This window comes from Plecotus auritus (assembly GCF_963455305.1).
Source record: "Plecotus auritus genome assembly, chromosome: 1".
NCBI lineage: Eukaryota > Metazoa > Chordata > Mammalia > Chiroptera > Vespertilionidae > Plecotus > Plecotus auritus.
The window spans coordinates 20,413,107-20,647,842 of NC_137770.1; the positions used below are offsets into that span (position 1 = coordinate 20,413,107).

General features: G+C 43.2%; 2 protein-coding genes across 2 annotated transcripts; both read left to right on the plus strand.

Annotated features, from left to right (window-relative positions):
- Positions 1-1,763: 1,763 nt before the first annotated feature.
- SEL1L (SEL1L adaptor subunit of SYVN1 ubiquitin ligase) lies at positions 1,764-51,933 on the plus strand. The gene is made up of 21 exons (XM_080641775.1): positions 1,764-1,954; positions 7,789-7,826; positions 8,959-9,190; positions 18,357-18,524; positions 20,907-21,012; positions 21,815-21,977; positions 24,292-24,345; positions 24,438-24,497; positions 26,868-26,949; positions 27,543-27,697; positions 28,363-28,419; positions 30,949-31,017; positions 32,957-33,034; positions 34,150-34,212; positions 35,766-35,853; positions 36,169-36,317; positions 37,517-37,682; positions 38,241-38,315; positions 39,555-39,727; positions 44,754-44,882; positions 47,642-51,933. Exons 1-21 carry the CDS (start codon positions 1,885-1,887, stop codon positions 47,849-47,851), a joined length of 2,385 nt encoding a protein of 794 aa, XP_080497901.1. The 5' UTR covers positions 1,764-1,884; the 3' UTR covers positions 47,852-51,933.
- A 16,800-nt stretch (positions 51,934-68,733) lies between these two features.
- STON2 (stonin 2) lies at positions 68,734-213,337 on the plus strand. Its single transcript, XM_080665585.1, has 8 exons — positions 68,734-68,838; positions 102,414-102,671; positions 106,869-107,147; positions 135,101-135,298; positions 162,734-162,904; positions 203,168-205,003; positions 211,163-211,365; positions 213,126-213,337. The coding sequence occupies exons 2-8, from the start codon at positions 102,584-102,586 to the stop codon at positions 213,207-213,209; spliced, it is 2,859 nt and encodes a 952-aa protein (XP_080521711.1). The 5' UTR covers positions 68,734-68,838; positions 102,414-102,583; the 3' UTR covers positions 213,210-213,337.
- Positions 213,338-234,736: the final 21,399 nt, after the last annotated feature.

Sequence of the window (234,736 nt, forward strand, 5' to 3'; positions counted from 1 at the left end):
TTAGAGGTAAGACATATCTATTAATCAATAAATAATTATCTAGTCCTAGTAGCTGGCAATGCTATATACCTATATATGCTATTTACCTACTCAGTACTATATACCTATACACAGCATTATATAATTGTCCTTGGGCTCAGTAAGCTTACAACCTATTTACAATGCAAGTTTGTGAATGTCCTGTGGACACTTAGAAAAGTGAAAACTAATAAGAATTGGCCTGGTTAGAGAAGACTCAGTCAAGACTAAATGCAAATGAAACTGAAAAGATGCCAAAACTGTGACTAAGAAGAAGAAGAAGCAAGGACAGTGGGGAGAAGGTAGGGGATCCCATGAGAAGGTGAGAGTGTGTTAATGAGTGTGGAAATCTGGGGAGGGGAAGCAGAGTTTGCCTCCCCAAAATATGCCTTCTTGGGATATTTATTACTTTAAGTTGGTTCTTTTTAAGAAACAAAAGGACTCAGAAAGGACCTTTGAACCTCCTCCTTTACTTACCTAAACGACTCAGAAAAACCTGCTGAAAGGAAGGGAGTGATCACCTTAGCATCATAGTATGACCTACGTGTGACAGACAGGGAGAAGCAACGCAAAGTGTGTTTGTTAGACTTCCCTCTGTGTCCCATCAGTTCTGGGTGGCCAGCAAGAATTACTTTATCTTATTTTTGCTCTTTCTCGTCTACTAGTGAATTGCATACTTTCCCTTAGAAATTCCAGATGCTTGTCTTCCTCTTGGTAGTCCTGAATGGCATATAAGCCTCAACTGCCCAATGTTTCCTGGGGTTCCATTATTCTTAGGGAACCCCTGTATATACATATGTAATGAGTTTAGTTATTTTCTCCTTTTCATCTATTTCATGCTAGATTATTAGACCAGCCAAAAAAATATAGAAAAAAAATTTATTTTTTCTCTGCTACACTAGAAAACAGTGAAAACAGAAAGGAGTGGTTAATTTGTCCAGGCAGCATCTAGCATGGGGCCTTAAATACAGGGGGAGGGTATTGGGGGGGACACAAGTAGATTTACTTGTGAGTACATTAAACACAGTTTATTATTGTGTTATTATTTATTAATTATTGTATGTTTTTTTATACAAACAACTGTTAACCTACTTTTGCCTCACGCTGTATATGGTACTTATTTATCTAAGTTTAAAAAATACCTCTAATTCACAGAGAAAAATATGTGTATATATATATATATATATAATTCAGTCTACCTGTTGTGTTTTTTCCTCAGGACTGATATCACTATTCCAATTCAAATTTTTCAGATGAAACAAAGAGGAAGAGTTTAACACATTATATTGCATGTTTCTTAATATTTATTTTGGCTAAAAAAAGGGAAAAAAAGCCAGGGGGTTCAAGGCTTTGAGTTAGTGTCCAGCCCAGGTGTTAGCTAAATTCTTTTAATTTCAACAGCCACCTGCACACCCCACGGCGGACTACGCTCCCCAAGAGCACACAGCGAGAGAAGCCCATGAAGTGCATTGTGGCACTTGTAGTCTTCGGTGACTTCCCAGCCCTGGGATCCCGCTCTGATTCCGGGCTGGTTGAATCCAGGAGCTACCAATTAACTGGGGCCATGTCGGTGACGCCGTGGTCCAACCGGGAAAGCCGGTGTGGGAGCATCGCATAATGATTGGCCAATGCATGACCTCGTGGGCGGGGCAGGGAGGAGGGCGGGAAGACCGCGGCGATTGGGCGAGGAGCCCGTGGCGGCAGGCGGCGATTGGCTGCGCTCTAGGGCAGAGGGGCCTGGGAAGGGGTGGAGGCAGAGACGCGAGCAGGAAGAGCAGCGGCGAGGCGGCGGCGGCGGCGGCAGAGTCGGTGGTGCCAGAGGCGAAAGCGACAGCTCCCGGCGGTGGCGGCAGCCCCGAGAGCAGGATGCGGGTCCGGGTCGGGCTGACGCTGCTGCTCTGTGCGGTGCTGCTGGGCACGGCCTCGGCGTCCTCGGGTCAGTATCTGCCCCCTTGGGTCGGAGGCCAGGAGCCACCGCCCCCCCGGCCTCCATCCCGGGCAGGGCCTTGGGGGCTCGAGCTGGAGACCTCTCTCTCGTCTCACCTCGCAGCCACTTGTCAGCCGATTTCGTTCCTTGGGCTTCCGTGGGCCTGAGCTAGAGAGGGTGGTTAGGGGACTAGAGAATGGAGGGAAAGAAGGGGCGGTCCCCGTGCCCACACCTCTTCTCACTTAGCAAACTTTGCAGGACTCCTCACGAATGAGGAATTGACTCCTTGGGAGTGAGTGTCACAGCTGGTTAGACCCACAGTGACACGGGGCCCCCCACCCCGGAGGTTGCTCGGCTCTCATGTAGACTGTGTGCGGCATCGGGTCTGACACTCTGGTTTGGGGATCTGAAAATTTGGTGTTTGACACCCTAGGCAGAGCCAGGTCCACCAAAACCAGGATGTTGACAGTGGTGTGCTAGCACCTGAGACGGTCCTCAGTCTCTTTGATTAATCAGGAAAACCTTTGATGTAATTGTGTTCATTCCCTCCCCCTTTTTAAGAAGTATTCCTAAGAAAGTGGTGGGTTTTTTTAACCTCAGTGTCAGAGTGTTTCTGAGTTGTCCCATGTTTGTTGACAGGAATTTTATGATTTGTGGGGGGAAAAAAATCATGGTCCCTACACATTTACAAAGGATAGCAACTAATTTTAACTTTTTAAAAAAAATCCTCACCCGAGGATATGTTTTGATTGATCTTACAGAGGAGAAGGGAGAGGGAGAGAAACATCAATCGGTTGCCCCCTTACACACTCTGGGAATAAAACCCACAACCTTTGGGTGTTCTGGACGAGGCTCCCACCAACTGAGCCATCCAGCCAGGGCTTAGTTTTAACTAGTATGTAGATATAGAAATTCCTGTGATTTTACAATTTAGCTGATTTATACTCTGGTTCTAAAATAATTATTTTTTTCTTTTAGTACTTTAGTCTCTCTACATCTGAAACTGTTTTTGAAAGTGTGTTTGGTAAAGAAACACTGTTTCTAAGTGTTGGGAAATAAATAATTAGTACAGTAAAGCTTTTGAATTTTAATCAGTTTTCGTTACCAAGACAGCTGTTCTGTGGCTTTAAAATTTTTTTAGAACAAGGCAGGGTATAAATGTCAATTCTTTTTTTCAACAGAAAATTTCCCAGATGGTTATTTGAATGCCCAAATTGTCTGCCCTAGTTGTAAGTCAATGCCATAACATCATTCTGCTTCTAAAATAAGAGGTCTAAACCTAAAATTCTATCTATAATGTGGTTTGAGATACCATTTCAAAAGCAACAAGCATATGCTACTTTACTGCCAACATCATGCTTTGAGGTCTGACTCCCCCTCCTTCCCTTTCATCCATAGTTTAATGACCAAATCTTTAAAACTTGACAAAATTCTTGAAGCACTGCTAGCAGTTAACTTGATCAAAGGAAGTATGAAAACAAACTACTTGATGTACCATAGTAGAGTACTTGATGGACCATGGACCACCTGTATCAGAATTGCTTGTAGAGGTTTGTTAAAAATGCAGTTTTATGTCTGGAACAGGTCAGGGTGTCTGTAGTTTCACAAGCTTCACAAATGATTCTTTACACTAAACTGTGAGAACTACTAAAGAACATGGTATATATCCTTGTGAATTCAATTGGCAGAATTTGAAGAAAATTAAAGCATACAGACACTTTCCTGCATCTTCCTTTGATTAGATTTTACATATTTAGAGCTTCATGTCTGTGGAGATGATCCTTGAAGTCAATTAACCAACATTTGGGACTCTCAGTACGTTATAATAGAAAACTGTTAATACTGAAGTGCTAAATCTTTGGGTTGTGTTGATGTAAGTTCAAGAAATGTCTGCTGTGATTTCACTCATAGTTAAATTGTGTCAAAACATTTCTCTGTAGAGGCAGAGACCTAAATAATATAGATGTGCATATTGACAGATAATAAAGGCAGTACTGGGCTGATAGGAAGTGCAAATATCATGAAATACGTGAGATAGAGTTTTATAAATTGAGTACATGGATTTTCAGTTGACTTTTTTATTCATTAAATTGCTTATATGCACTGTCAGACTCATTTTTAGTTTAGATTTAAATAGTTGTTTCTATTTAAAAATCTGGGTTTGGGTTATAATTTTGTGTTGATTTAAAAAGTTTGAATGTTAATAGTTACCCAGAATAAGTTGCATTTATTAGCAGGTAGAATATGATGATCAGCCAACAAAAAGAATTTTGATCTTATCACTGTCAGTAGCTATTCTCTAATATCTTGTTTTAGAGGCATGTATAAAAATACTTTTATGGGAAATGTTTTATTTTCTCTGTGAATAAATTTTAAAGGAGGATATTGAAAAGATATTTCTCCTTTATTTTCTCAAGATAATAGTGAAAAGTACTGTAACTTTTCTCACTTAGAGAAAAGTACTTACATGTTTTCTTATTTTTGGCAGGAAGAGGCCAATGGTTTACTTTTCTCTCTTTGGGCCAAACACCGTTACAGAGCCTTTTACATTAGGTCCATTGCTGGGTATTTCAAGTAATAATTGTATTAATACCATATATTCAGAGAATAGATTAGAGATTGCCGAGGATGCTTCATTGTTCTTTTGTTCCTCAAAAATACTGTGAGTCAACAGGGCAGTTGGTATTATTCTTTGGTACATTGAGGAAAAGGAGTCTGAGCAAGTTTGCCATATTGAACCACATGGATAAAATCAATATATAATGAAGCCACGTTTTGAACCCAGGTTTCCAGGCTTCAGAATAGGAGTAATTAAGAATCAGGAGTATCCTAGAATCCGCATAGATTCAGTGGCGAAGCAGAAAACAGGATGTCTTTTTGCACCAAACTCTTAAGCTTTTATGTTTGAAGGTGTATCAGTGTAATTTACATGAGTTGGAAAATGAATTTGTAATCATTACTTTTCCCGAAAGACTATCCCTGGTACTTTGCAGTTTTGTTAGCTAATAAAATAAAAATGAAAATTGATCTTTTTCAAAGGAAGGTGTACGATTACTAAAGTAATGCAAACCATTATATTTTGGATGTGATACTGTCGAGTGAGAAATCCGTAATTCCTCATTGAATCCTTTTGCAGTTTTCTTGTTGCTTGATGTCTGTGTTCTGATAAAAAGCATTACTATGTTCATTTTATTGATGCATAACTTCAATGTCTTTAATCCTTACCTGATTTCTACATATCAGAAGTTTCATGTTATAAGCAACTTCTTTAAATGTGTTATGTGAGTAGATATATCAGGTTGAAAGAGAAAATAGCTTATGCTTTAAAACTACCATCTGGGGTAGCTTCTCCCACTTTAGTAAAGGAGAAAGAATTCTCTTATTTGCCAGTTACCTTAGTATCTATTCCTGTTTGTGAAGAGAAAAGAGAAAGAGAAGCATGATGCAATTCACATGAAATAACCCTGATGTCTCAAGTTTCCATGTCTCTTGGAGTTCAGAAACACATTAATGCCTAACAGCTTATAGTATCTCAAATGTATATGTCTTAAAATTTATTTATAGGCATCTGTATTATTTAGTGATTAGGTACATATGTGACCTGTTGTGACACGATACTAAATTTAATGATTTAAGAATTCCAGATAATCTAAAGTTTCAATATTTAGGGATATACCAAATATATTTGCATATTCAATGTCTGCTCTTGATTTATTAACTAGTTAATGTTTGTGATTAATTAAATACATTCGCACATACAACTTCGATATATATTAGAGATTAATTTTTTCCCCTTTATCCAAAGATTTGTTGAGAATGGAATTTGAACCATATGTTAGAACTTGGGCTTTGGGTGATAATTGTGAAGAAGTTAGCATGCAGGATGATTATTAATTAACTAGAGGTTCAGTGCACGGATTCATGCACCCATGCACTGGTGGAGTCCCTCGGCCTGGCCAGCGGGGATCCGGCAGAAACCAACTCTCTGACATTACCTGAGGGGTCCTGGATTGCTAGAGGGTGCAGGCCAGGCTGAGGGACCCCACTGGTGTGGTGCACGATTGGGCGGGAAGGGACCATGGGAGAACTCCAGGGCGTGTCCGGCCTGTCTTGCCCAGTCCCTATCAGCTGGACCCCGGCAGTGAGCTAACCTACTGGTCAGAGCGTCTGCCCCCTGGTGGGCAATGCACATCATAGCGACTGGTCAACCGGTCAAGACACTTAGCGTATTAGGCTTTTATTATATAGGATTGACATCACTACCTAAATGTATGGGCACTGTGGATTAAGACATGCTATACCCCCCCCCCCCACTCACCAGAATGAAAACATATGTGAAAGGCAATCTAAAATATGAAAGAAGCTGTAATTTAAGCTTCTTTGAATTGACAGCACTTTTGTATATGACAAAACCTCACTAATAGACTTTTTTCAAATATTCAAAAGAAACCAATACTGTGAAATAGAGTTGTGTGTTTTGTACATAATTTTGAGTTGGTTATACTTCTTAAAGGTGAGCTCAGTGATAATACAAATTCCAAAACATGTTTTTGTTATATCTTAGAATTACATGTTATGAATAATATGACCATATGAAGTAAAGATAAATGGCAACCATAACACAAAATTTTCTAGTAAAAATCACATGGTCTTAGGACATTTTGTCTACTGGTTGATTTCTCATATAACTTATGGAACAGGCAAAACTGAAGCTCATTCCTAGCTAAAATTACGTAATTTTAAGAGTGAAAAGTAAGCTTAGAGATCCTCTATTTGTTAACTGGCAGAAACACAAAGACCAAACATATGCATATGGACATGGAGTTGTCAAATGTGTTTACATAAGAACAGGCCCTAGCGAGTTTTCTCAGTGGTTAGAGCATTGGTTCTTGGACTGAAGGGTTGAGGGTTCGATTCTGGTCAAGGGCACAGCACCGTGGTTGCAGGCTCAATCCCCAGACCCCATGTCTCTCTGTCTCTCCCCCTCCCTTCCACTCTCTCTAAAAATAAAAATGAATGGGGGAAAAATGATCCGTTGAGGATTAACAAAAACAACAACAACAACAAAAGAACAGGACAAAGAATAACAAGTGACCAGAATAGAAGTAATACCAGGAAAACACAGAATAATAGAAGGAGAATTAATGTAATTGGGCAAAGCCAAAGCAGCAGATGTGAATTTGGAAAAAAGGTGTAATTAGTGGCTGGATTCATTGTCTATTTAATATAAGCTATTAATTTCTTAATAAATATGTATATCTTTTGTGAATTAATACATGATAGTATGATGCTACTTTTTACCTGTGTCTGGTTATCTCTTCAGTAAAATAGAACACAACTATACTAACTCTGCTGTCAAATAATAATAGTTCTTAGGGTACATCTTTAGTGGTCTTAGTGAACAATAAAGTGCTAATCAGCACTAACATAAGCTGGTGTAACTCCAGATTCTGAGCAGAGGAAAAGAATAGAATCCTGAACCACAAAATCAGAGACTAATTTTTATAAATTTAGTAACTCTGAGCAGTAGTCTGAATATATACAGAATAATTGGATGGTGTCCTGAAGTATCTGGTTTTGGTGTGGTAGTTGTTGGTCTTCCTACCTGTATAACAGATCAAGCGAATTTCTTTCCTGGAAAAAGACCACCTCACCCCCCTTTTTCTCCTTTCATGTAATTTTTTCTGAACTGTTGTTGAATACAACCAGCTTTAGAGAATTCTAGTTTTATTTATCCAGTGCCTGATTATTATTTGTTGTACTTATCAAATGCTTTCTTTTAATAATACCTGTGACGTCCCAACAAGAAAGATGACTAAGTTGTCTTAAAATTTTTTTTACAGATGATGAAAGCAGCCAGGATGAATCCTTAGATTCCAAGGTATGTACTAACATTTGCATTGACTCATATTTGATGCCCGATTTAAAACTAAGGATATGAAATTACATGTTTTGAGCAACAGAATTGGATTTTAAAAAATAAAAATAAAAGATAGCAGGTATCAATATAGTTCTAGTTCTTTGGTAAGAAAAAAACCACTGACCTATGGGAGAGAAAATAATAAATATTTCCATTAAGAGTGTTGGTTATTAGGTTTAATTTCAACTTGAATGTTCCCACATGGGTGTGTGTGTTTGTGTATGTGTAAGAGCCTAAAGGCTCTTATTGCCTAATGAGAGATTGATTTTATTCTTTTTAATTTTTAGTTTTTTAAATTTTGAAGGCTCTACCATTTATTTCTACTTATATCAATTTTTTTAAAAAATCTATTGAGTTATGCACTTAAATTGCTTGATTGAATGGATAAAGCTGATTATTATGTATCCAGGGAGACCAACCAGTTATGATCCCTGGTCTCTAGATTAGAGGGAATATAGATAAGAAACAGGAAGTTATAGTACAGGGCTATCATAAGGGGAAAAATATAAGATACATTAGGAGCATGTATGGGAAGATCCTAACCCGGACTTTAGGAATTAAGAAAGACTTCCCATCCCTGGCCAGTATGGCTCATTTGGTTGGGTGTCATCCTGTGGTCCTGTGCACAGAAAGGTTTCTGGTTCAATTCCCGGTTGTGCACATGCCCAAGTTGTGGCTCGATCCCTGTGAAGGACTCTCTCCCTCCCTTAAAGAGGCTACTGGTATGTGTGTCTTTTTATGTTAGGTTTCCACTTCGCATGGTCTACCCCTTTCCCACTCAGCTCTTTGACTTATCTGTGTTATTGTCTCTTTAGCAGAAATACAGCAGCTGTTTGCATCAGAAAAAAAAAAAAATCAATTAGAAAAAAAGGGCTTCCTGGAAAAAGTAACATCTGAGTTGAAATTTGAAGAGTCAGAGTTAGGCAGGTGATGCAGACAATATGATGAACACCTACAAAAACCTATAGAGATGAGCAAGTATGGCACATTCAGGGAGCTGTAGGAGAGATATCTGTATTATAAAAGTAATGGTCAAATTAGATTGAAGCCAATTTTGGTACTGTTGATAACTAAAAATATTTTCTGTTCTCAGACTTCTTTGCCATCAGATGAGTCGGTAAAGGACCACAGCACAGCAGGCAGAGTAGTCGCTGGTCAGATATTTCTTGATTCGGAAGAGCCAGAATTGGAATCACCTATTCAGGAGGAGGAAGACAGCCCCAGGAGCCAAGAAGGGGAAAGTAGCTCAGAAGAAATCAGCTTTCTAGAATCTTCAAATCCAGAAAACAAAGATTATGAAGAACCAACGAAAGTACGGAAACCAGGTAGTCTGGACATTTTCTTTACTTTTGCCTGATTTAGGAAGGAGACGACTGAAATTTTAAAGCTAGTGTAAAAAGATGCAGAAATCTGTGTTTACTGATTATTAACCACGTATAATGTATAAAACTTAGTTTTACAAGATTTTCACATATCAAAGTTATTCACTTAACAGATTTGACCCACTTTACATTGGCCAAATTCAATAGCCAAAATTGCATTTGTATTATATTAACTAGAGGCCTGATGCATGAAAATTCATGCAAGAGTAAGCTTTCCTTCCCCGGCTGCCGGCACCGGCTTCCTTCCTGCACTGGCTTCCCTCCGGCACCCAGGACCCGGGCTGCTTCCCTCCTCCACCCGCCTGCAGACTCCCGGGACCCCGGCTGGCTTCCCTCAGGCCGCCCATAGGCAGGGACCCCGGCTGGCTTCCCTCTGGCCCTGGCTTTGTCAGGAATGAGGTCTGGTCTAATTAGCATATTACCCTTTTATTATTATAGATATTCTAACATTTATTTTTGGACCCCAGTATGTAATAATCTGTGAGAATGGTACACACATTAGAAACTCAGGAAGGATTGTCTAACATGCTACTTTGGTTATTTTCAGAATTGTGTTAGGATTTTTACTGCTTAACCTTTTCAGTCATCCTAGGTAGTTTGATTTAGGTATTTATCCCTCTGTAATTGAAGCTTACATAAACTTTAATCCTCTTCTAACTTTCACCTTGACACCCTCTGTTTTTAAATTTAAAACATGATCTTTATCACAGCAGCATATGTCCACTATACCCTATCCCTCCACCCTTCTATCATTTTGTTTAAAGATCACTTCTATACCCATTTATTATTTTATTGTTAGCCACTTTCAGGACTTGATTGAGATTTTTACCTTTTAAAAATATAATTTTCAATTATAAATATTCCATACTCATTAATAGAAAAACCAATCTAAAAATTAAAAATATATTAATCCCATCAACTAGAAATAACAGCTATTAACATCATGGAGAATTAATTACTCTTTCCAGTGTAAGATGGACAGTTTTAAGACTAAATTGGATCAAAATGTATATACTATTTTACTGCCTGCACTTTGCATTTAACAGTTTATCTTGACCATTTTCCCATATCATGTATGACTTTGAAATAAGGTTGTATATATATATATATTTTGCTGGGAGATCATTTTAGATGTTTCTTGTGCACATCTATGAAAATTTCCTGAGAATTGGTTCTTAAAAGTGAATTTGATGGACCAAATGTAAAATTTTAAAAGACATTTGATACATATTACTAAATTGTTCTTAAGAAAAATAAGTTGGTTTACTTCCTTTGAAACTACCTTTTATTCCTGTATCTAGGCCAGCTGTCTATTACCATTTTTAAATTTGGGCCAAGTATTATAGTTTAATTCATTCCTTTTATTATTTATCTTTTCTTTAAATAATTTTTATTTTTCAATTACAGTTGACATGCAACGTTAGTTTCAGGTATACAACCCAGTGACTAGACATTATATAATTACTAAGTGAGCAATCTTAAACCAATATGCTGCGAGGATTTTTAAAATGTGCAATACCTGACCTCTTTTCCCTTACATAGGCAAATAAAAAAATGACCACAGCCAACACAGCAATATCCATCCAGTATAAGTGAATCAAAATTATACCTTTTTTTTTGGTCAGATTGGCAAAAAAATTCATTTTTTGGTGTGCCCCAAAATTTTAGTAATTATTGCCATGAGATGAAAAGGGTTGAAAATCTCTGTACTAAGTGATCATCCCGATAAATCTTGTATCCATCTGACACTATACATAGTCATTACAATATTATTGTCTATATTCCCTATGTTGTACTTTACATCCCCATGACTATCCTGTAACTACCAATTTGTTCTTCTTAATCCCTTCAGCTTTTTCACCAATCTTCCCAACCCCACTCCCATCTTGCAGCCATCAAAATGTTCTTTGTATCTGTGAGTCTGTTTCTGTTCTGCTTCGTTTACTTTGTTTTTTAGATTCAATTATTGATAAATATGTATTTATTGCCATTTTATTGTTTGCACTTTTAATCTTTTTTTCCCTTCTCCCTCTTAAAGAAGACCTTTTAACATTTCATGTAATACTGGTTTGGTGGTGATGAACTTTAGCTTTTTCTTTTCTGGGAAGTTCTTTATATATCCTTAGATTCTATGATAGTTTTGCTGAGTACAGTAATCTTGGATGTAGGGTCCTTGCTTTTCATCACTTTGAATATTTCTTGCCAATCCCTTCTGGCCTGCAAAGTTGAGAAATCAGCTGACAGTCATATAGGAACTCCCTTATAGCTGACTAACTGCTTTTCTCTTGCTGGCTTTAAGATTCTCTCTTTGGCTTTAACTTTTGTTATTTTAATTTTGATGTGTCTTGGTGTGGGCCTCTTTGGCTTTGTCTTGTTTGGGACTCTCTATGCTTCCTGGAGACTTGTTTGTCTATTTCCTTCAGGTTATAGAAGTTTTCTGTCATTTTTTTTTTTTTAACATAGGTTTTCAATTTCTTGCTCTCTTCTTCTGGCACCCCCAGGATGTGAATATCGGCTTGGGGACTGAAGGGTCCTAAGTTCGATTCCAATCAAGGGCACATGCCCAGGTTGTGGGCTCAATCCCCGGTTGGGGGCGTGCAAGAGGCAGCCGATCAATGATTCTCTCTCATCATTGATGTTTCTAACTCTCTCCCTCTCCCTTCCTCTTTGAAATCAATAAAAATATATTTTAAAAAACAACAAAAAACTTAAAAAAAAGAACTTTCCCTCATCAACTATTTGGTTACTCTGAAATATAGTCCATACAGGAAAAGCAGGATAAATGCTTGATTCTTTTCCTTGAAATATTTTTAAATAATAATTTGGTGTCCTAGCAGCCTCCAAAGGAAACCGGTGAGCATGTTTTTGTTTGTTTTGCTTTGCTTTTGAGCATCATTACAAATTCATGGGTTTTATATACGTATGCTTCATTCATTGACAAATTGGACTCATGGGAACCAGATCAAACTTGACTAAGATTTTAAAAGATACAGTGATCACAACACATAGGCAACGTGTGCAGTTCATGGCAGCCAGAGTTGCTCCCAGGTCCTGTCTTGCCTCAATTAGGATGCACTGTGGCCCAGATTTCAACATGTGAGGTCTCCAAGTGATGTGTGTGGAGTGTGACTTCAGCCAAAGAGAGCTATTTCAGTTTTGAAATATCTCCCGTTTATTCTCTAGTAACTGCATAGCTTGTGTGAAATTTTCTAGGAAATCATGCCTTATACTAGTAATTATATACATCTCAGGTTCATCTCAGTGAGCAGTCTCGACAGACCACGTCCACCCTGCAAAAGCATTCCATAAGTAAGGACTCCTGGTAGTAAAAACCTCTGGTGTGCTTGCCAGAAGGTCTCTTGTTAGCAAGTTTCTAAGATGATTTAATTGTGCCACCTTTTTGTTCCTCTGTTTCTTGGGCAGTAAAAGGAGAGAATGGGTTGCAGGTCTGCTGCTAGCCCTCTCTACCCATCAGGGTTTTTGCTTCTTCTTTTGTTTATGTCTCCTTTCCCTGATGCTGAAAATCTTGGTACCTAACGACATTAATGTTATATTGCTTTATCCTAACATATATGAATCCATAATTATCTATAATAATAAAAGCATAATATGCTAATTAGATCAGACAACTGAACAACCTTCCAATGAAGCTGCAGCTGTGAGGGCCGAGCCCCTTGCATGAATTTCATGCATCAGGCCTCTAGTGTATATATAGTTAATAACAATGGCCACCTTAGCACTAACAACAGGGACACTGATGTAGTTTAAGATTCCTTTATAGTTCTTGTTGTTTTTAGTATATATTTTACTAGGTATTTGTAATAGGGTATTTTTAAATCACTTGAATAATTTTGTGTAGTTATACCAACAATTTTATAAAAATTTAGATTCACTTGTTTTGGTTTTTAAATAATTACTTTATTGTTTTCTTTTATTTAGACTTGTTATTAATGTATTATTAATACATGAAAAGGCTTATGTAACATAAATTGCATATGCATGGCTTTGTGTGGTTGCAGTCAAACTACATTGGAACTGTGTTATATGGCAATTGCTTCTAAAGACTTGCTTCCTTTGTCAGCCTCCCAACCATGTCGTTGCCATATTGCTTCTCCTAAAGAAGTTCAGCTTCCTATCTGGTGTCCCTGCTTTCAACCTCCCCACCCCCACCCCTCATTGTCTGATCTTTCTTCCTGTTGGGAAGCCTCCAGTGGCTTCCTGCCACATGCAGAATAAATCCAGCTCCTTATCTGTACTAATGAGGCCTTCCATGATCAAGCCCCTCCTATCTCTCCAACTGCATTTTCTGCCACTCCTCTTCACTCACAGGATTCCAGCCACACTGCCTTCTTGCTGTGTCCTGAACATTTTAAGCTTATTCCCAATTATGTGAGGGATCTCCAAGACCGAGAACCCAGGCTGCTGCTGATTCTTTAGAAAGACTCACAGGATTCAGTATATAGTGATATTTACAGCTATGATTTATTACAGCAAAAGAATACAAAGCAAAATCAGCAAAGGGAAAGGTGCATGGGGTGAAGTCTGGGGAAACCAGACACAGGCTTACAAGGGGCCTCTCCTAGGGGAGTCACAGTACATGCTTAATTTCCCCAGCAACAAGTGACAACCCATGTGAAATGTTGTTTGCCAGGGAAGCTTGTTAGAGACCAAGTACCTGGAGTTCTTATTAGGGGCAGGTCACATAGGCACTCTGTGTCTAGTATATACCAACTAGAGTCCCGGTACACGAAATTCGTGCACTCAGCGGGGGAGGGTGTCCCTCAGCCTGGCCTGCGCCCTCTCACAGTCCGAGAGCCCTCGGGAGATGTCCGACTGACAACTTAGGCCCGCTCACATCAGTGGACGTCGTTAGTGCTGCCACGGAGTCGGGAGAGGCTTTGGCCACTGTCACTGTGCTTGCCAGCCGTGAGCCCAGCTTCTGGCTGAGCGGTGCTCCCCTTGTGGGAGTGCACTGACCCCAGGGGGCAGCTCCTGCATTAAGCGTCTGCCCCCTGGTGGTCAGTGCGCAACATAGCAACCGGTAGTTCCACTGTTCGGTCGATTTGCATATTAGCCTTTTATTATATAGGATTGTCAGACTCCCAGAAGGAAAGCAGGTATTCAGTGTAAATCGTATTGTTTGTATCATTGGGTGAGCCACTCTTAACAGTTAGGGTAGCGGGAATCCTTCAGAATCTAAGCTCCCAGACACCAGCCAAGGGCTAGCCTTGTGAGCAGGCCTCTTCACTAGTGGAAGTCTAGGCCTGCAGTGTCAGATATTCTCTGCACAGTCAGCCTCATGGTGTGGTCATTGGCCAAGTTGTCTTCACAGCAAAGTTATTATCAATAAGACCCAGAAAGCAGAGCGAGGCCAATCTGCAGTAATAATTTCAGTTAAGCCCTTCACAAGTCCTGGACTTAGCCAGTTAACAAATCCCACTGATCATAAAGATGGCTTCCTCAAGTTTCTGTGTTAACCTTTTTACCTGGCCCTAAGCATCAGTTCAGGCCTAGCACAGCTCTGGCTGTAAGGTGAAGCTGACCAGAAAGCCTTCCAGGGCTTAGGCGGTGTCGTGGTGGTCATGGTGCACGTACAGAAGCACTGTCCCAGAGGGCCATGTGGAAACACTGGAAACGAATTTGTAAGCAAATTCGTTGGGACACACAAGCAGGACACACTTCAGGCAGTGCAATGTGGCCTCCCATCCTTGGTGTCTTTTCCTAGGGTTTCCAGTACAAATAATTTAGTCCTTGGTTTCAGAGAGACTGCCAGTCAGTTCCAAAAGGTTTTGTTGTCCAGGACACCAGTTCATACACCTCATGAGTGTGGACAACACCGGGAGGTTTTCGTTTGGAGAATGCAGGGGCTGGGCCATCTCCTGCTGCCTGCCTTGTAGTCAGCCCTGTGGCGTGTGTGTGATCATGGGCTCAGCAGTCGGAACTCAGAGCACTCTGCATAGCTGGGAATGGTGCACAGGAGCTTTCCTTTAGGAAAAGGGAGGAGTTCCCAGAAAAAGTTTTGAAAAACAAAGATCATAATACCGTCTCTTCTCTCTTGTGCTTCTCCAGGTGCAGGGGTTTAGGTTTATTTTCCTTGGTTGTTGCCAAATCAGTGTTTCCATTCAGTAATCATAATTTTATGGTTTTTTTCACAATCATCCCCTACTCTCATCCAGACCTTTCATCTGGAGGGGTAGTGTGCAAGAGGGGCCGAACACCTTCACAGGAAAACATTTTTGTACAACTGAACTAGAAAGACATCTTGTTCAGGAATTATTCAAGACAGAATCCTGAATTTTCAAAAAATTTCAATATCAGTTTACATAACCTCCTTCCCCTTATTCAGTAAGCAGCCTAGAAAAGGTCAAACCCTCTTTGAAATATGTTTTTATTGATTTCATAGAGAGGAAGGAAGAGGGAGAGAGGGATAGAAACATCAGTGATGAGAGAGAATCATTGATCAGCTGCCTCCTGCATGCCCCATACTGGGGATCGATCCTGCGACCCAGGCATGGGCCCTGACTGGTAATCAAACTGGAACCTCCTGGTGGTTGGGTCAGTGCTCATCCACTGAGCAACACTGGCCAGGTAAGTCAAGCCCTTTCTGAGGCGAACAGCATTGAATAATCCAATTGCACTAAGGTAAGTCCACTAGGAGAAAGGTGAGGGAAGCAGAGTCAGGTAATCAGTTGATTGTTGCAAACAGCAGCTCATCAGGAAAGCCAGACACAAGGACCCCGCCGCAGTGAGACATGTTCCCGAGGTGGTCAGGTGCCTTTTCAGCCTGTCAGCAGTGAGTGGAGGGTCACAGCCCCTGAGGTATCCTCTCCCAACTTGCAGCTTAGGGCAAGTCACAGGTTAAGTCAGTCTCTGTCGGAACATACAGCTGGTCAGCAGCTTGATTTCAAATGGTCCCAGCAAAGAGCAAGCCCTTTCCTGTGGACATTTGTGTGTGGCCCAGACAGTTTAGCCCAGCATTCTTTATTTCCTCTCGGTGTAGGCCCCACGGGGAGGGGACCTAATGTGCAGAGGTCACTCACTGTCTGAGTTCTGTTTATCGAGCCCAGACCTGCTTTCAGTTCAACTCACGCCGAGGCTGGAAGCCTATGCCAGACAGTATCAGCTTGTAGCTTAGAATCAAGCCCAGGCAATTGGGATCTGTAAGTTCAGGATTTTTTTAAAAACCAGAGGCTTTTCTACGGCAGCACCAAAGGCAAGATGCTACAGGGCCAGAAAGTCCCCGTGGCAGCCAAGGCTTTCCTCCACCCTTTGGTCGTGTCTTTCTTTGAGTCCAAATTGACCCGCTCACAGACCTGCATGTCTGTCTCTAAGAGTCAGACTTCTGCTTTCACAAGCACTCACTAGCAAACTAAATCTGCTTTTGAGAACTTCAAAAGTGTATTTCCATCTGTGGATCACCTCTCTTTCTTAATGTGTCCCTCTTGCCAGAGGCCCCAATAAGCAAAAGTCTGTATCATCCATTGTGTGGGAGAATAGGAATGTCCCCTCTTTTTCCTCGTTCTTCTGGCTGGTCTAATAATCAAATTGAGATGAGACAGATTAATAGGAGAAAATAATCACATTTATTATTTAAGTACATACGGGGTTTTGTAAGAATCTGGGAAGGATGGACAAATGGGGCAGTTGAGACTTACATATTATTTTGAGCTAAGGAGAAGGGGGGCTAGGATAGTGGTTTGGATTTCAAAAGGAATATAGGCAATTCACAGGTAGGTGGAAAGGAGCAAATATTTGGTGAACAAATTCTTGCAGGGCCACCCAGAAATACTGGGACAGGGAGGGGAGTCTAGCAGACTTTGCTGGGTTTCTCCCTGTCTGCCTCACTTGGTTCTTATTACGCTAAGGTGATCTTCCTTCCTGAAGCAGGAGATTTTTAAATCTGAATTCCTTTAGGCAGGTAAGGGGTAGGGGGAGGATAAAAGGCTCTTCTTGAGTCTTTCGTTTCTTAAAAATAACCAGCTTGCCCTGACTGGTTTGGCTCAGTGGATAGAACATTGGCCTGCAGACTGGAGGGTCCCAGGTTCGATTCCAGTCAAGGGCATGTACCTTAGTTGCGGGCACATCCCCAGTGGAGGGTGTGCAGGAGGCAGCTGATCGATGTTTCTCTCTCATGGATGTTTCTAATTCTCTATCCCTCTCCCTTCCTCTCTGTAAAAAATCAATAAAATATATTTTTAAAAAATAATCTGCTTAAACGATATCTCAAAAAGGCATATTTTGGGCTAGCAAACTCTGCTCCTCAATAGCAAAACCCATCAGTTACAGAAACGTATCCTGTTCCCTGTCTCTACTACTTCTCCCCATCCCACCCTGCAGCCTTTCAACCACTCCCTCTGGTCGGCAACCGCTGGTCCGAGGACGACTGGTGGTCCGTGAGGTCCGAAAGGTTGGCGACTGCTGCTCTGGGAGGTTCATTGTAAACTTTAGTTCCGGAGAGGGGAGGCTTTCCTTTCCATAACATCGATCACACTTCTGTTTAATGTCTCCCTTCCTTGCGAGACAGTAAGTTCTGTAGAGCAGAGACCTCATTCCCGGCACCTAGGAGATCCTCAGAACTTAAGGAACAAATTAAAGATAGGGTCTCCACCCTTAAGCTCAAAGTCTAGTGGGAGCTAGAGTATGGTAAAGAAAGAAACTCACTATGTATTATAAGTGCTCTAATAAAATGCTGGGGGATCATTTTCCTTATATTACTTTAATTGTTGAAGAAACTGACTTACAGCAGTCAGATCGAAAAGAGGAGAATTGTGCCAAGCAGTGGAATTGATTCAGTTGCATTTGCCTCATTTTTTGCTCACTAGTTGGGCAGAAGTTGTACAGTAGACTGCATCTAAGGTTATTGTATCTCAAGACTTTCAGCAATCCTAAGCTATTTACAGAGCTGGGTAGTCAGCTATTCATGCTCACTAAGTTGACTCACCTTCAAGTCACCCCTGAATAGGATTAGTGCTGACTTTTTGTATATTCCCCATTCCAAATCATGTATCTTCATCTTTAAATTCTAGTAGCTGAAACTGACTGTGTTAAATCCATGAATACCACAGGTGCTATTCATGTTTCAATTTTTCTTCTTTTCTTATCTTTCCAGCTTTGACCGCCATTGAAGGCACAGCACATGGAGAGCCCTGCCACTTCCCTTTTCTTTTCCTGGATAAGGAATATGATGAGTGTACGTCAGATGGGAGGGAAGATGGCAGACTGTGGTGTGCTACAACCTATGACTACAAGGCAGATGAGAAGTGGGGCTTTTGTGAAAGTAAGTATTGATTTGTAGGAGGAATGTCCACGTTGCTCCATGTCTTGGACAGCATCTTTAAGGCCTCTGCTAGCCATCTTTTTCCACCCTTGACAGACATGGTCAGTGTTGATAATATGGTTATATCCTTAAAGAACAGAGTTTAGTACAAGAAGCGTGCGGTGTACTTACTTATTTCCAGCCTGTCACTCGGCAACTTATCACACTGTCTTACTTAGAGAGGGTTTTCTGTTGGTGTGCACAAGTTGTTCTGCAAACCCTCAGGCAGGCTGCTAATTTAATAAATGTAAAACATTTACATTTATTAACATTAAGGAAGAGCCTAGCTTGTGTGGCTCAATGGTTGAGCATCGACCTATGAACCAGGAGGTCATGATTTGATTCCCGGTCAGGGCACATGCCTGGATTGCTGGCTCTATCCCCAGTGGGGTACGTGGAGGCGGCAAAATAACTTAAAAAACACTTTGAGCCCTGGCCTTTGTGGCTTACTTGATTGGGCGTCCTCTGCACTGAAAGATTGCCAGGTAGATTACAGGTCAGGGCACATGCATGGATTGCAGGCTCAATCCCCGGTAGGGGACATGCAGGAGGCAGTCCATCTATTTTCCTTTCTTGTATCGATGTTTCTCTGTCTCTCTCCCACCTCTACCTTCTTCTCTTTCTCTCAAATCAATTTTTAAAAAAATCTTTTAGCCCTGGCCGGTTTGGCTCAGTAGATGGAGTGTCGGCCTGCGGACTGGGGGTGTCGTGGGTTCGATTCTGGTTAGGGGCACATGCCTAGGTTGTGGGCTCGACTCCCAGTGGTGGGGGTGTGGGAGGCAGCCAATCGGTGATTCTCTCTCATTGATGTATCTATCCCTCTCCCTTCCTCTCTGAAATCAATAAAAATATGTTTTAAAAAAATCTTTTAAAAACACTTGGAGTAAGATGTGCTGTGCTTAGTAGCATTTGAGAAATCATGTTTGTTTCACCTTCCTGCATGTTAATGTCAGTATAAGGGGGCTGACCTCTAAAGGTATTTTTTCAGGAAAAACTTTGTAACTAATAAAGAACAACAGAAAATCTTAAACATACCTCTTTGATTCCAAATAACACTTTCAAAATAATGGCTCTGGTAGATAATTAGGCACTCCTAGAAGATAACATCAAATATAGCCCATCTTGGGTATAGGCCAGTGTGATTAGGAACTTTGGTATAATAAAGTCAGATTTTTTATATATATAAGAACTCCTATTTCTATAAATATTGGTCCTAATGGAATATTCAGATATCTCTTAGTGAGTTCTAGATTTCTGGTACAATACTATATTACAGTAGCAAAATAATTTTTGAGAAATCTATAACAATTCTGTGATTTTCAGTATTGGTGAATAAGGAAAAAATAGAGAACTTGAACTTCAATCAGAAACTACATTTAATAAAAATCAATTTTTTTTACAAAGTTTTTATTATATAATTAATCAAATACTTTATCCTTATAAAGATACACAGTATTTCAGGTGAGGCTTTTAAAGTGTCTTTTGAGTGCCCTAGCTAGTTTGGCTCAGTGGATAGAGCATCGGCCTGTGGACTGAAGGGTCCCAGGTTCGATTCCTGTCAAAGGCATGTGCTCGGTTGTTTTGGCTTCATCCACAGTAGGGGGCGTGTGGGGAGGCAGCTGATCAATGACTCTCTCTCATCATTGATGTTTCCATCTCTCTCTCCCTCTCCCTTCTTCTCTGAAATCAATAAGAATATATTAATTTTTAAAAAAAGTGTCCTTTGACTAAAATGTTATTTTTCTGATTTTTTAAAAAAATATATCATTATCGATTTCAGAGAGGAAGGGAGAGGGAAAGAGAGTTAGAAGCATCAATGATGAGAGAGAATAATTGATTAGCTGCCTCCTGCATATTCCCTACTGGGGATTGAGCCCATAACCTAGCCATGTGCCATTGACCAGAATTGAACATGGGACCCTTCAGTCTGCAGGCTGACGCTCTATCCGCTGAGCCAAACCAGCGAGGGCTGACTATTGTTTTTTAATAATCCTTCTGTCCTTCTCATTTTAGCTGACTTGGCATATAATCATAATTTGCTACTGAAATTTCAGTTAAATTATATTAAAAGTTTTAGAATTACTAGCAGAAAAGTACCCTCCAAAAGCAGGTTGATAGTGCTTTCTCTAAAAGAACCTGATGTAAACGAGTTGTGTGTTTTTTAAGTCTTATCTTCTGTCAGGTAAAGTCCACAGTTAAAATATGTGTCTTTGGAGTCAGCTTTGTAAAGAATGAAAGATCATTGTGTTTGTATTCTCAAAAGGCAGAATACATGCTGATGCTTGATAAATAATTGGTGTAGAATTAAAATCCATTTAAGTGCATTTAACATTTTGTTTTTAGCTGAAGAAGAGGCTACTAAAAGACGGCAAATGCAGGAAGCAGAAGTGATGTACCAGACTGGGATGAAAATCCTCAATGGAAGCAATAAGAAAAGCCAAAAAAGAGAGTAGGTAGCACTGGGAGTACATGCCTCCCCTAAGACAGGCCATTACAGAGATAAATAGCGAAGTATTTTTTTTTAAGTGTTTCGACAAAACAGAGGCTTTGTTAAGTTGCATTATAAGAAGTTTAATACCATATATGGACTTCGGTGGCATTTTTTTTATCAGATATTAGCTTGTCAGGATAAAAAGGTGGTAAATACTGATCCCACCAATGTACAATGAGCAGAATGGAAATAATGGACTAAAGTTGTAGTTTCCAAGAACCAAGAATACATATGCTATTTAGAATTTAAAATTACATAAAACAAACATAAGGAGTTATTGTCAGGTGTGTTTTTTGGTTTGTTTGTTTTTGCTTTATAATATTCTTGCAGACAAAGACTAGAATTTAGGAATTTATGCTTGGAAAGAACGTAAAACAAGTGACTGTCTTCTAATGTTTCATGTCCCTTTAATTTCAGCTGGCTTATATTCTGTGCAAAGATTTTTTTTTAAATTGCAATGGTTATCACTGTATTATTTATGGGACACCGTATTATTACAGTTCTTTCACTGCACATGTAATTAATGTTTCTGGAAGTTTTGGGAATTACTATTAGTGTAATTAGACTATTCCAAGGTATTAGGATGACAGAGAAAACTGGTACCTTACATCAAAACAAAGTAGCCAGTATGTTTTCTATACATAAGTAACATGACTATAGAATAAGGAAATAATTTATGTTGCATTTCAGTAGATCTTTAAAAAATGTAATAAAAGTTCCAAATTATTGCTAATGTGTTTTTAATTATTTATATTTAAAGAGCATATCGGTATCTTCAAAAGGCAGCAAGCATGAACCATACCAAGGCCCTGGAGAGAGTGTCATATGCTCTTTTGTTTGGTGATTACCTGTCACAGAACCTCCAGACAGCTAAAGAGATGTTTGAGAAGCTGACTGAGGAAGGCTCTCCCAAGGGACAGACTGTAAGTGTACTTGCATTGGAGAGTCTCCTCCCACACAGCACTTGTTTGTTTTAACAGCAGTTTACTCTTTGTGCCCTAACTTCTTTTGAAAAATAAAAATAAAATAAAATATCTTGCCCAGCTGGTGTGGCTCAGTGGTTGAGTGTCTACCTATGAACCAGGAGATCAGGGTTCGATTCCTGGTCAGGGCACTTGTCTGGGTTGCAGGCTCGATCCCCAGTGTGGGGTGTGCAGGAGGGAGCTGAACAATGATTCTCTCCTATCATTGATGTTTTTCTCTCCCTCTCCCTTCATCTCTGAAATTAATTTTAAATAAAAATAAAATACCTTTGAATATTAATTTTGTGGCAGATCATTTTACCAAACTTCTTATTCTTTTTCCTTTGTTTGAGAACATTTATGGTCACTTAAGGCATCTTGCCACAATATGTCTGTAGTTTTCCAGATTTGATCTGTAGTGAATGAAACGTGAAGGTAATTGGCTTTTACCTAAATTACTCACCAGTGAGTTTCTTTCCAAAGTTCCAATGTTCCAACTCTTATTAATCTTGATGTTTTTAAACATATATATTACAGAACCAGTACAGGTCCATTATAAGAAACTAGAAATACAAACTAAAAATGCTAAGAAAGTCAACAATGCATATGTACAACTAGACATGAGCATTGGTAGTATGTTAGTGCATGCACACCCTCCTAGACCTTTTTTTTTGTGTGTATAGATACATACAAATTCTTGATTAAAATAAGATGTCATTGTCTACTGTTCCATAATGTGCTCTTTTCAATTGTTAATCTTCACCTTTCCTTTCCAGTAAATTTCTACATCATATAATACCCTTAGCATATTCAGATGGTATTGAACAGAACATTTCCTTTATACTAGTTTTGTCCAAACCTAACCCCGGACTATACCTTATATTTGGTTGTTATTTCTAGCGTTACCATCCCCTTTCTTTTTTTTTTCTGTGTTAGAGAGGGCTCATTTTTCTGCAGAATGTCCTCACTCAATTTATCCATTTACTTCTGCATGGTGTCCTTTAGTTTGTTTTTTTCATCATCTATATTTCCTATAAACTGGCTGTCACAGCTAAAGACTGATGAACTCAAGTAAAATATTTTTGGCTGGACTGCATTATGGGGATGTTCTGCATTCCATATTGCATAACACCATTTGATACAAAATATCTGTTTGATTCCCTATTAGTAATGGTAAGGTTGACAACTAGGATTTAGGGTGCCACCACATTTATTTAAAACTGGAGGCCTGGTGCACAAAATTTATGCACGGGGGGGGGGGGGGGCGGTCCAGTCCAGCCCAGCCTGCACCCTCCAATCTGGGACCCCTCGGGGAATGTTCGATTGCCAGTTTAGGCCCAATCCCTGGCAGTTGGACATCCCTCTCACAATCCTGGACCACTGGCTCCTAATCGCTCACCTGCCTGGTCGCCCCTAACTGCCCCCCCCTGCTGGCCTGGTTGCCCCCAACTGCCCCCCCCTGCCAGCCTGGTCGCCCCCAACTGCCCCCCCTGCCAACCTGATTGCCCCACGCAGCCTGCTGTTCAGTCGTTTGGTCGTCCCTCACTAACCCCCCTGCCAGCCTGGTTGTAGGCAGCCATCTTGTGAGGGTGTGATAGTCAATTTGCATATTATCTCTTTATTATATAGGATGCCTTTAATAATTCAGGTTTACTGAAGGTTTTAGATTTGCTTAGTCACAGGTAGAAGTCTGTTTTCAGACTATTTCAACATTAGCTTATACTTCGATGTTGTCAAGGCAAAGGATAGGACTTTACTAGTGCATTCTTTGATTGGTTGAATTTTTTTAGAAATGGTGTGCTCTAGCATTATAAAGTGACCTTTCTTCCTTGACTGCTTCACCTTGACCTCTGGCTACCTCTTTGTGTTCCTGGGATAGTGGATCTTGGCAATCTCTTATCCATTTCCATTGTGTATGCCCCTTTGTGTTGATGTAATGGTGTAGGAGTTGTTCTGTCCTTATAATAGTTGTTCATCAAGATCAAGTAAAAGCCATGTTTATGTTCAGCCTTGTTTTTCTAGTTAATAAGTTATTAAGTTATCTTTAATCTTCAAGATAAACATTTTGACTTGTTTAAAGTTGTATTTCATTGTGTAATTTGTAAAACCTTGACTGCATTTCTGAGGCTTTTTAATTCCAAGTGGTACATACTTGCAACAATTTAAATAGTTTCCCATTTAAAGATTCTTTCATCTTTTCGTAGTTCATAAAACTATGTCTGTCTTGGATAAACTTCCACCAAAGGCAGAATTCTTTTTTATCATTTTATTTTAGGCTCTTGGCTTTCTCTACGCCTCTGGACTTGGTGTTAATTCAAGTCAGGCAAAGGTAATATTATTAAAACTTTAATTTATATGACATTTTGAATTGAGTAAATATATGTGCCTATGTTCAGTTAAGCATTTTTTGTTCATTTACAGGCCCTTGTATATTATACTTTTGGAGCTCTTGGGGGCAACCTAATAGCCCACATGATTTTGGTAAGTAAGACTTAAATGGAAGAATACTAAAATTGAGTAGCAGAAGAAATTTTGGTTAACAAGTGACCATTGTTTCTGACTTTCATGATTCAGATTTACTTTTATTCACTAAGACCAAATACTCAATTGAATATTCTTATTAATGAATACAGTAACTGAATCTACATGTGGATGAAAACTGTTAGAGTTCACAATTTTTTATGAAAATGACTAATTTGGCTGATTGCCCTTAAAATAAATATCTGATAAATGGCTCTTTTTTTTTTTTTTTTTTTTTTTCGTAAGTTGGAATTGTTTGTCAAAGTCATTTTTTTAGATTGGTTGTCACAGATGTTATATTGAAATTGATGGACTTACTATGTAAAGAACCTATAAAGTTCTTTAAACCTATAAAGTGGTCCTTTAAAGTTCATAACAAAGTATCTTTTATGTGCCATTTGATACCATTGATCCCTTAAATGGCTTAGTGGTGAAATAGAGAATTTTTCCACTAAATTCTTTACTGTGGTGTATTTAATCTGCCTTGTACTTCATAAACTGACTTTGGCTAAATCACATGACCTCTATCTCATATTACTATGTTTCAAATGAATATATAAATTCATTCTTACAAGAACATAAAGGACAGAGTAAGCAGAAATGAGACTGAAAGCAGGAAAAAATATGGAAAAGAATTTACAGCTTAGTCATTGATGAGCTATAATACTTAAAAAAGAAGGAAAATCTGTTTCTCTGGCCAGCTGGGTGGTTCCTAACTAATTTTACTCATACGTTCCAAAAATATTCATTGAGTACGTGTCATTGGGATACCAAAGATGAGTAAGATACAGTTCAACAAGCTTTTAATCAAGAAAGGGAGGCACAAGTAAGGAGACCATTATAGCACAGCATGAGAATGTCAAGGAATCACCTATCCCAGTGGTCAGCAAACTCATTAGTCAACGGAGCCAAATATCAACAGTACAACGATTGAAATTTCTTTTGAGAGCCACATTTTTTAAACTTAAACTATATAGGTAGGTACATTGTTATTAATTAGGGTACTCGTAAGCTGGCCTTTGCTAAAAACGTGGTATTTTGTGGAAGAGCCACACTCAAGGGGCCAAAGAGCCGCATGTGGCTCACGAGCCGCGGTTTGCCGACCACTGACCTAGAAAGTGGCATTGGAAGGAGAGGGATTTAAGGAGGTACTTCTGAGGAAAGAAGCAGCTAACCCTGTTCTTGAAAGGTAAATTGTGGTGAGTGAATGTAAAAAGCAGAGGTATCCAGGCAGTGGGAGCAAGATAGTATGTAGAGGGACAGCAACAAGAGGGAATGTGGTGTTTGCAAGAAAACACAAGCACTTCAGTGTGGCCAGAGAGTAGAATACCGACCAGTAGTTCACAACAGGGCAGGTGAACAGGAATCACATACGCAGCTGTACGTCGTGCCAAGGAGCATGGACTTTGTCCTGTTTACATGGACTCTGTCTTGTTTACAAGGATAAACTGCTGAGGGAGTTTAAGTGAAAAATAAGGGTTTGTTCTAATTACTTACCAGTCTTCTTCAACAGTGGCTACAGAATAAGAACATTAAATATTATACATGTTTTTATACAGTAATGCCCTAAGGATTGTTGAAGCTTGTAAAATTATTTTGAGTCTGTACTAAATGACTCCAGAGACCTCTACTTTCTGTTCCTTGCTCTTTATTATTAGCACTCTTCCCCTTATTCTGAAGTCATTTATTGCTGGGCTGCTTCTAAATAGTCCCTTGACTTCCCTATTTTGCTCATTTGTTGCTGCTTCTTTGCTAATTTGAAAGAGTAACCCTTTTTTAAAATTGTGTATAAAATAAGAATAAAATCTGTTCCAAGCAAGACCTTAAGTAATTTTCTCCTATAGGTAAAATGTGTACACTGCATAAAGGTCATTGCATCAATTTTGATTGCTCTAGGAAATTTATTTTTTTAATATATTTTATTGATTTTTTACAGAGGAAGGGAGAGGGATAGAGAGTTAGAAACATCAATGAGAGAGAAACATCAATCAGCTGCCTCCTGCACACCCCCTACTAGGGATGTGCCCGCAACCAAGGTACATGCCCTTGACCGGAATCAAACCTGGGACCTTTCAGTCCACAGGCTGACGCTCTATCCACTGAGCCAAACCGGTTAGGGCTTATTTTCTAGTTCTTAGTTATTTATAGTCTGCTTGTTGAAGTGGCTAAATAAATTGCCTCATGACCTAAAGCTCAGGAAAAATGGGGTGATAGTGTCCTTGGACCAGAAGACAGCAGAATTGCATGCCGAGTATGGTTAGCTCTATTTGTTCCAACGGGATGCACTGAAGCACATGAAACCGCCATCTTCTCACTGAGGCTGTGTTGCAGGGCTACCGCTACTGGGCTGGCATCGGGGTCCTCCAGAGTTGTGAATCCGCGCTGACTCATTACCGTCTTGTGGCCAACCATGGTATCTATGTTTTTGCCTTTCACCTTACAAAAAAACACACAAAAAACCACCAATAAAAAAACTAATTTTAAATTCATCTGTTTTTATTGTACTGCTTGAAATGTCATGAATGGTTCTTTTCAAGTGGAATCGTCTTTACCCTAGTTCAGGGGTGGGGAACCTTTTTTCTGCCAATGGCCATTTGGATATTTATAATATCATTCACAGGCCATACAAAATTATGAACTTAAAAATTAGCCTGCTATCTTTGGTCAAACTTTAGTTAACTCACCCCCTAATGTCCTGGTAGGGTCAGATCATATGATTTTGCAGGCCTTCCATGGCCTGCAGGCTGGACATTCCCCACCCCTACCCTAGTTGATTAAGAATTACTTACCTTTTTTTAAATTTTGCTATGGACTCCACTTCTTCAGTATTTTGTGGAAAAAAAACTAAATTTACTTTAGATTGCTGTTTTATATCTACAGAATACTATAGGAACAGTTTCCTGTAACGTAATATCTGTCAACATTTGGCAACTCGAATTGTACTTCTCTCTGTGGGACACTCCTGCTGACTTTCATCCATGACATTACTTTGTCCCCCTGTTTCAGTTGCTAGTGATATCTCGCTGACAGGAGGCTCAGTAGTGCAGAGAATACGGTTGCCAGATGAGGTGGAAAATCCAGGAATGAACAGTGGAATGCTAGAAGAAGATTTGATTCAGTATTACCAGTTCCTAGCTGAAAAGGGTGATGTACAAGCACAGGTATGTGTTTCAACATCTCATGTACTGTCTTAATGCATTGTGTATTGCAGTCTCTGGGGCAAGCACTTATATCTGTAAGTAACATTTTTATTGCTTTTAGCAGTTATTAGCTACATTATTTTAGCTATACACTCTCAAGACATGTCATTTGGATTCATCTGGGATGTGGACTAGTCATTCATGGTTCCTAAAAGCTGGCAGGGTGACTCTACTGTGCACCACAGTTGAAAACTGCTTGAGTGGAGCAGCATTACAGTGATGATGAAGGCTCTTCATGGAGTCACCAAGACAAAAACTGCCACTTTCTCTATAAACCAAAAGGCTCTGGGACATGTGGGATTTCAGATGCTCTTCAAAACTGTTCATGTTTCCTTTGCTCATCTTAGATCATAGTTTTCTCAGATTAATATTCTTGAGTATTTCCTTTAGAGTAGATTCATTGGTGGCAAATTCAGTATTGGATTAAAAGCAGATATTTTTAGTTTTTAAAAATGTAAAGTAGCGTAAAATCTTCAGGCGGTAAGGCTAAATCTTTCAATTTTTGTAATAAATAGAAACCTTTTTAAACCTTTTTTGTAATAAATAGAAACCTTTCTTGTCGATTTAATGGTAATCACACTCCAGATGCTACCCTTGACTTTTTCCTCATTTTTGATCATTTTCAGGTCGGTCTGGGACAACTGCACCTGCACGGAGGGCGTGGAGTAGAACAGAATCATCAGGTAACTCTTCTGTTCCTGGGGGCTTTGCACTTCCTGTTGTAGCAAGAAATAATTCTCCAGATGTATTTCTGGCTAAGTCAATGACAATACCAAGTTTGTGTTATTAAGACAGCCATCACAAATGAACCTTTGAGGTTTAACCTCTGAGGAAGCTGAAGAATGAAAATGTGATTATACCTCATACGGGTGGGAAATGTTTCATCAATTCTAAAATCTAGTTCTTAATACTGCCAAAAATACATAAGCAATGTATTTTTTTCTATAGGTATGTGATTGAAGTATGTCTTAAAACTCCCATTAGAAAATATTTTCTAGAACTAAGGAATATTCATTGTTGAGTTTATGAGAAATTAGGAGTACACAATGGTAATAGTCAGATCTATATCTGGTCATCAACTTTTGTCTGCTTTATGTCCTAAATGTCACCATCTCTTCCCTTTTCTTCCGTCAGTACACCTGTCACTTGTGTGAATTATCTACTGCTTGAATTTCCTGAGCAGTAGCCTGTCTTTGTGAACCAGACATCTGATCATATGGCTCCCTTGCTTAAAACTCTTGAGTGGTCCACAGTTTCTAGTAGCTTAAAGACCAGAACCTTTAACATGGCCCCTTAGGCACGTTCCCATCTCGGTTTACCTCACCAGCCCCTTGCTTTCTCAGTCACAGGCACGAGGATCTTTTCTCTGGTCTTTGAAAATATCAAGAACCTTTCTGTCTCAGGACTTCTGGAATGCTAGCCTATCCGTCTAGTCTAGAGTAAATATTACCCCACCCCTTTCTTCATGTATCTAATTCCTTGTCATCCTCCAGAGTCAACTGCAATATCTTTTCTCCTAATGTCTCCTCTGGCCTCAGCCCCACTCCAGGAATAAGTCATGTGCCACAGTTAGGATTTCTGAAAATCTGTATTCCTTATGGCCCGTGTCCATTGTAAATTAGTTAATGATATAAGTTAGTTAATTAAATTGTTTCATCCACTAGAACATAAGGTCCAAAAGCATGGGCTGCGTCTGCCTTATTTGCCACTCTTTTCCCAGCACCTCACAGTGCCTAGCACATAGTAACTCTATGAATGCTTGTCAGATTCAAAAAGCTTTGTTTTCCTCCCATGCCGGTTAAGTATTCTAATGAAGGTTACTTCATGTACCATGACCCGTCAACTTTAAGAATTAGATGTATCAACACAACTATGCCAAATATCTGCTTTTAAAAATTCAGGTGGCATTTTGACAGCTCTTCTTTTCTTTTCTTTTCTTTTTTTTAAAATATATATTTTATTGCTATTTTACAGAGAGGAAGGGAGAGGGATAGAGAGTTAGAAACATCGATCAGCTGCCTCCTGCACACTCCCCACTGGGTATGTGCCCGCAACCAAGGTACATGCCCTTGACCGGAATCGAACCCGGGACCCTTGAGTCTACAGGATGATGCTCTGTCCACTGAGCCAAACCGGTTAGGGCAGCTCTTATTTTCTTTAGATCTTTAAAATGTTTGTCATTAGGCCAGTGCAGCATCAGATAAAATCTTAATGAAAACGTCAGGTGAGAGGACAGAATTCTGGATAAGTTTGCTGCATACCTTTTGCACAACAAATTTTGAAATATTTTGGGTGGTGTATGCCACTTACCTGTGAAGCAACTGCACAAATAAATTATTTTACAGGCTATAAAGAGAGAAGAAAAGGTTTTCCCAGTACATGTTAATTCAACAAATACTTGCGTGCTTACTATGTGCCATTCACTGCTAGGCATTTCAGATACAATACTGGACAGAATAACTTCAGTCCTTAAGTCCTTACACAGTTTCAACTTTAATAGAAGAATTCCATACTTTTTATTTATTTTTTTTTGCATTTGCTACTTTTTAAATGATCATAGCAAAAATACGTAATAAATCGTGATTGTTGTTACTAAGGAAAATTAAAGTGTCTAATAACAGATTACTGAGTGGGAGGTGGCAGTTCTCTCTGAAGAGAGATGGGTGACATTTAAGTTGAGCCTGGAGGTAAAATTATTCCAGGCCAGAAAGAACAGTATGTGCATAGGCCCCAAGGCAGGAAGGACAAGGCTGGCATGCCCAGAGTGCAGAGAGCAAGAGGGAGCAGTACTGAGATAAGTAGGGCCTGATCATGACAGTATATTTTCTACATAACTGCAGGGGGCTGTAAGGACCAGCATACAGAGATTTAAAAACAGTCACTTTGGATAACCCAAGAATAAAAAGCAGGGAGGTCAGGGAGTATTTTAGAAGTCAGGTGAGAGATAATGTAGCTTTGACTAGAATTGTGGTAACGGAAGGTAGAAGATGGATGGATTCAGGATGGATTTGGTGATAACAGGACTTAGTGATAAATTGGATATGAGGGGGGTGGGTACCTTGGAGCAACCAATAGGTGTCATGTTGCCATTTACTTAAACTGAGATTCTGCCATGCAACAAGATTTTTTAACTGTTCCTGAAATAACTATTTTGGTTAAAAGCCAAGGGCAGATTCTATTAAAAACTATTTTAATAAATTCTTTCCTCACAGAGAGCATTTGACTACTTCAATTTAGCAGCGAATGCTGGCAATTCACATGCGATGGCCTTCTTGGGAAAGGTACTGTACATCCCATGAATGTATTGTGTAATAGCAAGAGGTGTTTGCAGAGTAAGTACATACTGTGTGCAAGATCTACAATTTACCCAAAACAAACTGGGAATAAAAGTTACTGTGTCTTGTCCTAAGGTATTGCCAATCTGAGGCCGTTTCCTAGGTGAATTAAACGTAACAGCATTTGCTCTTCAATATGTTAATTCTCCACTGAAATTCACCACCACTATCTGAGCTCCTACTTCTCATATATCACCTATAATAATAAAAACGTGATATGCAAATTGACCGAATGGCCGAACAGCGGAACGACCATCCGGACGTCCTTCTGGACGACCTTCCAGATGAAGCTGGGGCTGCAAGGGCCGAGGCAGCCGCTGGGGCTGCGAGGGCTGAGGCTGCAAGGACCTACTCCTGCACGAATTTCGTGATAGGGCCTCTAGTACGTAATAATGAGGAATCGATGCTGTGCGGGATTTTGCTAGTCTGTCATAATTACCTGTTAACTTCTATGCTAAATAGAGGCACTTAGATTTGGTTGGAATTTGTCTGCAGACCTTTTCATCGTCTTAAATGAGACAACCATTACCCACCTGTCAGTGGGGTCCTTTTCTCAAGAGGACATTTAAGTCTAGAGACTTAATGAGTAGATTCCATATGTCATGGCACAATCTCTTAACTTCCTTTTTCATTATTTTGAAAGCTAATCTAGTGTAAACTGATCAGTATTTTCATCTATAACCAAATCCTAATGTTAGGAGGCTCAGATAGAATATATCGCAAGGTTTTTCCAAATAGAAAAATCTAATCAGTATTTGCCACAGGATCACAGTTAGTTAATTGGGGCCTAAGAACTTTACATTTAGATTTTAGGCAATAGTGGTGTTCCTCATGATTCTTGTTAAGCATCTAAGAACTTTTCATTTGAGCCCTTTCAATCTTTGCTCTAATTACTAATTAATCCTATCTCAAAAATGATGTCTTTGTCGTTAATGTGTATGTGGATAAAAACAGTATTGGTTATTCTGTTCTTTCTCTTTGTCCTTTATCATGATCCCTGAGACTTTAATCATTTGGTGCTTGAAACCTTTTAGAATAACCATTTAGTTTTTTCTTTTCCTAAACTTTGACTACCTTTGATCTTAGCCTGGGAGAAGTAGTGGTAGAGGAGAAAGGAAAGGACATTGCTGATAGCCTTCCTTTCCTCGTTTAATCACTGATCCCAAGCAATGTGTCAGAGGAGAAAGGAAAGGACATTGCTGATAGCCTTCCTTTCCTTGTTTAATCACTTGATCCCAAGCAATGTGTCAACCCAGTTAACTACCCTGGGATAGAATGAGAAAATAGATTCCTCTGGGGGTTAAAGATTTCTTCTCCTGAGATTGACCTATAAGTTGATTTATGTATTTATGTATTTATATATTTGCTAGAGGCCAGGTACACAAAATTTGTGCATGGGTAGGGTCCCTAGATCAGGGCTGATCTGCGGGGCAACCAGCAGGGTGATCAGGGGGCCCCTGTGGCACCCGCCTTGGCTGCCTGTGGCACCCACCTTGGCTGGCTTAGGGCCTGCAGGCCGGGGGCAGCTCCTGCATTGAGCGTCTGCCCCCTGATGGTCAGTGCGTGTCATAGCAACTGGTTGTTCTGCTGGTCATTCTGCCCATTCAGTCAATTTGCATATTAGGCTTTTATTATATAGGATATTAAGTTCATGGAACAGATGGTCATAAGGTAAATCATAAATTTGATATGACAGAAAGTATAATGGTATAACAATGTCTACTTTTCAGGTTTTGCTTTTAATTCTAAAATATCCTTTGGGGAATTCTAATTTTGTTAAAAGATTTCATGAGATCTAACAAAAACCAGAATGAGATGAGATAGGAGAACAGTGTAACTGGAGAGAGGATTATACCTCATAATAAAATTGGGATCTGTTTTCCAGATGTACTCAGAGGGAAGTGATATTGTGCCTCAGAGTAATGAGACAGCCCTTCACTACTTTAAGAAAGCTGCTGACATGGTAAGACCTTGTGACTCAGTGCATTCAAGTGTGTATCACGTTACTATTATTTTAATAAATAAGTTTATTATATTAAAAGATGAATCATGACCGTCATGCCATAAATTAGTGAAAGCATTTATGTAAATATGGTTCATGTGAATGAATTGAATGGGGAAAAAATTCTCAATTTTTTAGGGGACAGATTATTGTATATTAAGCCTCTCTCATATTTTACTGAGAAATGTCCTGATCAGGGAAATGTGATTTTAGTAATGGAATTGAAAGTTACATAATTTTCCTTATCTGTGTTGCAACTTGAGGTTTAAAACTTACACAATTGGGTAATTTTGATAATAACAGTACATAATTTAGGCATTCTCTGGTGCAAAGAAAGCAACCTATGAATACTTAAGACCCTATATGCCTCCAGTTTGTACCATACATATATCTCTTTGCCAGCTATCTGTTACTGTAGATCTAAGTGTCAGTTGAGCATTTCCCAAAGGAGTGCTGTGCCACTTTTTGAAGATGCCTTTTATCTGAGTTTAGGTGAATTCTAGGTTTTTCTTTTTAAAGTTTCAAAACAATGATTATCTTTGGTTTTCAATACTCCAATAATCTTAAGCATTTCTTTGCCGCCTAATCTCCCATATTGCTGTTATTACATGGTTCTTGACTCTACCCCATGGAGTCTTCCTTCTTGTGTGAGGAGGAAGGTTACTAATTAAAAACCTACCCACGAATGAGCAGGCTGGGGTAGGAGGGGGGCAGGGGCCAAAATTAAAAAAAAAAAAAGCTACCCAAAAAAGTGACCTGTTTTTAGTCTTTAAAAGATGAAATATGTTAGTTATGTTTTATATCATAAATTCATGGAACAGATGGTTATAAGGTAAGTCATGAAAATTTAATCCTAAATGAATATAATATTTTCTCTTTTTCAGAAAATTTTTAAAAAACCCCAAATACCTAAAAGTCAATATTATGTTTAGCTTGATGGGAAGGAGAAAATTTTGTTTTGAATTGAAAAGTGCTAAAACGGGTTTGGAACATGCTTGTAAATTGTTTATTTTGCAGGCATTTAGTCTTGCCTACTTTGTAATTAATTCTTTCACTCTTTTGTCTCTGGTTTGCAGGGCAACCCAGTTGGACAGAGTGGGCTTGGAATGGCTTACCTCTACGGGAGAGGAGTTCAAGTTGTAAGTTTCCCATCTAACATACTGATTTTAACAGGAGTCAGTTGGTGAGGTAGGGAAGTATTCCTTAGCTAGCTCCCAGCCAGCCCCGGCAGGCCATTTCATTATAACCAAACCTAAACTGTTTCCTGTTGTCCTTACATCCTTCACCCTGTACTCGCTGTACCAACTGCCTTGTTAGAACGGCTCTGACTCTGGCACCTGCTCCTGAAGATGTGAAGCTGTTTCTCATCCTCCCACCAATGCTCTCTGCCCTGTCTACTCTTCCATCTCGCCTAGACTTGTACTTCTTCACTCAAACCTAAGAAAATGCTCAGGTCTCTCCCATTTAGAGGAGAAAAGCTTTCTGTTCTACCCTTTGCCCTTCTAGCTTCTTTTCTTTTTTTTTTTTTTAAATATGTTTTATAGATTTTTTACAGAGAGGAAGGGAGAGGGATGGAGAGTTAGAAATATCGATGAGAGAGAAACATCAATCAGCTGCCTCCTGCAAACCCCCTACTGGGGATGTGCCCGCAACCAAGGTACATGCCCTTGACCGGAATCGAACCTGGGACCCTTCAGTCCGCAGGCCGACGCTCTATCCGCTGAGCCAAACCGGTTAGGGCACCACTACCTCTTTTCTCTGCAACCCTTCGCTGCACAGCCAAGTTTTTCCATAAAATGAACTATATGAGCTGCTACCACTCACTCATTAGCTCAGAGCAGTTGGGTTCTGACTCATGAAACTGCTCAATACAAGTCACCCAGAAACCTGAATGTCAACTCCAGCTGACATTTTTTGGTTGCATATCATAAGCTCTTTCTTCCCTGGAGTTCTGTGACTGCAAGGGCTCTTGGTTTTTCTGAGCCATTGTTCTCATTCTTCTGTGCTACTTCCTGAGGTGGGATGCCCTGGAGTCTCCTGGCTATTCCCTTTTTCCGTAGGATATCTCTAAGCAATATGTTCTTTTTGTTTGGGCCTGAAACTAAAGAGCTAGGTTTGGGATGCTAATCTGTAGGCATTCCCTAGCATAAGAAACAGTAATGTGGTCTCGTTTTTATTCCTTCTAGTCATTTTAGGAAACTAAAGTTCCGTAGTGGTCTTTGTTTCAATTTATCTCTATGGATACATGATATTTGAAGTTTAATGATCGCACAGTGTTCACTATGAACACAGGGAAAGAACGAATAAGAAGAGGATAATTACCCTTATTTAATATTGGAAGAATTGAGGTTTTAAAAAGGATTGGTTGGTTAACAGAAAAGATACAACTGTTTCTTAAACCTTTCTCCTCGTGTCCCACTGGCAGTGTTTATGATTTCCAAGAGCCAACATGCAAATTGCCTCACAAAAACTTGATTTGCTTTTCTTCAACATCGTAAATATAATCCCCCTGTGACTTCAAGTCTGTTATTATCTGTTATAAAAAATTGGAAGGTATTTCTTGTAATGGCTCTTCGAGACTATTTTGTGTGCTTTATTAATTGTTTTTAATAAATTAATCTGAATTTGAGTATGTTAGCCTTTTGAGCTTTCTCATCATGTGATTGTGTGATGAGATGATCTTTTTTTACAGAATTATGATCTGGCACTGAAGTATTTCCAGAAAGCCGCTGAGCAAGGCTGGGTGGATGGGCAGCTACAGCTTGGCTCCATGTACTACAGTAAGTAACGGTGGGATTAGTGATGAACACACCAAGATGTAAATTACCTTTTCCACTGGATGTCACTATGTTATGGAAATGAGAGTGCTGAATACTGGCTGATTCATGTTCTCCCAATTCAATGATTTGTGCATCTTGCTTTTTATTGTGAATTCTGTTAATATATATTAATGTACAGATCTGCATTAATAGGATTAACATTTTTCCGGAGTAACCATTCTGAATTTTATTTTGTTTTACTCCTTTACTTCTCTGATGCTTCAGCTGAATCTTACTTGAGACTGTTCTTAACCTTTCATGTGATTTTCCTTACAGATGGCATTGGAGTCAAGAGGGATTATAAACAGGCCTTGAAGTATTTTAACTTAGCTTCTCAGGGAGGCCATATCTTGGCCTTCTATAACCTAGCACAGATGCACGCCAGCGGCACAGGTGTGATGCGATCCTGCCACAATGCAGTGGAGGTGAGGGCTCTTCTACCAACTTCTGTACAGGAAATTAATTTTCTCAGTCGGAAAGTCTACTGTTGTTTTTTTTGTTTGTTTAATATATTTTTATCGATCTCAGAGAGGAAGGAAGTGGGAGAGAGAGATAGAAACATCAATGATGAGAGAGAATCATTGATTGGCTGCCTCCTGCATGCCCCACACGGGGGATCGAGCCCACAACCTGGGCATGTGCCCTGACCAGGAATTGAACAGTGTCCTCCTGGTTCATAGGTTGACGCTCAACCACTGAGCCACACCAGCTGGACGGAAAGTCGACTGTTTTAATTGTTGTTTTCTTGTGTGATTTCTTCTAGAATTGAAACAGACTCAGCCTACTGGTATACTGAGGGAAGACTGAGGGTCTGTGTGGGGCCATGACACTTATTTCATTTACCCTCCCTATTAGAATCAGTGTTAATAAGGGCAGATATTATGTCTGCTGTCTCTAGCACCTAAGACAGTATCTGAGACATAGTGTCAAAAAAGCGTACACTAGGATGCTAAATGAATGTTACAAAAGGGGGTGCTAATATCTCCTAACTGGCACTTCAGAGTGACATTGATATATGTTTACAAAGTTTCTAAAGCTTTCTCTGATCCAGTTTCCTTGCTTGTAAAATGTAGCTGTTAATAGGACTCACCTTATAGAGCAGCCGTGGGCAAACTACGGCCCGTGGGCCGGATCCAGCCCGTTCGGCTGTTCAATCTGGCCCGCGGAGCCGAAAGAGCGGAGGGTTCTCTTGCTCTCCCCTCCGCTCCTTTACTTTGAATTTATATTAGTTCACACAAACACTCCATCCATGCTTTTGTTCCGGCCCCCTGGTCCAGTTTAAGAACCCATTGTGGCCCTCGAGTCAAAAAGTTTGCCCACCCCTGTTATAGAGTGTACTCCATGGGAGAGTTAAGTGAGTTAATGTACGTATTATACGTAAATCACTAGAAGAGTGTCTGAACAGTGTCAGTGGTATATAATTGTTTGCTATTATTTGTATAACCTATTCTAAAGATTAAGTGAAAGCTTCAAATATATATCCCAGACTTATACGTATATTCAGTAAAATTACCCGACATTGAAAGAGCGTGCTTAACACTCACGTGGCTAATGTGAAAAATGATTTTCTAGTTTATCTTTCTTATTCTTTTGTTCATTTTTTTTTTCTTTCCTGTTCTCACAGTTGTTTAAGAATGTGTGTGAACGGGGCCGCTGGTCCGAGAGGCTTATGACTGCCTATAATAGCTATAAAGATGGCGACTACAACGCTGCCGTGATCCAGTACCTCCTGCTGGCCGAACAGGGCTACGAAGTGGCACAGAGCAACGCTGCCTTCATCCTCGACCAGAGTAAGGATCATCTGAGTGCTGCCTCGGGTTCAGAATGCAAGGACTCACATCAGGTTACCTGTCTAAAAGGAAAAGCCATAAAGAACGTTCTTTGTTTCTGTAAATAGAACTTGTCCCTCTTGTTTAAGTTATTTTACTTCAGATCTCGCAGCCACCCAACTTAGTTTTATAGAGTTGACACTAGAAATAGATTTGACATTCATCATAAAATTGGCTGCTGCTTTCAGCAAATACATTTTCACAATATAGCAGATACAAAATATTATTTTTTCAGCTTATGTAGGTCCCCAGAGTGGCCTAGTACTCAGTCTCATTGGTTCTGTGGTTAAAACGTGTTTCAGGACGTAACGTTGTCCTAAATGCAGTGATTCCTTGGAACTCAGTATTTTATTCTAGTACTTGTTTAATTTTAATACAATGTATTTCCCATTTATTATTTGTTATATTCCAATACTTATTTCAGTTATGCTCCACATACTCGTTCTAGCTTGAAAATGAAGCCTAAAAGTCTAGTGCCTTTCCCTAAATGCGTGGTTTGTGTTACCTCTTTCCCTGTAGGAGAAGCCACCATTGTAGGGGAGAATGAAACCTACCCCAGAGCTTTGCTCCACTGGAACAGGGCTGCCTCACAAGGTGAGTGGTTGGTTCATCTTAAAGGGTAAGAGTTTCACCCAGAAACCTCTCTTTATTTTGTTTTTTGGGGGGTGTTTTTTTAAATCTCCCATAAAAATTAAGTCCTGTCCATTCATCGCCTTAAAATTAAGTAGAGATACTATTGCTTAACTTGTTAGCTTCGTGGTTGGTATTTATTCTTAAAATGGAAATTCTAGTCCCAGGGCTTCTAAACTGAATTGTAAGGTGTGTGTACTAGACATTTAAGTCATGCTATGGTTTTCTCTCTGGTTTTTAGTTTGAACCCCGTATATTGTGTAAATGAAAATTGAATAGAATATAGAATAAAATATTAGTACAAACCCCAAAAGGTTTTAACCTTTCTCCAATTTTTCATTTGACTGTTTCTTTCTCTCACAAACTACTCTCCACATTGTGTGCCTATCATCCCTTCTTCAAGCATAAACAAGGGTCCAGTTAAACGATTTTAAAATGTAAATGACATCATAGAATAGAGCATGATCTTTTAAAGAATATTATTGGAGCCTAGCTGGTTTGGCCCAGTGGATAGAGCGTTGGCCTGTGAACTGAAGGGTCCCAGGTTCGATTCAGGTCAAGGGCACATGCCTGGGTTGTGGGCTCTATCCCCAGTGGGAAGCGTGCAGGAGGCAGCCAATCAATGATTCTCTCTCATCATTGATGTTTCTCTCTCTCTCTCCCTCTCTGAAATCAATAAAAATATATTTTTTTAAAAACCACTTAAAAAAACAAAAAAGAATAGCCCTAGCTGGTTTGGCTCACTGGATAGAGCATCAGCCTGTGGACTGAAGGGTTCCAAGTTTGATTCCGTTCAAGGGCACATGCCCAGGTTGTGGGCTCAGTCCCCACTAGGGGGCGTGCAGGAGGCAAGCCCATCAATGATTCTCATTGATGTTTCCATCTCTCCCTCTCCCTTACTCTCTGAAACCAATAAAAAAAATATTTTTTAAAAAAGAATATTATTGGATACATGGGGCGGGGGGTGTTGCCACCTACCTTGTTCTACCTCTCCTTGACTATTATAAAGCCCTCTTCAGAAGAGTAGTTCTAATTTAAATTTTTACTGAATTTATAGCTTAGCTAAAGGGTTGGTTGTAAAATTTGTGTACTACAAATTAAAATTCTGTTTTATGTAATCATGTTAACAGGAAGAGAAATAACAGTGTGATCTGTTTTAAACACTTTATTTATTGGCAATTTTGCATTTAACTTTTGTTTAAGGCTATACTGTGGCTAGAATTAAGCTTGGAGACTACCATTTCTATGGATTTGGCACCGATGTGGATTACGAGACTGCGTTTATTCATTATCGTCTAGCATCTGAGCAACAACACAGCGCACAGGCTATGTTTAATCTGGGATATATGCATGAGAAAGGACTAGGCATTAAACAGGTGAGCAGCACATCAAATTAATGTTTGAATAATATAAACTGTGATTTGGGGGAAAGGTCTGCATTTTTATAGAAAGTAGGCTTTCTTTGGAATGTGCTCAGATTTTAGATACTAAGTTGTGAGGCAGTTTTGTAATATTTCACAAAATTGCCCCCGTATCTCTCTCATCGTCCAGCATGCACACATGTTGATATCCATACTCTTATATTTAGAATATTAAGCCAAAAACAGATTCATGAAAACAGAAAGGCAATGCAGCTTCTACTGATAACTCCTTGTTTGAGAAACTGTCCAACCATAATCAGACAAATTCTATTGCTTCTAAATTATTTTGAAATGAATTAAGATGATTGCTATTGATAAACTTATTCCTGATTCTTTTTTCAATTAAAAAAATGTTTTATCAATTACAGTTACATTCAATATTATTTTATACTACAGGCCTGGTGCATGAACATGCACCAGTGGGGTCCCTCGGCCTGGCCTGCGGGATTGGGCTCTCTGACATCCCCTAAAGGGTCCCGTATTGCAAGAGGGTGCAGGCCAGGCTGAGGGACCCCACCGGAGCATGATCAGGGCCGGGAGGGACTGTGGGAGGGCTCCAGGGTGTGTCTGGCCCATCTTGCTCAGTCCCAATCGGCCAAACCCCAGCAGCAGAGCGGCTGCCCCCTGGTGGTCAATGCATGTCATAGTGAGTGGTTGAGCAGCCTTAGCATATCATTAGCATATTATGCTTTGATTGGTTGAATGGACCAGACGACCGGACACTTAGCATATTAGGCTTTTATTATATAGGACTAGTGGCCCAATGCACGAAATTTGTGCACAGGGGGGCAGTTCCCTCAGCCCAGCCTGCACCCTCTCCAATCAGGGAACCCTTTGGGGATGTCCGACTGCCGGTTTAGGCACGATCCCACAGGGATCGTGCCTAAACCGGCAGTCGGACATCCTTCTCCCAATCTGGGACTGCTGGCTCCTAATCGTTCGCCTGCCTGCCTGCCTGCCTGCCTGCCTGCCTGATCGCCCCTAATCTCTCTGCCTGCCTGCCTGCCTGATTGCCCCTAACTGCCTCTGCCTGCCTGATTGCCCCTAACTTCCCTCCCCTGCTGACCTGATCTCGCCCCCAACTGCCCTCTGTGCCTCGGACCCCACCACCATGGCTTTGTCCGGAAGGAAGTCAGATGTCGGAAGATGGCTGGTTGGCCCGATCTAATTAGCATATTACCCTTTTAGTAGTATAGATTATATAGGATAGAATTGCTTAAATGAGGGGGAAAAGCCTTTTTCAGCAGGAGGAGATGCTCTTGGCAGACAAAAATACATAATCCCTATATCTGGACTGATAGCCAGCCATATGCACTATACTGCCAAACTGGTCATTAAAAAATTGAACTGCTTTCTTACACCTTACACCAAACAGCTGTTGCTCTTAAAACCCCTCTTCACCCCCCACCTTAGATTCTGCCTTCGCAGTTCATCCAGATTAGGTTCTGATTGGTCAGTTTCTATGCCAGTCAGAGTCAAAAGCTCCACCTTCTAGGCAGCCATTGTCTCCTTGCACTTCAACCAGATTTGGTTCTGATTGGTTGGTTTCTATGCCAGTCAGCGTCTCCGGGCCTATCTCCGGGCCTGATCAGAGAGGTGGGGCTGATCAGCAGCCCCCACGGAGGCCCAGAGAGAAAGAGAGAGGCAAGCGCTGATCAACAGCCACCACGGAGGCTATGGATCAGACCCTGCTTCTCCAGGCCTCTCTCTGGGCCTGATCCGCAGCCCCCTGGGCAGTCAGTGCTGGGTTGCCATGCTCACAGCAGGACTGCAGGACTGACTTCTGGTCGGTCGAGCCTTCGGTCGTTACGGACCCTGGGTTTTTATATATTAGGATTAGTTTCCATTGTACCACTCCCCTCCCCTTATTTCTGATTCTTAAGCCTTCCTAGTGAAGTCTAACAATCTTTAGACCCATGGTCTTAAGTTTTGCCCATGTACCCTTAAAATTTTTGAAAAATTAATATCATCTTGTGCATTTTTAAGTTGACATTTAAAATTTTTCATCATAGTCCAGCCAGCATGGCTCAGTGGTTGAGCACAGACCTGTGAACCAGGAAGTCAGGGTTCAGTTCCCGGTCAGGGCACATGCCAGGTTGCTGGCTCAATCCCCAGTGGGGGGTATGCAGGAGGCATCTATTCAATGATTCTTTCTCATCATTGATGTTTCTGTCTCTCTCCCTTTCCCTTTCTCTCTGAAATAAATAAATAAATAAACAAACAAATAATAAAATTTTTCAGCATAAGTTTCAAAGGGTCTAAGTTCTAGCTATTTTAAATAAGATAATTTTTAATAAAATGTTTAAATTACTCTAAATAATTTGACATGCTCATTATTAATTTTTTAAAAATATGTAGTAAATTCTTTAATTGCATCTTTTTCTTTTCTCCCTGAATTCATATTTTTAGTCCAGTATTCCCATTGAAATGTGTACTAATTGTATGTTTGATGACTAATATAAAAATCACATGTAAGTTGTGACCTTTATAAAATACACCTAGGAATCAAGACTAAAGTCATATAACTCTGATACTACTTTTATAATAGGTTATAAAACAAGAACCTAATCAATGTGCTTTTCTCATCTCATTATTAATTTGTAATGTAATAGGATGTATAGCTTATGTAAATTCTTACGAAAAAAAGGCAAGTGATAAAAGGCATCAGAGTGATGAGAGGGAACTCTAGGATTCAACTTTTAAGAATAATTATGTGTAAAAATAACAGTAAATCCATTCATTTTTATAAGACATCATAATGACCTTTTCCCATTTTGTTCTTATTTTTTAAATGAAAGAGACATTCCTGCTACTAAAATCTAATCAGCATCTACTGTAACTAGAAAAATATTAAATATTAATAAGACAGGGATTGGTTATAATTGAAATAAGTAATTCAGGATATATTTGATAACTTCAATTTAATTACCCTATTTACTCAAACACATATAGCCTGTGTTATCACAAAGTTTGATCTATGAACTTGAAAAATAAGGCAGTTCAAAAAAATGTTATATATTTTTTTAAAAATCAGACACTAACCATACTATTACAGTTGTTTAAGGTGCCCTTCTTTTCAACTAGTGACACACCCCAGGTACATATAGGGAATAGCTGAAAGCAATTGTTTATCCTATCTAATAAAAGAATAATATGCAAATTAACCATCACTCTGCTACACCCACAAGCCACACCCACCAGCCAATCAGGAGCAAATATGCAAATAAACCCAACAAAGATGGCTACGGCCACAGAGAGCAGGAGGGAGGCTTGGGTTTCCCCGGCAATGGAGGAAGCCAAGCTTTCCGCCTGCCCTTGCCAGCCTAGGCCTCCACTCAAGGCTACAAAGTTTCAATGATAGAAGATACATAAAACCAAACAGAAATGGCGGCAGCCACGGAGCTGGAAAGAGCAGGAGGCTAGGATTGCCCACGGCAATGGAGGAAGCCAAGCTTTCCGCACACCCTGGCCGGCCCAGGCCTCCGCTTAAGGCTACAAAGTTTCAATTATAGAAGATACATAAATCCCAATAGAAATGGCTGCCGCCACGGAGCAAGCAGAAGGCTTGGCTCGGCTCCAGGCTACAAAGTTTCAATTGTAGAAGATAAATATACCCCAGATACCAGGGCCTCCGCTTGGGTTGCCAGGGGGCATGGCCGGCCTGCAAACCACCACAGGCCCCTCGCCCAGGCCGCCCCACGCTCCAAGGGAACCCCCACCCTGATCTGGGACACTCTTCAGGGCAAACCAACTGGCCCCCACCTGTGCACCAGGCCTCTATCCTATCTAATAAAAGAGTAATATGCAGATTGACCATCACTCCAACACACAAGATGGCTGCCCCCAGGTGGTCAAAGATCCTGCCCCCATGTGGACACAAGATGGCCGCCACAAGATGGCCAGCAGGGGAGGGCAGTTGGGAGGGACCAGGCCTGCAAGGGAGGGCAGTTGTGGGCGATCAAGCCTGCAGGGGAGGGCAGTTAGGGGTGACCATGCCTGCAGGGGAGGGCAGTTAGGGGAAAACAGGCTGGCAGGGGAGCAGTTAGGCATCAATCAGGCTGGCAGGGGAGTGGTTAGGGGGTGATCAGGCTGGCAGGCAGAAGTGGTTAGGGGCAGTCAGGAAGGCAGGCAGGCGAGCAGTTGGGGGCCAGCAGTCCTGGATTGTGAGAGGGATGTCCGACTGCCCTCGAGGGGTCCCAGATTGGAGAGGGTGCAGGCTGGGCTGAGGGACACACACACCCATGCACGAATTTTGTGCACTGGGCCTCTAGTATTTAGTTATGTGGGTGAAAGTCATCTTTAATGCTTAGCCTTTCTTTCCCATGTCTCATGGAATTTTTTCCTAGGAGGTTGATATCCTTTGACAGTAGTCAGGGTATAGAAGTAAGGTTGGTAAATGAAAATTTCACAACTCCCGCCATTCCATTCTACCTATGTCTGAATACTCCAACCTGTGCCCAAATTACCTGTGACTTGCTTTGCCCTTCACAGAAATCTAAGACAGGAGGACACAGGATGTGCCTTAACAGTGCCCCTGCCAATGTCCCTTGGGAAATCTTGACTGTCTACTCCAGTTTGAAGTACACTGCTCCAAACTGAAACCTGGAGCTGGCTGAAGTTTTAAGTAGGAAAAAATTAACTTGAAACTCACAGGTCAGCCCTGGAAGTGTCCAGATTAACAGTGTTATGTGTAGCTGTAAGACGGTGCAACATTTACCTCTGAAAGTCTACACAGCAAGTGGATGTCAGATTGGAGGGGAGCATGAATGAAGTCTTAAAATTTTTCAATTAAATTTTTCCAAATTAAGCTGTTAGGTAATTAAAGAACTATTATCCAATTACAACGTGGGTTTTTCTTTAGGTAAGGGAAATTATAAAATGAAACTTGAAAGATAAAATAAATTTTCCTAATGTATAAAATAAAAGACAATTATTCTTAATTTAACAAGAAATGAATTGGGGTTTATTACCTATCTTATAGGATATTCACCTTGCAAAGCGTTTTTATGACATGGCAGCCGAAGCCAGCCCAGATGCACAGGTACCAGTCTTCCTAGCGCTCTGCAAATTGGGTGTCGTCTATTTCTTGCAGTACATACGGGAAACAAATGTAAGTGGTCCACGCCTTTCAGTTACATACAAATGATGTAACTTCAGTCCAGAGACTTGTATTTTAAATGTTGGGAAGAGGGGAGGAGTAGCCTGTGAGAGTCTGGTCTCTTCCCTTCTTCCCCCAGGTGAAGTACCCACAGCCCTCCTCAGGTGAGGGATGAATGTGGCCACAAAGCTGTTAATAGTTTTCAGGTAGCATCACCGGTGGTTCCCAGTGCTAAAGCATTTTGCATTGATGCAGATGTTTTCTGGTTTGGGGAAAACTGAGACTGACCCATGGCAATTTGAAACAGTAGTTAACTAAATTCAGTAAACATTAAATCAGATGACTGCCTGCCTAGAAGTGGCTCAGACCTCCCTAAGAAAAAAGAGAATTTAGAAAAGGAGGAAGAAGAAGTAGAACCTGAGAACCTGCCCAGGCTGTTGCACTTCAGATTCTTGTGATAGTGAAACATGTTAAAACCACCACCAGAATTTGTTCTCTAAAAATACCTTGAACTATTTAAATAAGCTAAAGGTAGAACCTAGATAGGAGATGGGTTAGCCATTCTCTTCCAAGCTGCCGACTTTAGTTAACAACACTTACGTGATCCTCTTAGGTTCTCCAGTTTTGCATTTTGTTTCCAATACCTAGAGTTCCTCATAATGGATTAACTAGTACAGCATTGGACTCTGAAAGTCTTCAAATATATGCAGAAATAAGGCCTATTTAACTTAATTCATTCTGGGAAAGGATGGTGTTGCAACCTTAGATAACATCTTTCAGAACAGGTGGATACCTCATCTCAGCGATGGGTGCCAGAATGGGTTCCCTCCTGTGTTACACAGATATAAATGTAGTCCATGGTGCTCCAGCATCTATAAAGAGAAGTTTGACTTCCCCCTCATGCAGCCCTAGCCCGTGCTACTGAGGGCCCGTGTATAGGGCTCCAGAGGACTGAGATGATGAGCTCTGTCCTACCAATATCTTACGCATTTGTAATGGCAAATTTATAATTGCTTGGCAGCCTGGGCCAGGGCTGTACCCCCTGCTAATTGACAGAATCTTCGTTCCTTCAGTTAAAAAGCTAACAGTGTGGTAGTGTGCTGTTTCTCTGCCAGGACTATTCCAGACCCTGTCTCTCACAATTTTTAAGACTAATAAACTATTGATTACAGTCTAGGAATTGATTATGAAATAAAATATATTCTTTCTTTTTAAGACAGAAATATAAAGACAATAAAATGCCCCGTAATCCTACCATGTAGATATTCTACCTTAAAAAAAAAAAGTAATACCCTGCCGATGTGGCTCAGAGGTTGAGCATCAACCTATGAACCAGGAGGTCATGGTTCGAATTCTGGTCAGAGTACATGTCCGGGTTGCAGGCATGTACCCAGTAGGGGGCATGCAGGAGTCAGCCAATCAGTGATTCTCTCTCATCATTGATGTTTCTTTCTCTCTCTCCCTCTCCCTTCTTCTCTGAAATCAGTAAAAATACATTTTTTTAAGTAGTAAGTATTCATGGCAAGAAAGTCGAATAGTAAGATTAAACACAAAACCTCCCATCTCCATTCCCTCCCCAGGAAACACAGTTAATAGTTTCTTGTAATCGTTCCAAAAAAATATAGTGCCTGTACTGGCAAATATATATTACTAGAGGCCCGGTGCACGAAATTCGTGCACGGATAGGGTCCCTAGGCCTGGCCAGTGATCAGGGCCTATTGGGGCCTTCTGGCTGCCAGCCAGGGCCTCCCTTCGTTCCACGCCACCCCCTGGGGGTCAGCACACATCATAGCAAGCGGTCAAACTCCCGAGGGGACACTTTGCATATTAACCTTTTATATATATATATATAGATGGAGAGCTTTTAAATGTGATGTTATTTAAACACAAGGATTATGCCCATGTCTACTTTCTTTGTGAATAAATGGCAGTCAGAAAATAAGAGGAATCACTTAAGTGACACTAGGACAATTAAAATATCATAGACTAGGGCAGCCAGTGTGGTTCAGCAGTCGAGCAAGGAGGCCATGGTTCGATTCCAGTCAGGACACATGCCTGGGTTGCAGGCTTGATCCTCAGTAGGGGGCATGCAGGAGGCAGCTGATTGATGCTGTTTCTCTCATCAATGTTTCTATCTCTCTATCCCTCTCCCTTCTTCACTCGCTCTCTAAATACATACACATATATATGTGTGTGTGTGTGTGTGTGTGTATCCTATATATACCATCTAAAACCATGACTTTTAAGTTCAAATTCAGGTGTTAAATATTTACTTAAATCCTGACCAGAAAGCATTATTCATTCCTCTATGAAACATTTGGACTCTGCCATCTTCAGTTACCTGAGAGAAGTGATAACATAGCCCCGTGTCACTAGAGCAGAGCTTCTTAGCCACTGTGCCCTGACTGCAAATGGGCTCCAGGTGCACCGAGACTGACAGTTTCCCCTGACCCTCCCTCGCCCCCCGTGCTCATCTCAGATATTTTCTGGGGGAAATGGTTGGGAATGAGTGCATTAGGTTGCTGATGGAAGGAAACCCTGCCAGACACTTCACATAGTCAACTGTTATGAAATAATAGCTGTTCCTGAGACACATTTTTTGAGTTTCAGTTTAAGGCTTTTAAACCCTTTTTTAAATAAAAACATTGAAAGATGTCCCTAAAACCAGTTATTTTAGTAAGTTCTATATTTATCTCTAATTGGTGATATAATTTTCCTGATTTCTTCTCTGACATGTTAGTGAACGTGATGATTTTTCTATTCCCATTAAGATTCGAGATGTATTTACCCAACTTGATATGGACCAGATTTTGGGACCTGAGTGGGACCTTTACCTCATGACTATCATCGCATTGCTGCTGGGAACAGTCATAGCTTACAGGCAGAGGCAGCACCAAGACATGCCCGGCCCCAGGCCCCCCGGGCCACGGCCAGCACCACCACAGCAGGAGGCGCCACCGGAGCAGCAGCCGCCCCAGTAACAGCTGCGCACAGCCTTGATCAGTGACAACCGAGGGAATCGTTTGCAGAGAACACCTGCGTTTGATTTGGGACTCTGGCTTCGTGGCCACCTCCTGGAAGAGGCACAAGGAAGCATTGAATTCCTAAAGCTGCTTAGAATCTGATGCCTTTATTTTCAGGGATAAGTAACTCTTACCTAAACTGAGTTGAATTTCAGTGCCGTTTGGAATAACAACTCTCAGTGGCTTTCCTTTTTCTGTTTGTTCTGGAAACATACGTGAGGCACTCAAAGTAATGTCTACTGTATCCAGCTCTCTTGGGTCCTTTTGGTCATTCTCTCAATGTGCATAAGTTCTCCGATCAACTATCTTCAAGGTCTTGTGCATCGACACTAAAAACTGATGTGTGAAAAGGAAAACCCAGTTACTCGCAAGTTTAACCATAACATGTTTGAAAGTCTGGAAGTAGAACTTGCCTTTAACGTAAAAAAAAAAAAAAAGGCTTCAAAGTGTTTCAGAATGGGTAGCAGAAACTTTTACCAATCCACATGCAAGTACCCGTATTCTGCACATTTGTTACTTTAAAAGGGAAGGAAGGGAGATTTCTGACTGCTGGTGATTGTCATATTTTATACCACACTTCTCTCCTTCAGAGACTGAAAGGCCTTGTTAGTGTTGTGTGTGAACTTCATTTCTTTGGAATGGAATATCTATAAAACATTGTGAACTGATTCCTTGAGCTAACACATGTGTTTGCCCCACCGACTTAATGTAATTTGCTTGTTTTAACTACACAGAGCCTTGATCTGGAAGCCAGAGGATGGACTAAGTGGGAGAAATTAGAAAGCAATATTACAGAACCCTGCATGGGGTGCTAAGACTATAGACATCCTTCCCCAAAAGCTGACCCAAGAGTTCCCAGGACTGACTTAGTTTGCATTTCTTATTGCAAAGGAGCAGCTCACCCTCCTGAGTTCTCTTAAGTATGAAGTATCATTGCAAAGGTACAGCATATAGTGACTACCATTATAATATTAAGGCTAAGACAGGATCTAGGATGCATGAAAGTCAGTGGTTGAGGACAGCCAAAGCCTGTTCACACTGTTGAGGTGGATTTTACTTTTGCAGTTTTATGTGACAGTAGAAAGTCAGCCACTCGCTCAGCTGTCATATTCACCACCCTCCCACTGTGAACACTAGAAAAATAAGGCTATTCCACTTGAGAATTATCTGGTTAAATTGTATGGAAAACAACCGTGAAGAAAACTTGCGAACTTCACATATCTTGCAAATGAAAAAATTAAACAGAGTTTGTATTTCTTTCCATTGTCTGAGACTACGTTTGCACCTGAGCAGGCTTTCTAGGCCTACTGACCTCAGTCTGTTCTCTTAACCTGTATACTCTCTTTCCACAACCCCTCACCTGCCGGAAAACTTGAAGAGTTTGTTATTGTAGAGTTGTAAGACTGGTTCCTGAAGTTGGGGTTGCATTTAGAACCAGATTTAATTAGCCAGTAATGAACATGAGGGCTTTAAATGTGAAGTTGTATGCTTTTTTGCTTAAAGTAGATTTTATGAGACACCTGGTAAGCAAACTCTCCTCCGAGATAATCGCCTTCAAGTCTGAAGAGGTGATCACAGTGAGAACCCTGTGTCTAAACGTATATCTGAAAGGCAGGACTGTTACTCAAAAAGTTCAGCGCCACTTTGGGTAGCTCTTGTGAATATTACGACTTGTTTGATCTCTTACACTTGGTGATTTGAGAGCAGTGAATAGGATATGGGGGTGTCTTTACTGCCTCTGTCCCCACCCTTCAGAATCACTATTAGCCACGCTTCATTTCAAAGGAACTGTTTTAATTGATTTAAAGTTTAACTTCCTCTTTTTCCCCTCTACTACCCACCTACTTTCTCCTTTAGCAGCATTTTATCTCTCTCTCTCTACTTCCCTCCAGTACTTGGAAAAAACATGTCCTATAACTGTGCACTACCAAAGCTAGATGGGGAGGGCAGTCTGTGCTCATGCAGTAACAGGCTTCCTACCAGTTTGCCCCTCCCCGTGTCCTTTTTATTATTAACTAGAGGCCCAATGCGCGAAGTTCGTGCAAGAGTAGGCCTTCCTTTCCCCAGCTGCCGGTACCGCTTCCCTCTGGCACCCGGGACCCAGGCCCCAGGCTTCCCTCCAGCCGCCAGCAGGCACCCGGGACCCGGGCTTCCCTCGCAGCCCCGGCGACATCCTTGTCTGGTCTAATTAGCATATTACGTTTTTATTATTATAGATACTCCAGATACCCCTTTCTTGGCTTTTTCCACTTCCTGTTTTACCCTGGGTCTTTTGCTACTGGAAATTCGAACGATACTTTAAAATAACTTAGTTCCTATGACTTCAGTCCTTCTGACTGTCTCAAAATACTCTGCTCCCTTCTCAAGGAACTGGTGTTTCTCCTAAAATAATGCTCAATACTTTACCTAATCAAATGGCATCCATTTGAGTAAAGTGACAGTAACTAAAGCTAGTTAATGTCAGTGACATTAAACTAACTCCGGGACTCAGGAGTTTTAATGGTAGCATTTAGAGTTAGCAGGTAGAGTGCGGCTTCATTTCTCCGCGGTAGCCCATCACCCTGTCCCGTTTTCTCGTCTGTCTCTACTTGGGGCACACTCGCTTGTGCATTTGGTGGTTGCTCACTCAACTGTTTCAGAGTCTCCACATTATCCGTTTGCTTCCATTTTATGTTGCAAAGGTAGCATTGATGTTTGGGTTTCTTTTTTCTTCTTTTGGTGTTTGGAGTTTTTGTTTCTGTTTTCTGAGTGAAGCTTATCTTATTTTTTTGGTTACTATTCAAAGGCACAGAAAAATAATTCAAAACTCCTTTTTCAAAGTTCATTGTTTAACACTTAAATTACATTAACTTGTATTACTCTTAATACTCATGACGGTGTGTTACCCTTGTGCACATAAGGTTAATTTGCAAGAGTTTTACTGCTGAGCTGTCTTATCTTCGTGCCGTTGGGAAGTTGTAGAAGCTTTTACTTGTGATCTGGTGATGATCTGATGCTTTATTTAATTAAAGGGCTACTGTTGCCTCCAGAAAACTTAAGTATTCCGTATAGATTTTTTTTTTAATTTTTTTGCTTTTTTTTCCCTTTGCTCCTCATGTTTGTTCTCCAAACCAGTGTGTTGGGGGTATGCATGCAAACCTATAAATGAAGACCACAACTCCTGGTGTGTGTGGCATGTGCATTCTTGTCTGGCTACATCTACAGAACACTTCCTGTCCAGAGATTTGGACTGGCATTTCACATGCACATTTCAAAATAAAATGCTTCAGGTAAAACAGACCCTTTATCTGCCAGGAAGGCCAACATGGGCTACGTTTGCCCCAATGACATCTCGTATTTGTTTTCAAAGTGAATGTAATACATGTTGCACAATATTAGGACTAGAGGTGTGCAAGAAATAAAGCAAAAGAAACTTCTATTTTCATGAAGATATTTTTATCAGTCATTGCTCACAAATATAAATTAAAATATAAAATTTCTGAATACCACGTTGTCTGAGGCACTCCCTGATTTTTAATGGGGAGCAGTCATTGCAAAGTAGCTAAATTTCTCCTCCCACTTAAAATACTAGGGGTATGTCAAGAAAATATAAAATAGCCCACGTGAAAAAAGATTTGTGTTTTAAAGTGACTACCTGCACAAGTAAAGATCTGATTTTGTGTGCATGCAAGGGACGTCTTGGTTATGTGCAACGAGTCATCTCGCGTGTGCTGTCTTTTCTATTTGGAATGACACACAAGCTGACACTTCTCTGATTTATAAAAAGAAATCAATGTTGAAACGATCAAGGTGCAACCACTATCAATATTGAGGAGAAGCTTTGAAAGACGGTAAGCTGGCATCAGAAGGAACACCATGGCAGACTTTTTGTAAATTTATTTTGTATTTAATTAAATACAGTATAAAGGCTGGTGAAGTGTAATATAATTGTGTAAACAAATCCTGTTAATAGAGAGATGTACAGATTCGTTTTGTACTGTACCTTGACCCTTGTGAAATAAAGATCCCACCTGGTTATCCTGTGTGCTGGAATGTGCCACAACCAAGCACCTTCCCGGTCGGCCTGTGCTTTAAACACCAATGGTTCCATTTCTAATGAACCTTTCTGAAATTTCAGAAGCCTCTGGAATCATTTATTTGGGGAAGTTTGAATCCATCTTTCCTTTCAACTCCTGAAATTCAGGTTTCTATAAGTTAAATCTTACCCAGAGGAGACCATGAATTTGCTAGGAAATGTTACCATTTTTTTTTTTTTTTCAGCCTATGATACATAGTAAGCATGATCCACTTTAATCCTGATGACAGGAAAAAGTATCTCAAGTTTCTTTATGCATGACCTTGTCCCAGAAAGTTTTAAGAGGGCTTACAGAGCTGCATATCATACAAAGATAAAATTTATGTAGAATAAGCCATGTGATCTAAGGGGAAACGAAAAATAAAGTATTAAGGCAGGAGTGAACTTGGTGCACAGAATGCACAGCAGAAGTAGGCTGACAAATCTGACCCTCACTTCCTAGACGCCAACTCAAAAAGGAAATTGAGCTAAAATGTTCCCACTTGGAAGCATCCGATGGTTGGCCAAAAAGTCTGATGAAGCAGACTGCAGCAAATGAGAAATTCGATCTCAGATTCTACTTCTGGGAGTACAACCAGCCACCCCAGATGTCCTTGATTGACCTTGGCGAAAATAAAAGCTTTGGGGGAGTCAGAGCCTTGACATGAGCAGTTGGCTCATTCAACCACAGTTGGGTGTGATGCCTGTTTACCACTGAGCCCCTTTCTGACAAGTCATGAAAATGAGTCCTCTATTGTCATTGGATGTGACTTGATGAGAAACAGCCTCTAACTTTTTATAACACTAACTTTGATTGGTTATACTAGCCTTAAAATTTGCTTATACTATGTTACAGCAAATACATAGATATATTCAAGTAAAACATTAGAAGTAATTTCTGCAGGAGAAACTAGGGGGAAAAAAGAGAAGGCAGATTTTTCTTGCTTTCTGTATATTTATCAAATACTTGAGTAGTCAAGTAAAAATAAAACAAGCTTTAAAATCTCCCAGTTCAAAAGGAAGTGCAGCGGTGATGGGTCTTGTACATTTCTTCCGGTGTCATTTCTGCCACTACTGTGGAAGCCATCAGCTTAAACAAGCTTGTTCTTGGATCCCAAAAATTCTACTAACCTTGTAATTTTTTGTTAGTATCACATTTTGAGCAGAACTCTGACATTCCTAGTAGCCAAATATTTTTTGTCTGGATTAACTTCTTTTAAACATGACCTAGTGTTAATGCCAAATTGTGTATTAAATCCCACATAATTTTCTCTCATGTAAGTTGAGTAGAATGTGGCCAGTTAATTGACTTAGAAATTCATATAAATATGTTCAGTTGTTACTCAATCCAGTTTCCGTTTACCTTCTCTCTACCTCGAATAGAACTCGATTAATTAGCCTGTCAGAATTAAAAGGAATTTCTCCTAAGTCTTGTATTACATAAAAGATTCAAGTATCCTAAACAGAGATTCTAACTTTGAAAATAAAGACTGAGTCATTGAGTTTTGCATGATTCAAGATTTAAAGGCGAACAACAGAAACTGCCATTCTTGGAAACGGTTATATCAAGATGTGAAAGCACAGCTGTGAGTTTCAGAATTGGCACTTCTGGGTTTCCCCGCTCTTCCCCACGCCCTTGCCTGTGATTTGTTTTTTCTTAGGGAAATTTGAGAGATTGGTTTGTTTGCTCTGAATGAAATCTTTTGAAATCGGTAGAAACTAATCCTGGTTGTACAAGGGAGGAGGAAAAGAAGGAATCATCTAGCCGGTCTTGTCCCCTTTGTCACTAGTTAAGAATTTTTCCAGTCTGCAGTTCTCTGTTATCTTTTTTGGCATACTATTTGCAGCATCTGCAACCTTGGGAGTGAATAAATAGTCCGTTTCTTATGGAAATCCTCAGTCTTTGGTTTGCTTCTAGATAACTTCTCTCTGAATATAACTCCTGCTATTAATTGTGGGTACACGGGAGGGTGACGTGGACCAGCATCAGGAGGATTGCTTTTAGCAAGGGCCTCCAGGACCGTTTCCTGACTTCACTCTTCAAGAACTCCAAATGCTAGCAACCCAAATTGTCTACAAATTTGACCCTAGACCTCCCACATCTGTTTTCCTGAAATAGCTGAAGTAACGGAAAAGGAGAATAGATCTCATGGAGACATCTGGGCATCGATTTTCCGTCCCCTTTGGCCAGGCCCACTGTCCCCCTCCAGTCCCCGCTCCGACTTGCTTAGCCCCTCATTTGATCAGGTCCACCTGCTGTGCTTCCCGCTGTATTTTTCCTTGACAGCACTTCTTATCCTTGATTACTCACAGTATTTGCTTCATCTTGGTAAATCCTTTGAGGACAGACATCATGTCTGTGTTATTCACCAGTGTGTGCCCAGAGCTTGGCGGGATGCCTGACATACAAATCAATTCCTTTAAAGTTTGCATTCGTGGGTGGACTTAGAAATATATAAAAGACAATTAAGACCCAGAGTCAGCTCTTGAGAAAACCTACTTAAACACAGATGTACTGGAACAGTTTATTATTGTGTAATTTCCCACATAAGGTAGGATTTCCTCCTCTTAGCCCTTCCCCACCCTCTTCCCACACAGTCAGGAGAAATCCCTGTGGGAAAACAGCTGGGAGGTGGGGGAGGGGGGAGAGGCAAGTGAGTGCTCCTGGCAGTTGCTTTTAAGGCCTATGGAGGGCCCAGGAATGACAATTCCCACCCCTGTGGGGGGGCAGCTGTAACCCAGAAAGAGAGGCCCCTGCAAGTGACAAAGCCCTCTGCAATTTGAAAAGCAGGAAACATTAGCACACGAGTCACCACTGCAAAGAAACCAAGACAACCTCTGAGTGGCTGTTCCACTCAGCACTGCCCGGAGGCTTATTATGTGGTAGCCCCTGTGCCAGGAAAGAGGGGGACTCTGACAGGGGTCAGCATTCACTGGACGGCAAATGGACCGGGAGGGACTGCTGGCTCAGTATCTTGGAAATGGGCCTTTCCACACACATCTTTCTTCATCCAGTAGACTGATGCTGTCATGGGAGCATAATGATGAAAATAGTTATAGAATTCACTTTGTTTTTTTTCAAAAGTCTTACTTAGTAAATATTACTATTAAAAACTGACAACTGCCGAAACCGGTTTGGCTCAGTGCGTCGGCCTGCAGACTGAAAGGTCCCAGGTTCGATTCCGGGCAAGGGCATGTACCTTGGTTGCGGGCACACCCCCAGTGGGAGGTGTGCAGGAGGCAGCTGATCGATGTTTCTCTCTCATGGATGTTTCTAAATCTCTATCCCTCTCCCTTCCTCTCTGTAAAAAATCAATAAAATATATTAAAAAAAAAAAAAAAAAAAAGACAACTGCCCAGCTAGCGTGGCTCATTGGTTGAGTGTCGACCAATGAACCAGAAGGGCACAGTTCAATTTCAGGTCTGGGCACATGCCTGAGTTGTGGGCTGGATCCCCAGTGGGGGGGCATGCAGGAGGCAGCCGATCAGTGATTCTCTCTCATCATTGATGTTTCTCTCTCTCTCCCTCTCTGAAATCAATAAAAATGTTTAAAAAAAACACACACCACAAAACTGACAATTAAGGAGTTTTAAATATCTCTTGCTTCCTTGGGATTTTGTGGCAGGGAGATCCATGACTGCCTTTATTCTACTTTCCTCCCCCAGGTGGCCTTGCTGGACTGGGTTTGTTCCTATAGAGCGGCAGGCAGCAGAGAGGAGAATTGGAATCCACAGGCAGGCGGTCGGGCCCCTTTTACTCTGACCAGTATCGTTTCTCTCGAGGGTGGACAGTAAGTTGTACTGGGTTATGATAGAGACGCTCCAAGTTCCTTTTTTTTTTTTTAAATATATTTTATTGATATTTTACAGAGAGGAAGGGAGAGGGATAGAGAGCTAGAAACATCGATGAGAGAGAAACATCGATCAGCTGCCTCCTGCACACCCCCCACTGGGGATGTGCCCGCAACCAAGGTACATGCCCTTGACCGGAATCGAACCCGGGACCCGTCAGTCCGCAGGCCGACGCTCTATCCACTGAGCCAAACCGGTTTCGGCTCCAAGTTCCTTTTGATGTTGTTTAATAGCCAATCATTTTAAACCTGGGGAATCGTTTCTTCTGAAAATTAGGACTGTGTGTTACCACAAGTTCCACTAGAGGGCGCCAAAGGCTATCTGGGGAAAGGCCACAGTCAAGCTGAAACTGTTAGAAGCATCCATCGCCTTGGAGCTGTGTGAAACACACACAAGGCTTTCTTGCTTGTGTCACTGACACAAGTGATATGTCCTCTGCCACCCACAGATGTTAGTCATTGTAGTGAGTTTAGTGGTGGCTCCCAACAAGACATGTTCATGTTTTAATTCATGTATCTCCGTCACAAAATCCCAAGAAAGCAAGATATGTTGAAAACTTCTTAGTTGCAGTTTTTAATAGTAATATTTACTAGGTACGACTTTTGGAAAAAACCCAAGGGGATTCTTTAAATGTGGCCTTACTGGGGAAAAGCTAAGCATCTGGAGATGAGCTCTTCTGAAGCATTGGAGTAGGCCCAATATCCAGTGACAGGTGTCCTTAAAGGCAGAGGGAGATTTGACACAGACCGAAGAGGGGAAGAGTCCCAGGGAAGACAGAGGCAGAGACTGGAGTGACGCAGCCACAGCCAACCAAGGCCCTGAGCCACCAGCAGCTGGAGGAAGCAGGAAAGAATCTCTCCCCAGCTCCCCCCTCCCCCACGGTGACTGTGGACTTCTGGCCCCAGGACTGAGAGAGAATCAATTCCTGTTGTTTGAAGTCACCAAAGTTGTGGTACGTTGTTGCAATACTCCTAGAAAATGAACACAGTCACCACCATGCATTCTCAATGGGGGTAACATGGTCCACTGAATCAGAAAACTGATCCTTGGTTGTGGGGGGGAAGTATGTGAAAAAAGTCTTAGATAGTACAGTGGTTTGTCATCCTCCAAAGGACCACAGTACAAACAGATACTCATGTACATGTGGTATTAAATTTTTATTATGACAGGGGTTGGGAACCTTTCTCCTGCCAAGGGCCATTTGGATAGTTATAACATCATTCTTGGGCCATACAAAATTATCAGTTTAAAAAATAGGCTGCTCTATTTGGTCAAACATTTAATTCACTCACCCCTAATGCCTTGGCAGGGCCAGACCAAATGATTTCTCAGGCCCTCAGGCTGGGCGTTCCCTGATTTATGGGGAGCAGAGAGGAAAAGCAGAATAAGAAGGGGAAAAAAGAAAGGCTCCTTAAGGGGATGATATTTTTTAAAAGTTAAGAATCAACACCTATACTGCATATACATCAGTGCTACGCGCATGGACTCAGCATTAGCTTCACTCTTTTTTAAAAAATATTTTTTTATTGATTTCAAAGAGGAAGGAAGAGGTAGAGATAGAAACATCAATGATGAAAGAAAATCATTGATTGGCTGCCTCCTGCATGCCCCCTACTGGGGATCGAGCCTGTAACCCAGGCATGTGCCCTGACCAGGAATCAAACCGTCCCCTCCTGGTTCAACCATTGAACCACACCGGCCCGGCTGGTTTCACTCTTGACAGAACCTGTAGCTTCTGTCCAAAACCCACTGCCAGGGCATTTGGTGACGATTAACAGTCTATCAAATGACTTGAATAGAAACATGAACCAAAACCCTCCAAAAAACCATGGAGGATCATTGCATTCTTTTCACAGGCTGCAGAAGCACTGAGAATATGGGGAGGCCCCATCTCCAATGTCCACACTGTCAGCAGTCAACAGTGGTGGCATCATTGTGTTGGTATTGGTGGTACCTCACCTTGAACTCACCATCATTTAATTTTTTAAAGCTTCAAATACGATTTTTAAAAACAACTCAGTGCTGCCACCTTAGCTTCGGCGGGAGGGCCCAGAGCTCCCCCTGGTTGATGTAGCCTGGCCAAGAATGGGGGTGCAACCTGAGGATCTGTGGGGGAAGGATGGGACGTGGCCCTTCCTTCTGAGGAGCTTGGGTTAGCGGGGGTTGTGGTGGGTAAGCAGCATGGGGCTGTTAAGGAGGGAAGGATCATAGGGCACCCTCTATGGGGCCCTCCTGGGTGATGGAGGGCCCAGTCCAGCAAGTCAGCCTGCTGCAGTCGTGGTGAATGAGTAAAGGGGGTGTGACATGGGGCTCCAGTCCCCGGAGGCTGAACCTCTAGTCCTCCAGCCTGAACGGGCACCAATTGAAAGCCATTTCACTTTCTTTACAATGGGTCCCTCTGTGTCCTCACCTAACAGCTCTTGCTGGTGCCCAAAACCCTTAGAGATGACCACGTTGCAGTATAACATTTTAAAAATATATATATCTTTATTGATTTCAGAGAGGAAGGGAGAGGGAAAGAAAGATAGAAACATCAATGATGAGAGAGAATCATTGATCAGCTGCCTCCTGCATGTCCCCTAATGGGGATCAAGCCAGCAACCCAGGCATGTACCCTTGACCAGAATAGAACCTGGGACCCTTCAGTCCGCAGGCCGACGCTCTATCCACTGAGCCAAACCAGCTAGGGCTGCAGTGTAACATTTTTAAAAGACAGTTTTTATCAAATTAGTTGTTGGTTGTCAGTGTGTCTAAAAGTCAATAAAAAATCTTACGAAAATCAGCTCTTTCTCCTTAGAACTCAATTCTTTTTAATTCCAAGGACCTCTGTGTAATAATTGTCATAATTTTTATATACTCAGTTAATGAACTAGGAAGGCCCCAAATGCATTTACCAGAGGATTGCAATAACTTCAATGTCCACCAGGGGGCACTAGCGGACATGTTTTAAACCAGGAGTCTATAGGCCAGTACACAATTCGCTTGAGGATGTTTCTTCTAGTAATTAACTTAGTTTGCTGACAGATCTCCCTGAACCACTAACATAAATAATTTGAATACCTGTCCTGGAGAGATCTGCGGGATAAAAGGAAAGCATAGACCTTAGAATCTGAAGACGCGATCCCAGTCCTGCCTCTGCGTGTGTTGGCTGGGCCTTCTTGGCAAATGATCGACCTCAAGTTGCATAACAGGCATCACAATAACCCACACTCTGCCTTACTCATAGATTGAGCCACCCCATCAGGGTGATGTTTGTTTGTTCATCATGTAAAGGGAAGAGGAGGAGGAGAAGAACTTGTAATTCCATCAGTTCCCAAGTGTTGAGAGGCGGGGTCTTTCCCAGGAGCCCCGTCAGCGCTGCCCTGGCCCTGCTGTGCCCGGCTCTCTCTCCCTCCGCTGCCCTGACGCACGAGGGCGCCCGAAGCCCACTTGACCAGATGCCCTGGGACTAGGGCCTTCCCGATCGCAGCCTGGCCCCTGCGGAGCCCCAGTGAGCCAAGGTGAGGTCACCCAGCACAGCTGAGAACTATTTCAAGGAAACAGGTGGCGGCTCTGGCCTCTGCCAGGGCGACCTCAGAGCCCAGCATAGATGCCTCTGTGGTGGGGAGACGGGAGTGCAGGGTGGCTCCTGTCCTCAGGAGCCTGCAGATATCACCGCCTTTCAGAAGGGCGGCCTCAGCCCTGGCGGCACTGGGTCTCCGGGAGCGTTAGAAGTCTTGTGCAGAGGGATAGGGTGGGGGCTGCACACCAGACCTGCACAATCGGACTCCCTCGATGGGGCTCAGGAGTCAGCATTTGAAAGCTTCCCGGGGATCGCCATGTGCAGGCAAGGACAAGACCACCCGTCTCACCCTCGCAACTAGTCCCTGGAGGGCAGCGCCCCCTGGAAGTTGGATACAAATGCAGACTCTCAGGCCCCCTGGGCCCAGGGAATAGAATTGCGTTCACAGGATCCCAGGGTTCGGAAGCACTGCTGTGCCAGGGCTGGGAGATAAGCCCACGGGCTGGGGGTGGGGGGATGGGGGGGATTGCAGAGGGGTGCGGGCTGCTGTGCGCGCCCGAGACCCCGAAACCTCTCTGAGCCTCATTGTCGTCGCTGGTGTATGAGAAAGATCATAAACACTCCTCTTGGATTGTCCTGAAGTCACTGTGAGGTGCCCGGTCCTCGGCACTCAGCCACTGTGAGCTCCTGGTTTGCTAGAATCGAACTGTTTTTAACCCTGAAACACCACCTGCTCGGCTGGCCAGCCTGGTGAGCATGCCGGCCATGCTTCTTGTCCAGGGCATCCCCCGGCCCGCCAGCTTCCCTCCAGGGGCTCAGGCATGGGGACCAGAGAACCCTCGCTCAATCCAGACGCTCTCCGATTCCAGTCGTTGTTTTTCCTGGGGAAATCATGCGATTGCTCCATCGTTAGGAAAAGAAAAACAATAAAAGGGAGTCGGTTCTCGTGATGGCCCTGGAAGCTGCAAATGTGCAGTGTTTCTGTGCCAGCTGGCCAGGAGAAGGCCTGGGGGAGGGCGGGGCCAGGTCCCCGCGCGTCTGGGCGTCAGCATTGCTGATGAACCTCAGATTGAGGGCCTGGGAAGCTTTGTGAAGGCCTCCGTCGGTTCCGGGAATGAGAGGAGGATAACGACAAGCGGTGGACATTAAGTTGAAGCAGTGTGTGCTTTTAAGTGTCCACAGCTCCCTCCAACAATAGGACTGTTTTGTTTGATTTTTTAAAAAGCCCTTTTCATTCACTTAAACATTAATTGAGCATTTTCTAAATGCCAAGCATTGTACTCTTATCTCATGTAATCCTTAAAGTTTCCCCTGGAGGCTGGTACTAGCCTCACTTTGTGGGTGATAAAATAGGCTCAGAATGATTTGGTTCGAAGGCCAAACAGCTGTTGAATGACGGAATTGGGATCCGGACAGAGCCTGTCCCAGGTCCAAACCTACTCTCATAGCTTCTCCCACCCCAGGGGACCGCAGCTCTCCCCAGTTAAAGATGGCCTTGTTGTTCTTGGTGTTTTTTTCCTCCTGATATTGAGAGGCCCCATCTCCCTAAATCCTCCACTAATATTTTTCATCTTCTGAGAGGGAGGCCATCAGTCCCACTGTGAACTCCAGTTCTATATTTGTCTGCGAACCATGAGAGTTTAAGCTCATCCCCTGCACGCCCTGTCTCCACCAAAGACCCATTTGCCGAGGACGCCAGGAAATGCACCAAAGAGGAAAAGGCGAGTTGTCCTGTTTGAGAGAAGGAACCCTGGCCCATGGCAGCGTAGAACACGTGGTGGTTTTATCATGAATGGTGCCTAATTCCTAACACTGTGTGCCAGGCGCTGTCCTACACGCCTAATGCACAGGAACTCATTCACTCCTCACAAGAACCCGTTTTAGAAAGGAGGAAACTGAGGCACAGAGAGCCTAAGAGACTTGCCAAGGGTCTTACAACATTTAAGTGACTGGACCAGGATTCAAACCCAGGCCTCCTGGCTCCTGAACCTGTGCTTTTAACCACCTGCGATGTCATCTCTCAAATGCCAGAAGCTCTAACTTATCACTGCAGCCTCTGGCAACTTCACTTTGAAAATGTTTTCTTCTCACTTGTTTCTAGTGCAGAGAGACCTGCAGCTCTGCTGCAAATATCTGTGTAGTAAACTAATCTATACTAATAAAAGGGTAATATGCTAATTAGACCGGGAGACCTTCCAGACATCCTTCTGGACAAAGCCATGGTGGCGGGGCCAAGGCAGAGGCCGTTAGGGGCAATCAGGCCAGGAGGGGAGGGCAGTTGGGGGTGATCAGGCAGGCAGGGGGCGCCAGTTGGGGGCTAGCAGGCCAGCAAGGGGGGCAGTTGGGGGCAAGCAGGCTGGCGGGGGGGGGGCAGTTGAGGGCGATCAGGCTGGCAAGGGGGGGCAGTTGGGGGCCAGAAGGCCTGCGGGACAGGGGCAGTTGGGGAGAGCAGGCCGGCAGGCAGAGTGGTTAGAGGTGATCAGGCAGGCAGGCAGGTGAGGAGTTAGGAGCCAGCGGTCTCAGATTGCAAGAGGGATGTCCCAGATTGGAGAGGGTGTAGGCCGGGCTGAGGGACACCCTCCCTCCCCCACCCCTAAGCCCCCCCCCCCCCCCCCCCCCCCCGTGCACTGGGCCACTAGTAATAATAATAATAGGGAATATTAGTTATCAAATACCTGATATGTGCCAGGCACAGTGCTAAGATCTTCATACACATCTCCTCCTTCATTGCTCACCAAAACCTCTGATGCAGTGTATTATTATCCCCACGTTATAAATGTGGGCCTGTGGCTCAGACACGGACCCAGGATCACGGGGCTAGGGGTCAGCCCCAGGCCTTCCGACAACATTCCAATGGGGCCTTTTTATCTTGGGATATTGTTTCCCTTCCGTCTTCTTTTGTTTTCTTATCTGTCAAATGGACTAATAGAAATAGCTCATTTATGTGTATAATTGTGTAGATTAAAAGGATTCTCCGGCCCATGATCTCATTTGAATCTCACAGCAACTTGATTAAGGTAAAATAACACATCTTCCAACCAGATCCTCTCTAGGTTCTCATCACTGCGTTCCTGGTATGTGACCTCTTTTCGTGCTGGTCACACCCCTGCCTGCCCTATTCCGCCACCAGTGGTCTCTATCACACAGGCATGCCCATCCCTCATCTTCACAGATGACAACTGATCCAGGAGAGCCTGATGTCACTGCATCGGTCAGTGGAAGGAGAGGAAGGTCATCAACCAGAAGAGCTTGCTGGCATGTGGAGCGAAGGGCTGGAAAGCTCGTGGGTGGGGGGAGGGGGGGTGCTGGGGTAACTGCATAGAGTAGAGGACTTCTGCCCAGGTGTGCTCAGCTGCTCCTTGCTCTGTGCTTCCCGTGAACCTTCTGCACATCTAAGCCACACTCGGTAGAACAATTCCTGAGCCTCCTCACAAGGCTCTGAGCTGCTCAGTGACCCTGTCTTTCTTTTTACCCACAAAATGTACTGGCACACAATATGCATTTGACAACAAATGAGTCTTGCTCTGGGGGGCACCACATTACAGGAGAACATTTAGAATGCCATTACCTTCTACCAATTTCAAGTTCAGTGAAAGGTCATGGGAGGGAAAGATCAACATAAATGGGGGTGGGGGGTGGACTGAAGGAATTAATAACATTAAGAGGATTGAGTTGGAAACAGGAAATCTCAATAAAGATTCTTCATCATCAAGTCAGCATCTGATCAGCAAGATCTCCCACTTGGAAGTGTATGTGATGTGTGAGAAGGGGATGTTGGAGAGGAGAAGGGAAGGAGCCAGGTCCTTGCAGGGAATTTCTCTTGTTCCTTCTTCTTTTCAGCCTCGACAGTGTTTGGGAGTTTAAAAATGGCGGCAGAGTAGGAGATGCTGCACGGACATGCTTGCAGGAGCAAGCTGGAATTGCAACTGAAATATGGGAGGGCTTCCTGAATAATCAATGGAAAACTCATAGGAGAGAACCCTGATACCCAAGGACCGAAGATGGAGACCGCATAGAGACTGGTAGGGGCAGAGGTGTGAACGGGCTGGCCGGGCACCCACAGACAGCAACTGAAGTCCTAAAGAGATATCTCAGCTGTGGGGCGGGGGTGGGGGCGGGGGTGGGGGGGGGAAGGGAGGAGGTGCGCCACTGAGAACTCTGGGATCTAATCCCCAAGCTGGACTCCCCAGCAGAGAACACCAAACTGAGGAAGGTACCCACATAACACCTAGCTGTGAAAAGCAGTGGGGTGCTGTCTGCCAGGGAGTGGCAGCTGAAAGTTCGGGCACCCTCTTAAAGGGCCAATGCATAAAAATTCCCTGTGCAGCCACCCACCTTGTGCTCTGGCAGACAGAGGGTGAAGTGGACTAGAGCTGTGAGAGCAGAACCTAGGACTGGGACTTGGGGGACAGAGCTCTGAGGGCAGACACCCCAAGTTTCCTGGGCTGAGTCATTCGCTCACACAGTGGAGGACATCTTTCCCTGCCTGGGAAGACAGTGGACACACCCTATTGGAAAACACCTTGCCTTGAGGCCACTTAAGAGATTAAAAGTAACAATCAGCTTCCAGGCAGAAGCAGCTGCCCCACCCTGCTGAAAAAACTCTCCCCAATCACCTGAGGATGATTGCCTGGGGGCAATTTGAGTTGGAATCCTATTAGTCTGTAGGCAGAGGTGGTCTCTGGAGGCTTTGAGTCTTAGCCTGAAACAATTAATCAGAAACAGCCTTTAACACTGTCCTGCACTAGTGATTGAGAGGTATAGAGGATTTACCTAATACATAGTCACAAACCCAAACAGACAACCAGAATGAGGAAACAAAGAAACAATCCCCAAATGAAAGAACTATCGAATTCTCCAGAAGAAAAGATAAATGAAGCAGAGATAAGAAATTTATCTGAAACACAGTTCAGAGTAATTGTGTTAAAAATGCTCAACAGTATGAAAAAAGATATAGTAACTATGAAAAAAGAACAGCCTGAGATAAAGAATGACATAACACAAATAAAGAACACATTGGAAGGAATACACAGCAGATTAGGGGAAGCTGAGGCGAATCAGTGAATTAGAAGACAGAGTTGAAAATATTACTCAATTAGAGAACCAAAAAGAAAAAAAAACAATTAAAAAACAGGAGGACAGCTTAAGGGAGCTGTGGGACAATGTGAAACATAACAATATTACAATAGTAGGTGTGCCAGAAGGGGCAGAAAGGGAGAAAAGAATGGAGAAGGTGTTTGAAGAAATAATGGCAGAAAATTTCCCTAACTTGGTAAAGGAAAAAGTCACACAAGTTCAGGAAGCAAGGAGAACCCCAAACAAGAAGAACCCAAACAGACCCACACCCAGACACATCATAATTAAAATGCCAAAAATTAAAGACAAAGAGAAAATCTTAAAGGCAGCAAGAGAAAAGAAAACTGTTACCTACAAAGGAGTCCCCATAAGGCTGACACCTGATTTCTCATCAGAAACTCTACAGGCCAGAAGGGAATGGCATGAAGTACTCAAGGTAATGGAAAGCAAGGATCTGAGACCAAGATTACTATATCCAGCAAGGCTTTCATTCGAAATAGACGGTCAAATAAAGAGCTTCCCAGAAAAATAAATAAATAAATAAATAAAGGCTAAAGGAGTTCATCACCACTAAGCCAGCATTACAAGAAATGCTAAAGGGATTGCTGTAAGAGATTGCTAAGTAGAATAAACAGAGAGAGAAACCTAGCCATACAGAATTAAAATGGCTATAAATAAGTACCTCTCAACAATAACCCTAAATGTAAATGGATTAAATGCTCCAATCAAAAGGTGTAGGGTAGCTGAATGGATACAAAAACATGACCCAACTATATGCTATCTACGAAAGACCCACCTCAAAACAAAAGACACACACAGGATGAAAGTGAAGGGATGGAAAAAAATTTTCCATGCAAATGGAAAAGACCAAAAAAGTTGGAGTAGCAATACTCACATCCAATAAAATAGACTTGAAAAGCATCATGCTAAGTGAAATAACCCAGTTGGAGAAATATAAAAATCATATGATCTCACTCATTTGTGGACTATAATGAACAACATAAACTGATGAACAAAAATAGAGCCGGGGGGGGGGGGGGAATATACTAGAATATAATAGAAGTAATCCTGTTATTTGCAGATTTTTAATATTTCCTACAACTTTTGTGATATCATACTATATTAGTACAGTTTTGGTAATCTATCCTATATCATAAAAGCCTAATATGCAAATTGTCCGCTCGACTGGGTGTTCAACCAGGGTTGGGGCTGGCCGGCCAACTGCCTGCAACCCCTCCCCCCAGCTGGCGGTGGCAGGTGGGCAGGGGAAGGGAGGCCCAGGGAGGCCCCCAGAGGCTGGCAGCTGCTGCTAGGAACCCTACCCATGTACAAATTTCATGCACTGGGCCTCTAGTATATATATAAAACCCTAATATGCAAATAGACCGAACAGCAGAGCAACCGAAAAACCCAACAACCAAATAAGCAGTCACTATGATGTGTGCTGACCACCGGGGAGGCTTGCATAGAACATGGCAGGCATCAGCATCAGGCAGCAGAGCACAGAACAAGGTGGGCATTGGCCGTAGTGGGGTGGTGGAGCCAGAGTGGGCGTGCCAGACCAAGGCAGGGCACCAGTCGCTGTCATTGGGGCGAGCCTCTGGTCGTTACTGAAAATTCTTTGCTCCCATGCTCCATGCTCACAACTGCTGCTGGCGCCGGCTCCTCTAGCACCTGCTGCTGGTGCCCAGTACCAGTTCCGATCGCTCAGTGTCGTCAGCAGGTGTGAGTAGCGGCTGCCGGCCCCGATTGCCCCTGAGGGCTTCACCTCCTACTGCTCCTGAGGGGTGATTGGGGCAGCAGCCACCGCTCACACCCGCTGCTGGCTCCAGCCCCATTCGCTCCATGCTGTCAGCAAGTGCAAGCAAGGCTGGTGCTGTCAGCATGTGGGAGCAGCGGCAGCGGGAGCGGGGCTGCCAGCAGGCAGGGGACCAGGGGGTCGCTGAGGGAGGGGCCAGGTGGGGGCTCAGAGGATGGGCCGAGACTTGCCCCTGTGCCTACCGCAGCCTCGAAGCCTGCAGTTCCTTTCAAGGTGCACGAATTCATGCACTGGGCCCCTAGTATTATTATACTTAAAATCCTTTTATTCTTGAAATATTAATGTTTATTGCATGTAATATTATTATATGTAAGATCATTTTTCTTGAATAATTGGTGTTTATTGCATTTAACATTATCATATTTAAAATAGTTTTCCTTGAGTTATTAATGTTTATTGCCTGTAAAAAATATTTTGAAATAATAGGATACTGAAACATTAAAAAAAAAAAAAAAAAGGACCAACCCTTTGGATTTTGGCCAACATTGTCTGCAATCCTTTCTCTTTCCAGAATTCCACGAAGTGCTGAGTCCATAAATATTTGTGGAATGGGAGCACCTTGCCATAAAGACAAAAGTAAATACTGCGTTATTGACAGAAGTTCATAAGAGTTCATAGAAAGGGAGCAGTGAGATCTTACTGAAGAATTTCTAGTGGATTTAGACTGGAGCTGGGCTGTGGGGCATAAAGACATAGACTGTCCCATTCCCATGCCCTGCAGTATTTTTTTCAAGCTGCCAGTGAAGACAGCTGTAGTCCTCTAAGCCAGCAAAAGCTACGCTGTAGGTAGAGTAGCCACTAGCCACACTTGACTATTTAAATGTAAATACAATTTAAAATTCAGTTCTTCACTAACCGCATTGGAGTGGCTAATAGCCACATGGGCTTGGGGGCTTCCATATTGAATAGCTCAGTTAAAGAATATTTCCATCACCACAGACTCTTTAATGGGACAATGCAAATCTAAGGAGTAAATCCCCCTCTGGGTTGCTGAAGATGAGAGCGTGAGGGGGGTGGGGGGGGCAAGGCAACTTTTAAGTGTTTTTTATAGGTTCTTCTGTTCCTCTACACTTTCATACTTTTAGCTACTACTCTTTAGGATTTAACTAATGTGTCCTTCAATGACCGTTTTCACACTCTCAGAATGCAGGATGTGTGTATTTTTACATATTTGTTGATTGATTTTAGAGAGAGAGGAAGAGAGGGAGAGAGAGGGAGAGAGAGAGATTTGTTGTTCCACTTATTTATGCATTCATTGGTTGATTCTTGTATGTGCCTGACCGGAGGTGGAACTTGAAACCTTGGCGTATGGGGATAATGCTCTGAGCTACCTGGCCAGGGCACCACAATAATTTAAGAGGTAGGAGGGAAGACCTATAGGAAAGTGGTTACATACTTGTTTTCAAGACATTAGTGCAACCAAAGTCAAATATGAACTGTGCTATTTATTTCTACTCATTGTCTACCTAAGTGTTTAGTGGGGGCCCTTTTGTGAGGGGTGTAACAGAGTTCTGGTGGCACCCTGATTGATAATGGTTGTTTTTATTCTTTAGAAAGGTTCAGGGCAGGTGGGAGAAAATGCCAGGAGGAATAAAGACTATGGGAGAAGAAATGGAAGGTGTGAACAATTTTAATTCCCGATAATCCCTCTCCACTCTCATTTGCATCTCTTCATTGCACTATGGAGTGACCGAGTGTGTCTTCCAGATGAAAAATCTCTCCATCCTCAGAACTGCTATCGCTTGTCCACACGTTTTCCTGGACATGTAGACATCCTTAGGACAGCTGTTTCCTGTATTTCTGAATTAATATACGTAAAACACTCTGAAAAGTGCCCACAAATAACAGGCGCCACAGAAACAGTAGGGTTGTTATTATTATTATCATCATTATGCAGCCTCATTTCCCCAGCAAGGTATAATTCCTTGTAAATGAAGATATCATCTTCCTTTCTCACTGTTAAAAATTTGGAAACGTGGTTAGGACCTTGAGAAGCCGCTTTGCGAGCCCAGGTTGGACCACATAAAAATTGTGTGTAATAGTCCGACCTGAGTCCCAAAACCCAGTTTGGTACCCACTGTTTACAAGACTCTGCCGAGTCCTACGCCCTGTTTATAGTCACAGTATTAAAATGAGCAGGTAGTCAAAACCCCAGGTAGGAGTGAAGCCGGAGGAGCAATGATACCCACGGTCCAGCATTGGCGCGGGGTATGGGAGAGACTCCATGGCGATCCCCACCCCTGACATCCCCAGGCTACTCGCACAGACGCTTCTCGCCCCTCCCGCGCCTGAGAGGCAGGCCCCACGCGGCACGGAGGGGCAGGATCGCGGGCTCAGCGTCTGGATGGAGCTGCGAGTGCAGCCGGGATGCCAGGCTCCGGCGCCAGGGCGCGGGGAGTAGGTCTGGGCGGCGCGGGGCGCCACCCACGGCTCTCGGCCGCCCAATCAGAGCGCGGCTCGGGAGCGCGCGGCGGCCAATGAGGAGCGGCGGGAGCGGCGCCAGGACCGCGAGCCAGCGGCGGCGCTGCGATCCGAGCGAGCTCGGTGGGAGCCGAGCGCCGGGAGGGGATCCCGGGCCAGCGCGGCCGGTTCGCTGCGGCCACCTTCCGCCGACTCTCGGGATCCTGCGGGCGGCGTCACCGGTAACCGCGCCGCGCCCCGCGGAGGGAGGGCGAGCGTGCGGGCGAGGGGGCCCCCGCAGGTGGAGCGGGCAGGGGGCGGGCCGGCCGCGAGGTCCTAGCGCCGCAGTGCTTCCCGGGCCCCTCGCACCCCGTGTCTGCCTCGGCAGGTGTCCCAGGGTCCCAGGGAGGCGCGACATTTCCACGCGCCGCGGGAATCCAGGAGTGGGAGGCGCGGAGGGGAGTCGGTCAGAGGCGGGCGGGGGTGTGGGAGGAAGACCCCTGCGACCCCCGCATTCACACTCAGACACTGTTCGCCGGCGAGTGTCTTCCCCGACATCTGGGTCCCGGGACGGTTTCGTTGTCCCGCCTGGGGAGGCGACAACAGGTGTCTCCGGAGACGGTGCCCCCACCCTCTCCTGGAATCCGGCTTTGGCGGTCCTCCCCAGCTTCGGGGTGTCCCGAGGCAGGACCCCAGCCAGGACTCTCAGGCGCGCTGCCCGCTGGACAGCGCCCAGCGGCCTCCTGGACCCGCGGACCCCGCGTTTGGATGGAGTTTCCTCCGAGCGTTGCCAAGCAATTACCCGGACACCCGCCTCTGGCTGACGAGTTGACGATGAGAGTGTGTTTATGAGTGAGTGAGTGAGTGTACAGCGTGTGCGTGAGTGTGTGTGGTGTGTGTGTGTGTGTGTATGCGCGCGCGTGTACAGTGTGTGTGTGTACTGTGTGTGTGTGTGTGTGTGTGTGTGTGTGTGTCTGGCTGGGATGAAGAGTTAAAGATGGGAGTGTGTTTATGAGTGAGTGTACAGTGTGTGTGAGTGTACTGTGTGTGTGTGTGTGTGTGTGTGTGTGTGTGTGTGTCTGGCTGGGATGAAGAGTTGAAGATAGGAGTGTGTTTATGAGTGAGTGTACAGTGTGTGTGTGTGTGTGTGTGTGTGTGTGTGTGTGTGAGCCCTTACTGAAAAGGGCCTGCGGGCTGTAAGTGAATCATTAACTGTGGTTTTGGGCAGCTACTGGCCCCTGCCTGTCTTTTCATGTCCGTCATGCCCTCTGTGCCTCACTCTCCTAAACTGTAAGGTGGCAATAATGACTGCACCCACATGATAGCGTTTGTTCTGAGGGTTACATGAGGCAGTACCTGAAATACATGGGGCACTGCGCTTAAGTACTCAGCTATTGCTGGCTGTTATTTACTATATGGAGTGGATGGTCTTTTAAAGCGTAAATCAGAGGTGTCTAAACTGGCCCGGTGACCATTTGGAGCTCCAAATAGCTTTCTGCACTTGAAGGGGAAACATGCTATTAATGTTACTGATGGCATCATTGAAGGGCAATGTATCCCTTGAGGGGACTCCATTGGAATGGTGCGAGTTAAATGGAGTCCAACTAGTGTCTTAGAAAACCCTTATAACACTTGAAAAAAATGGTATGAATGTTGTGTGAAGAGAATATCATGGTGCTTTGTTGAATGCTTGTCTTTTATTAGTGTGGCTGATTTTGGGGGAGAAATGGGAAGGTTCTTATACTTTGTCCTCCTCCCTTAAACAAATAAGAGAGAGAGAGAGAGAGAGAGAGAGAGAGAGAGAGAGAGAGAGAGAGAGAGAGAGAGAACAAAGACTAACCACAAAACAAAACTCCAGCACCTCCTGGAAGTCTAAATTGCAGTTGCCACTTTAGGCGGTTTTCACATGCCTGACTGGGTGGTCTGGTTCAGTTCTTTGCCACTGTGTCACTTTCCTTTTCTTCTTTAATCTGAAGAGTCAGAGAAACATTTGATGCCATTCATTTTTCTTTTTAAAACCTGAAATATCAAGATGTAACAAACTCTCTTGGGATTCTGAGCCCTCTGCAGCTTAACTTCCTACCCTGTGACAAACCCAAAGGACCTTCCTTCACAAAGCTTCCTAGGGCCATATAAGTGGGAATCGTCTTGTCACACCACAGTACCCCCATAACTTGAGACCCGGAAAGGCACAGACAAAATGCCCCAGTTCTCCTAGGGTTTCCTGGGCCTTTCCCAGGAGCTTTAAGAATAACCATCTTCTTAAAGAAAGTGATTATCTTCTCAGGGGGTAGGAAGCCCCCTTCCAGATGCAGATTTTGCAAGTGTCAAATGAATTCATCAGCTCTTTCAGTTGTTGATATGGAGACTTTTACTCTCTCTACTAGAGTGGGAGGATCTGAAAGCTTGCTGCGGGAGGATCTGAAAGCTTGCTGCGGGGGGGTGGAACGGGCAGGGGAAGATTGCTCAGGTGGAGCTAGATCTGCATCTGGTGAGAGCTCTGTCTCTGTGCCTGATGGGGGTGGGGGTGGGGGGGACCTGGGCAAGTTTGCTTTTCTGAGCCAAAGTCTCCCATCCTGTGAAATGAGGATGCAATTTCTTTTGTCTTTTTCTTTCTCTCCTTTCTTTTATTTTCTTTTTTCTCTCTCTTTCTTTCCTTTTCTTTCTTTCTTTTTTTTTTTTGAAGAAGTGTTGTTCTAATGAATGGAAAGGCCCTAATGTAGATCCAGGGACACAGTTACAGGTCTGTAGCGTCCAGAGGAGGTCCTAAAGGTAGGAGTGATCTTTTGTACCTGGGAAATAAAAAGATATTTGCTTGCGGGGCTAAAAGCTGAACTGAGTATAGAATGCTGAGCCAATCTCTTGTGCAGGCAGGAGGAGGTGGGGTTGGAAAGAAGGGTAGAGCCAAGGAGAGAAGACGTTCCAGACCAAGAGGATATAGGAGATCAAAAGTGTTCTAATAGTTTAGGCTGAATAGTGGCCCCCAAATCTCAGCGGCTTACAACATCCAAGGTTCACTTCTCACTTACGCTGGATGTTCAATGTACATCACTTGTGGTTCTGCTTCTGATCCGTCTTCATTCTGGACCCACTGAGGCTTACAAAATAGCTTCTTTCTGGGACAGTCTGGATTTCACTTACGGGAAAGGGAAGAAAGAAAACATGACCGAACAAATAGGGCACTTCAAGTCTGTCCAGACCTCACTTTAGCTCTCATGCTATTGGCCAAATAAGTCACATGGCCAAGCCTATAGTCAGTGGCCTGGGAAAGTATAATCCCCCTGCAGGCAGTGAGGTGTGGCCAAGGAGGAAGGGAAGTGCAGAAGGAAACATAGCTGGGGGAGTGGCCCAGAGGCAGATGACCAAAGGCCTGGGTCAGTGTCAGGGGTTCGGACTGTATCCTATGGGCAAGGAACAGACACTGGGGATTTTAAGGTAGTGTTTGACATCAGATTTTAAGGCCAAGTGTAAGCAGAAGATGCTGAAGGCCTGACCTAATACAGCAGCCTCAGATCTCACTCACGGTCTGGTCTGCCATGTGACTTGACTTGACGTTCCACTACTAGAAAGTGATTTGGTTGGCACTTGAGTGGTTTGTCTTGTTTACAAGTTCTCTCCTAAAATGCACACATTCTCTCATCTTAGAGTCATCCTATATAATAAAAGCGTAGTATGCAAATTATCCCCTCCACCAGGAGTTGTCCGGGAGTTCGACCAGGAGTCCGGGCTGGCCAGGGTGGCAGGCAGCCACTAGGGACCCTACCAGTGTACGAATTTCGTGCACTGGGCCTCTAGTTATTTGATAAAATTATCTAAAGCAGCAGTTCTCAAACTTCAGCTGCATCAGAATCACCTGGAGAGCTTGTGAAAATGCAGATGCCTGGGCCTCACCCCCAGAGTTCCAGAATCAGTAGGTCTGGAGAGGGGCCTGGAATGATCATTTCTGGGCGTGCTCAGGTGATGCTGATACTGCCTGTCCAAAGGCCACACTTTGAAGACCACAGAATAAAAGGGTAAATTGAGACATGGTGGAGGGAGAGACCTGAACAGAGGGCCTTGTGGAAAGGAAAAATCTGGAAGGTGTCAGCAATCTCCACGGGCACATTTGCTGGAGGCTGACTCCGGCCAGAGCGGTGGGATCTGTAAGAGTGACAGTCTCTAGGTGCACATTAAATTGCAAATGCAATTCTCAGCTAGAGGAGATGAAACAGCTCGACTTTATAGACTTTGAGTACAAGGAGAGGAGAGTGCTGCTTTTATCCCCTCCCTTTGTCATTCTGCCCAACTCCCCATTCTGTCATAGACACACACCCTCTCGCCTGGCTCCGACCTCTCACTCAAGCCTGACAGTGTAGTCCAATCCTGACCCATCCCATTTCTTGTTGTACCCATATTAATTTCTGGAGCTGGGTTAGCCCACCACTGGGTGTATTATTTGGCTGCATTTTAAGAAAGTCAGACCAAGAAACTTCTCACTTCACTTGAGGTCACCTTCGTAATGAAACCTGTGTATCATGTGATCATGCAAATTGTAATCAACTCTCCCCTCACATCCCCTCTTCCCTTCCCCCCCTCCCCCATGAGAAACCAAAATCGGCCTTGGTTTGGCTTACACCAGTGGGTGGAGCAAGTCGCAACAATTCTCTTAACTGTGACTCACCACTTCTGTAATGAGAGAGCATTCCAAGAATGGACATTAAGGACAAAATATGTTGGTGTGTATAATATGACACAAGAAACAAAACATAGTGAGTGTTTGTTTTCTCCTTACCGTATTTTTCTCAATCCTGGATGTGGCCAAAGTTTGAACTCTATCAGGGTCCAGATAATCAGCGATATGCCTGCCCAGCAGACACCGTTTGAATGCATGAAATATTTTCAGGGTCAACATTATTTTGAGTGCTGGCTAGCAGGTTACAATGTTTGTTTCAAGTTGGGATGAGTGTAAATTGGTCCATTGGGGTGTGGATAGAATACACTATGAATTCTACACATTAGATTTGCATAAAATAAGACATATCTTAGGGGGCTCAAGCTATAAAGTGAAATCAGTGAGATTTGAAAAGACCCTTGTCTTGATTGAGATTTGACAGGAAGATGGCACCTTAAAGGTGTGCTCTTGGAGACAGGAAAATCCCCTAGGATTCTGTGTGCCACCAGAGGTGGGTGAGGAGGCTTGGAACCAACACCACCATCCTGGAGGCCTGAGGCCAAGCCCGTGGATCAGATCTGTCCATTTTTCTCTGGGTCATTTTGCATGGTTTTTCCTCTCCTCCTGCAGGCTGGGCCTTAGTGGTACCTTCTCTGGGTCAATTTTGCAGTGAACTGCCAGGGTTCCCTCCATCTCAGATCTCCAGGAAACTTGATCTGAAGTTTGAAAAGATGCAGCAGATAAAACCCTAGACAGGAGTGAGAGCCCGTGAGGGAAAGGACTGACACGAGCCCGGAGGGATTTAAAATGCTGAACATATTCATTAGAAAGTATTACAGCCCGGCTGGTGTGGCTCACTGGTTGAGTGTCAACCTAAGAACCAGGAGGTCACCGTTTGATTCCCAGTCAGGGTACATGCCTGGGTTGTGGGCTAGATCCCTGGCAGGGGGCAGCCGATCAATGATTCTCTCTCATCATTGATGTTTCTATCTCTCTCTCCCTCTCTTTTCCTGTCTCTGAAATCATGAAAAACATTTAAAATAAAGGTGTTACAATTTCTGTTGGGTAGCATTTATCTGGCGATTTGATATGTAAGAAATATACATATCAAATCGCCAGATAAATAGTATCCTCTCTGTATGTTTATATTGAATAAACTAGAGGCCTGGTGCACGAAATTTGTGCACGGGGTGGAGGGGAGGGTCCCCTCAGCCCAGCCTGTACCCTCTCCAATCTGGGACCCCTCGGGGAATTTCCGACTGCTGATTAAGGATCGGGCCTAAACCGGCAGTCAGACATCCCTTTAACAATCCTGGACTGCTGGCTCCTAATTGCTCACCTGCCTGCCTGCCTGGTTGCCCCTAACTGCCCCCACCCCTGACGGCCTGATTGCCCCTCACTGCCACTGCGTGCCGGCCCGATCGCTCCTAACTGCCACCCCTGCTGGCCTGGTCACCCCCAACTATACCCCCTGTTGGCCTGGTCACCCCTAACTGCCCCCCCTGCCAGCCTGGTCGCCCCTCACGGCCCCCTCGCTGGCCTGGTTGTTCCACGCAACCTGCTTGTTCAGTTGTTTGGTCGTCCCTCACTAACCCCCTGCCAGCCTGGTTGCCACACGCAGCCTGCTTGTTCAGTCGTTTGGTCATCCCTCACTAACCCCCCTGCCAGCCTGGTTGTAGGCAGCCATCTTGTGAGGGTGTGAGGGTTAATTTGCTTATTTCCTCTTTATTATATAGGATGTTATGTGTGTATTTTTCCATTTCTAGCCACTTCAGGAGGAAGGTTTCCAGTGCTATTGCTGACTTGCTGAAGTGCAGGGACTTAGAAACAGTTGGCCAGAATTGTATAGACAGGTAATAGAAGGGGCAGGATTGAAAACTCAAAGTCCCTTGAGTTGTTGATTGTATATACCTCCGTCACTCCAGCTGACCCCACATTAACCTGGACTTATGCTCCCAGGTGGCCTCACTAACAGGTGAGAAATGGTCATTGTCCTTTGTGATACATAGTCACAATGAGGAGTGTGAAGCTACTTTGCAGGTTGTTAATGGCCCAGGAAAATCTTTGGAAGGTGGCTTCATGCAAAGGGCTATCTTTGGGTGCAAGGCTCTGAGGACAAGGCTGTGAGGAATTCAGAGAAATATAATGCTTAGTCTTCTGATAGAGCCTCTAATCTGAGAGAAAAAGGTCATAATATTTATGCAGATAAGTAGCAGTTAAATAGCAATGTGGCCAACAGTAGGCAAATAATCAAAGGGCACGCCACTCTGTTACAGATTCAGAGACGGGGACTCTTTCTTAGATTGTGCTGGGCTGGCAAGGTTCATGGAGGTGCAGTCACACTGGATTGGAGGGAAGAGTAAGATTTCGGTGGAACATAGGGTTGTAGGGAATGGACCAAAATTTACTGTGGCTCTGATGGTCAGCACAGGCTTGTTCCGGGTCTGTGAGGAGACATCTGGAAGGAAGGGGTCAAGGAGGAGAGAAGAAGGGAAGTCTGAGCTTCCCCCACCCCCCTCTACTCCCTCCCGCCCCCCTCCACCCCCCCGCCCAGTTGTTTTTTTATTAGAGAGGAATGGGGGGTGGGAGGGAATGAGATAGAGAAAGAGATACGTGAGAGAGATACATCAGTTGGTTGCCTCTCCCCCGTGCCCTGACCGGGCATCAAACCTGAGACCCTTCGGTGCACAGGTTATGCTCTAACTACCGAGCACACCGGCCAGGGCATGTCTGAGCTTCTTAAAGGCCTTCCTTCTTAACCCCGTCTGACCATCTGATGGGCATATTCTGCCTGCTTGCCTCACCTTCTGACCAATGAAGCCACTGAGTGACTCATTAGCAGATGAGTAACCCTGGACTCTAATTCAACCTTCTTCACATGTTCCTTTTATTAACAGGAGTGCACTTTGGAACTAATGGCATCAGACCTCTTTGTAAATAAAATCCAATCCCACCATAAACTCTGTCAGACTGGCAGGCGGTAGGTCTCTTTCCACTTGCAAAATGACCTGGTTTAAAGTCATGCAGGAAGCCCCTGGCACTTCTGCATCCCACCTCTCCTGACATTTGGTGATGCCCAGCTTAAGTGGCTTCACGGGTCTCCATAGGGAGGGTGACGCTGAGAACTTGGGGCCCCTGGATTCTAGTTAGGATTTTCTCCCTTTACATTAGACCCCACGGAGGCCCTCCACTCTTAAGTCCAAAAGGTCCTCGTTACTTTTAATTTGCAGGGGAGATAATTACACCTGTCCCTTCAGGCTAAGCCCTGGCGCCCCTTGAAAGAAGGTCCCATTTTAGTGCTGTGGGTCTGTGAAGCACACCATCTGAGTGAAATGGCATTGGCAGCCCTTTTATGCCAAATGTCAGTTAACAGAGAAGGGCTATCAGTAGCTTTCAGTCGACCTGAACTTGGAAGTGAGACACTAGACCAGGGGTGGGCAAACTTTTTGACTCGAGGGCCACAATGGGTTCTTAAACTGGACCGGAGGGCCGGAACAAAAGCATGGATGGAGTGTTTGTGTGAACTAATATAAATTCAAAGTAAAGGAGCGGAGGGGAGAGCAAGAGAACCGGATAGAACAGCCGGATCTGGCCCGTGGGCCGTAGTTTGCCCACGGCTGCACTAGACCCTACCAGCTTGATAGAATCACTCCATTGGTTGCCTTCCTTTTGAAGTTAGCTAATTACCTACAAAAAAAAAAGTGAGATTAAAACATTTTATTTCACCCTGCCAGAGTGGCTCAGTGGTTGAGCATGGACCTATGAACCAGGAGGTCACGGTTTGATCCTAGCCCGGGCACAGGCCTGGGTTGAGAGCTCGATCCCCAGTGGGGAGCATGCAGGAGGCAGCCAGTCAATGATTTTCTCTCATCATTGATGTTTCTATCTCTCTCTCTCCCTCTCCCTTCTTCTCTGAAATAATATATATAATATCTTATATAATAAAGAGGTAATATGCTAAGTGTCCGGTCGTCTGTTCAACCAATCAAAGTGTAATATGCTAATGATATGCTAAGGCCACTCAACCGCTCGCTATGATGTGCACTGGCCACCAGGGGGCAGACGCTCTGACTGGTAAGTTAGCTTGCTGCTGGGGTCTGGCAGATGGATTGGGACTGAGCGAGAAGGGCTGGACATGCCCTGGAGTCCTCCCACGGTCCCTCCCCAGCTGGCCAACCTCCTGCGTCCCTCCCCAGCCCTGATCATGCACCAGTGGGGTTCCTCAGCCTGGCTTGCACCCTTTTGCAATCCGGGACCCCCCAGGGGATGTTGGAGAGCCGGTTTCGGCCCAATCCCGCAGGCCAGACTGAGGGACCCCACCAATTTGTGCACTGGGCCTCTAGTATATATATATTTAAAAAAGGAAAACATTTTATTTCTCTGCTTTAGAAATGGATTGTATTTATCTATCTTTCCTGAGGTGAGCTTTAAAAAGGGAAAAGTTACAATGTCATGGTTAAGCAAAAATGATGGAGAGCTTATTGAATTACACATTGTTTAAATGTTGTCCATTGTGTCAACCCATGGCCATCAACAATCCAGTTTTACTTGTGTATTTTCCTGCTATTGTCAAACATAAAATATTAATTTTTTTCTACATCATTCTTTGTCCCTACATTTCCCTCGACTTTAAACACTGAAAAGTTGAGGGTGTGAACAATTTTATTATTGAAATTATCAGTCACTATGAACAGCGACCATTCATCCAGGTTTACTATATCCCAGGTCCTCTATACTACATTATCTCACTTAATGTCCACCTCAGCTCTGTGAGGTCGGGGAGAATAGCATCTCACTTAACAAAGGAGACAGACAGAGGCTGGACGTAAGTAATTTGTCAAAGTTTGTAGTAGACCTGGGCTTTGAAACCCTCTTCTAAGCTCTTAGCTCTGTGTCCCTAGTCACTCCTGTACCTGCTAACAGAAAGAAAAGTGCTCTAAAGCGTTCGCGGGCTCTCTGTCCACGTGGGCCACACTCGCGAGGTCCTGGTGGAGGGAAAACTGTCCTGTCTGGGCTGTCAGTTCACACCATCAGCAGGGCTGTTGGAGCACACTTCCTTCTCTTCCTTGCCCTATCTCTTCCGCCTTGCCTTTTTTTTTTTTTTAATAAAGTATCATCTAAAAAGGCGGTGAGGTGGGGAGTGGGAATCCGTTTGCATAAACCCCACATGCCTTAGTCACTCACCAGCAGCCTAATTGGCATGTGGGGGCCGTGCCCTCTGCAGCAGCCCCTCCAGCTGTGCCATCCAGCACACCTCAGGGCCTGGGCGCTCACGTGCTCTGCTGCTGGTTGGTGTTCAGTTCCCGAACCATGAGCAGGCCGTGGGGAGGCAGTTCCAGGGAATCAGAGTCATTTACTGTCAATATTAGACTCGACTGGGAGGCTTGGCTGGCCCCAGCACAGTGCCCACAGGCCGGGGGCTTTGATCACCTGTCATCTGGCTGCCCCTTTCCTGTGAAGAGGACAGAGAATGTCCATCCAGGCTTGGCTGGGCTCCTGGCAGGAGTGGGTCCTGGCCATAAGAAAGGAAGATCATATCTTAGGTTCATTTATTCACTTAAGGGGGAAGTGTGTCTCATGGATGGAGCACGCGGAATGGTTAAGATCTCGACTCAGGAGCCAGACTGTCTGGGTTGGAATTGTGTGGTCTTGGGCATTATTTACCTAAATAAATGGATAATAATAGTACCTACTTCATAGGGATCTTTCGAGGATTACATGAGGTATTTAATTAAATGGGTTCAAAAGCCCTAGAAGACCAATGTCTGGGAGAGAAGAAGTGTTGCATTGTGTTTATCAAATAGTACATTAAAATAAAGTGGTAGGCGAACATTGTTTGTAGGTAGACAGTGTTATGGCAGGTGAAGCTCACCTAGTTACTTCAGTAAACATTCTCCTGATGACTTCCATGCAAACGGAATCTTACTAACTCTACGAGGGGAATTTGCCATTTTATTTACTAACCTGAGGCCCGGGTCCCTCAACCTGTTCTGCGCCCTCTTGTAATCCAGGACCCCTCGGGTAGGGTCCCTAGGCCTGGCTGGCGATCAGGGCCTATCGGGGCTTTCCTTCCCCAGCTTCCAGCAGCTGGCCCTGCCCCCACCACTGCTTGCCATCTGTGCGGTGTTGCCCCTGTCCTCCCCGGCCCCCCTACCCCCGCCACCTGTTGCCTCCCTCTGTGGGCGACAGGCGTGGGGTGCGATCACTTGGCTGGCCTGGGCCTCCCTCTGCAGGGCGATTGCTGGCCAGCTCTGCACACTCGCCACAGCGTCACTGGCCGGTGGCCTGGGCCTCCCTCTTTGGGGCAATTGATGGTGGAGCCCTCTCTATCAATAGCCCTGCAGAGGGTGCCTGGGCCTTCCTCTGTGGGGGGATCGTGGGGCGATGGCGGGGCCCCCCCAACCAATCACATCACACCCGCCTTGGCTGGCCTGGCGCCAGTGCGTGTCATAGCATGGTCGTCTAGAAGGTCATTTGGACGGTCTGCTGTTCAGTCGTTCGGTTGATTTGCATATTATGCTTTTATTATTATAGATTATAGGTGACATTCAATATTATATTCATTTCAGGTGCACAGCATAGTGGTTAGACATTAAGTTACAAAGTCGAGTACCCACCTGGCACCATACATAGCTGTTACAATATCAGGGAATTTGCCATTTTAAAGAATCATATGACAAAAACACTTGTAAACTGCCTTTTTGTGCCCAGCCAGTGTAGCTCAGTGGTTGAGTGTCGACCTATGAATCAGGAGGTCACCATTCTATTCCCGGTCAGGGCACATGCCTGGGTTGCGGGCTTGATCCCCACTATGGGTGTGTGTGGGAGGCAGCAGATCAATGATTCTTTCTCATCATTGATGTTTCTGTTTCTCCCTCTCCTTTCCTCTCTGAAATCAATAAAAATATATATATTTTTAAAAACCTGCCTTTTTGTAAAATGGACATGAAAACAGTTAGGAGGAAGAGGGAAGTCCAGGATGACTTGATATTTTTGACCAGGGCTACTGGGAGGGTAGAGCTGCCATCATCTTGGGTGGAGAAGGATTCCAATGGAGCCGTCTTTGGGGAGGGAGAGTCGTGGTCCATGTTTGGATTCGTTAAGTTTGAGAGGCCTGATAGATGATGATGAAGGTGCTCAGTGGGCAGCCGGGGAGCCAGGTGGGAAATCAGGGCTAGAAGCATCCCTGTGGTGGCCCTCTCCATAAGACAGCCCCTCTCAGTGATCTACAGCTGTGAAGGAAGGAAAGTCGACAGAGAAGCGAAGGAGTCCTGGGCTGGACCAGGGCAGCTTAGCTCCTGTGGAAAAGTCAAGCCAGCTCTAGGTTGTTGTTCTCGCTTTGCAGGTGTAAAATGAAGTGTGGAGGTGTCGGTGCTGATCTTTGGATAGCTATCATTTGACCTCTCTAATGTTTAGACTTCAGTCAAGAGACCGGGAGCAAATACCACTTGACCTTTTCTTAGCTCTGTGACCTTGGACAAGCTCCTTACTCTCTGAGACTCAGTTTCCTTATCTTGAGGTGGGAACTGGTAATAAAAATGCCCATTTCAGAGGTTTGAGGGCTTGGTGAAAGCAGCTGTGTTCATCATAGGATGCTGTTCTTGTCTTATCGCTGTGAAGTCCCCACAGCTCTTGTCAGTGTCTGCGAAGGGAGGAGTGGTGACAGCTCACACATTCTCAAGCCCTTTGAATTTTCCCTGAACTGGAAACCACATTTTAATTCTGCCCACACTGCTACTACTGTTTTCCTTCTTTTTATTAAAAACTAGAGGCCCGGTGCACGAAATTCGTGCACGGGGTGGGGTGTCCCTCAGCCCAGCCTGCACCCTCTCCAATCTGGGATCCCTCTCACAATCCAGGACTGCTGGCTCCCAACTGCTCGCCTGCTTGCCTTCCTAATTGCCCCTAACTGCTTCTGCCTGCCAGCCTGATCACCCCCCAACCACTCCCCTGCCAACCTGATTGATGCCTAACTGCTCCCCTGCCAGCCTGTTTGCCCCTAACTGCCTTTCCCTGCAGGCCTGGTAACCCCCAATTGCTCTCCCCTGTAGGCCTGGGTCCCCCCCCAACTGCCCCTCCCTGCAGACCCAGTCACCCCCAACTTCCCTCCTCTGCCAGCCGGGTCACCTCTAACTGCCCTCCCCAGCAGGCTTAATCGCCCCCAACTGCCCTCTCTTGCAGGCCTGGTCCCTCCCAGCTGCCCTTCCCTGCTGGCCTGATCACCCACAACTGCCCTCCCTTCCAGACCTGGCTCCTCCCAACTGCCCTCACCTGCTGGCCATCTTGTGTCCACATGGGGCAGTCATCTTTGACCAAATGGGGGCAGCCATCTTATGTGTTGGAGTGATGGTCAATCTGCATATTACTGTTTTATTAGATAGGATAGAGGCCTGGTGCATGGGTGAGGGCCAGCTGGTTTGCCCTGAAGGGTGTCCCAGATCAGGGTGGGGGTTCCCTTGGGGTGTGGCGCAGCCTGGGCAAGGGGCCTGTGGTGGTTTGCAGGCCGGCCACGCCGCCCGGTGACCCAAGCAGAGGCCCTGGGATCTGGGATTTATTTATCTTCTACAATTAAAACTTTGTAGCCTGGAGCAGAGCCAAGCCTTCTGCTCGCTCTGTGGAGGCAGCCATTTCTGTTGGGATTTACGTATCGTCTATAATTGAAACTTTGTAGCCTTAAGCAGAGGCCAAAGCAGGCCAGGGCTGCAGAAGCTTGGCTTCCTCCATTGCCACGGGCAACCCTAGCCTCCTGCTCTCTCCAGCTCTGTGGCTGCCGCCATTTCTGTTGGGATTTATTTATATTCTATAATTGAAACTTTGTAGCATTGAGTGGAGGCCTGGGCCGGCAAGGGCAGGCGGAAAGCTTGGCTTCCTCCATTGCCAGGGAAACCCAAGCCTCCCTCCTGTTCTCTGTGGCTGCAGTCATCTTGGTTGGGTTTATTTGCATATTCCCTCCTGATTGGCTGGTGGGCATGGCTTGTGGGTGTAGTGGAGGTATAGTCAATTTGCATATTACTATTTTATTAGATAGGATAAAGGTAAGAGGTCAAGGAGATACTGTAATAAATTCTACATACATACACCAGCTACTTGCGCTTCCTCTGTAATAGAAACTCGACATCCAGAGATCAAGTCTGCCCCCTGTGTGTGGCAATTGGGACATGAATCACAGATGCACAAGCTTTCAGAGACCTGAAAGCTGAAATGCAGAAAAAATGGGTACCCCCTGGCAATGACCATGTCCGCATATTACATACACCATAATGCGCCAGGTAAGAAGGGCCTCATCTTTTCTTATAAACTAACCGATGCTCCCCCACTGCTTTAAATTCAAGTTTTACACTTGGTTGGAAAATGTATCTAAGACAGTTGTTTCACTAAGCAAATAATATGCTTTTGAGTTTTTTATAAAATTCCTCTCTCTCAAAGCTAAAGAAGAATCCAGAAATATGGACACTCAAATCCTGAAGTCTGTTTTCTCAATTCTCTAATTAGTACGTCTGCCGTGTTTGCATTTATGGTTTAAGTGCTTTGAATTTGTGGCTTTTCTGTTTTGCAAGAGTTACTGTCAGGGAGATGTCTACCAAAAGAAACACGACTATTAGTGGTGGCAGGGCCAAATATATGTAACGGTGTGGTTGGTTTCTCAATCCCTACGAGAATTTTTGGGAAGCCGTCTGCAGACGGAGGTGGTGATGTGAGGACTGGAAGCAAACTTGAGAAATGAATAGGAAGGAGCTTCCCGTCAGTTTTTCTGGTCTTTCGGGTAGAGGAAGTAAAGAGAACTGGGCATAAACTGTGGGAAATCTCCATCAAGGGGAAAAAACAATAGACTAATCCTCAACCCCGAGGTGAGAGCCCAGGGAGTTACAAGGTCAAAGGATCCTGTCCCATTTGTCTGTGGTGACAGCCTCCTCCCACCCTCCCACACCAAAGGAACGCCTCACCCTTAAACAATAGCAGTGTCCCTGGGAAGCTGAAAAGGTACATACAAAGGGAATTTTTAGAAATCAAATCATTTTAAAAGCACACCAGTGGTTGTGCTTTCCTGTATTTTCCAAGTTTCCTTAGTGAGAGTGTATACCTTTTGTAATTCAAATATATATGCAAATACTATTAGAAAAATAAATTTCAAAGAAGGAAATACACTTAGGCGTGTGGGGATGGGTGACTTGTCATCATTTAAAGGTGCTGAGTGGCTCACATTAAAAAAAAATAATCTGAGGATTATTTTATCCTACAAGTCATAACACTGCCTAACATATCTGCTCTCTAAATTTACAATCTATAAAGACGTACCCGGTGTCAACAGTACCTGTCACCCATCAAAACCCAGGACCCTGCCCGGCCCGCATGGCTCAGCAGTTGAGCATCAACCTATGAACCAGGAGGTCACAGTTCGATTCCCGGTCAGGGCACATGCCTGGGTTGCAGGCTTCATCCCCAGTGTGGGGCTGCAGGAGACTGCTGACCAGTGATTCTCTCTCATCATTAATGTTCCTGTCTCTCTCTCTCCCTCTCCCTTCCTCTCTGAAATCAATAAAAATATATTACAAAAAAAACAAAAACCCAGGACCCCGCTGCTCTATGAAAACAGAGTAAGCCCTCAGTCAACACATACTTATTCGACGCTCACGCTGTGCCAAGCCCACCCAGTAATTCCCTGTTCCTGGCCGTTGTCCCTGGCAGTTGGAGAGACCCGCGTGCCCTGCCTTCGGTCAGCAGTCACGAACTCGGGATGTTTCTTGTTTGCGAGGGGCTGGCTTCCCAGCTGCAGCCCTGAGGCCCACAGTGGTGTTGCAGTGTCTGGCTGGGTTGTTTGGGTTGTATGATTGTGTGTGTTTTGTTGGGAGAGGATGGCGGAGGGGTTCTAAGAAAAGGGAAGGAGATATCCTCTGCAGTCCTGAAAACGGAAATGAGGAATTATCAGCTCAGGGTCAGCAGAAGCCACAGCGCCTGGCTTCCTAAAGCTCCGCTCTTCTGGGATGGCTCTGTTTTGTTTTGAAATGTCTGAAAGTGACAGGAGCTAGATAAATTATTCTGGGTTGGGGGGGTGGGGGAGAGGGGAGCTTTCAGCAGGGAGTCCAGAGGTCCCCAGGGGATTCATGGAGAGTCTTTGGGAATGGCATCTGTGAAGCTCTTAAAATGATTGTAAATACTGTTGCCTGTATGTGTATTTTCCTAGAGAAGAGGTCTCTGGCTTAAATTATATCCCAAAGAATCCAGAGATTCATACATGTTAAAATAATATTCAGAACTAGTTCTACCCGGCTGATGTGGCTCAGTGGTTAACTGAGCACCAGGAGGTTAGGGCGCATACCTGTGTTTACGGCTTGAACCCCAGTATGGGGCGTGCAGGAGGCAGCTGATCAATGATTCTCTCTGATCATTGATGTTTCTCTCCCTCTCCCTCTCTGAAGTCAATAAAAATATATATTTTTGCAAAGAACCAGCCCTAGCTGGTTTGGCTCAGTGGATAGAGTATTGGCCTGTGGACTGAAGGGTCCTGGGTTTGATTCTGGTCAAGGGCATGTACCTCAGTTGCGGGCTCGATCCCCAGCCCTGGTGGCCAGCACATGCAGAGGCAGCCAATCAATGTTTCTCTCTCTCTGTCTCTCCCTCTCCCTTCCACTCTCTAAAAATCAAGGGACAAATAAGGTAAGGATTAACAATCAAACAAACAAAGAACTAGTTCTGGCGGAGGTGTTCAATTTGGAGTTGTGCATCTAGGCCTTGGCCGTAACTGGAGAACTCTTCCTGATGGAGGACGTGTGTATGTAGTGGAAGTACCAGTGTAAATGTGTAAACCATCTAGGGGCACCCACAGAAGTCCATGTTGCAGGAGGATGAAGAAGGTTTCACTTCTCCAAGTGCCGGAAACCCAGAAGTTCACAATCCCTGCACTTCTGTCTAATGCTTCCTATTCTCCTTTCTCCCAGTTGTCCTTGAGCGTAGGCAGAACTCCTATAACTCTGTATTACCTGAACAGTTCACTGTTGAACTGAACACTAATATCTCTTTTACCTGGTCTTCCACTGGTTCTAAGCAAACCAGGTTGATTTTCCCTGCAATGGAAGGTTGAGTTTGGCCCAGGTCTCCATGATGATGATTAGAGAAGCATTTCGGCTGAATTTCTGAGCATCTTTTTATCCTGTGCCCAGCACATTAATGTTGACCCTCCCACCCTCGGTTCTTCTTTCTCCTCGTATTATACATTCCCTCTGGGTAACCTAGTCCAAACTCACGTCTACTAATAAACTGTCAATCTGTATTAGCAACACTCATCTCTTTTCCGAGCTCTTTATCTGTTTAACAGGGCCCACAGACATTTCTCACAGGCCCATCAACATGCTCATCATATCACTACCCCACCTCAAACATTCTCCCCCTTGAAATTCTTACCTTGGTGAACGGCTTTAACATCTATCCAGTTTTCCAAGGATCTTTTTCATCCACCCACCACATCACTACTCCCTCCATCTCAATTAGCCCCAATAGACTTTATCCCCAGTCTTGATGGTCTTACATCTTAAATGGCTCACAAAAAAAATCCCTCCTCTTTACCCCTCATCCTGTGGAACCCGATCACTATATTTAGTAGCAGGTCTTTCCCTTCCAGTCCCCTTCCTCATTGCTTCCAGAATGATCCTTCTAAAATGCATGTTATTCCTGCCCAGTTGGCTTGGCTCAGTGGTTGAGTGTCAGCCTATGAACCAGGAGGTCATGGTTTGATTCCCGGTCAGGGATTCTCTCTCATCATTGATGTCTCTCTCTCTGCCCCTCTCTCTCCTCTCTCTGAAATCAATAAAAATATATTTTTAAAAATAAAATAAAATGCATGTTATTTCCTTACTTAAAATTATTTAATTGATATCCTTAATTCGGTCTTGAACACAAAACTCAACCTTCTTGGCACAGCCTACAAGATCCTGTCTGACCTGACTCCTAACCTCCTTCTGGCTCATTGTTTCAGTCAAACTGAATTACCTACAGTTCAGAAAACACAACGTGCTGTCATTCATCTCCTCGTCTTTGTATGAACATATTACATTTTGTTACAGCTGTTTTGCTTGGGGGCTTTATAAAAAACTACTACACTTCAAGCTTCTCGACAAACACCCTTTTTCTAGCTCTGCATCACCCCATCTCTTCCTCCTCCTTCATTCTTAACAGGAACCCTGTATCTCACTCAGGCCATCTGTGAACTTGAACCTATTTCTTAGCCCCATCTTTCCTTTATACCTTATCTCTAGATAAATCTTCCTCTTATCTCTAGTTCCTACCCTATCTCTAATACATGCTCCAGGGCTGTTGGGGTCTGTGATGGGTGATGTTTAAGAATGGGGTTAGTTAGGTAGTGGGGAGGTCTGGATGAAAAAGTCAGGCATGTCTGTTGTACACATTTTTTTGTAAGAAACAATAGTTTTGCATATTAACTATTTAAACATGGCTAAAAAAATGACACCCTCTAATTGACTCTATTGTATTGTCTTCTTTTGTTCTTATAGATGTCATACTGCCAGCTTAGAATGCCCTTTTTCCCTGTCCCCAGCTAATTTCTGTTCATCTTTAAAGCCCCTGCCCAGGTATCACCTTCACTGACCTCAGGATTGGGCTAGGTGTCACTCTGTGCCAATGGCACTGCAGGGTTTTCCTGGGGGAGCCCGGATCACACTGTATTGGGATTGGCTGTTCATTTGCTCCTCTCTCTCAAGGCAGGGTCTGGGTCTGGGTCTGAGTCCTCTTTCTAGTCCTGGAATTTCACCAGAACATGCCTAACGTTGGGAGATGATCAATAGATAGATGCACGATAAAAAGCTTTTATGGAAGTAGTGTCTACTGCAAGGTATTTTGTTTTTTTATTTTTTTATTTTTTAAAATATATTTTATTGATTTTTTTACAGAGAGGAGGGAGAGGGATATAGAGCTAGAAACATCGATGAGAGAGAAACATCGATCAGCTGCCTCCTACACACCCCCCACTGGGGATGTGCCCGCAACCAAGGTACATGCCCTTGACCGGAATCGAACCCGGGCCCTCGACGCTCTATCCACTGAGCCAAACCGGTTTCAGCTAGGTATTTTATTTTGTTGGAGAATGTGTGAAGACCACATAGGGTTTGAGACAAGCGAAGTCTATTTTTCCTCCTTTGGGTATTTTCAATATATTTGCAAGTAACTGTGTCTATCAATTCCAAACCAATAAATCTGTAGACACAAAAGCAAAAGGTTTTGCAATTTTGCTGTGGTCATTCGGAGAATTTGTGACAGGGAAGATTCCAGGAAATAGCCTCTTGCCCCTCCTCTCAGGTGAGTTTCAACTTATGCCAGGTGAATAGAAAAGTCCTTCCTCCATGGAAGCTTGTAATGAGGATTAACTCTGTGTACGCTGGTCATTTTTTGCCTTCTTTTAAAAGCTGTACTAATAGCTGCTTTACTCTATTCCACGAATTCTTGTTGCTTTCCTCCTGTGTAGCTGGCCCTGACCTGGAGAAGAGCATGGACATCCCTCAAGGAGCTAACACTCCAGTTAACATTTTTAAGGGTCAGCACTGACCATCCAAGCCCCCATCATGTCTTGTTACTGCATTTAACACTAGAGAAACCTACCTTGAAAATTCTCTCTTGCTTTCATGACCTCTGGTTTTTTCAGGCCTCTGGTTTTTCTGTTTCTCTAACTGTCTGGCTCTCTCACTTTGTGACCCCCTATTTTTCCTTCTCATCTCCCCCCTTTCCCATATGTAGGCATGCTCCAAGAGTCAGCTGTCTTCTTTAGTCTATCTCAGTGGTCGGCAAACTCATTAGTCAACAGAGCCAAATATCAACAGTACAACGATTGAAATTTCTTTTGAGAGCCAAAAACCGACTTCTGCGCATGGGCCACGAAGTTTCAGTCGCACTGTACGTGCGTGCCCGCACGTGGTATTTTGTGGAAGAGCCACACTCAAGGGGCCAAAGAGATGCATGTGGCTCGCGAGCCGCAGTTTGCCGACCATTGGTCTATCCCGACCACTGGTCTATCTTTTCACTTCCTCTGTTGATAACCTATTCATTCTCTTGGCTTTATATCCGCCCCCCCCCCCCATTTTTACCTCTAATTAAATCCCAAATCTACATATTCTACATCCACCTTATTTTCCCCAATGCTTGAATCTCAGCATTTCCCAAATTAAAACTCACTTTTTATCCCCACTCCCAATTAAGTCCATATTTCTAGTGTCCTTAGGATGTTTATTGGGACCTCTCTGCCCTCTATCCAGCTCTCCTTCTCCTAACCACCCCGGCTTAATTGCTCTTTCCTATCCCTATTGTTTCTTTTATTCTGTTGAATGAAAAACAAGTTCAAGGATTCTTCTGGTGATAGGTGTTTATTTTCATCTTCTTCCCCAGTCAAGTTTTTCCCTGAACATTTGACATTTTCCTGCTTTTTTCTTAAGGGTGGGTGGTGGGGTGGGAGGGTGTGTGTTGCGGGGCTGCTGGATTGTACAGCTCTAAGAGCAGCATCCAGATAAGGGGCACACCCCCATTCCATCAGTGTGAGTGGCGCCTCCTGGAGTTGTGCAGCGGGCGCTGTGGGAGCATTGGTACAAGCGGATGGAGTGTGGGTGAGTGTTACTGGGAGTGAGGCACTGAAGACTGGCGTGGCAGGGAAAGAGGTAAGGGGAGTTGGCACTTCAACCCAGGAGGAAAGTTCTATTTCTTTGAAAGAAGGAAGAATGGAGAAATTGTTTTTCTCTTTCTCATCTGCCTGGGAGAATAAAGCTCTGTGTTTTCCAGACAAATCTACGTTGAGCTAACTTTATATTAGAGCCCCCCCCCCCCCCCCCCCGCAAGCTTGACATCTGTGGCCTAGAGCTCTGTTAATTTCCTTGTTATTCTTGATATAGGGAGGGTTGGCAGGAGCCTCTAAAATGAGTTGTCACGTTCCTGCAGCTGTACTGATAAATTTGGATGGTCGCAGGCTCTCTTGTCACCACTGGACTCCTTTAGATGTGGTTTCTATGTGGTTTCACAGTGCTGGTCACACTGCTGCCCGCCATTTACTGAAACAGCCCAGACGACTTGGATACATCAGCAGTGGGACCCCTTGGCTGGGGCCTGTAGCAGTGCTGTCCGCTGTCCAGGGACCCTCAGAGCACCCAGCCAGGCACGCTGCTGCCTTCAGCCGCACTGGCTGTGCAGTGCACTCTACACAGACACTGCTCACATAGATCACCATACAGATGGGCTCCCAAAGCTGTCCAATGTGTGTCCCTGCCTCAGGACCTTCTCTCACACGGCTTTTCCAAGCCAACTAATACCTGGCATCCTGCTGGCCAGGCCTTTTAATGCCTCAGACTGAAGCTCTCACTACTATTTCCTTTTTACCCCCAAATTTCTGAGATCTCCCCCTTTCTTCCACTTTCACTTTCTGAATGCCCTGACCACAGGAATGAAATCAGCAAGTTCTTGCCTTGTTTCTTTTACCAGGCTAACTCCTACTCATTCTTTTTTTAGTAGAAGTAATAAATGGTAGATAACATTAACAGAGCACTTATTCTTCACTGTGCTAAAAGTCTTCCATGCAGCATTTTTCTCATCCTCACAGGAATCTCTGAAACTATCTGGTGAAATTCATGTTTGGAGGGTTTAGGAGACATTTCCGTAGTTACAGGTAACAATGGTGAGGGTCTTGGCCTGCCTGACTGCAGAGCTTGGTGCTCTGAGTCAGTGTGCTGTTCATTTTCCTAAGACCCAGGCTATCTATAGCCTCTTCCAGGAAGCCTCCCTGGGCTCCTCTACCTGGCCCCTGTGACCTTTGGTTCATCCTCTATAGCAGCGGTTCTCAACCTGTGGGTCGCGACCCCTTTGGGGGTTGAACGACCCTTTCACAGGGGTCACCTAAGACCATGGGAAAACACAGATATTTACATTACGATTCATAACAGTAGCAAAATTACAGTTATGAAGTAGCAACGAAAATAATTTTATGGTTGGGGGTCACCACAACATGAGGATCTGTATTAAAGGGTCACGGCATTAGGAAGGTTGAGAACCACTGCTCTATAGTAACCTGTGTTGTCATTTAAGTTCAGGGCCTCTTAGAGGTGGTGGAGATCGATGTTCCTTCCCTTTTGTTAATTGATTGAATGACGGAGTCAATGAAATGTTTGAGGACAGTGTCCAAAGTCAGAATGGTTTTGGTTGGACTCCCAGCACTACCACATACTAGTTCTCTGACTTAGATCAAGTTACTTAACCTCTCTGGCCTCAGCTTTTGTTGTCTTTAAAATGGTGGCATGACTAATAGCACCTACCTCAGAAGGTTGATGGCAGAAGCAAAGGAGATGATGTGCCTCATTATGGAATGACAAAGTGTGCCTCCACAGGCATAGTGCTGGGAGCCCAGGGTGGGGAGGGAGGGAGGCCTGTGGACATCATCGTTAATAAGCAAGAGCTGCTCCAGCTGCTTCCCCTCCCCATGCCTTCACCTTCCTGACCAATCAGAGATAGTGATTCCTAGCCCCAGGAGTGTCTCCAAAGCACCCAACTGTTCTGAGGGTCCCATCCCTTTCCACATTCTGCTGCTTGGTTGACAGCACCGTGTAGAGTTTGTTTTTCAAATAATGCTCTGCAGTCCGCAGAGCACTCTCACCCACATTATCTTATTTAATAATTACTCAGAATTGTAAAATTGCCTGTAGTTTCAGGAAATTCCCGCCCTTGTTGTGGCATGACTGGTACCTTCCCCTCTCCTGCTGACAGTTATCACCTAGGATATTTGCTCTTGTCTATACTGAGTTCTTTAGCAGCATATTAAAAAAATTTTTTTTCAAGTCTCGAATTCAAAGACCCTCATTTCAAATTCTTCTTGTTTCCAAGTGAGTGGCCTTGTTGGTTCAGGACCTCTGCCTTGGAAGGGCAGAACGTGGCAGCACTCCCTAACCAGGCATCTCTTGTCTTTGTGGTCCATTTGAAGTCATAGGGTCCTAGGACTTGAATGGAGCCTCACAGTGAGTGCTGCCTCCACATGGACCAGGCGCCTGTGTGAGAGCACCGGCCATTCCTTCTTTTGCTACTTAGATGACCAGATTAATTCTGTAGAATGATGACTTCCCAATTTACATCTCCGGCCTTGAGCGCCAGACTCCCATGTCCAGATGCTTAGTTGACATTGCACTTGGATGTCTCAGAAGCATCCTTATTTAAAAGCATCATATTTAAAAAGAAATGCTGAAAAGAAGGAAATAAAAAAGAAAAGTTAAAAAGAAATGTTTATTTTACTCCTAAATTCTGACTCGTTTCCTCCACCCCAGTCAATGGCAGTATTGTCTATTCAGTCGTCACTGTTCCACCTTTGCCCTCCCTCCATATGGTATCATCCATCAGTAGATCCTGTAGATTGTACCACCAAAATATATTTTAGCTACCTCCTCTTCTCCGTCTCTATTGCCCCATCCTGATTCCAGACACTGTCATCTTTTTTTCTGAAGGAAATAAACTATTTTAATTTTTAATGTTGCTAATATTTTAAATTACAATGTAATAAGTAATATTCATTGTATGATTTTTAAAATTTATCTAATTCTCAAGCCCTAACATCAACAGTAAGAATTTTTAATGTTTTGGCAACAAGTTTTAAAGGTCACAGAACAGTCATATTTTTCCCTTTGATTATGAAGATTGCTTTATATAACTTCAGCTTGCATAGCCTTTTTTTAGAGAATAATTTTTAAAATTTTTGTTAAAACACACCCTATCTAATAAAAGAGTAATATGCAAATTGACTGTACCACCACACCCACAAGCCACGCCCACCAGCCAATCAGGAGCGAGTATGCAAATTAACCCAACTATGCTGGCAGTGGCCACAGAGTGAGCAGGAGGCTTGGGTTTCCCTGGCAATGGAGGAAGCCAAGCTTTCCACCTGCCCTGGCCTGCCTTGGCCTCCACTTAAGGCTACAAAGTTTCAATTATAGAAGATAAATAAATACCAACAAAAATGGCGGCAGCCACAGAGCAAGCAGGAGGCTTGGGTTTCCCCGGTGATGGAGGAAGCCAAGTTCCTGGCCTGCCCTGGCCTCTGCTGAAGGCTACAAAGTTTCAATTATAGAAGATAAATAAATCCCAGATCCCAGGGCCTCCGCTTGGGTCGCTGGGGGATGTGGCCGGCCTGCAAACTACCACAGGTCCTTCACCCAGGCCACCCCATGCCCCAAGGGAACCCCCACCCTGATCCAGGACACCCTTCAGGGCAAACCAGCTGGCCCCCACCCATGAACCAGGCCTCTAGCCTATCTAATAAAACAGTAATATGCAAATTGACCATCACTCCAGCACACAAGATGGCTGCCCCCATGTGAACACAAGATGGCCACCACAAGATGGCCAGCAGGGGCAGTTGGGAGGGATCAGGCCAGCAGGGGAGGGCAGTTTTGAGCAATCAGGCCAGCAGGGGAGGGAAGTTGGGAGGGACCAATCCTGCAAGGGAGGGCAGTTGGGAGCGATCAAGCCTGCAGGGGTGGGCAGTTAGGGGTGACCAGGCTGGCAGAGGAGGGAAGTTGGGGGCGACTGGGCCTGCAGGGAAGGGCATTTGGGGGGGACCCAGGCCTGCAGGGGAGAGCAGTTGTGGGGGGGACCAGGCCTGCAGGGGAGGGCAGTTAGGGGTGACCAGGCCTGCAGGGGAGGGCAGTTAGGGGCAAACAGGCTGGCAGGGGAGCAGTTAGGCATCAATCAGGCTGGCAGGGGAGTGCTTAGGGGGTGATCAGGCTGGCAGGCAGAAGTGGTTAGGGGCAATCAGGAAGGCAAGCTGGTGAGCAGTTGGGAGCCAGCAGTCCTGGATTGTGAGCGGGATGTCCGACTGCCTGTTTAGGCCTGATCCCGGTAGGACATCCCTCGAGGGGTCCCAGATTGGAGAGGGTGCAGGCTGGGCTGAGGGACACACACCCTCGTGCATGAATTTCGTGCACCGGGCCTCTAGTATAATATAAAACTTACCATTTTAACCATTTTTAAGTGCACAGTTCAGTAGCATTAAATACATTCACATTGTTGTGCAACCATCACCACCATTCATCTCCAGAAGACTGGTTGACTCTTTGTTGGCCTCCTGATGCTCAAAGGAAAGATACCCAGAATTATTCTTCAATATTTTGCACTAAAAATGATCACCCTTCCAGCCTTGCCCCAGGTCTCTGGAAAGGTCAGCTAATTTTGCAGTGGCCTAAGTAATAAGCAAGGCAGAAAAAGAAATTAAACTTTCCAGAGAGAGAATTCCATAGAAATTATGTTCTAAAGTGCTACATGTATAATTGTGTATTTTTTACTATTTGCATTATTTTTGTATTTACTCTGTACTATGGATAATAGTTGATTTAGTTGAAATTCAGTCCCTTATCTATATAGGAAAAATTATTTAAAGAAGGCTTTGCCTAGGCCTCCAGATACTCAGTTATAAATTCTCCTCCCATTTTAAACTACTATCCGGGCACAGCATGGGTGTGTGTTCTGCCTAGAGTATCACAAGGCTGAAATTAAAGGTTGGCCACTATGTCCTCACCCGGAACTCAGGATCTCCTCCAAGCTTATGCCTGTTGTTGGCAGAATTCAGTTCCTTGTGGTTGTAGGATTGTAGTTCCCTTTTTCTTGCTGGCTATTGCTTACCATTCTCAGCTCCTAGGGGCTACCTTTACCCTCCATTTTCGCCTCCTTCGTCTCAGTAGTGGAGAGCCTTCCTCTCACACTTTGAATTTCTCTGATTTTCTCTTCTGCTACCAGCCAAAGAGAACTTTGCTTTTCAATGGTTCATTGATCAGGTTAGGCTCACCTGGATAGTCATCTTATCTTAATGTCAATTGATTAATAACCTTAATTGCATCTGCAAAATTCCTTTTGCCATGCATTATGATATAATCACAGCAGTAACACCAGGGCATAGAGATCATGGGGGTCATTGTAGAATTCTGCTTACCACAATTTCTCTCTCCTATTTTATTAGAGTTGCATTCACCTGCATGCAGAAAACTTGGTTTTAATACCTTAAACAAAAATTTTCCACACATAATAAATATAGAGATGCATGATCATTGATATTGGTTCTGTGGCTCAGTGACATCGAGGCCAGTGACTCTGATTCTCTTAGCCTTTCCTCATGGCTGTAGTAGGATTGATGTAGCTCCAGCCATCATGACCATATTCAAGATAGGAAAGAAGAGAAAGTGAGAAGGATTAGGGATGCATGAGCAATACCTGTGAAACAAAACAAAGACAAAAAATATCTCTCAGAATTTTATTTCTCATCATACTTCTATTTATGTCTCATTGCCCAAAACCTGGCCAAGTGCCAATCCTGAGGTACAAGGGAGGCTGGGAAAGCAGGAATAGGGATTACAGTGACTGACTCAACCGATAATGATACATCTTCTGGTGCCAGATGATGATAGGAAATGAATGCTGGTGACACAGCTAAAACATTTGTTATACCTGTTTTCTGGAAGGCAGAATGTGGCATAATAAAATAGCCCTGTGATCCTGTCCCAAATCTATCATAGTTAGCTGTGACCTTAGACTGGTCAAGCAACCTCTCTGAGCCAGTTCCCTTATATATCAAGTGAGAGAAATGTCTGCTTTACTTACCTCAGGGCTATTATAAAAATGAATTGAAATAATCTATGACGCCCTAGCTGGTTTGGCCCAGTGAATAGTGTGTTGGCCTGTGGACTGAAGGGTCCTGGGTTCGATTCCAATCAGTGGCACATGCCCGGGTTGCGGGCTCAATCCCCAGTAGGGGGCATGCAGGAGGCAGCCCATCAATGATTCTCTCTCATCATTGATGTTTCTGTCTCTCTCTCCCTCTCCCTTCCTCTTTGAAATCAATAAAAAAATATATTAAAAAAAGAGAAATAATCCATGACCTTCTATTTCTATTTGCAAACTGGAATATATGCTAATTATAATTTTGTTAAGTATTTGGAATAAAAATAAGAATGTATTTCATTGGTTCTAAGAATTTTTAAAATACTTTATAATCTCTGAAATTAGATGCATTTTACAATCTATGGCATCTTCACTTGAATGAAATATAATATTAATATTTTGTTAAGCTTCTTGGAAAGTCTTAGGGTTATGCCCTGGAAATATGGCCATCATTGGGACTCACAAGCCTCCTGTAGTCTCCTAGGAAACTGACAGTCTCATGATGGAACATTCAAAGTGATACACTCATGACTCTAAAATATAGATGGAAAGAAATGATCCACACCAGCTCTCTACCTTTATACAAGCACAATGTTAGCATCCCTATTCCAGATATGGAACCGAAGAAGTCAGCCAAGATGAAATAAGCCAGTGACTTCTAAGAGTTCAAGGTACTGGAAAGTGTTGTGTTCTGCAGATTTTAAAGCTTGACCTCCTATCACGGTCATTCACTGAACGTGACACACTGTTCAGGTACCTGGGGATATCCTTCTGGGTCACTGCCTCAGGAATGCACCAAAGATCAGAGAGTCAGTTTTTCAAGCCAAGTGTGACTTAGATCCTGGACTACGAATGTGGGGCCATAGAGCTGATGGATAGCACAGCCACCAGGATTTTTACAAATATTCACACAATAGAACATTTGTAATTATAACCTTGGGATACACACACACACACACACACACACACGTGCGTGTACATATATATGTGTGTTTATTTATATGTATATGTATTTACATATGTGTGTACATGTATACACACAAATAATGTGACTTTAGAGAGAACAAGAACAGACATCTAGGGATAGGGGATGATGGTATGTGTGATTGAAAGAGAAATAGGAGAGAGTTACTTTATAGAGAATCATAGGTAGATATTGATTATAGTTAAAATATGACATATATTTCTTTTGAAGTTCTTTCTCATATATGTTTGGCTTGAGGCTGGAATGTTCATTCTACTCACCAATTTCTGATAGAAGAAGAGTGGTCAGTCTGTTTTTAAAGAAAGGAATATTTAGCCCTAACTGGTTTGGCTCAGTGGATAGAGCGTCGGCCTGCGGACTGAGGGGTCCCGGGTTCGATTCTGGTCAAGGGCATGTACCTTGGTTGCGGGCACATCCCCAGTGGGAGGTGTGCAGGAGGCAGCTGATCGATGTTTCTCTCCCATCGATGTTTCTAACTCTCTATCCCTCTCCCTTCCTCTCTGTAAAAAATTAATAAAATATATATTTGTTTTTTAAAAAAAGAAAGGAATATTTAAACAAAAAAATTATAAAAATATAGGAAAAGCAGTCAGGTCACTCAATATTTCCCTTTCAGGAATATCAAAGCATCTGTTAATTAAAGTGTGTGTGTGTGTGTGTGTGTGTGTGTGTGCCCGAGTGTGGGTGCACAAGTGTGCTCATTGAGAGTGTGTATCTGTTCTCCAGTGAACTGTGTTCAGGTTCTATTGAAATGAACTCTGATGTTCATAAGAGAAAAGAATTTGGAAGAAAAAGGAAGAGCGGGGGAGGAGGGTGGGGAGAAGAAAAAAAAAAAAAGAAGGAAGAGGAGCAGTATTCCAAACCCTTTATCTGATTAAGGCCTTTGCCATAGGGTAATCGGCGCCTTCCTGGCTTCTGTTTATTCTGGGAAGTTATGAAGCAAGTAGCATGGTTACTTTGACTTCCTGATTAAACTTTTATGATTTCTCTAGCCTACTGTGACAGAGATCTCAGAATATAAAACCATGCTTGATATTTTGTGTTCTTGTAACATGCACAATTCTGAGTACATAGTAGATGCTCAGTAAGTTTCTTGAATGTCTTGTTTTAAAGAAAGCTCTAAAGAAATATGTAGAATCCATGCATTCTCCTTTTTCCCATTCTTCCTTTCTTCTCAGCTTTCCTTTTGACCTTTAGATGCTTGTTCTTGATCAGAAAGGAGCTAAGGCCTTACTTTGGGGTTTGGAATTGGCATTGATATCTAATTTTAGATCTAGTTTAAGATGTTTCTGCATAAACCCCAAACAGACAGCAGGACAGTGTTTGCCAGTAGCCTCACAACTCAATAAGTGGATGCAGAAATTTTTAAAGGAGCTGTCTAGTTGAGTACATGTGGCAAAGAGATATGAGGCAAAGATGGCCAAATTCTCAGATTTAAATAACCCCTTTTGGATCACTAACCAAACAAGAATTATGTGATATTACAGAGCATAATATAAAATAAAACTCTGTCCCAGTTCTGAAGGGATGGAATTAATCCATCTAGCTACATGAAACCCTCCTTTCCTTCTCAGATGATATGATTTATGGAAGTTCTATACAACTCCTAATTGATATTTCCAGGATATCAGTATAAAATCACCCTAATTTGGATGATCTAAACTGACCTTTTAAAAAAAATGAACATAAGTCAGAAAGGAATGTTTCAGGGAAGGGCTTCCTATTCTGGCTGTAACTGGCAACAAACCAGTCCTTCTGCAGTAAACAATCACAAACCTGGATGAAATAAATGTATGAGATAACACTTTCCGGTACTGGTCAACAGAAAGCACAATATTTTGATCCTGAGAGAAGGAAAACTCATGAGGTGAGTCTGATGGTCACAATCTTGGCCCTCTTCCAAGGAAGAGTTTTCTGGTTGTCGGTAGTATGTTGGAGTCTACTCTGTCACAGCAGTCCTGCTGAAATAAAGAAACAGAGATCAGAGCATGGGGCGATTGAAGTATCTGGAATCTGCAGAGCAGCCACTAGAAAGGAGAGAGTTGCATGGAGAAGGGGGAACAGAAGTGAGTCTGGGTGTGCCCAGGGAATCCTTGGCTGGGCTGGAGTGCACATGTACAGTACAGATTGAAACCATATGAAATTTGCCAAAAGTGTTGTCTTCAGGATTGAAAATGGCGTTTTCACAAATCCATCCAACAAAGTAAGTAGAAGACCAAGCCTACAAAAGATCAGGGTGAGCAAGCAGATTGACTACTGGTAAAAAACAGGTTTCTTCAGAGAAAGATCAAATGCAGAAAGTCTTCAGGGTATCATTAGCTATGATTAGGTATATAAAGAAATAGTAGAATATTACTCATATTAAAAAAAAAAAAAAGTCTACAGAAACTAATCCCTAAATGGCTCAGAGGTTGGATTTGGCAGACAAAGAATTTAAAGCAGCTATTATCAATATGTTAAAAGAACTAAAGGAAGATATTGTCATAATGAGTGAATATATAGGGCATTTTAACAGAGAAATAGAAACTATAAGGAATCAAAAGAAAATTCTAGAATGGAAAAGTTGAATAACTGAGAAGAAAACTTTACAAGATGAGCTTAACAGGGGAATGAAGATGATAGAAGGAAGAATAAATGATCTTGAAGACAGACAAACAGGAAAAGAGATAGAGAAAGGGGGAAAAAAAATCAATGTGAGAGCGAGACATTGAATGATTGCCTCCTGCATGCCTCCTACCAGGGATTGAGCCTGCAGCCTGGGCATGTGCCCTGACTGGGAATCGAACTGGCAACCTTTCATTGTATGGTATGATGCCCAGCCAACTGAATCGCACCATCCAGGGCCTCAGTAGTCTTTTAAAGCCCTTACTCTCTGCTGTTAGTATTTTGATGGATAACCTATGAATACTGTGTGATTGTTTTATGTTGCTGTCGTACCTCCCTGCAATCTACTTGAGGCCTGTGATGCTGTCCTGCTTGTCCTTGAACCTTCAGGCCCTGAATGGGCCCAGCAAGATATGCTCCTGCTGATGCTGCCTCCTGTCCTTTGGGACACACTGAGGTCCTGTTGTGGCCGATAGCTTCCATCACCAAGAGTCTGAAGAAAGTTAATCTCCCCTACCTGAGTCACTCTTGAACTTTCAGCAGCTTCCCATCTCCTACTGAACTCTTCTTCTCAGCCATTAAGGCCACCAATCCTTTGCCCCCACATTTCCTCGGTAGACATCTCAGCTCTCATCAGACTGATCTTTACATTGGCCCAGAAACAAGTCCCACAAAGGTCTGAATCTTAATCGTCACTTATGCTGATCCTCTGTCCCAAGGATGTCCTTACTCTTCCCTCACAAAAGTCCAGAACCAGGGATGTCCTTCAAATCTAAGAAACTAGCCCAGCCCCTTATGCGTCCAGCCCTGGCAGATCTCTCTGTGGCTAAACAGTATTTTTGGTATATCCTCCTATAGGCAGTTCTTCCTGGATTTCTTGTGTTTGCTCTTCTGTGTAGCTTCATCTCCTCAGATAGCTTGCAGACTGCTTGCGGACCACTATCTCAAAGAGTGCCAGGTGCATTTCTTTCTGGACACACAGGACTCATGAATGTCTATGACAAATCTATTTCTGTGACTCCCAATCCTATCACCCAACTGCATTCTCCACCCCCAAATTTTAGTGTGTAAGGGATGCTGAGAAATAAGCTTCTCTCTGAAATGGCAGCCTGGAGACCTCAATGAAATCTGTAATGTCTCTCGGTCAGTGCTGCTGCTGGTACTGAGTCACTGCTCATTTGTGGTGATGATCCTAAGCCTCACTTTGTGATTCACGTTCTAAAAATGGGGTGAGGTTTTCACAGAGAAACCAATCCCAGTGTGAACTTAGCCGCACAATTATTGGGTTCCTCTGTGGTTGCCAGCTGCTAGCACGGCACTCAAGGTATGGCGTCTGATGGCTTATTGGATGATGTGGTTGTATCTTGGCAAATACCTGGAATTTATTTTACGGGGTTATGATAAGGGGTTCTCTGTAATAGATTTGTTCTGCAAGGTATGGGACTTCTCATTATCTAACCAGTCCATGCCTGGATCTGAGATTCATGAGTATGGGGTAGATAGATCTTTGGGGCTCTTGAGTTTTGTTATTCTTGCTGTTCCAGGGTGACCTGAGGATCGAAGTCTGGACAGTCTTATCTCCTGGGCCCATGCTTTCAATCTCCATTGCTATACCTAATTTCCTTAGGCCTCAGTTTTCTCATCTGTAAAACTTGAGAGCTGGACTATTGGTCTTTAAATCGTTTGAGCTCTAAAATTTCCAAGTATTTCACCCATAACCTTCACCCTTTTCCTTTTCCACAACCCTTCCCCACCCATAGTCATACTGTGAATTTCAGTGAATTCATTATCACGAGATCTACAGGATGTTTCCCCCCCTGAACTGTAACATTGCATGTGTCAGCATGTGGACATGTGTTGTGGCTCTTTTGTTGTTCTTGGACCTGGTTTACATGTTGCTGCTGTTGGGAGAGGAGGCATCTGACTCTTCAATTTTACTGTTTTATCTTGGCCTGCAGCCATTACCACATTGAGTTACTCGAGCATTTGACTGGGCCAGAGAAAGGCTTCATGGAAGAAGCCTGTGCAGTCAGCTCTTGGGGGCTGGGCTCTATGTGGTTCTTTGGGATACCTGGTTTGGAGCACTGCATTCTCCAGTCGGTTTGCACATGTCTGGTCCGTGGCTGGTAAGGATCTTAGGAGAGGGACTTGGGAGAGAGATTTCTGGGCCTTGCATTTTCTGTACAGCTTGGGTGCCCTAGCGGGTTTCCACATGGGGAGTTTCATACATCATTTCATCATGGTTCCATCGTAATTGATGTTTGTAAATTGTTTCAGTTGGGTGGCAGTTTTTTTATATTCTCTAGTACTTTTTTTTTGTGGCTGTGACCCAAAGATTAGAGTGTTTTGGCATTGAAAGACCTGGGTTCAAGGGGTGTATCTAACACACCTGCATATTATGGCCTCTGCTTGATCATTCTTTGGGTGACATTTATGTGTGTGTGTGTGTGTGTGTGTGTGTGAGAGAGAGAGAGAGAGAGAGAGAGAGAGAGAGAGAGAGAGAGAGAGAGAATTAATTTGTCAGTGTCCTGGGATATGAGAATTCTTTCACTTAAAAGCCTGGAGAAACAAAACAAGGACCTGGAAATAAAAATACTGTTGGATAAATCACTTATTCAACCCAGATTTCTTCATCTATAAAATAATGATATTAATATCTGTCTTACTCTACTAAAGTGACTTTTGAATCAAATGAATTATGGTGTGAAAATACGTTTCTTAAAATTGTAAATGCTATACAAACATTAGTTGTTTTTAGGAAGCATCATACAACAAAACTAATTGCTTTAATTACAAAAAAACCCCCACAAAACCCAAAGCTGTTAATGTTTTTATGCTGATTTTCCACAGCATAGATTACTTACTGCAGGTAATAACCTATAATAAAATTTTCTTTTTATTGTGCACCACTTAGAAGGCTATGAGTTCAATTCTTCTAGACTAAAATGAATACTGTGAGTAGTGAGTAGTAAGAACTAATATTGTACAAGGTCAATAGTAGCTCTTTTGGAGAAAATCACTAATTTTGCATTAATTCAGATTTTATTAAGTCATCATAAGAGTAAGAGCAAGGATAAAGTTGTAAAAGGGCAGTAATACTACAAACAAAATTATAAGTCTGTAAAGTATCCTTCTATATACTTAGAATGTAATTGCAGTAAAAGTAAAGGCTAGGCTTTTATGTACTAATTCACATCGGCCTAGAATCAGAATGTGTTTAACGCACATTTTACCCTAAAGCAAATATGCCCTACCCCCTTATTCCAAATGAACAAAATGACTCCATTTCTATTTTTTTAAATTGGTAAACCGTGCTTGGATATACCATCTGGAGATTGTTGGGTTTCTGCCAACAATTTAATTCAGGCTTGCCAAGAGCTACCTGCCTAAGGCAAGAAACTGCACTGATTTAATAGGGAGGAGCATGCTTTTACTTCACCATTTGGTAAAAGAACGTGAAAGTACTTTGGGGAAATTTAATATTTGTTTTACAATGATGGTGTTATATTATAGTTAAAAATATTTCCATACTAAAATAATTGGGGGAACAGGGGGATCTAATTGCTTAAATTTGTGTGATTATTTACAAGTCTGATATGGAGGCACATGCAGAGATCTTGATGCTAAAGGAGTGGGAGAAGTGGGAGCAAGACAGGGGCACAGAAAAGTAATGCCAGTGGGCACCACCCAGACCTCCTCGTGGGTAGTGTTGAAAGCCCTAGACCTGCCTGGCTGGTGTTGCTCAGTGGTTAAACGTCAGCCTATGAACCAGGAGGTCATGGTTCGATTCCTGGTCAGGGCACATGCCCTGGTTGCAAGCTCAATCCCCAGTGGGGGGCATGCAGGAGGCAGCCGATGGATGATTCTCATCATTGATGTTTCTATCTCTCTCTCTGAAATCTCAGATTAATCAAAGGCAATCTGTCTACATTCTGAGTGCTGCCACCTGCAAGATCACCGTAACAGATTCCTAGGCCCAAGTCCACCCCGCTACCATACCCTTACCCCCACCCCAGACACGACTCTGGGGTCTGCCTGAGGCCAGCAGTGTGAAGATGACCAGCACCTTCCTAGCATGACGACCTTGGACCATGTGATCGCTACCCAGCAGTCGGAGTGGGTCTCCTTCAATGAGGATCCACTCTTTCCCGTCCCTTCTGAGGGTAAGCGGTGCTTTCATTTCCTAAGGGAAAGGACTGGCAAGAAGCACACCTGCTTGCTATGGCTTCCACTTGATTATTCTCTGGGTGGAATCTTCATATAGAAAAAAGAGCCAGCCTGTCACTTTCCTGAGATGCAGGTTCTTCCGCTTAGAAACCTGGAGGAAGCATCTTAGGAACCTTGAGTTCCCAGACAAGGGCCTGGAAACAGGGCAAGTATTGGCTGCTGTCTTCCAAGTAGCATCAACTTTATATTTACAATGTACTTTACACTCAGCTCTTTGGGTTGTTACTCCCAGCAGCAACTTGGATTTTCTCAAATTTTTGAAGTGTAGCTGTTGAGAGTGACAGGCTGTAGAGGCAGATTGCTTGGGCTCAAATCCCGGCTCCATCACAGATGAGGGATGTGCCCTTGGATAGATTTTTTATCCAACATCTCTGTGTGGCAGTCTGTCTGTGCAGCATGGATAACCGCAGTACCTACCTCACGGTGGTTGTGAGGAGTAAATGAATTAATGTACATGCCTGGCTCATGGAAAAGCTCTGTAATTGTCATCCATGATCATGATGAAGATGGCCAACCTGACTTCTAGGGAACTGGTGCCAAGGCACGAAGTTCAAGGTAGGGTAGAGGAGATGGATGCAGAGCCATGTCAGCTTGTTCTGTTCTACTGTAGCTGCCTCTGCTAAACCTGCCTCTGCTAAACTGAAACCAGCCCACTTCATTCACAGCACCTGGCAAGTGTGAGTTCTGAGGTGTGCTTCCTTTATGAGTCTTGCAAGTGTGGCTAGTCTGCATTGAATTGTGCTAAAAGTGGGAAATACCCACACTGGATTTCAAAGACCTAGTAAAAGTTAAATTTTTCATTAACAACTTTTATATCAATTACGTGTTGGAATTGTAAATTTTCAACATACTGGGTTGAAATATATATTATTAAAAGTAGTTTTGCCAGTTTCTTCTTACTTTTTTTGGGGGGGGGGTTTTAAGAAATGCTTTTAATGATTAAAACTAAAACCCTGTCTCTTTTTTTTTTTATTTTAATAAATCTTTATTCAGATTATTACACTTGTTTCTCCTTTTCCCCCCCATAGCTCCCCTCCACCCAGTTCCCACCCCACCTTCTGCCCTTACCTCCCCCCCCGCACTGTGCTCATCCATAGGTGTATGATTTTTGTCCAGTCTCTTCATGAACCCCTCATACCCCTTTCCCCCTGAGAATTATCAGTCCACTCCCTTTCTATGCCCCTGATTCTATTATATTCACCAGATTATTCTGTTCCTCAGGTTTTTAATTCACTTGATTTTTAGGTTCACTTGTTGATAGATATGTATTTGTTGTTCATAATTTTTATCTTTACTTTTTTCTTCTTCCTCTTCTTTAAGAATACCTTTCAGCATTTCATATAATACTGGTTTGGTGAACTCCTTTAGCTTTTTCTTATCTGTGAAGCTCTTCATCTGCCCTTCAATTCTGAATGATAGCTTTGCTGGGTAGAGTAATCTTGGTTGTAGGTTCTTGCTATTCATCACATTGAAAATTTCTTGTCACTCCCGTCTGGCCTGCATAGTTTCTGTTGAGAAATCAGCTGACAGTCGTATGGGTGCTCCCTTGTAGGTAACTGTTTTTCTCTTGCTGCTTTTAATATTCTCTCTTTGTCTTTTGCTCTTGGCATTTTAATTATGATGTGTCTTGGTGTGGTCCTCTTTGGATTCCTTTTGTTTGGGGTTCTGTGGGCTTCCTGGACTTGTAAGTCTATTTCTTTCACCAGGTGGGGGAAGTTTTCGGTCATTATTTCTTCAAATAGGTTTTCAGTATCTTGCTCTCTCTCTTCTTCTGGCACCCCCATAATTCTGATGTTGGTACGCTTGAAGTTGTCCCAGAGTCTTCTTACACTATCTTCAACTTTTTGGATTTTTTTTTTTTTGCTTTTTGCTTTTTCGGTTGAGTGTTTTTTGCTTCTTTGTATTTCAATTCTTTGACTTGATTTTTGTGTTCCTCTAGTCTGTTTTTGGGTCTCTGTATAATATTTTTTATTTCAGTCAGTGTATGTTTAATTTCTAGTTGGTCCTTTTTCATATCTTCGAGGGTCTCGTTATATTTATCGGCCTTTTCTAGGATAGTCTTGAAAAGCCTTATAACCGTGGTTTTGAATTCTATATCCAGTCGTTTGTTTTCCTCCATTTCTTTCGTTTGTGATCTGATTCTTTGACGCCGCATTTTCACTGCTTCCCTGAGTTGGTAAGGTAGATTTGTGTGCTAGGTTTCCTATATGGCCCAGTGGGTCGGCCTCCCCAGTTAACCTGAGGTGGACACTCTTGGTGCACCCCTTTGTGGACTGTGTGTACAGCCTTGTTGTAGTTAAGTCTTGATTGTTGTTGGTATCACTGGGAGGAATTGACCTCCAGGCCAGTTGGCTGTAAGGATCAGCTGTGTCTATGCTGGGAGAAGTTCGGTGCTGGAGACAGCCTTATAGGATTAGACTTGCCAAATTGCAATAGCCTCTGTGCTCAGCTTGGATGGGGTGGAGTCTCAGTCTTGGCTTCCCGTCAGCCTTGCCCTTGCGCGCATGTGCGCGCCTGCAGACCTCTGCCTTCCCCGGCTCCAGAGTCTCCGCCCGAGAGTCCAGACTCCCCCCACAAGAGCGTGGGTCCCCAGGGGCTCGCCTGGAACTGGGGTCCAGTGCAGTCAGAACTGGGGCTCAGTGCAGTCAGGAGCCTCTGACTCCCTTCCACTAGGGAAAGCCTGTGGCAACCTCCGCAGCCTTTGTGCGCACTGGCACGCGCACGCCTTCAGACTTCTGCCTTCCCCAGCTCCCGAGTCTCCACCTGAGAGTCCAGACTCCCCCCACAAGAGCCTGGGTCCCCAGGGGCTCGCCCAGAACTGGGGTTCAGTGCAGTCAGAACTGGGGTTCAGTGCGGTCAGGGGCTTCCTTCCCCCTTCCGCCAGAGAAAGTCAGCCAGGTTCTCAGCCACCCTTCCTCTCTGCGCGCACAAAGACCCTTTGCCGTACCTCCAATTCTCTGTGAGCTTTTCTCTTTCCTTCTAGTTGTAGAATTTTCACTCAGCCAGCTTTCCTGTGGTTCTGGATGGTGTCCGTTCTGTCTTTTAGTTGTAGTTTTGAAATTGTTGTGCGAGGCAGCAGTTTAGGTGCTTACCTATGCCGCCATCTTGGTTTCTCCTCTTCTTATTTTTTTTTTAATGTGGCTACTAGAACATTTAAAATTATATATGTGGCTCATTTATTTATTTATTTGACCATGCTAATCTAAAGGCTTTATTAGTTTGTTTGCTAGTTTGAGTTTTTAAAAAGCTTTTATACAGTGCCTGGTCGGTGTTGCTTAGTGGTTAACCATCGACCTATGAACCAGGAGGTCACTTTTAATTCCTGGTCAGGGCATGTGCCCTGGTTGTGGATTCAATCCCTAGTGTGGGGGGCAGAGGGTGGGGAATGCAGGATGCAGCCAGTCAATGATTCTCTCTCATCATGGGTGTTTCTATCTCTCCCTCTTCCTTCCTCTCTAAAATCAATAAAAATGTATTTTTAAAAAGTTTTTACACAGTAAAATGGACCACTTTTTATGTACAGTTGATGAATTTTCCATGTGTAGATTTGTGTAACCACCACCACAACCAGAGTATAGTTCTTTAAAAAAACACACAATTATTTGAAGGCTGTTAAATGTTTCAGGACCAATAAAGTGAAATAAATCGAGGGGAAGAGCCTCTGCCACGTTTAGCTATCATTGGTGCAGGGTTTGCACCTCATAGCCTGCAGGTGTGTAATTAGGACTGCAAGGAGTTTGAGGTTTAAATTGAAATGTCTTTAGTCCAGGCAGAAGCTCGCCAGTTTAGCCATACTCTCTACCAGTCCCTATTGCCTTTTGCTTTTATCCTTTGACTCAGTTATATTTCTTGCTTGGCCCCTGTGGGCATTCTTATTTGTGACCCTCAAGAATTGGTGTAAATGCTGAGATAAGAACAGTGAACAAGATTACCCCAATCTCAGCCTGGTCATGCTGAGGTTATAGTTTTAAAACATTGCTAGGAAAATGCTCCTTTGGCATAGAGGCAGATGGGCATGACTGTTTCTTTACCCTCACTCACTGTAATGGTGAGTCCTGTGATCACCCCTTGCCCATCCTTTGTTTTTCCACCCTCCGCACGTGAAGTGATGTGCTGTCTGGTGTCTGTTTCAGGGGCCACCGAAGAGCACCTCCCGGGACGGTCATCATCCTCAGACCAGTCTGAGAGCTCCTCCGGGGAGAACCACGTGGCGGATGGAGGCTCTCAGGACCTCTCCCACTCGGAGCAGGATGACTCCTCCGAGAAGATGGGCCTCATCTCTGAAGCGGCCTCTCCTCCTGGGAGCCCTGAGCATCCCCCACCTGACCTGGCCTCAGCCATCAGCAACTGGGTTCAATTTGAAGATGACACGCCCTGGACCAGCACTTCACCACCTCCTCCTAAAGAAACAGGTGGGACAGGTGGGAGGCCAGGAAGGGATCCGGCTCAGGTCTGTTTCTCCATGAGAGTGTAGAAGGCTGCCAGGTCTACTTGACCTGCTCCCAAGCCTGAAGCACTGGCCACAGAGGGGAGAGCAGGCAGAGGTCTCATTTGGCTTAATTCTACAAACCCTTTTTGTGTTTTTTTTTTTTTTTTAAATATATTTTTATTGATTTCAGAGAGGAAGGGAGAGTGAGAGAGATTTAGAAACATCAATGATGAGAGAAAATCATTGATCGGCTGCCTCCCGTATGCCTCACACTGGGGATCAAGCCTGCAGCCTGGGCATGCGCACTGTAACCTCCTGGTTCATAGGTTAATGGCTCAACCACTGAGCCTTGCCGGCTGGGCTGCAAACCGTTTTTGTCAGCATCAGCATATGGAAGGATTTCTGTGTTCTGGGCCATTTCCAGCCTTACACCCTTGTCCCTGGCTATTGACCTGTCTGGGAGGTATACATATTTCTTTAAATATTAGGGACTAGAATTGCATTTACTCTGCACCTAAATTGTAAACTCCTTAAGAGTAGAAATGAATGTCTCTGAGTGTAGACCACCAACCATCTCTAATAGAATCACCAGTTAAATATGGATATTTTTGTGTCCCAAACCTCTTGAATCCAAATCTTCAAGAGGGGCACTGTCTTTAGTGCTAAGTACCTGATTTTGTGGGATCTCAATGGCTGGAAGCTGCACTAGAGAGGTTGGCGAAGCCAGAGGAGTTGCTAGTCCTCACCTAGTAACCTGGCTGCAAGGGTGACCTTGGTAACACATTACTACCAACCTAGTGGCTTAAACAGCACAGGGTTATTATTTTACAGTTCTGTAGCTCACAAGACCAACCTGAACGCCACTCGGCTAAAATCCCGGTGTTGTCAGGCCAGCATTCCTTTCAGGAGGCACTCGGGCAGAATGGGTTTCCTTGTACTCTCCAGCTGCTAGCAGCCACCCACATTCCTTGACATGTGCCCCAGGCTCTGTCTCAGGAGCTAGCAGTGCTGCATTTCTCTGCGCCTTTGTTCTGTGCACATCTCTCTAATTGACTCCTGCCTCTCTCTGCAGTTTAAAGACCCTTGTGATTACCCTGGGCCCCCCAGACTCATCCTGGATAATTTCCCCAGCTCAAAGTTCCTTTTGCTGTATAAGGTGTCCTACTCACACGTTCTGGGTATTAGGTGTGGGCATCCTTTGTGGGGAGCATTATTTTGTCTGCCACAGAGAAGAGCAAAAAAGCAAGGCTGATAAGTTTTTCTGTTGGTAAGTTAAATGTTTTGCTCGTTTCAGTTTTTTAAAAACAATCCCTTTGTTTTTCAGACAGGCCTTTAACACCAGTAAAAACAATTTTAGGAAAAGATGAAGCATAATTCTACCATGTAATAAACACTTCCACTTTTACATACCAGTTTGCCCATTAATGTATGCGTTTTCCTATTTAAGCGTTAGATTTCTCTTGTTGGTGAGAAAGCGTCTGCCCTAAAAGCAGCAAGGATGAAGTGACAGGTCCAGACACGCTTCCCAGTCTAGCTGGAGGGAGGCAGTAACCTTTTCTAACACCTGACACTGGAGAGACAAGGGGCTGATGAAGCACTTATAAATGTGGCGAAAGTTCCCGAGTGCTGGGCAGTGAATCAATACACAGTATGTTTCTTATTTTTAGTAAGATAACGTGTACTGAGTGCTTACTCTCCCAGGCACTACTCTCAAAGCTTTGTACTCCTTACCACAATCATGTGAGGAAGGTATTAATATTATATTCATATTACACATGAGGAGACTGATAAGACAGTGGTTTTGGAAGTTGCCCAAGGCTTTGCTGGGAAGTGTCAGAAGAAAGCTTCCGACGCAGGCAGGCAGGCAGGCAGGCCCCAGGATCTCAGAGCAGCCTAGGCATGTTCAGTGGTACATTCCGTGGGTCTGCCAGCCGAGCTGTAGTTTCCTCTGCTCCCTCATTCCTGGGAGGCTGGGAGGTGAGGGAAGGGTGGGGTGGTATTTCTCCACTCATTTGCCCTAAAATGGTCATTGATTATATTCACGGCATTCAGATTCTTTCACATCTTGTTCATTCACACCTGGTCTTTAGCCTTAAATATTGCTCAGAACTATTTATATGACAGATGAGTCAATTTGCTTCAATTCTTCACCACTTATTTTTGCAAACTAACTGGGCATAACCATAACTATGTTGCCCCCATTTGACTGAGGATCCTAGCCTGTTAATGGATAATGTTTATTTATTTTTTTTTATTTTATTGATATTTTACAGAGAGGAAGGGAGAGGGATAGAGAGCTAGAAACATCGATGAGAGAGAAACATCGATCAGCTGCCTCCTGCACACCTCCCACTGGGGATGTGCCCGCAACCAAGGTACATGCCCTTGACCGGAATCGAACCCGGGACCCTTCAGTCCTCAGGCCGACGCTCTATCCACTGAGCCAAACCAGTTTCGGCAGTTAACGGATAATGTTATGGATAGTGTTAAAAGCTTATGGCCCTGGCTGGGTGCTCAAATGATTGAAGTGTGTTCCATGCATCAAAAATGTTGTGAGTTCAATTCCCGGTCAGGGCACATACCTTGTTGTGGGTTTAATCCCTGGTCAGGGCGAGTACAGAAAGCAACTAATTGATGTTTCTGTCTCTATCTCTCGCTTCCTTTCTCTCTTTCTAAAATAAAAAAAACAACCATATCCTCAGGTGAGGATTAAAAAACAAAACAAAAATCTTACCCTTTAAGGCAGCAGTTCTCAAAGTGTAGTCTATAGATCCAGGGAGATTCTGAAGACCCGTTCAGGGGGTGTATGGAATCAGAATGATTTTTATAACTCTCAGATGTTATTTACCTTTTTCACTGTATTAGCATTGGCATTTATGGTACAAAATTAATGGTGAGTAAAACTTCTGGCACTGTGTACTTACTTAAAAAAGTCAGTCTCACTTAATATTCTTGATGAAGTAGTACAAATTCTTATTTTATTAAATCATTATTGTTTTTTAAAAATATTTTTATTGTTTAAAATATTACATATATTAGTACATATATATCCTTTTCTTTCCCCGTTGACCTTCCCCCAGCCTCCCCTACCCCCTGTCGCATGCCCTCATCCCACCCCCCCCGCCCAGTGTCTTGTGTCCATTGGTGTGCTTATATGCATGCATACAAGTCCTTTGGTTGATCTATTTCCCTCCCTCCCCAACACTCCCCAGCCTTCCCGCTGTAATTTGACAGTCTGTTTGGTGCTTTACTACCTCTGTATCTATCTTTTTGTTCATCAGGTTATAATGTTCCTTATTTTCCATAAATGAGTGAGATCATGTGGTATTTTTCTTTCATTGCCTGGCTTATTTCACTTAACATAATGCTCTCCAGGTCCATCCATGCTGCTGCAAATGGTAAGAATTCCTACTTTTTTATAGCAGCGTAGTATTCCATTGTGTAGATGTACCATAGTTTTCTAACCCACTCCTCTGCTGATGGGCATTTAGGCTGTTTCCAAATCTTAGCTATGGTGAATTGTGCTGCTATGAACATAGGGGTGCATATATCCTTTCTGATTGGTGTTTCTAGTTTCTTGGGATATATTCCTAGAAGTGGGATTACTGGGTCAAGTGGGAGCTCCATTTTTAGTTTTTTGAGGAAAGTCCATACTGTTCTCCACAGAGGCTGCACCAGTCTGCATTCCCACCAGCAGTGCAGGAGGGTTCCTTTTTCTCCGCATCCTCACCAGCACTTGTTTGTTGATTTGTTGATGGTTACCATTCTGACAGGTGTGAGATGGTACCGCATTGTCATTTTGATTTGCATCTTTCAGATAATTAGTGACTTTGAGCATGTTTTCATATTTCTCTTGGTCTTCCTTCTGTCTTCTTTTGAAAAGATTCTATTTAGGTCCATTGCCCATTTTTTTATTGGATCATTTATCTTCCTTTTATTAAGTTGTATAAGTTCCCTGTAGATGTTGGAGATTAAACCTTTATCAGTGATAACATTTGCAAATATGTTCTCCCATACAGTGGGCTTTCTTGTTGTTTTGTTGATGGTTTCTTTTGCTGTGAAAAAGCTTTTTATTTTGATGTAGTCCCATTTGTTTATTTTCTCTTTAGCTTCCATTGCCCTAGGAGCGGTATCGGTGAAGAAATTGCTTCGGCATATGTCTGAGATTTCTCTGCCTGTGGATTCCTCTAGTATTTTTATGGTTTCCCGTCTTATGTTTAAATCCTGTATCCATTTTGAGTTAATTTTTGTGTATGGTGTAAGTTGGTAGTCTAGTTTCATTTTTTTGCAGGTATCTGTCCAATTTTCCCAACACCATTTATTGAAGAGATTGTCTTGACTCCATTGTATGTTCATGCCTCCTTTGTCAAATATTAATTGAGCATAGTGGTTTGGGTCGATATCTGGATTCTCTATTCTATTCCATTGGTCTATATGTCTGTTCTTGTGCCAGTACCAGGCTGTTTTGAGAACAGTGGCTTTGTAGTACAGCTTGAAATCTGGTATTGAGATCCCACCTACTTTATTCTTCTTTCTCAGGATTGCTATGGCTATTCGGGGTCTTTTTTTATTCCAGATGAATTTTTAGAGAGTTCTTTCTAGGTCTGTGAAATATGCCATTGGTATTTTAATGGGGAGTGCATTGAATCTATAGATTGCTTTGGGTAGTATGGACATTTTAATGATATTGATTCTACCAATCCATGAACATGGTATGTTCTTCCATCTGTTTACATCTTCCTCTATCTCTTTTTTCAGTGTCCTGTAGTTTTCTGCATATAGGTCTTTTACTTCCTTAGTTAAGTTTATTCCCAGGTATCTTAAATTTTTTGGTGCGATGGTAAATGGGATGGCTTTTTTAGTCTCTCTTTCTATAAGTTCACTATTGGTGTATAGAAATGGCATAGATTTCTTGGCATTAATTTTGTATCCTGCTACATTGCTGAATTCATTTATTAAGTCTATTAGTTTTTTGATGGAGTCTTTTGGGTTTTTTATGTACAATATCATGTCATCTGCAAATAAGGACAGCTTCACTTCTTCTTTTCCAATTTGGATGCCTTTTATTTCTTCTTCTTGTCTAATTGCAATGGCTAATACTTCCAGCACTATGTCAAACAGGAGTGGTGAGAGTGGGCATCCCTGTCTTGTTCCTGTTCTTAGGGGAAATGGTTTTAGTTTTTGCCCATTGAGTATGATGTTAGCTGTGGGTTTATCATATATGGCTTTTATTATATTGAGGTATGATCCTTCTATTCCCACCTTGTTGAGAGTTTTTATCAAGAAAGGGTGTTGGATTTTGTGAAATACTTTTTCTGAATGAATTGATATGACTATGTGATTTTTATCTCACAATTTGTTTATGTGATGTTTCACGTTTATTGATTTGCGGATATTGTACCATCTTTGCATTCCTGGGATAAATCCTACTTGGTCATGGTGTATGATCTTTGTGATGTAGTGCTGGATCCGATTTGCTAGAATTTTGTTGAGGATTTTGGCAACTATGTTCATGAGGAATATTGGCCTGTAATTCACTTTCATTGTGTTGTCTTTATCTAGTTTTGGTATTAGGGTGATGCTGGCTTCATAGAATGAGCTTGCAAGTGTTCCTTCCTCTTGAATTTTTTGGAATAGTCTGAGGAGGATAGGTTTTAGTTCTTCCTTGAATGTTTGGTAAAACTCTGCTGTGAAGCCATCTGGCCCCGGGCTTTTGTTTGCTGGAAGCTTTTTGATGACTGCTTCAATTTCTTCCATAGTTATTGGCCTATTGAGATGTTCAGATTCTTCCTGATTGAGTTTTGGAAGGTTATATTTTTCTAGGAATATGTCCATTTCCTCCAGGTTGTCCAGTTTGTTGGAATAGAGTTGTTCATAGTATTTTTTAACGATCCTATGTATTTCAGTGGGGTCTGTTGTTATTTCTCCTCTTTCATTTCTGATTTTGTTTATTTGGGTCCTCTCTCTTTGCTTCTTGGTGAGCCTGACTAGAGGTTCATCAATCTTGCTTATCCTTTCAAAGAACCAGCTCTTGGTTTTGTTGATCTTTGGTATTGTGTTTTTTTTTGTCTCAGTGTCGTTTATCTCTGCTCTGATCTTTATTATTTCCTTCCTTCTGCTTACACTGGGCTTTTCTTGTGGCTCTCTTTCTAACTCTTTGAGTTGTAGGGTTAGGTAATTTATTACCATTGTTTCTTGTTTTTTGCAGTAGGCTTGTACAGCTATGAACTTCCCTCTCAAGAGTACTTTCGCTGTGTCCCATAGATTTTGGATTGTTGTGTTTTCATTGTCATTTGTTGCCATGATGTTTTTTATTTCTTCCTTGATCTCTCTGGTAACCCAGTCATTGTTTAATAGCATGCTGTTTAGTCTCCATGTGTTTGATTTTTTTGGATTGTTTTTATTGTAGTTGATTTCCAGTTTTATGCCACTGTGATCTGAGAAGATGCTTGATATTACTTCTATCTTCTTGAATTTGAAGAGACTTTGCCTATGACTCAAAATATGGTCTATCTTTGAAGATGACCCATGTGCACTTGAGAAGAATGTATATTCTGTGGCTTTGTTCTGAAGATGTCAATTAATTCTATCTGGTCTATCTGGTCTAGTGAGTCATTTAGGATTGATGTTTCTTTGCTGATTTTTTGTTTAAAGGATTTGTCCAATAGTGATAGCGGGGTATTAAAGTCTCCTACTATGATTGTATTGCTGTCAATCTCTCCCTTGATATCCTCCAGGAATTTTTTTATGTATTTGGGTGCCTCCTGTATTGGGTGCGTATATGTTTACCAGAGTTATTTCTTCTTGTTGGATTGCTCCTTTTAGTATTATGAAGTGGCCTTTCTTATCCCTTGTTATGTCCTTCACTTTGAGATCTAATTTGTCAGATATAAGTATTGCTACCCCAGCTTTTTTTTCATTTCCATTCGCCTGAAAAACCTTTTTCCATCCCTTCACCCTCAGTCTGTGTGTGTCTTTTTTTTTTTTGAGGTGGGTTTCTTGTAGACAGCAGATATATTGGTCGTATTTTCTTATCCAATCCATTACCCTATGTCTTTTGATTGGGGCATTTAATCCATTTACATTTAAAGTTATTATTTATAGGTGCTTATTTGTCGCCATTTTTATTCTTTACCCCTGTGTTCCTTCTTCGCTTCCGATTTCTTTTTTTTACAGCAGACCCTTTAGCATTTCTTGCATTGCTGGTTTGGTGGTAATAAATTCCCTTAGTCCTTTTTTGTCTGTGAAGCTCCTGATTTCACCTTCAATTTTGATTGATAGCCTTGCTGGGTATAGTATTCTTGGATTCAGACCTTTCCTTTGAATGACTTTGTATATTTCATTCCATTCCCTTCTGGCCTGATGAGTTTCTATTGAGAAATAAGTCCCTAGTCCGATGGGGGTTCCTTTGTAGGTAACTTTCTGTCTCTCTCTGTCCACTTTTAAGATTCTTACTTTGTCGTTGGTGTTTGCCAGTTTAATTATAATGTGCCTTGGCATCGGTCTTTTGGGGTTCATTTTGCTTGGGACTCTGTGAGCTTCTTGGATTTGTGTGGGTTTTTTCTTCCCTATATCAGGGAAGTTTTCTGTCATTATTTCTTCAAAAAGGTTTTCTATTCCTTGCTCAGTTTCCTTTCCTTCTGGAACCCCTGTTATGCGGATGTTGTTTTGTTTCGTGTTGTCCCAAAGTTCCCTTAGGCTCTCCTCCTACTTTTTAATTTTTTTTTCTAGAAGCTGCTCTACTTGGGTATTTTTTCTTACCTTGTCTTCTAGCTCACTGATGCGGTGCTCTGCTCCTTCTAGTCTACTCTTGATGCTTTCTATTGAGTTCTTTACAGCAGCGATGTCATTTTTTATTTCTTCGTGGTTCTTCTTCATTTCCTCTTGGTTTTTACACATATTGACGAATTTGTCGTCCATTCTTTTTATCCACCTTATGACCATTTCTCTGAATTCTCTCTCTGGCAGGTTGCTTGCCTCCATTTCGTTTACTTCCTTTTCTGGTGATGCCTGCTTTTCTTTCATATGTGGGCTGTGTCTTTGTCTCCCCATGGTCTCTCTTCTCCGGGTGTCTGGTTATGTAGTTCTCTCTCTCCTGCGTTGATTTAAAGGCACAAAATACAACACAACCAGGTACAACGCACAAGGCACTGAACAGAAATGTATTCACGATATTAATAACCCCAAATAAAGGTGACCACCAGAGAAAGGCAAATTAGAGGATAGGAGAGAAAGAAGAAGAGAATAGAAAGAAAAAGAAAAAAAAGGAGTGCAAAAATGAAATTGGGAAAAGGAAAAGAAAAGTAAGAGAGAAAAGAAAGAGAATACAAAAGAAGAGGGGAACAAACTATATATATGGGGAGAAAACTCCAATAGAACAGCCACTAAATGCCAACAAATGCCAGCAACAAGTACCTGGAGATGAATACAAACAACAAATAATATCAAATGAGGTGAGGGAAAACAGAAGTAAAAAACAAACAAAAACAAAACAAAAAGAATAAGCAAAACAATCTCACAAACAAGCATAAAAAATCAATATAATCAACAATCAAGCAAACAACAACAAAAGGACAGAGAGAAAAACAACTTTTTGGATAGTGAAGACAGAGAAGAGAGAGGTGTGCATGGACTTGGAGCAGGGGATTGGAAATTATATATGTAAGTAGGGTGAAATTTTAACAGGGGGTAAAAAGAAAGAATAGGGAAAATCTAAACAGGAAAAGGGTAAGAGAAACAGGACAACAAAAGGGGAAAAGTTAGGAAGAGAGTGATGGCATAAAGGTAAAGTTGAGATAGAGTAAAATGATGCTAAAGGGAAGATGAAAATAGAATGTAGAACACTAATCCCAAAGTAAAATAAAGAGAAAATAAAATGATACTTTTTTTAAAAAAAAAAAAGGTAAAATAGTAGTAGTAATAATACTGATTGAAAATAAAAATGTAATAATTAAAAAGGTAAAATCAAGTGAGGAAAAAACAAAAAAAATTAGCTTCTTAAGTAAAAGATGAAAAAAAAAATAAAAATAAAATAAAAATGTGCAGTAGTGAAGGTCATTCACTTCCTCTACTGTTCTGTTTGGCACGCCTGTTTCCTAGTCAGGACAGTTTTGCAGTTCCCTGCGTTCCACTGCTCCTCAGTGTTGTAAGCCAGTCCTGATTTTTAAACAGGCAGTGTGTCTTAATTTCTAGTATTCCTTTATTTGTGTTTACACAAGAGTCAATTTGTGATTCAACCCCTGGGTAGCTGTGTTTTTGGCTTGACCTCCGGGTCTTTACGTCCTCTCTAGCCAGTGCTTAGATCCTGCTTTCCCTGTGGCATTCAATACCCGTTTGTGGGAGTAGGTTGCCCCAGAGCTGGTTCTCTGATGGTTATTCCCCGCTCTGATCCCCAGGTTCCAGAAAAACAACTTTCCCCTGCAGTCTTTTAGGGTGTCCCCAATTGGGTGATCCTATGTATTGGGCTTAGTAATCAGAAGCAAAGGAAAAAGAAAAAGAAAAAAAAAAGAGCCAGCGTAAGTGTGCAAACTCCGGGGCTGTGTGCAAGTCTGTGCAGTCTTTTTTCCCCCTTGGGGCTAAGCAGCTGGCACCCTTTAAAAATTTTAGGCTGTCCTTTTGCATCAGATCAAAATGGGTTGCTTTTAAGAGTTCCTTTTTGTGAGCAGCTCTGAGGACCCCCTTCCACATTCATGGATCACACCAGCCCCAACAGCCACGGATTTTTCTAGGCGCAGACTTCCCCAGGTCCTCTAGCTCCCACAGTGCACGCGTTTCTCTCTCCTGCTGGGAGCAGAGACCTCACCTTATCCCAGGCGAAATCTGACCTTTCCTTGATGGAGTGTAGAGCTCCTCTGAATCCATGTGTTTGCGCCAATTGGGGACCGGTGTTCTGTGGTTCACAGCTGTTTGGTGGGTGCCGTAGTTGTAGATTTTCAGGCTTCCGATAACATTCACTTTCCCCTTCTAGATGGCGCGGTCTCTGCATCTAAGCCGGTCGCTCCGGGAGGGGACCCAGCAGCAGTGGGGTCTGCCTGGTCAGGGGAGCCCCATCCAGCAGTCCCCCACCATCTCCTGGAGTATAGCTGTCCCTCAACTCACCAACAAACACTCCCCGTGCGACCCTCAGCTGTTCTTTCTATCTGCTCTGGGACAAGGCTCGGGACATGTCTGTCTATTCTGCCACCATTTTTTCCTCCCCTTAAATCATGATTCTTAAGTATATCTCTTTAATATTATCTGTGACAGGTTGGGAAATATGCATACAATACTTCTTCTCCATATCAAAGTATAATGGTTGTCTTAAAGAAAAATGGTTACCTAGAAAAATAATTAGGTTTAAAAATTTTTCAATTAAAGAAATAAATTTAAAAAGTTAAAATTATTTTTAAATGTTTATAATGAAAACTAGAGGCCCGGTACACGGAATTAGTGCACGGCGGGGGTGTCCCTCAGCCTGGCCTGCACCCTCTCCAATCTGGGACCTCTCAGAGGATATCTGACTGCTGGTTTAGGCCTGCCCTCCCCTGCCAGTCTGATTGCCCCCAACTGCTCTCTCCTGCTACCCTGATTGCCCCCATCTGCCCTCCCCTGCTGGCCTGGTTGCTCCCTAATTGCTTGCCCCCCTGCTGGCCTGATCGCCCCTAACTGCCTCTGCCTCGGCCCCTGCCATTGTGGCTTTGTCCGGAAGGAAGCCGTTCGTCCAGAAGATGTCCGGTCGACCCGGTCTAATTAGCATATTACCCTTTTATTAATATAGATAATACAAAAAAAGTCCTCGAATAAAATATTAATATTTTAAAAGCAGATCCCCCAACACTTGCATGACTGCACACACATCTCATCCTAATCCCAGCACTAGTTGTAATAAGACATGTTTTGTATGTCTCCCTTCATTTGCTTGTAATTCTCCCCCAGAACTCTTACTCAGTTTTGCCCCAGATCAGTAGTGCCCACCTGGAAAAAACTGGGGGTGGGGAGGGCAGCTTATATAAAATGAGTGACTGGTGTTTTTTAGTCTAATCTGATAATATAGAAAAGAACTATCAATTTCTCATTTACCCATTCTAAAAATGCTTCTCTTAGCTTATGAATTTACATCAGTCAGATCCTGGATCTATATTGGGCTAAGCTTCAGTATATCAAGTATAAATTTTGTTGGAATGGATAACACATGAATGAATTGGAATTGAGTAAGCAAGATATTTGATCTGTTGTATTTAAACATGCAGAAATTGAACCTATGGAGAATGGTGGAATGTGTAGGTGTGTCTCCATGCAGAGCAGGTAGTGAAGTTCAGCCAGAAAAAAGGGCTCCATGGGAAGAGTTTTGGCTTCAGCCATTTTCCCAGTCACCTACGTATCACTAGAACAAACAGACTTTTTCCTATAAGATAGTTGCAATTTCCATTTCATTCCTCATGTCCCATTTGCCTGTATTAAATGCCCAGCACTTCTGATAAGTCAGAGGTCTCTGTGTCAGGAGAAAGGGAAAATGTATGTCTTGGATCCATCCTATGCAGCTTCTCTGTGAATATCCTTATATGAGAAGATTGTGATTTGGCCTAAGAGAAATAGGTGGGAGGACCAAAAAAAGAGAATCAATGAGAACAATTAGCGCTGTTCCTAGTCTGGATTTCCAGAAGCAGAAGGTGGAGCCTTACTTAGCCAGCTGTTCCATGCCTTAACATCTGGCTTGCAAAGAGAAGTTAGGAAAGAAAGAACACACACACACACACACACACACACACACACACACACACAGAGTAGCCAGGTGAAGAAATGTTTTTCTGGGATGTTCCTCTTCTTACCCCAGTTCCCATGCCTTCACTCCTCCCAGTTTTTCGGGCAGATGAAGCACACACACACACAAAGAATTTATCCTTTAAGCTGTGCCACCTAAGAATAAAGCCTGGGGAGCATTGGATTTCAGCCTGGAATGGGAATGTACTATTGGCCCTAATTAAAATGCAAGGAGGCTGTAGACATGGTGGAGTTAGGGACAAAGAGACTGTCACTAGTGTTAAATCTCTTATTTTTGTGGCATTTAAATATCAGAAGCTGAGCTGGGAGCTTAAGGAAGCCAGGGAGTTGCTAGTCCCCACCCTGGTGACCTGGCTACTTAGTTTATTGTTCACTGAAGCATACCAAGGTTGATTGTGTAACCTGGAACTACAGCTGGTGGGGAAAACAACTCCAGAAATGCTTACATCCATCAAGGGAACAAGTTTCTTTTGGATTTCAACTAGGGCAGGATTTGCAGTGAATTAAGTGCCATTGTGGTTGGTCTGGGGGAAAAGAGATACAGATCTCCCTTAGGAAAAAAATACTAATAAAAGCAGTTGAGTGACAAAGCCTTTCTATAACCAAATGTATAGGAAAGACAACTGGCATCAACTCCTTGGACCTGAGGATACTAGAGTGAGAGGGCACATAAAATCATGCCCCTTGAATCTTCTGTAAAAATTGTTTCCTCCCTTTCCTGAAATTTGGTGTAGGCCAACTTTGGGATTCATATCTCTTTGGCTTAAGAAGACCACTTCGGCTCAGACTATGTTGATAAATATTATCTTTAGAAAGATTTTTATTAGAGTTTTAAGTGTCAAATACTTAAGACTTAAATCAGCCACAAGAAGACTGTTCACATCTCCAGTGTGAAGATGCCATATGATCAATCTGCATTACATGGTGAAAAATATAGAGAAATTTAACTGAAAACTCATTTGCTGAATCTTTTTTTTTTTAATATATATTTTATTGATATTTTACAGAGAGGAAGGGAGAGGGATAGCGAGCTAGAAACATCGATGAGAGAGAAACATCGATCAGCTGCCTCCTGCACACCTCCCACTGAGGACGTGCCCGCAACCAAGGCACATGCCCTTGACCGGAATTGAACCCGGGACCTTTCAGCCCGCAGGCCGACGCTCTATCCACTGAGCCAAACCGGTTTCGGCTCATTTGCTGAATCTTGAACTAAATGCATAGCTATTCTGTTAAACCCCGAGCAGAATGAAAGTGTTTTTGAAAAGTGAGCTTCTGGTGAATCTGTTCAAGTAAAAATGGAATCTTTATATTGTTCTCTAAAATAATTGTTTTGAAATGAACTTCGACTCGGGTAGTATTTTATTCACATTGGGGCCTTTAGCTATAGTGTTTCTGATTTTTCCTAGCTTAGTATTTTGCCTTCTCTGGCTTTAAAATTCCATTGTGCACCAGGAAAGCTTTAAAATTCCATTGTGCACCAGGAAGACTGTAGTGGTCATGCTTTACAAAGATTCTCTCAGAGCAAAGACTGATTTTACGTATTTTTTGCATTATACAAGTGTGTGTGTGTGTGTGTGTGTGTGTGTGTGTGTGCGCGCGCGCGCGCGTGCGCGCACGCGCTTATGTTTGCAAATACATGCAGACAAATTGACTGGAAGAGCAAAGTTCATCCTCAAAATTAAAAAAAAATTAAGGCATTATTATCAGCATGAGGCTTCCTGTTCACTTGTCACGCTTTGCACTGACCTTCCTCTGCGGACATGGCCATTTGGTAGCAAGGCCAAGGCTGAATTGGACCCATTATGCAGATCCTGCAGGATATGCATAGTTACAAACATAAAAAAAAAAAACTTTTATTTCCGGAACATTTGGCCCTCAGCCCAAGCCATATACTTGTATTCCCTTGTGCTTCAAATGCCTTCCCCAAAGACTTGTGCTAAGGCCTTCCCATTGTGTCTGGGGAAGCTCATTATCTGGGACCAGAGAAAGAGCCACTTGTTTGGGGAGAACCAGGGATGATGTCAGCCATTCAAGAGGGAGGCAGGGAGACAGCTGAAAGACTTAATCCTGGGGAAGTCTAGCCCAGTCCAGCGGGTAAGTTCTATTATGTTTTTCATTCTGCCACTGGGGGCGAGTGGTGGGTGGGGGTGGAATAAGATCCCAGACCCTTGGTGACTGTAGCTGTGGCCCACTGCATTTGGCATGCATATCTATATCCCTCCTCAACAGAGGAGGTCTTCTTTTCCTTTAATACCTTGAATTGTTCTTCTCCACTTTTTTTTTTTTAAATCAGCAAAAGCTTCACATTTTTATTTTAATTTAAAAAATATGGTGAGTCTTTGGTTTATATCACCCAGCTGATTATAACATGAAGACTTACAATTTGTACTAGACTTCAAAATCTTAGTAAGCTTATACTTTATTTTTTTTTCTCAGCAAGAGAATTTTATTTATTTATTTATTTATTTATTTATTTATTTATTTATTTAATAAATCTTTATTGTTCAGATTATTGCAATTGTTCCTCTTTTTGCCCCCCATAGCTCCCCTCCACCTGGTTCCCACCCCACCCTCTGCCCTTACCTCCCCCCAACTGTCTTCATCCATAGGTGTATGCTTTTTGTCCAGTCTCTTCCCGCACCTCCCACACTCCTTTCCCCCCGAGAATTGTCAGTCCACTCCCTTTCTATGCTCCTGATTCTATTATATTCACCAGTTTATTCTTTTCATCAGATTTTTTATTCACTTGATTTTTAGATTCACTTGTTGATAGACATGTATTTGTTGTTCATAATTTTTATCTTTACCTTTTTCTTCTTCTTCCTCTTCTTAAAGAATACCTTTCAGCATTTCATATAATACTGGTTTGGCGGTGATGAACTCCTTTAGCTTTTTCTTCTCTGTGAAGCTCTTTATCTGCCCTTCAATTCTGAATGATAGCTTTGCTGGGTAGAGTAATCTTGGTTGTAGGTTCTTGCTATTCATCACTTTGAATATTTCTTGCCACTCTCTTCTGACCTGCATAGTTTCTGTTGAGAAATCAGCTGACAATTGTATGGGTGCTCCCTTGTAGGTAACTAACTGTTTTTCTCTTGCTGCTTTTAATATTCTCTGTTTGTCTTTTGCCCTTGGCATTTTAATTATGATGTGTCTTGGTGTGGTCCTCTTTGGATTCCTTTTGTTTGGGGTTCTGTGCGCTTCCTGGACTTGTAAGTCTATTTCTTTCACCAGGTTGGGGAAGTTTTCGGTCATTATTTCTTCAAATAGTTTTTCAGTATCTTGCTCTCTATCTTCTTCTGGCACCCCATAATTCGGATGTTGGTATGCTTGAGGTTGTCCCAGAGGCTCCTTACACTATCTTCAAATTTTTGGATTCTTTTTTCTTTTTGCTTTTCTGGTTGGGTGTTTTTTGCTTCTTTGTATTTCAACTCCTTGACTTGATTCTTGCAGTCCTCTAGTCTGCTGTTAGGTCTCTGTATAATATTTTTTATTTCAGTCAGTGTATGTTTAATTTCTAGTTGGTCCTTTTTCATATCCTCGAGGGTCTCGCTAAATTTATCGGCCTTTTCTAGGAAATTCTTAAAAAACCTTTTAACCGTGGTCTTGAACTCTATATCCAGTCGTTTGTTTTCCTCCATTTCTTTCATTTGTGATCTGTTTCTAGCTTTGTGTGATAGGTGTCCTTTAGGGCACAGTGGCTCAGCCTCCCCAGTTACCTGAGGTGGACACTCTTGGTGCACCTTTTTGTGGACTGTGTGCTCAGCCTTGTTGTAGTTAAGACTTGATTGTTGTTGGTATCACTGGGAGGAATTAACCTCCAGGCCAATTGGCTGTAAGGATCATCTGTGTCTATGCTGGGAAAATTTCTGTGCTGGAGACACTCTTATGAGACAAGACTTGCAAAATTGCAAAAGCCTCTATGCTCAGCTTGGATGGGGCGGAGTTTCAGGGTGGAGCAGACAGCCTTGGTTTCCCATTAGCCCTGCCCTATGAGACCCCTGGGTCTCAGTGTCCCTTGGTAATCGCTGCAAGCACCTCTGAGAGAAAGCCGCCCTCGAGTTTCGCCCACTGCCAGACAGTCCAGTTTCTCCCCGAATGAGTCGGGGTTCCCAGAAACTTGCCTGGAACTGGAGTTCAGCGCAGTCGGGAGCTTCAGTCTCCCTTCCACTTTAGAAAGCCAGCCTCGCACTCAGCCTCCCGTGCATTCAGCAGTCAGTCCTCTCTGCGCATGCACGCCTCCAAACCTCTGCCTTCTGCAGCTCCCGAGTCTCAATGTGCTTTCTCTTTTCCTGAAAGTCCAGATTCCCCTCGAATGAGTCTGGTTTCCTAGCGTCTTGCCCAGGACTGGAGTTCAGTGCTGTCAGGAGCTTCCTTCTTCCTCCCGCTTTAGAAAGCCAGCCGTGCACTCAGCCACCGTGCACACAGCCACCAGTCCTCTCCGCACGCGTGTGTCTCCGTACCTCAGCCTTTTGCAGCTCCTCTGAGTCTCAATGTGCTTTCCTCTTTTCTTCTAGTTGTAGAATTTCCACTCAGCCAGGTTTCCTGTGGTTCTGGATGATGTCTGTTTTGTCTTTTAGTTGTAGTTTTGATATTGTTGTATGAGGCAGCAGTTTAGGTGTTTACCTATGCCGCCATCTTGGTTTCTCCTCTTCTCCACTTTTTAATGTAATTCGTGACCTTTCTGGAATCCATCTCAGACAGGGATGTTCTCAGGAATGAGTTTTGACAGAGCCTTTCTTCCTCAGGGCACTCTCCACTGGGCTCCACGCTGCTCTAATCGACACCTTTCTTGCTGTTCCTAGCAAGCTCTTTTCTGTTCTTGCTGTTCCCTGTATCCCTTAGAGCTCTTCCACATTTTCACTCAGAGCTCTGCTCAAGCATTTCCTCCCAGCTTTTCCCCACTTTAAATGTGTACACCCATGTCTCTACCCAAAACTAGGTTATATATTTGTTTCTTTGGTTATTGTCTCTCTTCCCCAGTAGAGGGAAGGGACTTTATCTACCTCATTCACACTCTGTCCCAGACTATGGTGCATGGAACTTAGTAGGTGCTTACTTAGCATTTGTTGAATTAATGAATGAAAAGTGAAAGATGTACTATATGAAACCTGCTATGGAATGACTAAGTGACTTCTGTTTATGGGGCCAATGAGCTGTTAGGGTGAAGGACGGCTTCCTCAATAAAGTGAATTTTTTTTTTTTAACAAAATAGGTAAAGAAACGAGGCCAGTCTCTTTCTCATCATGCCCTTTTCTTATCAGCTGACTAGACTATTATCATCAGTTTTTGATTTTCCATTGTTTACACACAATTCATATACACACATACATACATATACATAAACATGCCACATACATGTACACAGAGGCATAGCATATACACATAAAATAACATATACATACATATGCACACACACATGTACATATATGCAGAGTGGGGCAAAGCAGGTTTACAGTTGTTTGAATGGGAAATAATATAATAATTCATAAATAATAATAGAAGAATAAACTATTTCTCAAACTCACAACTGTAAACCTACTTTTGCCCCATCCCGAATGTGTACAAACACACGTATACTTTTCCTGGGGGCTGCCTTAAAAAACACACTTAAAACTGTCCATTATATTTTTGTTGGATTTGAAGGTACCATCATGTCATGGGGGAAAAAAGGTCTCTCAGTGATGGATTTTTACAGCTACCTAAAAGGGACCTTGAAATATTTCACTAGAACGTCAATATTATCCTTTTCCAGAGACTGTGCTAGCTCACCCAGGTGGGCCTTGTGGCCTGTCTGACCCCCTTTGTGGGACACAACACAGTACACTAGGCAAGCACTCATTCATTAACTAGCTCATTCATGCAACAAATATTTAGGCGCTGGGAAAGCAATTATGAGAAAGTTGGCCACAGTCCCTGCTCTCTTCAAGCTGAGGCTGCCGAATGGTTGGGCAATCTGTTACCAGTGAAGCCTTGTGGAGTGAGAGGAGTCCCTCGGAGCCAGTCCTGGGACAGCCGCTTCTCGTTGCCAGCGGTGAAATCGCAGGGGAGGCACACAGAAAGACCGTGATTTGATCTGTTTTGGATTCATGGATAGGCATGTTTATAGTTGGAAATACATAGCTCTAGTGAGTAGACATCAAAGTGTAAATAAAGGACATGACATCAAAATGCATGTAAGTAATAAAAATGTTCATCTACCCAGGATCCAAAGGAGAAAGAGAAAGAGAAGTAAAGTATTTGCTGTATTGGTGAAGCTGATAACTTATACATTTATTATTCATTCAACCAATGGTGCCTTGAGCCCCACTGTGAGCCAGTCACTGTTCAAGTCACTGGGGATATGAGGAATATTCCTGCCTCGTGGAGCATGCGTTCAGTTGGGGGAGCCATTCCAGAAACACGATAAAGAAGTAGACAATGTAAGTGTGTTAGGTAATGTGGGATGTGGGAAGGAGAAAAAAATGAGGGACTGTGAAATTTTACAGAAGGCCAGGGAGTGTCTCTCTGTGCTGCAACTTTTGAGTGAAGACTTTAGAGAAGTAAAGGAGCAACCTTGCAGAAATTGGGGAAGGAGCCTTCCAGGCGGAAGAAACTGCAAGTGAGGAAGGAACTAACTACAAGTGACCGGTCTCTGAGGGACACCATGTTCCTGGGGTGTGACTGCAGTGGAGGCAACGGGCCAGGGGTGTGTGCAGGGGGTGGGGGGAGGAGAAGAGAAGGAGACAGGCAGAGTCCTGGGACTCAGACCACACAGCTGCTCAGAGGGCACGGTGAGGACTTGCACGTTTACTGTGGGTGAGATGGGGAACCAGTGGAGGGTTTGGAGCACTTAAGTTTGAACAGATAATTCTATTAAGACTGTGGCTGAGGCCCTAATCTGTTTGGCTCAGTGGATAGACCGTTGGCCCAGACTGAAGGGTTCCCGGTTCGATTCTGGCCAAGGGCATGTACCTTGGTTGTGGACTCGATCCCCAGAAGGGGGCATTCAGGAGGCAGCTGATCGATGTTTCTAACTCTCTATCCTTCTCCCTTCCTCTGTAAAATCAATGAAATATATTTTAAAAAAAGAAAGAAAAGAAACGTGTGGCTGAGGACAAGTGCAGAAGCAGAAAGACCAGATGGGAGGCATTTGCAAATGAGCCAGGCAGGAGAGGATGGTGGCTGGCACCAGGCTGGTAGCTGGGAGATGGTGGGAAGGGATAGGATTTCAGACATGTTCTGGAGGTGGGACTAGTGGAAGTTGTGATGGACCGAATGTGAGAAGACTTAGGGAGGGCTGGAAGGTTTCAATCTGAGAACCTGAAAGGATGAAGGAGCTGGTGTGGAGGGGATTGCAGGAACGTAGTTTTGGACACGGAAAGTTAGATCCAAATGGAGATTTCAAGGATTTTGTCTGGAAATGATAACAACTACTGAATTCTGTTTGAGTACTGCTTTTGTGCTGAGCACTTCTCCAGGTTTTTTGTCATTATTAACCTAATCCCTTTATGAGGTTCGTTCTATTTTTAGCCCCATTTTACAGGTCAACAGGCAGAAAACAGATGGATTAAGTAACTTGCCCCAGGCTATAGGGCCAGATTCAAGCTCCTTGTACATACCTCATAGGAGAGAGAGAGGCAGATTTCTATGTTTCATCACTTTTTTTCTTGCGGGATGAATGGGGCCGGGAAGCACTGGGATGAGGGCAACCTGCTGCTACCAAAGTCCCACCCCGGGGAGAAGAGTTCAGGCTCAGTACTTCAACTCTTTTGTTACCTGAGGGCATTCAGTTCAGAACCTAAATAGAAGGATTCATCCAAGATTGCTAAGTGGATAATTAAGGTACATTAGACCAAATGAGAACAGTCTGTGAGATGTAGGGACTGCACCTCTCCCAGCTGCATTACTCTATCTTTCTCTTTCAAGGGAAATATTAAAATGTTATCTAAAAAATGTAGAGATCTAATGTGAAAATGTAAATAATTGGAATAGCTTTCTTTCTAAGTCATTGGAGTCTTTTGATATGTGGTTTTAATAAACCTTAACTATTTTAAGGAACATATTTTAAATGTATATTAAATTTTTATTTTTTAATAAAAGGAATTTATTTTAAATGTATATTAAATTATAAAGAACAATAGTTCAACCCATCACCCAGTTTAATAAATAGAATGTTGTCATCATCCTCTTCCCTCCCTCCGCATCACTGCTTTTCTGTTCTGGATTTTGCGTTAATAATCGCATTACTTAAGATTTTTAACAGCTCTACTACCTACACATGTATTAAGAATGATATAATTGAATTTCACCTGTTTTTGAACTTCATACAAATGGAATAATACTGTATGTATTATTTCATGGCTTGCTTTTTTAACACAACATTCTGTGAGATTGTTCCATGTTTTTACCTGTAATGATAGTTCCCTTAGTTTTCATTGCTGTGAATTCCATTATATTAATATCCCACAGTTCATTTTTCTGTTCCATTATTGGTAGATATTTGAGTTGTTTCTACTTTTCTGGGAATTAAGAATGTGCTTCTTTGAGCATTCCTTTTGTGTGGTTTTTTTCTGGAAGGATTCTAAACATAAACCCTGGTGAACATGTGTAAGTGGTTCTCTTGTATAAAAGAGTTGGAGGGGCCCTAGCCAATTTGATTTAGTGGATGGAGTGTTGGCCTGGGGTTCGATTCTAGTCAAGAGCACGTACCCTGGTTGCAGGCTTCTCCCTGACCTGGGCCCTGGTCAGGACTCGTGCAGGAGGCAAGCAATCGATATGTTTCTCTCACATTGATATTTCTCTCTGTTTTTCCCTCACTCTCCCTAAGGGGGGAAAAAATATCTTTGGGTGAAGATTAACAACAACAACAAAAAGTTGGAGGGGAATTACTGTCCTGTAGGGTATGTTTATCTTCAATTTTATCAGCTAACACCAATTTATCTCCCCTCAACCATCCTATATAATAAAAGGCTAATATGCTTGCTGTGATGTGCGCTGACCACCAGGGGGCGGCACAGAACATGATGGGTGACCAGCAGCAGTGGCAGGGTGCTGAGGGAGCAAGGGAAGGAGGGGGTGGGGAGGCCGGGAGGCGGGGAACCTGATGGGCCCTGATTGCTGGCCAGGCCTAGGGACCCTACCTGTGCACGAATTTCATGCACCAGGCCTCTAGTATATATAAAAGAGGCTTCAGCCTCACTTGCTCTCTTACACTTGGAATTGTCATTTCTATCTTTGTCATGGGGAGGTAAGGAGATAGAAAAGGGAGGTAAGGAGAATGGTATTTCATGTGGTTTTAATTTGCATTTCTTAGATTACTAATGAGGTTGAGCATCTATTTTTTTCCATTTGGATTTTTTCATAAAATGCCTATTCAAGTATATTCTTGTTGGGGCTTCTCCCTTTTTTCTTGCTGATTTCTAGGAGTTTCTTGTGGATTTAATGGCAGATATTATCTCCTACCCTGTGGGTGGTCTTTTCACTCTCTTTTTAGTTCTTGTTATTAATCCTCACCCATTTTTTCCACTCACTTTTTTTTTATAGAGAGTGGGAGGGAGAGACAGAAGAAGGGGAGAGAAAGAGAGGAGGGTGGAGGGGGGGAGAGAGAGAGGGAAAGACATAGATGTGAGACACATGGATTGATTGCCTCATGCATGCACCCTATGAGGGCCCGGGATCTAACCAGCAACCCAGGTACATGCTCTTGACCAGGAATTGAACCTTTGACCCTTCAGTGCATGGGTCAATGCTCTAACCACAGAGCCACACCAACCAAGGCTATGGTGCCTTTTGGTGAAAACAATTTCTTAATTTTAATGATATGAAATTTTTCTTTTATGCTTAGTGCTTTCTGTGCCTTGGTAAAGAAATCCCTACCCCGAAGTTGTGAGCATATTTAGCTATATGTCTTCTAAAATATTTCTTCTTTTTTTAAAAATAAATCTTTATTGTTCAGATTATTAAAGGTGTTCCTCTTTTTTTTTCCCCCATAGCTCCCCTCCACCTGATTACCCACCCCACCCCATGCCCTTACCCCCCCGCCAATGTCTTCATCCATAGGTGTAAGATTTTTGTCCAATCTCTTCCCGTGCCCCTCACACCCCCTTCCCCCTGAGAATTGTCAGTCCACTCCCTTTCTATGTCCCTGATTCTATTATATTCATCAGTCCATTCTGTTCATCAGATTTTTTATTCACTTGATTTTTAGATTCACTTGTTGGTAGGTATGTATTTGTTGTCTTTTTGTTGTTCATAATTTTTATCTTTAGCTTTTTCTTCTTCTTCCTCTTCTTAAAGAATACCCTTCAGCATTTCATGTATTCCTGGTTTGGTGGTGATGAACTCCTTTAGCTTTTTCTTGTCTGTGAAGCTCTTTATCTGACCTTCAACTTTGAATGATAGCTTTGCTGGGTAGAGTAATCTTCGTTGTAGGTTCTTGCTGTTCATCACTTTGAATATTTCTTGCCACTCCCTTCTGGCCTGCATAGTTTCTGTTGAGAAAATCAGCTGACAGTCGTATGGGTAACCCCTTGTAGATAACTAAATGTTTTTCTCTTGCTGCTTTCAAGATTCTCTCCTTGTCTTTTGCCCTTGGCATTTTAATTATGATGTATCTTGGTGTGGTCCTCTTTGGATTCCTCTTATTTGGGGTTCTGTGCGCTTCCTGGACTTGTAAGTCTATTTCTTTCACCAGGTAGGGAAAGTTTTCTGTCATTATTTCTTCTAATAGGTTTTCAATATTTTGCTCTCTCTCTTCTTCTGGCACCCCAATAATTCGGATGTTGGTATGCTTAAAGTTGTCCCAGAGACTCCTTACACTATCTTCATATTTTTGGATTCTTTTTTCTTTTTGTTTCTCTGGTTGGGTGTTTTTTGTTTCCTCATATTTCAGATCTTTGGTTTGATTCTTGGGGTCCTTTGATCTACTGTTGAATTTCTGTATATTCTTTATTTCCGACAGTGTATGCTTAATTTCTGACTGGTCCTTTTACATTTTTTGGCATTCTCATTAAGATCCTTAAAGGTCTCACTAAGTTCCTCAGGGATTTTTAGAAGATTCTGAGTAACCTTATAAATATGGTTTTGAACTCTATGTCCAGTAGTTTGCTTTCCTCCATATCTTTCATTTGTGACATGTTTTTTTGTCTCCGCATTTTGCTGCTTCCCTGTGTTGATGGAGTGGTTTTCTGTGGTAGGTGACCAGTGGTTCAGCCTATCACCTGAGGTGGACACTCTTGGTGCACCCCTTTGTGGGCTGAGTGCAAAGTCTTGGTGTAGTTAAGCCTTGATTGCTGTTGGTACACTGGGAGGAATTGACCTCCAGGCCAATTGGCTGTGAGGACCCTCTGTGTCTATAATGGAAGAACTGCTGTGCTGGAGACACGTTTATGGTGCAGGACTTGCTTCAGTGGGGCTTTGGTGCTCACTGAGTCTGCCTCTTGAATGTGTCACTTATGGATGTGAGTAGTTGAAATCTGGTGTCGTCTCACACTGACCGCTAGATACACTAGCTTCTGGATCTCCAATGGGGTGCAGGTCAGCTGCTGTCTGAGGCCATCCAACAGGAGCTACAGCGAGAACTACAGTTTTCTCCTCTTTGCTTGGGGTTTGGAGGTTTTGGAGCTGTCTGACCAGAGCTGCAGTTTGTTAGGTTAAGCTGCGATAGGGCAGACCATTTATATGCAAAAGCCACTGCGTGGAGCTTGGGTGGGTTTGTAGATTGTGTGGGGCGGGGTCTCAGGGAGTCACTTGGCTAGGGTGTGGCAAACAGCGATGGCTGCCAGTCGACTGTCTCTGCATCTCCGCGTTTCCAAGTTCCCGTGCCCCGCGCCTTAGCGCAGTAAACAATGATTGCTGCACGCACCTCTGCAAGAAAGCCACCCTCACTTTCCGACCCAATGGTCCTGCTTCTCCCCATAGGAGTTTGGGTCCCCAGCATCTCCCCAGAAACTGGAGTTCAGAGTAATCAGGAGCTTGTCTCCCTTCGGGTTGAAAAAAGCAGTTCTCCCAGTCGTCCGCCGCCAGCCCAATTCGCGCGCCTCCATACCTCAGCTTTGCAGCGCTTGTGCACATCTCTGTGCTCTTTTCTCTTTCCTTCTAGTTGTAGAACTTCCACTCAGCCAGCTTTCCCGTGGTTCTGGGTAATAGACGTTTTGTCTTTTAGTTGTAGTTTTGAAATTGTTGTGCGAGGCAGCAGTTTAGTGTTTACCTATGCCGCCATCTTGGTTCACCTAAAATATTTCTTGTGTAGCCTTCCACACTTTGACTTTCAGTCCACTAAGAATTGATTTCTCTATAGTGTGAAGTAGGAATCAAAACTTTTTTCATATAGTATTTCCCCAGTATGATTTCTATTATTTTATTGTTTCAAATATGTATATTTTTAAAATTCTATTTCATTCATACCTAATAACATGATGCTACTCATTAATATGAGGGGGAAAAAAACAAACCATGCTAGGATTTTGATTGAGGATGCAATAAATCTATAAACCAATTTGAGAAGAATTAACATCTTCACAACGTTATATCTTTCAATCCCTAAATATAGTATATTTCTCCATTTAGTTCTTCTCTATGGTCTATTAATAAACTTTAGAATTATCTCCTGAGGCCTTGCACATCTTTTGTTAGATTTATTACTATGTATGCTTCATATTTTTAGTTGCTATTATAAATGCTATTTTGTTTCATTTTCTAAACATTTCTTGCTGTTTTTCAGAAATACAGTTCATTTATATATACATATTAGTACCTTGTTAGAATTATTACTTTGGTAATTTATCAGTAGGGTCTTTTGGTTTTTTTATGTACACAAAAATATTATCTGCATATAATGAAAGTTTTGGGGAGCTCCAGTGGTGCAATCGGTTAGCGCCCGGTACTTATAATGAAAGTTTTGGGTTGTTCTTTATTTTACTCCTTTTCACTTCCTGCCTTATTGCATAGGCTCTGTCCACAAATATGATATTGAATTGAAGGGAATGGGCACCGTCATCTTGATCTGGATTTTCTTTTTTTTTTAAATATGCTTTTATTTATTTCAGAGAGAGGAAGGGAGAAGGAGCGAGAGATAGAAACATCATTGATGAGAGAGAATCATTAATCGGCTGCCTCCTGAACACTCCCTACTGATGTGTCTTCTGTAAACAGCACTTTGGATTTCATTTATTTAGTCAGCCTGATGGTCTTCCTTTTAGTTGGAATATTTATTTCATTTATGTTTATTATCAAATACTGATACGTTTTCTTTCTGTCATATGTTTCTTTCTCATTTTTTTTCTTTCTCTAAGATTAATTGACAGCCACTGAATTGGTTTCTCTTGTTGGGAAAGCAATCATCGGCCTAATCATCATTTCTTTGAAAGTAACCTAAAATCTTCTCTTTGTCTTTCTTCTTATATAGTTTAAAAAAAACCCTTATGCCAGGATATGTTTATTGATTTGGGGGGAGGGGGGGGGACAGAGAGAGAGAGGGAGAGAGAGAGAGAGAGAGAGAGAGACAGAGACAGAGACAGAGACAGACAGACATCAATCAGTTGCCTCTCGAACATGCCCTGACCGGGAATCAAACCCTTTGGTGCACAGGATGATGCTCCAACTAACTGAGCCACCTGGCCAGGGCTTATATAGTTTTGATGTCTACTAGTGGAGTTGTTTTGGTTACCCTGCCTGTGATGCCTTGGGATTTCTAATATGACTGGTAAAATTTTTAATAAATTTTTAGTAAATTTTTAGCCAGCATTTCCCACTGCAGACGTGGGAAGATTTAGTGTTTAAACCCCTGAACAAAGGAGTTCTCGTCGTGGCTCTGTCTCTTGCTGCTCGCACCTGACTCCTGGCTTGCGGAGCTCTCATGCGCTATCCTTGCCCACGTGGCCCCCAGCCATGTAGACGGCACACAATAGACAGATGAACTGAATCTAACCTGATGCTACATCGAACCCCACACCCCCATGGAACGGAAACTCTGGACACTGGTCCTATTTTAGCTCCACTAAAGCCCCAGCTCCACATTTTTCAGGACTGGGTTAAGGCCATGGGACTTTACCAACCCGAGGAATGTAAGTCCCATTCCTGAGATTGAGAAATTCGATTAAATCGAAATTGAAGAAGACACAAACGCAAGAGAAAAATCCACCACCTTCAAAATACTAAATGAATGAGCAGGAGAAGCAAGCAGGCGAATCGTAATGAGGCACACACTGCCACTATGTATTGTATGTGCCACAAGCATTGCCTTCTTGTTTTACTTCTTTTAGCTGTTTAACTTTGTAAGATGCAAAGAGCTGGGATCAGTTTAAAGGACTGTGCTGCCCCATTTCACACCAGAGAACTGCTGACAACGAAGGCCGCACCTGCCTCTCTCTCCCATCAGCCTCTCTGGCTGGCGGGGAAGGAAAAGAACTTGTGTGTTGGTGGAGGAAGAAGCTGGGTGGGACAACAGTAAAATCTGGAGTAAAAACCGACCTGGTCCAAGGTGTCCTGTAGGCTGTAAAATGCAGTTTAATCAGAGTGCCTTTTTTGTTGTTGCTCAAATGCTTTTAATTATTAGAATGCCCAGTTATTTAATATGCTAATAAAAAGTTTTAAAACCTGGGGGAAAAAAGGTGTGTTAACCTAGATACACAGAAATAACAGATAGGGCTTTCTTTTTTTTTTTTTTTTTTGCCCCTTCCCCCTACCCCACTTATCCCTGGATAGGGCTTTCTTAAGGCAAAAGTAAGCCTTTCACTAAAGTTATATTCCTGGGTGTGACTATCCACCGTGACCTGCCCAGTTAGGAATTTATGATCATCTCACCCTGTGAGATTACTTTCCATAGAGCCCCCCTTTTTTTTTTCCGTCCACAGTGGTGTTGAACCATGACAGAGAAAAAAAGCTACCTGTTTCATAAATGCCTAAGAGAATACAGAATGAACATTCTCTGTAGTTTTGTATTTATACTATACCACAAATAGTACTATTTATTCTTTCTCCTCTCTTAAAATCTCAATTTTCTCTTCCTATTTTTTAACCCAACTCTGTAATTTTAATCCAGCCAGGAGAACTGACTCAGTCTTCTGGGTCAGCAACTTCACCTCCGAGACCCTTTTCTACTCTATAAAATATGACTACTGTCTATTTCTCAGGATCGGTGGGGGATGAGCCATTTGTAAAGGTGGCTGACATTTCATGGGTACTCAGTAAACCCTTATTTCTTTTTTAATCTTCCTTTCTTATCTATACTCTTGTCAACACTTGTTTTCAACACTTCTCAGTAAATTTGCTATAATAGTCTTTTGCAACACCATGAAGAAACCTAGTGGAAGCCAATGAACTAGACAAACTAGGAACTTGATTTGAAAACTTGGTTTTTACTTTATTATTTTTTGTTGTCAATATTACAAATGTTCCCCATTCCCCCCCTCCTTCTGCCCCCCTCCACCCAATCCCTGCCCCACCCCAGACCTTCCCCACACTATTGCCTGTGTCCTTGGGTTATGCATATATGGTCTTAGAAAACTTAACTTCTAAAAAAGAGACTTTCTGAAGTGATTTTGAAAGGCTGAATTTGGTGCTCAGGGCTAAGGAGATAAAGCCAAGCCCTGTGCGTTTTCCGCTTAGAGACATTTTTCATTGTATCGCATGTCAGCAGCCCCGGTAAATGTCCAATTGCACATGTAACAATCACCAGTTACAGTCCAACCAAGGCGTGCAGAGGCTTATCGCATTCATATACAAATACATATATACTCCATATCCACTCTTATCCCTTGACCCGCTGTAGACCTAATTTTGCAGTGTAAGTTGGTGAGTTATCTTGAGCTCGTTGGCCTGCCACTAAAAATGGACAAAATGTAAGGGTAAGGGTGGAACTGTAAGACTCGTGTAGTTTGGGTTTGAATGAAGCTGAAATCTAAGTTTAGAAATAAAAGTAGACCCTAAAGTCACTCATATTCTTTAGTAAGATTTTGTGTTTTGTTTTGAGGGTCAGGAGACCTCAGTTGTATCGATTTGACACTGACTCACAGTGGGGTCTCAGTTGCTTTTCCCTACTCAGTATATTGAGTGGTACTTCCTACATACTTCCTTGCCTTGTGCAGCAGTTGAGATTTCATAGGGTCTGAGCAACATCGAAGTAAGACAAGCTCTGAAGGAAAACAAAGAACAATAATTTAAAGTGTATGCTTTTGGTTTGTGGTCTGTCCCCAGGCCTACCATTGACCTTGCCCTGCTGGACATGCCCTTCCTTCAACTCTCTGGGGAGATGCCCTCTGACCTCCGAGAGCAGCTGGACCACGCACTCTGAAGACACCAGTAGTCCTAGTTGCGGCCCCTCGTACACAGACCTGCAGCTCATCAATGCGGAGGAGCAGATGAGTGGCAGGGCATCTAGGGCTGACTCTACAGGTAAGAAGGAGCACCAAGCCACAGGGCTTTGCAAATCACTCTCGGTGACCTGTAGCCCTTCTTCAAATCTCCGTAGCCAGCTTTGTTTGCAGAATAAGGTCAGGCTTAACCATCCAATCAAAAAGCTAGACTCCTGAGTGGTTCAAAATTGGGTTAGAAGAAAAGAAAACATACACAGATTGGCTGATTGGCTAGAAGATGATCAATATTGGGAAACCATTTGACAGTATGTCTTTTTTTTAATTATTATTCTTTATTGTTTGAAGTATTACACATGTCTCCCTTTCCCCCCATTGGCCTCTCCCGGGTTGCTCCCACTCTGCAGCACATGCCCTCACTCTCCCACTGTCTGTGTCCATTGGTTATGCTTATATACATGCATGCAAGTCCTTTGGTTGATCTCTTACCCCCACCCCCTAGCCTTCCCTCTGAGGTTTGATGGTCTGTTTGATGCTTCTCTGTCTCTGAATCTATTTTTGTTCATCAGTTTATGTTGTTCCACAAATGAGTGAGATCATGTGATATTTATCTTTCTCCGCTGGCTTATTTCACTTAGCATAATGCTCTCCAGGTCCATCCATGCTGTTGTGAATGGTAGGAGTTCTTTCTTTTTTACAGCAGCGTAGTATTCCATTGTGTAGGTGTACCACAGTTTTTTAATCCACTCATCTGCTATGGGCACTTAGGCTGTTTCCAGATCTTAGCCATTGCAAATTGTGCTGCTATGAACATAGGGTGCATCTATCCTTTCTGATTGGTGTTTCTGATTTCTTGGGATATAGTCCTAGAAGTGGGATCTGGGTCAAATGGGTTTCATTTTCAATTTTTGAGGAAACTCCAAACTGTTCTCCACAGTGGCTGCACCAGTCTGCATTCCCAGCAGCAGTGCACGAGGGTTCCTTTTTCTCCACATCCTCGCCAGCACTTGTTGTTTGTTGATTTGTTGATGATAGTCATCTTTTGAGACAGCGTGAATGGACCTGGAGATTATCATGCCAAGTGAAATAAGCCAGTCAATTCAATGAGTTTGGCGTTACACTGGTATTGAAACGAAAGAAACAAGGTCCTGCTTCCTCTTAGCTCCAGTACCAGGGTGAGGCTTTGGGGGACACAGACACATACCAGCAGGAACTGGATCGTCTGGCATCGGGGAAGGAACTCGGGGGTGGCTTTCTTCCAGATGCAGGTCCTCACAGGGATCATAGTTCCTATGCCGGGACCTCCCCGGTCACAGGGCTGACTCGACAATATGTCTTAATGTGTTCTTTTTTCTGACGGTTTGGTACAAGTGCTGTTCTCTGTCAATTTCGCTTCTCCTTGGATAACAAACAACTATTAGTAATATTCACAAAATTGAATCTTGCATCCTACTACCCGCAGATCTTCCCTCTTCAGCAAAGGGGAGGTAGATTTAAGCAGAGAAAAAGTAAATGTTGTGTGAAGTGGAATAAAAATCAGGACTTAGCCACTGTGTCTAGACTACATATCATTTTGCAATTATGTTTATTCTGTTGGGCCCGAGTTGAGCTATTTACATCAGCATGCAGCATCCCGGGGTCTCATTGATTAAATTTCCAGTAGGTGTAGGATGGAATGCTGGCTGGCTGCATGGGTGGAATATGGCCCATCGGCAAGTGCCATACTACGTGTTAGGGTTAGGACGGCATTGGAAACATGTGGTGTGTTTGGTTGTTGGGCCCAAGAGATTGTTTTCCTTTGAAAGGGATGGAGTTACTGATAGTTTCTCTGTGGATGAAATTACCCAGTGTGTCCAATAATGTTTTTCCTTCTCAAATGTTGTTTAGGAATTTGTCTCTGAATCATTTTTCAAACTTGGGTAACATTCGCCCTCATGCTGTGTACTATTGGGGGTTCTACAAAGAGAAAGGGTTAATCATGCCCAGCTGGCGTGGCTCAGTGGTTGAGCATTGACCTTTGAACCAGGAGATCACGGTTAGATTCCCAGTGAGGGCACATGCCCGGGTTGTGGGCTTGATCCTCAGTGTGGGGTGTGCAAGAGGCAGCTGATCAATGATTTTCTCTCATTAATGTTTCTATCTCTCTATCTCTCTATCCTTTCCTCGCTGAATCAATCAATACCACACAGTATATATACTAATAAAAGCCTACGTGGTCCTCGTGCCCTAGCGCAATGCCCTTTCACAATCACAAGATGGCTGCCACAAGATGGCCAGCAGGGGAGGGCAGTTGAGGGCAACCAGGCCTGCAGGGGAGGGCATTTGGGTGGGAACCAGGCCGGCAGGGGAGGGCAGTAAGGAGCGACCAGGCTGGCAGGGGAGGGCAGTTAAGGGCGACCAGGCTGGCAGGGGAGGGCAGTTGGGGGCAACAAGGGTGGCAGGGGAGGGTAGTTGGGGGCAACCAGGCCTGCAGGGGAGGGCAGCTGGGGGCGACCAGGCCTGCAGGGGAGGGCAGCTGGGGGCAACCAGGCCTGCAGGGTTGGGCAGTTGGAGGCCATCAGGTTGGCAAGGGAGGGCAGTTGGGGCAACCAGGCTAGCAGGGGAGGGAAGTTGGGGGCGATCAGGCCAGCAGGGGAGCAGTTAGGGGGCGATCAGGCTGGCAGGCAGAAGCAGTTAGGGGCAGTCAGGTAGGCAGGCAGGTGAGTGGTTAGGAGCCAGCAGTCCCAGATTGTGAGAGGGATGTCAGACAGTGGGATCAGGCCTAAACCAGCAGTCGGACACCCCCCAAGGGGTCCCAGATTGGAAAGAGTGCAGGCTGGGCTGAGAGACACACATCCCCCTCCCCCCATACACGAATTTCATGCACCGGGCCTATAGTGTGTGTATATATATATACTAGAGGCCCGTTGCTGGAAGATTCCTGTAAGAATAGGGCTTCCTGTCCTAACCGGTTTGGCTCAGTGGGTAGAGCGTCGGCCTACAGACTGAAAAGTCCCAGGTTCGATTCCTGTCAAGGGCATGTACCTTGGTTGCGGGCACATCCCCAGTAGGAGGTGTGCAGGAGGTAGCTGATTGATGTTTCTCTCTCATCAATATTTCTAACTCTCTATCCCTCTCCCTTCCTTTCTGTAAAAAAAATCAATAAAATATATTTTTTAAAAAAAGAATAGGGCTTCCTGCTGCTGTCTCTGCTGCCCCACCTGCTTCCCTTCCATCTCCACAGCCCCGCCTGCTTCCCTCCCTTCTCTGCCGCCACGCCTGCTTCCCTCCCATCTCCGCAGCTCAGCCTGCTTTCCTCCCATCTCCGCAGCCCGCCTGCTTCCCTCCCATCTCCGCCGCCCCGCTTGCTTGCTTCTCCGCAGCTTCACTCCCTTCTGCAGCGCTTGGCTTCCTTCTATGCTGTCTTCCAGTGGTCGGCAAACTCATTAGTCAACAGAGCCAAATATCACAGTACAACGATTGAAATTTCTTTTGAGAGCCAAATTTTTTAAACTTCTTCTACTAGACTCGCCCAGGCCGTGGTATTTTGTGGAAGAGCCACGCTCAAGGGGCCAAAGAGCTGCATGTGGCTCGCGAGCCGCAGTTTGCCAACCACGGCTGTCTTCAGTCTTCGCTCTGTGCCTGGATATGCAAATTAACCGCCATCTTGGTTGGGTTAATTTGCATATTTGCTCCTGATTGGTTGGTGGGCGTGGCTTGTGGGCATAGCAGAAGTACGGTCAGTTTGCATGTTTCTCTTTTATTAGATAGGATATGAAAGGGTTCAAATAGAATTTAGTTTGGTATTTGATAATATTGCAAAGAATTCTAGTTTAACACAGTCTCTCTCTCTTTTCATAAGCTACAGTTCTTTCTAGCATTTTGTTTTCACAGACATTCCCTCAGTTCTGCTTGATCCCCATGGCTGATGATCAGGTCAGTGGCTGATGATGCGGTCAGTGGCTGAAATATGCCCCCATGCCCCCATCTCCACCGTGGGGAGCATTTCCTGGTGGCAGGGCACTATCAGGAGCTGAGGCTGTGCTTCTCCTCCTCGCTTCTCCATGCTCCTGACCTCCTTGCCAAGCCTTCCTGCAGAGGACGCGGATGATGTATTGGTTCAGGGCACACGGACTCTGGAGTGATCCTCAAGGATGCATTTTCTTCCCTCACCTGCCCCAGGGATCTCATTAGGTTAGAGAGGTGGAGAATGGGCTCCTCGCTGCAGGAAAAGTCAGCATGTCTCTCTTCAGGCTCTTTTTTCAGTGGCCTCTCTACTTAGGTGAAAATTGCTTTAATACCTGAGGTTCCAGTGATGAAATCAGAGCCCTAGCCTGAACTGGACATTATTACTCTATCTCCCAAGCTTTAATGGTCTCCAGTTATTTTTAGTATCTTTTCTGACAGGGTTACAATGGGCACTGAGAAAGCCTCCGCCCTGTTGTTTCAGTCAGGGTCCTGGCAGGAAGCAGATAGAGCCCTTGGAAGGGTTTATCTGAAAAGAGTGTAATGACGGGACTGCTTACAGAGGCAGCAAGAGTTAGAATCATGGAAGAGGAGCTGCCCCACAGGGTCCAGAAACTCAAACACACATCGACTAGCAAAGTTGACTTGGATATGCAGGCTGTTGCTAAAGTGTTGGGGAACCAGAAAAAAATATTTTGACAAACTTCCCTGGATTTACAAAGCCAGCCTTACTTTGTCTCAGGCTCTGTTATACCTCTGGCTATAAAAGGGACAGAGCCACTGTCAGAGACTTGGCGAGGTGGGGAGAGTGGGGAATAAATACCCAGATTTGTGCTGGTGCTTCCCATCAGCAGATCCAGCTGGAAGCCAAAGGGCCAGGAGACCTGGTGAGGCAGCCCACAGAGGTCAGCCACCAGGCCACAGAGCAGGTGACGACAGGTGGGTTTAGGGTCATGGGTGGTGGTGGGCAAATAGAGAATCAGCAACACTCTCTAATCCCCATCAGGATCTAAATGGCCCATAGGCTGGGGTCGCTCCACAGCCACAGATGCAAAACCAGGACTAAAGAGTGATGAGTGATGCTCTCCGTTCTCTCCCATGGCTACAGGGAGGCTGGAGGTGTGACCTTGGGGCAACCACCCACTCCTCAGAAGTAGAATAATCACAGCCAGGACTCACTGTGTACTGTGTGCCAGGTGTGTGCTATCTCTGGCCTTTACAACAATCCTGCAAGGCAGCTATCATTCTCTCCATTTCCTCTTTGGTTCTGAGTCTTTGGAAGGTTAAGAAACTGGTCTAAGAGAATGTGACTAAGAAACAGACAAACCTGGATTTCAATCCAAGTTCCAAAGCCTTTTCCAGTGGTTCCCAAATCTGGTGGTGTCCCCAGAATTATCATGGATATCAGTTTGCTGTGTTACCTTTCAGACCTTCTGTAGAGATAGGTATTATAGAGAATATATATATATATATATATATATATATATATATATATATATATATATATATAGTTGTTGTTGCCTTGGGATTATTTTTAACCTAAATAGGATCAAAGGGATTTTAAAAATATGAGTAGCAGGAAAGCTTGAGGAATAAGGTGATGTTTCCTTATTAGATATGAGTGTTTACAGATAACTGCTGTGTGCCCACAGTACTGTGTTATGTAAACAAGTTTCTAGGCACTGCTTTGTGGAAAGAAATACCCGATTTTTTAAGGCAAGGGTCCAGGTGGGCCCAGGTGCTAGGGAGCACCCCCATCTGCTTATGATGGAGCATCATCCTTTGTATCTCACCTCCACCTGTTCCTCCAGGCCCAGAGGTGGCCAATGGTGTCTCCAGGGCCCTGGGAAAGGGAGAGGCCCTGAGGTGGGTGACCTGGAGAGCCCTCCCCCAGGCAGAGTGGACAGTCTGGATGCTGCCACAGCTGTGGGAACCCGATGTGGCTCTTTCTGAACACCCTGACCTGTGTTACCAGGGTGGAGCCCTGACTTTGAAAAGATCCCATTTCCCTCAAAGATCCCAGGATAGAAGGTGGGTAAGGACAAACAAGGTTTAGGAGAATGACCATGTGCTTCGAAACCTCTGGCATTTATTCACCTGCCCAGCGGTGGGGAATTTATAAATGCTGTCAGTTGAGCTATTGAGAGCTTCAGAGAAATCCGGCACCAGGTCTGTGGCAGTGGCCTGAGAGAGCTATCCTTTGAGGCTGGATGGCTCCGTCAGGGTAAACTGCACCCTCCTGAGGCTCTGGAGCAGATCTCATCTGTCTGTCTCCTTCGGGCAGTGCTCTCCCCAGAGCTGATTCCTCATCTGTGAAATGGGGCTGAGCATCCCTGTCCAGGTAGGGCGACGTGTGTGCACAGGTGCTTCATACAGTGCTAAGTGCTGTAGGACTAAAAGAAAATCCCCAACTGAATAGCTCTGGGTCTCATTTCCCTGTGATATGGGACAGGATGATAGTTACTGCCTACCCCTTTCTTGTCCCAAAGAGGACTGTCATTGACAAGCGTGGTGGGGTGGGGTCCCAGAAGGGCTTTGCAGCTCTCAGCAGCGAGCCACATGTCAATGCAGAGGCCTGCGGAGACTTCAGTGTAATTGGTTTCTGTGCTAACAGCTTGGGGGCCTTTGGGGAGAACTGCCTTAGAGAGACTTGTCATTTATCTGTCCCCCTTCCCGCCTCCCTCACTGTGCCTTGAGGAGGGAAGTAGGGGGTGAAGAGTTGCTCCCTTGGCCCAGGTATCCTGGGCTTTCTCTGGTAGCAGTGTGTGAGGAAGCCACCAGGAAGGTGCTCTGTGATTCATCTCCTGCGTGGAGAGCGATTACGGAGGCCCTGCCCAGCCTGTTTACCTTGGCCCATTGCTCTGAGCTGTTGCTCCTCATGGGGCGCAGGGCAGTTGGCAGCCCCACAGGGCCTTCCGGATCCCAGCATAATTGTGGAGGAAAAGACTCTGTGATCAGCCCCCCACTTTTTTCTCATTTCTCACCAAGGGGATTATTAAGAGAAGGCAGGCAAACAAATCCCCTCTCCTTGGCTAAGCCATAGGTGTGGGACAGAGCTGGGAGCAGTGCTGATATTTGCTCTGGGGTTCAGCTCCCCAGAGCCAATGGCAGGAGGACTGGGAACAGGCAAGATTCCTAATGATACTTGCTTTGTCTTTCACCCCTATCTCCCAGGGTCCCCTTTTCCTAGCTGACAGGCCCACCCTGTCATACTGACAGCTGAGCAGCTCTGTGATGCTGCTAGTTTTATACGCGTGGGTAAACAGCAAGAGGATGGAGGGAACAAAGATAAGCCTCTGCCTTTGAAGCCATTGCAACCAGGAAAGAGAGAGCACAGAAATGTTTGCAGTAGTTCAAGCAGCTGTTAAGTGGTGGGCTTCCATTTGGGTTTTTTTTAAGCATAAGAAAAGTGAAGATTTAAGTGTGGGATGAGAATGCTCAGGCTGTATGCATTAGTGAGGAATGACAAGGCTGGGTGAAGCACATAGCAGGTGTGTAATAATTGTCTGGTGAACGGATCCATGAATGAACTCAGTGAAGGTGCAGGTGGTGTCATCTGCATCGCAGACATCTGTGTCTCATTGGGTTAAGAGTCCAGCATTCCTCCCAAGTGTGTCCCAGGGAGCAGCCCAAGAAAAGCCCGGATGCTGGGGGCCAGTGCATTAGGTCATACTGTGTCCCTTCTGTTGGAGATTCATAGCATCTATCAGCTTATTAAGGACTTTGAAAAGTCCTGAAATTATATGTATGTATATGTAGAATTTATACATATATGTGTATACATATATTTATATGTGTATATATGTGTATATATGTATTAATGTAAATTTAGTCTTTCTTGAACCCATACTGCCCATCTGGTCACCTGGTACAGAAACCCAAACACACATCAATTGGCCAAATTGACTTGTAAGTGCAGGCCATTGCTAAAGTGTTGAGAAACCAGAAAGAGATATTTTGCCAAACTTTCCTGGATGTACAAAGCTAGCCTTACTTTGTCTCAGGCTCTGTTGTACCTCTGGGCCTTTTATTGTGTTTTTAAATTCTAGATTCAGCAGACCTAAGATTACATTTTCCCAAACTTTCTTTGAATCTAAACCCTCAGGGTCTTAAAAACAAATATAGACCAGATGTTCTTGATTTATTTTCATTTAATTGATCACAGTGGAATTCTGCCAGAGCAGTGGGATATCCCCAGGGATTTTGGACTCATTTTTTCCCTCAGAAACAAGTGTTTATGCTGGGTAGAAAGACATGGACTTGAGAACCCAATTTTTGCAAGAAGAACTTTTTAGATTCTCAGAAGGTTTCTCCTGTCGTTCATTATTGGTGAAGGGTGATGATATGAGAGCAGCCCCGGGCTGCATGCCTCTTTACCACGGGTAGCACGTGTCTCTGCTGTTCTATTGTAATCCTCCTGCAGCTGGAAGAGCATTAGACAGACTCCGGGGCCCAAATTCCCAATAAACAGCAATTAGCGTGTTTTTTGTGTTGTTGTTGTTGTTTTTTTAATTAATCCTCACCTGAGGATATTTTTCCATTGATTTTTAGACAGTGGAAGGGGGGAGGGAGAGAAACATCAATGTGAGAGAGACACATCGATTGGTTGCCTTCTGCACATGCCCCGACCAGGGCTGGGGATCAAACCTACAACCCATGTATGTGCCTTTGACTGGGAATCGAACCCAAGACCCTCTGGTGCACAGATGTTCTAATCACTGAGCAATGCTGGCCAGAGTAAGGCACTTTAGTATTTTATGATTATTTTTAACTTTGAGTATATTTTGCTTGAGAGACAAAAATAAGTTAACTTATTTAAAAAATTCTTTCTCCCAGCTACAATCCTGAGTAGGTTCTCTCCTGAGTTTTACTCTAGTCAGCCATGGGCAAACTATGGCCCGCGGGCCGGATCCGGCCAGTTCGGCTGTTCTATCCAGCCCGCAGAGCCGAAAGAGCGGAGGGTTCTCTTGCTCTCCCCTCCGCTCCTTTACTTTGAATTTATATTAATTCACACAAACACTCCATCCATGCTTTTGTTCTGGCCCTCCGGTCCAGTTTAAGAACCCATTGTGGCCCTCGAGTCAAAAAGTTTGCCCACCCCTGCTAGGTTGTGGTCCCTGTACCATCTGTTCAACCTTTGAGAGGCATGTTCTTTGCATGGATTTATCTCCCCATCAAACTCAGGGCCTCCAGGGCAACAGTGGGGTTTTCCAGTTTGCATTGTCCCTACAGTCTGGTCTCCAGCACCATGCCTGGGCCCGAGGAGGTGTCCAATGAACATTTTTAGTTATATTTCCTCTTTTGGTCACATTACATCAGTATTATGCCCTTGCCTCCCACCTCAGAAAAGAAGAAAAGCTTGCCTCAAAATACCTTAATCCCAAGGACTCAAGTCTAGAAAGAGAGTTGAGAAAAATAGAAAAGAGTTCCTTTGGTCATAATTTTTAATTATTCTGCTGAATGTTTTAAATGTAGGTCATCAAATTCCTCTTTGAAGGATGGGTTTTCCCACTTTAAGTAGCTTCCCAGGTGAGTTATCCAACATCACTGCTTTAAGTGAGATTAGGAATTGCTCACTGAAGCTCTCGTGCAAACCATTCAAGACCCGGCAAACTCAGGCTTCAGAAAGAATTCTGAGCTGTGCCTTTTTCTCAGTAAAAGATGTTAACTCTGACTCAACAAAGTATCCGCTGACAGAGGTGCCCAAACCGTAGTGGCTGGCAGAGTCCCCTCCCAAGTATTTATTGTCATTAGCCCTGAAACCTCTGGAAATAGATGTTTTCTTACTTGGTTTAGGACCACAGTGATTGGTTTGGAGTCACAGATCTTTAAAGTTAGAAGAAATATAAGAGATTATTTAGTAGGATTTCTCCATTTTCCAGGTGAGGAAGCCGAGGCCTAGAGACTTTTAGCCACAGAGCCAGGCCTTGTAATTCCTTGTCCCTCACCCAGTGTGTGAATCATTTAAAAACCTGAGAGATTGGCCAGGCACAACTGGTTATTTTTCATTTCCTTCTTTTTGAACGTTTTCATCTTCTCCTTCTCCCCCATCCCCGGCCCCCAATTAAACAATAGATCCTCTTTCTTGAGAATTCAGTTCACTTATGAAAAAGTCAAAAGCAGTGGAACCAATGGAGATGGAAACCCTCAGAGCCAAAAAAAACACATTTAAAAAAATACATATTTTGATTGATTTCAGAGATGAAGGGAGAGGAAGAGAGAGATAGAAACATCAATGATAACAGGGAATCCTTGATTGGCTGCCTCCTGCTCGTTGGACTGAGCCCGCAATCCAGGCATGTGCCCTTGACTGGAATTGAACCTGGGACCCTTTGGTCTGCAGGCCAACGCTCTATCCACTGAGCCAAAACGGCAAGGGCAAGAAAACATTTTTTTCCCCCTTAATAATAGGTTTGCCACATCAGTGAGCTGTGGTCCTAGAAAGTCTCTTGACTGAAGCTCATGTGTTTGGGATCAGACATTTCCTTGGTCCCAAAGCCTGTGGGGCAAGGTCTGGGTCTTTCTGATTCCCTTTGGGGGCTCTTACAATGAGCCACAGTCCATCTTCCTGGCATCTCTTCTCACCCACCTTCCTTTACCTCAGGGGCATCTCTTCCTTCCATTCTCAACTGCTTAGAGCAGTGGTTCTCAACCTTCCTAATGCCGCGACCCTTTAATACAGTTCCTCATGTTGTGGTGACCCCCAACCATAAAATTATTTTTGTTGCTACTTCATAACTAATTTTGCTACTGTTATAAATTGGAATGTAAATATCTGTGTTTTCCGATGGTCTTAGGCTCTACAGCACCGGTTCTCAACCTGTGGGTCGCCTAAGACCATCGGAAAACACAGATATTTACATTACGATTCATAACAGTAGCAAGATTACAGTTATCAAGTAGCAACGAAAATAATTTTATGGTTGGGGGTCACCACAACATGAGGAACTGTATTAAAGGGTTGCGGCATTAGAAAGGTTGAGAACCACTGGCTTAGAGCTTTAAAAAGCTCCTCGTTAATGTTAGAGTAAAGTTTTTCATGTTTGTTTCCAGGGAGAGAATGAGTTCACACAGGCCCTTGGGTCAGATGAGGAAACAGGTCACACAGTTGTAAAAGGGCAGCTGCCTGGTAGAATTCACATCTGCCATGAGTCTCAAGGACAAGTTCATGTTACCACCTTGGGGTTCATCTGGAAACACAAATCAGTGCTCTATGCAGGTTGCAAACATCAATGAGATGTCAGCCCTTTCCAATGGTAGCACCAAGGGTGCTCCGCCGCCTCTTTTTCGGTGAAATGGGCACCTGACTTTTCCTTAGTCTCATGTGGAATGCTGTGTGTATTAGTTTACTGGAGCTGCCCTAACAAAGAACCATAGACTGGGTTAAACGACAGGAATTTATTTCCTCACAATCCTGAGACTAGAAGTCCTAGATCAAGGTATGTGAGCAAAGTTGGTTTCTTTGGAGGCCTCTTTCCTGATTCTTCACCCGGTCTTCTTGCCTTTGTGTGTCTCTGTCGTCATTGCTTCCTCTGATGACAATCATACTGGGTTGGGGCCATCCTAATGACCTCGTTTTAACTTCACTACCTCTCTAGAGACCCTGTCTCCACATATAGTCACATACTGAGGCACTTGGGGTGAAGACGCAACATGTAAATTTTGAGGATACACAATTCAGCCCATAATACTAGACCAGTGGTCGGCAAACTGTGGCTCGCGAGCCACATGCGGCTCTTTGGCCCCTTGAGTGTGGCTCTTCCACAAAATACCACGGCCTGGGCGAGTCTATTTTCTATTTTGAAGAAGAGGTGTTAGAAGAAGTTTAAGTTTAAAAAATTTGGCTCTCAAAAGAAATTTCAATCGTTGTACTGTTGATATTTGGCTCTGTTGACTAATGAGTTTGCCGACCACTGTACTAGACAAACACCACTTACTAGTAAAGCCCCCTCCTTCTCTGCACAGAATAGCCTCACTGACACTAAACCAGCCATGGGCAAACTATGGCCCGTGGGCCGGATCCGGGCCGTTCGGCTGTTCTATCCGGCCTGCGGAGCCGAAAGAGCGGAGGGTTCTCTTGCTCTCCCCTCCGCTCCTTTACTTTGAATTTATATTAGTTCACACAAACACTCCATCCATGCTTTTGTTCTGGCCCTCCGGTCCAGTTTAAGAACCCATTGTGGCCCTCGAGTCAAAAAGTTTGCCCACCCCTGCACTAAACCATCGGTGTCATCTTTCTGGAGGCATCATCAGCGTGCTACTTGGTGTAGAGACTGGATCTGGGGTTTGACACTCCACTTTCAGCCTACTTCCCATAGCTAGAGTCAGGAGAAAGGAGCCGTTCATGCTTGACAAACCCCTCGGTCAGCCTGTTCACCTGCTTATCTGCACAGTGGCCTGCTGGCTCACCAGGGGCCTGCTTTATCCTGCCAGACTCACTGGCTTACATGACAGTTCAAAAGTCACAAGAAGAAATGCAAAGAAGTGATGTAAAAAGGTGATTAATCCCCATAATCAGCGGAGTTTAAAGGAATTAGACTGCGCAGTGTTGGTTGGAGAGTTGGGAATTTGCATGCAAGGACTGTGGAAAGACATTTCTAGAGGTCATTCTGGCCATCGGTGCCAGTTTAAATGTCACACATTTAGACTGTTGCCTTATCCCCAGGAAATAATTAGACACATGCCTGTGCATGCAATGCAGCACTGTTTATATTAGCAAAAGCAAACAAACAAAACCAAATGTCCAACCAAATAGCAATTAAAATGGAATGCTATGCAGCCACGGCAAGTGCTCCCGTTATATTGTGAATTGAAAAATTCACAATAGCATGTATAATAGTTTTGCTATATTGGCCTACATATAGTTTTGTTACATTAGTATGTGTGTGTGTGTGTGTGTGTGTGTGTGTGTGTGTACACGTACATACATTTCTGTTCCTAAATATGTAGAAAAAATTTTGATAGACTATATCCCGAGCAGCTAATATTGATTATTCTGAGGTAGTGGACTTTCATTCCTTACTACATTTATTTCTATGGGATATGAATTATTTATAATAATCATGGGATCCCTCTGAAACTCAGAAAAAATAAGAATGAAAATATTTTTATTTAGAAAGAAATATGTTACTGGAGCTATTTTGAAATATTCTTTCATGCTAGGTGTGTTTGTTTGCGGGCTGGCCTATTTGAGGGGTGGCTGCTGGCTATTTTGCTGTGGATGGAGTAGGCTAGGCTTTTCTCCGTGAAGGAGCCACGTGCTTGTGTTTAACCTTGCACCGCACAATGCTAGGTGCCCATTCTCTGCAGGAAGTGGTGTGGTATAATGGATAGCTCTAGTAATCTGAGTTGGACAGACCAGGGTCAGACACCAGCTCTGCTACTCCCTGCTCTGTGATATTGGGCAAATCATTTAACCTCAACGACCTTTAGTTTCCTCAACTATAGAACGGAAATAATAAGGATCACCCTGAGCTTGCACGTTTGTTTCCAGGGTTCTATGAGACCAGGTACACGAAGTCCTGGAATATAATGAGTAGTAGCCATTAGGATGAGAGCAATATAATGTAGTTTTCAAATTTTAGAATTAGGATTTAGTCTATGGGAAGAAAAATTTTTAAAGTTGTGGAAAAAGAGCTAAATCAAACCCAGAAGAAGTTCCATTTTATGTCCTTGGCCAATTTTTATAACCCACCTTTACAGAAAGGCAGTGTCTTTCATTCTTTCAGTTTTCATTGACTGAAGGGTGGGCTCACTCGATGTGCTTTGTGAAACCACTTGTGTATAAGGTATTTTTCTGCAGAATTGGAATCAGGAGGACAATTTTTCCCCAGGAGAGAGGGGCGGGGAACCTGGGGAGGGGGAGGCAGAAACTGCCAGGTTCACTTTCACAAATTGCCTCCTCCTCCTCCTCTTCACGATTGGTTTGTTTGTACAAATTGGTCGCCTCAAGCAACACATTATTAGTTTGAGCCAGAATGTATCCCGGGAGACTTACTGTTTTCCCTTTGCCAAGTAATTGTCCTCTTCCCACAGAGGATGCTGGGATTGTGGGGGCATTTTCCACACTGTCATATTTCAATCCGGTTCCCCCACCTTCTACTGAGTGCCTGCTATTTGCAAGGCACTGTGTCATTTTTCTGCATGTAGACAGCAACCAGTTGTGGGCTCGTAATCTGTATTTTCCACCCCTGGGTTTTTCCCTCCTTCCTTCCACCCTCAGTACTGGTGTCTGAGGAAAGAAGATAATATCACTGGTCAAAATATTCACTGTCCCTCCCTATGCTGTAGGCCCCCAGACAACAGGATGATATTCCTGCCCCGTGGACATCAGGCTTGGCCATGTGACTCACTTTCGGGCCAGTGACATGCAGGTGGAAGTGACACTTCCCAGCATCCGTTTCCATGTGTTTCCACCGCATGCCTTTTCCCCTTTGTCTAGGTCACCCATACCGCCCACCTGCTGCCCTCAGACCCTTGCTTGGACCCTGTCCAGGTACTCCTCTGGCTTCATGCGCCCCTACTCCTCACTCCTGGATCCCAGTCCACATACCCAGAACTCCAGAGTCGTCTGCACAGACTGCGCAGCCTGCTTCCAGGCCCTCCTGGATCTATGCATCTGAGTGCAGCGCACCCTGCTCGGGGTGCCCCGAGGCCTGCAGGGCTGGAAATTGAGCTTGGATGGTGGACAGCGCAGCCTTGACAGTGCAGGATGGAGCAGGGTAGGGGAGGGAGCGGAAAGGGAGCTGGCCTCAGGCCAGGGGCCACTTCTCCCTGCATGGGGATGTTTCTGCCTGGAGCTCCAAGGAGTCCAAGAATTTGCAATACCATTTTAACCTTCTGGGTTGTTATGAACCTATATTGGCCAAGGAGGAGAGGGCATACTTTATTTCACAGTTTTTATCTTGGTCTACACTTCTAAATACTTAGACGTACGTTATGTGAGCCTACACCTGGAGTCTTAGGGCAGTGCCCACACAGGCTGGGGATTGATGTCATGGACGGGGGTTCCTCTTTCAACCGGGGCCCTGGAGTGATGTAGAACAGAGCTGGAGCTAATTCTCCAGGGATGTAACGGGAGAAAGAAATCTTGTCATTGTCAGCCACCGAGATGCTGGGGTTATCTAGTCCCGTGGCATAATTTATTTAGATTGATGTCACTCATTCTGAAAGGAAGAGGTGACATTCATTGAAAGTATCTGACCTCACCCACTTAAACATGGGGTCGTTGGGATGTTTGTTACTGAATGCACGGTAGCGCTGCCCAGAAGAGAATAGAAGAAATCCCAAGAGCTGCCTGGAGTTGCGTGTGAGTGGGCACATCTGCGCCTCTTCACACGCCCGGATGCTCTCATTGCCGCTGCACTGCCAGCATTCAGTGAGGCCCGTTTCCCAGTGGGGACGGTTTGGGTCATCAACACATCTGTCTGGCTTCACTCCCCTTGACCCTCCGGAAATAGAATTCAGGACCACATCTTGGGAAAATAAACATAAAGTGAGGAAACATAAAAAAGTCTTTAACACAAAGAACTTATATCTTTATTTTTAAAAATGTATCCGTTATCTTTGAATTTACATTTTAATGTATCCACCACCCATCCATCTCCCATCTTGTGCCAAAAAGAACTGTCCCAGCAAATGCTTTTCAGGTCCTATCTGTTCCAATCATATCAACACAGAGGCAGATGCTGGGACTCAGGGTAAGTTTTTTCTGTTTGGGAATAAAGAAAAACCACCTAGTCCTCACTGAAAGTAAAGCCATGAACTTGGCCTAAGGAAATTGATGCAGATGTGTAGAACAGCAATTTTGATCATTGTATTTCAGGTGAAAAACACACTTGTTTTCAGCAAGCTTTCAAATGCATAATTTTATTCATTCTTCATTATAACTTGTAACATAAGCAGAACAAAGTCCTCCCTTCTCAAAAAGGAGGAAATGAAGGCTGATTAAGTTCCAGTGATTTGCTCATTTTTCTGCTACCAAAATTAATATTGGTACTAGGGATATTAATATACCAATTCATATATTAATGTGTATTATATAACACACATTAAAGATTAATATCATGTAATGTGCTTTATATTATATATTAATATCTATTAATTATATGTAAACAATTTATGTAATATCCTTACCCAGGAGGCTTACTGCTGTAACAGCTCCGCAATTTCAGTGGCTCAACACAGTTCAGGTTCATTTCTCATTCACTCAGTGTGCGTGCAGGGCGGTGACAGGGTGCTGAGCTCCAGAGTTCAGGGACCCAAGTTATCTGCATCCTCAGAGTCTCCTCCATTCCGATGGCAGGTGGGAAACGGAGGTGCATGTTCCGCTGGCCACTTGCTGTTCTTTGCCTCAGGGCTCTTTCTCTTGCTATTCCTTCTGACTGGAAGGCATTCCCTCACTGCCCACCTGTCACCTCCTCACAAAGGCCTTCCCAGATCATCCCATCTAACATAGGGCCGCCTGTGCCCAACTGACTCTGTCTCTCTAACCTGCTTTATTTTTCTCCATTGCACTTAATCCCACTTGATAACAGTAGTCTGTTACTGAGTGTTTGTTCATTGATTGGCCACATGAACTCCATGTGCACAGGACTTTTTGATTGTCACTAGTGTATCGCCAACTGCCTGGAACATAGTATAGTAGGTGCTCAGTAATTATCTGCTGAACCAGTGAATAGTCACCACCAGATTGCACTATGTATCTGTGGCTGTGCCTTGAGGGTAAAAGCCATGACAATGTCTGGTTCATATTAAATTATCTCAAACACATTGGCTGCCATAGTATATAGTAAATATTTGGCTGAAAAACAAAAGGCAACAGTAAGGAGAAAATTTCTCAAGGTTCATGTGACTCCACTTCAGTTTCAGCCCTAGTTGGTTTTGCTTGGTGGATAGAGCATCGGCCTGCGGAGTGAAGGGTCTTGGGTTCAATTCCAGTCAAGGGCACATGCCTGGGTTCCGGACTCGATACCCAGTGGGGGGCATGCAGGAGGCAGCCAATCAATAATTCTCTCTCATCATTGATATTTCTCTCTCTCTCTCCCTCTCCTTTCCTCTCTGAAATCAATTAATATATATATACACACACACAAATAAAAAATAATACTTCAGTTTCAACCTAAGGTTATTGAGCAACTATAACTGCCAGGTACCATCAGATACTTTTATATATGTTGTCTCCTCTCAAGCTCACATGATTTTCACATTCTCACACTAATATTCCAGTTATACCCTTGGGACTAGGACTTGAAACCTTGGGAAAATTCCAACAGTCACCTCCTTTCCTGTCACTGATATAGCCCCTACCCCTCCTGACCCATGGTCTCCCTCAGCCCTGCTATCACTGCTGACCATCCATCTGAGGTCACAGCCCCTCTGCCTCACTCACTAGTTCATTCATTCACTCCATCATGAGTCATCTTATATCTTTCAAACCTTTGTAGATGGTGAGAAAGTAATTCTCCCTTCTCTACCTTTTCATTCAGCCTCTTATAAATCCTTGTCCTAAAATAGCCTGTTTTCTCCTTTTCTCTCTGTGGCCCTAATTTCCTGAACCTTGGAAGGACCGGCATAATCTCCTTTCCATTGTTAAGCTGCCCTCATTCCACTTTTTCTTTCCTTTTTTTTTTTTAATCATCACCCAAGGATATTTTTTCCCATTGATTTTCAGCCAGAGTGCAGAGTGGAAGGGAGGGAGGAGGAGAGAAGGGGGGGGGGGAGAGAGCGAGAGCGAGAGCGAGAGCGAGAGCGAGAGAGAGAGAGAGAGAGAGAGAGAGAGAGAGACATCAATTCGTTGCCTCCCGCACACACCGGGATTAAACCTGCAACTGAGGTATATGCCCTTGACTGGGAATCGAACCCAAGACCCTTTGGTCCAAGGACCGACGCTTTAACCACTACGCAAAATCAGCCAGGGCCTCATTCCACATTTTTAAATAACCCCCAGTGTCCATTTCCACTACCTTCTGCCCAGGTATGTCGCGTTGCTGGATTTGGCCCTTGACCTGAGTCTTCTCCAAGCCCACCTTCCCCTACATGGTACCTCCAGTGCTCTCACTACCACCGCTGCTGCTTGAACGACTCTCGGTTGGAAGGCGCGCTCTCTGGGAAGGCAGCCCATCCCATGTGCAGGCAGTGTTACCATCTACCCATTGGCCCTTCGGCCGCTGCCCAGCTTGAGCAGTGGCTTCCCTAATTTTCAGCCGTTTGTCCTTGCAGAAGACACCTACCTTTTCTGAGCTTCAGTATCCTCATCTACAAAATTAGAACAATCACAGTAATAATTTCATAGAGTTGTGAAGATGAATAAAAATATATGTAATGCTCTTAGAAAACTGCTTGATATTATGGATGTGCTTACTAAGATGTCAGCTCTTCCAGGAAAATAATAATAATAATTATTATTATCACCATATCTTGGATCCATAAAGAATAAATCTAATCTTTTTCCCATATGACAGTTTCTTCCCTATTTGAAAAGAGCTAGCCCTGGTCAGGTGGCTCAGTTGGTTGGAGCATTGTCCAGTGCACTGAAAGGGTTGCGGGTTAGATTCCTGGTCAGGGCACATACCTAGGTTATGGGTTACATCCCTGGTCGGGCTGTGTATGGGAGGCAACCAATCAATGTTTCTCTCACATCGATGTTTCTCTCTCTCTCGATCAATAAGAAACATGTCCTTGGGTGAGGATTTTAAAAAAGAAAAAAAGAGCTAAACATCTTTAGTCCCAAAGACAGTTTACTGGTCAACTCTTTATGTGAACAGTTTGCAGTTCAGCTGGTTCTACAGAGATGACAAAATCATTTCAAGGCACTGAAGCAGGTTTAATATACTCAAGCCCATTTGGAGACCTCAACAGTAAAATATTTTTAATATCTGTATAATGATGACTGCTTCCCTGGAATTTCTATCCCCAAAAGAGAGATTTTAAAAAGCATAAATAAAATAAGTCTAACAAGGCAGTGGTTCAATTTTCTTTGCTAATTTCAAAACTAGTGCTTAGTTATGATGTATTTAAAGTACATTTTTTGGTCATGCATGTGCTAGATACTTGAACATTTTAGAGTGTGTGAATGTGACTTTTTCCAGAATCATCCCAAATCTGTAAAGTCAGCTGGATATCCTCATTTGCAAATAAGCCTATAACTTTGAGGCCGGGGAGGATCTGGCCTAAAGAGTGCCGCGAGGGGCAGCCACACAGTGAGAGTGTGGCCTCCACCAACCTCCCCCTCCCCCACCTTGTGGTGACACCCAGGAACTTGGGAGTTTGGTTTTGTCAGGCCTGTGGGCTGGGAGAATTCCCTCCCCTACTCGAAGGGGGCTGTAACCCCATATACATGTTTATGACCCATTTTATTGCTGACTTTTTGTTTCAAAGGCAGATCTGCCATGTGGAGAAGAAAAATCAGACAGCCAGCCTTGGTCCCTGCTCCCTGGGAGATGACAGGCCAAATCTTTATTACTTTGTTGAGGAGTGAAGGCGGGCGGGGCTCCCTTCCCCTTCCCAGTGTCTGGCTGGTGAGGCTAGGACAGCCTTGGGCAAACTACAGCCCGTGGCCGGATCCGGCTGTTCTATCTGGTTCTCTTGCTCTCCCCTCTGCTCCTTTACTTTGAATTTATATTAGTTCACACAAACACTCCATCCATGCTTTTGTTCCGGCCCTGGCCCTCCGGTCCAGTTTAAGAACCCATTGTGGCCCTCAAGTCAAAAAGTTTGCCCACCCCTGGGCTAGGAGGTGGGCTCCGGGGAGCCTTTTGTTTGGTTTCCAGGGCTCTAACCCCCCCCCCCCCCCTTAGCTGCTCTGCACCCAGAGGAGGGAGAGTGCAGCTGTTAAGCCTAGTTTGGTGGCCTCAAGGGAGTTCTCTCTTTCTCTTCTGTCCAAGGCCACAGATATGCGTAGAGGCTGGCTTTGTCGAATCATTTGAGGGTCTTCGTCAAAATTCATTGCCTATATTGGTGAGCAATGGCTGCAGCTCTGGGAGAGAAATGGCTAGGAACTAGCCATTTTGCTTGAGCTCTCTCTCTCTCTCTCTCCTCCCTCCCAATTGTGTTGAACTGTGGTCATGCAGAAAGTCTGTGCTGAGTCAACAAGACCTGAGATCCAATCCTAGCTCTGTCTTTTCGAGACAGTTTCCCCACCACTGAAACAGGGCCAGTACTACCTGGTAGAGCCTCCGAGTGGAATCAATAGAAGAGCAGTTATAAAGAAGTTAGCACAGTGTCTGACAGTGTCTATCCACTTTTCCAAAGATGTATGAGGTCAAATTCCCCTTGTTGCTTCCAGCATGTATCCAAAGCACCCGGACAGTCAGGCAGGGACAATAGAATTCTAGAAGTCACCGAGAAGGCTTTCGTTTGCTCCAGCCTCTGGGTGGCATACATCTGCCAGCGCGCAGCACGCACACATCTGCTCCCAGGTGCCGGTGCCTCCCCGTGGATCTTGGCCACAGGTGCAGGCTTTGCCCTGCAGTCTTGGCAGCGCCATTTCAGGGTGAACCAATAGGAAATGATGAAGCAGACCCTTAATCATCGTCTCTTCTGCTTCCTTCCTTGCCCTAAGATAACCATTAGGCAGCTTGTTATGGCTTGTTTTCCAGAACGGTGGAGAGAGGTACATTGCATAGTTCTGCCTGTAAGGACAGCCAATCTTGGGGCAAGGTGGGTTTTTGAATAGGGGCTAACAGATGGTGTGAAAGGAGGCAATTCCTGCCCTGGGGGAGCTAATCTGGGAAAATAAAACCAGCATACCTGAAATAATTAGGCACCAATCATGTCCTAGTGACCCATTGTTGGAGTGCAGTGTGGGTGAAGATAAATGAGAGGGCGGGCACTGTCTCCCTAAATACCTAGTGCCATGGTGAGCAATGTTGTTAGGCTAAAATAGGTGCAATTTAGGGCAGGTCTGGCCCCCTGGGCCTCTCATAGTGCCCCACGCCAGAGCAAACTGTGGCCTGGAACTATTGCCTGGCCCCTGTCCCTAGGCAGCAGGCACTGAAGTGGGTTACCCAGTGGAAAATTAATAAATAAACAAGCAAACAAACAAATGCATGTGGCAGCTTTCCTCACATCTTTAAAAAAACTCTATCAGTTTTAATTTTAAGCATTTCAGTATAAAACATTGTTAGAACACTAAAAGGCATATTAAGAAGGAAAAATAAAAGCTATGTCTAATCCCACATCGCTAACACACTTAATTTATCAAAGACGATAGCTCATTCTTAGTCTCTCCAGTGTCCAGCTCAGTGCTTGGTACCCAAAGGAGGTTCCATGAATGTGAGGCCAACACCACTCGTTACTGTTAGAAATATCCAGACAACGGCTTTATAAAGGGTGCCACACCAGCAGCTCTTTTTTTTTTTTTTTAATATTTTTTATTGATTTTTTTACAGAGAGAAAGGGACAGGGATAGAGTTAGAAACATCGATGAGAGAGACACATCAACCAGCTGCCTCCTGCACACTCCCTACTGGGGATGTGCCCGCAACCAAGGTACATACCCTTGACCGGAATCAAACCTGGGACCCTTCAGTCTGCAGGCTGACACTCTATCTGCTGAGCCAAACCGGTTAGGGCACACCAGCAGCTCTTGCATCCCAGTTCTCTGCTGCATTATTGCACCGACTTCTCAGTGGGAGGGGGGTGTAGGCTCAGCATGGTTAGGCAACTAGGGGACTGCTTAGAAGCATCTCCAGTAGACCACTGAGCCTTCCAGAGACACAATAAGGATGGAGAGATGGGTGCCCAGGATGGATTGCTTTCCCCACTGTGCCTGGATGGTGCTCAAGTTTCTCCTTTACACCCATGGAAGAGGATGTTAAAGTGTCATCCTGTCCCCTCCTCCCATCCCCGCCCCCCCTGCATCCCTGCCACATTCCACAGAGAGCTCCTTTCAAAGGTATCGGTGCCAAAGACGTCTGAACCCTCTGCTTCCCTGCTTTTCAGGTGAAGCCGGCTTACCTGCTGGTACTTGCACAGCTTTGAAGAGTCAGTCCCAGGCCTAGCTGATGTCAGACAGATGAAAGCTGATTCAGCTCCTCCTGTCTAGGTTTCCCTCCTCCTTTCCTCTTTCCCACCAAACAGTTGAGCTGCAGGAAGGCTGATTGGTCCATACCTTTGCTCTGGGCTCACTGGTTAGTTACCTGGGGCTGTTGTAACATGTTACCGCAAACTGGGTGGCCTGAAACTAGAGAAATTGATTCATAGCTTTGGAGGCTAGAATCCGTCCCTTCCTCTTCTGGTGTCTGGCATTTACTGGCAATCCTTGGCATTTCTTGGTTTATGGCAGCACAATTCCAATCTCTGACTCCATTTTCACTCTGTCTTCTTCTCTGTGTATCTGTCTCCCTGTCCCTTCTTCCAAGGACACAGTGGTTGGATTTAGAGCTCACCCTGATCCAGTATGATCCCATCTGAACTATAGTGCATTTGCAAAGACTCCAAAAAAAAGGTCATAGTCATAGGCTCTGATTAGGACTTCAGCCTATCTTTGGGGCGGGGGGGGGGGGGGGGGTGGGGGGCGGGGCGGGGAGGGTGGGTATAGCACAACCCACTGCATTAGGTGAGTCCTGAATGCACCTTAGGCCATGTCAAATGTAATAACAGCACTGATTTAGTTTTCTTTTGGAGAAGATGGATGTATTCTCAGTCTCTGGTGATGTAATTGAGTTGATCCTGTGTCCCTCACTTGCCCTAATCCTGTGGGTTACCAACAGTACTGTTTTCAAAATAGCTAATTAACTTGGGAGCAAATAATGAGCTTTTTCATCCAACAGACTGACGTATTTCAGAGGGAAGGGGAGGGCATGAAAAGATTAGCCAAAGAACTTATATTCATATATGCATAACCCATGGACACAGACAATAGTGTGGTGAAGGCCTGGGGAAAGGGTGGGAGTGGGGTGAAGGGCATCAATGGGGGGTGCGGGGGAGGGAGACATCTGTAATACTTTCAACAATAAAGATGCATTTTAAAAATTATGCTAAATTAGAAGGCAGGGCAGGGGACAAGACCACAGAAAAGGAAGGTGTCTTAGTTTTTTCAGGCTGCTATTAAATTCCTACTTACGAGCTTTTAAATTCCTACTTATGATTAAATGTAAATTCATAAGCAGATACTTAGTTTTGTTTATTTTTATATCCCCAGAATCTTGAAATATTAAAGCTATCATTGGCTTGGGACAATATAAAGCTAATTGGCCCTATGCTTATTCACCTAACATTTATTGAGCAACTGCTGTTTGCAAGGCACTGTGATAGGTAGGTATGGGAGAAACAGTGGTGAAACTTGTAGTAACTACTAATTTATTGAGAATTTACTATTTTTTTGGACACTAGAAAAATGTCCTTTGCATAATTTATCATGAGTCCTTACGAAAGCCATAAGGTAAGTATTGTTATCCCCATTTTATAGAGAAAACTAGGGGTAAAAATGTTAAAAACTTTTACCAAAGTCACAGAGCTCACAAGTGATAGAATACAGAATCAAGGTTCAATGTGAATGATGTACCGTGGACCAGTCCTGCTCCACCCTTTGATTAAAGGTTTCTGAATAATGTTTCTTTGCTTTTCTCCCAGAAATGTAATGGTGAGGTGGTTTCTTTGTTTTTTGTTTTTAATGAAACCAAATCGTCTTTTCATATAATAGATTTTTAATGAAATATGTAGATAGAAAGGAACTGATGATATATCCATCATCTACCATAACTCCTTGTGGCAAAAACCCAAATGGAAAATATATGCTTTCATTTAGGCAAATGTAAAACTTTTAATCATAATAGCACCCTGATTAATAAATGAAGAAGTAATGGGAGAATATGACCATTTTCTAGTCTCTATGGAGTGATACCTAAGCACTGACTATTAGTTGGCTGCTAAGTCACAAAACCAGAGGTAGTCAAGTATGAGTTGCCTCCTCAAGGAAAACCACCTGTCAGCTACTATTCTATTCAAAACTCAAATCTGAATTTGATCAAACCTCCAGATCTTACTATGAATTCATTATAAATCATGCCATCGTTAAAATGTGGATTATGGGACAAGCTATATGACAAAAGAATCAAGTTATTAACAAATAAATTGCAAGGAAAAAATAAAGCTGGAAAAAGAAACTTTAGATGAACAAAGGCAACATTTATCAATTAATTGCAGAATTGATTTGAAGAGAGTGCAAAAAAAAATTTTGAGGCATTTGAAGAAAATTTTATACTGACTGGATATTAGATAAGATTTAAGTAATTATAGTTCATTTTGGTTTTGTTTACAAGCAGAGTCCTTATCCTTTAGAGATGCATGTAGAAATGTTTATGGATAAAATGGTGTGATACTGAGAATTTGCTTCAAAATATTCCCGAGTGGGTAGGGATAGAGGTGAAACAAGGTTTGATTGAATTGCTCATTGTGGAAGCTTTGTTACACCTTTCTCTCACTTTTATATGCATTTGAAATTTTCCATAACCAAAAGTTTAAAATTAGTTTCATAGATATGTGAACAGGAAGTAGTTCAGAAGGTCTGATAGAGCAAGAGGAATGGAGGAAAAGGTCTGTGTCCAAAGGGGGTTCGCGGGGAGAGATTAAGAGAGGGGGGAAGGGAGAGGAAAAGCAGGTATAAGCTGGCCCATTTCCTACTGGAACAGTGCTCTCGAACGAGTCAGTGTTCTGATGGACCTATTCTGGGAGCAGCGGCTGAGCAGGCCAAGGCTGGGGATCATGAACGACAGAAATAACCTGGTTCCTCTGTTAACGCAGTTCTCAGGCTCCAGCTGGCATGTCTTGAGAGCCAGGAGCTGGTCACTATCTGCTACTTGTCCGGTACTCTGCTGTTTATAAATATTCTACAACCTCCTTTTAGCTAATCTTCCATCAGAGCCTCCTGAGGGAGGTGCTCTCATGCTCACTCCAGAGACTAGGACACTGGAACTCCCACCTGTGGCTTGACTGGAGCATCCATAGCAGAACTGGGACCCGGGTCCTGCCTTGGGTGCCGCTGACCACTGTTGTTCCTTCCCTACTCCTGACCGCAGAAGAGCCTTTTTTATCTTTTAAACACGTGCACACATCAGAGCAGGGCTGCACTATTTATGCCAGGTGTGGACTTCTTTCTGGATGGATGGTCCTTGTGAGTGTGAGAAGAAGAAGCAAATGCATTGGACATGAAGATTATGCTAAATTAGAGGGCAGGGGAGGGGACAAACGCCCCCCAAATGAATAAATACTTCAGTCCCAGTTGTGTTATTCTTTAAAGGGTATTCATATATGCTTTATATGCATAAACATTCCTTAAGCAGATACATGAAAAATTTTAATGGTGCTTACCTTTGGGGAAGGGAATTGGTTGTTAGAATAGGTAGACTTTGACTTATAATCAGAAAACTTAAAAAAAAAGACCACAGAAAAGGAAGGTGTCTTAGTTTTTTCAGGCTGCTATGAAAAAATACCACAGACTGGGTGGCTTATAAACAGCAGAGATTTATTTTTCATAGTTATGGAAGCTGGAAATCTGAGATCAGGGTGTGAACTTGGTCAGATAGGGGTCCTCTCTCTGGTGTATCCTCACATGGTGGAGGGGACCAGGCACCTCTGAGGGATCTCCTTTATAAGGGCACTAATCCCTTTCACTAGGGCTCCACCCTGAGGCCCCACTTCTTGACACCATCACATTGGACATTAGGACTCCAACATACTAATTTTGGGAGAACACAAACATTCAGACCACAGCAGAGAGAAAAGTATAGTAATCCATCTCTTTAACAGTGCTTCCCAAACCCAAAAGATCTCCTTCTAAGCAAAAAAGCTCTGGGGAAGGAAACATGGCACTCTGTAAGTCCCCAGCTGGGAAATTCATAATATATATTAGCATAGTAAAGATCGTGAGAAGCTACCGGAAAGAAATCTGTATAGTACATTTTTTCTTACCTCTATTGTATCTATTATCCTTTAGCATTATATTCTACTAGAGGCCCTGTGCATGAAATTCATGCACAGGTACGGTCCCTAGGCCTGGTTGGCGAGCGTCTGGCATGGAAGGGCAGGTCCCAGCTGACCTCTGGGTCCTGGGCAGCACCTGAGCCCCTGGGCCCCCACGTGCCCCCCTCCACCTGAGTCACAGCGCCCAAGTCCCCATGCGGAGATGTGGTGAGTGCAGCCAGCCAAGCCATGGGCCAGGGGCACGGCATGGGCCTCTGGGCTGCCCAGTGGCGCTGCAAGGAAGATGGTTGGGCAATGCTCTCTCTCCCAGTTGGCCTCTCAGACCAGCTCCTGGGCGAACCCACCGGGAGCCCGACCGGCCCCTGTGGTCCTGGTGGCTGCGGCCTGGCTCACCCGGGAAACCATTGGAGCCAGCAGCACTTCCACTGCCGCCCGCTGCCAGTGCCTCATCACCTATGCCTGCCATGTTCCGCGCCACCCCCTGGTGGTCAGCACACGTCATAGTGAGCAGTCGAACTCCCGTTCGAACTCCTGGTTGAGGGGACAATTTGCATATTAGGCTTTTATTATATAGGATAGCATATCAGTTTTGCAACCGGTATACATATTTAAGAAAAGCTAACCTAGCCTTAGGTCAAATGCAAGTGAATATTTCTTCAGGAATGTTGGAAGAATATTTCTTCAGGAATGTTGGAAGACTTGCCCAGGGGTATGGTGGGTCTTAGATTCAGGCAAACTGGGGCCCAGATCTTGGGTCTTCCACTCACTGGCTGGCTGAGCCCTCGGCAGGTTGCCTAACCTCTGGGTCTCAGTGTGCTCACTCACAGGTGAAAGAGAAGCAATGATGCCCCCTCCCATGGGCATTTCCAGGATTAAATGAGAGAAGAACCTGGTCCTGAATGGTACTAAGAGGTGTTAGTTCCTCCTCCTCACTCTCCGCTCCATTGGTCCATCTCCTTCTATGATAACACTGCTGTGCCTCTGTTTGCGAACACCACACTTACCAAAACAAATTAGCCCCAGATCTCTCCATTGATGCAAAGCTTCATTTTAGGCTTTATCAAAGGCAAGGCTATCAGGTGGCAAGATTTTTTTTTTTTTTTTAATTTTCAATGGGAATCCATTTCTAAACTCTTGATTTCCAGATACCTGTTTCAAGAATGTGCTTTTTATGCAAGGCAAAGAATCCTGTTTCTCTACAATTCGGAGCCCAGCGAAATTCATTGTCTGAATCCCATCAAGCTTTGCCTGCTCCAGCCATTCCAAGCCCCTGCACCAAAGGAGCCCCTTCCCCGCCTTTCCCAGGCCACATTCATGCTTGAGCACAGTGGAAACCGATTTCGGAGTTACATCTTAAAGTGTGTGTGCTAAAGCATCGCCTTTTCAAAGTAACCTTTGCATTAAGCCCTGGAATCTAATTACTCAAGTGTTATTTGCCTCCCCAAAGTACCCATGCCTGTGCAGGTTGTTTAAAGTTCAGGAAGTATTAACAAAAGGAGTCAGAAGCAAGATCTCAAGCTCTGCCTCTGAGGAAGCTCCCCATCTGCGTCTTGCCTCTCCCTCCTCCTGGGTGTGCCCGCCTGCCTGGGAAGGCCAGTGAGTAACCTGCACATTTTTTTTTTTTTTCATCTTGGCCCTTCCCACCCAGACGAGAGGACAGAGTGGCAGACAGGCAGGCAGACGGCGGTGAGTCCTGTTCAGGCATGCATGGAGCATACCTCTACCCGCACCCACGTCCTGGACCCCTCGCCACCCTCACCCCACTCCAGGAGGAGCCAGAGCCCGTGTGAGGGTCCAGAGGGGACCTCCACTCCCAATGGTAAGGCTGCCAGCAGAGGGACCACTTCATTCATTTTCTTTGCTTTGGGGTTGGCTTTTCTTTTCTATTGTGTTTAGACGGGAGAGTTTCTGATGGAATGGAAGGGTTTTGTTTGGTTGATTCGTTAGTTCTCAGTCATCCCAAGAAAAAGAAGTGTCTTTTCCCAGCAGGATTTATTAGAACTTGTAACCTGATAGCCTGGCCTTGAAACAAAACTTAATGTACTAATTACCTCTGGTTAGTACAACTTACCCTTTTGGCCCTGTAAGGGGGAAAGAAATTAAAGACTACATTGCTTATCAAATACGTTTTGAAGAATGAAAAGTGCTAAGGATCGTGGGCATTTTATGAGCACCTCTGACTAGTTGAAAAGTAGCTTCAATTGTTGTCATAGCTTTAATATAGATCACGATGACGTTTTGCCTCCAAACAAAACAAACCAAGCAAACAGAAAACCCTTTTTAAAAGATTTTCGTGTTGAATGAAAGATGCCAGCGGAAGGGTTTGAGTAAAAGAGTTTAAAGATACGTTGGTCTAATTAAATATAGATGAACATGGCAGTATTGAATTAAATCTGTGGTGCTCTGTGAAGAAAACAGATGCTCAATGTGGGATTCATGTGGGATTTAAGGGAGAAAACAGAGATCTTTGTATGGTGTGTCGAGAATTCTTTGAGGGGAGGGTTGGAAGGCACATGGAGGAGGCTGGGGAGCAGGTTTGTTGTGGGGGGCTGTTGCCAGGCCTTCTCCTTCAACTGCTGTGGGTGAGAGAGTTATTCACAGTCATCAAGCGCTGCATTGTTAACAGGCTTCTGATTTCAATATTTATTCCAAACGCAGGCTATGGATTGCATGGGCATAGAAGCAATACAACTTATTCTAAACACAAATTATTGCCAAGAGGTTATGGTTCAATTCCCGGTCAAGGCACATGCCCAGGTTGTAGGCTTGATCCCCAGTGGGGTGGGGAGTGTGCAGGAGGCATCAGATAAATTATTCTCTGTCATCATAGATGTTTTATGTCTCTCTCCCTCTCCCTTCCTCTCTGAAATCAATAAAAATATTAAAAAATAAATAAACTCAAACTATTGGATTGTATGGGCAGATGAAGGAATACAACTTATCCCAAACACAGGCTAAGGATTGCATGGGCATGGAAGAAATACAACTGCTGCCTCTGGTGCTGGCCGAGCCCAAACTTTCATACCTGGGGAGAGCTCAAGAAAAAGGCTGTCGGAAAGAGAAGGCTATGGTAACGCTAATTCGATACTATACTACGTACGTAGTCCATCTGAGACGGCCCTGTTCTTTGAACAGACTCGAGGAATTATGTCCTGATGACATTAGAGTGTGAAGATGCTGAGCTAAGGGGTTTTATAGGAGAATGGTGCAGGGAACTGCCCAGGCCAGAGGCACTCCCATGACACATGTGGAAGTTTGGCCTGTGCCCAGGTATCTCTACGAATGCAGCAGTTTCTTTCTTGGCACCGCTGTGTGGGCAACTTAAGGATTCTCTGTTAGGAGCAACCTACATTTACCATATGTAGGTTTTTAGATCAGCAAAAAACAACAGCCCTAAAAATTGGTGTACCAAAAAAAGGTAGGAAGGGCACAGGCAGGGTGCAAACCCGCTTCTTAGAGTGCATACCCCTCTGCTAAGTTTTAGGAAAGTATAGTATGTTTTCTTGTTGAAATCAATAACTCTTTGTCATTGCCGTTATAATGTTTCTGTGATAATAATGCCAGTAGTCTGCTTCCTTATAGCTTAGGTTTCCCTTTGGCTAATATATCTAAAGCATAGAGTGACTGCAGCCCAATCAGCCAGCTCTTTAGAAGGTGATCCAAGAATGCCACTTATTTTGTAGCCGAGTGAGCAAGAAGGGGGTGGGAACAATTATGATGATTTTACTGGAGATTCGAGGTTTAAATTTGTGACTCTTTTCAGTTATGATTGAAAATCAAGTGGATGCCACCCCAAGCCAACCATGGGCGTAACAATACTGGTAACCATCTGGCCCCCATAGGCATATGCACTTTGGATACTATGCATTAGGGCAGTGGTCAGCAAACTCATTAGTCAACAGAGCCAAATATCAACAGTACAATGATTGAAATTTCTTTTGAGAGCCGAAAACCGACTTCTGCGCATGGGCCACCAAGTTTCAATCACACTGTATGTGCACACCCGCACATGGTATTTTGTGGAAGAGCCACACTCAAGGGGCCAAAGAGCCGCATGTGGCTCGTGAGCCGCAGTTTGCCGACCACTGCTTAGGGTATAGAAACATCGTTATCCCTCCCAAACCCACTTCTCTCCCAGACTCAGTGCTCAGGGACAGAATCCAGTGTAGAGGAGAGTGGGCAGTGTTTGCTATTTTTTAAAAGCATGTTTTTATTGATTTTAGAGATAGAGGAAAGGAGAGGAATAGAGAGATAGAAACATCGATGAGAGAGACATCTATTGGCCGCCTCCTGCACACGCCCAACTGGGGATTAAGCTCTAATCCTGTCATGTGCCCTGGCCGGGAATTGGGCCGTGACCTCCTGGTTCATAGGTCGATGCTCAACCACTGAGCCACACTGGCCGGGCAGCAGTGTTTGCTATTGATGGCCAATTCTGCAGTTTCAGAATTTCCTAGGGTTTCTTCATAAACTAAGTTGAGTGTGGTTTCTTCTTGAATCTGGCGTTTCTGAGGCATCTTCATGGTGAATCTAGCATTTCTTTTTCTTTCATCGTGTTTTCATGCACTCCTTTTGTTTAGTCTTTTAAGCAGTGACCCTACCAGGCAGATTGAAAACTGGCCTTACAAATGGGAACCAAACTGGGAACTTTCAACAACCTTGCCTTTGAGCAGCATATGCTTTCTTTCTCCTCCCACTCTCTGTATCCCAGCCCAGCCTCTGCCACTTCTCTGTCATCCTGTGTTTTCTGGAATTCATTTCTCTACCACCCCCTGCTGTCCCAGACCTCACAAGTAGGTGTTTAGAGAACTGAGTGGAGCTAACCAAAAGGTCATGGTGATTTTTTTTTTTTAAACCAGAAAGCAGTACCCTGGTTGTAGGGATGCTATAATAACTATAGCTGTGAGTTCAGCCACCGTAGTTTTAGTGCATTTCCTAAGTGGTCACAGTCGGGGCAAGGGCTAGCGAACTAGGGATATAAAGTGAAGAGGGCTTAGCCACAGCTGGTGGCTAAAGTATCATTAGCCCCAGCCTGTAATCTTCAGTGAGCTCCAGTTTCCTGCTCCTCGGGCTTTTTGCTGGTCTGAGATGTTATCTTTTTCCTGTAATATTTCTTACTACGCATCGGTGCTCCCGTTGATGCCTTGGATCCTTTAGAGGATGCAGCCCTGATCCTTCGGCCACATTTCATCTGTAGGCACATCCCAAGCCAGGAAGAGACATCACAGAGACACTTGCCCTGAACAATCCCCATGAGGATGGCATGTCATCCACACCACCTTTAAAGCCCCTGAAGGATAATATTAAATAGTGCTGAGCCCTGGCCAGTTTGCTCAGTTAATGGACTGTCAGCCTGCAGCCCAAAGGGTCCTGGGTTTGATTCCAGTCAAGGGCACATACCTCGGTTGCAGGCTCCTACCTGCAGGGCCCTGGGCGGCATGCAGGAGACAACCAATCGATGTGCTTCTCTCACATCACTGTTTCTGTCTTTCCCCCTCCTTTCCACTTTCTCTAAAAGATCGATGGAAAAAATATCCTTGGGTGAGGATTAATAAAAATAAGTAATGAATAAAATAATGAATAAAATAGTGCTGAGTCAGATTCCTTTTGCTTTAGTTTGACACCAAGATCTTGAGGATTAAGTAAGATGCGTTTGTGTGCAGGCAGTAGAAATGAGGAATAGCTGATTCAATTTCAATCTGGGGATTTTATAGTACTTGAGATTAGAGTGAAAAGTTTGGCCTACACTTAGAAACCGCATTTGGCTGCAGGTGATCTTTATCTCCCATTACATTAGGTGTGTAATAAATTGGTTGTCAAAATGGCCCCAGTGATTCCCCTCTTTGAATCTAGTTCCTTGTGATATGGCTTTGTAGCTCTTTTTATCAGGTAGAGTCTGGCCCAGCTGGTGTGGCTCAGTGATTGAGTGTCGACCTGTGAACCAGAAGGTCACAGTTCGATTCCTGGTCAGGACACATGCCTGGGTCGGGGGCTCGATTCCCCAGTAGGGGGCGTACAAACGATCAATGATTCTCTCTTGTCACTGATGTTTCTATCATTTCTCCCTCTCCCTTTCTCTCTGAAATCAATTAAAACAACAACAACAAAAAGAAGTAGAGTCTGTTTCCCCAGCCCCCGAACCTGAGCTTGGCCTTATAACTTACTTTGGCCTGTAGAATGCGCAGAAGTAAAGGTATGCATTATACTGGACCCCAGCCTAGGTCTTAAGAGGCCTCGCATACTTCTGCCTATCCCCTCAGAATCCAGTCCAGTTACCATACGGACACTCCTGGACTTGCTGTGTCCCAGAGACCCTTGTCACCCAGGTGACAGCAATCTTATACCAGATAGGTGTGTGAGTGAGGCAATCCTAGACCAGCCAGCTGACCTCACACCTGAGTGGGCCCAGCAGAGCTCTGACAGACTGATCCAGGTCCACAGACTTGTGAGCATAATCAGTGCTTATCATTTTAAGCTACTTGTTTTGGAATAGTTTGTTATGCTAACAATAACTAATGGGTACACGTGGTCACCTGGAGATGGTCCTTCTATGTTCAGTTTTGGGTCTATTAATGTCATCATAAATGCTTAGCACAACTCAGCATGAGACTCAGTCACTGGATGGAGGGATTCTATTGCGGGATGCAATTCTTGTGATCATCAGCATTACTTTGAGACCTTTTAACAACCCAGACACCTGGGCCTTGTGCCAGAGTATTCAGCTAAATATAGATGAGAACTAGGAATCTATAATTTAGAAAGTTCTGGTGATTGATTACCCTGGCCATGTGGCTCAGCTGGTTCAGTGTCATCCCATGCACCAAAAGGTCACAGGTTAGATTCTGGATTGGGGCATGTGCGCGGTTGCAGGCTCGGTCCCCAGTGGGGCCATGCAGGAGGCAGTCGATTGATGTTTTCACATCAATGTTTCCCTCTCCTTTCCTCTCTCACTAAAACCAATAAAGACTTTTTTGTTGTTGTTTAAGAAAAGGAAGTTCTGGTGATTGGCTAGGATTGAAAACCAATAATCCAGTGTTTTTGTCAGTCCCTTTCATTACTAAAAGTTGCAATGATTCCAGTTCACCTTTACTTAAGTAACGACAGTGATGTGGTTCAGAGTTCATTTCTGACTTGGTATACTTCCAGCTGCATAAGTAAACTTTGTAATCACCTTTGGGCTAAAGCACATTGACCTGGTCCTAGATGAGAAAAAAATTCACAGGTGCAGATTGATGGCTGGAACTATGTATTGCTTATCATTGTGTCCCCTGGGAATTAGAACATTTATTCATGGCCTCCATGAATAAATCTTGGGCATTGGGGATGTAATAGGATCCAGCATTGAGGACTGTATAGTCTAATGGCGGGGAAAAAAATCAGAGATCCATTACTAATGTGTTAAGAAAACAAAGCAAACAGTGTTTTAACCTTTAAAGTGCAGGTGGATTTTTACTATAGTAGGTCTATCAGTTAGCTGTTGCTATAAAAATGCTGCATTACAGACAACCACAAACTCTCAGTGGCCTCCAATCATATGCTTTTATTAACTCCTATGCCTGCAGGTTGGTGTGGGGAGAACCAGCTGATTTGGCTGGGCTTACCTGGAGTTTCCTCCACATGTCTCTCATCCTCTTTCTGGGACAGCTGTCAGCTTGGGCATGTTCTCAGGGCTGTGTAGAGACACAAGAGCACAAGCCACCAGGAGCAAGCTCATTTCAAGCTTCTGGTGATGTCATCAAGCTATTAACATCCTGTTGGTCAAAACAAGTTGCACGGCCAAGCCCATGGTCAAAGGGCAGGGAAACTTATATTTGCAGAGATAAACTGCTAAGTCATGTGGCATTGGGCATGGACAGTGAGAGAGGTGAGGAATTAGGGCCGTGAAGGTAAGCCTTCGTGTTGGGAGAGGACATGTGAGGGAGCTTCACTTTCTCCTGTTGAGAAATGCTGGTGAAGTCATAGCTAGGTCCCAGAGTAACCAAGAGGCAGAAAGTGTCCATCAAATGGAAGCAGCCTGTTCCTTGTTATGTGCAAGAAGTGTCAGACTCTTGGCTACTATGATCTAGCCAATGGAATTTTAAAGGGAAAAGAATTCCTGCAAGTACCCCAAACTTGGTAGGCACGGAGTACCGTTCTATTGGCACTGGCATCTCAATAGAATTCCTCCATTTCCACCCTCACCCCATCCTCCACAATGTAAAGGCCATGGGTCACTAGGCTTGGTTGCCCACTGCCCACTTCCAGGAGGGGCATTATTTAGAGTCGAGTCTTCAAATTATGCAACATCCCTGTGCTATCATCACGTCTTTCTGAAGCAAAAAGTTTCCGTTTAGTCCAAACATTTGGGACCATTTCCCAAACCCTAGCCCAACGCTGCTATGGTTAAAAGAGATTTTGGTGAATATCCCTCCCTGATGGCCTATCTTCCCCCGATTTGTTTTGTGAAAGGCTTGTAGCCTATGCCTCTGATTCAGATAAGAAACCAGTTTTCTAAAATATGATTGAGGTTCTCAGATAGTCTCCAGGGTAAAAACCATGTTATACAGGGTTTTACTGAGAATAATAATGGTGTACTTTATTACAGGCCACTGATTTACTAGTGTAAGCATTGCTGTTGATGACTCTGTGCCTTTGGAACCGTGTGATGTATCAAATATACCTGGGAGGAAACGGGGGTGCAGAGGATTAGGTAACTTCCCTGAGACCACGTCTACTGGCCAACCAAGATTAGCAACCTGTCCTTTTGGTGTTTCAGCTTTTGTCTGGCAATCTTATTGATGCTGTCTTCTTTCACAAAAGGCCCATGAGGATATCATTACCTACTGAGTTTATTCTCCTAAGAAACCCTGCCCTCCCAGTATTTATGCTCCATGGGAAACAAGGAAGCCTGGCAGCGAGGTGTTCAATAATAATGAGATTTCCCACCGCAGTGTTAGGGGAAGTAAACTGGATTAAAGGTACTTTCTAAGCGGCATTTCCTGAGCTTACTATTTTGGCCACAGAAATAAATTGGGGTGGGGACTGTTTAGAAGATCTCCTCATGGTTGAGCTTCTTTTTGTGTATTTTCTGAGCCCTCCCTGCCATTTCTGTTGCCTGGTGACTGTTCAGCAATTGGTTGCAATTGTTCTCTGACAGTGTTATTTCTATTTTATGTGGGAAACTGATTTGATTAAACAACTCATTTAAACTAATGCTTTGTAGGAGGCATGATATAAGTGGAGCCAGCATTTCTATTGTATTTTTGTTGTCAAATTCACATATGCAAACAAGCAAATAATTGCAGTGGGGCTGAATATATAGGGTCTTTTATAATTAACAAATAAGCTGGTTATCTTGGATAGGTTGTTTCTATTCTGGTGATGGCTTTGCTGAAAACCTCATGGGTCTCCCATACAACGCTGATGCTGCATAATATATTGTTCTTTTAGCAATGATTTAATCTCTTACCCCTCCTCTTGCTCAGTGCCTAGGGCCAAGTCTGCATTGTTTACCACTGGAAACCTAGGAGCCAGCATAACAGAATCTAAATTAATAGCTGTTGAGTGAATGAAGGAGTGAGTGAATGCTAAGACTATATCATCTAGCTCCTAAGAAAAATTTAGGACTTTATTCCCCTAGGTGCTTCTGCCCCTGAGAAAGGGCAGTGAAGGGTTAATGTTCTCCTTGGAGCTGGAGGGATTTGGATATGGATCTCACAGAGCTGCTCGTTCACATCACATTCTTTCTGCTACTATAGCAACAGGTTGAGAATTTTGCCGGCACTGCCTACGTTGGAAATGCCTGTGTGCAGGCGACTCCATTGTCTGGGGGACAACTGTTTTTTCTATGATGTTTCAATGGAGCAGCTTCTTTGCAGAGACAGAGAAGCCAACACAAAGCAGGGGCTAAGAATCAGGGAGAGACAGAGAGAGATCTTGTTTTGATTGGAGGGACATTGCCAACCTTTTGTCCCCTGAAGAGGTGTGAGGCTGGGAAGGAATCAAGGTTTAATCCTTTCTAATGAGGATTAAACCATCTTTTTCTCCCTTCTTAATGAGGCCTCTCTTCTGAGAGACACCCCCTGGCAGCACTTAGAAAACTTTTGCTCACTACCATTGCTTAATTGAGTGATAGTCAGGCGCCTGGATTACTGCCCGGGTTCACCTCTAAGTGTGGAGATCCAGAATTTATCAGAATGTAGGTTTCTCCCTCTGCATTCAGCAGTTCTAATCAACTCTGCACCTGCGTTGCTTACTGAGAAGGAAGGACAGCTAGCCAAGAGTGAGCAATGGAGGTGTTCGTTTTTACTGGGTGGAGCAGTGTCGTAAAGGGAGGAAAAAGAATGAGGAAGCTGTTGGGAAAAGTTGCTTAGGTGGTATTAACTTCCCAGGAGGCTGCACGGGCTCTTTAAAAATGCCCAGCCTAGCCCTAGCTGGTTTGGCTCAGCAGATAGAGCATGGGTCTGTGGACCAAAGGGTTCCAGGTTCATTTCCGGTCAAGGGCACGTGCCCGGGTTGCGTGCTCAATCCCCAATAGGGGGTGTGCAGGAGGCAGCCAATCAATGATTCTCATCATTGATGTTTCTATCTCTCTCTCCCTTTCCCTTACTCTCTGAAATCAATAATATTAATAAAAAAATGCCCAGCCTGTTACTAAGGGCTCCTTCCTGTGTAGTCTCAGGTGTGGTGACTGTCAGAGCTCAGGGCTAATTGTAGTTCTTGCTGGCCTAATGGATGAAATCGGTGGGCATTCAGTATCACTTTGGGTTGACTTTTCACATGGCCACCTTACCGGTATGCTTCTCCATGTTGTTTTTATTTTGCACACAGATGGGGAAATCTGCCTGGTTTACTCTTAATACATTTTGATAAAAAATACTTGAACATATTGAACCATTCTTCAGAAGCAGCACTGTATTAAAAGTTTAATTTTAAAAACCTTTTATCCCCAACCCACTGCATACTGTTTGAATATGTATGGGATAAGCCCTTGATCTTGTGTGGGCTAAAAAAAAAGTAATACTTTTCTTCCCACCTTCTAAATTCTTCTAGCTGGGCTATTACATTAACAGAGACAGATTAATAAGAGAAAATAAAATTATAATACATGTGCATAGGAAATTCACATATGCATGAAGAGTACAAAGACAGACCTGGCCAGTTTGGTTCAGAGGGTAGAGTGTTGGCCCGAGGACTGAAGGGTCCCAGGTTCGATTCCAGTCAAAAGTATGTGCCTCGGTTGCAGGCTCGATCCCCAGCCCTAGTCGGGGCACATGCAGGAGGCAACCAATCCATGTGTCTCTCTCACATCAACGTTTCTCTCGGTCTCTCCCCCTCCCTTTCACTCTCTCTTAAAAAAAAAAAAAAGGTACAGCCGAAACCGGTTTGGCTCAGTGGATAGAGCGTCGGCCTGCTGACTGAAGGGTCCCGGGTTCGATTCCGGTCAAGGGCATGTACCTTGGTTGCGGGCACATCCCCAGTGGGGGATGTGCAGGAGGCAACTGATCGATGTTTCTCATCGATGTTTCTAGCTCTCTATCCCTCTCCCTTCCTCTCTGTAAAAAAAAAAAAAAAGGTACAAAGATAGTGAGGCAACCTTGGGTATATATGACATTTTGGACAAAGGAGAAAAGGTTGAGTGGGGACTGGGTATAAGATTTCAGAAGGGAGAATGGGTGATTTACAGGTAGTTGAGGAAGAGCTGAACACATATGGCAGGCAAATTGTTGGTAGGCAACTCAGAAACAATGGGACACAAGGGGTATCTAGCTAAGGGGCACCTGCCCATAATCCTCTTGTTTTCCACACTTAATTCAAATTAGGCTAAGGTGAAATCCTCAGAGTTCCTTCCTGAAGCAGGTTTCTCAGTCTGAATCTCTTGGGCAGGAAAGTTTCTGAGTCTTGTTTCTTAATAACCATCTTAAACTCGATATCCCAAAAGGCAGCTTCAGGGCGATAAAACTTTGGTTCCCTTCAATCTTGATGTCTCCAGAGTCCTGCCGTCACTGCCTTTAAGTCTGTTTTGGCCACAGAAACTGCCTTTCTAGTTGTGAGGGACGACCAAACGACTGAGCAGCAAAGCGTGCTTCCAAGAGCTCTGGGCTGGGAGCTGGAGCGGCCTTGTGCAGCTCATGTGGGGATTGTAATCTCATTACTTGTAAAATTAAAGATTCAGATGACATTTCTAGGATTTCTTTTACACCTCTCCCACACACACGAAAAGTGGTACTCCAGTTATTTTAAAGTAGAAAAGCCTGTGCTTTGCTGCATGCTTTACAAGTGTAACTCCCTTAACTCCTACTCATATTCAGATCTTTGCTTCAGTGTCTCCTCCTCCAGGAAGCCTACCATGACCCCCAGGCTAGATGAGGATTCCAGCCTATGTTTTCTGATAAGCGTGTTCTTTCTTTCATCACAGTTTGTAATGATCTATTTCTTGGTGTGTGTGTTTTTTAAATTGATTTTAGAGAGAGAGAGGAAGGGAGAGGAAGAGAGAAACACTGATGTGAGAGCAGAACATCATTTGGCTGCCTCCTGCATACCCCCCAGTGGGGATCAAGCCCACAACCCTGGGCATGTGCCCTGATTGGGATTCAAACTAGTGACCTCTCAGTGCATGGGCTGACACTCAACCAATGGGCTACACTGGCCAGGGCTATTTCTTGGAGTTGTTTTTTTTTAAAATACATTTTTATTGATTTCAGAGAGAGGAATGGAGAGGGAGAGAGATAGAAACATCAACGATGAGAGAGAATCATTGATCGGCTGCCTCCTGCATGCCCCCCACTGGGGATTGAGCCCCCAACCCAGGCATGTGCCCTGACCGGGAATAGAACCGTGACTTCCTGGTTCATAGGTCAACGCTCAACCACTGAGCCACGCCGGCCAGGCTCTTGGAGTTTTTAAAAATCAGTTTTCTCTCATGCCCACAAGACTCAGGACTATGTGAGGCAAATGCCCAAACTGTTCACCATTGATTCTGCATATTGAAGGCATGTAATAAAGCTGTGTTGAATGAAGGTGCTGCATTAGGCTTAATAGAAGGTGCAAAGATGACTATATCTCAGTCTCTGCTTTCAAGGACCTTAAAATTCACTTTCCCTATTTCTCTTCTCCTACCATCTCACCTCACACCCAAAATATGCTGGGAGAAATTAAAACAAAACCAAAACACTGGATTATGGTCACTGATCTGATCATGAGATAGGTTTGTGGGGGTCAAGAAAGCAACTTTTCTCCCACCTTTCTAAGTTCTGGCTGGGCTGATAATCATGAGACCCATTAACAGGAGAAAATGTCCAAATTTTACTATGGATATGCAGGCAGGGGTGCCATAAGAATATGAGATCTGAAGACACATAGGGCAGTTGAGGTTCATATGCCATTTTAGATAAAGGAGGGGAGGTCAGGGATCTGGGATTTCAAAGAGAAGGCAGATACTTTACAGGTAGACCAGAAAGAACAAATGCTGTGATAAACAAAGTCTTGCTGGGTAACCAGCAAGCAGTGGGACCTAGGGAAGTTCCACTCTCAGGTTCTACTAGATTCTCCCCGTCTGCCACCTTTAGTTTATTTTATGATGCTGAGATGATGCGCCCTTCCTGTAAGCAGTTTTACTATCTGAATTCCTTTCAGCAGGTAAGGGGGAGGTGACAAATTCTTTCTGAGTCATTGGTTTCTTAATAACTAGCTTAAAATCAATACTCCAAAAGTCATATTTTGGGGTGGCAAAACTTGGGCCTCTGTCAAGTTTTAATTTTCCTTGATTGGACTGATTAGTCTTTTGTGACAGAATCCATGAACTGAAGCAAGGCCCAGGAAGGGTAGAAGAACAGAAGGTATGGAATGTATAGAATGGATGCGATGGACTGAAAATAAAGGAAAGTGCCCAGTTGACATGGCTCAGTGGTTGAGCGTCATCCTATGAACCAGGTGGTCATGGTTCGATTCCTGGTCAGGGGCACATGCCCGTATTGTGGGCTTGATCCCCAGTAGGGGGCTGCAGGAGGCAGACAATCAATGATTCTCTTTCATCATTGATGTTTCTATTTCACTCTACCTCTCCCTTCCTCTCTGAAATCAATAAAAATATATTTTTAAAAAAATATATAGGAAAGAAAGAAGGAGGAAGAGGGGAAGGAGGAGACCAGGATAACAAGAGGAGTGAAAGCATGGGGCTCTGTCTTTTTAAATAATTTGCCTGTAAGGGTTCTTCTCTTTTGACTGCCAGGCTTTACAAGCAAGGGCATGTTTCTTGAAAAGCATTCTTACCCAAAGTGTTTAATAATGGCACAAAGAGTTTGCTTCCAAAAGATGATTGATTACATACACAAAAAGTTAACCTGACTAGACTCCAGAAATGTCTTTGCTTTAAAAGCTAGAAAAACACCAATTTCCAAAATAACTGTCAGGTTCCTGTAAATCAGTATAGTGTGATCAATACAGGCAAATGCATCAAGAAACCAGAGCTAGGCAGTACACATTTAAACAGTTGGGGGGGAGGCATTTGATTTAAACACCAAACCCAATCTAGATACTAGGAAGGAGCAGCAAGAATTCCTTAGGTAGGAGGCATGGTGGCTGTTTATCCTGGTCTCACTGAGTTTGTAATTTGCAGGAAAAGTGATTTAGGAGAGTTTTACTAAGTTGCAGTAGAAAGTATGAAATCTCAAACTTCCAGAAGCCAGTGCAGCCTCAGTTTATCTTGAGAACAGGTATAGAGGGTCTGAGCAGGTGTGACAGGTGAAGTTCCTCTTCTGACCCCTCTCCCTAGGAGGGTGTCAGTAGCCTACCATGGTGCTTGGTCTATGTGGGAGCTTAAACCCCAGCCAGAATGTATCCCACCCAAAGCCATTTCAGAAAAAGAAGAATGACTATAAAACAATCCATAATCTCCTTTCTCTATGAGGAGGAAGGAATTTTAGCCAAGAATGCAAGGTGTGCCTTGAGCTTTGTGCATACACTGCCACAAATTCAACACACACACACACACACACACACACACACACACACATACACACACACGCACTGCTTACTCACCTACTTAGATGGAGATAGTATGGTATGCTATGTTGACCAAAGGCCAGGAAATAACTGTGTTGGGTTTTTTCAAGTAGCAAAACCAGAGGTTCATATGTCTCACTGGGCAATGTTATTGATTAAAACCTATACGACAAAGATAATACATGAGAATATGGTGCTTTCCTACCTGATGTCCCCTGGCTAGTTCCAGAGAAGGTCAGCGGTAAACAGTCTCTTGGAATTCTAGTGGTGCGCCTCTTTCTAGACCTGTCAGGAATAAATACCATTTTAACAAAATTCTTTCCAGAGCAAATCCCTTTGTTTTCACTGGCAAAGCCTCTTAAATCTCAGCTCTGCCACTTCTGACTGTACAGCTCGGGCATATTATTTAACCTCTCTGTGCCTCATTGCCTTCGTCTTTTTATACAATTAATAATATCTTGCTCTTACGATTCTTATGAGAAGTAAAGGTCACCTCAGAAAAGTTTTTTGCATGGTGCCTGGCACATAATATGAATTAAAGAATTGTTTTTGCTTTTAATATGATAAAGAGGCATCTCAGCCTTTTCCCTTCTCCTTTGCCCCTCCTGAATTAGAAACACCCCTTGACATTTGGTCCTTCTCAGTATCAAGGTTCTGTCCTGATGAGTGCTGAGCAGAGATGGTTGTGCAAGAATGGGGCAATGAAGGCCTCTGCCCGTATTCTTCTACCCGCTCCTACTCCATTGCTCTTTCCTGTATACCATACTACTTTACCTGCCAATGACTGGAAACAAAACTCGGTGCAATACAAAAAGGAGTACAAATTTAGCTCTATCTTCCAGGAAGTGGGAATCTAAGTTCCAGTGGGAATAATTTTTTCCTGTTCTCCAAGTCTTAGGACTTGCACTTGCCATTCAGCTCAAATCCTAGCTCAAACCTACCACTCGAACCAATGCCTGACACAGAGCAGGCGCTCCAGGGATATCAGTTAACTTGACCGTGGAAGACAGGTAGTCATCGAAACATATGGCGCTTAGAGGAAAACACTTAAAAAAATCAAAGAGCAAGTCCAGAATCAAACTTTCTGAGCCATCCTATCTCATGACTTTCAGGCTTGAGAGGAAAGGATGTGAATCACTGGACCTGGAAAGAAGGCACAGGGGAAGGAAATGGGAGATTTCCTGTCCATCTCCACTGTGAACAAACTGTCAACACAATGCAGCTGAATAGCATGACCAGGACCCTGGGCTTCTGTAGCCCTGGTTTCCTGACCCCTCAAAGAGGGTGATCATCACACATTGAATGAAGTGATATATCTATATAGCACATGGATTTATGACCTAGCATGTGGTAAGTACTCAATAAATAAATATTAGCTGTGATTAGCTCAGGAATAACAACACCTGGATGCTCAGCCATTTCTCAGTTCTACAGAACTTAAACTTGAATACTGCCCATTGCTCACCTGTTGACCACATTAGCATCAGGAGGTACTCTGTCTGTCTGCAGCCCTATCTAGTCTTGATGGTTCATAAGTTAGAATTAAATGACCCATTTTGAGGGTTCTCAGATATTTTTCTATTGTTACTATAGATGGTGAGAAAGAAAGCATATATGACAAGCAGGCACATCACATGACTTCAAGATAATACTGTAACATCTTTTTCTTTGGCCTGAGTTCATATTTTATCATTTCTTTCATTTGTGTCCCATCAAAGCAATGTCACGTTCTTCATTCTGGTCAGAGTGGGGTGGGTCACACTGATTTCTTTCATAATAAAAAAGCAGAAGAATGGATATGAAGTACAGAGTTTTAAAGACAGGACAAACTTAAGATCACCTAATCTAACCCTTCACTTTACAGAACTGGAAATTGAGGTCCACAGGTATTCAGTAAATTCTCCAAGTGGCAGAAGGATAGGTCTTTCAGCCCTAAATCAGGGTCCTGAATATGTGGTGTTTTGGTTTATTGACCTTCCAAAGTGACCTTGGATGTAAAACAATTGGGGAGTCATTGTTTTGAAATGTAAGGGTCGTCATCTGTGAGGAGGATTCTAAGACTAGATAACAAGACCTTTGACCCCGTTTCTTCCTGTCTTTGGCACATTCTCTCTGACTCTCCATAGGAAATACACATCTGTCTATTATGCGAGAGAGGCAACAATGACAGAATGAACAGCTCCTGTTTTTCTGCTCTCCACAAACTCTGTTACTCTGTGCCCTTAGAGACAAAGTCATGATCAAAACAGATGCAGAAAGAATATTTCATAGTGGAACCACATTCTCTAGCAACTTCAAGAAAGGGGAGGTCTGCAAAGGAGCTGGATATTTATGAATAGATTTTCTCAAGGACAATTGATTAAGTGATTTTTTATTCTCTTAACCAAATGAAATTGTGAGATATATGTAGATCAACAAGAATGTATAATGTATTTCGAGAAAATATAGATTCAAGATGTACAGTTGGTCTAATCAAGATTCAACAAATTCTAGAATTAGCCAGGCTTGACTAAATTTTTCTCTCAATCTAGAAATTAATAGTTTAGATCCAATATTTGGCATCTCCTTTTTTGCTTGAAGCCACTTATAATAACTTACTTATCAAGCAACTGCTGTGCCAGGCACTATAGTGAATGCTTTTCATGAAATCTCATTTAATTTTATTGATAAGGACAGTTAGGCTCAGGATTCAGATTTGTGGGTGTTTGATGACCCATTTCTGTTTCCAGAGAAGCAGGGCAGGACATTCAAGATGTGCAGTTTTAGGCAAACACCAAGGAAAATTTGTTAATCCAGTTGCTGACCCAAATAAAGCTTTCCTATCAGAAGACCAGCCTGTTGTACCTGGCTGGCACTGCTCCAGAAACCAGCCCTTCTGAGTTGTAAAATTCCAGATTTTGCCTATTGAAGCAGCCTGTCTGTCCCTAATCCTCCCACAGTCCCTCAGGTAGAGTCTATGAGTGAAACATGTCCTTGAGAATTTATTTTTCCTCCTTCAGTTCCTTCATTTTTCATTAGACCAAAAGCTACCCTCTCTCTTCATGGCTCATTCCACCTCCCACGAGTTGCTAAGGATGGACTCAGAATAGCATAATTGGCTGGGCTTTGTCCAACACCAAGAGGCATACCTGTGAATAAATGCCCCAACTCAGTACATAGACTCTGTGATTGTGTTTTGTGTGCTGAGAGGCTTTTAAAAAATAATTTCTGATTGAGCTGGATTGGCTCAGTCGTGAGACGGTGTAAGTCATGACACTCACTAATGACTATGACAGTGCCTGAAGCTTATAAACTTGTGTTTGTGATGTGCTTTTAGAACCTTACATTCCAGAGTCAAAAGTGATTCTCCTTCCTTAGTCATAGTAATGAAAGCTGAAGATAGAAAGCTTCAAATACATCTACCAACCACACCGATCAGATAGAGTTAGTCCCTTCTTCTGCATAACGACATTGAGGCTCAAATTGGCTGTCTTGTGTTTAAGAGCAGACATTAGCAAGTGTCAGAATCCAGATTTCTCTGACTCCAAAGTCCATGCTCTGAACAGCTATGTTATATTGTCCCTTTTAGAAAAAGAGAAAATAAATTTATAGAAATTTACTCACCACCGTCGACTACAAGTGAGTTTTGACTTGAAACATAAAACCAGTCGACCTCAGGAATGAAGATTTGCCACCACTTAGGTCAAGACAACACTGCAGTTTCTGAAAACATTTCCAAAAGATGTAATCCAGATGCCTAACATTACACATAACTGCAGCAGTGCAAAATGAGCATGGCGCACCAGCTTAGATTCGTTTGGAGGTATAACTTCTATTGTTGTTTTTTAAGTCTCTCTTGGTAGTGTTGGCCTGCACTCATATTTTTCTAAAATATATTTTATTGATTTTTTACAGAGAGGAAGGGAGAGGAATAGAGAGTTAGAAACATCGATGAGAGAGAAACATCTATCAGCTGCCTCCTACACACCTCCCACTGGGGATGTGCCCGCAACCAAGGTACATGCCCTTGACCGGAATCGAACCTGGGACCCTTGAGTCCGCAGCCCAACGCTCTATCCACTGAGCCAAACCGGTTAGGGCTTCACTCATATTTTGTGAAGCATGAAGAGTCTGAAAGAGCGATTGTTGAGATGAATCTTCAGATACCATTCCAGTTATAACTCAGTGTTTCTATAGATTGGCACCTCCTCCCTCCATGCTGACTATTCAGGATAAATTTGATTTTTAGAGGTATTCCTTATTTAAATTATATTCCCCAAGTTTGCTTCTCTATTTAAATTATTGGTGCTCATTGTTGTCCCTGCTAGCTAAAGAAGATGGTAGTTACCATGCTTAGGCACAACAGCAGAGTTGCCTTCACATGATAATTTGTTATGGGGTTCATGCCCTGTTGTACCTTTTGATTGTCTGCTTTATTGCAGAACGCCCACTTTTAGCTAGATTTCCCCTTCTTCATTTCCCTAAGAGTCAATGAGTTAAAAATGAGTCAATGAGTTGTTTTTACTAATGTGGTGAGTGTCAAGGCAGAGTGAGCTCTGGGATGTCAGGAAGCTCATAGTTTTTTAAAGCTATACTGAAATCATGAAAGGAAGAAGATTGAGTTTTGAGAAGGTGGAGTTTCTTGTCTTTACAGTGTGACTGATCATGCAGGCCCTAGAATAACAATGCCTGGGTTTGAATTCTGACCCCATCCCTTCCTCATGGTGTGACCTTGGGCAAGTGACTTAACATCTCTGTGCCTCAGTTTTGTCATCTATAAAGAGATAATAGTAATACCTATCTCATTGGGTTGTTGGAAAGTTTAAACAAGATAATCCAGATTAAGTGCTCAAAACAGTGTTAGATACACAGAAAGTAGAAAATAAGTGCTTAGCCCTGGCCAGTATGACCAATGGTTAGAGCGTCGGCCCATGCACTGAAGGGTCTGGGGCTCGATTCCTGGTAAAGAGCACGTACCTGGGTTGCAGGTTTGATCCCTGGCCCAGTTGTGGCATGTACAGGAGGCAACCAATCAATGTGTCTCTCTCACATCTATGTTTCTCTCTTCTTCAGACCCTCTGAAAAAGAAAATCAATAGAAAAACTATCCTCAGGTGAGGATTAACAAACAAAACAACAACAAAAAAGAGAGAAAAGAAGTGTTTAGGCACATATATTTTGGAGTAATTGCTCCATACTAGATGTACTAGGGCAGTGGTTGGCAAACCGCGGCTCGCAAGCCACATGCAGCTCACGAGCCGCGGTTTGCCGCTCTGTTGACTAATGAGTTTGCTGACCACTGTACTAGGGGAATGTAAAGAAGTATAATACCCTGGCCCCAAGGAACTTATAATCATAACTAGAGGCCCGTTGCATGGATTCATGCACCATTGTGGTCCCTTGGCCTGGCCTGTGCCCTCTTGCAATCCAGACCACTCGGGGGATGTCGGAGGCCTGGTGCATGGATTTGTCCCAATCCCCACAGGCCAGGCCGAGGGACCCCACCTGTGCACGAATCCCTCAGAGATTCATCAGTCTGTTCCATGTTCCCATGCCTGTGCATTGAGCGTCTGCCCCCTGGTGGACAGTGCACATCATAGCTACCAGTTGAATGGTTGAAAGGTCGCTTAGGCTTTTATATATATAGATTAGAAAGATAAGATATGAAAAAAAACACACAAAAAGTTGACCCTATAAGAAAGTGTTGGGAAATTCTAAATAGGTGATACAGAGAAGAAAAACCTATGAATTCAATGAAAGGAGAGATTACTATAGATTAGAGTGTTCTGGGCACAACTCACAGAGTAGTGAGAAGTCAGAATAGTGGCTGCCCAAGGATAAGAGAGTGACTGATGAGAAAGCACAAGGGGACTTGTTCCACAATCTGGGTGCTGGTTACTAAATGTGCTCGATTTGTGAAGATGTATGGAGCTGTACTCTGATGGTATGTGCACTGCTCTGAAGGTGAATTATGCTTCAAGTAGATGAAAGGGGCATTGGTTTGGAAGTGTGGTTGATATCTGACCTTACGCAAGTTATTTAACCTTGGTGAATTTTATTAATTTACTAGAGGCCCAGTGCATGAAAATTCATGCTCTGGAGGGGGGAGGTCCCTCAGCCCGGCCTGCCCCCTCTCACAGTCTGGGAGCCCACAGGGGTGGGAGGTGACCTGGCGATCAGGGGAAGGCAACGCCTCCATCACACCTTTGCTGCTGCTACTGCTGTCAGCGCAAGCCTCGGCTGGTCCTGGTTACCTGAACCTCGGGCGGCCCTGGGCAGCTGGACAGCTGCCATCCGAGGCTTGCCTGCACCTCAGACCGGCCCTGGGCATCCGGGCAGCCAATATCCAAGGCTTGCCTACACCTCAGGCGTTGGCTGGGAAGCCTCCATCCGAGGCTTGCCTGTGCCTTGGGCCGGCCCTGGGCGGCTGGGCTGCCACCATCCGAGGCTTGCCTGCACCTCAGGCGTCGCTTGGGGGGCAGAGGGGATTGGGGACTCCAGAGGCAGGCAGGCCTGGTCATGCCACACGCCTGCCACCCCGGCAGGGCTTAGGGGACTGGGCGCCACCATCTTTTGGCTGTGGATGCCACCATCTTTGAGGGCGTGGTAGTCAATTAGCATATTCCCTCCTTATTGGCTGTGGGCGCTGCCATCTTTGTGAGGGCATGACAGTCAATTAGCATATTCCCTCTTTATTAGATAGGCTAGAAAACTGATCTCTCCCATAGGGTTGTCATGAGGATTAATGAGAACAATGTATGCAGAACAACTAGTCCAGGATGAGACATAGAATATTTCATGCAGCTGATCTGCGCCCTGGGGTGGAACACATTGGGACAGACCTTTCCTGCATTAAGACTTGGAGCTTCTATCTAAGGTTGGTTGCTTTGTTGGGGGAATGACCTCCTGTCATGACTGGTGTTGTGAATGGGACCTGTCACACTGTTTCAGTGTGATGGCTCAGTAACTCAACCCCTAGAACAAAGGGCACTTCTGCTTATCAGAGCCACTGCTTGACAATTGTCCCCAGCACCACTGTGGGTTTCCTTTTCCTGTGTTTAGTCATAGCCACACGTGCAAGTCAGAGTGCAGCGCCAAAGCCAGGTGTGGACTCAGTACATGTTTACTGGGTGTCTGCCGGGTGCCAGGTGTTACGTTAGACTCTGATGGAGCACGGAATGATGACTAAAAACAGGGTAAGAAGTAAAACACAGGCCTTGCCTATACAAAGCTTATAGTCAACAAGGTATATATATTTCTTCTGAAAGCTGCTTTTTCAACCCTTTCTCCCCTCTTTCTCTCTTCTGATAGCCTCTACCCAGCCAGTACATATTCTTTCATGTTCCCATTCTCTCCCTCTCTCTCTCACCCTTCACTGAACTCCACTCCATGTAAGCAGGCTAAAAGCCACTTCGCATGGCCTCTAGCCAACAAAAGCAATCAACTCATAGCATATATCTTCTCCTTGGCTCTGCTAAAACTACAGATGACTATGCTTTATGTTAATTATGATAACAGAAATATCTATTTATTAGGTGTCTGTTACATGCGAGGCACCATGCCAGGCAATTGTCTACATTATGTGTAACTCTCACAACATCCCTGCAGGGTATCATTGTTCCATTTCATAGGTGGGGGACCTGAGGTTTGGAGAGCTTATATCATTTGCCCACAGTCTGTCTGTGGCATGGTGCAAGCCTGCAGTCTCTCCGTGTTCCCTTCTCCTTGTAGAGCTGTTTGCGCTGATGATTAGATAATGTAAACATCCTCCTGCATCTGTTCGTCAGTCAACTGTGCACATAGAAACTCTGTGGTTAGGAGAGGTTGGCACCATGCTCACTCTTGCTGTAATTATTCTAATTTGACTGGAAATCTCAATAAAGAGCCAGTCAGCCTTGCAAAACTCCTGAGCTCTTGTTTTGTAAAGGCTTCAGTAGTCAGCCCCAATAACTGTGCCATCAGAAGGGATAGTGAGCCTGCTTCGTTATCTATATTAAAATCTTGGATGCAGGCGCCTCGGAAAGAGCCTCTTCGTGGAGAAAATTCTGCCATTTTGCTCCTACCTGCCTGGGAGGTCTCTCTCAGATGAATTTGATACTGACTGCTAGCCTCTGTTCTGGAAATCTATAGGCCGGTAGGGGAATCTGATGAAGATTCATGTGAGCGTTGCTGTGATCTGGGCACGGAGGAGGCTGCTGATGAAATGCATGGTCTGAGTGGTTTGTACAAGGAGGCACAGTGTAGAGGGGTGTGGTTCCCACCAGTCCAAAAGCCTTTAGGTCCTGGCTTCCAAGCTTCTATAAGCCACTCGGATGGAGACAGCAGACTCTACTTAATCCACAGTCTCATGGTGTAGATTGGGGCTCAAGTCAAGTTCAAGTGAGGAGGGAGGTCAAAAGCCAGCAAATAACAATGGCTTTAGATCTAGCCTTAAGCTTCCCAGCCTCAGGAAGTTAATCATATTCTTGTTTTTAGAGGTGAGACAGACACAAATTTACAATAGGAGATGTATGTTGGCAATAAGACTAAGGAAGGCCAGTTATTTGTTCAAAAACTAAAAGCTACTATAAATCAAGTTTCTTCTGCACCTGCATCAGTCTTTACAGGTACTATTTCCTTTTCTCACAGCAACCCTGCATGTTGTTGGATAGTTACTCACATTCCACAAATGTGAATACTGAGCCTGCCTCCCTACCAACTGTATTTAGTTTCAGATCTTGAACTCCTCCTATTCTCCCTCAGTGCCTGAAGGCATTCTGTCTGCTGTGACATTACCAATTGAGATGCTACTTGAACTTCAGTCAACTCAGCCAGGATTTTCAGTCATTTCACTTTGTATATACCTGCAAGAGCTCTTTTTGTTGTATCCTCATTGCTTATATTGCATTGTAATTGATTGCTTAGCTGCTTGTTTCTCCTGCTAGACTCTGAACTTAAAGGAGGTGACAGTGACTTATTCATTCTTTTATATGTTAGGTCTGTCACAGTACCTGGCAGTGTTGTGTAGTGAAAGAACTGTATTTAAAGCTTGTGTCTAGTTTTGTTGACGCTATACCTTCAACACATGGGACACTGCCTGTTGGTAAACAGTATATGCTCAGTAACTATTGAATGAATTAATAAATGAATGAAAATAATCTTAGATGTTATTTCTTCTCTTCAAATCTTTTTCATTACTAAAACTGAGGAATACTAGTATCTACTTTATAGGGTTGGTATGAGATTAAATGAATGAAATGAAACCAGGTGGGCAATGGTGTGATAGTGACTTTTGAGATTCAGAGAGTAGTGTTAAGGCTCATCATGTTGCTGCATGTCTAGCTAGTTCACTTGTGTTTATCTCTATAGTAGTGCTCTCTTATATGCACATGACACAATATGCTGATCTGTTCTTCTATTGATGGATATTTGGGGTGTTTCCAGTTCTTTACTTTTGTGAATAAAGCTGCTAGGAACATTCTTCAACAAGTCTATTTGTGGATGTATTTTTCATTTCTCTCGGGCACAGACATATGAGTAGAACTGCTGGGTCATAAGGTAGGCGAGTGCTTAAATTTATTAGAGTCTGCCAAACCATTTTGCAAAGTGACTTTATCAAAAATATAGAGTTCCAATTTTTCTACATCCTGTGACACTTGATATTTTATTACACTTTCTAATTTTAGCCCTTCTAGTGGGGTGTAGTATTTCACTGTAGCTTAATTTGTATACTTCCCTAGTGTATAATGATGTTGAGTACCTTTTCATGTGCTACATGGCCATTGACAGCTACTTTTTTGAATGGCTTTTTTAAAAATTGGGTTCTCCTTTTAATTATTGATTTGTGGGAATTTTTTATATATTCTGGACACAAGTCTTTTATCAGTAGTGTGCCTTTTAACTTTTTAAATTATGTCTTCATAAATTTTTTGATGAAGTACAATTTATTATATATTTTTTCTATCATGGTTGTGCTTTTGGTATACCAAGAAATTATTGCCTACCCCAAGGTCATGAAGAAATTTTTCTGCGTTTTCTTCTAGTAGTTTAATAGTTTTGGCTCTCATATGACCCCTCTCCAGTTAATTTTCACACTTATATATGTGGAGAGAAAGGTTAAGATCTTTTAAAAATAATTTTTAATGTATGTCCAGTTGCTTTAGGACTATATATATATATTGATTTCACAGAGGAAGGGAAAGGGAGAGAGAGATAGAAACATCAATGATGAGAGAGAATCATCAATTGGCTGCCTCCTGCATGCCCCCCACTGGGAATCGAGCCCACAACCTGGGCATGTGCCCTGACTGGGAATCGAACCATGGTCTCCTGGATCATGGGTTGACGCTCAACCCCGAGCCATGCCAGCCAGGCTTCCAGCACATTTTATTGAGAAGAACTTTCCTCTCCCATTGAATTCCATGGCTCCTTTGTCAAAACTGAAATGACTGCATATGTATGAGTCTACTTCTAGACTCTATATTCTGTCCCATTAAACTATTTGTCTCTCCTAGTATACTGTCTTAATTACTGAATCTATATAGCAATCTATATAGTAAATCTTGAACTTTAGTAATATAAGTACAACATTTTTCTTCTTCAAGATTGTCTTGACTATTGACAGCCTTTGATAGAAATTGACAACTTATCAATTTCTACATAAAAAGTTTGGGCATTGACCTGGCCGGTGTGGCTCAGTTCGTTGAGCATCATCCCGTGCACCCAGAGGTCATGTCAGAGCACATGACCGGGTTTCAGGCTTGATCCCCCAGGGCAGCTGATTGACATTTCTCTCTCTCTCTCTCTCCCTTCCTCTCTCTCTAAAAAATCAATAAAAACATACGTTTTTAAAAAGTCTGGGAATTTTGATTGAAATTATATTGACTACAAATCAATGTCATAAAAATTTTCATCTTACCATTTTGAGTTTTCAAATCCATGAATGTGAAATCTCTCCATTACTTATGCCTTCTTTAATTTCTCTTAGCAATGTTGTGTAGTTTACAATGCAGAAGTTTTACATATTTTTATCAAATTTACATCTGTGTATTTGATATTGTTATGCTATTGTAAATAATCATTTTAAAAATTTTATTTTTCAATTATTTTTTACAAGTATTTAAGTATCTAGGTTTTCAAATAATGACTTTGCATCTTGAGACCTTGAGCCTTCACTCATTAGTACTTTACTTTTGTTGATATCTCTAGATTTGCTCAGCACTCAATCATGCAACATGTGAATAAAGGGAATTTTACTTCTTTTGTTTGCTTTTCATATTCTATTCTTACCTTAATGCAGTGCCTAAGGACTCCAGTATGATATTGAATAGAGTGGTAAGATTGAGGAAAAGTGTTCAATATTTCACCGTTGTGATGTTAGCTGAGTTTTTATTTTATACATGGCCTTTATCAGATTAAGTAAGTTCTCTTCCATTCTTGGTGATACCAAACCCAGGTTCTGCTGCCTGCCACTCAAAAACCAATAACCGCCCTAACCGGTTTGGTTCAGTGGATAGAGCGTCGGCCTGCGGACTGAAGGGTCCCAGGTTCAATTCTGGTCAAGGGCATGTACCTGGGTTGTGGGCACATCCCCAGTAGGGGACGTGCAGGAGGCAGCTGATCGATGTCTCTCTCTGATCGATGTTTCTAACTTTCTATCCTTCTCCCTTCCTCTCTGTAAAAAATCAATAAAATATATTTTTAAAAAACAACAACAAAAAAACAACAACAAAAAAACAAACAAACACCAATAACCAAGAGACAGGGACTGGTGGAAGGGAAATCAGTTTATTCAAGAGCTGGCAGATTGAGAAGATGGTGACTCATGTTTCAAAGACACTCTTAACATCTCAGTGCAGGCAGAGGTTTTTATAAGGAGGGAGATGGAAAACAACAGAGATCAAGGGAAGCGAGTTGAAAAGTTCTCTACGTGCAGAACAGCACTGTCTATTTATTCTAATAAGGATCTTGAAACTGGTCTGATGTGTGTCAGGTTGATGGTAAGCAAAACTCACAGGGCTGAAATGACTGATGGGTGGAATCTGCATCTTTTGAAATTAGTTACTAGAATTCTTATACAAATGTGCTGTTTATCTACAAGTTGCATGTTAGTCAGAGTCAGCATTTACAGAAACAATGTCAAAAGAATGGAGGGGTGGGTTATGCTAGTATTTTGAGAGTTTTTATCACTAATGGATGTTGAATTTTACCAGATAAATTCTCTTCATTTATTGAGATGGTCTCACAGTATATTCTTATAAAACTCATTATTCTTTGTATGTTTGGATGACTTCCATAATATTCCTGGTAGGTGCAGAGGAGTTGCCTGAGAGGAAGAAGTCCAGAATGTATTTAAAGTGACCACCAGACCCTTGTAGCATGTACAGTTTAATGTCACATGACACCCATTTGATTACTACAGTCAACTTATGAATACTTTCAGCTGTTGTTCTCTTTAGTTTCTCCATCATCAACCTTCATAACAGCACAGATATTTCTTGTTTTAATGGTAAAGGAGGAACTTTGTGTGCTTTTTATTATTTCTTTCACTTGTCTGTATTGTCTACATTTTCTTCAGTGAATGGATTACTTACGTTAAAACAGTTCTTAAACTTCTACATAATTACATTATAGATTAGTAGACTTTAGGCCCATTCCTATCAGATCTTTTTGAAATTATATCCGTCACCTTTGATTCCATTTGGGTGTTTCCTAAATGTCTTAAAGTAACACATTCATAAACCATTTAATGGTGTCTGATAAAACTCTTCTTTGTTGATCCTCCTATCATTTAATTTCAGAAGATGCTCATTTTTCCCTCTCTCCCAACTTTGGGATCCTAAATAAAGTTCTCAGCACCGTTCAGTTCAAGAGGCCTTTACATAGCTTCTCTTCTCTAGGAACTTACTGCCCAGAGTGAGAAAATAAACTCAAAGAGATCGTTCCTACGTGTGCTGATCTTGAGGTATAGATGAGGGACTTCAGCCCTGCTTGGGAGTTTAATGACTCCCAACAGATTGGGTCTGAGTCCAGGGAGACTTTGCTCACAGGTAACTATTTCTAATCTTGGCTTTTAATTTCCGGCATTGTTGTCCATCTGAAACAGTTGAAGCCTTCAATACCTGGAGCTGAAGAAGCCTTCTCCAGGCTAGATTGAGACAGGTAGCGCTAGGATGTGGAATAGGGACCAGAGGTAGGCTGTTATTATTTCCAGGGGCTGTGTTTTGCTTTGCTGGAACAGGAAGTCATTATCTGGAGAGCCACAAATCCTTGAGAGTCCATTAACACTTCAGGAAAGGGAAGTGTCACTTGCCTGCCAGCAGTTAGGTCGGCTTTATCACTGGAGCTGTGGAGCCCCCCAAGGAGCCATTCCAAGCCACTGTCTTGTCAAAATAATCACTTTTTTTCCCTTTCTAATCACAGGTTCCTGATACAGGGAATGTTTTCTGCTTTTTCTCAATACTTTATCTGCCTACCAGTGAATATCAGTTATTTTCATTGCTTATGTTGACTATTAAAATTAAAACTTTAATGCTAAGGAAAGAAAAACCTTCAAAATGAAGAAATAAGTGCCCTCTTTCTCTTCATCAGTAATAATTAAAATAATTTAAACTGTATAGCATGCCATCTTTTACAAATGGCATTCATGTGTCTCATTTGGTCCTTACAGCCATGTGGTGGATAGACCAGATAGTGTTATTATCCATTTCAAAAATGAGGAAACCGAGGCTTAGAAATCAAGTAACTAGCTCAAGAGTAGATAGTCCTAAAGACATCCAGCTGCAGTCTCAATGCTGCATATACCAGAGCGGTCCAGCTGAGGGTTGGGAATTGTGACCTCCTGGGTTCACATTCTGTTTCTACCACTTACTAGTCTGTGACTTTGGTCAAGTCACCTTTCCTCTATGCCTCAGTGTCCCCAGCGGTAAAAGAGTTTTAATAGTAGTACTTACCCATGCAGGTGTCCCCAGGATCAAATGAGATGGTTTCAGAGCAGCTCTAGGCAGAGCACCTGGCCTAAGATCACGCTGGTGAGCGCAGCTGTTGTCTCCAATGGACATGGAGGTGGTGTGGGTCATTATCCCTCCTCCACCTGCCCCTCCAGCCCTAAAACCTGAAGTCTGCTCCTGAAGTCACCAGAGTATTCCAGACACACTCCAAAAGTCACCAAGGGCTCTGTGGGCTTAGAGAATCCCATCCCAAATCAAATACTTTAAAGATAGTTTTTCCCAGCTGAATTTTGCCCTGATTCTGAAGATTGTGTGGTTATTTCTCGTACACACCCTTTACCCCTTTTCATCATAACCAGAAATCTTAAGCTTTTAGACAGGGTAATTACATTCTTCCTCTCGAAATATTTTTGGGACTATTTATTCTTCATTGGCTAACAACTTTTATCAAATTCATGCTGACGAGTGTATTTGCCACAGTCTGCTCTTGAAGATAGGATGGAATTCCTATGCTATACAGTGCATGCTCTTGAAAAGTCGTTGAGGAAGCAAACCTCTGTGTTTAATGTGCAGCCTGCCCTATAATGTAACTGAGGTTCTTGCTTAGAGGTGGCAGACGATTCCACCTTTATGTCTTTGCTTGACTTCTCTCATATATGCAAGGAAGAAGAGGCCACAAGTAACCACACATTAAAATGAGCTGTGTGTCCAGCTGCAGAGGACACTCAGTGTGACCCCTAGGAAATGCCTTCAATGTAGGACACAGAGGTGACTGTTTTTAAAGACTGGAAGACAGCATCTTTGTCAACCTTTCAGTGTGTCACAGCCGGGCAAGAAACTTTAGATTTGAAAATAGAAGTTCTGATCCCCTTATATCTGTCTAATGAAACCCCTGACTTTAAGGGTCAACAGGAGTCAAATTTACTTAATGAAACAAATCATCAGCATTGGCCAACCTTTATCCAGTGACACACTTTCTTATTACTTTTCACATATCCTGCACAGCTCCACTGAGGCGGCCAGACATTGCTCATATGACTGAAATTAACATGTTCATGCAGTATACACAATGCTCAAACCAGGTACTGCCAACCAACATCTACTGGTGCTTCTTCCTGTCTTCATACTGCCTGTTTTGAATGTGGCCCTATGAAAATTCTAATTTTAGGGATATTAAGCAGTAGACCAGTTAAATTCAATGTCCATTAATGGTCTCATTTATCCTCACAACAACCCTATGATGTGGGTACTGTTATTATTCACCTTAAGAACTGAGAAATACTAAGGTTTAGCGAGGGTTAAGTAACGTGTAAGATCTCACAGTTTTCTAATGGCAGGGCCAGGTCAGCCTGACTCCAGAGCCCAAGCTTTACTTTCTGCTGCCTGTGGTGGCACAAAACAGGCGGTGGAGACCAGCCTGGGGACAGGAACTCAATCCAGCATTAGTACAAACCACTTTTAGGCTAGCCTTTCCCTCCTGGGATTTGTGTCCACCCAGGAGACACTAGTGTATATAGGTTGGACACTGTGGATGCTCTAGCAAGTCAGGGAAAGTACTGAGTATATGAATCATCTGCAAATAGCTTTCTACTCTGTTTGCCTGTAGATTCCCTATTTTATGAGGTTTCTGAAAAATTTGAGAGATTTGGGAGTACAGATAGAGCTCTGCCTGCTAGAATAAATTTATTGTTGTGCTAGAAATTCGTTTTCCTAAGAGATTATTTTAGCTTGATGTGATTATCGTTTATAAATTGCACCTACCATTAGTCTGTAAGAATGTCTCCTTTGATCTTGGTAACTAACGGGGAGCTGGACAAGTACTGAAATGAAATCAAATTACCAACTCCTAATTCAATTGGGAAGAAGTGGCTTACTGCGAGCTGGGGCTGTTTGGTTATTTTGTCGTTGACTTTGCTGGAAAGTCCACATAAAGAGCAATGGATTTGGGATAATATAGGTGAAAGGGAATCATTCGAAGAGATCCTTTTTAGCTTGCAGGAATTGCCCTTACCTTTCTAAAACTAGACAACCAATTTCACTACTTGAGCCAATTAAGCAGAGACAGGATTGAATCACATATGAGTGTTTATTCCAATAATGCCGGCAGTATGGGAGAGCAGCAGGTCACCCACAAAAATCTGCTGTGTCCCCCTCCCCCTCATAAACCAGCTGCTTATATTGGGTAGAAAGACAAAGATTACATGGAAAGTTAGAACTACAGGCATAGGAAAGTAGGCAAGGTATAATAGTTACCGATTACAGGCCATAGAGGCTGGGGTGGGGTTGTAGAGGGTAGGTAAAGGGCAAGCACCTCCGGGGAATAGATTGTTTCAGCAGCAAGGTTGTTAATCTTTCCATAATGATAGGCAGTTCTCAGGAAAGGACGATGGACTGCATTCTAATGTTGGCTTCCAGCCAGGTTAGAATGTGCTTTCTCTAATCAGAACAGAACAATCATGGTTCACAGAACATGATTAATATTTCTTACTAGAGGCCCAGTGCATGACATTCATGCACTGGGGGGGGGGGGGGTCCCTCAGCCCAGCCTGCGCCCTCCCACCACTGCTGTTGTGTTCCCAGGCCATGAGCCTGGCTTCTGGCTGAGCAGCGCTCCCCCTGTGGGAGGGCACTGACCACCAGGGGGCAGCTCCTGCATTTAGTGCCTGCCCCCTGGTGATCAGTGCACATCATAGTGACCAGTCATTCTGCTGTTCGGTTGATTTGCATATTAGCTTTTTATTATATAGGACTAGAGGCCCGGAGCACGAAATTCGTGCATTGGGGGGGGGGGGGTTCCCTCAGCCCAGCCTGCACCCTCTCCAACCTGGGACCTTTCAGGGGATGTTTGACTGCCAGTTTAGGCCCTATCCCTAAACTGGCAGTCGGACATCTCTCTCACAATACAGGACTGCTGGCTCCTAACAACTCGCCTGCCTGCCTGCCTGATTGCCCCTAACCACTTCTGCCTGATAGCCCCCTAACCGCTTCCTTGTCAGCATGATTGACACCTAACTGCTCCCCTGCTGGCACGATCACCCCCAACTGCCCTCCCCTGCCAATCATCTTGTGATAATGTGGGGGCAGCCATCTTGTTATGATGTGGGGGTGGCCATTTTGTGACGATGTGGGGCAGCCATTTTGTGATGACGTTGGGTGTGTCCATCTTGTGACGATGTGGGGCGGCCATCTTGTGACATGAGGGCATGAGGTTCAATTTACATATTTACCTCTTTATTATATAGGACAATTATAGCTAGTCCCTGCTATTCTATTTCTGCCCCTAACATTTCTATGGATACTCTTAGCTCAACTGATTGTGTACCCTGCCCCCAACAGATCTTTTGAGTTTCTCCTGGAAGCTATATATAGCCTCGCATAGTTAACAAATGCAAGATAAACAGGCTTCATACAGACACAGTTAGAATGCCTGCCCCATCCTCATCCCCAGTACACATGTACACAAGGGTATGTGTGAGAGCCCCCAGTTCCATTTCTCTGCCCCCTGACCAAATTTGCAGAATCAGCTTTAAAGAGTTAGCAGTTCCCATTGCTAAGGTTCAAAATGATCAGACTTTGTGTCTGATCTACAGTAGGATGGCTCTACTATATAACTGTTTCAGGACTGTGAAGGGAAAGAAGGCATTGCTTGGTGTGCTTAACGTATATAAGCCCATGAGGGTAAGACACTGCCAAGCAGATGAGACTAATAAGACTCGCAAGCTTCTCCCCCAGAATAAGTGGTCATGGTCCATGCCATGGTGCAGGTGGATGAGCCATGCATTGGAAATCATACTTACAGGTGTCTATAAGGAGGAGGAGTCCCAGTTCTGCAGGGGCATATGCTAATTGGTGGGACATTAGTACCAGTTAAAAGTAGGCACATGTATTGAAGGGAGCAGAGACAGAGATGACAGAGTCATTGGTGAGACTCAAACCTTTAGGTTGATTTCATTTGGTCTCTTTGACATCCTCTCTGAGGCATCACTGTTTTCTCTTATTCCATGACCAGGATGATAACCAAGCTGTTATTCTTTGGTGCTCCCTAATCCTTAGTAAATTTGGTCCTTTTCTTGTCTCTAAGTATTGCAGTTAAGAGATGGCAAAGACCCTGGCCAGGTAGCTCGGTTGGTTTGAGCATCATCCCAATATACCAAGGTTGTGGGTTTGATCCCCGGTCAGGGCACATACAAGAATCAACCAATGAATGCATAAGTACTAGTAAGTGAAAAATAAAAAGTCGTTTTCTCTCTCTCTCTCTCTCTCAATCTCTCCTCCACCCCCATCTATCCCTCCTTCCCTCCCTTCCACTCTCTCTCTCAAATAAATAACTTTGAAAGAAAACGAGAGAGATGGTAAATGTAGTGGGGTATCTTTACCTTCCTTGAAAGTTAGGATTTGAGGAACCTTTGGCAAAGCCTGAAACCTGATTTTTGCCTGCTTGCCCAAGAGTGATGAAGCTCTTAGCAATTGAGATCTCTGACCAAATGTAACAGCCAGTTTTGCCCCTTCTTATCCTACTTTGGAGTGCACTTATTCACTGTCATCCTTCACTAAAGTCCAGGATCTTGACTATCCCCCCTTAGGAGTGCAGGGGTTCCTTGGATCTTACAAGCATCCTGGATTGTTGCTGGGGTGTATGGTGACCAGGTGAATAGTGAGTAAGGATATAGAGCAGTGATTCCCAATGTGGGGCACATGCCCCACAGGAGGGCAATTTGATTTTTAAGGGGGGAGGGCAATTCGAGAATGAGTTATTAACAGTGAATTTTTTGCATGTCTTATGGTTCTAGGGGACTGATATACAGTATATAAATATATATTGTGACATATTTATGCATTTCAGTTCTCTATTATATGTTTTAAAATGTTATTTGCTATTTTTTCATATCACTTCATATTATTTTTTTAAAAATTTCTTAGTGATTTCTTCCAGAGTACTTCAACTGTCCTTTTGTTCTTTTATTTTTCTCTTTCATGGGTGCCATGTTCTTTGGAAGCTTCTTTAGACAAAGTTAATGGCCTTTTAGGCTTCCTCCACATGAACAGGAGTTCACTTTTTAAATAATAAGAATTATATGTCATGGGGGGCATCAGGATTTCAGAGATGCTTAGGTGGGACGTGACCAAAAAAAGGTTGGGAACCACTGATGTAGAGTTACACACAAGTGAGACTTTTACCTGTGGCAGTGGGACAGGCAGCCCTGATGAGTCACCTGTCCTGGTCACAGTAAGAGCATGGGCACTGGAGGCCTGCCACTGTTTCTGAGACCTTGCCCAGTGTTCCTCCAGGCAGTCCTTTTCCTGGTCCCCAGTCCTGGCACATAAAAATTATGCCCGAATCAGAGTCAGGACGGAGACCCCTTAATCCCCTTGCTACTACTATATGTTCTCCTTACAGTAACTTCTGGATGCTACTCCTAAGTTCTTAAACCAAGAGAGCCCTTTCTACTTCTTGTCACAGAAGAATTTGATAGTTCATCAAGCAGAACTTCACAGGCCATCCCATCATGCCCAGATTCTAAAAAGTCCTCTTTGTTCCGTCCTCTTTGGGCTCAGAAATGGGTGAGGTTAGGAGGGAAATGCAGGGGACTTTGGCTATGGCAATAACAAATCCATAAAACACAGCTTAGGTTCTCAGCTGGCCTCATTATTAATTAAGTCTTTGATACACCCTGTTATATAAAATGTTAAGAGGTTAATTTATTAAATGGAATGCTGACTTTTCAATTTACTGTAGATATTGCAGTCTGGCCCTGACCCTGCCTATGACCTCTGTTGGGAAGCTGTGGTTAGCCCCATTAGACAGCAGTGAGACGTTATAGTGGGATCTCTGCCCTGGTGAGCTGGAGAACAGAGCCTTCATCTAATACAGCATGAAGAGCTGATATCAGAAAGACAAAGTAAGCCAGGGAACCAGTAAGGCAGTTGAGTGGAAGTGTAGTTGTTCGAGGAAGAAGCCAAAAGCAGGGACCCAAGGTTTGAGTATTGGTGAAGGCATGGGGAAGTGGGCAATGGTAAATCAGAGGCAGACGCTTAGAACCAGAGAGAACAGATTGATCAGGAACACACAACATATTGGGGATGTTCCTGGGCCAATCATCAAACTTAAAGTCTAGTGCTTGCTTTTCTGAACGGAGAGAGAGAGAGAGAGAGAGAGAGAGAGAGAGAGAGAGAGAGAGAGAGAGAGAGAGAGAGAGAAATGAAAATATTGGTTCATCCCCAGCCCATCTTGATTAGCGGGGGGCGATTAGCAAACTGGACCAGTCATTTGAAGAAGGTGCTGAGTACTGTTTTGGAGGTCCTCCTAGCAAATACAAACCAGAATGTAGTGTCAAATGTTCTTGATAGGGATTCTGTCAAGTAGTGGTAAGTGGTAGTTCTAGTTCGGTGAATTGGCTTCTTCACTTGGGGGTATTTCTTTTTTTTTTTTTTTTTTTTTTTTTTTTACTTGAAGAAACATGGGGGCAATTTAATAATCTTAGAGGAGGAAAGGCTTTCCTAAGAATAACAGAAAACTCAGAAAACATAATAGAAAAATATGACAATTAAATTATTCCAAAAATAAATGGCAAAACCACCAAAAGCAATTTCAAAAAATACCATCACCTAGAAAAAATTTTCAGTTTTATCATAATTAGAATTTTCCTAAAATATAAAGAATGTCTGCAGATTAATATAAAAACATCCCAGGAAAGGATGTAGATAATGGGGGATGCTATGTATATGTCCACCTGCCAGCTTAGGCCTGCTCCCTGGGGCTGATATCCCTCTGGCAGCCCTGGAGCCCTCAGACATTCTTTTTTTTTTTTTTTTTTTTTTTTTTCAAATTTTTATTAAGGTATTATATGTGTACATATCTTACCATTGCCCACCACCCCCACCCCACTCCCATACATGCCCTCACCCCCCAATGTTTTGTATCCGTTGCTTACTCTTATATACATGCATATAAGTCCTTCAGTTGATCTCTTATTTCCCCCACCTCTCCCTAACCTTACCACTGTAATTTGACAGTCTGTTTGATGCTTTACTGCCTCTGTAACTATTTTTTTGTTCATCAGTTTATAATGTTTTTCATTATCCCCAAATGAGTGGGATCATGTGGTATTTTTCTTTCATTGACTGGCTTATTTCACTTAGCATAATGTTCTCTAATTCCATCCAAGTGCCTACAAATGGTAGTAATTCCTTCTTTTTTACGGCAGCATAGTATTCCATTGTGTAGATGTACCATAGTTTTCTGATCCAGTCATCTGCTGATGGGCACCTAGGCTGTTTCCAAATCTTAGCTATTGTAAATTTTGCTGCTATGAACATAGGGGTGCATATATCCTTCCTGATTGGTGTTTCTGGTTTCTTAGGATATATTCCTAGGAGTGGGATTACTGGGTCAAATGGGAGTTCCATTTTCAGTTTTTTGAGGAAACTCCATACTGTTCTCCACAGTGGCTGCACCAGTCTGCATTCCCACCAGCAGTGCACGAGGGTTCCTTTTTCTCCGCATCCTCGCCAACACTTGTCGTTTGTTGATTTGTTGATGATAGCCATTCTGACAGGTGTGAGATGGTATCGCATTGTTGTTTTGATTTGCATCTCTCGGATAATTAGTGACTTTGAGCATGTTTTCATGTGTCTCTTGGCCTTCCTTCTGTCTTCTTTCGAAAAGATTCTATTTAGGTCCGTTGCCCATTTTTTTATTGGATCCTTTATCTTCCTTTTATTAAGTTGTATAAGCTGCCTGTAGATGTTGGAAATTAAACCTTTATCAGTGATACCATTTGCAAATATGTTCTCCCATACAGTGGGGTTTCTTGTTGTTTTGTTGATGGTTTCTTTTGCTGTGCAAAAGCTTTTTATTTTGATGTAGTCCCATTTGTTTATTTTCTGTTTGGCTTCCATTGCCCTAGGGGCAGTATCAGTGAAAAAGTTCTTTTGGCATATGTCTGAGATTTTGCTGCCTGTGGATTCCTCTAGTATTTTTATGGTTTCCCGTCTTATATTTAAGTCCTGTACCCATTTTGAGTTTATTTTTGTGTATGGTGTAAGTTGGTGATCTAGTTTCATTTTTTTGCATGTATCTACTTGGGGGTATTTCTGACCATGTAAGTTTATCAGCATCAAAGCATCCTCTCTCCATGACAATGCTAGGACAGATGAATAGACTCTGACCCTCTGGTTCTTCTTCTTTTTTTTTTTTTTTTTTTTTTTTTTTTACCAGTGTGTTTGTGATGATAACTAAGCTCCAGTTTATTTTACCCAGGTTAGATGCTGCCTTGATAAGGTTAGATGACTCCTTTCTCTCACCCACACACATTCATATGTCAGGGCATGACATTCCTGACCCTATGCCCAAAAGCTGCTCTGTATAAGTGGATGTGAATCCTTGTTTAACTGAGTTCTTTTCCTCGCTGAAGAACACTCCTAAAAAGTTGTATCAAGATAACTCTTGCCAATCTAAAAGGTAATGGGAAAAAATTAACTGGATTTTAGCTTAACAAACAAGCATTAAGAAAATAGTTAATGATTAAATGTAGGACTTGCTTTTTAATCTCACCTTGGGCAGTTTCCTTAAACTCACTGAGGCCCAGTCTTCTCAGCAAAATGAACAGATCAATTTCTGTTTCTAAAATCTCTTCAAGCCCTCCAATTCTGTGATTTGTGTTCCTCTCTTCACTTTACATATGACACAAAATATTTAAGTGCCCACTGTGCGTCTGAGGCTAGTTATACAGTTTTAACTATATGCTCCGTATAATAGTGACTACTCTCTCATGTTGAGAAAACTGTGATAATCTAAGAATATTTCTTCTTGCCACTGCTAATGAATTCCAGTGAACAGCTCTCAATAAGGTTTTTGCATTTGCCATTGCATTAACAAATTATGCTACCCAATTAGGGGAAAAAGATGGCAGAGTGTCTGCTATATTTAAAATCTCATAGAAATGGTTATTTTTTTCTCCCCATAGTTTTTACATTTTCTTCAGTTTGGTGGCTTTGATTACCATTGTAATCATTTCATTTAATCTTCTGCGAACTGAAAATAGACTGTGGTCTAACATGAAAAGAATCCACCATTTCTCTTTGGTTTGCATCAGTTAAGACGCTAACCAGAAAGCTCTTAGGTCCTGCAAACTCCCCCTGTGGTGTAAAAAAAGAACCTAACATTCATCTGTGGCTTTTGCTTGGCAGCAGCCCAGTTCATCAGAAGAGCAATTTGGAAATAGCAAGTGGAAGAGATAGTAATTAAAATAATGGTGGATTTTTGGTTTTGGTTTTATTTTAACGAGTCAATAAAATAGAATTGTAGGCGATAGTTAATTTAGTTCTTAAAATAATTAGTTTTTGCTAATTTCTTACTGGAGAAATTTGCTCACCTCCTCTACCATTGTTTCCAGTATCAGCCACAGTAGGTTGTGGGTTCGATCCCCAGTTGGGGCGCCTATGGGAAGCAACCCATTGAAGTTTCTCTTTCATGTCGATGTTTCTTTCTCTCTTTCTCTCCCCACCACCCCGCCTTTCTCTAAAATCAATAAAAACATATTTTAAAAAATGAATGAAAGAAATTTATTGTAAGAAAATGATCTTCACTGGAAACAAAGGCCTTTTTTCCCCCTTCTTTTTTGGCTTGGGAAAGGAAGATCAGAAATACTATTTTGGGGACAAGATTCCCAACAGACGGGAATCCTTTGGCAGTTTAGGCAGAAAGCCAGCCTCCAAAGGAAAAAGACTATAGCTTGTTTTAAATCAGGGAGTGGTGATGAGCTCCAAGGATGTCCCTGATACAAGGGTGGGTCAGTACCAGACAGGGTGGGTGGGAACTCAGCATTACAGAGACTCCATAGAGCCGATTCATTAGAAATTGATGGGTTTCGAGGTTCACTCCCTCCCCAGCTCTGTAGGGAGGATCAGTTATAGCTCCAAGGAAGTGATTATATTTTACTCAGGGCCACATTGTTCCCTTAGTAGTAGTAACACTTAAAATATAAATTCTAAAACCTGGGTTGTTTCCTGACGCCTTTCCCTTTATTTTCCAGAAAATAAATCACATAGGCATTTATAAAAGTGGGCTAATGATTAATTTGATGGATAGTGTCTTTAATTTTAAAATGCTTTGAAACCCTTTTGTGGTGCTGTACATACAGAAAATGCTTTTTGATCTGTATATTTCTAGGGTGAATGTGGATATGTACCTATGCATGCTCATGTACGTAGCCTACATTTTCAAACTGACATTTTCAGTAGAGGAAATTGCTATTTGTTTGAATAAATATCCTTGGAAAGATGGATGGCAAGCCAGCCTTCCCATCCACGTGTAATTACATTTGCGATTGTGGATGGCATTTCTGATTTGTTATGGTTGGATATGTTATTCATGAAAGTTGAGTGAAACATTTAGAAAACTCAACTATTTGACTGGAGCATTTGAGTATTCATTTCTCTCGGATTCCCAATTCCTGGCAGTAGAAACACTGGGTGGAATAGTGGCAGAGACCCATGTACACATTTCTCTAGAGCAGGGGTGGGGAACCTTTCTTCTGCTAAGGGCCATTTGGATATTTATAACATACTAGAGGCCCGGTGCATGAAAATTTGTGCACTCGGGGGGTTCCTCAGCCTTGCCTGCGCCCTCTCACAGTCCAGGACCCCTCAGGGGATGTCCACCTGTCAGCTTAGGCCCACTTCCTGGGGCATCAGGCCTAAGCTGGCAGTCAGACATCCCTCTTGCAGCCCAGGAGCCCTTGGGGGATGTCCACCTGCTGGCTTAGTGAGGTAGTGCTAAGGATGTCCGACTGACTGCTCGGGAGTGGGCCTAAGCAGTCAGTCGGACATCCTTAGTGCTACCGCGGAGGTGGGAGAGGCTCCTGCCACCCCCGCTGGGCTGGCCAGCCATGAGCTGGCTTCTGGCTGAGCAGTGCTCCCTCTGTGGAAGCGCATTGACCACCAGGGAGCAGCTCCTGCATTGAGCGTCTGCCCCCTGGTGGTCAATGCTCATCATAGTGATGGGTTGTTCCGCCATTTGGTCGATTTGCATATTACTTTTTTATTATGTAGGATTCTCAAGCCATACAAAATTATTAACTTAAAAATTTGCCTTTTTCGCCCTAACTGGTTTGGCTCAGTGGATAGAGCGTCAGCCTGCAGACTCAAGGGTCCTAGGTTCGATTCCAGTCAAGGGCATGTACCTTGGTTGCGGACACATACCCAGTAGGGAGTGTGCAGGAGGCAGCTGATCGATGTTTCTCTCTCATCGATGTTTCTAACTCTCTTCCTCTCTGTAAAAAATCAATAAAATACACTTTAAAAAAAAATTGCCTTTTCTATTTGGTCACACATTTAATTAACTTACCCCTAAAGCCTTGGCAGGACCAGACCAAATGATTTCGCGGGCCTTATATGGCCAGTGGGCTGGACATTCCCCATCCCTGCTCTAGAGGACAGAGAGAATAGAACTGCTCCAAAGCAGAGTTTCTGTTCTCATTCATTCAATTATCAAACCTTAACTGAGTATCTACGATATGCCAAATACACAGATTTGTTTTCTGTGTCATTCCTTCATCCGAATCCGCTCCTCCTTGCTAAAGACTTCATTTCCCCCTCCCTTCCCACAGCAGACAAGGGGTATATGCTACTTTGAAGGTTTGGATCGTTCCTGCATGGAAACTCAAGTCCTATATCTCCCTTGAATGACCTGCTAGGGTAGAGCTTTATTTGCAAACACTTTTTTTTCCCCTTTCTTAAAATAAAACCCTAAGATAGAAAAGTATTTTAGAGAAAAAAGAAGAGATTATATCATAAGCGTTTGCTCATGTGACTACATACTTGTAAACATTTTAATGGTATTATTCCATTGTGTGCCTCAATTTCTTAACATTCATCCAAAATGTGTTTCGCAGTTTGGGTTTCTCTCCTTAAGGCAGTCATCCTCAAACTACGGCCCGCGGGCCACATGCGGCCCACCGAGGACATTTATCCGGCCCGCCAGGTGCCGCTGCCTGTCCTGCTTAGCAGCCGACTCGTCCCGGGCCCTCAGTGCGCATAGGAATTTGTTCATAGTTTTTTTTTAAACTATAGTCCGGCCCTCCAACGGTCTGAGGGACAGTGAACTGGCCCCCTGTTTAAAAAGTTTGAGGACCTCTTCCTTAAGGCATTGCTTATGAACATTTGTAAGGCCCGTCAAAGTGCTAATCCACTTCCACAGGGTTTGTAGCATCTTAGTCTCACTAAAGGTCTGTTTACTGCTCATATCATATCCCCCTCACTGAATACTAAAAACTTTAATCTTCACTGGTTTTTTAAATTTGAATTTGCATTTTTATTATTACTAGTGACATTGGACATTTTTTACATGCTTATTAGACATTTTTAGTTTCTCTTTCCTGAGTCGTCTGTGTATGTCCTTTGCCTATATTTCTGTTGGACTTTTTGTATTTTTCTTATTCACTTGTGTGAACTTTTTTCATATTAAAGATATTAACATTTTGTCTTTAATGTTTATTGATCACATTTGGGCAGAAATCCCTCCAATTATATTATTTGCAATCATATTATCACTTAGAGCAGATAACTTGTTTTATTCAATGAGATCAGCTTTATACCATTTTATGTGGGAGATGGTTTTCAACGTTTAAAAATTAAGAATACAAACTTTTGCCCTAGCTGGCTTGGCTCAATGGATTGAGCGTCAGTCTGCAGACTGAGGGGTCCCAGGTTCAATTCCAGTCAAGGGCACGTGCCTGGCTTGCGGGTTCAATCCCCAGTAGGGGGCGTGCAGGAGGCAGCCGATCAATGATTCTGTCTATCTCTCTCTTCTCCCTCCCTCTCTGAAATCAATAAAAATTTATTTTAAAAAAAGAATACAAACTTTAGAACAAAGAAAACATCTATCCTAGAAACTCATATAAAAGTGAGATTGTATAAGAGTTCAATTGCAAGGGAACTTGGTCCTACCAGTGCTTCTGTATCAGTAGACTCATTTGTATTCTTACTGTATTGGACATAAGGCCCCTCTTACGTGCTTATTACAAAATTATGAGATCTTTGCCTAGACTAAGCACTTGAGACAGGTAATGAGTTGTTTTGGAATTTATTGAATTCCAGATAAAATTCTAATCATCCCTCATTCTCATACCTCAGTTTCCCATACTTCTAGGGGCCCTGGATAGCAGCCCTCATGTGTTTTCTTTTTCCTTTTAGACAACTCTTCCTCACTCCAGGAAGATGAAGAGGTAGACATGGAGGCCATCCGCTGGCAGGCCAGCAGTCCTGTCATGAATGGGCACGCTGCCACTCCGGTGACATCTGCTCGTTTCCCCAGCTGGGTCACTTTTGATGACAATGAAGTCAGCTGCCCTTTGCCACCTGTCACCTCTCCTCTGAAGTCAAACACGCCATCTATTGCATCTGTGACCCCAGATGTACCTTATTACTCAACCGGCTCATTTAAGAAGAGGGAACGTCCCAAGAGCACATTGATGAACTTCTCCAAAATTCAGAAGCTGGACGTTTCCTCCTTAAACCATCCGCCTCCCATAGCCGAGGCTCCACCTTGGAGGGCCACCAACCCTTTCCTGAATGAGACTCTCCAGGATGTACAACCCTCCCCAATCAACCCTTTCAGTGCTTTTTTTGAGGAGCAGGAGAGGCGCTCCCAAACCAATTCCACATCTAGTACTACAGGCAAAAGCCAGAGGGATTCTCTCATTGTCATCTACCAGGATGCTATCAGTTTTGATGATTCAAGTAAAAACCAGTCACACTCTGATGCTGTTGAAAAACTCAAACAACTCCAAATTGACGATCCCGATCACTTAGGCAGTGCGACACTGCCTGATGATGATCCAGTAGCCTGGCTCGAACTTGACCACCCGCCTGGTTCAGCACCTTCCCAGCCCAGGGATGGGTGGCCAATGATGCTAAGGATCCCTGAGAAGAAAAACATCATGTCCTCCAGACACTGGGGACCCATCTACATCAGACTGACAGCTACTGGTTACCTGCAGCTGTATTATGAGCAGGGCCTAGAGAAACCATTCCGAGAGTTCAAGCTGGAGATCTGCCATGAGATTTCAGAACCCCGGCTCCAAAACTATGATGAAAATGGCAGGATCCACAGCCTGCGTATAGACCGCGTCACCTACAAGGAAAAGAAGAAATACCAGCCCAAACCTGCTGTCGCCCACACAGCCGAGAGGGAACAAGTGATTAAGCTGGGCACCACCAATTACGATGACTTCCTGAGCTTCATCCGTGCAGTTCAGGACCATCTCATGGACCTGCCTGTGTTGTCCATGGACTTGAGCACAGTCGGCTTGAACTACCTGGAAGAGGAGATTACCGTGGATGTCAGAGATGAATTCTCTGCCCTCGTGAGCAAAGGGGACCACCAGATTCTCCAGCACCACCTCTTGACACGGATCCACATCCTGAGTTTCCTCTCAGGGCTGGCAGAGTGCCGCTTGGGCCTCAACGACATCCTGGTCAAAGGGAACGAAGTCGTTTCCCGGCAAGACATCATGCCGACCACCACCACCAAGTGGATCAAACTCCATGAGTGCCGTTTCCATGGGTGTGTGGACGAGGATGTGTTCAACAGCTCCCGGGTTATTCTGTTCAACCCTTTGGACGCGTGCCGCTTCGAGCTGATGCGGTTCAGGACAGTGTTTGCCGAGAAGACCTTGCCTTTCACGCTCCGGACGGCTGCGAGCATCAACGGGGCGGAGGTGGAGGTGCAGAGCTGGCTGAGGATGTCCACTGGCTTCTCCTCTAACTGTGACCCCCTCACTCAGGTTCCCTGTGAGAACGTGATGGTTCGGTACCCTGTGCCCAGTGAGTGGGTGAAAAACTTCCGCAGGGAAAGCGTCCTGGGGGAAAAGTCTCTGAAAGCCAAGGTCAACCGGGGGGCCAGCTTTGGTTCCACTAGTGTGTCTGGCTCGGAGCCTGTCATGAGAGTGACTCTGGGGACTGCCAAGTACGAACATGCCTTCAACTCCATCGTGTGGAGGATAAACCGGCTGCCTGACAAGAACTCAGGTAAGTGGAGGGTTCTCATCTGTGAAAACCACTGCCCAGTTGCCAGACAGCAGGATCAGAGTTCCACATCCTATTTCCCTGTGAAGTGCTGAGTTTTGGTGTATGATGGGGATGGGGATGAATGGGGAGTGGGACAAGAAAAGCAAAAATATTTGAGTAAAGTAACAAACACTTCATTCCATCATTTCACTTCCTGAATTATGACACGTCTTCCATAAAGCTCTGTATTATTCTCCACTGAGCTGCTAAGTGGCTTTCCAGGGCAGCTATGAATTTATATTACTTTCTGACTCATTAAAACATTATGCTGCTGGAAGCTATCCATTGCCAGATCCTAGAAGGCTTCTGGGTTCTGAAGAGATACCTTTTAAACTATGCCCTGGTGTAGATAAAAGGGCTGGTTCATTACGGCTCATCATATGTGCAGTACAGGTGAGGAGTATATTTTTATCCCAGTCATCCCGTGAAAGGCCTGTCAATCATAACATCTTGAGCTCAGAGTTGGGATCTGGGAAAAGGGAAGAGGAGAAATGGCCTCTGATCAGACGGAAGATCCAGCCAGGATATAACAGTCCAAAAAAGGCTGAAATTCTACCAGACAGAAAGTAAAGGAAGGAATATGTGATTTAATCAAAGAGATAAAGCCTACCAGCCCTAGCGGGCCTGCTCACACCTATCAGGGATGGTTTTGTGCTTGCATGAGCCCTGGAGGCAATGACTTTCCTCATCATTCCAGTGAGATTCAGTGAAACCACAAAACTAGGGAGCAATCAAGCCAGCTCTATAGCCTTATTTATGAGAGTAAGTCTGGGTGACCCCAGTGGCAGGCAGTGCACCCATGATCCTTTAAACCACTTCTCTTCTTGTTTATAATAAACTTGGCTCATCTGATCACAAAAGTGGGTATCCTAGCCGAGCAAAAAGAATGAGGTTTGGGGGAACTCTTGATTGGAATGTCTTTCTCTTGTGCAGATTTTCTTTCCATTCTCACCATGAAATCCTAACAGTGTTCTGTGTCCTCATTTCCTGTTCTGTGTGGAGAGGCTGTTATCATACTCTAAATATAATATGATGGGGTGGCAAGAAGCAATGGGATCTGGTCAACTCTCCAGGCATCCCGAGCCGTGCAGGCTGTGTCAGACGCTGGGCGTAGCAGGGCAGACCGGGGAGACAATTGGACCTCTGTGTCTGGGGCTGGAATTGCCAACCTCTATTTCTAAACTGACAGAACTTTTAAGATAAAGTCTTCCTCTTTGTGCTTGTTAATTCATCCCCCCTGAAAGATCCCTGTATTCTGGCGAGAGTACTGTGGTTTCTACCTCAGCCACAGGCTCCTCTGAATTAGTGGAGGAAAGGAGAAAGCCTGAATTCTCTGCCACAGAGGCCTTGGGAAGAGATCTGAGGAGACAGGGAGAAAGTTACTGTTTAACCTGCTAGACACTTGACATGGGGAAAAGCAAGGCTTCAGGTGTATGTTTATTGGGATTTTTAGCTCTTGAATGCACTACTAGGCATGGACTCAGATAATTTTATTTTGGGACTACTGGGTTTTTCAAGGTGGAAGGGATGTTGGGGACTACTTACTCAAACTCATCATTCTACATAGGAGAAGATTAAGGGCCAGGAGGTGACATGACTCGTCTAAAGTCACAAAGCCACATCTGGGCCGAAACCGGTTTGGCTCAGTGGATAGAGCGTCGGCCTGCGGACTGAAGGGTCTCGGGTTCGATTCCGGTCAAGGGCACGATTCCGGTCAAGGGCACGTACCTTGGTTGCGGGCACATCCCCAGTAGGGGTTGTGCAGGAGGCAGCTGATCGATGTTTCTCTCCCATCGATGTTTCTAACTCTCTATCCCTCTCCCTTCCTCTCTGTAAAAAATCAATAAAATATATTAAAAAAAAAAAAAAAGCCACATCTGGGCTCTTTTCCCAACACTGAAGCTGCCTCTACGTAAATGACACCAAATAGACCCAAACTTGAAATAATTTCCACTATGGGGACAGAGATTTGCAGTTTTTCCAATGTGAACACACATATACCCACCAAGATGACACAGTGCTGGGGAAGATTATTTCCCAAGAGGGGAGGGCATGGGGGATTGTCACCAGAAGAAAGAGGAATGGATCCAGGACAGGGGGAAAAATGGATCTTCAGCAAACACTTTCCTAATGCTTCCCAGTGGGTGGTGTTCAGTAGGCTCAAGGCCAAGTAAATACAGCTTACATATTACATATGTATTTCCAGATAACTGAAACCTTATTTGTGAAAGATTTTTGAAATACAGGAAAACATAGGGATATTTGGGAATGTTTCTCACTGAAATTTCCTCCTCCCCCCACCCAGTTACTGCTTTTGCTGTCATGGTTATATAGATTTAGAAGTGAAACCCCCAAAAAGGGACTCTGTAATACTGCTGGCCACTTCTGGATCAGTTTAGGAAATGGATAGCACCCTTTTCTGGAAACTGGAGGTGTACAGGATCTGAACTCCAGTGAGACTGCAGGTTCTCACCGTTGCTGGTACTCGCTACACCCAGCCCCTGTCCTCCCCATCCCATGCCAAGAAACCAGAGAATTGATGATCTATTAGTAGTTGTCCCTTTTTTGGAGTTCTTCTATCCTGGTCTTCAGACAGCCTTGGGAAGGTGCCTTTTATAGATTATTTTCCATAATCCTCACCCTCCATTTACAGTGAAGGAAGCCTAAATCTCTGCACACCCATTCCCACCTGCAGTGGCCCTGCATCCCCAGCCCCAGCAGGCAGGGCAGGCAGACCACAGGCAGCATGGGCCAGCTGGGCAGCACCTCTGACTTTGCTGGCAGCCCACGCCTCAGCCACAGCAGGTGTGTCCCAATCCCAGCCATCAAAAGACTTAACAAGCTACCACTGGGTGCCAGCCCAGCCCCATCTCTCTGCATTCTACAGGACCCCTCCCACTCTATTCCCAAGAATTTTTCTTAATCCTAGAAGGCACCGGGACAAAGCACCAGTCCTGCTGCTTTCCCAGATTCTCCACCAGGAAACAAAACATTCTGACCTGCCCAGGTAGCTTTCTCTGCTGGAATTCCAGTTCTCATTAGACCAAGTGAAGAGAAAACAAACCCAATATGATTGATTGCCCTTTTATGGCAAATAGAAATCTGAATTGTAATGTTAAATGTTCTCAAATCCATCCAGGAAGAAGACATGATGCATGGGCTCATTAGCTCATAAATTAGACTACACTAGCTTTCAAAATTGCACTTCCCTATCTGTCCACCAGCCCTACACATCCATTAGTTGATGCTGGGAATCAAGAAAGAATGTTGTTCTCATAGAGTCAGCTGTGAATACACTTTGGTGGGGTGACAGAGGAGGGTCAGTTTTGTGGAAAGTAATGATTTCTTGATATTCAAAATGTGTAAATAAGAGTCATTATGTAAAACTGTTCTTCAGGTTGCTATTGAATGAAATTAGAAACTCCTCTATATACTTTGAAGTGATTTAAATCTATAGCAGTACATTGAGAGAAGTTTAATCATAATTTAGAGTCTGATCTGTTTTATTCCCAGTACTACAACTTAATGACTCTGTGACCTCAGGCAATTTACTTAACCCTCTCAGAGAAATCTCATTTTCCTCATCTATAAAATAGGGTTATTAATACCTAACCCGTTAAGAATGAAATTAGAGCTGAAACCAGTTTGGCTCAGTGGATAGAGCGTCGGCCTGCGGACTGAAGGGTCCCAGGTTCGATTCTGGTCAAGGGCACGTACCTTGGTTGCAGCACATCCCCAGTGGGAGGTGTGCAGGAGGCAGCTGATCGATGTTTCTCTCTCATCAATGTTTCTAGCTCTCTATCCCTCTCCCTTCCTCTCTGTAAAATATCAATAAAATATATATTTTTTTAAAAAGAATGAAGTTAGAAAATGCTTTTAAGTGTTTAGCACAGTCTCTGGCCTGTAATAAATGCTCAATAGATGATAGCTATATAATTACATCTGTGGCACACTATTTTTTTTTAAAAAAAATTAATGTCTTTTTAAATAATATAATTTTTACTATTACATGTATCTTAAATTCCTTTCCTAAAACCAGTGCAAATTTTTCAATTAATTTCCTAAAGTTTTACTCTTTAGAAAGAACCAGTGAAACATCTCACATTTGTGAAACAGAGCAAAACAAATACTTCACTCTGTAATGTTTTCCTTGGAGAGAGGGTGTGTGTAGGACCTCACTTACTGAGATTAAAAAGTCCCTCCCAGACCAATAAAGGAACTTGGAATTGTTTATTTGGGAAAACTCAGATAACTAAGGGCTGTAACATTGTTTCTCCAAAGCCAGTTGCTGTGTGGGGGTTCTTATAGCTGACTTCCCCTGCAGACATTGTCACCCCGTAGACCTTGTCACCCTGCAGACCTGGTCTTGAGATTTGGAAACAAAAGGTTATGACTCAGACAAAGTGGTTTAAACAATTTGGGGTCAGACGGCTGGGCTTAGTCAGGTCTCAGCTCTGCTTCTTTGCAATCCTAATATATAAAAAGCCAGGGGCCATCATGACCTAAATGACCAGATGGATGACTGAATAGCAGGATGCGTGGGGCAACCAGGTCGGCAGGGGGGTGAGGGACAACCAAATGACCAAACAGCATGCTGCGTGGGGCGACCAGGCTTGCGGGGGGGCAGTTGGGGGTGACCAGGCTGGCGGGGGGAGGCAGTTTGGGGTGAGCAGGCCAGCAGTGGGGGCAGTTAGGGGCGATCAGGCAGGCAGGCAGGTGAGCAGTTAGGAGCCAATGGTTCCGGATTGTGAGAGGGATGTTCCCCGAGGGGTCCCAGATTGGAGAGGGTGCAGGCTGGGCTAAGGGGATCCCCTCCCCCCCCCGCCCGTGCACAAATTTTGTGCACCAGGCCTCTAGTAGAATATAATATTATGACCTCCAGATTCTGTTACGAAGAGACTGTGAGAGAATCTGCAGAACGAAAAGCATTTAGCACAGAACCTGGCACAGAGCACTGAACAATTGTCCTGCTGCACCTGATGAATGATGACGACCACAGAGCTTCATGAGTGACAGTCACAGAAATAAGCTCTAACCCTTTCCCCTCAAATACCTAGTAATAATTCTCCATGAAAATCCAACCTTGAGTTTGCTATCCAAGTACAGTAGAATGAGCCATAGATGTACAGAATCAAAGAACAGGAAGGGTCTATGCCTAGCATTGTCCAGTCCACCCTTTCCAACCACCACTTTCCCCCACTGCCCCACGCCTACCTACCCAGCTGCCCTACTTTACAGATGAAGAATTGAGGCCTGGATAGAATAAAGGACTCAGGTGCGGGATCTCTGCTGCTTAGCAGGAGAGCTGGACATCAAATTCAGGGATGCTTGCTGACTGTTAGTCTGTGTGCTCTCCAGTGTTTGCTGCACTTCCCTAATATAAATGTGCTTACAAAGGTGCTGCCATTTACATATGTCTTTCACCCACAAAAGCATGCCACAAACATTTTTTAAAAATATGAAATGCTATTAAGAAAGTTCAATTTATCTTTCAAAGAAAATTGATTTTGCTCCAGGTGGCTGTCACTGATGTTTTATTAGGTGCTAAGTGCCGACCCCTTTTATTCCTCTCTGCCAATCTACAGCCCCCATTTCTTGGTATTTGTGCTGTGCTCACATGTCACCCTGACGTGAGCAGGTCGAATGACCTCTGCTTCTCAGCCGTGGTTCCATTGCTAGGATACCAGGCTACTGTCATCAGATAGTGTTGCATCAGAGGTCGGAGCAATTTCTGCAGAGGCAAATCCTCTGCTCACGGCTGGCCCCTCCGAAAGACTTCCAGGCTTCCTTTGTTGTTTTGTGTTTGTGTTTAAATCCTCACCTGAGGATATGTTGTTGTTGTTTTTCAGTTGATTTTAGAGAGAGAGAAAGGGGGAGAGAGAAACAATCATTGATGTGAGATAGAAACATCGATCCCTTACACACCCCAACTGGGGATCAAACCTGCAACCTGGGTATGTGCCCTAACCAGGAATGCGACCTTCCAGTGTACAGGACTATGCTCCAACCAGCTGAGCCACCCTGGCCAGGGCCCCAGGCCTCCTTTGTTACTGAGGTGGTTCTTCTTCCACTTCCTCCCCAAAGAACCTGATCTGTAAATTCTTTATCTTTGTTTCATAGCTTCTGGTCACCCACACTGTTTCTTCTGCCACCTTGAACTTGGCTCGGACCGGGAAGTGCCTTCCAGATTTGCCAATCACGTGAATGTCGAGTTCAGCATGCCCACCACTTCAGCCTCCAAAGCTGCTGTAAGATCCATCTCTGTGGAAGACAAGACTGACGTCAGGAAGTGGGTCAATTATTCCGCACACTACAGCTACCAGGTAGCCTGGGAGGCATCTGGCTGATGTTCCCCCTCTCCCTTCCCCCCCTCATCCTTTTAGCAGTGCCTGCGCTGGGTGCAGTGTTCTCTTACCACCTTGGAGGCGGCTCACCATGGTACATAGCCATGGGCGAGTCTGCTCTGATGTAAAGGAGCAAGTGGGCAAGAGGAAGGTTGGGAAAAAAAATAAAGAAGCTGATGAAAGAGGAGAACATAATGTCATCATAAACAACAACATAAAAAAGAAGAATGGGATAAAGGGATTATTATTACCCATTCAAAATATAATTTATGTTGCAGAGTAGTGAATTTGGAAGTCAAGAGGAGTGTCAGGAAAGTGCTAACCAAAAGGATACATTGCAGCTACAGGAGTTGATGACATGGGTCTGAGTGAAGTTAGAACATTCATGACCTGGTCACTGGGCTGTCACAGGACAGAACTCAAAAGCCCAACCAGCTTCTAGAGTAGTAACAGGATCAGGCTGTGGAAGGACAGACACCAAGCTGGGGTGTGCAGACACGAATGGTGACTATATCTGGGGGAGTTAGAGATTCAATGGGAGGATATTAATGCAAGGGATGGGAAATGGGGGCTTTTGAAAAGATTTTGCAAAGTGGCTTAATAATTTTCTATTCATAATAATATCCTTAGATTTATATGGTGATTTATTGGTTTCTAATTGCCTCCTTAGTTGTGTGGTCTACCAAAAAGAACACATACTCCATCTTGTGGCCAGAAAAAAACAGCACTTTCCTCAGACATGCGATTTTCAATCTTTGTCATCTCATGGCACACAAACTAATTACTAAAATTCTGTGGTGCACCAAAAAATATATTTTTTGCAGATCTGACAAAAAAATAGATATAATTTTGATTCATTCACACCAGGCAGCTATTTTTGTGTTGGCTGTTGTCATTTTTTTACTTGACAGTCTAAGGGAAACGAGGTCAGTCCCCGACTAAATAGTCAGGTACTGCATGTTTTAAAAATTCTTGCAGCAAATTGCTGCCCTAGTCAACTGTTCTGTCTTGACTTTTTCCGCTCGTCATAAATGTCCACTTTGGTGTTGAGGAAAGCAGCTTTAATTATGTAACTTCCTAGCTCGAAGGATCCCCTGCCTGGCTTACCCAAGGCTCCAGTTGAAGTGTGTCGCTTTCAAGGCAAGATTATTTTCAGATTCCTTGATAATTATAGCTACAGTGTTTTGCAGACAATATGGGTAGAACTGAAAACACTGCAATACTTATCAGCTTGGAAACTTTTTTAAAGAGATAAAGTAATGGAGAGTGTAAACAGCCAATTGTGAAAAAAGCCATTCATTTATCAACCCCTGTGCTTGCCTGCTATATATCTACATTACTGGGATGCAGCAGTGACTAGGGCCAGCCCTTGTACTATGGACCCCATGGTGCAGTGTAGAAGGTACAGTGGGAATATGCGCCAGGGAGTTCCTCACTCTACCTAAAGAATCAAGAAGAGCTTCACAGAAGAGATGACCTTTGAGCAGCTGTGCAAGACAAAGAAGAAGAATCTTCTAGGTGGACAGTGAGGGAGAGGGAATCCCAGACCAAGCGAAGAGTCTGTGCAAAGAGAGAATCATCATAGACACAGGGCAAGTGGCGCCAGTGAACCCCAAAACATGACAAAATCACGAGGAGTCTCAAGGAATCTAAACCCAGTGAGGTATTCTCTCTTGATTTATTTATTTCTTGGGATGTTTTCTCTTCTGATATTTCTCTCCAACTTTTATTCCTGGCAGGTGGAGATTGAGCAAAAAAAGAGTTTGAAGCCGGACTTTGAAGGAGATGAAGTGGAAAACCCCAAGGAGTGTGGGGTCCAGTGATGAAGCCCCATTGAGAGGCCGTGACCTGAGAGTCCTAATAGGACATCTTCCTGAATAGCTGAAGTTCAAGTCAATACCTACATGACTACTCCATGCTGGGAGCAGTGCATCGGACCTTCCTGTCTGTAGTTGCCTATATGTGAACAGGAGATCCGAGGCGGCTGCTGTGGAGAGGCTCTGACTGCCTGAAGCAGCTGGTTCACCTGACGTGGGAGCTCACTCATTAAGCCGCCTCTGCCTCTGCTTATCTCACAGCACTTGGGTGTGATTTGTTGTGACTAGGAGAGTCAGGAAAAGAACCTCCGCATCAGTGTTGGCATGATTTCCTTCTGGTGTTCTTACATGAATTTCTGGAAAACAAGGTCTTGAGAAGTTAATTAAGAACCCATCTCTGTCACTCCCTCTAGAAAAGGTTCAGAAAAGGCACAAAACAAATTTCCTCTGTAGGTTTCCTAGTCCTTTCGTAGGTGTCTCCATTCTTTGTATATGAACACTATGCAACAGACGTTTCGAGATTCTAGACTGTTTTGAATGAAACACTTTTTCCATCTCTCTAAGGTTTTGGTCACAGGATGGGAAAAAGGCACAATGAGATGCTTTTTTATTCTGTGATTAGCCCCACATTCTACAAAGGTTGGCTGTTGAAAGGAAAGCAAAATTGAGCTTATTTTTCTTCATTCTGGGGAAAAGGGACATTCACTGTAAGGTTATATTCAATTCAGGAGACAGCTTCAATCTCAGTGAATTCCCAAATTCACATTGAAAAATATAGGCCATTTCTGATTTCTGAAACAAGTGGATATATGTGTTATACCTCGGGCATTTGGGAGCTCTTTTTATACCTCATAGCCAATAAGGAGCACGTGTCTCTGTAACTCAGACTTTTCAGGAAATGGATGCTGAAGAGATCATTTCAAAGCTGTTTTAAAACTAAGCTTGTATGAGCTTTCCCCAGAAATTCAGAGTTTGACAAGCACAGTATTGTGATAGATCCTAAAGGCAGAAGACTCTAGGGTAGAGATGATGGGAAAGCCATACTTTTTTAACATTGATTTTAAGAGTCTGGGACACTCAATCTTCTTTACCTTCATCTGTTCTGGCTCACTTTCTGCACCTCTGCTTCTTATTTGTATGTTGGTGTTTTCTTACCACACAAGAAGCTACATCAGCCATCCCAAAGGGGATACCTGCTCAACAATTCAAAGGCAGCCTCTATCTGCCTTTCTGTATCTCCATGAAGAATGGAAGAGGGGGACAGAGAGCACATTGATCAGATTTGTAGATGATACAGAATAGACATATATCTAGTCTGTTGATCAGCAGATTCAGGATTAACTTATTCAATGAATAGTAACTGAATTCTAACTATGTACTGACACTAGGATATAGGAATCATTATAGTTTTTTTTTAAATACCTGAGCATAAGACTGAAATTAAAAAGATGAAATTGAAGCATTAATGAGAAACTATATTTTGAGTTTTCTTAAGTGCAACCCTCTAAGAACAGCATGGTATATGTGTTGTGTATTTGTGGATGTGTGTGTATAGTGTGAGTGTGTGTGTGTGTTGATGGGAGGGTGTTGGAAAGTCATGGTTTCACAGCAGTTCATGTAGAAATGTTTTCTTATGGAAATAGGAGTTCAGCTTTGAATCAGGAGTATATTGTGGCTATTCATAAAACTATTTCATTCAACCTGTGGTACTAGAAGTCCAGGGAGCCCTGCAAGCTGCACTGGTAAGACCACATCTGGATGGAGGGTTGGGTTCAATTCTGGGTACTATATTTTGAGAGAGACTATTTAATACATTGATTGTGTCCAGAGACAGGTGGTCAGAATTGTGAAGGGTCTGATTATATAAGGAACAGGGGAATAGATCCCTGAAGAACAGAAGGTATAGCTGGAAAGGAAGTGCAGAAAAGGAGGAAATGATATAATAGGTGCATTGAAATTTCTGCTGAGCTATAAAATAGGAGAGGACTTAGACTTATTCTATGTAGCTTCAAAGGGCAAAAATAGGAACAAAGGGAAACTTGATACATGACAGATGTTTGCTTCAATATAAGAAAGTTTCCTAATAAGAGTTGTTTCAAAGAGGAATGGGCTCAATAGCAAAATTTCCTGTTGCTGCAAATGCTCAGGCAAAAGTTAAAATAATGATCTATCCCAGATGCTTCAAAAGGTTCTCGTACATTGGATTTGAGCTTGATAACTAAGATCCCTTCTACATATAGTAGTAATAGGGCTCTCTGACTCTAGGAGTAGTTTTTCATGCTCTTTGAAATATAGTGGGGTCCCCCAGTGAGCGGTGTCAAGTGAGGGTTCCACAGCATTTCCCTTCCCCTCGTACTAAAGGCAGATGAGATTCCTCATAGAAACATAAAGGTGAATTGAAGAGTTAGCAAGGTGAAGGTCATTCCTGCACCTTCCTTACCCATTCCTGCACCTGCCTCACCTATTAGCATCACATGTGTATTGCTTGTTGGACCTTGTATCCCCATTTGCTTAATTTTGATTGCCTTCATGCTTTCACCTGGACTTTTTTTTTTTTTTTTTAACCAAGGGCTGGGAAAATCCCTTTCATGCTGTCTTTAGATTCAACAAGCAAATTATTATTAATATTTAAAAACCTGCCACTTTGATTTCATCAAATTTGTTTTTCCTCTACTGTTTTGGGGAAACTGATTAAAGGTAGTCTTTAGGGACTTGGGGAATATACTACTATATATTTCCAGACCTAGTGTTTTGCTAGTCACCTACACAGAAAACACAGTTGGGCAAATTACCTTTTTAAAACAAAAACATCTTTTTATTTTAATTGATTTCAGAGAGGAAGGGAGAGGGAGAGAGAGAAAAAAACATCAATGATGAGAGAATCATTGATCGGCTGCCTACTGCACACCCCACACTGGGGATTGAGCCTGCAATCCAGGCATGTGCCCTGACCAGAAATTGAACCATGATCTCCTGGTTCATCAGTGGATGCTCAACCACTGAGCCACACCAGTCAGGCTTTCCTGAGTTCTAAAGATGTTTTCAAAACATCACCAAGGTCTAAGTGCCAATTCCCTACAAATCACCATTTCTTCATTATGCTTTTTAGAAATAAAACCTGCTTTGGATATTATGACTCATATTTATGTATTTAAGGAATTAAAAGTGAATGAGATATATGAGGCAGTCATAAACATAGAAAATAAGTGTGTGTATCAATAATGTTTTCCCATGTATTAGCTAAAGCAAGAAAACGGAATTACTACATTTCTTCTAGAGTGCCTTAGCAAATCTAATTGAGAGTCTAGTTCTTGGTTTTTATTTTGAGAATTGAAAAAAAAATCTCTGACCTTACAATCCCAGGTCTTGTAAAGACACTATCCATGGTGATATGTTCAGTAGTGCCTAAAAAGAGGCAGATAACAATTGTATGTCATGAAAAGCTATATAAGAACAGACTCCAAAAATTAGACTTTCAATATGAAGAGATATTCATATTGAATAGGAATGAGAATAGAGAGAGATGACAAATATAGCACTGGCCATCAAACCTCAAATTCCTGAACTTGAGGCTATTGCACAGCAGGAATAAACAATAGAATTAGTTCAAGTCAACAAGTATTTATCAAGTGTCTACTTTGGTCAAGGTGCTGTGCTAGCAGCCAGCTTCCCTAAAGGGAGCTACAGCCAAACACAAGGACACTGAGGATTGCTGGTATAAACTCATTGGTGGGATTAAAATTGGGGTTTCTGTGAATCTTTAAAGGACATTGTCATGGGGAAAATCACCATGTTCAGTGACTTGCAATTTTCCCAATTGGGCTTCAGTAACCTCAGCTAAGAAAGTGAGGAAGCTGGACTCATTGTTCCCTCAGGTCCTTTCCGGTTTTATGGATTATTTCACAAAATACCCTTTGGTGCCATTGTCAGTGATACTTCATGTCAACAGGCCTCTTCACATAGTCTTAAGAACCAAGACATTTAAACTTTGAAGATTGGAAAAATCAGCTGGCCCATCTTTTTCCTTTTCGTGTCTCTATCCTTTGCCATCTACCCAGACAACAGAAACACAGAAAACCCTGCAATCCTCTATTTTGTAGTTGCCTTCAAAGAAATAGATAAATATGGAGGATCAAAGGATGGTGAAGATCAACCGGAATACTGCTTGGGAAGGTCCACTGGGATCACCCAGCACAACAGTAGTGTGAGTGTGAGGAAGAGTAGAGAGCTCTCCAAAATGGATGTTGTATTTGGGTACTACTTACAGTAGAAGTAGGTCTAACCCTCCAAGGTACTGAGGTATGTTAGGATGATCAGTGATTTATATAGGTATATCCTTTGATACAAAAGACTGCAGAAACTGAGGGAGGAAAAAACCACTTAGTAAACATCTTAGGACTATGTCATACAGTTATGGCAAAATGAGATGAAAGGGTCAGTCCTCCCTATCCACACTGTCTCCTAGGAACATAAAAATGTAGTTTTTAAATTTTTTAAACATGTACAAACTACAAAATAGCATCTCTTCTGTGGTATGTGTTAGTATGATTTTAGTTTCTCGTACTTAGATTTGGTCAAATGGAATGGCTCCATTCGAACTGGACAGAGCAAGAAATTCCCACATCCTCTGCCTCTGATGAAACTCTCAATGCTAGTTTCGGATGCCATCTAGCCACACTGTGACTGAAGCCTTAAGCACCATGTGCTTCAGAATCAGCGACCCCACTTGGTTCTGGGGAAGCAGATGTGCAGATCCTGATAGCAACCTGTTGGACCAAAGTGGTTAAGGGTTTTAAAGTATGGGGGTGACAGAAGAGATTACTATGAACTCCTCTGACCCTAAGCCAACATTCATTTAACCTTTGTGTCCAACTGCCAACAGAGTCTGGATAAATTTTCACTATGTTCAAGAAATTAAGCAGTGTTTTAGCTAGAGAGTGATAAAAGTGCACCCCTCCTCACCCTGCATTTTTATAATGTCCATAGTGAATTTCAATGTGTCAAGATGGATGGACTCAAGATCCAATGAATGATTCAGCTGATCCAAGGCTTGTATTTTCCTGCATTCGTCATCTATCTTCTTTTGACGCAACTATTTTGTACTATTGTGATTAATTTTATGTAAAATTGCTTTACTTCAAAAAAAATACGTGCCTATGTAATAAAGTCTACACACTGGCTAACTCTGTAGAGGTGAGATTTTGTTTTTAATTGTTCTGCTGATTATCATAACTTTTTGAACTATGAAAATGAGCTATTAATAAACATTTTTAAGCAAAATCTGTCACTGTACAAGATTTAATGAGATTAGACATAAAGAAAAATGTTTATTAAAAAAAAGGCCCATAACCCAATTAACATGATTAGTGACTGTAAGTTGACAAGTTAACAAGTGGCCTGTTTAATTATCCTAGTTAAGTTTATCACATATGTAATTTACTCAGTTCAAGATATATTTATTGCATCCCATTTCTCTCCATGGCTCCTTGGCATGGAGAGAACTCTCTCTTGAACAGAACACACAATTTTATGGCCTGGTTAGTATGACATCAACTGATATTAGTAACTGATATTAGGTACACAAAAGGGTTTATAGCCAAATAAGAGCATAAATTTTTATAAGTAGAAGATTCTGAAGAGTATTTTACTCTTCCTCCCTATTCTTCCATTCCTATCTGCCCAAACTCCATTGAACAAGTTTTGAAGCCTACTTGCCTAGGTCCCACACTGTCACAAGGTTTTAGCCTTCTATGGTCCCCCTTCCCTTTAATAGCCAAGTGGAGCAACGTATTCAAGTAACTGTTGGGAGCCAAGCTTGCTCCCTAATGTTCCTCAGGATTTGGGGGAGGGCAGTTGAGAATGATAAGAAGTGAGGATGAGAATGTAAATGTCCTCAGTGTCCCTCTAAACACCTCCCAGCATCTTCTTGATTACCTCCAACTAACGGCTCTTGATTCCTCCATGCTGGGGAGCTTTATGTATTCCCAAGGCAGACCAATACGAACTGATATTTATGTCATGCTTCTACTTTGGGCAACTGCTTATTCTAAGTATTTTAGATGCATTACCTCATTTAATGAAGGCAGCCCCCTCTCTCCATTCCACAAGGTACTAATAACTCAAGGCTGGTGGTACAACAAATGTTTACTAAGGATTAACAATCAATGGTGAGTATTTATAGCACGAAACAGGGAAGAACTTAAAACTGCATATCAGACATCCTTGCTCCTAAAGTTCATTGCCCATCCTCCACAGCGGGAACCTTTATTAAGCATCTTTCTCCCTTGGCTCTTTCCTGAGTAAATGGAGCCAACTCTTCAAGTCCCCAGAGTACTGTCTCTCCAGCTGCCGAGGGAAAACTGAAAGCTTTTCTTAAAATCCCATGTTAAGTGGGGATTAAGTTCTAAAGTCAACACTCTTGAAAATCACTTAAATTGCCCATAAAATAAAGTAGATTAAGGCATAAGTCTTTTTTTTTTTAAATATGTTTTATTGATATTTTACAGAGAGGAAGGGAGAGGGATAGAGAGCTAGAAACATCAATGAGAGAGAAACATCGATCAGCTGCCTCCTGCACACCCCCCACTGGGGATGTGCCCGCAACCAAGGTACATGCCCTCAACCGGAATCGAACCCGGGACCCCTCAGTCCGCAGGCCGACGCTCTATCCACTGAGCCAAACCGGTTTTGGCAGGCATAAGTCTTTAATAAAAGTTGCTCTATGACCCTAAATTAATTTTTCAATTTCTTCATTGAGGATACTGACAGGGTCATCACCACCCAGAATCCCAGCCACCTGAATAATGTATTCTAGTTCATGGTCAAATGCGTCACACAATGATTCCCTGGGTTTTACCAGCTTGAATTGACTGTTTCAGGCATGACAGTATTCTTTATCTGCCTCACAAACCCACTGAGTGGGATGGCAGATTAAATGACTTGAATAGAAGCATATGGAGTCTTCACTATACTTCACTCTATTGTGCAAAGCAAATTTTAGTTCCACTCCGTTGCATCCTGTCATGGATCCTAACCCTATCTTTCCAAACCAAAAAGAAATCTATCTTACTAGTAGATCTTCAAAAAGAGCTTACATAAAATCACAGTTTTTCCTTCGAGGTCTCAAAAGTTACAGATAATATTTTCAGATGGAATTGACATCAACATACCTGTACTTTCCTCCTCAAATACGGTCTGGGTCAACAGAAGGGACTAAGGTAAAAATCTATTCACCTGTCAGGAGCAAACCCCAGGCTTATGACATTTTTTCTCTTCTCTCATCTCCTTCTTCCTCTTCTCCCTTCTCCTCCCTTCTCTTCTTTCCACTAACAGGCATGGAGTCTTGAGAGCCTAGACTGATCTGGTGGCAGTGGCTGAGAAAGGGACATATCTCAGAGGCTGAACAGTTTCCAATTATTTCTTCCCAGGTTGGACTCTGAACAAACCACTGCTGCCTATCTCATCTGCTGCCTTTAGCACATGTGAGCTGCCTTGCGATGTTTTATATTTATTAGATTTAGCTTCATAAAAAGCACTAGGTGACTAAAAGAATTGGCTTTCTCAGTATGTGGCAAAAATGGACTAAAAGCAATATGAATCAGCAAACGTAAATCAACATGCAATTGAATGTGACTGAACTTCAATCTGTATTTTAGTAAAACTTGCTAGCAGTCCCTTGATTGCAACCTTCCCTTCTACCTCTGAGCCTCTGTAGCCTGGAAAATAGTCTCTCTACTTTTCTTCCTCTTTTCAACTCAGAGGTTATTGCTGCCAGAAATGCTTCAAGAACATTTAATTCTGATTCGCCAGGCAGTACAAAATCTACCCTCTTGTACTCTCTTAATACACGTCTAGTAAGGGAATGACAATTGCAGTGAAAAAGACTCAATGCAAAGGGGGAGGATACAAGTGAGAAAGAATCAACAATTTAGAAATACTGAACCGGGTTGTGTTTATCCTGCAAACGAGCAAGTGGGCTATCAGAAACCCAGTGGTTTTTGTGTTGTTGTTGTTGTTTTTTTTTTTTTTTTTAAGCTTATTTCTTTTGCTATAAAAATACCAAATAACAAGCTTATAATACCAACTTATACTCCTGAGATTTTTAAATTATGAATTTAAAGGGTATGCAAAGACATCAATTTAAGGCTTATTTGGGAAAAGCTAACAAGAAAGTCTATATGATTTGTCAAGAAAAACATATAAAGGGGGAAAAAAAAACAACCACTGCATAACCAAAGAAAAAGTAAGCAAAACATCATAACACTTCATAAAGGTGAACACTCACTTCTGGTCTCTTCTCTACTCAACATCTATGACCTCTTTTCACAAAAATTTCAGGGATGAGATTCCTACTCGCAGGGAGGCAATGCTTCTTTTTGGGGGATGTTTCCTTTGGCAAGGCAGCACCATCAAGTGCGGGCTGGAACTTTGAAGCCGATGCTCCTTATCTCTAAACCCAGACCTAAGTTCTTTGTGCTCTGAGACTTCTTTTTATGAACCATTTCATGCTTCAATAATAGCAAAGCTAATCCCCTTCCCAACCCTGTGCTGTCTCTGGAATCCCAGGGGGGCAGGAGAGGAGAACTAAATACAGCAGTAACTAAAGTATCCCAAATCCTCTAGATCTTGGCAGTACTATTTTCAAGTACTTGTTTCAGATTGGAAGTGTTTTTAATGTGCCCTGGGAGATGTGGAGACAGCGCCTCCAAAAGTTGGCCTTTTGAACAATAAACATCATCATTATAGCAATTTTTAGACCCTCCTACATAGTCTCGCCTCTTAACACACTATATTTCTACTAACGAAGATGGAATCAGTCAGTTTAGGGTAAGGGCCCCAGGGAGGGAAGATGGTAGGTAAGGAAGAAATAAACCAGATGGTCAGGATGTGAGCATGATAGGTGGAATGTATCATACAACCATAAGGCTTCCCTTCCCCCTGAACCCAAGAGCAGGGAACTAAAAGCCGGGACATTAGAGCAAAAGGAGATTGGCTGGTGTTTTTGTTTGTTTGTCTGTTTTTAAGAGCCAAAAGAATGCAAGAGCAGGGAAATTTAAGCCCCTAGACTAGTGAGCTCCTGCAGCAACCCATTCAGGTCCCCTTCCTAAACTTTGCTTATCTCTTGGTCTATGAAACTCATTCTTCGATTTCATGAGACCACAAACCTGGACTCAACTGGAATTTTGTTATCATTTTGGGGGAGCTCATCTGGGATATTGGAAACTGACTCCTTCACTTTGTTCTTTCACGTTTATATTGGAGGTATAATTGCGCAGCTGCTGGACTTCAGATTCAGGGGACAGGTTTCTCAGGGGCGGTGGGTGTAATCCTTCTCTATCAGGGAGAATATTGGGCCATGCTGAACCCATTCCTCTCTTCTGTCTTTCATTCATCCTTCCCGAAGCCAGGAGGAGGGTGGACTCCAGAGTTCCTTGGGTCCCAACTCAGTTGGGTCCACTCGCTGTCTTCGGAGCCTCCCTCCCCTAGGACCCTGGCTAGGTGTGAGTGGACAACCAAGCCCTGTGGCCATCGCCTCCTCAGCCTGACCCCATCAACCCAGACTTTTTCTTGACTACCCTCCAGGACTACGTAGGGTTGCAGGGAATCTGTTGTTTCATAGGCTAGTCGGGAGACCACCACTCCTTTGCCCCTGGTGTCCCCTAAATTTAGCCTTCACCATTCACAGGAGATCCACATCCAATATTTCCCATACACTTAGTCAGCCCTTCAGACCCGCATCTATATTAGCATCTGGTGCAGGTTTTCCAACATTTCTCTACTTACTGTTTCTCTCTCTCTCTCTCAACATTTCTCTTCTTACTGTTCTCTCTCTCTCTCTTTCTCTCTCTCTCTCTCTCTCTCTCTCTCTCTCTCTCTCTCTCTCTCTCTCTCTGGATGCCACACAGTGTGGGCACAGGTCAAGCATTTAAAAGCCATTAGGGGAGAAACCAAGATGGCGGCATAGGTAAGCACCTAAACTGCTGCCTCGCACAACAATTTCAAAACTACAACTAAAAGACAGAACGGACACCATCTAGAACCACAGGAAAGCTGGCTGAGTGAAAATTCTACAACTAGAAGGAAAGAGAAAAGCTCACAGAGAATTGGAGGTACGGCAACGGGTCTTTGTGCACGCAGAGAGGAAGGGCAGCTGAGAGCCTGGCTGACTTTCTCTGGCGGAAGGGGGAAGGAAGCCCCCTACCGCACTGAACCCCAGTTCCAACTGCACTGAACCCCAGTTCCGGGCGAAACCCCGTGAACCCAGGCTCATACAGGGGGAGTCTGGACTGTCAGGTAGAGAGAAAGGCACCCGGAGACTCGGAGAGCCGGGGGAGACCCATCTGGAGGCGCGCGCGCCAGTGTGCACAAAGGCTGCGGAGGTTGCCACAGGCTTTCCCTAGCAGAAGGGAGTCAGAAGCTCCTGACTGCACTGAACCCCAGTTCTGACTGCACTGAACCCCAGTTCCAGGCAAGGCCCTGGGGACCCACGCTCTTACGGGGGGGAATCTGGACTCTCGGGTGGAGACTCGGGAGCCGGGGAAGGCAGAGGTCTGGAGGCGCATGCATGCCAGTGTGCACAAAGGCTGCGGAGGTTGCCACAGGCTTTCCCTAGTGGAAGGGAGTCAGAAGCTCCTGACTGCACTGAGCCCCAGTTCTGACTGCACTGAACCCCAGTTCCAGGCGAGCCCCTGGGGACCCACGCTCTTGTGGGGGGAATCTGGACTCTCGGGCGGAGACTCGGGAGCCCGGGAAGGCAGAGGTCTGGAGGCGTGCGCAGGCACGCGTGCCCAAGGGCAAGGCTGACTGGAAGCCAAGACTGTCTGCTCCACCCTCAGACTCCACCCCATCCAAGCTGAGCACAGAGGCTATTGCAGTTTGGCAAGTCTAATCCTATAAGGCTGTCTCCAGCACCGAACTTCTCCCAGCGTAGACACAGCGGATCTTTACAGCCAACTGGCCTGGAGGTCAATTCCTCCCAGTGATACCAACAACAATCAAGACTTAACTACAACAAGGCTGTACACACAGTCCACAAAGGGGTGCACCAAGAGTGTCCACCTCAGGTTAACTGGGGAGGCCGACCCACTGGGCCATATAGGAAACCTAGCACACAAATCTATCCTACCAACTCAGGGAAGCAGTGAAAATGCAGCATCAAAGAAACAGATCACAAACGAAAGAAATGGAGGAAAACAAACGACTGGATATAGAATTCAAAACCATGGTTATAAGGCTTTTCAAGAATATCCTAGAAAAGGCCGATAAATATAATGAGATCCTCAAAGATATGAAAAAGGACCAACTAGAAATTAAACATACACTGACTGAAATAAAAAATATTATATGGAGACCCAACAACAGACTAGAGGAACACAAGAATCAAGTCAAAGAATTGAAATACAAAGAAGCAAAAAACACTCAACCGAAAAAGCAAAAAGAAAATAAAATCCAAAAAGTTGAAGATAGTGTAAGAAGCCTCTGGGACAACTTCAAGCGTACCAACATCAGAATTATGGGGGTGCCAGAAGAAGAGAGAGAACAAGATACTGAAAACCTATTTGAAGAAATAATGACTGAAAACTTCCCCCACCTGGTGAAAGAAATAGACTTACAAGTCCAGGAAGCACACAGAACCCCAAACAAAAGGAATCCAAAGAGGACTACACCAAGACACATCATAATTAAAATGCCAAGAGCAAAAGACAAAGAGAGAATATTAAAAGCAGCAAGAGAAAAACAGTTAGTTACCTACAAGGAAGCACCCATACTATTGTCAGCTGATTTCTCAACAGAAACTATGCAGGCCAGACGGGAGTGGCAAGAAATTTTCAAAGTGATGAATAGCAAGAACCTACAACCAAGATTACTCTACCCAGCAAAGCTATCATTCAAAATTGAAGGGCAGATAAAGAGCTTCACAGATAAGAAAAAGCTAAAGGAGTTCATCACCACCAAACCAGTATTATATGAAATGCTGAAAGGTATTCTTAAAGAAGAGGAAGAAGAAAAAAGTAAAGATAAAAATTATGAACAACAAATACCTATCTATCAACAAGTGAACCTAAAAATCAAGTGAATTAAAAACCTGAGGAACAGAATAATCTGGTGAATATAATAGAATCAGGGGCATAGAAAGGGAGTGGACTGATAATTCTCAGGGGGAAAGGGGTACGGGGGGGGGGGGTTCAGGAAGAGACTGGACAAAAATCATACACCTATGGATGAGGACAGTGGGGGGGAGGTAAGGGCAGAAGGTGGGGTGGGAACCAGGTGGAGGGGAGCTATGGGGGGAAAAAGGAGAAACAATTGTAATAATCTGAATAAAGATTTATTAAAAAAAAAAAAAGCCATTAGGGCACTCGCTGCTAGAAGACTCTCACGACAGGATGAGTCAGTCAGTCATGGACCAGGGAAGAATGCACTAGGTACCCCACCAACTGCAAGACAATGTCCATGCACTCATGAACGCTGTAAAATAACACAAGGCCTTTCCCTGCAGCTTTTTCCTGACAGGTTACTAGTTCCAGCGGAGATGTTGTGGCCGAATGCATGGGAGAATGATCAACCAGCACTCTGAGGGAGGAAAATTTAATGTTTATTTCGAAGATCTGCTAGTCCAGGGGAATTCCGGATCCAAAGCCTGAAATGAATGCATGGGGAGGCTCTGACCTATATATCTCCTCCTGTGGCGGGCCCCTGAGGGTCCCCGCAGCTCCTCCCAAATCAGCTGTGGCGGGCCCTGGGGTTAGGCTCTGCAGCTCTGCCCAAGTCAGTCAGAGTGGGGAAGTAAGACTATAGTTTTAACCAGATACTGAACTAGGTTGCAAGCTCCCCTCCCCCCATTTTCCTTTTGAGTGGGAGTGCACTGACCTCCAGGGGGCAGCTCCTGCATTGAGCATTGCTTAGGCTTTTATATAAATAGATTTTTAAAAAATATATTTTATTGACTTCAGAGAGGAAGGGAGAGGGAGAGAAACATCAATGATGAGAGAGAACCATCGATCAGCTGCCTCCTACATGTCCCACACTGGGGTTTGAGCCTGCAACCCAGGCATGTGTCCTGATTGGGAATTGAACATTTACCTTCTAGTTCATAGGTCAACGCTCAACCACTGAACCACACCAGGCAAGTATGTTTAAAATGTGTTCATAAAAGTCAGTCTAAGAAATGTTTGCTGTTTACTTTTCAGTTATTATTAGAAATGAACGTTTCTAAGAGTTAAGGATTTTAATTAATTGGAAAGAAATGATATGATTCTGGTAATAGAATGTATAAGGTGTGGAGATATATTTTGAAGGAAAAAGGAAGTGAATTGTTCTAAAGCTGGTTGTTTCTGAATAAGAAACAAGGTTTGTGAAAGTTACAGAAAGGTTTGTGAAAGTTATAGAAGGTTTGTAAAGAAAAAAACATTAAAATGACACAGGCCAGTAAGCCAGGACAAGCAGAATAGGGAAACTGATACAAAAAAATTAAACAGCAGTCTGCAGCCATCTACTAAATCCTATCTTCCCTAAACCAGGGACACTTAAGAGTAAATGATTTGCATTTTTTCGTCCCCAACCAGAGGGTAAATAGCTTAAACCACCCTACTCTGGGAGACAGCAGAAATCCAATTTGTGTCATTTGCTGACCACACCCAAGGGCAAATGAAGTTAAGAGAATAAACCTCATTTTGTTATATCAGCATAAAGCTGATGAATTCTATTAAGATCCTCTCAGTCTTTAAAACCCCCTGCCCAGAGTATGCTTTCCTGAATAATAAATTTAATTAAGTAAATAAATTTAAAGATCGAAAGTAAGCTAATACAGTTAGAATTTAATTCTTTCCCACTTTGGTAAAAGGACAAGGATTTTCCTCTTGCCTTTTAGATACAAGGAGACTTGTTTTTTAAAGCAATTTGGTGAAGTATATATTTTTCTCCCTACCTTTTCCCTCCAGAATTTGGCAATTCTTAATAAGTGAGTAATGGAAATGCATTTCTTTGTGTAACCGGACAATCAATGGGTCTGTGCTGTCTGTCACTACTTGAGCCAATTAAGCAGAGACAGGGTTAAATCATATGTGAGCCTTTATTTCAATACTGCCAGCAGTATGGGAGAGCAGCAGGTCATCCACAAAAATCTGCTCTGCAGCCCCCCATAAGCCAGCTGCTTATATAGGGTAAGGTAAAGATTACATGGGGAAGTAGGGATTACAGGCATGGGGAAATAGGAGGCTGGGGTGGGACTCCATTGTTTGGGCAACAAGGTTTTAATCTTTCTAAGATAATAGGCAGGTCTTGAATGAGAATGGTTCCAAAGATCCAAGGTTGACTCCCAGGTCCAAGGTTGACTCCCAGGACCTGGGGGCATACAACTCCTAGCCAGGTCAAAATGTCCTTTCTTTAAGCTAGTCCCCAATATTCTATTTTTCCTCTAACATTTGCATGAATTTAATAAGACCAGTTTCCAATTGTGGTTTTATTAACCAAGACCTTGACTGGAATGTCATGTGTAAGAGAGACATACCTGGACTCTGGATGTCACCAGAAAATTTGAAGGAATGAAAACTGACTTTGAAGCCAATAAGAGCTCCTTGGAGAAAGCCTGGTACTTTGCTAGGTCACGTGGTTCATGGCAGTCTTTCCAGATAAGGAAGGAACGAAGGTTGCTTTCCTGAGAGATGATAGGGAACCTCAAGAATTTGAGGAATTCATCCAAGTCTACAGGTATTGGTTGAGCATCTTCCCATGCACCAAAAGGTCACTGGTTCAATTCACAGTCAGGGCACATGCCCAGGTTTTGGGTTTGGTTCCTGGTTGGAGTGCATGTGGGCGGCAACCAATCAATGTTTTTCTCTCACATTGATGTTTCTCTCTGTGTGTGTCCCTGTCTCTCTCTCTCTCTCCCTCCCTACCTTCTTCTCTCTCTCTAAAGTAATTTTTTAGAAAAGTAGGTAATATTACTGCCATTTTACAGATGAAGCAACTTGTTCAGGGTCAAAGCAAAAACAGGCATCTTGGTGTATCTGACTCCAAAGCTCACATTCTTGGGTGCTTGCTATACCACTATATCTATCAATATACATTGCCTCTTCTAATTTATTGTGCAGTGATATTGGCACAGGCCCAATTTAATTTATTTTTCTATTTACATAATGGGTGTTATACCACTGACACACTGGGTAAAATAACACTACCAGGCCTTCTTGGGAATACTAACCTTCCCGATGTTCTACCCTTAAAAATGGTCATCCTTAATTTTCTTGTTTTATGAAAGCTTTTGCAATATAATTATAAAGCTAGGCAGAAATGTTTTGATTATAGGGAATCTTGCTAGAAAATGGCTGTTCTTGCCAAATTCAATAATTGAGTGCTGTTTGGAATGGGAAATAGATTATTTTCAACTGATGTAGAAACAGAGAAACCAGATACTTAAATGATTTCATAAATGCTTTTTGATGATGCTTTTATGAAGGCAATTATTTTTAACCAGGGCAAAGTCTTGATTTCACCTCTCAATTTTGTATATGCTATAGTGCTTCTTCTTGCAAATGAAGTTTAACACATTATATAATTAATATATATTTGACAAACTTAGGGAGCACATAATTTGATTCAAAACTTTATATTCTCCTGGATTGATAGCTTCTTATTTCTAAGGCAGGTGGAAAGGCCCTTGAACTTGTACCTCTAAAATTTCACAAATAGCAGTTAGATTTTGGGCAAGTCCCTGCTTAAACTGAGTCTCAGTTTCCTATCCACATTAAAGGCATAATATTGCTTATCTCATTTGACTGTTACAAGCTTCAAAGGAGATACCATGTCATTAAAGCTTTAAAAGAAATCTATTATTGTTGCTATTGTTTCTCAACTTTGCAGGTAATACAAAATGGCTAATTCCTCACTTTTTAAAAAATTTCCATTTTTTCCTGTTTAAATATCCATTTTTATTGCCTACTGGCTCTCTCATTACTTTGAAGAACCATCCTATAACATTCCAGTGTTTTGTTCTCAAGAAGGTATTTGAATTGCACTCCTTGATTTTCTCACAACAACCTTTGTTTAAACAAAGACTAGCCTTTGGTATTTATGCAAACTCCTTATTTTCATTTTTTTTAAAAATATATTTTATTGATATTTTACAGAGAGGAAGGGAGAGGGATAGAGAGTTAGAAACATCGATCAGCTGCCTCCTGCACACCCCCCACTGGGGATATGCCCGCAACCAAGGTACGTGCCCTTGACCGGAATCAAACCTGGGACCTTTCAGTCCGCAGGCTGACGCTCTATCCACTGAGCCAAACCGGTTTCAGCCTTATTTTCATTCTGATCTGGAATCTATAATAATTTTTCTCCTCCCCCACTTTTTATGATCTCTACTATTTCTACTACCAGAGGAAGGTATGTTATGAGAAGAAATAAAATTTGTTCACTTAGCCCTGGCTGGTATGGCTAGTTGGATGGGTGTTATCAAAAGGTTGCCAGTTTGATTTCTGGTCAGGACACATGCCCGGGTTTCAGGCTCGATCTCTGGTAGGAGGTAGCCGATCGATGTTTAACTCTGACATCCATGTTCTCCTCTCCCTTTCCCTTCCTCTCTCTCTCTCAAAATCAACAAAAATATTTTTGAAAAATTGGCTCATCTAGTTCTAGTTTCAGTAATAATTCTCTAAGATGTAGTTTGTAGATTAACCACAGATATAATTTACCTTCTATGATGTATTTTATTAGAAAGTTGTCTATGTAGAATTATCTATAGTATCAGAAACCTCAATCAAGGTAAAGGAACATGAGTAAGAAGATAAAGTTGGCAAGTAAATCAAAGATAATTTGACCACCAGAAGAACATTTTAATAATATTCTGAGCCAGTACTTTAATTTTCACCATTTTTAACTGGTGAAAATCACAGCTGTTCAATTTGTAAATCAAGACAAGGCATATGTAGTTGAAAGCCAAGGATCCAAGAAAGAGGAAACCCATGTAATTAAACACAGTGTTTAATATTAATTACATTTATAACACTACCAGGCCTTCTTGGGAATACTAACTCTCTTTGGACTAGAAGACAAGCTGTGTGGATAAAGAACCATTACTGATTGTAAAATAAGACTTCATTGGGTTTATTCTTAATTTTTTAATAGAATATTTAATTTAATTCAATAACTTTAATTTCATCAAATAGCCAGTAAGTGTTGCAATTTAATGATCTCATAATTGTCATCTTTGTTTTGAACTTTGTTTGAATTAGGATCCAAATAAGTTTCCCACATAGATTGACAGGTCTCTTAAGTGCCTTTTGATCTGTGGATTCTCTCTCCCTACATTTATTTGTTGAAGAAATTGGATCATTTGTCCTACCACTTCCCAGGGTCTGAAGTTTGTTGATTGCATTCTTGATATGTAGCTTACAATGTTCCTGCATCCTCTGTACTTTTTGTAAGTTGTTAGTTGGATCTAGAAGTTTGATCATATTCAGGATTTATATTTTTGGGTGGTGGGGTAGGGGTAAGACTAGCTTATGGGTAATAGCCAGGTCTTCATCAGGAAGCACATAATATCTGCTTGTTTCCTTTTCTGTGATGTTGGCAGATGTCAGTGCTTAAAGCCTCCATCTCTTAATTCATCAGAGGTTGCAAAATGTTGATATTCTTTCATTCCTTATTCACTTATTTTTTTTAAATATATTTTTATTGATTTCAGAGAGGAAGGGAGAGGGAAAGTATTATAATAATGTTATGGTCATAAGGAAACTCCTCTAATGTGTGAAATGATTACTGTGTGAAATGTTTGCTGTGTGGAGACCCCAATACTCAGTAACTTCTAAATTGATGAACGCCCCACTATCTTGATGTGAAAAAGCCCTAAGACCTTAAAGTGTAAATGCCCTGCTCCTAGCATAAGGCACACTGTCTGGCCAACACCGATAAGACACAAGGTGTTTATTACCGGCTATATAAGCACCGGACCTTCTTCAGTGGACGTCCCCTGCCTGATAGAGGAGGACTCCACGTCGCTCCGTGAGACGAGCCCCTGACTGACTGCTTGGCTGTGCAAGCCCGAACCAAGTGCGGCCGCCTGTCTGTCTCCGTCTTTGTCGTCCGTCTTTAGGTGTGCATCGCCGGGTGGCCTTTGCCGGAGTCTAGGACCCACTAGGAATAGGTAAATAAACCCTGTGTGATTGCATACTAATTCTGTCTTGTGTGTCATATGTTCCGGTTCGGCTCAGCTGTCTAGACATTGAAGTACCAGGGGATAGGCCGTTATTGCTGACCCCTGGTCACCTGCATATGTCCCTCTAAGTCTAGACAGATAATTAATTGGGGCATAATTGGGACAGAAAGATAGAAACATCAATGATGAGAATCATTGATCGGCTGCCTCCTGCACACCTTATTCACTAATTAGCTGCCACACTTTTTCCAAGAGAAACTTCCTCTCATCTACTGTATTAATTTCCTGAGAGTGTTGTAATAAATAACCACAAACTTCAAGACTTAAAAACAACAGAAATTTATCTCACAGTTGTGGTGGCCAGAGGTCCAAAATTAAGAGGTTCGCAGGAGAGAATCTGTTCTTTTTTGAACTTCTGGTGGCTGCTGGCATTCCTTGTGGTGGCATCGCTCCAATTTCTACCACTCTGGATACATTTCCTCTTCCTCTTCTGTTTGTTCATCTCTGTGTGTCCCTTATAAAGACAACTTGGGCCTACCAGTATATATTCCAGTTTGAGCTCATCACAAAATCCGTAACTTCATTACACTACCAGAGACCCACATAAGGTAATATTCACAGGTTCAGGGGATTAGCACATGGACATATATTTTGGGGGCCATCATTCAACTCACTACATCTACTATTTGGTATTTGGTGGTTCAGTTCAAGTAGGAAAGGCAGCATACAGGCTTGATTATTTTTCTTTATTTACCAATCTTCAAAATAATGAGTTATTTCCTTACTGTCCTCCAATAGTGACCAATTAGAATTTTCATGTTTTGTTTTTTAGCTGCATTACAAAGTAATATTTGATTTGGGTTCAACTTGCTGCGAGTACCCTCCTATTGATATTCAAAAGTGTCTCATCTTGCTTGGCCAGTGTGCTCTCAGTGGTTTAGTGTCAACCTATGAACCAGGAGGTCATAGTTCAATTCCCGGTCAGGGCACATGCCTGGGTTGTGGCCTTGAACCCCAGTGTGGGGTGTGCAGAAGGCAGCCAATCAATGATTCTATCTCATCATTGATGTTTCTCTCTCCCTCTCCTTCTCTGAAATCAATAAAAACTTCTATTTCTTAAAAATCTAAAATATTCTCATAGCTGCCTCAAGAGTAGATCTTAATCCTTCATATCTGTAGGTAGATTTTCTTTTTTCTTAGCATTGTTGCTTAAATAGTCATTTAGACAATAAACATTTAAATGTTTGGATATATAAGGGTTGGTGTTTATTTGTTTATAGCATATTAAAATTTATGCATTGATTTCCCCCCTTTTGTTTGGCAGTTAACCAGTGTTTAGGCAGAATATTAAGAGAAAGACGTAACTTTTTAATCTGCCAAATGAAAATATTTTGAAAAAAAAAAAAAGAGCACTATTCTGTATTTATCTGTTTAAGTATATGACTATTAGAAAGCATGAATTCACAAACTGAAAATCCAGTATAAATGTTTCATATGGTCCAAGGACTTGCTAAAATTAGAAGGGTTAGTCAAGCTTTGGGCAGAGAGAAGAAAAAGTTCAAATAAAAAGCACTTAAATATGATTCTCAATCCAGTCTTACATGGGAGTTTTCTGTTCACAAATTCTGTTTTCTGAATTAAAGGGCTGTAGCCTCCAACTTACTCAGATCCACTATTTTGGCGCAAGATCAGAAAATGTCTTTTTCTGAAACTAAACTGACTGGCACACATATTTTGGTTGAAAACATATTATCGTTAAATGAGGATTGAAAAACAATGAATGGGAATAGAATCCATGATGGTTACTTAGCTGCCAGGCATACTAGGGAAGAGATCTGGGAAAATATTAATCAAGCACTTAAGCAATGTTGCAATTTACAGTGTGTGGAGAGGCCGACTCAGACAGGGTCTTGAGGGAGTCTGAAGGTCTTCAGGAGGCCAGCACTGGGTTTTCTGCCTTTTTAATCCAATAACTATATTCCATTATTTCTTAGGTCAGATCCTTCAGAGCATACCTGTGTCATCAATCCCTGCAGGAGTAATTTTGTGGAGAGTAAATCTCATAAATTCTTCCCTTATCCTGTCTGTAGCAGTCTTACTCTTAACTGATGGTAAAACACTTGATAATTTAGTTAAGAATACCAAGTGGTACAGTTAACGGAGGGGAGAGGGCATTATCTCCTTCAGTTGCTAGTGGGAATGGGCTTCTGGCACTATCCTGAGAAAAGGAATTTTCTGAGACTCACAAGGGAGGATAAAATATGGTAGGAAGCTTTATTTCTGTGGAATTACATCCCTGGGTTTCCAAAAGTCCCTTTTCCCTTGGGTCAGTCATAGAAGTGTAGCTGGGGTTTCAGTAGAGCTAAAATCAGAGCCAGTGTCCAGAGTTCCTTTCCATGTTGGAGCCAGGTCCAATCCCGCATCAGGCTAGCTCAGCTTTTGTTTCCTGCTGCAGTCCATTAGTCCATTGCATGTGGGGTCCACATGGCTACGGACCATACAGAAGAACTTCAGGAGCCAGGAATCCCAAAAGTCACCAGCCAAGTGCATACGCGCAACAAGAAAGAGAATTCCTTTCTTTGTTTAGAGATTATGTATTCCCAAATTTTTGCAGGCTTGCAGTGGCCATGCCCATTCTGGCCAACTATCTCTGTCCCTAGGTGTGACTGACATGCAAATACCTTCCCTATGCTACCTCAGCTTTACTGGGCATGTGTCTGTTTCCCTTTGTTGGATCCCGCCCCCCCAGAGATTAACAGGGAATAGGCTGATGGTTCTCTGGGGAGTACAAAGTTCTTGGTGAAACTGCCCAGATGACATTCCTATATCTGGCCTTCCCTCTTTGTTCCTTTCTTATTAATAACTAGCTAATTACATTGGAATGAGTAGGGAAGAAAAAAAAGTGGAAGGTGAGGGATTCCATGTGCAAATGGTTGGTACTATACACAGGGTGTCCCCAAAAAAACATACACTGCGTGGCCAGATTATTATGACCTCTGAATGCATAATAATCTGGCTACTCAGTATATATATATTAGAGGCCCTATGCGTGAATTTGTGCATGGGTGGGGTCCCGCCAGCCTGGACATGGGCGGTTGGCCAGCCTCCCTGCTGGTTGAACTCCTGGTCGAGGGGACAATTTGCTTATTAGCCTTTTATTGTATAGGATATACACTGAGTGGCCAGATTATTATGCATTCAGAGATCCTAATAATCTGGCCACTCAGTGTATACATACCACTTAAACAGATGATAGCTCAATTTTGAAAATGAAATATATTTTAATAAACCACTGCCTTTATAATTATTCAAAGTGTGTATATACATTTTTGGGGACATCCTATATATAAGGAAGTAATAAGAAGTCCTGTTAAAATAC

Bases quoted from the DNA above. Each gene is read 5' to 3' on its own strand.
- SEL1L (XM_080641775.1), top strand. From the start codon at position 1,885: ATGCGGGTCCGGGTCGGGCTGACGCTGCTGCTCTGTGCGGTGCTGCTG. The intron at 27,698-28,362 runs GTATGTGTTTCA...GATCATTTTCAG, and splicing joins AGGGTGATGTACAAGCACAG to GTCGGTCTGGGACAACTGCA. The intron at 44,883-47,641 runs GTAAGTGGTCCA...ATTCCCATTAAG, and splicing joins AGTACATACGGGAAACAAAT to ATTCGAGATGTATTTACCCA.
- STON2 (XM_080665585.1), top strand. From the start codon at position 102,584: ATGACGACCTTGGACCATGTGATCGCTACCCAGCAGTCGGAGTGGGTC. The intron at 102,672-106,868 runs GTAAGCGGTGCT...TGTCTGTTTCAG, and splicing joins CTTTCCCGTCCCTTCTGAGG to GGGCCACCGAAGAGCACCTC. The intron at 205,004-211,162 runs GTAAGTGGAGGG...TTTGTTTCATAG, and splicing joins GCTGCCTGACAAGAACTCAG to CTTCTGGTCACCCACACTGT.